Here is a 261516-nt window from a genome sequence, read left to right as displayed (position 1 = left end):
AAGAACAATTTAATTTATCTTCATACAATTGCACTGTAGTGTCCCAGTGCATGGAAATTAGGCTGTTCATGGATTTATTGATTTTAGGACTATCAGACAGCCTCTCCTTCCTTGCTGTTTTCCTGCTTGACTTGCCTTTCTTAAATGTTGAGGCCAAACTGTAGCAGTGCAAAGGAAGCAGAGCCAAGAGTTTACCTGTAGCTGAGGGCTTTGTTTCCTTTAATCTTGTGTTTGCCTCAGCCAAGCAGAATTAGTCATGGAAGGAGGGATGCACTGAAACTGAAGTTTACTTTCTTTACTTTCCATTTTCCCTTGCTACTTCCCAGTTTTGTGGCATGCCCCAGTGGTACACACAAATACAATTTCACCTCATCCTTCCATCACTGATCCATAACTTTAATTAAGAGCTGCCCAATTATAAACTTGCTCTGCCCACCTTGGTGCTGTTTCAGAGGTTATTCTAATTTTGTAGCTTCCTTTGCAAGAGCACAAAAACCCCCATGGAGCTGGAGGTAAATCAGTCCAACTTCAAGCATTAGAAAACCTTAACTGCCTGGGAATGTTTCATGTTAACTAGAAAACACGTTTTTAGTCTCTGTTCTCCCCTAATTTCTGGATAGTTCTGTGAATTATGTGTGCATTAACTTTTCCTGTGGAGGAAGTTGGGGGTTTACATTCTGAAGTGTTGATAAAGTGTGAAAGGTCTTTTTTATCTTGTTCCTGAAATTCCTGTCTGTGCTAGAACCCTTTAGAAGTTACTGTGCTTGTTCCATCAGTGACATCACTTATTATTGCATCACTTATCACTTATTTCTGCTCCTGGCACTAATTCCAAGGTGGAAGCAGCCCATGTGACTGTTTTGCATGGATCTTTGTGTTTATTTCCACAGGGTGAAGCTTCTGTTCTCCTCTTCAGTGGCTTTTGCCAAGTTTGAGTTGACTCTGGCTGTCTCTCATGATTACCCAGCTGCTGTGCCTCCCTTCAGGGTCCACACCCACATTGGGGATATCGGGTGAGCTGGCAGAGCTGTGACTCCATCCCAAAGCTGGATCCAGCTGGGATTGAGCCCTCAGGATCCTCTCCAACATGTGTGATAATTTTATCTTCCCCAGGGAGAAGGAAGTTGCTGCTGTTCTCTCCAGAGTTCCAGCTGGCCACCACTATCTGCAGAGAGCAGTCACCTCCATCCATCAGAATCTGCTCCAGGCTCCCAGATGATGTGCTGCAGCCACAGGCAGGACTGAAGCAGTCAGAATGGGTGCTCTGTGAGTTTGCTCTTATGAGAATTCCAGCTGTGTCTCCCTGGAATGGGAATGCTGACACCCACTCAGCTCTGGAATTCCTGCCTATTTGGTGTCCTTGTGGCTTAGACCAAGTAGAGCCCTTGGTGTAGGCCACAGGTTTTACAAGGGCAGGGGTGTCTAAAGAGGAGAAGAAGGAAATTCCTAGATCCCTGCTAAGTTCAAGGTGGTTTTTATCTTCTGCCAGTCACTGGTGGTCATTCCTGGCACAGACTGTCATGATTGGATAGCCATTCCAAGCATGGATATTCTTCTGCCATACTTCATTAATTTTGTCATTTACAGAGCACTTGGAAAAAGCAATGATGAGCATTCTCTAAATTATTACAACTGGAGTTTAATTCTGCTGTCATTATTCCACTACCACGTACAATTTCACAGATCCCACCACATCTGGTGTTTATCCATTGCCTGGCACCCCTCCCAGGCCAGACACTATCCCTGCATCTGATTAATTAACCAGTTAACCTGTAGCAATTCACCCCAGAAACCAAAGTCAGAAATATTTTTGGAATTAAGGCTAAAAATCCCTGTGCTTGCCCACAGACTTTGGGATGCAACAGCCTCAGAGCCATCACTGATTCCCTGGCAGAAGTCAGTTCTTTATTCGTTGCCTTAGTCCAGCACAATCTCTGGGTGCTGGGGCACTGTCCAGTTTGGAATGCCATGGAATTTTAGTGAGGAGACTGAACTCCTTAAACTTGGGAGTATCTGTGAGCTCTAGCTTGGTTTTGTGTATAATTTTGTGTATTATGTGGGTCTTGCTGTGGGAACTGATCTCACCCTGTGTTACTGAGCCCAAGCACCAGCCCTGGCTCAGCTCTCAGTTCTGCAGCTGCAAATCTTTGTACCCTGTAAAATATGTTGAATTTTAAAATGTTTTCCTGTATTTTAGTGTTTATATATTTTTTGTGTTTGTGTCTGTTTGAAAAGTGGAAGTTTAATAAAGATTGGATTTATCACTCTTCCTGTTTTAAATGGAGATGATGGGCTGCTCTATTTAAAATGGTGATTGAAAATTCAATACTAAATTAAATTCAAAATATTAAAATAATTACGTTAAATACTTGGGAAGGCTTTTCACAATATGATTTTTTTTTCCTTGCCTTTTCTAGTGCTACTTTTCTATGTCCTGGCTTTTCACAAGAATTTATTGTATTTTAATTAGGAAGATAGCACCCAAATCATTCTTAACTTAGGTACCATAGCTGGAATTTGGAATTTCCCCAGGCCATTCTCTGCATCAGGAACTAGCAGAGAGTGCTGTGGCAGTTCTCCAGGAGCATTATCCACCTCTTTTTTTTTTTAATATTTCTGGCTGGTTTTCTTTCCTTTCAGTGGATTTACACACTAAAGCATCAATAACTAAAGACTCAAGTGAGTTTTTGGTGGAGTTTATTATATTGCTCCAAATATTAAATCAAAGCAGCAGGTAAAGCCACACATTTGTAGTAAGGAAGGGAGCTTAGGCAGAAATTATTCCATTATCCAGCTTTAAAAAATCATGGAAAACTTCACTTCCATGTGCCAGGAATCAGTGTCTCCACTGTGCAAGGCCTCAGGCAATGGGATTCCATCAAAGTCAAGGGATGGAGCTTCCAGTGCGCAACTGCAACCTCTGCTCCAGATGTGTCTGCATCTCCAGCTGCTTGTTCTTGGCTTCTGAGGAATTGTCACTGCTCAGGAATTGCGTGGGCTGCTGGATTCATGGGGGCACGGGGTCGTGCTTCAAAAGGGAAAGGAAAAGAGAAAGTAAGAGAAAATAATGGCAAGGAGCGAGAAGCAAAAGGAAAAGGGGGGAAAGAGAAGAAAAAGCGGGGCAGGGGGGGAAGAGAAAAGGAAAGCGGGAAAAGAAGGGCAAAAAGAAAAGGGGGAAAGAGAGAAGGAAAAGAAAAAGGGTCAAAGGAAACAAAAGGGAAGACAATAAAGAGAGAGGAGGGAAAGGGGATTGGAAAGGAAGGGCGCGGTGCCCCGGGGCTGCTGCCCATGACCCCGGTGCCGATCCCGATCCCCGCCCGATCCCGGTTCCCGTTCCCGCGCTCCCCTTTAAGGAGCCGCCGGGGGCGGGGCGGCGCCTGCGCGGGGCGGTCACGTGAGGCGGCGGCGGGAGCGCCCGAACGGCCGGAGCGGGGCCGCGGTGAGGGACGGGAGCGGGAACAGGGACGGGAACGGGCACGGGGTGCGATGGGATGGGCTGAGCTGAGGCGGGCGGACAGGCTCAGGGCAGCCGGACCCCCGGCGCCTCTCGGGGCCCCCCCGGCGCTGCCCGGTGCGGGAGCCTGAGGGCGTTGGCGGCGGGGCTGGGCAGGCCGTCAGCTGTGGGCAGCCATGGGGGGCGGTAAACAAAGGGCTGGGGCTGAGCACGGTGAGGGGACACGGCCTGGGGAGTCCGGGCATCGCCGGCGGGCGGCACCTGGGAGGTGCTGCTGGCCGGGCCCCCGGTAAAGTTGGGATCGTGGAATGCCGGAATGGCCGTGAAGTTCCACCCCCTGCCATGGGCAGCGACACCTTCCGCTGTCCCAGCTTGCTCCAAGCCCCGTCCAGCCAGGCCTTGGTCACTTCCAGGAACAGCCACAGCTTTTCTGTGCCAAAGCCTCAGCACCCTCACAGGGAAGAATTTCTTCCCAGTTTTCAGTGTAAATTTCCCCTCTGTCAGTTTGAATCCATTCCCACTTGTCCTGTCATTATTATATTCAAACTGTGTGTTATATCCCAGGTGTGTGAATTCCCTTGTATCCTTCAGTTTCCCCTGACAGCTCCTGCCTGCCATCCTGCTCAGCAATCCCAGGCATGCTGCGGATCCTCTGCACGGCCTTCCAGCCCTTTCCAAGGTGTTTGTGGCAGCCCCGAGGGCAAGCTCTGGGGCACAGCCCAGCCCCAGCATCAGGGGCCAGTTCAGAGGGCTTTTCCAGCTTTAAGAACTCCATGATTCTGATTTATGTGACCACATAACTTCCTGCTGAAAGGGAGCACTGACAAGTCTGGTTCCTTCCAGGGGCTGTCCTGGTCCCTCGCTGCCATGGCCATGCAGATGCAGCTGGAGACCAGCGCAGACACCTCGGCAGAGGAGGAGAGCTTTGGGCCACAGCTCATATCCAGGTTGGAGGTAGGTGAGGAGTTACCTCTGGAGGAAGTTTTCCATAGATGCACTCACTGCTCTTTTTCCTAGAACAGAATCCTGTGATGGTTTGGGTTGGAAGGAACCTGAAAAGCTCATCCCATTCCATCCCCTGCCATGGGCAGGGACACCTTTCACTATCCCAGGCTGCTCCCAGCCCCATCCATCCTGTACTTGAGCATTTCCAGGCTCTCCACCAGGGCCTCATCACCTCACCAAGGAAGAATTCCTTACTAATACCCAACCTGAACCTTTTTCTTTAAAAGCAAGGTGAAACTGAAAACTTTGTTACTAAATTCTTACCTGTGTTCTGTTAAAAAAACCCAACCAAACAAAAAACTCAGAAATACCCAAAAATACCAACAGGTGTAATTTTTCCTCTCTCCCTCCCTCTCTCTCTCCAGCAATGTGGCATAAATGCCAATGATGTGAAGAAGCTGGAAGAAGCTGGATTTCACACAGTGGAGGCCGTGGCTTATGCTCCAAAGAAGGAGCTGCTGAACATTAAAGGCATCAGCGAAGCCAAAGCCGACAAAATCTTGGTAAGGATGCCCTGGAACCTTAACGCAAGATATTCCACAGGTTTATTTCTGCTGGCTGAAAGTGTTGTGGTGAATTTGGAAGGTGTCCAAAGGGCAGTAAGGGGTGATTAGAGGTGTGACATGACTTGTGATGGGAAAAAGCAAAACGCACCAGGATAGGACTGAACTGAACCAGGAGGGGGACGAGGGGAGGATATTTCCATAAAACACACAAAAGGGATGTTGGAGCTTTTCTTGGAGCAGAATTTCAGTTCTGTTCAGAGGTACCAACTAGTGCAAGGTTATGAAATGTGCATGGAATGATACAGGCACCTCTCCACAAGGCAGAAAATATTAATTACTAGGGGATTAACGAATGGCATTAACTCCTCTGGCACTGCTCAACTGGGTTTTCCCTCAGGCTGAGGCAGCCAAACTGGTTCCCATGGGCTTCACCACGGCCACAGAATTCCACCAGCGGCGCTCGGAGATCATCCAGATCACCACTGGCTCCAAAGAGCTGGATAAGCTGCTCCAAGGTCAGCATTTTATTGTTTCTCTTCCCTGCTTAACCTCACTTATTGGGATGGGGTTTTCCCATGAACCATGTAAGGCAAGTCCTGGTTGGATGAAAAACCTCTAGGATTGCTCCTGAATAATTGCTTTTGTTTTAGAAGCTGCAGAAATAGTTTTTAGTCATGATGCAAGATCCAGAGCTGTCCATTTTTGGATGTTTCTGGTTTATTTAAGTCCATGATGCGTTTAGGGAAAACAAAACCAGGCATCACCATCTCCCCATTCCTCTGGTAATCTGAAAATGAGAACAAGTAATTTCAGCTCTTCAGCATCTTCAAAAACACCCATGAACTTCTTAACCACAGCATGAACAAACCTCATGATGACAAGTAATTTTCCTTCTGAGCTTTGAAACTTTCAGCCAAATTCAGTGTTTAACTGAGTCTCTGTAAATGTAATATTTTATGTGTGAGATAGATCCATAGATAAATAGATGATACATGTGGCATGTGACCTTTTGATTTTTATTAATAATTATTATTGTTATTTCCCCTTCAGGAGGAATAGAAACAGGGTCCATAACAGAGTTATTCGGGGAGTTCCGTACTGGGAAGACGCAGCTGTGTCACACCCTGGCTGTCACCTGTCAGGTGGGAGGTTCACCTCATTACAATCCAATATTCAGACCCCACAGCCTTGGGATATTTGCTAATTTGGGCACTTCCTTTGACTTTCAAAGTGTTTATTGCTGTCTAGAGGTTTCTATTCCCTAAAATATTAGAGGCTTGGACTTAATTTGATCATTGAGTTGACTCCCTGAACTTCCCATCTCAGAGCTGAGCACCTGTCATCTTGTGTGGGGTCATGGAATGGTTTGGGTGGGAAGGGACCTTAAAGCCCATCCAGTTCCATGGGCAGGGACACCTTCCACTGTCCCAGCTTGCTCCAAGCCCCATCCAGCCTGGCCTTGGACACTTCCAGGGATCCAGGGGCAGCCACAGCTTCTCTGGGCAACCTGTGCCAGGGCCTGAGCACCCTCCCAGGGAAGAATTTCTTCCCAATATCTCATTGATCCCTGCCCTGTGTTAGTGGGAAGCCATTCCCCCTTGTGCTGGCACTCCAGGGTGACAGGGACTACAAAAGTAACGTGTCAGCAGCAACGGGGACCAGGGATCTTTCACTTTTCCCAGCTAAATGGGATTAACCACAATAACTTGGGATGTTATTTGTTGTATGAGCTCAGTGAGGGAATGTGGCAGTATCTGCTGTATTTATGGATGCTTTATTCCCTGTTCCTTCCTTTCCTTCTCCTTTAGCTGCCCATAGACCGCGGTGGCGGCGAGGGCAAGGCCATGTACATCGACACGGAGGGCACCTTCCGTCCAGAGCGGCTCCTGGCCGTGGCTGAAAGGTCAGTGCGTGCGAGACAGCAAGAGATGCACTCACAGCTCAGCTGGAAAATGTTTCCCACAGGTCCTGGAGGGTGATTTGGCAGGTGTTCCCTTTGGAAAGCTCTAGTGTTGCCATTCCTCTCCTTGCTGCTCTTTCCCCAGAGCTCTCATGTCATTGTCCCTCGGCATGAGGTGGTTTCCCTGTCTTTTGCTACTGGGAGGGACTGGGAGCTTCCCAAGCAGCTGGGGACAGGACTGGCTGGATCCTGTTTGCTCTTCCTGAAGGGAATTTGATCTAATCCTGCTGGCTTCTCCTGCAGCAAGGACTGCTCCCATGTTCCCTGTCACCAGGGAATATTTAGCAGCCAAACAAAGGAGAGGAAGTGAAATGATGTTTGCAGTAGGCACAGGTGTGTCTGTGCTGGCCATGTCCAGAGTGTCCTTGGAATCATTCAGGTTGGAGGAGCCCTGGGAGATCCCTGTGCACAACCATTCCCTGGTGCTTCTGAGGCCACCACATGTCCCCAAGTGCCACATCCACATGGCTTTGGATCCCTCCAGGAATGGAGCCTCCACTGCCACGGCTGGACAGCCTTTCCTCTGAGAGACTTCCCAATATCCAGCCTAAACCTCCCCTGGTATCACATGAAGCCATTTCTTCTTATCCATTTCAAATGGTTCCAATCATTCCATTCTCTTTTCATCACCACAGGTTGCATTTTTTCCATCTGCTTTTCTCTCTGCCAGGGATGTGAGTTTTTCTTCCAGTCTTTTGGCAAAGTTCCTGTCCAACTGCTATGGATGAAGTTGTCACTCAAGGTTCATCCCTTTATTTTCCCTGGTTTTGCAGGTATGGCCTGTCTGGCAGCGATGTCCTGGACAACGTGGCCTATGCTCGGGGCTTTAACACCGACCACCAGACCCAGCTGCTGTACCAGGCCTCGGCCATGATGGCTGAGTCACGGTAATTACACTGATTTCAGGGATTTTGCTCCCACATGGGATTAGCCTTTGACTCTCCAGGGAGCCAGCTCGCTCCATGGGCAGTCGGCTGTCAGCAGCACATCTTGCTGCTGGAATTCTGGGTGCCAGCAGCTGCCTCCAGCTGATGTGGCTGCACAAACACAGGGAATTCAGGGATCCTCAGTGCCAGCCTGAGGGAGCAAGATGGAAGCTCAGTTTAGAGCTGTGGTTAGAAACAGTGCTGATGATTTCCACGCTGCCGGGAGAGCTGTGCAGGCAGCTTGGCATTGGAAGCAGCACCCAGAGCCCTGCCTGCCCTTTGCAGGTACGCGCTGCTGATCGTGGACAGCGCCACGGCCCTGTACCGCACGGATTACTCGGGAAGGGGCGAGCTCTCCGCCAGGCAGATGCACCTGGCCAGGTTCCTGCGGATGCTGCTGCGCCTGGCCGACGAGGTGAGCGTCCCCTGGGCATCATGGCGTGGGCTGGTGCTGGCCAAACAAACACCGGGCACCCATGAGAGCTGCTCACTCACCCTCCTCTACAGCTGGACAGAGGAGAGGAAATGGAATGAAGGGTTTGTGAGTTAAGGTAAGGACTGGGAAAAAACACTCTTCAATTAGCAGCAAGGGAAAAACAGGCTCACCTTAGAGATTTGAAGTGACATCATTACTAACAAAATCAGAGTAGGGTAATGAGGAGTAAAATAAGCTCTTAAAAAAACAGCTTACCCCCACTTCTCCCTCCTTCCCAGCTTTACCTCCTATGCCAATGGCACAGTGAGATGGGACTGGGGGATTTGGTCAGTTCATCCACCCAAGGCTTCTCCCACTGCTGAGGGAGGAAAGGTCCCAAGGGCTTTGTCTCCACCTCTGCTCCCAATGGTTTGGAGAGGCTGGATCCCACAGTTATGGACACCAGGAGTGCCCCTGTGTCCTTTTCCCTGCTTTTCTGTTCTGATTGTGGGAAATAATTGGGTTTGGGTTGTTTCTCCTGCAGTTTGGCGTGGCCGTTGTCATCACGAACCAGGTGGTGGCACAGGTAGACGGAGCTGCCATGTTTGCTGCAGATCCCAAAAAGCCCATCGGAGGCAATATCATTGCTCATGCTTCCACCACCAGGTGAGACAAGAGATGGTCATATCCCACGAGCCTGGGCTGGGAATGTTTTTTGGGATTGGCCAAGTAGCTTTTACTTCTGGGGTTTCCAGTCTGTCCATGGCAGGCCCAGCCTGTGCTTCAGCTCAGCGCCACTCTGGGCCCTCAGTCCATGGGGAAATGAACGCCTCAGGCAGTTCCTACAGCTCTGTTTACTCCTTTCTGGATTAGTATGATTTTCTGGGAGTCCATCCTGACATGTTTCCTTCCCCCTCCTGTCAGGCTGTACCTGCGGAAAGGCCGAGGTGAGACCAGGATCTGCAAAATCTACGACTCTCCGTGTCTTCCCGAGGCCGAAGCCATGTTTGCTATCAATGCCGACGGAGTGGGAGATGCTAAGGACTGAAAACTCCTTTTCTTGCCCTGAATCCCAGGACTCTGTGTCTGTAAGAGGCTCCTTTCCAGGTGGCACCTTAGGGATACTTCCCAAGGCAGCGGGCAGAGGAAGCTGTGCCGTGTCAGCCTGGGAAGCGTCGGGACATGCCGAGCTCAGCCACGGCTGTTGGGAAGAGATTCCCTTGGCTGCAGGCACAGGGGAGGGCCATGAGCTTTCTCAGCAACATTCCCAGAGCACCATACCCTGCGTGTTTCCCTGGATCCCACCGTGGTGCAGCAGAATCTTGGTGGCCACAGTTGGGAACTCAGTGAATTGGAGCAAAGCTGAAGAGTTTGTCCACTAAGAGAAGCGGTGAATTATAAACCAACGCAGAGTGATATTCCACACCAGGGATTTGGGATTGGTGATGGTCCCAATCCATCATCTTTCTGTTCATTTTCTTTTGGATGCTGCAGCCTGCTGGGCTGGGGGAGCTGTTCCTTTGCATTTAATTTTCTGTATTCTGTAAATCCTCTGTGGAAATGTGCTTTTAATAAAAAGGCTCTTGATGATGTCCCAGGTTCCTGGGATTCACAGGTGTGTGTTCAGACCAAGGAATGTTCTGGCTGGCAGAAGCTGCACCAATCTCCCAGGAATCTCAGTCTGGGTTTGTCTTTGCTCCCAGTGCTCCTCAGTTTGGGGTGCAGTGCAGCCCTGCCCTGTGGATCTCGAGTTTTGGGGTTAAAAAGGTTCTTTCCTATTCTGCAGTTTTTCTCTAGAACTTGATTAAAAAGAATAATGTGATCTTGATGTGATCTTAATTGGTTCATTTGCATTGATTAATTAAAGCAGATCATTGAGAAGGGGCTTGAGCAGCCCTTGGTTGGAGCTGGCAGTCCTTTATTGTCTCTTCATTCTTTGAATTTATTTTAATTATTTCTTAAGCAATTACTGCAGTGAAGTTACACAGTGAGGAGAACAGCATTGCTGCCCGGCTGGATTGGGAAATCCAAGTGCAATTCCTTGGAGAGATTGAGGGGATGGGGAGCTGAGCCTCAGGCTGGGTTTTGGCAGCAGGAACTGGCTGAGGAGGGGGGAGATCCCCCAAAATTGGTTAAAGCCAAATCGGCTGGGTTTGAGTGCTCCCACCCCAAAAAAGGATCCTGGTTAAAGGGACTTGAGGAAGCACCGGGATGTGCTGGAGGGCTGTGCTGGGATCCCCAAATTCCAGCCAGGAACGCTGGGCACTGCCAGACCTTTGGGACACTGCCTGATCCAGAGACATTTCCCATTGTGCTCTCTCGTGCTCAGCACCCGGACCCGCTCGGCGGGACCCCCCATTGAGTGCAATGCACGGCCCGACACCGCCGGGGTTCCGGCTGTCCCTGCATCACACTGGGGGGCCCCAGGGGTGTGGGAGGGTTGGGGGGTGTGGGGGTGTTAGGCAGGGCCCCCCTCCTCCGGAGGGGGTCCCTGGGAGGGGGGCGGGGCCGAGGGGGCAATCTCCTCTCCAGGCCCCGCCCCCTCCCCGGGACCCCTCCTGCTGACCGGGGCCCGGGGGGAGGGAGGGGGACGGGTGGGAAGCCGAGGGGGTCACGTCACTCTGCAGCGTGAACACGCATAGAGATCACCGGACAGACAAACGGCCCCTCCCGTTCGGCCCCCCCCCCCTCCCTCCCGCCGGGCCCCTGTCTGGAGGAGGGGTCCCGGGGAAGGGGCGGGGCCTGGAGAGGAGATTGCCCCCTCGGCCCCGCCCCCCTCCCAGGGACCCCCTCCGGAGGAGGGGGCCCTACCCCCTCCCACCCGGGACCCCCTCCGGAGGAGGGGGCCCTGCCTAACACCCCCCCCACTCCCCAACATCCCCCGGGGCCCCCCAGTGTGCTGTAGGGACAGCCGGAACCCCGGCGCTGTCGGGCCGTGCATTGCACAGCAATGGGGGGGTCCCGCCGAGCGGGCCCGGCCCCGTGTGGGGGCTCCAGGGACAGCGGGGGCGCCGCTCCGGCCCTCTGGGCTTTATTGTGCGGCGCCCCGAGCCCCGCGGCTGCGGGGGAAAGAGGGAGAGGGGGACAGAGGGGGTAGTCGGGGTGGGTCAAGGATGGAGGGCAGGTGGGGGGCTCGGGGTGTGCAGGGGAGCAGGGAGGGGCGCAGGGGCAGTGGGGTGGCGGGGGCAGGACGGGCGGAGGATGGACGACCAGGATGGAGCACAGGTGGGGGGGATCAAGGTGAAGAAGGAAAACAGGGGGAGGTAGAGGAGGAGGATGGGTGAAGGAAGGAGAGGAAGGCCGAATTGGGGGGAAGGGAACGAGGATTTGGGGGCAGGTGGGAGCCGGGCTGGGGAGGGAAGGAAGCGCGGAGGAAGGAGGGGTAGGGCAGGGTTGGGGTGTGCAGGGGGATAGGAAGGGTGGGGGGGGCCGGCCCGGGAGGGAGCGGTTTGGGGGGGAGCGAGGGGAGGGCTAGGGGGGAGAGGGCGGGGGGGGTGGGGGGGGAGGGGAGGAAGGGAGGGAGAGAGGGGAGCTATTGAGAAAAAGAGGTAAAAAGAAGGGCAAAATAAAAGAAACAAACAGAAATTTATCGAGCTCGCGCGGACGCAACCTTCCCCTCCAACTGTTGAGGGGGCAAATGGCGCCCGGGGCGATTCCCGGGGTTTAAATCCTCTCGGCCCAGCCCCGCGCAGCCGCGCTGGGGCCCCGCGCACCTGAGCCGGCCCCGCCCCTCACACCTGAGCCGGCCCCGCCCCGCCCCGCCCGCGCCCGTAAATCCCGGCGGATCCGCGCCCGCTCCGCTTAGTGTGGTGGATGCTCATCCCGGGATGCGGCGGGGCCGGCGCTGGAGCGCTGTGCGGAGCCCCGGACCGGGGGCTGCTCCCGGTGCTGCGCGGGGCTCGAGGCGCTGAGGTGGGGCCGGGAACGGGACCCGGGCCTGGGGATTCGGCTTCGGGTCCTGCCGGTGTCTGCTGGGGGTCCTGGGCAGAGTGGGCTGCGGGTCCTGGAGCCGCAAGACCGGGGTGGGATTTGGGTAGGGATCGAGACAAGCATCGCCATGGGAAGCAGGAGCCGCTCCAGAATAGTCGCTGGGGCTGAGCCCACCAGCACTGCTGCTCTGGCTGCAGCCGGAGAGGGGCTGGAGCCCTGCCCGTGCTTCGAGCAGGTCCCGCTGCTGCCGTGGGGAGCCGGGGCTGTGCCAGTGCCGGGCCCTGCAGGAGAGCGGCGCATTCCCGGAGCAGGCGCTGGATCGCGGCTGGAATCGGGCGGGGCGCCGGGACTGCCCGAGCCGGCCCCGAGACCCCTCAGGCCCCGCCGCTCCCTCAGCGCCGCCGCCCCGCGGGGCGCCCCCTGGCGGGCCCGGAGCGGGGCTGCGAGCGCGGCGCCCCCTGGCGGGCCCGGCCCGGCCCCGCGGGGATGCGGAGCCCCCTCAGCCCCGGTACCCCCAAGGCCACCGTGCACAGAGCGGGACCCGGACCCCGTGCCCGCACCCCCGGGGCTCTCGCCCGCCGCGTCCCCGCGGAACGGGCGGGGCTGCATCGCCGCGGGCCGGAGGAGCCGCTCCGGGCCGGGCGCTGCCGCTCCTGCTCCGACTGTGCCGGGTGCGGGACGGGGCCCTGCCCGGGCTCGGTTCTGCTCGGGCCGCTCACCCGACACCTGCCAGGTGAGAGGTGATGCTCTCCCTCCTTTCCCCGCTTTCCCCATGGCTTGTACTCTCCAATGCAAAAACCTCTGTGTTTAAAGAGCCAGCGAGAACTGTTTATTCTTTATTTCTAGAGCACAGGATATTCTTAGAAAGAGCCCCGAGGATCCTCAAGTCAAACGATGGTGGGTGACTGGCCCATGTGGGCATTAAACTCGGAATCCTGGCCTTCCAAGCACCTGAGCCAATCTCAGGGTCACGAGAAAGGTCCTGCCTGGGATGGGAATGGCTGCTGCCAGCAAGGGAATTCCTGGGAAAATCAGCACCTGTTCTGCTAACGCTGCTTTGCACACCAGCCTCTGGAATGGCTCTAGGGTAGAACTGGCCGGCATCTGACACAACAGCACAAAACTCTTTCCATAATCCTGATTTTCTGTCTTTTCCAGCATTTCCCTGATGGCTGTAAAGGTGCTGATGCCGTGTCCCTTTCCAGGGAGAAACGAGCAAGGCCAGCCCTGAGGGCTCCCTTGGTCCCAGGCCGAAGCTCTCCTGCAGTGTCGGGGCTGGTCCCGCCTGCCGAGGGCGTTTCCTGCAGGTGAGCGCTCACAGCCCCAAATCACGGCGGGGCCGAGCCCGGCGCTGCTTCTCGGGCCCGGAGCTGCCCGGAGCCCTCGGGCACTCCTGCTCCCTGCCAGGAACGTCCCTCGGCGCTCCCTGCGTGTGTCCCGGCCGGCCGGGAACGCGGGGCGGGAGGAGGCCGAGCCCGGCAGGGAACCGGCCCCTCCTGCCCCCGGTGCGGGCAGGGCGGGAGCTGCGCCTCAGCGTCCTGCCCGTGCGGGCAGCGTGCCGGGCACACCCGGGGCGGGCACGGGATGCCCGGGCAGCGCTGGGATGGGCACAGACCAAGGGCTGCCCGCGGCTCCTGGGCCAGGGGCTGCTCTGAGCGGGCCCCGGAGCTGCTGCAGCCCGGACAGAGCCCCCTGACCCCCCAAAACCACCCCGGGGAACAGCTGCCATTGCCCGGGAGTGCTGCACGCTGGGTTTGCAGGGAGCTCAGACAGCAATTCCCGGTGCCACCTCCTGGAGCTCCCACACTGCCACCAGGGGTGTCCCAGCCACTCCAGTCCCTTCCCTTCCAGCCTGGGGACACCCTCCAGCAGCAGCCCTAAAGCCGAGGGAATTCCCCTCACAGAAATTCAGTCCCAAGCAAGGCCCTCGGAGGTGCCCTAAAACAAAAGGTTAGAGTTAGATGAAGTTTTGTTTGGATGAAGTTTGGAGTTTTTAGGGAGCCAGCTGAAACTGCAGAACTGCTGGGAAGCTTGCACAGGTGGGTCGCGCTGCAGGTGCCCTGAAGGCAGGGATGGGCATCCCTTTCCTCAGGGAAGAGAACTCCCAGAGGCCACTCCCGACCTCGGCTGCTGTAAAACATCAGCGGGAGCCGAGCCCAGGGGTGGAGCCCACGGAATTCCTGAGGGATGGGAACTCTGTCAATGCCCCCGGGAATATGGGTGGGGCTGAGGGATGAATAAATAGCAAAAGGTTATAAATAGCAAATGTTATGGAATATCAACCTGTCCTTGTCCTGATCCCACTGAGCTTCCTTGGAGCCTCTGCTGGCTCCTGGCACAGCTGGTGTTCAATAGGCAGCTCTGTGTGGGAATATCCATGCTGCATGAGGATATCCATGGATATCCAGGCTGCATGAGGCACCGGGAGGTTATTCCAGTAGGGAATTCAGGGCTATAACTATAATTCATCTAAACAGCAAAGCTGAACTCCAAATCTGGGTTTCCCTGCCAGCCAAAGCCCCTGGGCTGGGAAACTTCAGCAGCCAAACACATGGAATTCTCTAAATCCCAGCAACCAGCATTTTGTCCTCTACATATATTACCTATTTCTAAAATCAAAAACCACACAGGTTTTGTCTATCTCATCCACTAAATGCTCATTCTGTCCCCCACAAATTATATCAGATAATTCCTCAAAAATACTTCAATATTCTTCAGGTTATTTCAAGTTTTACCCCCAAGGTCTTCCCTGTATGTCTACTACTATTTATCTCATTTTTACCTCAAAATACTAATTCTACATCCTGTAAAAAATATCAAATTCTACACCCAAAATTTTCATTACCTCTCTACAAGTGATTACCTCAGTTTACCTCATGATCATTCTCTTCCCTGGGGAATAGTTCACATTCCCCCACAAATATTCCCTGTCCCCTTCTGATTTCCTCATTTTTACAAGAAAGCATTCTTTCTTTACTCTGGAGATTACCACAAGATTTACCCTAAAAATTTTACCTACCTGTCCACTCCCTATTACCTCATTTCCATCTCAATATTTTCATTCTTTACCCTACAGATGCTTTCAGTTTTCCCTCCCAGTAATTTCCTTACCTGTCCATAACTGGTTACCTCAGTTTACCCCATCAAGTGCATCCTCTCTGCTACAGACCACCTCAGATTTTACCCCTGAAATTTCCCCTACCTCTCCACCACTGAGTGAATACCTCATTTTTACCTCAGAATGCTCATTTTCTACCATGCCAAATCCCTCAAGTTTTACCCCCCAACTTTACCCACCTGTCCACAGCAATTTTACCTCAGGTTCTTCCTGCTCTTTCCAAAAGATAATCTCACATTTTACCCCCTCAATTTTCCCTGCCTGCCCAGTACTGATTACCTCCTTTTCACCTCAAAATATTTATTCTTTCACCCAAAGATTAGCTCACTTTTTATTACCAAAATGCCTATTTTGTCCCCTGTATACTAACAATGTTTTAAAACCAAAACCACACAAGTTATGTCTTTCTTATCCCCAAATTCTGTCCCCTGCACATCACATCAGTTTTCCTCAGAAACATTTCTTCTTATTAGCTCAGGGTTTGCCCCCCAAATTCTCCCAAGCTGGTCCCCTCCTGATCACTTCATTTCTCCCTCAAGATGTTCATTCCCTGCCATACAGATCTTCCCAAGTTTTACCCCCAAAATTTCCTTGCCTGCCCCCAGTGACTGCCTCAGTTTATGTCAGCGTTCACTCTCTTCCTTGAGATTACTCCAGTTTTACTTCCAAAATTTTCCTTACCTGTCCCCAATTTACTACCTCATTTTTACCTTAAAATATTTATTCTCAACCTTTAGATTATTTCATTATTCCTCTACCTGTCCACTACTGATTCCCTCATTTTCTCTTCACTATATTTTCTACCATGTGGCTTGTCTCATTATTTATCCCCTAATTCTCCATCTGTCTACTATTGATGATCTCACTTTTACCTCAAAATGTTCTTTCTCTGCCCTACAGATTATTTAATATTATTTTTGCCCCTCAAAATTTCCCTATCTGCCCACAACCGATTCCCTCACATTACCTCAGTATGTTCATGCTCTCCCCTAGAAATTATCTCAGATTTAGCCCCCAAATTGTCCCTACATGCTCAGTACTCATCACCTCATTCTTCCCTCAAAGTCTTCATTCTCTGCTCTTGAGATTTTGTCAAGTTTTGTCTCCAAAATTTTCCTTACTTAAAAATGACTACCTCATTTTTACTCCAATACATTCATTCTGTCCCCTACAGATTGCATTGAGTTTTACCCCAAAATTTTCCTTCCTGTACAATATTGATTAGCTCTTTTCTACTCCAAAAAGTTGCATTGTCCCCTAAACATCACCTCAGCTTTTCCCTCAGAAATGCCACCTTGCTCCCCTTGACATCCTCACATTTTCCTACACAAACAGTTCTTGTGTCCCCTCAACTGTCCCAGGTTTTCAGCTAAAAATGTCACCTCTGTCCCCTCTGAGTTACCCCAGGTTTTCCCTGTTAGGAGCTGCAAGGAATTCGGGCAGGGCAAAGGACAGCAGGGAATTCTGTAAATTCAAAGGCAGAGAGAGAAGATCTACCAGCAAAGGGGAAAGGTTTCAGAAAACATTTCTGCAATTACTAATTAATAATCATTTCCAATTCCCAGTGAGAAGAACATGAACTCACCACCATTAAGGCCTGGCAGTTCCCTGCAGTGAGAGCTCAGTGCACATCCACAGAGGCAATTCCAGCATCTGAAAGGAAGAAAAGAAGAAAAAGGTGATTTCTTCTCTTTCAAAGTTATTTCAAGTTCTCAGACCCAAACCAACCTTTGCCCTTGATTTGGGTGACTCCTGAGCAGTGGGCACAGGTCCTGTCACTCATGCTGATGGGAGTGATGCTTTCTGGGGAAATGAGCTGATTTCCAAAGTTCACTGCCTGCCCCTGCCTGCTCTGCACAGGAGAAAACCTCTTGCATGAAGGGATTTGGCTCCATCCGATCCCCTCTGCCCAGGCTGTTCCATGGGGATGTTGCCAGGCTGGGGCAGCACAGGCAGATGCAGCTCTCAGCTCTCCCTGCTCCAAACACAGCTCTGGGCTCTTTGCAAACTCCTCTGCTGTGAGGGTTTCTCCAGGAGAACTCAAGGAATGGCTCACAGCAGGTGCAGATGAAATTATCACCAGGGAAGGAAAGGATAAATATTCCTGTAAGAGCCTTTGGGACCTGCTGGGCTGAGCTGGGAAGGGGACATTCATTCCCTGCAGTGCCAGTGCACAACAACCTCCCACACAAAGCACAGACTGCCAGCTGGGGTCTGAAAGCACCACTTGCACAAACCTCACTGTTATTCTTCCTTTCAGGACTTTTCCAATCCAACCCTGAAGCTGAGAAGCCCAAAAGCTCTGGAGTCTGCTCTGGAACAAAAGGATCCTCCCAGGGCTGAGGCCCATTCCCAGCAAACCCTCCCAACAGGCCCAGAGGCGCCGCTGGAGCTCCTGCTGGGCTGGGAAGGGCTGCCAGGAGGACACAGCCCCAGGGGTGGCAGTGGCAGTGGCAGCAGCAAATGGCCACGCTGGGATGGCACAGCAGAGCCCAAGGCCAGCAATGGCCACGGCAGCTGCAGGGTTAATTCTGCTCCCTGCGCTGCCCCAGCCCGGCAGGAAATGCCCGGGGGGACAGAAACTCTCGGGGTGCACAAAGTGCAGCATCTGTGCCCCCGATCCTGCCTGAGCCCAGCGTGGGGGGCCAACCCCCCCAGGGCCAGCCCTGCCCTGCCCTGGCTCAGCCCCAGACACTGCCCCAGCTCCCGGCTGCTCCCGGGGCTGCCACCACTCCTGGCAAGGGGACAAAGGTGACAGAGCCCCTCTGGACAGGGCTCTCTCTGGGTCTCAGGCGTCGGGGACTGCAGGGACAGCCTGAAACCAGGGCAGATCCCTCTGAGTTTGTGACACTCTGGGGACAGCTGGGGACTCACCCCACACCACGGCAGGGCCAGGGACCCTCCAGTGCAGCTGGAGCCCGTTGGGTTTGGCTGCTCAAACTCCAAAGCTCTGGGCAAAGATGGGATGAATTAAGTGGCTTTTCCTGTCCTGAAAGAGAGGAGAAAATGGAAATTAGGTCCACTCTGGAAATCAAAGGCTCCTGGCTTTCCTAATTCTGTTCTGATTGCTCACTCCATAAAACATGAAAGGTGACACCAAATAAAAGTGCCCCTTGTCAACATTTTATTCCCTACTATTTTAATACATTAAAAAGATGACCATTTTAAATTATTGCATTCTTTACTTAATTTTAACAGAGCCATTTTAATTCCAGGTCGCACTTGTGAGTTCCTGAATCCTTTGCCATTGGACTTTGGACAAAGGAAGAGGAGGATCTGTTCCACACAGGTGTCATCCAGCAGGGAACAGCCCCTGTGCCAGCCCCAGCCTGGGCTGAGCACGCTGCCTCACTGCCCCATTCTGCATCCTGGCCCCACTCCAGTCTGAGTTTTCCCCCATTTTCCATGTCTAGAGACAGGAACTTGTCCTGCTCAGGGTGTAAGACCTTAAACTGCACATTGATCTGGGGGCTGTGACTGGGTTCCAGCAGGGAATTCATGGTTCTACAAATGAAAACTCTTCCAGGGAGCAGCACTGAAAATTTGGGAGCTGCTGCTTCACCACACGGTGTCAGCAACAGAGAGAAAACACAAGATGTGTATCCAAACACAGGGATAAAATGATTCCTCCTGCTTTCAGTGGGACCAGGGCTAATTCTGCCCTGGAGTGACAAAGAACTTCTCCCTCAGACCCCAGAGACCCCTCAAAAAGCCAAAGTGCAGCAGGGAAGGAAGGAAAGGCACCTCTGCCTCACCTGCTGGGAACAGCACAGGTCCTGCTGCTCCTGGGCACTGGGAACGTGTCTGGAGCCAGGAGCTCCTTCCCAGACTGGAGGGGCTTTCCTAAAGCAGCACCTCTGGGAAGCAAAGGGATGGAGTGGAAGTTTACAAAAACAGTAATAGTAGTAATAGTAACAACAGTAACAATTACATCAATAACATTAATAATAATAAGGAAGAGCAGCAATAATGCCAAGGGAGCAGGGAGGCTGCTGAGTGAGGCAGCATCTCCTGGGCTCTCTGAAGCACAGCTCCAGGTCTGGCATTCCAGGAGCAGTGCAAACTCCCACTGCCCAATCCCTGGATTTGCCTCCTGCCAGCACTGGGCACCTTGGCCATGTCTGGCTCAAGTGCTCCAGTGCTGCTGCCTGGAGGGATGGGGAAAATGGGCATTGAACCCCTTCCCACAGGGCTGGCTCTGAGCTCTGCCTGGGGAAAGCATTGGGCACCTCTGGCATTTCAATGAAATCAGTTTCCATCATTGTGAAGAGACCCTGAATAAACCCAGGGCGCAAAAATAAACCATTCTCCATAAGGACAGCCCCAGGGAATCCACAATCATTCCTATGCCTGCTCAAACAAACAGCAGCCAGTTTTTGGGGAGAGACTCCAGACTCTTGTCTCCCTCCCTGGCTGTAAAACACTTGCAGAGGCTCTGGAGTTCACACAAGCTTGTCAGGATCTGGATATTTCATTTCAATTCCATTCATATACTAAGGAATTAGAAGTGTCCTAAAGGCACATCCACTCACACTATAATTTTAAAGTCTCTACCACTGATGGCCTGGGATGTTCTTTTGTTAGGAACACCCCACCTCTACTTCTCTATGCATCTTCATTTGGGAGATGAAATAAATGTGGACAAAAGTTCAGAAGGCAGCTTCCAAGTCAAGTTCCCTGCTAGGAAATTACTCCAACTCTAGGAAGCTGCTGTAACACAGATCAGAGGAACACCTTGAAATGAAACGCACACCCCGCAGCAGGCAGAACAATCCCATTTCTGATTTTACCTGGTCTCCAGGTGCTCTGCCAGAGCTCCCACCAGCCATTTCCATCCCCAGACAATCCCGGACAGCACCACGGAAAGTACTGACAATGTCCATGAGGCCGAGTAATCAGACGCGTTCTCTGCTGCAGAATCGGAAAACAAGAGTTTAGATGCGCTTTGCGATGCTTTCCGAAACAAATTCGATCGCAGGAACCCCCCCCCCCGCTCTCCCAGACCCGGCCCGTTCCCCTTTTCCCCCCAGGCCGGGGACGGCGCCTGCAGTGCCGGGCGCTCCCACACGGCGGCAGCACTGAGGCACAGCCGGGAATGCCCCACACCCGGCACGGCAGGACTGCGCATGCGCAGTGCCGTGAGGCTCATTCCGCCCCGAGCCCCCTGGGTGCAGTACCGCGCTCCACCCGCAGAGGGCAGCACGAGCGCGCCGCCAGCCGCGCTGAGCCCCGGGCGGAGCCGCTGGAAAAGGGGAATTTTTGGGGCATTACAAGAGGGAAATACCGCACCAGGAGAGATCATCGGGAAATTGCAAGGCTTCCTCTTAGTGCTCCTCCAACCATTCGTGCATGGAAGTCCACGATTTTCCCAGTACCTGCTGGAAAAATGAAAATTTTCCTTGTTTTCTGAGCGTTCCCAGTTCAGGCTGAGCACTAGAGGAAAAAATACCTGCTCCCCATGTCCCAGGAACAGCTTGTCTAGGTGAAAGCACTAGGAATAAGAGCCGGGCTTTGTCTCACCTCACTGTGCTCTAGATGCGATTCTTCATTTAGAGATAAAAAGATAAATTCAGGCTCCGTCTTGCTGCTCACCAGGGAGAGATCAACAGCTCCTAAAATCCCACTCTGTGACAGATAGAATAAATACACATTGATTTTTCTCCTGGATAACATTAATCATGGCTTGACACGGTTACACCAGAGAGTAAACCGAGGGTAGGCACCGCAGGCTCCTGCCAAATGGATCCAAACCTGGAAATCATCATTATTGGATAAACCTTGGCTGAAGGGATGAGCCTCATCCCCAGAATCTGACATCCCATTTCACATGTCCCACAAGCCATGTGTCTGGTCTCCTGGTGCTGTAATGAGGATTTAGAGCTGCTTTTCATCACCCACGAGGAGATGCTGGAGGGAAGGGAGCACCGGGATGGTGCTGGAGCTGTCACAGATAATGAAAATCGAGCGGTTTGGGGGCTGAGTCCTCCCCAGGGGCAGCCTCCACCTACCTGGACCTGGAAATCTGCCCTGTCAGAAAACCTACTCCAATGGTTTGATTAATCCAAGTTCAGCCTCGCTTTTTCTTACTCAACGAACCTTTGCTTGGTGGAAGGATGGGAGACACAGAATGGAAATGAATTCAGTTAAAAAGCAGGATCACATTTCATCCCTGCTCAGAGGCTGGTGTGGAATATTCATCCCTGCCCTCCTGGGGTAAGCATCTCCATTGTGGCACCTGCTTTCCTACTCAAATTCCTTAAGATCCTTGTGCAGGGCAGCAGAGCACCTTCCAACAGGCTGTACTAGGAGTCACCAGGATCAGCCCGTCCAGCCTGGCCTTGGACACTGCCAGGGATCCAGGGACAGCCACAGCTCCTCTGTGTCACCACCCTCCCAGGGAAGGATTTCTTCCCTACGCCAAATACAAACATACCTGGAGGAAGATTTTGGCTCCTCTCTGCTCCCAGGCGCAGCTGGAGCAGGTTTTCATACGCTGTGACATCTCAGGTAGAATTAGATGGATCAACATGCTCAGGGTAGCCCAGAAGAGGATGTGCCATGTCCCAGTGAGACCCACACACGGTGACACAGAATCCTGGGATGGTTTGGGAATTGGTTACTCTGGAAGCAGCTCCTTGAGAGGAGACCTGTACTGATAAATAAATAAAGTTCATTCAGATTCAGAAATTTAAATGGAAACTTGAGGGTTGATCTCCTACTTCTATATACATATATAACATATTTGTAATTTTTATAGTACTTTATATATTAACAAACATGTTAAAATAATTTCAATATATTCATTTATTTTAATATATAAAGAAAATGTTTATATATAATTTCTTAATATATGTAAAGAATTTTTTCTTAGAAATACATAATTATATATCTACAAATTTATCTCTTGGAATATGTAACTGATCTGTAGGCATCACAGGGAATTAAAAAGAATTGATGTAGGAAATCAAGATTCAGGAGTTGGGAGACAGCCCAGGATTTGGAGAAGTGTTCCAACTGCAAACTGGGATAAAGAGAAAACCCTTCAGGAACTCTTCTGCTGCTGTAAATTATTTTTACACTCCTGGTGATGATTAGTCTGAATTTAAGCCCTTGAGGCTCAAATTGACTCTTCAGCCTGTGCCCGGAGCGTGCCTGCTCTGAATAAATCCTGCATTTCCCATGTGACTGTATCACCCTGCCACCCCTCACCACCAGGCAGCAAGTGGAGAAATCCATGCCATTTTTCCATAAAAAAATGTTTTAAATAGATCAGATGAGTCAAAGCCCCCAAACACATTGTTGTCTCCATCAGGGGAACCTGTGGTGACTCATTCAAAGCCCACAAAGAGAGAGGATGAGAATGAGATGGGCTGAGATGACTCAAGTCCTGAAACCTGGGAGCAGGAATAATCAGAAAACTGCAGCTGGGGTGGAAAGTCAGCCCTGCCTGGGTGGGAAGAGACACACTGGAGGGGAGATGGAGAGGGAGGTTTGGACAACAGCAGGTTTGGAGGCATTGAAGGAGCCGGGTGTGCCTGAATCCAGCACACAGAATTATGGAATCCTGGAATGGAATGGGTTGGAAGGATCCTAACGCTGATTTTGTTCCACCCCTGCCACGAGTAAGGGCACCTTCCACTATCCCAGGCTGCTCCAAGCCCTGTCCAAGCTGGCCTTGGACACCTGTGCCAGGGCCAGAGAACTGCGGATGCCCTGTCCCTGGAAGGGATGAGATTTTGCAGGAGGGAGGGAGATGTTCTTATTTAGAGACAAAAAAATACAATAGCAAATACAATAACACCATGTCTTAATTTTCCACGTTAATTAGTGTTGCATTAAATTGACAACGGACACCGCTGAAGTAATTTCCAATCAATTTGGGTCAATTAAAATGAGACCAGCATTCCTGATTGCAAGTTCATCGATGTGCAGCTTCAAGGGAAAGCCACCCCCCTCTTAATCCAATTTATGACCACTCCCATCCAGCAAAAAATTGCCCCAAACCCACTTAAGTCCCACCCTTTAGTTAATGGCAGCTTGAGTCAAGATATCACAGGTCCTGGAGCTGAAGTCCTCAAGCCCCATTGGTCTCGCCTGAACTCTTCCATCCTTTAACATGGCTGGAAGATTTTAACTTTCACACCTTCCCCACATGAGCAGCTGCCAGAGGGTCTCTGAAACACCTGAAAAGAGAATGAGCCTTCCCCAGAGGCCTTGGGATCCATGCTGGGGTTTTAGGGCTGGGATCCCCATGGCACACTGGAATGGATGCCCACAGGAGCGATGCTGCTCACGTGCACAGTGGTGTCAGCAGGAGTGAAGCAAAACCAAACTGGTTTGCTGGAGACTTGAGTTTGAAAGGTTTTTTAAATTCTTCTCTATTTCTACATGACCTTTTAGTTACATATAATTATATTTTTATAATATATCCTTTAATCATCATACATGGGACAGGAAAATACATTAAGTAATGGACATATTAAAGGAAATTATTGCTTTATCTTAGCAATTATAAATTTTCTTTCATACTACACATTCCCTAGAGCAAATGGAAACTGGAATTGTTTGGATTGGAAGGGACCTTAAAGATCATCCAGTTCCATCCCCTGCTATGGGCATGGACACATTTTACTAGACCAGGGTGCTCCAAGCTCTGGCCAAAGCAGCCTTGGACACTTCCAGGGTACAACTTTACTTTCTAAAATTCTCTTCCTCTTTTCTCAATCAGGGCTTTAAAAATTATAGAAAAAAAAAAAAAATAAATAAAGAGCCAACTGCTGCTCAAGAGTTGCCCACTCTTACCTAACAGATACACGTTTCTGGTTCAGAAATGAGCATTGTCACTTCCCGCCTTCTCACTTCCCTCTTGACCCCGCCGTGCCGGCTGCTCACCGCTCCCTGTGAAACAGGGCCAATTCCTCTTCTGCCCTCACTGCCCCCCAAGCAGCTTTCACTTCCCCATTCCAGCTGAGTCAGAGGCTCATTGCAGGGAGTCATCTGACTGTGTGCCAACGCTCCTCTCCTGCTCCATCCTGGTGGCCACCACAACCTCCACAGCTCTGTCCAGCCTGTCCTGCTGTCTGGGGCAGTTATTCACCCTGAGAAAGATTCACTGCTTACCTTTTTTGACATTTTTTCTGGCTCCGATTTGGGACCAAAAAAGTTCATTTTGAAAAGCCATTTTGTACCATGTGTTTCAACATGGGCTCAGGAGACCCACCTGCATCTTCACCGGCTGGAGAATCCTGGAATGGCTCGGATTGAAAAGGACCTTAAAGCTCATCCAGTTCCACCCAGGAGCTCCAGGAGCTGCGGATGAGCCCTGGCAGGTGTGATCCTGCCCAGGGCTGAGCCCCCTCCATCCTGCTGCCCGCTGTCAGCCCTGCCTCTCTCACACCTCCTCATCTGGCGCTCGATAGCGGCCCCGCAGCCAGGCCCGGCTGACAGCAGGAGATGGATGGGGCTGAGCCGGCCCCGCGGGGCACGGACATGTGTGGGGGATATGGGGGAACCTGGGGAGGTGGTGCCTCCACACTTCACATCAGTCCTGGCCCTGGTCCCAAATGCAGGAGCTGCCCTGGCTGCCCCCTTGGCTGCCCCACAGGGTCCCCTCTGTGTTATGATGTTCAAGTGCTGAACACAAGGCTGGACAGAAGGCTGAGCCCCACTTGAGGGAAAATGTCCAGCTCTGTGCAGAGCAGGGAGGGAGTTCAGGCCAGTGCTGCCGTCACTGGAACACCAACAGGTACAGAAAGCCATCAGCATCCCCACAAGGACATCCCCTGCTCCTCCAGACCCTCTCCCAGAGCCTCAGCACCCCTCATCCCTCTAGAACATGCTCCATGGTGTGCTATGAGACAGCATCCATGGCCCCAGTGCAGTTTGGAGGGGAGTAGGGGGGCTCTGGAGCAATTCCTCTGCTTTTCCGGCTGTCTGCCCCATCCCACTGTCTGTCACCTCCCACAAAGAGCCCTCAGCCCCGCGGCGCCTGCTGGTCCCCATCCATCTCCTGCTGTCACTGCAGTGAGGGGCACAGGGGTCCCAGCACCAGGGCAGAGACTGGACCCACCTTGGGGGGGGTTATGGGGAGGGGGAAGCTCGTTCCTCCCTCTGGGACTGCAGAGGCTCTGCTGGAGCAGTGGATCTTTGCCAATGCCTCAACACCTCACCGTGGTTTTCAATTTCAGGTGGTGACGGCCACGTACCGAGACGGGCTTTGCCTGGGGGAGCCCCCACCTCCCCCCGCTCAGATCTGTGATATGGAGGGACAAGAACACCCCAAGAAAGATGTCCCTGCCCAGCCTGGGGCATCCCAAGCCCTGTTTGGGGACTGGGGGTGCTCCCAGTGGTGCCACCGCTCACCTCCCGTCCATCATCACCATGTCAAGACGCGAAGGCAGGCTGGGCAAGGGGGCCGTGCTCCAGCCCCCAAGGACCACCTCGGCTCCAGCCCCCGCCTCTCCATCCCCGAGCTGGGGCATAAAACCCCCGGCAGGCTGCAGGGACACTGCAGAGCCGGCGCTGCGCTGGGAGGGGGCTTTGAAGGGTCCCACTGCCACCATGCCGGGGAACGGAGCCACGGACACTGCCTGCCCTGCCACCACACCCATGGCAGGTAAAACCCACCCACAACAACAGCCCCTGCACCCAGTGGGGGGGTCCCAAGGCGGTTTGGGGTGTGGGGGGACGGGGATAAAATCTCACTGTGGTAGGGGACAGGAGACCCTGATCCTGCCACCATCTCCATGGAGGGAGGGTGTGATGGGGTGGCCTTGCACGGGGTCTGCTCCCCCAGACCAACATCCTTTCAACCCTCTGCAGCGTTCCTGGGGGGCCCGGGTGAGGGGTCTCCATGCACCCCCGGCCTCGGGTGGGCTGGCGAGGGGCCGGGGGCTGGCGGCAAGAACCGGCACGTGTGCCACGCCGCGGCACGGCTTGAGATGGGCAGCCTCTGGGAGGAGTTCAACCGCCTGGGCACTGAGATGATCGTCACCAAGGCAGGCAGGTGGGAACCGGTGTGGCCTGGGGAGCTGCAAAGAGGTGTGGGGGCACCCCCTTCCCACCCCCTCCCTGTGCAGGAGGATGTTCCCAACCTTTCAGGTGAAGCTTTCGGGGCTGGATCCGTTGGCAGACTACGTCCTGCTCATGGATTTCATCCCGCTGGATGACAAGAGATACAGGTGGGGACAGGGCGGTGGGGGCAGGGGATGAGATCTGGGGGTGCTGAGCCCCTCCCTGCCCTGCAGATACGCCTTCCACAGCTCATCCTGGCTGGCGGCAGGCCGGGCCGAGCCAGCAGCTCCTGGCCGCGTCCACTTCCACCCCGACTCCCCCGCCAAGGGCGCCCAGTGGATGCGGCAGATCGTGTCCTTCGACAAGCTCAAGCTGACCAACAACCTCCTGGACGACAACGGCCACGTGAGGACCCTGCTGCAGGCTGGCTGGTGGGGACACACAATGCATCCCTGCTTGGGAGGCTCCAGCCACCTCCTCTTTCCCACCCCTAGATCATCCTCAACTCCATGCACCGCTACCAGCCCCGCTTCCACGTCGTCTTTGTGGACCCGCGGCGCGACAGCGAGCGCTTCGCCCACCAGAACTTCAAGTCCTTCAGCTTCCCAGAGACCCAGTTCATGGCAGTGACAGCCTACCAGAACCACCGGGTGAGCACCAGCCAGACGGAAACTGGGGCCCCTCCCAGGGATTCCCTGACCCCGCTCCCCTCCGCAGATCACCCAGCTGAAGATCGCCAGCAACCCCTTTGCCAAGGGGTTTCGGGACGGCGACCCCGAGCCATGGTAAGGCAGCCTGGACGTTGTCCCCCCACCACGGTGAGGATGTCACCTCCCTGAGCCCCCACCCCACGTCTCTTGCAGGTGTGGGGTGCCGGCAGGGTCCCTGCTGGGGGCAATGCCCCGCGCCCGGGCCACCCCGCTGCCCGAGAAGCAGGAGAAAGGTAGGGGGGCTGCAGGGGGGGCTGAGCCCCTGCTGCTGCCTCTCCCCCCTGCAGGGGCTCCACGCAGCCACGGGGCTCTGGCTGCTGCCCCCCAACCGCCAGCAGCACCCCCCAGTTTCCCCGAGCTCCCTGCCCCCACCTTCCAGCCCCTCACCTGCCCCCCTGGTGTCTGTGTGGGAGCCAAACCCCGCACCCTGCCCTACCCCCTGCCCGCCTTCCCCCAGCTCAGCACCTACGGCCCCACTGCAGCCCCCACCTTTGGCTACAGCCAGCAGTGACGGGGGCACCCCCAAGCACCCCCTGCACCTCCTACCCAAGCAATGGCAACGCAGAGCTGGGGGGAGGCACAGGGATGGCTTTATTCACCACCAAGGAGGCTCCAGGGGTCCAGTGGGGGGGAATTTAGGGCACAGCCGATGTTCCAAGCCCCTGGAATCCCCTTGGCACGGCTACTCCCAGGTGTCCGGGGCAAAGGCGAAGGGGCACAGCTTGTACCCGGCACCCACGTAGAATTTATTCTGGAACTCCACCCTGGCAAGAAGAGGAGGTTGAGGAGTGCTCTGGGGGGCCTGTCACGTCCCTCCAGACCCACCCAGGAACCCATCAGCTTAGGGGGCTCACCAGTGCAGGCGCAGGGCGTGGAGGAAGGCAGAGAGCCCCTCCATCACCAGCAGGATGGCCACGGTCAGCACGGCAAAGGCGGCGAAGACGGGCACCAGCACCACGCCGCCCACGTAGCTCAGCCCCACGAAGCCATTCCGCATCACCATGGTCCACAGGACCTCGGAGAGCTCTGGGAAAGGGAGGGACAAGAGCAGGAGGGGGGAGTGAGGGTCTGCCTGGCTCTGAGTGGGACAGGGGTACCAGGGGGACTCACGGGCGTGTGCCAGGCTGAGCGCCCAGAGCCGCAGGTAGGACGCGGTGTTGGAGACGCAGCCCAGGCAGTACTCGATGGTGTGGATAGCCTGATGCATGAAGATTTCAGCAAAGTCCACGTGCTGCAGGGAGGGAGGGGACATGGGACATCAGCTGGGACAATAGACACCCTCATCCCACCACCAAAGCCCGCCTGGATGCTCCTCACCTTGGCGTCAGGGCTGTGCCCTCCTCTTTCCACATCCTCTGTGATGGCATTGACAGAGTTCCCAGCCTCCTGCCCCTCCAGCAGCGGCTCCTGTTCCCCCGTGGCCAGCGGCTGCACCAGGACAGCACCCACAGTGAGACCTCCTTGTGACCCCCACGGAGCCCCCCACAGCTCCTGGCCTTACCGTCCTCGGGGCACCCTGCCGGCACCACTGGTACAGCGGCGTCCCCAGGAGCAGGACGGGCACCGACGCCAGCGCCAGCACCACCAGCACCATCTGCACTGGCACCTGGGGCACAAGGACAGCATTTTGGGGTCTACCCCCACTCCTGACTCCCACTCTCCCAGTCAGGGTAGGGAGTAGGTGTCTGCCAGGGCAGTGGGTGGTACCTGCCCCGGGTAGAGCGGGAGGTTCTCGGCATTGGAGGTGAAGAGGAACATGTCGATGAAGTGGATGAGGATGCTGGGGGCCACCATGGACTCAGCAGCACTGAACTTGATCCACTTGTAGAAGATGAGGAAGACCAGGTAGCCAAAAAGAGCCAGGAGGAAAATCATCTCTGGGAGGAACTCCAAGACCAGCCGGTGCCGCTGCTGGAAGTGCCTGGGTGGGAAGACATTGGCCGTGCTCAGCCTGTCCCTTCCCACCCACGCACATCCTTGGTACTCACTGAGGTGCAGGGGTACAGGACCCCAGCTGCCACCCCATCCCACCCAGGTGAGTCCAATCCCAGCCCCCTCAGCATGACCAGAGCCCGTGGGTGCAGCCCAGGGACTCACACGTGGTTGAAGACCCCCAGCACGACGCCGAAGCCCATGTGCACGATGCCCAGCACCACTGACATCTTCATCTTGAAGGAGTTGAGGAAGTTGAGGTGGTTGGCGGCCAAGCTCCAGATCTGGCACAAACAAGGTGGGTGAAACTCTGCACCCACAGAGGGTTCCACCTTGTTGTCATCCCCATGGGACACTCACTGGGTCGATCCCAAACGGATATGGCCCTTGGAAGACACCGGTGACATTGGGGTCCAGGGTGAGCGAGGGGTGGGTGGCGAGGTACGCAGCGCTGGGGGCAGAGAGAGGGGTGTCAGTGCCAGCAGGGAGAGGGGGACCCGGGCAGGGGGCACAGGGGTGGGACCCCACCTCCAGGAGGAGTGGTTGGCCATGGTGGCCACGCTCCAGGCAGAGGGGAAGATAGCAGTGGCTTTGCTGAAGCACTCGTTGTAGATGAACCCGGTGTAGATGGAGAAGGCACCCATGAGCAAGATGAGGTAGCGCCCCTCAAAGAACATCAGCCAGATCTAGGAGGGGGGGCAAACACAGCTCCCATGTCCCACACCACCTCCCCTGCCCCACACCACTCCCTTCCCACAGCACCACCCTGACCCATACCAACCCTGTTCCGAGCCACCAGCCCCATCCTGTATCATCCAGTCCCATCCCATATCCCCAACCATGTCCCACACCTCCAACCCCGCTCCACTCCCCCACGCCATCCCATGTCTGTAACTGCATGCCACCCCTCCCTGGTGCCCCCACCTCGTTGGTGCCCTGCCGCAGGCGGGGGCTGTCCTCGTACAGCACCATCCAGAGCGCAAAGAGGAACATGAGCAGCCCGTGCCCCACGTCCCCAAACATGATGGCGAAGATGAAGGGGAAGGTGATGATGGCGTAGGGTGCTGTGGGACACAGGGACTGTGTTACACGAGGCGTCCCCTCTCAGCCCTGGGCTCAGGGGGTGCCAGGGGGCCTTACCGGGGTTCACCTCCTGGTAACTGGCCACCCCGTAGGCGTCCACGATGCTCTGGAAGCCGGCGGTGAACTTGTTGGTGCGGATGAGGGTGGGGGGGCTCTCCGAGGTGGGGACGCGCTGCACGAAGCACTCCACGCTGGAGCCGCTCTGGTACTGCGGGAACAGCACCCAGAACCTGATCCTGGCACCCCTGGCACTCCCCTGCCCCGCATGTGGAGCCTGCCCCTAGCATCCAGCCCACAACACCCCCGTTCCTGGCACCAGCACCCAGAGCTTGGTCTTGGCACCCACCCCACAATCCCCCCCAGCCTGGCACATGCTCCATCATGATGAGGGGACACGGGGACACCAAGCAACCTCTGACATGAAGACATGGGGACAGGGGGACACCAAGCAACCTCTGGCATGAAGACATGGGGACACTGAGCAACCCCACAAAAAGGACATGGAGACACAGAACAAGCCCTGGCATGAGGACATGGGGACACCAACAAACCCCTGACATGAAAACGTGGGACACCAAGAAACCCAGGCACAAGGACATGGGAACACAGAGCAACCCCTGACACAACGACAACTGAGCAACCCCAGAACAAGCACATGGATAGACTGAACAATCCCTGGTGCAAGGACATGGAGACACAGAGCCACTCACAGATCCCTGGCGCAGGGCTTCCTGCACTTGGGTGAGGTCCCGCACAGGGCACCAGACCTCGGCGATGAGGCACTTCTTGGTGACATCGAAGCTGCACTGGTTGAGGACGAGGTAGATGGCCTTCATCTTCTGCACCTGCACGCGCCAAGTGGGCAGCACCTGCGCCACCTTGTCCAGCACCTCCGCCAGGTACTTCTCCGTCTCCTCCAGCGTCTGCGGGCACCTGTGTCAGGGATGGCAATCCAAGCGTGGCCCCCACATCCCCTCATGGCACCCAGCTCACCACACTGAGCTCCTGGATCTGCCCATGCAGCCTGGTAATGGCCTCCGTCCTGCTGGCCTCACTCTCCGGGTACGTATACACCTGGCAGTGGAAGCTGGGACAGAGGGACATTGCCGTGTCAGGGGTGTCAGGGCTGCCCAGCCCGGGCCCACAGCAGGGTCCAGAGTGGGTGTTACTAAATAAACCTCCCTGTGGAGGATACACGGCCACTCACCAGTCCGAGATCTTGCGGATCTTCTGCCCAATCTGCTCGCCCCAGTAGGAGATGAGGAAGATGACCCAGGTGATGCTCTCACCCTGGGGACAGCACAGTCCGTGTCACCCTGGTGTCCCAGCCACCACAGCCGTGCCAGCCCACCCCCGGGTGCTGCCTCACCGTGACCGGGTCCTCCATCGGCTCGGGCATCTCCACAAAGGAGGCCACCAGGTACCCGCGGCAGGCGCGCCACAGCAGCCGCTCGAAGGCCGTCACTCGCCACGGGTGGATGACGCCGGCCACGAAGCTGCAGAGACACAGCAGCAGTGCTGGGATAGGCAAACCGCCCCATGGCTGCACCGCTGCCCCAAAGGTCATCTCCAAGCCGTATGCCGCAGTTTCCCAGCTGCCCCACGGCCATACCACTGCCCCAGAGCCCCTCTCCACCCCCGCCCCACAGCGTTCCCCCTCTCACCTGATCTTGCGCTCGAGGTGCTGGTGCACGGAGGGGTCCAGGATGGGCTCACGCTCCGAGAGCGCCGGTGGCCGCGGCGGGGTGCCCAGGGGGGCCTGCGGCGATGCGGAGCAGAGGGATGAGCCCGGGGGAAACTGAGGCACAAGGCAGCACCCCCAGGCGGGCGGGGACCCCCGGACCCACCGGCTGGCTGGTGAAGCGCTGTCCCTCGCGCAGGACGTGCAGGCACTGCCGCAGGTCCCGCAGGCGGCCGCGCAGGGACGCGTGGTTCCGGCTGACCTCCCGCAGCTCCTGCGCCAGCTGCTCCGACTGCTCCTGCACCCGCAGCGCTTCCCGCGCCGCCGGCGCCCGCGGGCTCTCGGGACACGGCCCCGGCACCCGCCCCGCGGCGCGCAGCTCCTGCTGCAGGAAGGCTGGAGAACGGGGAGACACGGTCACACTGAGGGGCCGAGCCGGGCGGTCCCCTGAGAAGCCCCCCAAAGTCAGCCCGCGGCACTCACTGAAGGTTTTCTCCATCTCCTCGCAGCGCCGCACCTCGCCCACGAAGCGCCGCTGGAAGGGGCTCACTTTGGGGTTCAGCTGCGGGGGTACAGTCAAGGCATGGCCCCACACTGCATTGGGGGGTTCAGCACCCGGGGGAACAAGCAGCCCAGGCACCAAACACAGCCTGACCAACTTCCCTGTTCCCACGGCACCCTAGAACACGCACCCCAAACCAGAGCAGACCAAACCCCCTGACACAGAGCACCCCAAACCCAGAGCACCCAGGCCCACCCAGCCGAACCCCCTCACCTCAGACACCCCAAGAGGCCCCCAGCCCCTACTCACGTCTCTGAACTCCAGCAGCCCGCGCTCCCCCAGCTCGCTGATGCAGCTGTAGGCAGAAGCCGACTGCAGGAAGAGCTGGGCCAAGCAAACCTCCTCGCTGCGGAACAGGGACCCCATGGCACCCCCGAGACGCCCGGTCCGGCCCGGGCTGCGGAGGTGTCAGCGCACACACCTGGGGATGGGACAGAACGGAACAGGAGGGAACGGGGTGGGATGAGGATGGGACACTGAGAGCTTCCTCAGGCGTGAGGGCGGGAAAGGGGGACAAGAGGGCAGAGGTCGCCTCGCTGTCTCGGCGGCTGCGGAGACGGAACCGGGCTGCGACCGTGGGAAGCCGGCCCGCTCAGGCACACGCGGCTGTGGCCGGCACCCGGCTGGCAAAGTACTTTCGAAACCCCCCCTTCCCCTGCCCCATTCAGCTGCCTCTGAGTCAGGGCCGGCGCATTCCCCACCCCGGGACCGCCCCGGGCCGGACCCTCTTCGGAGCCACCCGGCCGTGCCCCCCCCGCGCCGGGCTCGGCCGGGATCCAGCACTTCCTCTTCCCCAGGAAGAGCCCGGCCCCGGGGAGGGACCGGCCGGCCCGGCCCCGCCGCCCCCCAGCAAACCCGTTCCCCGGGACACAGCGCACCGCGTGGGGAGCGGCCCCTCGGAGACAGGACCCCCGCAACAACCCCCGAGGAGGACGGAAATGGGAAACATTTCCCGGAGCCGGAAAACCGTCCGCGACAATCAGCAGGACCCCCGCACCGGTGTGAGACCGGACTGTCAGTGAGTAATTACTCCAAACAACCCCCATTTGTGCCGGAGCCGGGGTGCTTTGCTGGGGCCAGATTGGCATCCCTGGAGAGAAGAGGTTTGGGGTGCTACTGCCCAGTCTGCATAACACAAAGGGGGTGAACTATCACTGCCTGCATCCTGCAAGGCGCAATCGGCCTTCTCGTCACGCTCTGGCTCTCCCTTGCACAACTGGCTCAGTTCTAATGCTTCCCCTCCGGAGGAAGGAAGGCTGAACTGCGCCGCCGTGAGAGGCAGCTGAAAGGAGATCACTGAGCATCAAAGAGCCCCGAAGCGTTCCCAGACTCATTTCTGAGACCTTTCACCAGAGGACTGAAACCTGGGCATTCCCCCAGAGCCTGACTGCATTTTAACCCATCAGACTTTGTGTTTTGTGGGCTTCCTCCCCCACCGCTGACAGATCTAGACCATCACTTCGACCAAGGGACAACTATTGCAACAACCAAGTCACAAGATTTGTCAGGGGTGATTTGTTTTTTTTTCCCTTATCTTTCAGTTCTTTTTTCCTCTTTTCTCTTAAGACATTTCTTTAAAGTAACATTTTTTATGCTTTCATGTAGCTGTATTACTGTAGATAATAATGACCAAAACACCCACAAACCTGCTTTCCATTGCCACCTAAATAAACCCTACACATATATACTTATAAACACCAATCATTAAGAGTCCTTTCACCCTAATCTGCCCATGTTACTCTCACCTTCGAGGGACAAGTCCTAACAACTCGTAGCACTGGGATCTCCCTGCTGGGATCATCGGGACCCCCACACTGGTACCACTGTGGGACCACAGATTTGCCAGGCACCCCACGCTGGTACCCACACACCAGCATCACTGGGACACCCATCCAGTACCACCAGAGGCTCCCCCACTGGGGCCATCAGGACCCTCTACTGGGATTACCCAGATCACAGGCACTAATGGGACCCTCACACCAGTACCACTGTGAACCCCTCTTGCCAGGATCACCAGGCCATCCCACCCTGGCTGCCCTCAGAAGCTGGAAATGACCCTCCCAGATTCCTAAATCCCCCCAGCACTGTGCCTCCATCCTTACCTCCCCCCCTTCCACCTCCCACACCTTTCTCTGCAAACCACTCCCTACCCCAGCACTGGTGCCAGCACCCCCAGGACCCACATCCTCCTCCCCAAAACACAACCACACACCCAGGTGGGGTCCCCCCAGGGGTCAGGGGCTCTGCCCCCAGCACTGGAAAGGAAAAGACACAGAGTTATGGGAAGGGGCTGGCACCCACAGTGCCAGCAGAGGGGGAGAACCCCCAAACACTTTATTTGGGGGGCGGGTGGGGCCGTCACCGGTACAGGTAATCAGCCTGGATGTTGGCTGCAATCTCGGCCTCCCACTTGTCGCCGTTGTTGAGCAGCTTCTCCTTGTTGTAGAGCAGCTCCTCGTGCGTCTCCGTCGAGAACTCAAAGTTGGGGCCCTGCCGGGATGGGACAGGGTCACCCTTGGGGTCACTGTGGCAGGACAGGGGAGTCCCTGCAGTCCCTCCTGCAGGCGCCACTCACCTCCACGATGGCATCCACAGGACAGGCCTCCTGGCAGAACCCGCAGTAGATGCACTTGGTCATGTCGATGTCATAGCGCGTGGTGCGGCGGCTGCCGTCGGCGCGGGGCTCGGCCTCGATGGTGATGGCCTGGCATGGGGACACCATCACGGCCGGAGCCCCAGGTGAGGAGGATGAGGGGGAGGAGGGGGAGGAAGTCTCACCTGTGCCGGGCACACGGCCTCGCAGAGCTTGCAGGCGATGCAGCGCTCCTCCCCGGACGGGTACCGGCGCAGCGCGTGCTCCCCGCGGAACCGTGGGCTCAGCGGGCCCTTCTCAAACGGGTAATTGATGGTGGCCGGCTCACGGAAAAGGTAGCTCAGGGTCATGGCCAGGCCTGCGGGGGAGAAAGAGGGGTTATGGCATATTTGGGAGGGAGGGGTCACCCCACAAATGAGGAGAGTGAGCAGGGTCTCACCTCGGACGAGCTCAGTCCAGAGCAGGGTCTGGGCGGCGCGGTCGGTGATGGATCGCATGTCCATGGCCGGCTCCCGGATGTTGACGTACTCTGCGGGAAGAGGGGAGCTGTGCCCACCCTGCAGAGCCCTGGGGTGGGAGCTGGGCCCCCAGGGGGGTGGCATGGCTGTACTCACTGTAACAGTCCCTGGGGGTGCTGGTGCTGAGCGGGCGCAGGGAGCCCAGTGGGGCCAGGGGGCCTGGGGAGGGACAGGAGGGTCAGCAGGGCCACGATGGGGTTTGGGGGGTTCAGGAGGTTTGGGGATTCCTGGGTGACCTCACCTGCACGGGCAGCCTGGTACAGCAGTCGCAGCGCTGCCATGGCCGGTCCTGGGGGGCAGAGGGAACCTCAGCAAATACCAGTAAGGGACTGGGGCAGCCAGGGGCCCCCACTTCCCATCGGGGACACTGGCACCCTGATCCCCACTCCTCCACCCAAAGAGACTCAGACCCCCAGGCATTCCTGTCCCAACAGTCCACAAAGAACCCCCAGTGCTTTCCCCCAGGGATCTAAGCATCCCGTTTCCTCTTCCAACCTCTCTCAAGGCACCCAGGCATCCTATCCCTCCTTGCAGCCCCCTGTTAAGAGACCCGAGTGCATCCCCCAAGTATCCTGTCCACCCCCTATAAGGGACCCAGCTGTTCCCCCAAGGGACCCGCACCCCTCAGGGACACCCAGGTGTCCCCTCCCCATCCCACCGCTAAGGATCCAGGGGCCCTGATGTCCTGCCCCCTCCAAGGGACCCACGTGTCTCCCCATATCCGTCCCCACGGTCCTCCCCCCCGTCGCCCCGCACCCACCTGAGCCTCCCCCGCGGGACCGATCCTTCCTGTCACCCCCCAAGTCCCCGCTCAGCCTGTGTGTGTCCCTTCGGAGAGGATGGCGGCGGAGGGTAGCGCAGTGTCCGGGCCGCCCCCTCTGCCCCTGGTGGGATTTGGGTGCCCACCACACGCCACCGGGGGTGACCGCAGCCCCGGGCCGTCCCCGGTCCCCCCGGGCCGCCCCCCGGGCCCCCCTCGCACCTCACCTGCCCCAAGGGCCCTCCGCCGTCCTGACCCCTGCTCGCCCCGGCGGGCACTGCGCATGCGCGTACGGCGGCGCGTCGTGGGCGGGGCGAGGGACGGCGGACGCGCTTCTCATTGGTGGGAGTCACGCAAAGGGCGAGGGGGCGGGAAGAAAGAGGAAGAAGCGTCGCTGATTGGGCGGAGCGCGGCCGTGCTGCGCGGTGATTGGTGGGGCGGAAAGGGGAGGAAGCGCGTGTTTATGGCGGAGGCGCGCGGTTGCGGTGCCGGCGCGGAGGCTCCCGCTCCTCCAGGGCTTCCCGAGCCTCCGGCGCTCTCCGTCCCGTTTCTGGAGCAGCTCCGGCCACGGCTGCCGGACGGTCTCGAAGCGGGAGCAGCCCAGTGAATCCTTTGTACTTGGATTCACTACAAAGACCGGCTTTGCCTCTGACGGGCTCAGCGCTGGCCCCGACCCCTCAGGGCCGGCACAGGGATGCGGGCATCAGGGATGGTTCCCATTCCCTGTTAAACTGTCTTCGTCTCAGCTGCCTCGTCCCTTTCTCCCCATCTGTCCACCCGGCGAAATCCCCGTGGGATTCAGCCAGGACAGCCTAGCAGGAATGGGTATCCCTTTACCGGCACAAGCAGCCCCCCAAAATGGAGCAGCATGGAGTGAAGGAAACTGGGATCATGGGGCAGGATAAACGGGAACATGGGGCAAAGGAAACTTGGAATCGTGGAGCAGGAGAAACTGGGAACACAGGGCAAAGGACACTGATATCGTGGGGCAAAGGAGACTGGGATCATAGAGCAGGAGAAACCAGAATCGTCCCAGCTCAAGGATTTAGGATTAGGGAGTTGTTGTGGACCTTCTCAAGGCAGAGTGCACAATGAGGGGCACAGGAGACCCTTCTGCTCTCGTGGTACCAGTGGAAATAAAGCCCCAAACAGTCAGAAAAGAGGGATATGGGACTGGAATGGAGGGAGATGTGGGGGACAAGGGACTCTTGGGGTGAGCAGGGGTGCAGGGAAGTGAAAGGGAAGCACACAGGATGTTGAGAAACACCTTTCATTGCAGCTGAGCACCAGGACCAGCAGCAAGAGATGTCCTGAGTGGGATGTAGACACCATCAGAGCAGGGTGCAGTCACTCACACGTGCCGTCTTTAAAGCAGCCTGGATGATCCCGAATTTCCTCTGGCTGTAGGGGGGGTAGCGCGGGGCGTTGAGGGGCTCCTGGCCCATCCCGCGCTTCAGGCACCCACGGGCGTGGGAGAAGGTGTCAAAGCTGAACTTGCCGTGGTGCGTTCCCAGGCCGCTGTTCCCTGCAATACACAGCACAGCACCCCGGTGGGCAGCTGGATCTGGTCATCCTTTGGGTCAAAGAACCCAAAATTAGGCTCCCAGCTCTGTGAAAGCAGCACCACTCCTTCATCCAGCTGCTTTCCAAGCCATGGATGAGCTTCCCAGGAATGTGACCCAAAGAGGACCATGATCCAAAGTGCTCACCCAAGTGGATGTTTGGAGTGGGAAGATCAGGCTGGAAGGTGGAGAAATTCCCCAAAACTCTCTCCTCAGTGGATTTTACCATTTCAATTAAGATGTTTAGCAACTGGATGGGTGTCACCGATGAGGTGATGCTCCCACCAGATGAGCTTCCCTACCACAGGAATACCCTCCAAAAGTCATCCCATCCATGCTGGATCCAGCCCTGCTGCAAGGGGGCAAGACTGCAGGGGTGGAGAGGCACAATGACAGAGTTGCCTTTGGCAAGGTGGCACCAGGGATCAATGTCGGGAGGTGAAAGCTGGCTGGCCAGGAACAAGCACAGGAAAGCCAGGCAGGCTCGCAAAAAGTAACAAAATCCACACATGATTTAGTAACAGATGGGATAAAATGCCATGAGTCAGCCTGAGCCAGTCAGTCTTCCTGATAAAATGCTAATCATGGTTGGGGTGATGCCTTGGGTGCAGTTCCTCACACATCGGCAGCCCCAGGATAAAGGGAAGTCACTGATGCCTCCTGGCCAGCTGAGTGGGAAGAGAGGAAAAAAGGTGGAAAACAGGAGTGGAAAACAGGAGCTGGTAGAGGAGATCATCCCATAAAAAGCAAGTGTCTCCATCATGGAATCCCAGGATAGTTTGGGTTGGAAAGGGCCTTAAAGATTATTCAGTTCCACCCCCCTCCCATGGGCAGGAACACCTCCCACTAGACCAGGTTGCTTCAAGCTCTGATTCCCTGTGTGGTAATCCACATTTCCATGGATCCAGGGAGCACAGAGCTTGGGATGGGGAATATGGAGAGAAAGAACTTCAGGGTGCTCCATGGGTGTCCAGCAAAGCCCAAGAGCCCAAGATGAAGCAAAGGGCTTCTGGAGGAGAATTTCCCTATGGACTACTGAGCCCTCTGGAGCTGAGTGTTCCTCCTGAGACCCTTCCTGACCATGGGTGGGATCACACCTGGCTCCCAACGGCCAGGGTTGGGGATTTTGGACCTACCAATGCCTCCAAAGGGCAGTGAGGGCAGTGTCACATGCATCATAGTGTCATTGCCACAGAAGCCACCACTGCTTGTCTGCTCCAGGACCCGGTTCACCACCTGGGAGTGACATGAAAAACATGAGACATGGGTCTCCCACCCCATTCCACTAATTCCAAACACAATCCATACCCCCTGACTAGGGCTGTGTGCTGTAAGGGAAACACCTGGAGCACAAACATGGCTGGATACAGCTGCCAAGGAGCACAGGGCAGGTGTAGTCCTAGCTTGGATTTACCTTGTCATCCGAGGAGAAGGCATAGACAGCCAAGGGCCGCTCCCGGCTGTTGATGAAGTCAATGGCTTCATCCATGTTGGTGATGATGATGATGGGCAGGATGGGCCCAAAGATCTCCTCCTGCATGACAGGATCTGAGGGCTGCACGTCCACCAGCACGGTGGGAGCTGCGGAGAAGAAACCCGACAGCATCAGCCGGGCCCAGAGGTTGGAGATGGCACCTTGGTGATCCCCCAGGACACATCTCCTGTACCAAAAACCACCTGCCCAAGCACCCGGTTCCCCTCATAATCTTCTCCAAACCTGGAATGTGCTCCATGCAAGGATGCAGATGTGAGTGACCCCCAAGCCTCACCGATGTAGCGCTCGGCCTCGTCCGTCTGTCCCCCGATGGCCACGCGCCCGCTGCCCAGCAGCCTCTGCACCCGCTGGAACTGCTTGTCACTCACAATGCGGCCAAAATCCGGGGATTCCCGGGGGTTGGGGCCATAGAAATCAATGATGGCCTTTTGCAGGGCTGGGAGCAGCTTCTCCTGCATCTCCAAGGTGCAGAGCAGGTAGTCGGGCGCGATGCAGGTCTGCCCCGCGTTGAAGAAGCGGCCCCAGGCCACGCGCCGTGCCACGTTGGTCACGTCACAGGTGTCAGACACATAGCAGGGGTTCTTGCCCCCCAGCTCCAGTGTCACCGGTGTCAGGTGCTTGGCAGCGGCTGTCATCACAATCCGCCCCACCGGGGGGCTGCCTGCAGGCAGGGAAAACATGGATTGAGGTGGGAATCCCATCAGCCATCGTGCGGCTCTGGGATGTGGCACTGAGTCCCACCAGACCTCAGATACACATCCCAGATCCTCCAACCCAATCCCTGCCTTCTTCTCCAGGGATGTCTGGAGGGAACCCGTCTTTCTCCTCATACAAAATCCAGGAGGGCTCTGCTCTGTCCCATGGGACGTACCAGTGAAGAAGATGTAGTCAAACTTGTTCTCCAGCAGCCTGGTGGTCTCCTGCACACCACCAGTCACCACAGCAAAGCAGTCCTGCAAGGAAATGAGGAAGGCCCCCTCTTGTCACCATCTGTCCCCACCAGTAGCACTCTGGGAGGCTGGGACACTGGCTGGGCATGGAGGAAGGAAGTTGGGCAGTATATGAAACCAGAGCTGGTGTGTAAGGCCAGCTCAGAGCACAGCCCTGTGTGTGCAGGGGTGCCCCACCATGCCACAGGGATGGGGAGAGTGTCCCACCTTGTCCAGGTAGCTGGGCAGCGCTTCTGCCACAAGTGTTTCTGTCTTCTTGGACACCTCAGAGGGTTTGATGATGGCACAGTTCCCTGGGGAAGACAGATAGGATGTTGGAGCTGTGACATGGTGTCAGCCAGCCCCACTGTGGATGAAGTGCCCTCACCAGTGCTTGGCACTGCTGGGATCCTCCAGGCCAGGGGACTGAAGTTTGGGCTCACCAGCAGCGATGGCCCCGATGAGGGGCACCAGGAAGAGGTGGATGGGGTAGTTCCAGGGCGCTATGATGAGCACCACCCCGTAGGGGTCCTTGCGGATGAAGGCTGAGTCCAGCTGCACCGCCTGTGGGACACCCACCACATCAGGTCCCATCCTGCACCACCATCCCACCCAGCTCTGCCTCCCATCCTCTCTCTCCTCTTCCCTCTCACCAGAATCCTGTCCACCTTCTCGTCCTTCATCCAGCGGGACAGGTTGCTCAGGGTCTCATGGAGCTCGTTCTTGCACATGAGGATCTCAGATAATTCAGTTTCAAAGGGTGCCTGCAGACTCCAAGGATGCAACATGTGACCTTGGCATATCCTGCAGCTCTTATCCCAATGCTCCGTAGTGTTATGCCCAGGATTTGGGGACTGGAGCCCTCTACATCCCATGCTGGATTCAAATCCCTAAGGGCATTGAGCACCCCCTGTGTCTGCAACATGATGCTTTTAAGCACTGATTGCTTAAAAATAGGAAAAACTATGCAGATCCCATTCATCCAGACACCAGGAAGAATAGGGAGGGTGTCCAAAGGGACTAGGTTGGGAAAGAGAAGACAATGAGCCCTGTGTGGTATTAAGGCTCTGGCTGCAGAGCCAAGGGATCCAGGCTCAGAGAGTCACAGCCTGGATGAGCCCCGTGGGAGGAAAGGGGGGGTAACATCAGGTGGGAAGTTCGGGGCAGGGAGCAGGGACAGAAATCTGGGATTAATTTTCCCAGGGAAGAGGGAAACTGAGGCTGGTGGGTGTGGGAATGGTTATCCCTGTCAAGGTGCCCCCCACCACGCCCTCTGTCTGTGGCAGAGCAAGGATGGACTTTGGTGTATGGTGACATTGACATGCTTCATCTCAGCCTCCCAAATCCAGAGGCTGTGAGCCCGAGGCAGAGCTGGAGAACCCAATGAGGCCGTGGGAGCCCCTCAGCTCCTCTGGCCACCAAGTCCTCCTGCTCCTGTCCCCTTTCACCTTGCCCAAGTCAGAGGCAGTGGCATCCATGATCTGCTGCTTCTTGTCATCCAGGAAGCGTCCCAGAGCCTCCAGCTGGGCCACACGATATTCCATGGGCCGAGTCTTCCCAGAGAGCCAGGATGCCCGCAGGTGGCTCACCAGCCCTGCATAGGGGTTCCTGCTGTGGGGACAGGGGTGTTAGAGGGATGCCAGCCCCATCCCAGCTCCTCAGAGCATGCAGGTGCCACTCCAGGGAGAGGATGGAGCACCGGGACCCCTCCTGCCACCCGTCTGTCCCTCCACACTCTCACCTCAGGGCGTCACCATCCACACTCCCGTTCCCACCATCGCCCCCGGGGGCTCTCTTGGCCTCGCTCTCAGGAAGCTGCGGGAAAACAGTTCCAGTCTCCATGCTCCCACAGGTGCAGCGTGGGATGGTTGCACTGGGGTTAGCAACCACAACTTCCCTCTTCTCAGCTAACAGGGTGGCTGCCAGCTTCCTGTCCTGCCCTTTGGATGCCTGTCCCCTCCCCTTGGCTGCCTGCCCTGCCACACCTCCCTTCCAGCTATGATTGCTTGGGGCAGGGAACGCCCCCCAACCCTCCCAGCACCCCACAGACCAGAGGAGGGAGGCACAAAGAGAGGCTGGGAGAGAGTTTGATGCAAAGTCTTTACTACAGGCAGAGTTACACGGAGCAAAGAGCAACAGCGAGGAGGGATGGAGGTTCATTCCAAAGGAAAAGTCCGTGTGAGGGGAGATGGGACTGATGGGAGCACTTCTCCAGCAGAAAGAGAAGTTTGGACTAAGAAAAAGATTTTGGTCATTTCATCTGTGTCCTGGAAAATGGTTTGGAGCAGAGGCCACAAAGGGTGCAGGAGAGGATGTCCATCCTGGCTGTCTGACATGCTCCAGCGAGGCAAAGGACACAGTGAGGAAGGAAGTGGGGAGTGCGATGAAGAGGGAGAGTGGGACAGTTCCAATTCTTCCCGCTGACTCCGTGGCATCTCCAGAGCAGGGCATGGCAGCCTCAGAGCAGGGTGCAGGTGCCCCTGCGCTTCACCTCGAAGGTGGTCGTGAGGAGCCCCAACTTCTGCTGGGTGTAGGGTGGGTAGCGTGGGGTGTTGAGCGTCTCCAGCCCCATGTTCCGGTGCAGGCAGCCACGGTGGAGGGAGAAGGTGTCAAAGGTGAACTTCCCATGGTATTTGCCCAGGCCACTGTTCCCTGGAACACACAGGACAGGTCCATGCTCAGGATGGGACTGCTCCTGATGATGCCTTCTCCAAGCATCAAAATGAGGAAAAAAGACACCTGCAGGATTTTCTGAGCAGCAGACATGGTGGAGGAATTCCATTTTTCCAGTGCCTCCTCCAGGTATACGGATGCTCAGTCCAGCCACTCTTGCTGCAGCTCAGCAGTTTGGAGGCCCCAGCATCTCCTTTTTACCCACCTCCATTTATCTACACAAGCTTTGCTGGGTTCTGCAAGTCTTGATTTCACTCCATGATGCTCCACCGTATCTCCCCACGGCTGCAGCTGTTAGACCCTCTTCCCAGAACTCTAAAAGCCTGGAAGCCTGGAGCCACATTGGCAACACCAGTTCTCCCAGTTCCTGTGGCTGGTTTAACCAGAGGTTAAGTGACTTCTCATGGAAGCTTTGGTGCCATCTCACCCCAATGACTTCAGCCCCTTCACCTGCTCTAAAATGGCTTTACCTAATAATTGAAGGTGGTTGGTCTGAATCATTCCCAATTAAGATAAGTTACGGAATGAGAAGTACAAAAAATTGTTCCCTGAGCCACAGGCAGGTGAAGAATTAATTGTCTGGGTGTTTCATTATGTCTGACTCAGATCCCAGCCCCGACAGAGATGCTGAGCAAGGGCAGCACCAAATGAAGGGACTTATCCCAGAAATATTTTGGGAAGAGATCAAGTCATCCAGAAGTATTCTGGGAAACAACATTCCTGTATTCCTGTATCCCTGGACTGTGCTGCACCCACAGCCCGGGGCTAAGCAGCCTCACTTTTCACCTGACAAAGCAAAAATTGGTGCCTCTGCAGACCAAAAATTTCTTCTTCTCCAAGATCCTGTAAGAGGTTCTCCAGGTTTTCGTAAGCACTTTGTTCCTACTATTTTGTCCCAAAAGTTGGAATGGAGGTACAACCTGGCTCCTGAGGGACATTAAGGGATCCAGCCCAGAACCACACTGGCTGCAGGAAGAAACTCCCATTCCTCACCATGGCTCAGGCCACGGATCACACCTGGCTCCCAATGGCCAGGACATGTCCCAGTGGACACCTACCAACGCCTCCGAAGGGCAGCGAGGTCAGTGTCACATGCATCAGGGTGTCGTTGCCACAGAAGCCTCCGCTGGTCGTCCGCTCCAGGACCTGGTTCACAATCTGGGAGGGAGAAGAGAAGGTAGATGAGGGGCGTGCGCTTGGCAAATATTACCCACTTTACCCATCAGATGTTCCCAGAGTGTCGGGTCTCTAAAGACCCTTCAGAGCACGTCCTGGGGCTCGTGGAGGAGGTGCCTTACTTCCCTCCCCACTTTTTCTGCTCCACAGACACACCTTGCTGTCGCAGGAGAAGGCATAGACAGCCAATGGCCGTGGCCGTGCGTTGATGAAGTCAATGGCTTCATCCATGTTGGCGATGACGACGATGGGCAGGATGGGCCCAAAGACCTCCTCCTGCATGGCAGGGTCTGAGGGCAGCACATCTGCCAGCACCGTGGGAGCTGCAGAGAGGAAACCCGGACAGCATCAGCCAGGCACAGAGGTCGGAGATGAAACCTCCCCTCAGGACCCACTTTTAAGCACCCCTAAAACTCTTTTCCCTCTAGAGCCTCCCCTCTGTATGCAGACACCCTGAAAACCCCCAATGTGCTCACCAAGATGTGAGTGACCCCCAAGCCTCACCAATGTAGCGCTCGGCCTCGTCCATCTGTCCCCCGATGGCCACGCGCCCGCTGCACAGCAGCGCCCGCAGGCGCTGGAACTGCTTGTCACTCACAATGCGGCCAAAATCCGGGGATTCCCGGGGGTTGGGGCCAAAAAACTCGGTGATGGCCTCACGCAGGGCAGGCATGAGCTTCTCCTGCATCTCCAAGGTGCAGAGCAGGTAGTCGGGCGCGATGCAGGTCTGCCCCGCGTTGAAGAAGCGGCCCCAGGCCACGCGCCGCGCCACATTGGTCACGTCACAGGTGTCAGACACATAGCAGGGGTTCTTGCCCCCCAGCTCCAGTGTCACCGGTGTCAGGTGCTTGGCAGCGGCTGTCATCACAATCCGCCCCACCGGGGGGCTGCCTGCGGGCAGGGAAAACATGGATTGAGGTGGGAATCCCATCAGCCATCGTGCGGCTCTGGGATGTGGCACTGAGTCCCACCAGACCTCAGATACACATCCCAGATCCTCCAACCCAATCCCTGCCTTCTTCTCCAGGGATGTCTGGAGGGAACCCGTCTTTCTCCTCATACAAAATCCAGGCAGGGCTCTGCTCTGTCCCATGGGACGTACCAGTGAAGAAGATGTAGTCAAACTTGTTCTCCAGCAGCCTGGTGGTCTCTGGCACACCACCGGTCACCACAGCAAAGCAGTCCTGCAGGGAAACAGAAAACATCCCCTTGTGTCACCATGTGTCCCCACCAACAGCATCCCAGGAAGCTGGGACATTGGCTGAGGACGGAGGAAGGAGGTTCTGCACATAGATGATGTGTGGGGATGGTGTGTGTGAGGCAGGGTTGGGAACACCATGGTCTAGGAACAACAGACAAGGACAAGAAGGGCTTCTCACACTGTCCAGGTAACAGCTCAGCGTTTCAGCAACGAGTCTCTCTGTGTTCTTGGAGATCTCTGAGGGTTTGATGATGGCACAGTTCCCTGCAGGAAGATGAACAGGACATCAACACAGTGACATGGTGACCGCCACCCCTTCTGGGCATGAGACCCCTGGAGACACCCTGGCACTTCCAGGCCAGGGGACTGAAGTTTGGGCTCACCAGCAGCGATGGCCCCAATGAGGGGCACCAGGAAGAGGTGGATGGGGTAGTTCCAGGGCGCTATAATGAGCACCACCCCGTAGGGGTCCTTGCGGATGAAGGCTGAGTCCAGCTGCATCACCTTCGAGGAAGAACATGACCTCAGCACTGCCTTCCTCACCAGCAATCCTCTCCCCCACTTCCCTTTCCCCAGAGCTTCCTTCTTACCAGGTTCTTGTCCACGTGCTCATCCTTCATCCAGTTGCACAGGTTGTTGAGGGTGACATTGAGCTCATTCTTGCAGAGGAGGATCTCGCTGAAGAAAGCCTCAAAGGATGGCTGGGGACAGACATCATGGAAGTGCCACCACATCACTGACCCCATCATTGACCCTGTCACCCTAACACAGACCCCATTACCCCAACACCAATCCCATCACCCCAGGAGGCATCTCTCCCCTCTTCCAAACATGAACAGCAGGAGGATCTCTTCAGCAGAAGTTTCCATCACCTCCTGTAACTCCTAGGAAATATCAGTGACCCAGAAATTTTATGAAAATAGTTACTTGGCCAGAAGGAAAAAAAAACCCAAAATTTAAAATTTTCATGCTATTTGCTAAATTCCTGAGCTCAGCACTGTGAACTGGCAACAGAATCCTGAGCCAAAGCAATGTCACCAAAGCTCCTGAAGAGCTGGTCCTGGTGGAAGGCATCCTTCCCACTTGGATATTCAAGCAGGAAGCAAAGCCCTAACCTCCCTTCCACTGCCTGTGGACTAAAGCTGCACTTTTAGTCTTAAATTTAGTCAGTCTTAAGACCTTGACTAAAGGGAAGTAATAAAAACCACAGCTTAATTAAAGCCCTTGTGATGGAGAAGTGGGTCCTCTTGATAGTTGCGGAGCACAGATTGGGACCATATCATCCTTGCAGGAGAAGTGTGAAGACACCAGGGATAGCCCAGCAGGCTCAGTGGAACCCCTTCATGACCTGGGGAGCAGGGGGAGCAAAGCTCCTGTGCTGTGACATCATATTTTGGACTCCTCCAACCCAAAACCATCCCTGGATTGGAGTCTTCCTCCCATCTCCACGCCACTTTGGGGTTGGGAAGGCTGGTTGCTGATTCCCAGGATCTTCCACCACCAAGAGAACTTCAGGTCCCCAAAAGGCAGCTGCCAGGAGTTGCAAGAACCCTCTTGAAGGCGAGAGCACAGGAGGCACGTGAGGTAATGGAGTGAAGCAACGGGGCCATTCTCAACCCAGGATGATGATGGCATCACCAGGATAAGGAAGATGATGGTTCATTAGGAATTTTGATGGGATACAAAGGTTGTGAGATAGGACATTAAGTCTGAGGTCATCCCAGTGCCACCAATCATCAGCACCAGAGAGGAACTGGCACCACTGGAGGTGAGACACCACCTCAGCTACGTAAGAGCAGGTGAAGTGTCCATCTAGCTATGAGGGCTCGGCTGCATAACCAGCTCATTACTGGACAACCGGATCTAATTAGGAGTAATTAGGAAAGATGATGGACACACTCAGAGCACTGATGCCTATCAAGGCCTGGCTGAAGGAGAAGGCCTCGCCTCCAACAAACAAGGCAATTAGGAGCCTTGGGAGATGGCAGGACAGGGAAAGACATTGCTGAGGGCATGGACACTTCACTGATGCTGAACAAAGAGGTGAGGGTTATATAATGGAATCCTGGAATGGTTTGGGTTGGAAGGGACCTTGAAGCTCATCCAATTCTGCCCCATCATGGGCAGGGACACCTTCCACTAGCCCAGGTTGCTCCAAGCCCCATCCAACCTGGCCTTCAGCACTTCCAGAGATGATGAGCTGTGACCACTAGAATTATCCATAGTGTGGAGATCAGGAGGATCTCCAGGAGATCATCCAGGAGCTCCTGGCATGCCACAATACCCCGAGCTATATCCAGAGCCCTGCCCATGCCACCATGCCAGAGAAACCAGTCCCTTGGAGGCCCTGGCAGGAATGTGCAGTGCCAGCACATTGCACAATGCCAGTAATCCTGGGCGTGCCGGGTTGGCAAGGAGCACCCCAGGATGTCACCCTTGTGGAGGTCACGTGGACCCCCAGGATGCAGACCAGAGTGTGAAACGCCTCCACCTCAGACAGTCACCGAGAGGCCAACAGAGCCTTTGCCTGGTTTCAGAGCACCAGGGGTGGGATCAACAGCACAGTCCCTCCACTATCCCTGGATCTGCAGAGATCCAGCACTTAGAGATGCACCAGCCTGGGAGCACATCAAGGGGGAATCAGGACCCCAAGGAAGAGACACCCCTCTGCCCAGACCCTCACAAGGATACAACACCCAGACAAGGGAGCATGAAGGACTTGAAAGATGTGATGCCGGTAGCTCCCAATTCCCAGCCCCTCTTACCTTGCCCATATCCAATTCAGTGGCTTCCAGAATCTCCTGCTTCTTGTCATCCAGGAAGCGTCCCAGAGCCTCCAGCTGTGCCACACGATATTCCATGGGCCGAGTCTTCCCTGAGAGCCAGGATGCCCGCAGATGGCTCACCAGCCCTGCGTAGGGGTTCCCACTGTAGGGACGAGGGTGTTAGAGGGGACCCAGCTCCATTCTAACTCCTCAGAGCTTCATGTCATCCCAAATCCACGTTATCCCATTCCAGCAGCAAACTGGACCCCAGATTCCCTGGGAACAGCACAGGAGTCTGCACACACCGGTCTCCATTGCTGCTGGGAGCAGCCAACACAGCACCATTCCCTGCAGATCCTGTCTTCTCCCTTGGGCCATGCTGGGACATGGTGGCTCACAGACCTCAGACATTTCCCCCAGCACTAACCCGGGGTCCCCTTTGCCCTGGCACTGCCACAGCTTCCCCTGCCCACCTCCCTGTCTCCCTCCTGCCCCCAGCCCCTTGCTCTCACCATGGAGTGCTGCAGACCATTGGCATTGGCCCCTTCCCGATCCCGCTGCTTCCACTGCACCCAGCAGCTTTCCCAGGATCTTTGCCAGGATCACTGCCCGTGCTGCTGCACTTGCCATAGCCCAGGAGCTGCTGCTTGGGGGGCTCGAGGGGCTGCTGCATGCCAAGCTGTTGGAAGGAGCTGCCAGTCTCCATGGAGAGCGTGGTGGCCCTGGGGAGAGAGAGACACTGCGTGGGTTATGCCAGGATGGAAGTGCTGGAGATGCCGGCTCGATCCCAAGAGGAGTCACCCGCGGCACCTTTGAAGAGCGGCTTGGTGCTCGGGGCCGTCCTGGTTGTGGGGTGACTCAGCCCAGAGGAGCTGCCAGAGGCCGTAGGAGATGCCTGGGATTCCCGGGATAATCGCCATCCTCTGGACACTGACCTGCCCAGGCTGCCCTGCTGATTTAGGGTCACCCATGGGGACCTCAGGGACCAGACACCCCCAAACCTGGGGGGCAGAGCTGCAGCCCCCCATCTGTCACCCTCTCCCTCTCCATGCCCAGACACCCACCCTTCCTCGAGGGAACACCCCCTGTGCCCCACAGCCCCCACCAGCATGGGGGGTGTCAAAGGGGTGCCATGCAGGGAGTGCCAGCTTTGGGGACCCCGCAGTGCTTACCTGGGAGCTCGTGTGGAACCTGGAGGAGCGCGAGGCCAGGCAGGCACTGCTGAGGCTCGGGGTGGGGGTCCCTAAATGCTGTGGGGCTGGGCCCCATGGCCAGGGGCGGGAAGGACTGGGCCCCGCCTCCGTGGGGCTGGCAGTGGGGACAAGGTCTGGGATGGGATACCATGGAATGGGACCTCACCCTTGGGATGGTGGAACTCCCATGGCCACCTCACCACCACCATGAACCTTGACCCATTTGGACCCCACAGACATCCTTCATCCTGCTCCATGACCACCCTGATCCATGGGGGTCCCACAGACACCCCTCATCCTGCTCCATGACTACCCTGATCCATGGGGCTCCCACGGACACCCCTCATCCTGCTTCCCAAGGGTTCCATGATCAATAGACACCCACCATGCTGCTACCATGACTACCCTGACCCACAGGGACCCCACTAACACCCCTCATCCTGTTTCCCAAGGGTTCCATGACCAATAGACTCCACTCATCCTGCTCCCAGGAAGGGCCCTTTGCCCCAGCACCCCAGGGTGGCTCCCATTGCCTGAGGTGTGGGGGGCCCTCAGGATGGGTGTTGCCCCTGCCCCACTGCCATGACTCTTCTGGGGCTGTTCCATGTGAATCCCCCCTATCCTGCAGAAACCAGCACCCTCCCAGGAGTCCCATCCCAAGAATCCCCCGCTACCGGCTGGGCCAGATCCTGCCCCGAAGATGTCAGTCACCCCGTCCGCCCTGCCCAGCAGTGCCCTCGCCCTGCCCCGGGGCACCCCGCCGTGCCACGCACCCGGGCACCCTCCCAGCCCAGCTCTGGGGGTGACACCAGGATAGGCACGTGCCCTACACCCCCCGACTGGGGTGTCCCCCCGCCCAGGCACTCTGGCACATCCCCCGGAGCGGGAAGGGGAAGCGAAAGCAGCAGGGCACGGCACCCAGTGCCACGGGCACCCCGAGGAGGCAGCACCCACCCCGAGGCCCGGTGGGAGCGCTGGGGAGGCGGGGGGCTCACAGGGAGGCGGAGGGGGTTAGGGCTGGCGGGCTGTGCGATGGGGGAGCAGGGGGGGTGCGCGGGGGTCAGGGTGCTGTGCGGGTTGGGCGTGAGGAGCGCTGCAGAGGCCGGGGTGCTGAGAACGACCGCGGCGGGGGGGCACTGAGGAGGGCGGGCAGGGACCGGGGGGGTCCGGGAGCGGAGGGGAGGGTCCGGGAACGGCCCCTTTAACCACCTCCGTCTCGCCCGCGCGAACCGAAAGAGGAAGAAGCTCCCGCCCCGCCCCGAGAAGCTCCGGCACGGGCAAGCAGGGCTGGGGTCGGTGTGACGGGGCCGGGGGGCTGTGAGGAGGCTGGGGGTGCTGAGCACAGAGGTGCAGTTCTGGGCAGTGCAAAGCTGGGTAGGGGGCACGGGATTCAGGGGTGCAGGATCTGAAGGTGCAGGGGTGCAGAACACAGGGGTGCAACCATGAGTGCATGTTCTGTGGGTACAGAGCACAGACGTTCAGGGCTTGGGGATGCAATGTACATGGGTACACGGTGCTGGATGTAGGGGTGCAAGGGCTGGGGGTGCTGGGCATGAGGGTGCAGGGTCTGTGTGTGCAGGTCACAGAGATGCAAAACATATGGGTGCAAGACTTTGGGTGCCAACAGGGTCCCTTCCACCCTGATGCCATCCAGGGCTCTGCAGAAGCACTAATGGAGAAGGACATCAACGGCTGCCAGGATGGGGCGAAGACAGAGCCAAGCGCCAGGCTGGGCACCGAGGGGACAGAGACACAGGTGAGACCAGGGGAACACCCGTGGGGGGAAGCAGGTGTGTGGTGGCCATCCCCGAGTGGTGACAGCTGCCATCATCCACAGCTGGACGATTTTGTGGGTCCTCACCCTGACTACAATGAGGAGGAAGAAGAGCAGAAGTACTTTCGCCGCAAACGCCTCGGTGTCATCAAGAACGTGGTGGCTGCCAGCCTGGCTGGCACCCTCACTTACAGCGTCTACCTGGGTATGGGACCTCCCAGGGACCCCCAGAACAACTCGGGGTGTTCAGGGCATGGGGTGACCACCCGTGGACCCCCCCAGGTCTGCTGCAGATGCAGCTGATCCTTCACTATGACGAGACCTACCGGGAGGTGAAGTACAGCAATATCCGGTTGGAGGACATTGACCGCAAGGTGCTGATGGGCATCAATGTCACACCCGTGGCAGCACTGCTCTACACACCCATCCTCATCAGGTACGGCCCCACCACGCTCCCAGCCAGCATGGATCACTGGCAGGGAACCCACACTTCCTCTCCTTGCCCTGGCAGGTTCTTTGGCACCAAGTGGGCCATGTTCCTGGCAATTGGCATCTACGCCCTCTTCGTCTCCAGCAACTACTGGGAGCGCTACTACACGCTGGTGCCCTCTGCAGTGGCCATTGGCATGGTGATCGTGCCCCTCTGGGCCTCCATGGGCACCTACATCATGCGGTAGTACTGGGGGGCAGGGTGGGTGGGGCATGCATGGGGTGCTGGCTGATCCACTGCTCCATGCAGGATGGCCCAGAAGTACTACGAGTACATTAACTACAAGGAGGAGCAGGAGAAGGAGAAGCAGCGGGCACCACGGGACGCCTGCAATGCCTACATCATCATCTTCCAGACCATCTTTTACTCCTGCTTCCACGTGAGCCCCGGTGGGGTGGCTGGGATGGGTGGGGGACCACGCCAGCAGTACTGAGCGTGCACCCCTCTGCATCCTGTAGTTGAGCTTTGTCTGCGCTCAGATGCCCATGGTCTTCTTCCTCAACAACTACCTCTACCAACTCAACCACACGCTCTTTGCAGTGAGGCACTGCGGTGAGGCTGCGGGTGGGGCGCGGGGCGGCACCGGGAGCCCCCCGCTTGGAATTAACCACGGCCTGTGCCCCACTGGCAGGGACCCTGAGCCACGGCACGCTGCCTGGTTTCAACAAGACGGTGCTGCAGAGCCTTCCCCGCAGCGTCAACCTCATCATCGTGGAGAGCGCCTTGATGGCCGCCGCCTTCCTCGCCATGCTGGTGGTGAGCGCCGGGGCGGGAGGGGACAGGGATGGGCTGGATGATGGCAGGACCTCACCTGCTGGCACTCTGCAGGTGCTGGTGCTGTGCGGCGCGGCGTACCGGCCCATGGAGGAGATCGACATGCGCAGCATCGGCTGGGGCAACATCTTCCAGCTGCCCTTCAAGCACATGCGGGACTATCGCCTGCGGCACCTCTTCCCACTGTTCATCTACAGTGGCTTCGAGGTGCTCTTTGTCTGCACGGGATTTTCCCTGGTAGGATCTGTGACGGGGTGGGAGGTGATGGAGGGGGGAACAGGTGATGCTGAGCCCGTGCTCACTGCAGAACTACGGCGTGTGTGCCCTCGGGCTGGAGAGGCTGGCGTATCTTCTCATGGCCTACGGCTTCTCCGCCTCGGTGTGCTCCAGCCTGGCCCTGTGCATGCTGCGCCTGCGCCGGCACATCCCGCTCCTGGCTGGAGCCCTCATCCACGCTGTGCTCCTGGTGACGCTCTTCTGCTGGGCGCCGGAGCCCCGGTACCTGGCGCAGGCACCGCTGCTCTACAGCATTGCCGCGCTCTGGGGCACCGGCAGCGCCCTCAACAAGACCGGAATCAGCAGTGAGTAGTGGGAAGGTCCTAAAACAGCCTCTGTTGTCCCCAAAACGCCTTGGTGGTCCCCAAAATAGCCTCGGTTGTCCCAAGTTTTTCCATACATCTGCTCCTCATGTTCCCTGGCACTGCGAGTTTGTGGCCTCAGTCCTTGGATCCGCAGGACAGACTCACTGTGATTGTCCCCCACGCCAAGGGGACATGGCACAGGAAGGGGACACTGATTCCAGTCTCTGCCACAGTCCTCCTGGGGATGTTGTACAAGAAAAAGGAGCGCCAAGACTTCATCTTCACCATCTACCATTGGTGGCAGGCCCTGGCTATCTTCGCCGTCTACCTGTGGTCGGGGCTGCCCATGAAGGTAAGTCCCAGATATGCCCCAGCCCACTCGAGAGATTCCAGGCTTTTTGGGGACACACCCCCACGACAATCCCAAAACTCCGTGTGCCTCAGGCCAAGCTGTCCATCATGCTGCTGACGCTGGTGGTGGCGGTGGGAACATACCTGTGGATGGAACGGAAGGTGGCGTGGAACATGGAAGTGCGGCTGCCCCGCATCCCACGCCCACGCCACAAAACACGTGGATACCGCTACCTGGAGGACAACTCGGATGAGACTGGCTCTGACGGTGACGGGGACAAGGAGGATGATGACAGGCACCCAACTGAGGCCACCAGGGAGGACGAGCTGCCAAAAGAGGACGGGGAGCTGCTGGGATAGGGAGAGCCTGTCCTGGGCCTGCTCTTGGTACCTGAGGGGGTTCCACAGCTCCCCCCGGTGGGCCCAAAATTCTACAAACCCCCTCAGGTCAGGCTTGCAGCCCCCAAGCTAAGCCTAAAGCCCCCAGGCAGCCCAGATCCCCCCACATTGGCTGAAGGACCCCCACTGGCCCATGGATCCCCTAGGTCAGGTCCAGAACCTCCAGATTGATCTACAGCCCCCAGCTTGTGGTACAGACCCCAGACAGGCCCATAGCCCCCCAAATTATGATGTAGCTGCTCAGGTCAGACCTGCAGGCCCCGATGCCAGCCCCAGAGCCCCCACACACAAATCCACAGCCCCTCATACAAGGCTCACACCCCCCCAGGCAGATCCACAGCCCCCCAGATTTGGCCAAAGCCCTCCCCAGGTGAGGCCCACAGACCCCTGAGCAGATGCACATTCCCTCTAGCAAGGCTTGCAGCTCCCCACAATGTCCTGCAGACCCCAGCCCTCCCGTATTAACCTGTTAGCTTCCAGACCCCTCAGGGCTACCCTGGAGCCCCCAGGCAGATCGGCCCCTTCCCAGACTGGCCCATAGCCCTTCAGAGCAAACCCACACACGCCCCAGGCAGACCCTGCAGTCCCCCTAGGTTGTCCCGGAGCCCTTCTAGGTCAGCCTGCAGCCCCCCAGGCCGGCCCCGCAGCCTTCCCGACCTATCCCACCCCCATTTTCCTTCAATAAACCCCCTCCCTCCGTGCCCTTAGCCCTCACCTCCTCCATCCTCCGGCCGCGCACCCTTAGCGTCCCCTTCCCGAAGTAGAGACTACAGCTCCCGGCGTGCCCCGCGCTGCCCCGCGCGATGCAGGCCGGGAGTTGTAGTCCCCGCCACGTGGAAGACGCCTCCATCTCCCCACTCAAACCACAACTCCCGCAACCGTTCGCGTCGCCCGGCGCCATCATTGCCCCCCCCGACTTCCGCGCATGCGCGGTGCGGGCTGTTGTTGTGGCGGCGCGGCCCGGCCCGCGGCTTCACCCGGGCGGGAGCGATGAGCGACAACGATGACATCGAGGTGGAGAGCGACGTGAGTTGAGCTCCCAACCCCGGGACAATCCCTGGGATAACCCCCCGTGGCTCTTCGCTACCTCAGGAGCTCTGAGAATGTGGTAATGTTTGGTTTGTGTGTGTTCTTCCTTCATATGGCGGCGCCCCCCCCCACCATCTTCTTCCTCTTCCTCCTCGCCCGGGTCGGGGCTCCTCAGGAGGAGCAGCCGAGGTTTCAGTCCGCGGTAGGTCGCTGGGGGCCGCCCCGCGGCGCCCCCGGGATCGGGAGCACGTGGGCGGGGGTGTGAGGGGGGCGGGATTTGGGGAGGGGGTGACATGGAAGGGGACGGGGGGAACGGGGATCCTGCGGGAGAGGGGGGTGTTGGGCGTGTCCTGTGGGGATCGGGGTGTTGGGGGGACATCAGTGGGATTGGGGGTGCTGACGGGGGAACCAGTGGGGTTGGGGGTCTTTTTGAGGGGAACACACCTTTGGGGCTGGGGTCTTCTGGGGGGGCTGTGACATGGAGAGGGATCTGTGGGGATGGGGGTCTTGAGGGAGAAACCTGGGCTTGGGGGGAGTCCTGTGGGGATGGGATTCTTGGAATGGGGGGACACCAGTAGGGCTGGGGGGCTTTAGGGGAGGAGGGTTGGGCTTGGGGAGGTGACACCTCTGGGCTGGGTGGTCTTATTTGGGTTGGGGGCTATGACACAGAAGGGGATCTATGGAGTCATGTCTTTTGGGGGGGCAGCTGGGTTTGGGGGTGTCCTGTGGGGCTGGGGGTCCTATGGCGGGGGGGACACCAGTGAGGCTTGGGGTTATGTGGAAGAGGATCCGGGGCTCTTTAAGGGAGGGGGAGTGGGAGGTTTCGGGGGGAAAGTGGGGGTGTTGGGGGGCGTTTCGTGTGGGGCCGAGTCATTTGGGGGGTGGGGCTACGTTTGGGGGGCACAGGGGGAACAACACCAGGAGTGGGCAGAGGGCATGGGGGAGTTGTGCCTGGTTGGTTGGGGGGCAGGGGAGGAGGTGACCGTGTTCCAGGGGGAAAGTGCTGTACCCCCCGCCCCGGGGCCGGAGCTGCCCCGGCAGCAGGAAGCTGGGGAAACCGAAAGCACCGGGAGCCGCCTCCTTCCCACGCCCTCGCGGCCCAGCCGGAGGCGTCACAGCCACGGAGCCGCCCTGGAGGCTCAGCTGAGCTCCCGCAGCGATTCCCAGAGGGAATTTTGGGAGTGCAGGTGGTGGCCTCCTCCCGGTGCCACCCCTGTGCCCCCCATCCCAGGCCGACAAACGGGCTCATCACAACGCGCTGGAGCGCAAGCGCAGGGACCACATCAAGGACAGCTTCCACAGCCTGCGGGACTCCGTGCCCTCGCTCCAAGGAGAGAAGGTGAGTTTATGGAGTGTGCTGGGGGCACAGACAGCACCCACCTGTGGTCCAGGCTCCTCGATTTGGGACAATCCCCAGGCTCTCTTGTGCCACAGGAGTCCCCAGTGAGGGCCTGAGCCAGGGTGGGATGAGGCGGGTAAAATTCCAGTTTTCCCCCCTGGACTAGGTCTTTATCTTGCCTCTGGCTTTTCCCACTATTGCAACAGGCATCCCGGGCCCAAATCCTGGACAAAGCCACAGAGTACATCCAGTACATGCGCCGGAAAAACCACACACACCAGCAGGACATCGACGACCTCAAGCGGCAGAATGCGCTGCTGGAGCAGCAAGGTGGTAGCTGAGATCTGGCTGGAGATGGGCTCTGGCAGGGTCTGAGATCCAGGAGCTGGGGCCTGGCAGGCCTTGGGAGCCAGGAGAATTTGGGATCTAAGATCCAGTGGGAGCTGGGGTCTGGCAGGAGATATGATGCATCAGCATCCAGGATCTGGTGGAAGCTGAGATCCACTGGGAGTTGGGATCTGGTGGGAGCTGAGGTCTGGCAGGACCAGAGTTTGGTAGGTTCCAGAATTCAGTGGGAGCTGGGGTCTGGCAGGATCTGGGGTCCAGAAGAGTTTGGGATCCAGTGGGAGCTGGGGCCTGTCGGGAGCTGGGCTGCAGGCAGGGCCAGGCCCGGGGTGACACAGTGCCGTCCCTCACAGTGCGTGCGCTGGAGAAGGCCCGAGCCAGCGCCCAGCTCCAGGCCAGCTATCCCGCGGACAACAGCCTCTACACCAACCCCAAGGGCAGTGCCATCTCCGCCTTCGACGGTGGCTCCGACTCCAGCTCCGACTCGGAGCACGAGGAGCCACAGAACAGGAAGAAGCTGCGCATGGAGGCCAGTTAGGCCCCTCCGCCGCCCCCCGGCCCGCGGCAGGACTCGCTCCCTCCGCTCCTAGAAGCTCTTGGACTGCAGCTTCCCAGCCCTCCCCGGCCCCTTCCCTGCTCCCACCGCGCCGGCCCCGGGGGGAGCCGGCCAGGCCGAGCAGAAAGACTTGGGGGGGTCAGGGAGACTCCCCCGCCAACTCCCCTCCGCTAGCGACCCCCCTCCCCTTCCCTCCTGGTTTTATAGGAGCATTTCTATTTATACCCGGGGACCAGTGCAGTCCAGAACGGGGAGGAGCCAGGCAGCCCCCCCCAAAAAGGAGCAAGCACTGGGGGGGGGAATCTCCCTATTTATTTTCTCCATGTGCTACTCCACCTGCCCGAGTCGGCGGAGCACAGAGCCAGGCTTGGGGGCTCCTTCCCCACTCTCCTCCTCCTCCTTCCCTCCCTTGACCCTTCCCAACCTCCGTGGCATTTTCCAAACTCCAGTGGCCCGTCCCTGCCCCGTAGGTGCCCCTTTTCCCCCCATTTTGATGCCATTCCATGGATCTAAGGTATGTTGTACATACTGCCCAGAGTTGTCTTGCAAGTTAAGGCTTCCCTTTACTATAAGACTATAAATAATAAACAAAAAAAGCCAAAATTCCACTTATTTTATCCTCCCCCGTGGTTACCGTGTGTTCTTGGAATGGGGGAAGTTGGTGCCACCGGATCCAGACGTGGCATCATCTCCTGCCCCGCATCCCCGGGGCCACCAGCACACGGTGGGTGTGACTTCTGGTTTATTGATGCCAAAAAGCTCTGCCAGAGCCCGTGTCCCACCTGGGCTCTGGCCAGGATGGCAGCAGGACACCCGGCCTGGAGCAGGCTGGATTTTGGTATTGCTAGCACCCTGAGCACCGTGCTCTGCCTGGCCAGGCCGCTGTGGGGATGGGCTGGGCTGGGCTGTGCCGCTCGCTCCCGGGGCTCCGCACCCCGAGCCAGCAGCAGGACCCCCCTACTGGGCAGCGGGTGCTGGATCCAGGCTGGGCACAGGATACTGCAGGAAGTGCATCACCGCCCTCGCCACCTTCTCCGGGGCAATGTTGTAGACAGGGTGCGTGGCCTGCTGTGGGAGAGAGAGGGATGGAGGATGTTAATCACGGAGTCCTGGAATGGTTTGGGTGGGAAGGCACCTTAAGGATCATTTAGTCCAACCCACTGTGCACAGGGAATCTCTACCACCCCAGGTTGCTCCAAGCCTGGTTCAACCTGGCCTTGGACACTTACAGAAATGGGGCAGCCACAGCTTCTCTGGGCAGCCTGTGCCAAGGCCTCAGCACCCTCACAGGGAAGCATTTCCCATCTAAAATTCCCCTTTTCCAGTTTGGAGCCATTCCCCCTTGTCCTATCACTCCAAGCCCTTGTCCAAAGCCTGACTCCAGCTCCCTTACTCTTTAGCCCTTCAAGCATCTCTATGCTCTCCCTGAAGCCTCCTCTTCTCCAGGCTGAAGCCCAACTCTTCACTGCCATTGGATCTGCCTTTCTCAGTGCTGTGGAGCACTGGAAGCTCATCTCTGCCCTCCCCAGCAATGCCCAGCACTTACCAGGCAATTCTCAGGGATACCCAGGACCACCTCATTGTGGAGATCTCCACTTCCAAAGTGCTGTGCAATGGCCAACCCACTCAGGCAGTAGCACGTGTGGTAGAAATCCCGGGATCTGCATGCAAAGAGATGCTGGGATGCTGAGGGGGCATCTGGGCATCCCTGGTGCCAGGCAGCCCTGTGTTTCCCCCCACACTCACTTTCCTGGCTTATCCAGCAGCCCGCCAGCTGGGCACTGGCAGCACAGGAGAATGTATTCCTGCAGTGCCAGCTGGTCGAACATCCAGTGTGCCATGCTCAGCGCTGGATCGCCTGGAAGGGAAACCCAGAGGAGGAACACCACAGAAGGTGTCAAATCCCTCCAGATGCCGTTCTGGGGACAGAGGAAGCCTGTGGCAACTCACCCCTGGCATGGAGTGCCCGATGGAGCAGGGGCAGGAGCCCGGCTTGCCAAAAGGAGTAGCACCCATCCACCAGCTTGTTGCAGCGGCCCTGGAATCCGCCCTCAAAGCGCATCTGCCGCCCGGTCACCCAGTGCTGCGGGGCGATGGGAGCCAGCGTGGGACCAAAGCTCCCCAGTAGGATGAGAGCCCCAGTATCCCAAGAGGGGTCACTCACCAGCAGACTCCGGAGGTTCAGCAGATGTTCCTGCTTGAGGATGACCAGCGCAGCCACGCCACAGAAAGTGTAGCCGCCGTGCGCCTCCATGCCCGGCACGCCACCGATCCCACCCTCCCAGTTCTGGCACCTGTGGGAGCAGGGTCAGGGCGGCAGGGACACCAGAAATGTCATCTCCTGTCCCCACCTGTCCCCAGATCTCACCTGGCAATCCACTCGGCCGTCCCAGCAAAGAGTGCAGGTGTCAGGATGTTGGTCAGCGAGGCCACTGAGGCGGCGCAGTAGGCGCTCCTGCGGGAAAAGGGTGCCCAGAGATTCAGGAGATGGGTGCTTAGGGATGTGGCACTGGAACCCCAAAGTGGCACCAGCTCCCTAAAATTACACTGGCTCCCCAAAACAGCACAAAGTCCCTGATCCAGCACTGGCTCCCTGTGACAGCACCCTGCCATGGCAGTAGCTTGTGTCACTTGTCCCCTGCCACGGCACCAGCACCCCAAAATAGCACTGGCTCCCCAAAACTACACCTCCCCATGGCACTGGCTCCCCACCACTGTACCAGCTCCCCTGAACAGCACTGGTACTCCAGTGTGGCACCAGCCACTTCCCAAAACACCATCAGCTCCCCAAAACAAAACTGGGTCCACAAAACTGCACCCTGCCAGGGCACTGGCTCCTCAGAATGGCATTTGCTCCCCAAAAGTAGCACTGACTGCCCAAAACCGTACCCCAAATTAGCAGCGGCTCCCCACCATAGCACCAGCTCCCCAAAATCTTACTGTCTCCCAAACATCACCAGCTCCCAGCACTGAATCCCCAGAATGGCACCAGCTCCCCACCACAGCATCTGCTTCCAGCACTGGCTCCCCAAAATGCCCAGGCCCTCCCACAAAAACAGCCTCCCCATGCAGCCCTCACCCACCTGACATCCACCTCTCCACCCACATGCATGAGGAAGGAGCCATCCGGCTGCTTCAGCGAGTACAGGTATTCCAAGAGCTTCTTCCTGCAGGAGCCAGGGGCTGTGAGAGGGGGGACACGCAGCCCAGCTCCCACCCAGCTCCTCCCAGCCCCGGACCTGTCGATGACGCCGAAGGCCTCCTCGGTGCCGATGATGCAGAGCGCGTTGACGGCGGCATAGGTGGGGGCGAGGTGGGGGTGCTGGCCAGGACCCCCCCCAAATCCACCCTGGGGGCTCTGGCAGCGCCTCAGGAATTGACAGACACTGTGGGAAGGTGGGAAAGGGGCTCAGCGTCACCTGTGCGACCCCGCTGGGGCGATGCATCCCCTCCCGGCCTCGTGAATCCCCCCGAGGTCGAAGCCGGGGGTGTCACCCTCCCGTCTCCATCGTCACGAGGAAGCCGCCGGAAGAATGGGCGGCATTGACGGTGGCAGGGAGACAAAGCACTCCTTTGCTCTGGGGACAGCGGGAGGTGGCACCTCCGGAGTCACGCGGGTGGCCAGCAGCGACAGCGGCCACGGTGGTGTCCCCCCAGCTCTCCCCACTCACTCAGAGGCCACCGAATCGGGAATGGGCTCATCCAGCAGCTCCAGGCTGTGCAGGATCCAGTAGCAGAGCCAGGGGCGGCTGGCATCCAGACACTGCAGGGACAGAGGGGACAGTCAGAGAATGGCACCAGACACGGCAGGAGCAGGCAGGAATGAGGAGACAGCCAGTAGAGCCCCCAGAGCATCGCTGGGATAAGCATGGGCACACAGGGAATGCTGTGTCCACCCTGGGGCTGGCAAACCCCCAGCAACAAACAGCCCTGGTGGCAGCCCCAGGGTGAGGAGAGCACCCCAGGCAGTGGCTCCAGGTGGCACATCCGGCATTCCCGGTACCTCATAGGCTTCAGTGAGCTGCCGGAGACCTCTCTTCAGGTAATGGAAGTGCTTCTCCCGCTGCAGGACGTACCTGGAATACAGAGAGGACAGGATGAGCAGGCAGGGTGGCCTGAAAAAGCAGGGGGACAGCGGCACAAGGGGCAGAATCCTCCTGCAGCACCCACTGGGGTCAATGGGTCTTTTGGGATGGGAGTTATTTATGGTTATTGGGAGCTCTGATACTCACTGTGAGGAGTGATGGTTTGTCTTGTAGGCATCATAGACCTCCTGCACGATGTCCTCCACCTTGGACTTGTCAGGAAAAATGGGAATAAAGACTATGGTGAGCTCTGGGAAGAAGCTTTGCACATCCCAAAGATGATCCCCACTGAGCCCCACAACTCCTACCCTATCCCAGGGGTTTATCTGATTCACAGCCCCATCTCACCCAGTAAAACCAAAGTAGGAATTCCCAGGAGCTTTGTGCCCCAAATTATACCAGAATCCAGCACCATCCCATGCTGCTTTACAAATCCAGCTTGAGTTTGGCTCAGCACAAGACTGTCATAGAAAACACTCTCCTCCCGCGCACGCTGGGATAACTGGGGACTTGGACACTCTAAGCCACGGTAATCCTCAAGGAAATACCCCGGGATCAGCCGCAGGAGTGAGCAGGGGCCACACGGGGACCTGCATTCATGGCACTGCGTCCTGCCAGGGCACAATTGAGCAAGAAGAACTCCACGGATTGGGAAACCCGGAGTCACTTTTTACCCCGTCCCAGCACACAGGGGAGCTGCCAGGGGCTGGGTCAGGATAGAGGGACAAAGGGGAGAGCCTGGCTGTCCCAGAACTCCTCATCCTCCCCCAGCTGCTGCTGGGGAACATGTCCCGCGGAAGCTGCCGTGGCTGGCGGGTGGCAGCACCGCTGGGCCCCTCAAAACACTGCTCACTGCTGGGCTGTTGTCACAGGGGGCGTGGGGACAGTAGTGTCGTGGGGCTACTGGGATCGGGATCATTCAATCCCATGGCACCCCTGAGTCCCGTCCCAGAGCAGCCAAAAGCCCTGCTCCAGGGCAGCCCGGCACCCCAAACCCCATTCCATGGCACCCCAAAGCCCTGCCCCACGGCAGCAAGGCACCCTAAACCCCATTCCATGGCACCCCAAAGCCCAGCCCCAGCACAGCCCGGCACCCCAAACCCCATTCCATGGCACCCCAAAGCCCTGCCTCACGGCAGCCCGGCACCCCAAACCCCATTCCATGGCACCTCAAACCCCATTCCATGGCACCCCAAAGCCCTGCCCCACGGCAGCCCGGCACCCCAAACCCCATTCCATGGCACCCCAAAGCCCTGCCCCACGGCAGCCCGGCACCCTAACCCGACCTCCATGGCAGCCCAAAGCCCTGCCCCACCTGGCAGCCCACACCCCACGGCCCCGGCACCCCACGCCCCACAGCGCAGCCCCCCGGCACCTGCTCGGCGGAGGTGCAGGTCCGCAGCCCATCGTCCCGCAGCCGCCGCCGCCCGCCGGTGCCGGGGGCCGCTCCCGCCATGCTGCGGCCGCGGGGGCAGCGGGCGACGGCGGCCGGGAGGGGACGCGCGGCCGCGCTTCTGGCCACGCCCACCGCACACGGCCACGCCCTCTCCCCGTATGACCACGCCCCTTCTTTCTTGGGCACGCCCAGCCCTGGCGCGCGTGCGCAGAGGAGCCACTCCAGGGGCCGCTGCGTCATCGTGATGTGACGTCATTTATTGCATCATCATGGAACCCACGGGTTGGGTTGATAACAACCTTAAAACCCATCCAGGTCCACCCTGTACTGTGGACAGGGAGATCTTCCACTAGACCAGGTTGCTCCAAGCCTTGTCCAGCCTGGCCTTGGACACTTCCAGGGATTGGGCAGCCACAGCTTCTCTGGGAAATCCACTCCAGTGCCTCAGCACCCTCACTGTAGAGAGGGTGTAATATCCAATCTACACCTCCCATTTTCCACTTTGGAGACATTCCCCCTTGTCCTGTCATTGCATGGCCTCATCCCAAGTCCCTCTCCACCTCTCTTGGAGCCCCCGTAGGAACTGGAAGGGGCTCTAACTCTCGCTTGAGCCTTCTCTTCTCCATGCCAAGCAATCCCAGCTCTCCCAGCCTGTTCTTAGCCCTTGGAGGATTTCTGTGGCCTCCTCTGGACATGCTCCAGCAGCTCCCTGTCCTTCCCGTGACAAGGACCCCAGGGCCGGACACCGTGCTCCATGTCGGGTTTCACCTGAGCAGGACAGAGGAGGAAAATGCCCCCTCACCTGTTGCCCATGCTGCCAGTGACACAGCCCAGGACATGGGTGGCTTTCCAGGGCTGCCAGCACACCTTGTCAGGTCATATCCAGCCTCTCATCCCCCCAGATTCCTCTCATCTGGGCTGCTCTCCATCCCATCACCTGCATCCTGCATTTCTCTTGGGAATCGTCCTGACCCATGTGCCAACCCTGTCCTTGGCCTTGTTTACCCTCACAAGTTCCCACGGGAACCTTGTCCCTGGACAGGACAACCTGGACAACCCACCCTTGTCCAGGTCCTGCTGGGTGCCATCCCATCCTTCCTAAGTGTCAGCAGCTCCTCTGGTGCAGCTCTGCGTCACCGCAGTGTCCCCTGCTGCACCCCTTTGTCCCGTTCCCTGTCGAAGGAAGGGGACCAGGACACCAGTTGGTTCATCACAGGCCCTTCAGGTCCGGTCCAGTCCCGGTCCCTCAGGTCTTTCTGGTCCAGTTTATTGAAGAAAGTATCAAACACTTATACAGCAAATAATAAGCTTATGAATATTCTGTAAGCCAAGCAATCTATTGGTTAAACTATAGCATTAACTCATCCTCATTTCTTAGGGGTTACATCTCTCTTTTCTCATGTCTCTTTCACTGTTTGTTATTATACCACAGCTAGGCCCAAAGACACTGCTATCTGTGCAGGTGCAGGACTTGGAATTAGCCGCAGTTTTGTACTTTTCCATTTTCTAGCAGCTAAATTCCCAACAGTTCCCGATGCCCCCAGAGCAATCCCGGGTACATCCCCGCTGCTGCCCCTGCTACATCCCCCGTCCCCCACCTCCGGTTTTCCAGAGCATCCCCTACAAATCCTACGGTGCATTCCTGGCTCCAGAGCATCCCCTACAAATCCTACGGTGCATTCCTGGCTCCATCCCCCCGTTCTCCCCAGCTCTCCTCCCAGTCCATCCCCCGCGTCGCCGCCCAATTCCCCACAGCATCTCCCGGTGCATCCCCGGTGTTCCCTGCCCGCTCCCCGGTGCATCCCCGGTGTCGCCCCCCTCGTTTCCCCTCCCGGTGCCCCCTCCCGCCGCCGCCGCCGCCGCCCCCGCCCCGCCCCGCCCCGGTGCATCCCCCGGTGCCAGCCCGGCCCGGCGCGGCGGCGGCGCAGCTCGCGGCCCCGGAGCGGCCCCGGTGCGGCGGCGGCGGCGGCCCGGGCCCGCCATGGCCAAGCAGTACGACGTGCTGTTCCGGTTGCTGCTGCTCGGGGACTCGGGCGTGGGCAAGACCTGCCTGCTCTGCCGGTTCACCGACAACCAGTTCCACCCCGCCCACATCTCCACCATCGGTACCGGCACCGGCAGCGCACGGCGGCCGCGGCGGCGGGAGCGGGGAAACGGGGAACCGGGAGCATCGGGGAAGCGGGAGCAGTGGGGAGGCGCAGCACCGGGGAAACGGGAACATCGGGGAACCGGGCAACCGGGAAGACTGGGAGCCGCAGCACCGTGGAAACGGGAAGCCAGAGAACAGGGAGCACCGGGGAAACGGGGAGCCGCGGCACCGGGGAAACGTGAAACCGGGAGCATCAAGGAATCGGGAGCAATGGGGAGGCGCAGCACCGGGTAAACGGGAGCACTGGGAGCCGCGTTACCGGGGAAAAGGGAAACCGGGGAACTGGGGAGCCGTGGGGACCAGGAAACCGTGAGTACTGGGGAGCCGCAGCACCGGGGAAACGGGAAAATGGGCAACCGGGGAGCGGGAAAACCGTGGGAACTGGAGAACCGGGAGGCGCAGCAACCGAGAAACGGGAACCCAGGGAACAGGAAAACCGTGGGCATCGGGGAACCGGGACTGCCGAGGAACTGCCGGGAAACCACAGGCTCGAGGAAACGGGAAACCAGGGCACTAGGGAGTCTTGGGAACCGGGGCACCGGGGACTGGTGGGCATAGGAAAACCGGGGGCACGGGGAAAGGGTTAACCGTGGGCACTGGAGAGCTGCAACACTAGGAACATGGGGAGACAGGTAACCGGAGAGCGGGAAAACCAGGCACCGGGGAGAGGGAAAACTGTGGGCACCGGGGAACCGGGAGCATCGGGAGTCGCAGCACCGGGGAACCGGGAAGCAATGGGCATCAGGAAACAGTAAAACTGTGGGCATCCACAAGCCGGGGCCACCGGGAAGCTGCAGCATAGGGAAACTGGGAAACCGGGGGCTCTGGAGTGCCGCGGCTCCAGGGAACAGGGAGCATCAGGGAGCCAGGAAATCCTGGATTTGGGAGGACCGGGAGGACCAGGCACCTCTGGCACAGGGGAACTGGGAGCAGCATGCAGCCGGGAACTGAGAGCATTGGGCAGCCACAGCACCGAGAAGCCGTAGCACTGGGGAACTGGGAGAACTGGACCGCCACAGTGCCAGGGAACTGGGAGCACTGGGATCAGCACCGGGCACCGGGGCCTCCTGCAAGGCCAGGCACTGGGTGTGGGGACCAGCACCAGGCCACAGTGGGGCGTGGGGTGGGTCAGGAGGGGTGAGGGAACCACAGACCCCAGTGACAGCATCTCCTGGAAAGGGAAACACCAGGACACCACACCCCATTCCAATCCCAGGTGTCGACTTCAAGATGAAGACCATCGAGGTGGATGGGATCAAGGTGCGGATACAGATCTGGTGAGTGGCAGCACTGGATCCCGGGGGCAAGAGGGAAGAAATTTTGGGGGGTCTGAGTCCTGCTCCCCCCACCCAAGGTAAGGGCTGAGCCCTGCCAAACTCATGCCATGATGATGGCACTGACCCGCTGTCCCTGGGCAGGGACACAGCCGGCCAGGAGCGGTACCAGACCATCACCAAGCAGTACTACCGGCGGGCTCAGGTATGGGGGCTCCCTGTCCTGGTACACAGGAGAGGGGAAACTGAGGCACAGTTTTAGGGTGTCAACAGCTGCCCCCCACCCCCTGCAGGGCATTTTCTTGGTGTACGACATCAGCAGCGAGCGCTCCTACCAGCACATCGTGAAGTGGGCCAGCGATGTGGATGAGGTGGGGGTTCACGAGGGGAGGTCTGGGGGTTCCCCAGCCGTGTGTTGGGGGGTCCTTACACGGTTCCCCCACCCAGTATGCACCCGAGGGCGTCCAGAAAATCCTCATCGGGAACAAGGCGGACGAGGAGCACAAGAGGCAAGTGCCCAAAGAGCAAGGGTTGCAGGTGAGCGGGGGCTGCTGTGTGCCCCCCCCAGGGGGCAGGACCCCTCCTGCACCCCCAGCATGGCCAGCCTCTCCCTGAGCCCCTCCTGCACTCGGGACCCCAACAGCCCTCCTGCAGCCCTACCTCTGTCTGGGACCCCCAAGCCTCCCCAGTCCCTCCCAGCATGACCAGGGACCCCATCCTCTTGCAGTCTGTACCCAGGCAGCCCAAAACAGCTCCCCCAGTGTCTGGGAACCCTCTTCCCCTCCATCTCTGCAGTGCTTGTGCACCCCCAAGGCTCCCTAAGGCTCCCTCTTCCCCACCTGCAAAATGTTCAGAGACCCCTAAGCTCTCCCTGCACCTCCAGCACGGTCTCCTGTACCCCTGAAGCACACAGTGACCTCCTTGGTGTCCCCCTTGGGAACTCCTGACCCCCAAAGCACCCAGTGGGGAGCATGGCCAGACCCTCCAAAAGCCCCCCCTGCATTCCACATGGACCCAACAGCCTTCCTGCAGCCCTACCCATATCCAGAGACCCCCCCCCCCCCCGCCAAGCATCCCTACCTGTATCCAGTGACCCCTCATGCTCCTGCAGTTTGAACCCAAGGACCACTGACCTCTCCCTGCAGCTCCAGAGCATCCAGGAAACCCCCTTACTGCTCAGTGCTACCCCAGGGTGTCCAACAACCCCCAATTCCTCCCAGTATCCCTTCCAGAGACCTCTGAACCCCAAAGCATCCAGTACCCCTCCCAGGGCCCCCTGCGCCCACCACCCAACCCAGGTGTGCCCCTATGCCAGCCCCCCCAGAGCTCTCCTGTCTGTCCGTGCCCGGCTGTTCACATTCCAGAGAGGGGGGCAGGGGTATTGAATCCTCCCTCCTCCCAAATCATGCTACCCTCCCTCCCTGCCAAACCCCTGGTGCTGCAGCTGGCCAGAGAATACGGGATGGATTTCTACGAGACCAGTGCCTGCAGCAACCTCAACATCAAGGAGGTATGAGGGGACTGGGGGGTTCTGAGGGGGCTGGGGCTGGTCTGGGGGCCTGGAGAGGTCAGGGGATACTGGAGGGGTCCCCCAGGTTCACTCCACCCCTCTCCCACAGTCCTTCACACGGCTGACGGAGCTGGTGCTGCAGGCGCACCGCAAGGAGCTGGACGAGCTGCGGGGGCTGCCCCGCGCCCCCACCCTGGCCCAGCTGGAGGAGGATGAGCAGCAGCCCCTGGGGAGTGAGGACACCCCCAAAACCTGCTGGTGTTGAAGGCTGAGACCCCCCAACCCCTCCTCCCCAGGCTGTGTCAGGGGGCACGGTAGGGGCAGGATTGAGGCAGCCCCCACAGAGTGGGGAGTGACACGGGACACCCCCAGGGACAGGGAATGTGGCAAGGGGGCTCCCCATCCTGGCACCTGTGCCCTCCTCGGCTCACGGGTAGGGTGGGGGCTGTCCAGGCACTGTGTGCCCACCCTGTGCCACCCCGTGCCCGTGGGACCCCCGGTTTTACACAGTGGTTTGCAGAATAAAGGTGATGCTGGAGGGGTTGGTGGTCTGTGTGCTCCAGGGGGGCTGTGGGCATGAAGCCATGGCAGCAGGCACAGCCTGGGCATGGACACTCGAGCAGTGATCAATAATTGAGGGTGATCTGGGGCTGCCAGCATGGTGTCCCCTTTCCAGGCTGGGCACGGGGACATGGGGCATGATGCCCATGCCCACCACCATGGCCTGCCAGGCTACCAGCTCAGCCCCACCTGAGGGAACAGGGTGGGAAAACTTGGTGGCGGCACTGGGATGAGCCAGCAGCGGGATGGTGGTGGGCTGGGGTGGGTGGTTACTGGGATGATGGTGGGCACTAAGACAGTGGAACCTACTGGGATCTATGTGGACACCAGGATGCTGCCAGGCACTGGGATGGGCACCACAGGACAATGGTAGGCACCACAGGAGATAGGCCCAAGGGTGGAGTCGGTACTGGGACCAGTGGGCCCCAGGACCGGTGGGCACTGGGATGGGCAGCACAGGAGGCCCCATAGGTGATGCCATGGCAGCACCAGGCAAGGAGGAGTACTGGGACACTTGTCCCCTCCTCCTCCGCCCCACAGAGCCCCAGCTCCCAGATTCCTGTTATTCCCTGGCTCCCGTTATTCCCCAACTCTCACTGTCATTCCCAACCCTCGGGAACATGCCGTGCCAGGCTGGGAGCATCCCACATCCCGCAGGCAGCAGGATGAGCAGCCGCAGCGCGCCGTGCCATGAATTATTGAGGCAGGTAGAGCATCGCCTTGGCCCCGTGCCACCTTCCTCCTTCCACGGGTGGGACGGGCAGCTCAGGTTTCTCCTGAGCCGCGGCGGGGCCTGGAGACCTTTGGACCATGACGTGAGCACCGGGAAGCCCTTAAGAGGCGGCGCAGGGCACGGGGCACAAGCAGCCGCACGCCTGCAGCCATGACCGTCCCCATCGCCAAGTCCTTCTATGACCTGAGCGCCACCTCCTTGCAGGGGGAAAAAGTGGATTTTGGCGTTTTCCGGGGCCGCGTGGTCCTGATCGAGAACGTGGCTTCGCTCTGAGGCACCACGGTGCGGGATTACACCCAGCTCAACCAGCTCCAAGCCCGCTACCCCCGGCGGCTGGTCGTGCTGGGCTTCCCCTGTAACCAGTTTGGATACCAGGTAAGTCCTATGGGTCACGAGGCAGGGGGTGAGGAGCTGGGAAACACAGGGCTCTGGATTTCTCCTTCCCCGCCACAGGAAAACGGCACCAACGAGGAAATCCTCAACACCCTGAAGCACGTGCGGCCGGGGGGCGGCTTCGAGCCCAACTTCACCCTGTTCCAGAAGTGCCAGGTGAACGGGAGAGACACCCATCCCGTGTTCGCCTACCTCAAGGCTCACCTGCCCGCACCGGTCGACGAGCCTGCACACCTGATGGCCGAGCCCCGCTTTGTCGTCTGGAGCCCCGTGCACCGCTCCGATATCTCCTGGAATTTTGAGAAGTTCCTGGTGGGGCCTGAGGGGGAACCGTTCCGGCGCTACAGCCCCCGTATGCCCACGGCCCAACTGGAGCCCGACATCCAGCGTCTCCTCAAGCTGGCCAAGTAATCCTAGCTCCAGTGTGATCCTGGCTCTGGTGTGATCCTGGCTCCGGTGTCACCCCGGGGTGGCCCCAGCTCTCCGCAGAATGACAGCCCCCTCTGAAACCTCCACGGGGAGGGGGCTTGATGGGGGCAGAGGGTTGGAGCTGCCGGGGCGGCGTGGGCTGGTGGCAATAAATGAGCCGCAGGGAGTGTGCCTGGATCCACGTGGTTTTTGGGAGTGTAAATGGATCCGTGAGGTTTTTGGGAACATGTGGTTTTTAGGGGCTCTTGGTGGGAACAGGAAGGAGGACACAGCCCTGAAAGGCCAAATCCAGGAAATGGAGGCTCAGGGATAGGTGGGTGCCAGGGAGGCTGCACCCAGTTCCCCATGGGTGTTGCTGGGGCCGGGTGCCAAGAGGAACATTTCATCCACCCCAGGGCAGTGATTTCCCACACCCAGCTCCTTCCCGCCCGCAGGAATAGGGAATTCCCAGCAGGGCAGGGCCAGGTTCCAAACCCCAGGGCAGGGTGAAGTGACCCCACACCAACTCTGTGGGAAGGGAAAATTATCCAAGTCCTTTCTCTGCAGGGTTTACAAGAGCACTGGAGAGGGCTGGGAGGGGCCAAGGAAGAATTCCACAGGCTCCTGGGATGGAAAAAGTCTCTTGCATCAGCCCCCAGCACCCTTCACCAACTACAGGGGGTGAAGCCCACTCCCAAAATACTCCTGCCTGTGCCACCGAGCTGTCACACATCACATTTATTATCCCACATAGGAGGGTTCCTGAGGTGAGATGGGGTGGGAAACCCTTTGGATCCTGTTTTGGGGACCCCTTCATGTCTTCAGCACACAGGAGCTTGGACTGTGGCACTGCATCCCATCCTTGCAGTCAGGGTCAGAGCCAAAAGGCCCAGAAACATGGGAGCATCCGGTGTTGGGTGTTCGCTGCATCCAGGCTGGAAGTTTGGAGGGGCAAATCATGTCAGGGACTGTGTGGTCCCCATAAATACAGTGCCAGGGATCCAGGGATCTCCCAAAGCTCCGGGAAGCTCATCCTGGGATACACATGGGGATCAGAACAGCGGGGTCATCTGGCGAGGGTCATCAGGCAGGATGCTGATGGAATCCTCAGCACGGCCACAGAGCAGGCACAGCATGGTGTATTCCTGGGGGAACGAAAAGGAGGGGCTGGAAAAAGGGGGGCTGCCACAGCCCTGCTCCCCCACAGGGAAACTCGAGCCAGGTCTGGTACCCGATCCCCGATTGCAATCAGAGCCAGGGGATCTCGTTTCCAGCCCCACTGGCTCCCCTGAGCCCTTTTTTCCAGCCCTTTGCTGCATAGGAGATGTGCCAGGAATGAAGAATGGGGGTCACAGCCCCCTCCCATCACCCACATTCCCATGCCAGGTGAGCTGGGCTTCCTCCACAAGGCACAGACTAGTGCTGGGGGGTCTCCAGGTACCCCTGAACACAGGGATGGGGCTCTGAATCCTTCAAGGCTCTGTCCCAGGGAAGGTGGGAATCAGCCCGTGGAAGGGTGAGTCTGGAATTCCAGAGACAGAGTTGGGAAGGGTTTTTGGGGGACAAGAAACAAACCTGGTAGTCATCCACCACGCTGAAGGTGTACTCATGGCGTGCGATCAAGTGGTGGCAGTTCTTGCACAGGTCTGTGGGGCAGGGGACAGTGGGGTGAGAGGACATGGACACTGTCCCTGGGGAATCCCCCCACTCCCAATCTCTTGTGACAAGCCCCAATCCTCCATGCTTGCCCTCGTTCCCAGGGCACAGACGTCCCGTCCCAGTCCTTACAGCATCAAGCCCCCAAAATTCCCCCCACAGCAACTCACCCCCCATTAATGCCCATCAGCAGCTCCCTGATATTCCCTCTAAAACCTGAGACCTCCTCCCTGGGAATCCACCATTCCCACCCTCAGGGACCCCCCCCAAATATCGGGGCCCCAAATTTTCCCTATTAAACTAATCCTCCCTTAGGCCTCTCCCTCCTTTGACCTCTGAGCCCCCCACCCCATCACGCCCCAGCCCTCAAGAGCCTCCACGCCCCAGGAGTCCTTCCCAGCCCTCAAGATCCCCCAGAATCCAAATTCTGCCCCCAGGCCTCAACCTTCAAGGCCTCCACCTGTGCCTCCCAGCCTTCAAGACCCCCAGATCCCAAGGGTCCCCTCCAGCCCTCTCTAACCCTCAAGATCACCCAAACTCCAGACTCCAAAGCTGCCCCAGAGCCTTCAGCACCCCTCAAGACCTTCAAGACCCAAGGTCTCCCCCAATACTCTCAACACCCCCAGACCCCCGACCTCTCACAGCCCTCAAGACCCCCAACTTTCAGCGAACCCTAAGCCCCAGGAATGGCTCAGGGATCCCCCAAATATCGCCCTCAAGAGTCCCAAATCCCAAAGGTCCCCTCAGAGACCCCAAGCCTCCCTCAAGAACCCCAAAAGCTGCCCCACCCCCTCAAGGCCCCCCGGGCCCGCATCCCCCCCGGTGCCCCCCACCGCACGGTCATAGGTGACGATCTCCTCCCCGTCCTGCAGGCCCTCGGCCCGGTTGCTGACCAGCACGAAGTCCCGGCGGCCGCACTGCGCGCACCCCACGAAGTTCAGGAGGAAAGATCCGCCCTCCAGGCAGGTGGTGCCCTAGGGCGGGAGCACAGCCTAGGACCGGGACCAGGGCCGGGACCGGGACCAGGACTGGTACCGGAGCCGGTGTCGGTGCCGGTGCCCCCCTTACCCGCCCTCACCCGCTCGGGGTACTCGGTGCCCACACAGCCGCCGCACATCTCGCACCGCCCTCCCCTGCAAATGTCGCGAGACCTGCGCCGAGGGGCGGGGCTCAGCGACGGGGCCGAGGCCGAGGTGCTGGGTGTGGGCGTGGCCTGAAGCGCAGTGGGCGTGGTCTGGTGAAATGGGCGTGGTCTAAGGGGCCGTGGGGCTGCTTGGGGCAACCGGGAATAACTGGGGGGGTCGGGGCTGGGATAGTCGGGCACTCAGGGCTAGTGGGGGACACCTAGAGCTACCTGTGTGCACCCAAGGCTGGTGGGGGACACCTAGAGAGACCTGGGGAGCACCCGGGGCTAGCGAAGGGCACCTAGGGCTAGCTGGGTGCTGCCTGGGATTAGCTGGGAGCTATCCAGCGCGAGTGGGAGACCCCGGGAAGTACCTGGGGGGCATCCATGGCTAGTGAGAGACACTCAGGACTAGCTGGGGGACATTCAGGGCCAACTGTGGGGTGTTGGAAATTGGCTGGGGGCCACTCTGGATTAGTGGGAAACACCCAGGGCCAGGTGCTGGGTGCCTGTGACTAGCTGGGGGGCATCCGGGGATAGTGGGGGACACCCAGGGCTGATTGTAGGGCGGCTTGGGCTAGCTGGGGGTCATCCAGGGCTAGCTGGGCACTGCCTGCGTTAGATGGAGGGCACCACCGACTAGCTGGGGGACATCCAGGGCGGCTGGGGGCGACCCAGGACAAATTAGGGGGTGCCTGGGAGGAGCTGGAGGACACAGAGATCCAACTAGGGGGTGCCTGGGACGAGTTGGGGAACTCACAGGGCTGCTGGAGGACACCTAGGGCTAGCTGAGGGGTGCCTGGGACTAGCTGGGGGGCATCCAGGGCCAGCGGGGGACACGTGGGCTGGCCGCAGGGGATGGCCGGGGACCCCCGCCGCTGTCGGCGGGGCGCTGCGCCTCTCCGCAGCCCGCAGGTGCCGGTGCCGCCGGTGCTGCTGCCAGTGATGCTGCCGCTGCCGGTGCTGCCGCTACCGGTGCTGCCGGTGTCGGTGCTGCTGGTGCTGCTGCCGGTGCCGGTGGCGCTGGCGGCCGGGGGGCGCCGCTGTGCTGCATTGCGGGGCGGGCGGCCCGTCCCCGTCCCCGTCCCTGCGCCCATCCCCGTCCCCGCCCGCCCGGTCGGCTCGGCCCGGCCCTCCCGGGGGGAGCGGGGCTATCGGGGCCGGGCAGCGCCGCCGGCTCCGGGTAGGAATGTCCCTGCGCGCCCAGATAATGTTATTTATATCGCGGTGCAGGGCGGCTCCGCTCCCCCCGCCCCGCTCCCGCACCGGCCCCGCCGCTGCCGCCGCCGCTCGCCCGCCCGCCGCCCCGCGCAGGTGAGACCCCGCGGCACCGGGATGCGCCGCTCCGGGAAGCACGGGAGGGATCGGGGGACAGCGGGAGGCGCCGCTCCCCGGGGACACGCTGGGGGGGGGCACCGGCAGGCGCTGCCCGCCCCGGGGATACCGGGGGGGGGGGGTGCGGCACCGAACGCCGGGCGCGGAACGAACCGGGGGGGGACGATGGGCACGGAGGAAAGTTTGGTGGCGAGGGTGAAGAGCCCTCCGGGGAGCCTGAGCCCCCTTTTCGCCCGCGGCGGGGGGTCTGCTGTCATCCCGTGTCCCTCGGGGCTGCTCTCGGGAAGGACGGGGCGGGCGAGTGGCGGTGACTTTCTAGGGACACCCTGTGGACAGCCCGGGGACAGTGTGGGGACACCCTGGGGACACTTTTTCTGGGGTGCCAACCCCTGGAGGGCTCCCCACACTAGTCCTTGGTGCTCCCAGCACTGTTGGGACACGGTGGAAAAGCCGAGTCCTGAGGGTCTTGGTGGGACACATCACCCAACCTGCTTTGTCCCCCAGTTTTTAGCAACTGGGCTAACTGGAGGGTTACTGGGAAGGGTTTTTGGGGGGCCATGCCCTTGGTCCCCCTTGTCCTGTGCCAGGAGGATGCTCACGAGTGGGCATTGGGCTGGGGGAATTCTTAGCCTCACCCCAATGACCCAGGGGTCCCCCAGGCCTCATTTCCCACCTTTTCCCTTTATAAATCTCCAGGTCCCAAACCAGGGGATTGGGGTGCCCTGGAATACAGTGGCAAGCACAGGAGACCCAGAAAACCCTGCTGCGCGCCAGCATGGCCCCCCACGGGTTATTTGATAGCTGTCATGTGGTTTTGGGGCACTGTCTGGTGGTTTTGGGGTGCAGGGGGGGGCAGCTCCCAAGAAGGGAGCGGGACTCAGCTAGCGCCGTGCGCAGGGGAGGCCTATTTATAGCCAAAAATGTCTGTGGAGTGTCAGCACGTGTGCGTGTCACCGGCTTGGGTGACATGGGACAGTCCTGGCACGGCCGGCATGTGGCCCTGGGGAAGCCCAAATTCTGCTGGCGGGTGGGAGTGTGGCCGGGGAGCCCTGGCCGGGGCAGGGCAGCGCTGCCGGAGGAGCCGTGCCGTGCCTTTCCATGCCCGGGTGCCCCGTGCTGTGCCGCGCGGCCGTGCCGAGAGGGACCATCTGCTCCCGGGCCTGGCCCCGCGCCCGGCAGGCAGGGGGCTGCTGGGGGGCTGGGGGATGCCCCCCGGCTCCTGCCCCTTCCCAACCGGAGCAGGGCTGCTTGTGGACGTGGGGGAGATGCCAAATCCAAGTGTTTTGGTGGAGTGGAGCAATGGGGACACACCAGGCTCTGGGTGGCAGTGATGGGGCAAAAATTTGGGGTGTTTTGGGCTATTCTGATGAGTTTCTTCTGTGCACTGGAAATGGGCTTGCTGGCAGCATGCTGTGGCTGTGAGGGTTGAGCCAGGGAATGGGTTTGAGGGTGCCATAAGTGCCAGGTGCCAAACGCTGCCCCGGCCGCCCTTGGGGTGTGGGGGGACATTCCCTATGCCCGGCGGGGGGACCGTGGTGGTGGCACGATGCCAGCCCCTCACCGGGAAGTGCTGATTCACCGAGGCGAGCCGCTGGCCGGGGAAGGCGACGCTGCCCGGGCCACGGCCGCAGGATGCTGGCGGCGAGGCCGGCATGCTGGCATTCCCAGCTTTCCGCACGCTGAGCGGCAGGAATGACAATTCCCGGGTGGCGGGCGCTGGTGGCGGCGTGGCTGTGGCAGGGAGGGATGCTCGGAAGGCGCCGGTGTGGCGGAGGGAGATTTAAAGGGTGGGTGAGCGCCCGCGCTCAGAATGTTCCCATGGGCCTGATGTGGCTCCCTTCGGCGTCATCTCCTCCTCCTCCTCTTCCTCCTCCTCCTCCTCTTTCTCCTCCTTGGATGCTCGCAGCCATGGCCCCGCTGCCGTGTTGTCAGGGGCACCGTCAGAACTGGTCTCTCCTGCAGAGACCAGACACAACTTAGCACACCCAAACTGCTGGCAGTCCCTGAAGTTTTGGGGACAAAATCCCCAGATTTGTCCCCAAAATCCCAGAAGGCTTTCCTGCCAGGGTGAGCTGGGTGCTCTGGCAGAGGCACAGAGTCATGGCATGAGGGGCTGCCCTCCTGCCTGCTCTGGTACACATCTGCATGGCCCTGCACCCACGCGAGTGCCTGTCGTGTGTGTCCCATGCACACTCTGGTGTGTTCCTGCATGTCCTTGCTCTGGCATACAAATTCTGGCACATTTCTACTTGTCCTTGTTCACCTGTGCACGCTCTGGCATGTCCCTGTGTGTCCTTGCTCACAGGCACACTCTGTCACACTTCTGTATGCCCTCGTTCACATGTGGATGCTGTGACAAGTCCCTGCGTGTCCTGGCTCACAGGTACACACTCTGCCACCCTTCTCCGTGCCCTTCCTCGCACTTGCACACTCTGGTGTGCTCCCGAGTGTCCTTGCTGTGCTGCCCACACTCCTGCACGCTCCTCCATGTCCTTGCACGCTCCCGGTGCCTCCAGGTCCAAGCCAAGGCCCTGCCTGTGGTGCCCCGATTAGGGTGCAGAGTTGGGGCGTGGCACAGCCTGGGCCACCCCGATAACCCTGCCAGGGGGGACATGGGGGATGCCCGGGGCATCCGAGGGGGACCTGGGGGCCCATGGGTTGTCACAGCTCACGGGGACAGCAGGGATTTGGGGCACACAGGGTTCCCCCTGGCACCCACTACTGAGGGCTCTGGGCAGCTCTGGGTTGCAGGAGAGGTCCTGGACATGCTGCTGGCTGTAGGGAGCCCCAGCTCATCTCCTCGCACCCCTCAGGGGCCCCAGCAGCCACCGACAGCTGCTCAGAGGCATTTTTAGATACCAGCCATGTCCTATCTGTGTCTCAAATGTCCCCGGGGGTGGGTGCCCCCCCCTGCCGGCAGCTGTCACCCACTTTCTGCCACCAGTGCTGGTGAAGCCCCTGTGCGGTGCAGGGGTCGGGGTGGGAGTGAGCAGCAGCCCCTTCCCTGGGGGCATCCAAGGATTGGGGGGGACACCTCTGGGGACCTGGGCTGGGGTTTCAGCTGAGCAGAGGGACCTGGGTGGGGACTCAGCTCCGTAAATAGCCATTAGCAGAGCTCGGCAGGGCTCAGCACGGTGGTCCTGGAGAGGGCAGCTGCCAGGTGCCCCCCCAACACCTGGGTGGGGCGAGGCTAAATCCCTCTGAGCAGCTTATCCCGAGGCTCTGAGCCGCAAATCCCCACGTGCCGCAGGGCCAGTGAGCCACCGCGGCCACACTGATGCTCACGGTCCCACTGTCCCCAGGGGCCTCTCACCGGTAGCCGACGGCCACCGGGCCGGGGCACACTGGGACCATGACCTCGGCCAATGACTATGAGCAGCTGGAGCTGCAGCAGCAATACAGCCGCATCAACGTCCGCTGGGACGCGTCCGACGATGAGCTGGACAATGACAACAGCTCTGCGCGGCTCTTCGAGCGCTCCCGCATCAAAGCCCTGGCAGGTGGGTGGCAGGTCCCCTCGGTCCCACCTTGGTTGTCCCCACTGTCGGTGACCCCATGCCCGCTGTCCCTCCAGACGAGCGGGAGGCCGTGCAGAAGAAAACCTTCACCAAGTGGGTGAACTCGCACCTGGCTCGTGTCACCTGCCGCATCTCAGACCTCTACATGGACCTCCGGGACGGACGGGTGCTCATCAAGCTGCTGGAAGTGCTGTCAGGAGAGCTTCTGGTAGGAATCCCATCCAGCTGGAGACCCCGGGACCTGTGGCCTGCCATGGCATGCTACACCATTCCTCTTGGTGTTGGCCAAGGGTTGGGGTGGCAGCATGGGTGTTGGGGTGTGCCTGGGCAGGGCTTGGGGTGCCTGGTGTCGGAGGGAGCGTGCTGAGCACTGTCATGCCCCAGCCCAAGCCCACCAAGGGCCGGATGCGGATCCATTGCCTGGAGAATGTGGACAAGGCGCTGCAGTTCCTGAAGGAGCAGCGGGTGCACCTGGAGAACATGGGTTCCCACGATATCGTGGACGGCAACCACCGCCTTGTTCTTGGCCTCATCTGGACCATCATCCTCCGCTTCCAGGTGAGGACAGGTGGTTTGGGGCATCCCTCTGCTCCACACCTCATTCCCAGATGGGAGCCATCCTCCATGGAACTGCACTTCCAACCCCAGAATGTCCTTTGGCCCCCAGATCCAGGACATCATCGTGGAGACACAGGAGGGCCGGGAGACACGCTCTGCCAGGGATGCACTGCTGCTCTGGTGCCAGATGAAGACAGCAGGGTAGGTGGTGGGACCCTCACGTGACCGTGTCAGGGTCTATGAGTGTCCAGAGAGTGACAGTGACACCCTGTCCCCATCGCAGGTATCCCCATGTGAATGTCACCAACTTCACCTCGAGCTGGAAAGACGGGCTGGCCTTCAATGCCCTCATCCACAGGCACAGGTAGGTGGCACAACAGCAGGCACTGGGTGACAGTGGCACTGAGAGATGTCCCACAGGTGTGTCACCGCTGTCTCGTGCCCTCTGTCCCCAGGCCTGAGCTGGTTGACTTCCAAAACCTTACCAAATCCAATGCCCGGCACAACCTGGAGCATGCGTTCAGCGTGGCAGAGCGGCACCTGGGCATCACCCCTCTCCTTGACCCCGAAGGTGAGGCAATTGCTGCCAGTCCTCCTGCCTCAGTTTCTCCTGTGACATTCCAAGGCTCCAGAGCCTGGAGCACAGAGAGGTTCCCAATACATGGAAGGAGGGCCTGGGTGGGCACAGGAGGGACCTCATGAGGCTGTGGTGGGTTGAGGTTGGGTCAGGAGTGACATCTCTCACTCGCACCGGGCAGATGTGTTCACGGAGAACCCCGATGAGAAGTCCATCATCACCTATGTGGTGGCCTTCTACCACTACTTCTCCAAGATGAAGGTGCTGGAGGTGGAGGGACGGCGCCTGGGCAAGGTAGGGAATGGCATTGAAGTGGCCAGGGGTGTTCTCTTGGGGTGCCAGCCCCTCATGCTCACCCCTGGTCCCACCACAGGTCATCGAGCACGCCAAGGAGACGGAGCGGATGATCGAGGGCTATGGGGGGCTGGCGTCCGACCTGCTCACGTGGATTGAGCAGACCATCGCCTCCCTTAACAGCCGCAGCTTCGCCAACTCCCTGGCTGGGGTGCAGCACCAGCTGCAAGCCTTCAGCACCTACCGCACCGTGGAGAAGCCCCCCAAGTAAGAGCCCCCTGCTCCCCGTGCCCGCCCGGTGGTGTGGGGCACCCAGGGGTGCCCAACACTGAGCTCTCTCTTGGGCAGGTTTCAGGAGAAGGGCAACCTGGAGGTGCTGCTCTTCACCATCCAGTCGCGGATGAGGGCCAACAACCAGCGTGTCTACACCCCACATGAGGGGCGCCTGGTCTCTGACATCAACCGGGTACGGGCTTCGTCTGCTGTGGTAGCTGGGGCTGTCTCCTGGGGTCGAGTCAGGTCCATCTCCTGGGGGAAACTGAACTCCTCTCCTGGGGAGACTGGGTCCATCCCTGAGCAGTTCAGGTCCTTGGGCAGGCTGGGATGGGTCCCAGAGCAGGTTAAGTCCATCTCTTGAGGCAGTTCAGGTCCACACCAAGACATGCAGAATCCACACTGGGACAGGACTGATCCATCCCATGGCAGGCTGTGTTCCTCCACCTGGGGGTCATCAGCAGAACAAGACACAGGTGGGTGGGAGGATGTGGGATATGGAGGATGTGCCACCTGTCCAGTGCCGCCTTCCCCCAGGCCTGGGAGCAGCTGGAGAAAGCGGAGCATGAGCGGGAGCTGGCACTGCGCAACGAGCTGATCCGTCAGGAGAAGCTGGAGCAGCTGGCAAGGCGCTTTGACCGCAAAGCGGCCATGCGGGAGGCCTGGCTGAGCGAGAACCAGCGCCTGGTGGCCCAGGTGAGGAGGGGCACCACCCATCCCAGGGACCCTCTGCCCTGGGGAGCTCACCAGAGCCTCACCATGGGCTTTGTGCCGGGCAGGACAACTTTGGGCAGGACCTGGCGGCGGTGGAAGCGGCCAAGAAGAAGCATGAGGCCATTGAGACAGACACAGCTGCCTACAGGGAGAGGGTGCAAGCCATCGAGGCAGTGGCCAAGGAACTGGAGCTGGAGGGCTACCACGACATCCAGCGCATCAACGGGCGGAAGGACAATATCCTGCGGCTCTGGGAGCAGCTCCTGGAGCTGCTGGCTGCCCGGCGCCAGCGCCTGGAGATGAACCTCACCCTGCAGCACCTATTCCAGGAGATGCTCCATTGCATCGACTGGATGGATGAGGTCAAGGTAAGCTGTGGGCATTGAGTGTCACCATGGGTGAGGTGTCTTTGTCCCACCAGGTGTTGGTGGGAGCTCACCAGGGAGGGAGATGAGATGTCGGGGTGCTGGTGCTGAGTTTTGGGTGTCAGTGGGTAATAGCTGAGGGTCTCCTGCAGGTGAAACTGGCATCTCCTGAATCTGGGAAGCACCTTCTGGAAGCAGAGGAGCTGCTGCAGACCCACCGTCTGCTGGAGGCCGACATGGCTATACAGGCAGAGAAGACCCGGGCCATCAGCGCTGCCGCCCTCCGCTTTGCTGACGCTGAGGGTAGGTGTGCCAGGACACCCCTGCATCCCTGGCGTGGCCAAGGGAAAGCAGGGCACTGTCCTGACGAGCACTCACCCTGCTCCCTGCCCAGGCTATCGTCCCTGTGACCCCAAAGTCATCCGGGACCGCGTGAGCCACCTGGAGATGTGCCGGCGAGAGCTGCAGGTACTGGCGGCGCGGAGGAGAGCCTTGTTGGAGCAATCCCGTTCCCTCTGGACCTGCCTGTGGGAGCTAGACGAGGCAGAGAGCTGGATCAAGGAGCAGGAGCAGCTCTACTCCTCCCTGGACTTCGGGAAGGACCTGCCGGGCGTGCTGCTGCTCCAGCGCCGGCACGCTGCCTTCGAGGCCGAGCTGCGGAGCCGGGGCGGGCGGCTGGAGCAGACGCTGGCGGTGGCCGAGGGGCTGGCGGCCGCGGGCCGGGCGGCCGAGCAGCTGCGGGAGCGGGGGGCGGCCGTGCGGGCGCTGTGGGCGCAGCTGGAAGAGCTGGCAGCGTTCCGACGGCGCGGCCTGCGGGAGTCCGAGGGCTTCTTCCAGTTCCAGGCTGAAGTGGAGGAGTTGGCGGAGGGGCTGCAGGATGCCCGCCGGCGGGCGGCCGCCGAGGAGCTGGGCCAGGATGAATCCCGCACCCTCGTCCTGCTGCGGCAGCACCAGGAGCTGCTGGACGAGCTGGCGGCCGCCCGGGAGCAGCTGGACAGGCTGGCTCAGCAGGCCGAGGGCTTCCCGCCGGAGCTGCGCGCCGGCCCCGAGGCGCAGAGCCGGCTGGCGGCCCTGCGGGAGCTGCACGCCGAGGCGGCCGCGCTGGCCGAGCGCCGCGGCCGCCAGCTGCAGGATGCCCTGAACCTCTACACTGTTTTCGGGGAGAGCGACGCCTGCCATCTCTGGATGGGCTCCAAGGAGACCTGGCTGGCGGAGCTGGAGGTGCCGCAGGCGCTGGAGGACCTGGACGTGACGCAGCGCAGGTAGGAAGGAGCCCCCGCCGTGGCGGTGCCGCCGTGCCCTGTCCTGAGCTGCTGCTCGTTCTAAGCCTGCACGTTCCCACAGGCTGGACGGGCTGGAGCAAGACATGGCCACCGTGGCTTCCCAGATCGCCGCGGTCAACCAGGCCGCCGACGGGCTCCTGGCTAGCGGGCACCCCCGGAGCCCCCAGGTCCGGCAGTGCCGGGACCAGCTCAACGAGAGGTACGGTGCCGGTGGTGGCGGGGCAGGCGGGTGACACGGTGTCGGTGCATTCTCCGCTATCCCCCGCCTCTGTCCCGCAGGTGGGGCCGGTTCCGGGAGCTGGTGTCGGAGCGCCGGAGGGCGGTGGGCTCGGCGCTGCGCCTCCTCAACTACAACCTGGAGTCCGAGGAGACCCAGAAATGGCTGCGGAGCAAAGCCCGGGCGGTGGAGGCCACGGCCGAGCTGGGCCGTGACCTGGCCGGCGTCCTGGCCACCCAGCGCAAGCTCTACGGCATCGAGAGGGAGCTGGCGGTGGCCCAGGACCGCCTGGCCGCCCTGCGCTCCCAAGCCGAGCGCCTGGCCGAGGAGCGGCCCGAGGCGGCCACCGAGGTGGCCCAGAAGCTGGCCATGGCCACCTCGGCCTGGGACGAGCTGCAGACGGCCCTGGCAGAGCGCGCAGCGTCCCTGGGGGAAGCCGGGCAGCTCCGGAGTTTCCTGCAGGACCTGGATGACTTCCAGGCGTGGCTCTTCGGCGCTCAGAAAGCCGTGGCGGCCGTCGATGAGGTGCCGGCGTCGCTGGGGGAGGCAGAGGAGATGCTGCAGCGGCACGAAGCGGCCCGGCGCGATGCTGAGGAGCATGCGGGAGCCTTCGCCGCCTTGGTGGAGGCGGGGGAGCGGGTGCTGGGGGGACAGACGGACCCCGAATACGAGGGGCTGCGGCAGCGCCTGGGCGGCGTGAAGGACGGCTGGGCTGCCCTGGGCAAGATGGCAGAGGCTCGGAAGCGCTTCCTCACCCAGTGCCGCAACTTCCAGGAGTTCCTTCGCGACACCAAGCAGGCGGAGATCCTCCTCACCAAGCAGGTGGGTGCTCAAGCGATGTCCTTTGGGTCTCACAGGCATCCCAAAAACGGGTGATTATGCACTGATCCCTTGCTGTGCCCCTCAGGAGTATACGCTGTCCCACCTGGAGCTGCCCTCTACGCTGGAGGGCTCGGCTGCTGCCCTGCACCGCTTCCAGAACTTTCGTGCTGGTGTGGAGAGCAATGCCAAGAAGGTCCCAGAGGTGGTGGTTGGTGGCACCAAGCTGGTGGCTGAGGAGAACATCTTTGCTGAGAAGATCTCTGAGAAGTGCCGAACTCTCCAGGAGCGGTGAGTCTGGCACAGGGCTGGTGGATGGGTGGGCAGTGTGTGGGCAGTGGGGCTGATGCTGCACATCCGTGGTTCCCTGCTAGGCATGGAGCTGTCATGGACAAGGTGGAGGAGGCAGCAGGTTTGATGCAGGACAACCACGACCTACAGACCTTCCTGCAGAGCTGCCGTGAGGTAGGAATGCAGCATGGCTGGTGGCATCCCTGGGGGGTCCCCACTGGCTGAGCACTGACACCCTTCTCTTCAGTTTGATGCCTGGGTGGATGAGAAGATGCTGATGGCTCAGGATGTCTCCTATGGAGAAGCTCGTGGTCTCCACAGCAAGTGGCAGAAGCACCAGGCATTCATGGCTGAGCTGGCACCCAACCAGAGCTGGCTGGAGAAGATTGAGGCGGTGGGTGCCAGCACTGTGATCGGAGAGGGGGGATGGAGTTGGGGAAGAGTCTGGAGCATGAGGAATTGCTGAGGGAGCTGGGAGGCTTGGCCTGGAGAAAAGGAGGCTCAGGGGGGACCTTCTTGCTCTCTACAACTCCTTGATGGGATGGTGCAGCCAGTTGGGGGTTGGCCTCTTCTCCCAGGAAATAAGGGAAAGGATAAAAGGAAACAACCTCAAGTTGCACAGGGGAGATTTTGATTGGGTATCAGGAAAAATTTCTTCAGGGAAAGGGTTGTACAGCCCTGGCACATTCTGCCCATAGTGGTGGTAGAATCCCCATGCCTGGCGGGATTTAAAAGCTGTGTGGACAGGGCATCTGGGGACATGGGTTACTGGTGGCCTTGGCAGTTCTGGGGGAATGGTTGGACTTGTTGTGCTGAGAGGTTCCATGACTCTGGAATGCTCCCAGCCTGCTGCATGGGTGAGATATCCCCGTGCCGCAGTGACCACCCCTCTCTGCTGCTGCTGCAGGAGGGGACGGAGCTGGCCGGGCGCAAGCCGCAGTATGGCGCGACAGTGGCGCAGCGGCTGCAGGAGCTGCGGCGGCGCTGGGCCGAGCTGCGCGGCGCGGCCGAGGACAAGGGCCGGCAGCTGTTCGAGGCTGAGCGCGCGGCGCTGTACGCCCGGAGCTACGGGGAGCTGGAGAGCTGGCTGGGGCGGGCGCAGGAGGAGCTGCGCCATGCTGAGAAGGTCAAGGACCTCACCGCCACCAACCTGCTGCTGAAGAGGTTGACGGTGGGTACTGGCACCTCACAGGGTCCTTTGGGAAGGGGTGGGAGGTCCAAGGTGATGGAGTTTGTTCCCGAATGGGACTGGGGTTCTCCATCTTGGCTCAGATCCCTAACTCACATGGATTTGCCCCACCAGAGACTGGAAGAGCAAGTGAGAACATGGATGAAGGAGCTGGAGGAACTGGGGTGGCAGGGCACCCCTGCTACTGGGGATGTGCCAGATACCACAAGGCAGGAGCAGATGCTCCGGCAGCGAGTCCTTGAGCTGCTGGAGCCACTGGAGAGGAAGAGGAAGGAGTTGGAGACTGCCAAGGCCATGTACCAGCTGGGGAGGGATCTGGAGGATGAGACGGTGAGTGTCCTTGCTGTGGCAGGGGCTGGGGGGGCTGGGGGTACCCATGGGTGCGGCAGGGGGCTCAGTGGGTGCTCCTTCGCACAGCTGTGGGTGCAGGAGCGGCTCTCCCTGGCGAGATCAACGGATCACGGCACCGACCTCGCGAGCGTGCAGCGCCTGACCAAGAGGAATGAGGTGAGCTTGGGTACTGCAGCCACCATTCCGGGTGGTCCCTCGGGATCCATCCCATGGGTGACTCTCACTGTGATTCCCTCCTGCCGGCAGACTCTGCAGAAGGAGCTGGCGGGCCATGCCCCCCGCCTGGGCGAGGTGCTGAGCCGGGGAGAGGCAGCAGGGAGCGGCGAGGAGCCGGGCCCGGAGCTGGCGGCACAGGCGCAGGAGCTGCGGGCGCTGTGGGAGACACTGCAGGAGGAGGCGGCCGCCCGGCACCGGCGCCTGCGGGAGGCTGAAGAGGCCCAGCAGTACTACCTGGATGCTGACGAGGCCGAGGCCTGGGTCAGCGAGCAGGAACTCTTCATGGGACCCGAGGAGAAACCAAAGGTGAGGAGTGATTCCATGTGGTGCTCCATGTTTGAGGGTCTGTGGTGCACTGGGCCGTGCCTTACTGGGATATCCAGTGTTGACCCAGGCAGTGCCACATTGTTCTGCTGAGCATTGTCCGCATGTGACATGCTGTGGTGTGCCCTGCTCTTATGTGTCGTTCCCATGCCATCACACAGCATCTATCCCATTCCATGCCATGCCCCTCTGAGTTCACCATTGCTCCCTGTGGCACCAGACGGAGCCAGGACATTCCCGTAGGGCAGGCACTGAATCTAGACCCTAGTCCCTGTCCCCCAGCCATGCCAGGTGCTGATGGCACTGATGTTTTCCGTGCCATAGGATGAGGAGAACTGCTTGATGATGCTGAAGAGACATGTCCGGCAGCTGCGCTCCATCGAGGACTATGGACAAACCATCAAGGAGCTGGCGGGGAGGGCGCAGCAGCTGCTCTCTGCCGGCCACCCCGAGGGGTAGGTGCTACACCACGTGTCCCCTGTCCTTCGTGGCAACCCCGTGCCCTCAGCACTGTGTGGGTGGGGGCTTTAGCTGGAGCTCTGGCAGTGTCAGCTGCTCCAGTTGGGCAGGGAGGTGGTCGGAGAGGGATATAGGGAGCACAAAGTGGGTCCTTCACCCCCAACCCCCCCGGATGTCAACACGGGTGGGTCGGGGACATTTTTTCGAGGGTGAGAACTGGGTGTCTGTGTGCCGGGGCCGCGCAGGGAGCAGATCATCCGGCTGCAGGGCCAGGTGGACAAGCACTACGCGGGGCTGAAGGAGGCGGCCGAGGAGCGCCGCCGGCGCCTGGAGAACATGTCCAACCTCTTCCAGCTGAAGCGGGAGGTGGAAGAGCTGGAGCAGTGGATTGCTGAGCGCGATGTGGTTGCTTCCTCCCCGGAGATGGGGCAGGACTTGGACCATGTCATGGTGAGAATGATGCCGTGGATGTGGCAGTAAGTACTGGCAGGTGGCTTGAGGGGGGTGACTTGACTCTTCTCTTCCCTCCATGCAGCTCCTGCGAGAGAAGTTTCGTGAGTTCGCGCGGGAGACAGGGAGCGTGGGGCAGGAGCGCGTGGACCGGGTGAACCTGACCATTGAGGACCTCATTGATGCGGGGCACATCGAGGCAGCCACCATAGCTGAGTGGAAGGATGGGCTGAACGAGAGCTGGGCCGACCTTCTGGAGCTGATTGACACCCGCATGCAGCTCCTCGCCGCCTCCCATGACCTCCATAAATACTTCTACGACGGTGCTGAGCTGCTGTCCCTCATCGCCACCCGGCGCCAGGAACTGCCCCAGGATCTGGGCGAGGATGCTGGCACGGTGGAGGCTTTCCACCGCATGCACAACGCCTTTGAGAGAGACCTCCAGCTGCTGGAGGCACAGGTGAAGCTCCACCCTGGCGTGGATGCCAGCACTCAGCATTCTCTGTTGTCTGGTGGAAGGTGTCCCTATCCATAGCAGGAGGCTGGGCTCAATGGTCCTTGAGCTCCCTTCCAACCCAAGCCGTTCTGTGGTTCGTGCAGGTGCAGCAGTTTCGGGAGACAGCAGCGCGCCTGCAGACTGCCTATGCTGGGGAGAAGGCGGCTGGAATCCAGGAGAAGGAGCAGGAGGTGTCCCGAGCGCTGCAGGAGCTGCTGGAAGCATGCAGCGGGCGCCGGGCACGGCTGACGGACACGGCCGACAAACACCGCTTCTTCAGCATGGCACGGGATCTGCTCTCCTGGATGGAGAGCACTGTCCGGCAGATTGAGACACAGGAGAAACCCAGGTATGGATGGACCCCGCGGGCACCTGGGATGGGGCATGGAACCGATGGCACCACTGACCCTGGCACCTCTGTGTCCTCAGGGATGTCTCCTCGGTGGAGCTGCTGATGAAATACCACCAGGGAATTAAGGCAGAGGTGGATGCTCGAGGCAAGAACTTCACCGACTGCATCGAGCTGGGCAAGAAGCTGCTGCAGCGCAAGCACCAGGACTCTCCAGAGGTGAGGGGATCAGGGATTGGGAGTGGTGGGGATGATGCCATCTGGGCCACTCCCTAACAGCATCCCCTCACAGATCAAGGCGAAGCTGGTGGAGCTGGTGGACAAGAGGAAAGCCATGATGGAGACGTGGGAGCAGCGCTGGGAGCGGCTGCGGCTGCGTGAGTGCGCTGGGGGTGCCGGGGAGGAGTGTGGCAGTGCCGGGGGTGGCAGGGTCGGTGGTCCAGGGGCTGAGCGCTGCCCATCCCTCCCACAGTGCTGGAGGTGTGCCAGTTCTCCCGCGATGCCTCGGTGGCCGAGTCGTGGCTCATGGCTCAGGAGCCCTACCTGGCCAGCAGCGACTACGGGCAGACGGTGGATGCCGTGGAGAAGCTGCTGAAGCGACATGAGGCTTTTGAGAAGTCCTCCGCCACCTGGGAGGAGCGCATTGCTGCCCTCAGGAAGCTGACAACGGTGAGAAAGGCTCGGGATGAGGCCTCTGCCTGCCCTGCCACAGTCTCCCCCCCATCCCTTACACCTTCACTCCTTGCCTGGCAGCTGGAGCTCCTTGGCGGGCGGTCTCTGCGTGAGGGGCTGGTGCGGGACGGGACGACACGCTCCGAAGCTCCCGACTACTGCCTGGATCTGGATGGGGAGCTGGAGGCTGGGTAAGGAATGCCACCATCATTCCATGTGACCAGGGACACTGTTTCCACATCCCTCTTCTCAAACCATTAAGGATGTTTTGTAGCATTAAGGGCTTTTTAGCAATTTGCCTTTTCCAAGCAATAAATTGATGCTGATGAAGAGGAGAGATGAAGGTCAAGCCTGACAGAGCTTTGATCCCTTGAGGGGGACAGGGAGCAGCAGCCATCCCCATCCCTATGGGATCATGTCTAGGATGGGGATGCTGACCAGCTGTCTCCCTGTGCAGGTCAGAGGAGGAGGAAGAGGAGGAGAAGAAGGATGTGAGCACACAGGACACTTCCCTGCCCACTACAGATGGACCAGAGCCGGTCAGTTCTTGAGTTTAGCTTTTACCTTCCCCGACGACCAAAAAGGTGTCCCTGCATGCAAAACATTGTTCCTGCATGCAAAACGTTGTTCCTGCATGCAAAACATTGTCCCTGCATGCAAAATGTGTCCCTGCATGCAAAAAAGTGTCCCTGCATGTCCCACAGCTCCTAGCACCCCCTGTGACCATGACCTTACTGTGTTGACAGATCCCTGCATTCCCAACCCTCACCTTGTCCTTGCCTTGTGTTGAATAAATGTTGAATGACCCCAAAAAGGCTGGGTGGGCAGAGGGGTACTTCAGGTCCCCTTTGCCCCAAGGGAGTGACATTGGGAGTGGCACCCATGGTGTATGTGTGTGTCTGGGATCCATGCAGCAGCTAGAGTTGGAGTGTCTGCCCTGGGGCCACCGTGTCACCCCAAGGGACATCATTGCTGTATGGGACATCAGCGCCCTGTAGGACATCACTGGAACCATGCAGGACATCAGCACCCTGCAGGGAATTTTCACCCTGTGGGTCATTATCACCCTGTGGAGCATCATCACCTCAAGAGACACAGTCACTGTATGGAGCATTGTCACCCTGTGGGGCATCGTCACCCTGTGGGACGTTGTTGGGACGTTGTCATTCTACACGGCATCAGCACCCTGTGGGGCATCATTACACCCTGCAGCATTGTCACCCTGCGAGGCAGGCATCATCACCCACAGGGCATGGTCACCGTGTGCCGGCCCCTGTGGTCGCTGCCAGCTCTCTGCTCCTCCCACGTGCTCTGCCTGTGCAGGGACACCACGATGGCTCTCTGTGGCTCTGCCTGCTTGGGGACAGGAATCTCTCCTTCTGCCTCTTCTGCCTGCCTAGAGACATGGGCATCTCCTGGCTCCTCAGGGACCAGGTCACTCCCCGCTGCCCAGGGATAGGATCCTTGAGTGCCTACACGGGAACAAGTTCATTTGTGCCTGATCAGGGATGTGGGGATCTTCTGGCTGCTCAGGGAGAGTGTACCCCTCTGCCTGCTTGGGGACATAGCCATTTTCATCACCCTGGGGACAGTAGCCCTCTCTGCTTACTGCCAGCCTACTCAGGGACATGGGCATCCTCTTGCTCCTTGGGGACAGGAACCCTCTCTGCCTCTTCTGCCTTCTTGGGGACATGGGCATCTCCTGGCTCTTTGGGGCAAGATAATTTCTGCCAGCACAGGGACATGCACATCTTCTGGCTGCTCAGGAACAGGATCCTCTCTGCCTGCTTTGGGACATGGCCACTTTCAACTGCTTGGGGACAGGAGTGCTCTCTGCTTACTGCCAGCCTGCTCGGGAACATGGCCATCTTCTGGATCCCTGGGGACCAGATCACTCTCCCCTGTGGGGACAGGATTCTGGAGAACCTGCTTGGGAACAAGAACATTTCTGCTGGCTCAGGGAAATGGGCATCTCCTGGGGGACAGGGTCCTGCTCTGCATTCTGGGGGACATGGGAATCTTCTGGCTCCTTGGGGACAGGGTGGTCTTTGCCTGCTCAGGAACACAGACACTTTTCCCTGCCTGGGGACAGAAGCCCCCTCTACCTGGGACATCTCCTGCTGCCCCGGGAACAAGATCACATTCACCTGCTTGGGGGACAAGGACCCTGACTACACATCTGGGGACAAGATCACTGTCTGCCTGGGGACATGGGCATCTCCTGGCTCCTTGGAGACAGGGGGCCTGACCAAGCCCCTCCTGTGGCACCCAGCTGGATAGGCGTCCCCTTCGTCAGGCACCACTGATGCCTTGAGATGATGGCACTGATGCCACGGGCCCCAACCAGACTTCTCACTGTCCCCATGTGCCCTGGGCTAGCAACAACACTGAGGTGGCTCCCAGGACTGCTCATCTAGCTTGGTTCAACCTCATCACCCCAAATCTGAGGAGACACTGGCACCAAGACTGGGTGCTGCCAGGGCTGGCCCATGTCCCAGTCTCTCACTAGTGTCCTCCCAGTAGCCACCAGTTTTGTGTACTGGAGCTGGTGGCTTCACTGACACTGTGCTGAGGGTCCCAGCTGATTGCTGGAGTCTTCCCAGTACCCACCAGTTCCCACATACTGGAGCTGCTGGGGTCACTGGCACTGAGATCTGGGGGTCCTAGGGCTGAACCATGTCCTAGCTGCTCACTTGGGGTCCTCCCAGTAGCCACCAATTCCTGCACACTGGAGCTGGACATGTGGCCACACACACACACACATTGACATCACACTGAGTGCCAGGGCTGGATCATGTCCCAGATGCTCACTGGAGTCTTCCCAATAGCCATCAGTTCCCACACACTGCATCTGGTGGGGTCACTGGCACTGCACGGAGGGTCCCAGGGCTGGACTCACTGCAGGATCCCAGACACTCAGTGGGGGATCACATCTGGGAAGGGGATGCTGAGCCATCCTCCCAGCAGTCACCAGTTCTCACCTATCAGAACTGGTGGGGTCATTGGCATCCAGCCACTCACTGGGGCCCTCCCAGTAGACACCAGTTCCCACATTTCGGGGCTGGTGATGTCACTGGTACAGAGACCTGGGGGTGACCTACCCCCAGGCCACCAGACTGAGGTCTATAACCCACTGGTGACAGTAACCTGGGAGGGCACGACACCTTGCCGCGGGCCCATCAGTAGCAGTGGGTGGGTGACACTGCGGCGTAACCGTGCTGTTGCCTCGCAACAGCTGGCACCGAGGACAGGTGACGAGGAGCCGGTGTCACCGACCCCACGGGCACCGCGGGAGGAGCCGGAGGAGCCGGCCACGCTGCCCGCCCGTGTCAGCAGCGTCCAGCTGGAGGGCTACCTCGGCCGCAAGCACGACCTGGAGGCGGCCACCAAGCGCGCGTCCAACCGGTAGGCACGGCGGCGGCGGCAGCGAGCGCGGTGTCCCCGGCGGGGCAGTGTCCCCAGGGTGACACAGTGCTGGTGCAGGTCATGGAGCACGCGGTACTGCGTCCTGCGGGGCGGCCAGCTCGCCTTCTTCAAGGACGCCAAGAGCCGCGCGCTGGGGCTGCCGTGCCAGGGCGAGGAGCCCCTGGGGCTGTGGGACGCCCGCTGCGAGGTGCCCGCGGGCTACAAGAAGAAGAAACACGTTTTCAAACTCAGGTGAGGGTGCGGCGCCTTGCGGGGTGGCACAGAGGGCATGCATGGCACTGGTGTTTGTGCTCTGTCCCTAGGCTCAGCAATGGCAGCGAGTGGCTTTTCCATGGCAAAGATGAGGTGAGGGGTGGCCCGGGGGGACACAGGGTGGCTAGTGGAACCCAGGGGGCACGGGGTGGCTGGGGGATGTGGTGGTGGCCAGCAGTGCCCAAGGGGACATGGGTGGTCAGAGAGGCCCAGAGGGACACAGGGTGGCTGGTTGTTCCCAGGGGGACACCAGTGGTGCCCAGGAGTATATGGGGTGGCTGTATTTGTCATGGGGACATGGTGGTGGCCAGCAGTGACTGGGGTACACAGGGATGGCTGGCGGATGTAGTCAGCAGTGGCCAGCAATGCTCAGAGGGGCAGGCGATGGCCAGGGGTGCCATGAGGACACAGTGAGGGGCTGGCAGTGCCTGAGGGGACATGGGTGCCTGCAGAAGACTTGGAGCAACTGGCATCACCCGGGGGCCCTGGGTTTGGCTGGGACTCTGCTGGGGGGCCAGGGAAGCCCCCCTAACGCCCCCCGTGCCCACAGGAGGAGCTGCAGGCCTGGCTGCAGGGGCTGAGCGCGGCCATCACAGAGTGTCGGGGCAGCCGCGGGAAGGTGCAGAGCCTCCCCCTGCCCATACCCCCGGCCCCCCCTGAAGCCCCCCTGCCCCGCAAGGACAAGGAGAAACGCTTCAGCTTCTTCCCAAAAAAGAAATAACCCCCCTGGATGGCGGGGGGGGGGGGTGGGAAATGACACCCCACGTCACGCCAGCGGGGCCATGCGTGCGTAAGGAGACGCGTGTGCGGTGCCTGTACAGGCGCCACCCGATCCAGAGGGGCACGGGGGGGTCATGCGTGGGCAGGAGCCCCCCCACCCCCCCGCCACGAGCACACGTGTCTGTGTGCACAGTGTATATATATATATTTGTATTTATATATATACATACATTTACACGCTTCAGGCACACCCCTGTGTGGAAGCGGCCGCAGGCGCCCCCCAGGCGTGTGCCCCCCGTGCCCATACGTGTCCCTGCACGCACACGTCTGCACACGTGTGTCCCCGCATGCAGGTGCACCCCCGGCCCCCCTCCGCACGCACGGCACAGGTGTGCGCCCCACAGGTGTGCATGGACCCCCCCAGCACCCGCACGGGGGGCGCGTGGGTGCCCCCCAAAGCCATAACCCTTCCCACCGCAGCGCGTGGGTGCAGAGGGGGGACCCCCTGGCCCCCGCGGGCACCAACCAAAGAGCGTCAGCCCATGGGGGCCCCTCTCTGGCACCCCCCATCCCCTGCCCCCCCAGCCGGGGTGGGGGGACCTCCTGCACCCCACAGCTGGGCCGAGACACCCTGGGGAGGGGGTGGGAGACCACAGAGGAACTTTGGGTTCAGTTTGGGGTTTTTTTTCTAATAAAGATGTGAAAGCAAGTGGGGTGCAGTGCTGGGTGCCTGCAGAGCATGGGGAGGCCGCTGGTACTTGTAGTGGGAGGTTCTTGGGGTGCCCCAGGTCCTGTGGGCAGAGAGAACTGGGGGTATCCCTTGTCCAGGGCAGGCTGGGAGTCCCCAGGGTGCTCCTTCTGCCAGGTGGGTTTGGGGAGTCCATGGGGTGCCCCTTTTCCTGTGGGCTGGGGGGCCATGGGGTGCCCCCGCTCCTGAACAAGCTGGGGTCCATGGGGTGCTCCTTCTCCTGGGCAGACTCGAAGTTCCCAAAGGGTTCCTTTTTCCAAACAGCCTGGGGGGCCATGGGGTGCCCCTTCTTCCAGGTAAGTTGGAGGTCCATTTGGTGCCCCTTCTCCCAGGAAGGTTGAGGATGCATGGGGTGACCCTTCTTCCAACTAGAAGTGAGGTCCATGTGGTGCCCCTTCTCCCAGGAAGGTTGGGGGTCCATGGCGTGCTCCTTCCCTTGGAGTCCAGGGGACACCCGTTCTACCCGTTCCTGCCCCTAGCTGGCAGCGTCGAGGGTCTGAAACTTCTGCCGCAGGTCTCTGACGAGGCCGTGGCGCAGCGGCTCGGGGCTGCCGGGGGTCTCGGGGCAGCGCCGCCGGTACTCCTCGGATGCCTGGTAGGCTTTGCAGCGCTCCACCACCGCCTTCAGGCAGATCTTCTCCCGCGTGGTGGGCGAGCGGATCTGCACGTAGGCCGGGGGCTCCGGCAGCCGCTCCAGCACCAGCACCCGCTGCCCCGGGCCCAGAGGGGCTTCGGCAGCCACCCACAGCGCCCCGTCACTGCTGTACCGCGCTGGCGCCGGGCTCGGGGTGTTGGAGCCGCCGTTGGTCTCAGCGCTGCGGCTCCGGGCACTGCCCCGCTCCTTCCCGGCCGGGCGCCCACCGCGGCTGGGACCCTCGGGCGCCGAGCGGCTGCGGCTCACCAGCGGCGGCCGCGGGGCACCGAAACGGGCGCGGAGCTCCTGCACATCGGGCCAGGTGAAGGGTTCGGCACCCACGGGGCTTGAGGGGCTGCGGGGGCCACGTGGGGACGGGGACGCCACCAGCGCCTCATCCTGCGGCACAGCCAGCGAAGGGGTGCTGGGGGTGGGGTCCCCGTCCTCCTGCGGCGTCAGCGGGGGACGGCGGGGGCCGGCGCGGCGGCTCTTGATGCGGAGGCTGTACTGCCGCGCCAGCTGGTACACCTTGGTGCCCAGGTGAGGGGGTGTCAGCAGCAGCTGCGGGGGTGGCCCTGGGGGTGACACCGCGGTGCCCACATCATCCTCCTCCAGGATGAGCAGCGGCTCGGGGGGCTGTGCCCCATTCTCCTGGCACAGCTCTGGTGCCTCGGGCTGGGTGGGGGGCTCAGGGCTCTCGGGGGGCCGTGGGAGCCCATTGAGGCGGCACACGGAGCTCCGCACCAGCCCCTTGGGGATGAAGGAGAGGCTCTCGCGGCGGCGCACCCCGAAGCCGGCATCGCGGTGCTCGGCATGGCCGTAGTAGCTCTTGATCTTGTCGAGGAGCAGGCGGTCCCGGTTGGAGAGCAGCGATTCCCGGCGGGCTCTGATGAAGGGCTCGGGAGAGGGGATGGCACTGCGGGACTCCCCGGGCTCCGAGGATTCGAGCGGGGGGCCCCCATCCAGGCTGAGGGTGCTGCCACCATGGCTGGGGGTGCGTCCCAGGGTCCCCTCCAGCGCCAGGCTGCTCCTTCGGGACAAGCTGCTACCGCCGCCGAACCGCTCAGCGATGACGCTGGCCTGGTCCAGCACTGAGGGCGGCAGGATGCTGGCGTCTCCTTCCCCCTCCTCCTCTTCCTCCTCCTCGCTGCTCAACACCTGCAAATCCTCCGCAGCGTGCTCTGGTTCCCTGTCCCCGCTGGGCAGCGCCAGGGTCCCCACCAGGGACGGGGATTTGGGGACCTTGGGGTGCTCCCCAGCACTGCTGTTAGGGGTGTGGGTGCTGGGTCCCTGGGCACTCCCGGGTGGGGGCCGGGGGATCGCACTGACCTTCTCACAGCTCCCTGGCCCCCAGCTGCTCGGCCGCTTCGGTCCCTCCAGCACCCATGGGTGTTCCCCAGCCTGGGCAAGACAAATGTGGGGAGTCATGAGCTGGGAGGGCTCACCCAGCTGCTCTGAGCAGGTTAAATCCCAGCCAAGCCATGGGGCCCCGGGAGAGGGCACTGAGAGCAGCATGGGGTGTGCCCTGGACTGGAGTGGGATGTCCTGGTAGTGAGGCAGGGTACCCCAGGAGTGATGTGGGAGCGCCCCAGAAGCAATCTGGGGTGCTCTGCATGCCCTCCCTGGGGTTTGAAGGGCTGGTGTAGGTACCTGCTCCTTCTGGGGCTCCAACAGCAGATCCCTGGACCCTGGCAGCTCCTCCTGGCAGTCCTTGCCCAAAGGCTCCTCTTCCTCCTCCTCCTCTTCCTCTGCCACCATGCTCTCAACCGCTGCCCAGGCTCTGGGGTGCTGGTGTGGTTCCCCCATTTCCAGGAGCGCCCCATCACTGCCGGCGTTCTGTGTGGGGGTGAGCGCCAGGCTCAGCGCCCCGTGCCAGGGCTGGAGGGACTGGGCACCCCAACCCACCATACCTGGCCTTACCTTCAGCCCTGCCAGCCGGGATAGAGAAAAGCAGAGATTAGTGGAGGGAGCACCCAAAATTCCCCCCATGGCTCCCAACCACCCCTCTGCTCGCCACACCAGTGCCACAGTCGTGCCAGCTCACCTTGCTCGCCCGGGTGCCACAGGTTGTGCTTGGTGGGCTCTGGGGGGAGGGGAGATGACGGTGGCATCACCCCCCTGTCCCCCAACTCCTCAGCACCCCGAGCCCCCTGATCCCGTCCATTGTCCACACCCGACTGCCTGCGCCCCCCGTGTCCCTGCAGCCGCTCCAGCAGCGTCTCCGTGTGCCCCTGGTGCTGGAAGGGCTCTGTGGGAACAGGGATGGGGCACCATCAGCACCCAGTGCCACCCTCCCTACGGCCATTGGTGTCACCCAGCCACAGCTGGGCCCTGAAGGGGTGATGGAGGGAACACATGGGATAGGAGGGACACTGGTGACACGTGGCTCTCACCAGACTGCCGGCGTCCCTGGAGTGGCTCGGTGGCAGCGTCACCCAGGGGCTGGCAGGACCAGCTCTTCTTCAGGCGCTCAGGGCTGCAGCGGGGCAGGCGTGGGGGATCTGTGGGGACAGGGAGTCACACCAGGGAAAATGGGGGGTAGCAGTAGGGCAGAGAGGGAATGATAGGGCACTTGTGGCACTTACAGAACAGGTCCATCTCCAGGATGGCTTCCTTAGCCTGGGTGGAGGGAGGATGGAGAGAAATGGAGCAAAGGTGGGGTACAGCTGCCCCCCCTTGCTGTGCCAGGAGGTCCCTGGTGTCACTGAGGTGCCCACCCCACCAACCTCACCTTTTGGGGGATGGTGGCATGGTGGTTCTCCAGGATGAGCCGCTTGATGTGGTGAGTCCACATGCGCTTCTCCTCCACGCTCTTGGCCTGAGGGGCACAGGGAGGGTGGTGAGGTCAGGCAGGGGGTTCCTGGGTGTCCCAAGGGTGCCCCCACCCCATGCCTCCCTACCTGCAGGCTGTGCTGCTGCTTGCCGTGCTTGTAGTGTGCCAGGCTGAAGCACAGCGAGTCCCTGGTGCTCTCAATCAGCATCAGCGACGAGCACTGCCGGAAGAGGCATCAGCATCCCTGGAACTTCCCACACCAGCACCCACCGGGGTCCCTGGCACTCACTGGGCTCCCCTGTTCCCAGCATTCCTCAGTTCCCCCAACCCCAGCACCCACTGGGGCTCCTGACACCCACCCTGTCCCTCCATCCCGGGCATCCACAGGAGTCCCTGCCACCCAGTGGGCTCCCCCGCCCCATCACCCTCACAGTCTCCTGCCCTCATCCCGCACCGGGATGTGGCTCTTGTAGACATAGTGGTCCCCGCGGCGCTTGGTGATCAGCAGGGCCTTGTCGAAGAGGAAGAGGGCACGGTCGTGGCGCACCCGCTGTGTCCGAAATGTGCCCTCCAGCACCAGCTCCCCGTAGCTCGTCAGGTCTGGCCCCTTCCAGCCCAGGAGCAGCGACTGGATCTCCTGCACAGACACAGGGGCTTCAGCACCCCTGCCACAGTGCCCATCTCGTGTCACCTGGTGCCACCCCCCGCCCCTGTGGTGTCTCCCTGGCATCCCCCGGTGCCCACCTGCTGGCGGATGGCGTGCTCATGCTTGCGCTTCATATCATTGATGTACCAGGCCACGCAGGTCATGGTGTCAATGGCCTCCAGCACCAGCTCGTAGTCGTCCCCTGCCTTGTGCTCGAAGTGCCTGGCGATCTCCTGGGCACAGCACGTGGCATCAGGACATGGGAATGTGCCATGCCAGGTGCCTGGACTGCTCTAGGCACCCAAGCCGTGTCCCTGTGCCACCCCTGGTAGCCAGGACAGGCCAAATGCCCACAGCCCCTCCCTGTGTCCCCCCAGGCTGTGCCAGGTGCCCACACCGTGCCATGCTGGGTGCCAGGAGCTCACCTGGAGCAGCAGGTGGTACTTGAGGATCCTCTGGACAGGCTTAAGCAGGTAGGCCCCGAGGGGCAGCGCGTGGCGCAGCCGCTCCTGGCATTCCCGCAGGAACCGTGCCTGGACCTTGCTCCTCATGCACTCGGTCAGTGCCGCCACCGAGCTGCGGGCAGGGAGGGGGCTCAGATCCTTGCCCACCCTTGCCCACCCGTGTGCCCCCTGCCCACCTCCCTGCTCACCCAGCTGTGCCCCCAACCCACCTGGGGTAGTTGTTGCAGTACTGGGTGTAGATGGCAAATTCCTGACTCTGCAGGTAAGGGGAACGCAAGTGAGAGCCTGGTATGACCACGTGTCCCCCCTGGTGTCCCCACAAGGCTCCCTGTGCCCTTACCCGGGTGACGAAGCACACGGCCACAGCCACAGGGTCATTGGCACAGCTCTCCAGGTTTTGCAGGAGGGTGCTGGGGGGCACAGAGAGGACAGGGTGACCACAGCCCCCCGCACACCCGTGGGACAGGGTTACCCCTGTCACCTTCCAGTGGCACCTGCTCCCCCACCTGCTGAGCTCGTAGATGTCCTCGATGTTCCCGAAGAGAGCGCTGACCTGCTCCGGTCGCAGCACCGGCTCCTCCGCGTCGATGATCTTGCCCAGGTAACCCTGCCGGGCACCCACGGTGGCACCATTGCACCCCTAGACCCCACTCTGTGTCCAGGGGTGTGCTCCCGTGTGCCCCCTGGCACCCACCTCCACGATGCTGCGCAGGTCCCGGGCGTAGGTGCGCTCTGACTCCACGATCTCCTGCACCACACGGTCCAGGTAGCTGGGCTTGGCCCCAGGACTCCCGAAAGCTGCCAGGGGGTGCCCACCGCGGGCACCGGGCCACCCCCCCGGGGACGCGTTGTTGTTGGCATTATGGAGCCCCTCGGCCCACGGCTCGGTCCTGGTGCCGGGCGGATCCTCCATGGCACAGCCGGGCTCGGGGCTCAGGGCAGGGCGCTGCGGGCACGCGGGCACCGGCATCCCGGCATCCCCTGGCACCAGTGGGGCACAAGGCAGCACTGGGGGGAGAATGGTGGGTTAGGGGGTGCAGATTGCCCCCAAATATGGGTGATGTGTGGCACCAAAGGAGTTCACCCTGACAAAGAGTCCCGATGGCCAAACTCTCTATGCCAAGGGGTGCTGGCATCCCCCGACCCCAAAAATCCCTGGGTACAGAGTCTCTGCACAGCCCACCAGTGCTGAGATTTGGGAGTCCTGCCCCTTCCCATGCCAGACCCGGGGACCGCGCCGGGACCGGGTGCGACGAGCACCTCTGCCCCCACCCATCGGGGCCGTGCGTCACCGCCGCGCCCGCGGGACACCTTCCAGGTGAGCTCAGCGCCGGCTCGCCCTTCCGGACCACCGGTGCCACCGGGATCCTCCCGTACCGCCGAAACCGCTCAGTGCCATAAACACGGTTGGGACAGCCAGAAAACAGCGGCCAGTGGCAAAGCGTGTGGGAGTGTCGAGGACACTGAGCCCGGTCACCGCGGCGGGTGGCCCTGGGGACAGTGACCTTGAGCTGGGCCACGTGCCGCGCCGGCGGCGTGGCCGCCCGAGCCCCCCGGCACCCCCGGTGCCGGCACCGAACCGGTCAGGCCGGTTCCCGCCGCCGCTTCCCCACACCCACCGTGCCGCGTGGCCGCCATCCAGCCACCGCCCTCCCCGGGGCTTCCCCGAGCACGCCAGGAGCCCCCCAAAACGCCACCGCAGTGCCTCCCAAGTGGGGTTCGGGCCCATGTCCCCAGTGGTGCCACAGCCCGGAACCCCGGGTACTGGTACACCCAACCGTGCCATGGGGCACTTCCTGGGCACCCCGGACCTGGGTGATTGGGGGAGCAGCTCCCCCAGCCCCCAAATTCGTCACCCCTACAGGCTTGGGGCACCCTGTCCCAGGGTCACCTCGACCCCGGGGGGACACCCAGCAGGTGGCACCAGAGACAGTAGACCCCGAGCATCCCTCCGGGCAGCGTCCGACCCTTGTCCCACCCTGCCGGGGGGACAAAAAAAGACCCCCAGGTGGCACGGGGGGACCAGACGGGGTCTCCCCCACCTAACACCCGGGCGGGGATTTGTGGCTACCGCAGCTCGTCCCCGAAGGCCACCCCCGGCCATCCTAATCCGCTCACAACACCGTGATTAAGGCGCCGGCCTCACGTCACGGGGACCGCGGCCACTCTCCTGGGCCCTTCGGCCACCGTCAGCCCGCCCCGGTGAGCGGGGGGGTTGATCCTCTTACCCCCCCCCGTCCCCCCGGTGTCACCTCGGTGGGCACGCGGCCGCCCAGAGCCCTGCCGCTCCCGCCTGCCCCGGGGGGATTAGCTGTGACCTTCACGCCCCCGACCCTCCCCAACCCCGCCACAGAGGACGGGCGATGCCCCTGGAGTGCCGAACAGGGGGCTCTGGTGGGTCCCCAAAACTCCCCGGTGGGGGAAACTGAGGCAGGCGCCGCGTTTGTGGTGCCGGGCCGGCGGGAGGGAGGTGGGATTTTCTCCCCACCGTGGGATCGCCGGTCCCGTTGCACATTCCAGCGCGGGAGTTGGGGCGCGAGGCACAGCCCACGGCGTTTTCCCAGGATCCCGGCACAGCACGGCGGGCCGGGAGAGGGGCCGCGGCGCGCCAGCCCGCCGGAGCCATATAAGGGCAGGCGGTTCACCATTTCCAGGCATTTTCCAGAATCCCAGCGGCCTTGGGAGCGGGGAGGTCGCCGCCGGCTCCGGCGCAGCTGCCGCGGCCGTCGCTCCCGGCCCCGGCTGGCACCGCCGCTGCCCGGCGGGCACGGGCTGGGCGCCGGCGCTCCCGCCCGCGGGGACTCGGGGGGCTCGGCACCGCGGGGATCCCCGTGTCACGGCATTCCCGGGACGAGGCGGCACCGAGCCGCGGGGCTGACAAAGCCTCTTAGTGCCCGGCGCCCATGGCGTCGCGCCGCCTAATCCTGAAGGAGGGGCGCAGGACACCCCCACCTCCCACTGGGACCCCTGTCCAGGGTGACCCCACATGCCACCGCCTGTCCTGCACCCTCGGCTCGGTTTGAGGACATCCCCAATTTCTCTGGATGCCTGTCCCGGGGGTCTGCCAGCACCCCAAGGTCCTGCTGTTCCCTGCCCCTCGGGGACCCCAGTATCCCCAACTCCCCCTTAGTGGGGACCCCCAGCTCCTGCTTCACTCCGGGCATCCCTGGACTCACGAATCCTGCCTAACCAGGGCCCGTGGATCCTGCTCCACCGGGATGCAATGGCTCCTGCCCCACCAGGACCCACGGATCCTGCTCCACCGGGACCCACAGATCCTGCCGCGCGGGAATGCACGGGCTCCCGCCCCACCGGAACCCAGGAATCCCACTCCACTGGATGCGACTACTCCAATTCCACCGGGCCCCTCGGCTTCCTCTTCACCGGGATGCAACGGCTCCTGCAGCACCGGGACCCCCGGATCCTGCCCCACCGGGAGACTCCCGCGGCCGGGGACCCTCGGGACCGCCCCCTCCCGGCGGGGACCCCCGGCTCCCCTCCCGCTGACCCCACGGCCGTGCCCCGTTCCCGCCCGGACCGGACTCACCGCGCTCCGCTACCGCCGCCGCCCCGACCCGTCCCGTCCCGCCCCGTCCCGGCCGTGCCCGCAGGAAGCGGCGGGAGCGCCCCGGGGCGGGGACAGCGGCCGCCCCGCCCGGCCCCGGGAACGGGGACTCCCGGGAATGGGAGCGGGACAACACCGCACCGAGCCCGGGCGTGACCGCGGGGTCCGGTACTGTGCCGGTCCCGGTCCGGTCCAAGCATGGATCCGGTAGAGTCTTGGTACAGTCCTGACACGGTCCCGGCACAGTCCTGGTGTGGTCTAGATACCGTCCTGGTACAGGAGCCATCCGGAGATGGTTCAGGTACTGTCCCGGCACGGTCCCGGTACTGCTCCGGTACAGAACTAGGCGTGCTTCTGGCGTGGTCCCTGTACTGTCCCGGCACAGCCCCTAGGCGGTCCCGGGATGCTCCTGATTCTGTTTCGGGGTGCACCGAGCATGGCGGACGGGAGCCCACAGCCATCCCGTCGCTCGTGGGATCCCTTCCCAGGGGACACGGGTACCTGAAGGGGTCCCAGCCCCAGCCATGGTCACCTTCCATTCCTGCCCGAGGGGACATGGACAGGGACACATACGGGGACATAGACAGCCATTGCCGCCAGGCACGAGGTGGATGCAGGGCACCCCTCTGTGCCCAGGCGGGAGGGTGCCCCGGGTGAAGCCTGGTCCCAGTGCCCCTCCATCCCACCTCAGCCCCTTCCATGACTGATACACGGCCCTGGCACTGCTGTGACACTTGAGCCCCCAAATCCAACTGTGTGCCAAATCCAACTGGGCTCCAACCCCCCCAGTAAAGCTGGGGGCCAGCTGGAGTCCCCGGCCCCTCATGGCACCTGCCACCAGAATGGGCCCATTCTGCAGGCGGGCGCCTCGTGCGCCGGCCCTGGATCCGCTCAAAGGCCGGATTGTTCCAAGTGGAGCAGGAGCCTGCGCAGGCCCAGCGCTGGCACTGGCACTGTGTGGTGTTGTGGGGGGACTTGTGGCATCCGTGGATGGTGGGGTCACCACTGCCCGCACCAGTATGGGAACATGTGCTCTGCCAGTGCTGGGTCCGGTGTGCTGGACATGCCCGGGAAGGCGGCAGTGGCTGCTTCCCTGGGATGAGGCATGGCCACAGGTGCCTGTCAGAAGCTGCCGGGGCTGCTGAGGGCGCACACTCCCACTAAACCAGACCTCCTGTCCTGTTCCCCAGTGTCCTGCCCCAAATTTCATAGACCTTCCTCAAACCCCTTTCCCAAATCTCCTTTACCTTCTCCCCATATCCACTCTCCCTATGGCTTCTCCCTGTAGCCCCTCTCCACACCTTCTCCCCATAGTCCCCTTCCCACATCTCCATGCCCGATCCCTCTCCCCAGACCCTCTCCCCACCCTCCCGCCCCGAGCCCTCCCCTCTCCTCCCTTGTTCTCCCTCCTGCCCCCCGTCCTCCCGCCCGCCAGGGGGCGTCCTGTCCCCTCTTGCCCCCGTCCTCCCGCCCGCGGGGGGGCGCCCGCTCCCTCCCCTTCCCGCCGTGCCCCGCGCGGCCAAGGCGGGAACGCGGCGGCCCAAGATGGCGGCGGCTCTGGCGGCGCGGAGCTGCCTCGAGCTGAGCGCGGCCGGCCGGGCCCCGCCGCGATCCCCGCAGGAGCTGAGCTTCGTGCCCCCCGGCATCGCCCCGCTCCCCGCCGGCCGCTACAGCGACAGCGCCGGCGGCTTCTGCTACCAAGAGAGCGCGCAGCTCGGGGCCGCCACCAGGAATCGCTGGGTGCGATGGTGAGTGCACGCCCCCGTCCGCCTTGCCTCGCTTAGACTCTCCTCATCCACACCTCTCCCTTCTCATCCTTCTGACACCCTCCGCTCCCTCAGATCCTCCTCATCCTCATCTCTCCCCTCTCAGACCCTCCTCATGCTCAGCTCTGCCCGTCTGTTCCCGCAGGAGCACGTCGGGGGACACGGTGGAGCTGGTGGAGGAGTCCCTGGACGTGAACCTGCTGAACAACGCCGTGCGGCTGCGGATCCAGGGCTGCCCGTTCCTGCCGGGCGGGATCCACCTGTGCGAGGTGCAGAGTCACCTGGTGGTGCTGCTGCTCACGGCGCAGACCGTGCACCGCCTGCTGCTCCCGCACCCCGCCCGCCTCTACCGCAGCGTGAGTGCCGGGAATGCCGCACGGACCGGGGCAGGGGACCCTGTCAGCACAGGGAGGGCTTGGGAAGGGGTAGGCGACCCAAAATATAGCGTGAATAAGAAGAAAAGTGGAGATTTGGGGAATTTAGCTGTGTTTTGCTCAGGAGCTGGTTGGGTGTCCAGCCTGTGTCATGACACTGGAGTTGAGCTGCTGCTGGGATTGAGCCTCAGCTTTTCCAGAGCCCTTCCTGGTTGGATTGTCTTTTTTTTTCCTCAGCTGAAAAGGCTGCAGGCTGATTTTGTCTGGGTTGGAATCTGTATTTTACGTGGCAGATAGATCCTTGCCAGGGTTTATATCACATTTACCATCATTCCGTGGATGTGGATTGGAGCTGGATGGTATTTAAGGTCTCTTCTGACTGAAACCATTGCAGGATTCTGTGCTTCTTCCCATTTGCTCTGACTTTTCCTCTAGTGCCTGCTTTTTACCAAGATCCTCTCCTCTCTTGGAGAGCTTCTCTCTTGCTTTTAAAACTCTGGGGAGCTTTCCCAAGGGATGACCCTGTGCTGTGGCAGAGCTGCTCTTCCTGGGATGTGTCAGCAGCAGTTTTTCTCTGAGCTATGCCAGAGATTTTTTACTGGAAAAGTCAAGGAGACAGTTGCCATTCCATCGATGTCTGGTGTGTTTTTTTTTTTTTTTTCCCCCTGCGTGTTAGGTATGTGTGCTCAGGATTTGATGTTTTATGGAGTCCAGCACTGCCAAGGCCACCGATGTTCCCAGGCACCACATCCACACAGGATGGGAATTCCACCACTGGAGCCTGTTCCAGTGCCTGATAACCCTTTCCATGAAGGAATTGTCCCTGATACCCAACCTAAACCTCCTCTGGCACAACAGGCTGTTTTCTCCTGTTTCCCCACAGGAGCTGATAACAGAGAGCCAAGTGCAGTCCGTGTTTACAGATATCAGCAAGATCCACATCAGGGATCCCTCCAATTACTACGTGATTCCCAGCGTGCCAGGGCTGGCTCCCAACTCTGTGGCCTCTGCAGCCTGGCTCAGCAGTGAGGGGGAGGCTCTGTTTGCCCTTCCCTCTGCCTCAGGAGGGATCTTTGTCCTTAAGCTGCCTCCTCCTGATGCTCCTGGTAAGGATTGGGCACTACAACCCCTCTCCTGTCTTGGAGTTTCACTTTATCTTCATTTTTGATTTTCCTTTTGTTTTTGAAGGAAGTGTTTCTGTTGTGGAGTTGAAGCAGAGCTCGGTGGTACAGCGTTTCCTCACAGGCTGGATGCCAACTGCCATCAGGTGAGTGCCTGGGGATGGATAAACTGAGCTAATTTTGGCTTTTGGATCCCCTCACCTGGAATTTTTAGCTTGAGCCACACAGGCACCTATAAATACTCCACCCAACAAAGTTAAGGGGGTCACAAGAGCTATCAGAATACGGAAGTTGGGAGTGGAATGCTGGATTAGCAGGGTCCTGCTGTTCCATGTGTCTGTGAACATGTTCTCTAGTAATTGGCCTTCAAGGATTTGCCCAGGATGTGGCTCGCAGCCAGCATGGATTAGGGATTACTCTGCCCTGGTGCTGAGGAGCCAGGCGTGTTCCTGACGAGCAGAGGTTACGTGGGGATCACACGGATGCTCCGTGGTGGGTTGGGATCTTTAGGGTGGCTTTGGGAGCAGAGCTGAGTCCTAGATCCTTTTTCTTGGAAGTGGGGGTGAGTCCTTTGATGCCCTGAGTGACTTTGGCCATTGTGGGGGTGTTGCCCAGGGTCTGGCAGTATCCTTGCCAGGATCCTAGCGGGATCCATCCTTACAGATTGCTCTCCTCAGTTTGCTGCTTTTTATACTTTTTGGGCCTGAAGCTGCAATGGTGTCCTTGGTTCTTGGGTTAGAAAAGGATTGTGTTGTCTAACTAAACTGGGAAGAGAACTTGCTAACATTTCTTAAGTTCTATACTGATGCAGTATGGAACCTGGAAAACGTGAAAGCTAAAACTCAAGGCATCATTTGGGGCTGTCAGGATCCTTGCTCATGGCTTCTTGGGTCCTTGTCAGGGCTGGCAGGATCCATGCCAGGACTGCTTGGATCCTTTTTTCCCTCTGGATCCTTCACCTGTGTTTTGCAAGTACCAGACTGGGGATGGGGAAATGGGAATCTGCTTCAGTTCCACCAAAGCAAGTGAAAAACTTGGTGTCACTGGTGTGGTGGGATATCCTCTCCTCTGTGGATGCTGAAACATTCCCTTCTCCTGATCTCACCTAGTGGTTTATTTGGATTTAAGCACAATGGAAGAACCCCACTGCCTTGGATCTGTGCACCTGCCATGATTTTAGAATCATGACATCCTGGAACAGCTTGAGTTGAAAGGAGCCTTAAAGCTCATCCAGTCCCACCCTGGATGGGACACCTTCCACTAGACCAGTGTCCAGGCTGGGTTTGGATACTTGCAGGGATGGAGAATTTTCTTTGAAGGTGTTGATGTAACCTCTGGTTTTCCAGGGGCGATGGCGGCCCCTCGGATGTGCCCGTCAGCCTCTCGGTGCACTGCCTGGATCACGATGCCTTCCTCTTTGCCCTCTGCCAGGACCACAAGCTCCGCATGTGGTCCTACAAGGTGAGCAGAACCTGGGGTTGGGGGAGCAAAACGAAGCCCAGGGAATCACAGATGAGTGCTTGGCATGGATCTGTGTCCCTTTAAATTGTGGCTGTGGCTTCTGCACACTGGGATTTGGGACAGTATGTGAGAACAGTCGTGGTGTGTGTTTGTAGCATTGTCAGTGAAGTGAGGGGTTTCCTGCCCAGCCTCATTCCTGTAAGCATACAGTTTGTGGGAATTGGGAGTGGGGGCTGCAGCTGTGGAAAGCAGGTGAGCAGTGTTGAAGGTAATGAGGTGTTACTGACCAATCACCAAAGGGAACAGAGGGCTCACATGTGCAGTGCATCAGCAATAAGGGGTATGAAAGGTTGGGCTGAAGAACAAGATGAGCAGATGCTTGCAGCTTTTGGAGGTGAGATGATGTTGCTCTGTATGGGCAGACACCTGAAGCTCTCTGATGTGGTAGGGTGATACCCTGCATGGGTTTACACCTCCTGATACTGTGTGGTGATACTCTGTGTACAGTGGCCCTCTCAACTGCAGCCTGTGCTGTGGTTGAGACCTATGTTGTGACCTCTGGTGACCCTGATGTGACTCAGGATTGGGCTGTAGGGCAAGGTACAGCCTGAGACAGAGCCAGCCTGGTGGTGAGAGCAGCAGGAGAAGCTGCCTGGTCTGGACCAGACTGATTTTGACGCCTGGGGTGCAGTTGAGCTGCTGAGGACATAATGGGAAATAACTTACCAAGTGAAGAACAGAGTGTTTTATCTACATGGAAAGCTTTGTGGAAAATAGAAGGAGTTGAGAATACTGACTATGCCTTTTTTAGTCTTTTACGATGGGCAAAGTCATAAGATTTTAAGACTGATGCAAGTACTGCATTTAGTGTTTGGAAAGAAGTTAGGAAAAGACTGTGGGACCTGGACAGAGCTGCAAAGGACAAGCTGGGGGATGTGGCACACCTCCAGCTATTCACACTGCAGAGCTTCTTGTCTTCCCTTGCAAGAATATCAACACAGTGATACTGTGGAATACAAATGCCCACATTTCTACATGTTGAAAGGATCTCCCAACAATCACCTGTCTTAGTGGGCTGTGGACAAGCCCCCCAGTTTGCCTGGTGTCCTGTGCAGCATCAGAAGAAGATATGGGCAGTACAATATTGAGCTGAATTGGGTTGCATAAACCAAACTGTACTCCACATCAGGTGACTATACTGAATTTCTTTGTAAACCTGGATATTTGAAAGACCCAAGTATTCCTAACTACAGTGTATGGAGGGGATATTGGAATACCTGTGGTGCACAGTGGGAAGGAACTGCTCCCTGGATAGGAGCACTGTGGAAAAGAACAATACTGAGTTGCAGTCATCCAGCCAGTTGAGCCCCTCAGGGGATCCTGCTGTCTTTGAGTGCAAGCACTGGTACCAGCAGGTTTCCCAGAGGGAGAAATTCAGAGCACAGTGCCTGGATGGAGTGATTCCATATTCTCTGTGTCAATAATCATCCTTGTTTGGGTAAATGGAAATGGCATGAGGGAGCCCAGCTGTGGAAATGACAGAGCCCTCCACCAACCTGGTGACTTGAGCTCAACTTTTCCTGGTGTTTCACATTTTGTTGGGCTTTGTTTGCAGCTTAGGCAATGTTCTGTCTTGGAATTTGTTCTTGTTTTTATTACTGGATGGTTGTCTTTGCATATTATCCATGTTAGATCTAGTTTTGTAAATGTATTTACAAAGTAGGTTTTATGTAGACAAAGGGTTGTGCTCGCATTTTATCCATTCTACACTGATCTCACTGTTATTTTATTAACAATTGCAAAAGAATGATAACTTGGAATTATATAGCTGTATAATTATTGATATTGTTAAAGGTTGTATAGCTATTGGGAGAATTGTATAGCTGTTGATTTTGTTGATGTCCTGGTGTTTGGCCTTTGGCTTATTCTAATTGCTATTGATATTGTCAATATTCTATAAATGTGAGTATAAAGATTTTAATAATATGCAAGTTTAGAGAGTGAATCAGGGTCAGTACAGGGCTGCATTCTGGAGTTAGTGGAACCTACAAAACAGATACTTGTACCATGCTTACTATTTCTTCTGCAAGGGCCCTGTAGAGAAATAGTAGACATAGCATTTATTTAAAAGAAAAAAAAAAGGGAATTGTAGGCACACAGGTTGTGGGAATTGGGAGTGGGGCTGTGCCTGAGCCTCATCCCCAATGGGATACAGCTGTGAACAGGTGAGCAGTGTTGGAGGTGATGAGCCATGGAGTGCTGAGGGGTTACTGACCATTCACCAAGGGAACAGAGGGCTCACATGTGCAGTGCATCAGCAATAAGGGGTATGAAAGGTTAGGCTGAAGGACAAGATGAGCAGATGCTTGCAGCTTTTGGAGGTGAGATGATGTTGCTCTGTATGGGCAGACACCTCTGATGTGGTAAGGTGTTACTGTGTATGGGTTGGAGCCTTCTGGTATTGTATGGTGATACTCTGTGTACCATCATGCAATGTACGTGTGGCTGTCTCAACTGCAGGATGCACATTCCTGGGATACACATTCCTCCAGACCTACTGGAGCGTTTGGGAAGGCAGGCAGGAGTGCTTTGAAGCCCAAGGAGCCATCCCAAATGGATTTTCTCCTGCTTTCAGCAGTACAGCAGTAATGAAAGTGTCTTTGTCAATAGGAAGTTAATAAAAGCCTCTTGCTCCAGATATTGAGTGCCAGAGCTAATGGAGCAGCACGGTGCTTTCACGGCTCAGTGGCACTGGAATGTGCTCTGGGAGGGAGGGGAAGCTGTCTCCTGCATGCCTGGGCTCTGGCAGCCCATGGGATTGGTGGGCAGGGGCCCAGGTGAGCTGGGAGAAGCCAAGGAGTGGTTCAGGTAAGCGTACGGAGCCGTAATTCACATCTGTTGTGCAAAGTTCTGGGCAGATGTTTTCTGAAGGGGAAGGAGAGGAGCAGTTTCTCAATCCAGACTGTTTCCTAAGCTGCTTTCCTGCTGCTTTGGTTGTTTGCAGGATCAGATGTGCCTGATGGTGGCGGACCTGCTGGAGTTCATGCCGGTCAGCCGGGACCTGCGGCTGGCGGCCGGCACCGGGCACCGCCTGCGCCTGGCCTTCTCCCAGTCCCTGGGCCTCTACCTGGGAGTCTACATGCACGCTCCCAAGCGAGGGCAGGTATGGAGCCCTGGGATCTTTAGCCTCTTGGATGAGGAGTCATTCCCCTAGGGCTTGGGTTTGGAAGGCAAGAAAAGGGAAAAGTTTCACGTGTGGCCCTCTGGAGGGATCGGTGGTTTCTAAATAAACAACCCCCCCCAGCATTGGGGAATATGTGTGCCTGAGTTCTGGGAGTGGAATTCCCTGTGTGACTAAACTGATCCACGAGGGCTGGTTCACTTGTTTACCTCCTGCTCTGAAAGAGTGGATGTGCCGTGGGAAAAGGAAAGGTCCAACAGGAGCTAAAAGCATGGAAATGCTGGTGGTGTGTTTACACCAGGCTCCTGGGAGCATGTGGATGCTTCTGCAACTTGGGGAGAACTTTTTGTGGAGAAGGATAAATTTAGCAAGAGAGGAAGGACAGCACAAACCAGGCTCATCTGTTGGACAGCTTATCCCTTTCTCCAGGGAATTCCCACACAGAACAAGAGTGTGTAACATGAGTCCTGCTGTCCCACGAGTGCTCTGCTCTGGGAAGAACATGCAGAGCTGGGCCTGCAGCTGAGAAATTGGGGTTTTCCCACCTTAGTCCCCTTCTTTTCCCACATCTTGTGGTCACTGGTAGTGCTGGGTGTGGTGGTCTTACAGTTTTTCAAGTTTAGTGTTTGGAAAGACTTGGGAGTCCTTTGGGTCCAGGCAGGGATAAGTGTCCTTGGGGAGAAGGGTGAAGCCAGGATTTCTGTGCAGAGGGTCCAGTGGTGTGCTCAGCTCACCTCTCTTGTCCTCCAGGTTCTGTTACCCCTAGCACCAGGCAGTGAGATGGACTGGAATGGTGATGCTCCATGAGATGTGTTGGTTTAGTCCTTCAGGAAATGATTTATGAGGCGTTTTTGTAGTTTTGTGTCTTCCAGCTGGTGAGCACTGAGAGCAACCGCTACAGCCTTGACCACATCTCCTCCCTGTTCTCCTCACAGGTGAGAGCTGGGGCCTGGCCCCCAGGAGGAAGAGTCCTGGACTTTGGGATTTAAATCACAGAGTCACAGAATGGTTGGGTTGGAAGAAACCCCTTAAAGCTCCTCTTGTTGTTCCAATCTCCTGCTGTGGGCAGAGACATCTTCCACTAGACCAGGCTGCTCCAAGCCCTGTCCAACCTGGCCTTGGACACTTTTGAGGGATGGGGCAGCCACAGCTTCTCTGGGCAGCCTCAGCACTCTCACAGGGAGCAGTTGCTTCCAATATCCCATCTGAATCTCCTCTTTCTCAGTTTGGAGCCGTTTCCCCTTTTCCCTGTCACTCCAAGCCCTTGTTGAAATTCCCTATTCATCTTTCTTATAGGTTTCCTTCAGGTACTGGAGGGGGGCAGTTAGGTCACCCCAAAGCCCTCTCTTTTCCAGACTGAACAATTCCCAAAGCCTGTTAAATTCCACAGGGGAATGTTTTGCTGTTAAGTACCCACCTTTCTCTGTGTTCTAATTTGGGGATAAGAAAGGAAATTGGCTCTTTTCCTCTTTCCTAGGAGACTCTGGTTGACTTTGCCTTAACCTCGGCTGAGATCTGGGCACTGTGGCACAACGAGGAGAACCAAACTGTTGTGAAATACATCAACTTTGAGCAGTGAGTTTTGGGCATGGATCACTGGGATAACTGCAGAAAAACCCTGACAGAACTCCTCCACTCAGAGATTTATACTCAAGTTGGAACATGGAAAATGCAAAAATCCAGGCAGCAGGATTGCTGAAAGTGGAGTTTGAGCATGGCAGAGGGAGTGTTGTGCTTCCCCACAGCTCCTTCAAAAGAACCAGGTGGTCCCTTCCAGGAAAAAACATGTTCTGGGGAGATGGTGATAGGAAAGGATCATCCCTGAATATAAAGCTGAGAGGATGGCTTGGTGCAGAATCAGGGAGTTGAACAGTGGATGAAAAATGCTGTGAGTGTGCAAATTTTAGAAGAAGCTCCTAGTCAGTCTGGGAGTTGCCTGTGAGTTTATGGGATGGGGAGAATGTTGAATTAAATGAAGGATTCCAACCAAGTGTTCCATCAGTTTATGGCTAGGAATGCCACAGTTAACCTCTCTTGCCAAAATCTGTCCCTTGTCACTGCACAAACCTCCTTTTCCACACCCTCTGGGTGTGGAACCCAGAAAAACCAGAGGGTTGTTTTTGCTGATGAAAGCCACAGGTTTGGTTCAGGTGGATGCCAAGCTGATTCCAGGTTTGTTTCCTTGCAGGAATGTTGCAGGCCAGTGGAACCAGGTGTTTGTGCAGCCGCTCCCTGAGGAGGAGGTGACGGTCCGGCAGGATCAGGATCCCCGGGTGAGCCAAAAATAACAAGGCTACTCAGGAGAGAGAATGGGAATAAAAGTCAGGAGTGTGCAGGAAGCCATTTTTGATCCCAGGCTGGAGCAGGGTATGGACAGAAACACAGATCCAGGGGATGATGATGATAATGAGAGGAAAGACCAGAAACAGCAGCTTAAATGTTCTCCTCATCCTTGAGCTTCCTTAAGTGACGATCTTTTTGCAGGAAATCTACTTGGAATATCTCTTCATGCCGGGCCGGTTCACTAATGCAGCTATCCAGAAGGCTTTGCAGGTAAGTGAGAGGGAATTTGGGATGCTCTCTGTTCATCCTCCTGGCCCTTTAGATGTGAGGCAGCAAGATTCCTTGGAGCTCTTGCCAGGCCTGTTTTCATGGGGAGTCCCTGGAGTGAGTTGGTGGCTGCTGGGCTGCGGCTGCTGTGTGCCCACAGCTGGAGATGGAACCTGGAATCCAGATAATTGGTTTTTTCCCCCTCGGATAGCACAGCAAGTTGATGAGCTTGTTTTTCATTCCTGCTGATGTAGCCAGGAGAATGGGGACTCGGCGCCCTGTGGTGCTGTTTGTCAGGATGTGTCATGGAATTACTGAGGTCAGAAAAGCTCTCTGAGGTGGTGGAGTCTGACAGTTCCCTCCAGCACTGCCAAGGCCACCACTAACCCACCTCCCTAAATGCCACACCACACACATTTTAAATCTCTTGAGCTGTGGTGGTTGCACATTGCCACACATCCATGTATCCCAAATTTAGCATCCAGACCTTTTTTTTAACACTTCCATCCCACAAAGTGCTGGCTGATGCTCTTGTCCTGCTTTACCTCACTGAGTGCTGCTTAAACCTTTGTTGAGACTTTTATTTTGCCTTAAAACCCAAGTTTCTTGTGCTGCTTTGCAGATCTTTTCTCAAGGAACTGAGAGGCACATGGATCTAACGTGGGATGAGTTAAGGAAAGAGGTCACCTTAGCTGTGGAAAATGAGGTGAGATGGATTTTCCTTCCAGGATATTGTGTTGTACGTGGTGTCATGATATTTTAGGTGCCAGGTGACCCCACACCTCAGTTTATCCTTTTTTTCTCCAAAGAGAATGATGTAACTTTTTAAAAAAAAATACAAGTCTTCATCCTTCTTGCCTGGGGTTTCCTTTCCCTCTTGGGTTTTTGGAATCCTGGCTGTTCTGCCTCTGCTCCCTGTGTGCACTTTGGTCACCCATCCCATGGTGCCCAGACCACCCCTGCAGAGCAGTTGCACATCATTTTGGAAGAGAATCCAAAACAGAGCGATTATCTTCCAAATAACAATTATTAGGAGACCTGCCTGAGAGATCCCTATGTTCTTTTTGTGCTTCGATTCCCTTGTTTTATCCTGCTCTTATTTCACTTGGCTGTTCCTGATTCCCTTGTTTTGCCCCCACCAGTTCCAGGGCAGTGTGACAGAATACGAGTGCTCCCCAGAGGAGTTTTGGCAGCTGCAGGTGGAATTCTGGTCCAAGTTCTATGCCTGCTGCCTGCAGTACCAGGAAGCTCTTTCCAGGCCCCTGGCCTTGCACCTGAACCCCTATACCAGCATGGTGTGCCTGCTAAAGAAGGTGAGGCTGGGTGGGGGTGAGGTTCCCTGAACAAGTTTCTGCAGAGGATTTGGGAAACTCAAGGACTTTCTCCTCACCTTTCAGGGCTCCATGTCCTTCCTTGTGCCCTGCTCCTTGGTTGATCATCTGTATCTCCTCTCCAACGAGCACCTCCTGACTGAGGATGATGCTGCCATCTTTGAAGGTGAGAATACATGGAGTTTCTCCCCTCCTGTCAGAGATCTCCATAGAGATCCCTTGAAGAGCTTCTGATCCATAGCTGCATGAAAATAGTTTTATTTTGGCTTTGCAGGGGTAGTTCTTTTGTGAAATTTGCCATCATGCTCACACCAGCAATTAGAAAATAGTGTCAAGGCTGCCAGTAGAATCATGGAATTGTTTGGGTTGGGTGAAATTCTACCCTGTGAGGGTGGGGACACCCTGGCACAGGTGCCCAGAGAAGCTGTGGACACTCCTTGGGAGTGTCCAGTGCCAGGCTGGACAGGGTTTGGAGCAGTCTGGGATAGTGGAAGGTGTCCCTGCCCATGGCAGGGGGTGGGACTGGATGGGCTTTAAGGTCCATTGCAACCCAAACCGTTCCAGGATTTATGAAATGTTTTCACATCAGCTGTGGAAAGGGGCTGTGCTGTTCCTTGTGTCCAGGAAGTGAATGCCAGAGTATGGAAAACATGTCATTAATATTGTCACCACAGTGCCCTCTGTGCTTTGCTGGCCCTGGAATGCTGTTTCACTAAGAAAAAGGCAATGGAAAATGTTACCTAAGCTCCATTTTTATGCTTGAGTGATTTTTATATATTTTTATGAAGTGGGATCGTCATCTGTTTGGTTGAGCTTTTTGTGGAGCAGAGGGAAGGAAAGCTGGAGGCCTGAGCTGGATTGGGAGCCTCAGCAGGAGCCCCAGCAGTTCCTCCCCTGGCTGTGTTAAACAGTCACGGTCCCAAAAAATGGGATTTAATTTAAAATCTGACCCATAAAGGATTGCTGAGCTGAGCTGAGCCATTTTCTTCAGGATATATTTTTTTGTGCTGCTTATTTTCTTTCAACCTGTGGCTGGAAAAAATCCCTTAGAGGGAATTTAAGTATTTTATTGTTGCATCATTTTTTATTTTCTGAATAATAAAGCTCAAATCTTTCCCTTGTTGACTCGTGAGCTTTAATTCAGCCTCATTGTTATTGGGGAAGGTTTGGCACAGGGAACTGGGACCTGTCTGCTGTTACTGGTGATAGGAGCTGAACTAACTGGCTTTTGCATGGTCTTCCCACCTTCCCTTGGAAATCTCTTGGAAAATACACAGTTAGATTCTTTCATTGCAGATTTGGAGATGTCTCGTGATGTTGTCTGTCTTGTCCAGTGCCTTCGCCTGATCGGAGAATCAATTTCTATGGAAATGGCATTCATCATGGAAATGGCTTGCTCCCGCCTCCAGCCTCCAGAAAAGGCTGCAGAGCAGATCCTGGAGGACTTGATAGCTAATGACACGTAAGGAGATGGGTTTTCCAGAAGCTTCTCAGAGTGGCTGAGCTGGGATTGTCCAGAGCTGTCCCTGCCTGTCATCCAAGGGCGTTTGAGATGCGTGGGCTCCTTGCCCTGTGCTGCAGGAGACTTTTCCAGGGATAGGGACGACCGTGGTTTGGAGTTGTTGGCAGCGTCTTCCATCCACAGCCCTGAGAGCAGAGGAGGCACAAAATCCTGTTAGGTGTGAAAAGAAGTGCCTGGAGACAGAAGGGAGAGATCAGAGCCTTGGTCAAACCTTGTGGTCCTGTGTGGTTCCTGTGCTAACCCAAATTGTTTCCTTGTGGAATGCCAGCTATCTGGCTGTTATTTCCTGGTAGCCTGTGGGAGTGGAATAAATAGACTGGTCCCTGCAGGCGCTGTAATAAAACTCACAAGCTAGTCAAGGATTCCAGTCAGGAATGTCCAGGCTGATCAGATACTGATCCTCACTGGAAGGGAGTGTAAGGGAGCCCTCTTCAGTTGGAACCTCAGGTTGCTGTTCATGATGATGATGAGGATCTTTTTGATGTCGCAGGGAAAATGTGATGGAGGATATCCACAGCAAACTGCAGGAGATCAGGAACCCCATCCATGCCATTGGGTTGCTCATCCGAGAGATGGACTACGAGACTGACGCCGACATGGAAAGAGGTGAAAGCTCTTCAGCAGCTTCTGGGAAACGCTAGGAAGTGCCCTTATCCTGGGAATGGTTCCTGCCTGTGTGGCTCCTGCCTCACCTGGGTGCTTTTCCCCTCAGCTCCGCACCTGGCGCCGCGCATGAGCCTGTCCCAGCTGTTCGGCAGCAGCACCGCGGCGCACGTGGTGTGCGGGGGGGTGGCCAAGATCTGCTCCGTGCGCTTCCTCCTCTGCCGGGACCTGCTCATCCTCCAGCAGCTCCTGCTGCGCCTCGGAGATCCCGTGAGTACAGCTCCTGGCACCTGGGATCCCGTGGGCTTCTGCCGCTGGTGCAGGGCGGAGCTCTGTCTCATCCCACAGGGCTGTTGGAATAGCCCGAGGCTTGGGCAGGTCCTGCTCTCTCCTCCAGCTGCTTTTGTCTTCCTGAGCAAAGCAGCCTAATTCCCTTTATTCCTCTATGAACATCTAGGAAGCAGGAAGCCAAGCTGTATTTGTGGGAGGAGGGCATGGATTCCAGCCTCCTCCTGTGTGAATCAGCACACATGCAGCTCTTCCACCTCTGCCCTGTCCCTCTCCCAGCAGTGATGGCAGCTCTGTTCTCTAGCAGCACACTCCAAGGTTGCAGTTTCAGCCCTTTGGAAGCTGCTCCAGCCAGAGCAAACAGCCCCCACGATGGTAGCTGTGTTTGGAATGGTGGGATGGACTGGTCTGGGTCTGTCCCACCCGGCCTGAGGCCACGTGAGGCGAGGTGCTGCTGATTTGGATGGACTCAGCGATGTGGAACAAGTCCCCAGACAAGGACAGCCTTGTTTAAACCAATATTATTTGCTTAGAAATAGCCAGCAGTTTCCTGGTTGAAAATAAATCCCTTTTTCCTGGATAAGGTTATCCTGGTAGCATTTAAGGTGCATTGCAAGGTGCCCTCTGGAGCTGGGCTCTCCCAGACCATGAGGCATGTGACCTGCTGCTTTCCCACCTTGATGTACCTGTGTCCTTCAAAAGCTGGGATTGTTTCATCTCCTGTGACTCTTTGCTGGAGCTTATGGAGACCCTGAGGCGATCTCTGCGGCAAAGCCACGGTTTCAGTGTCAGGGACAGCAATCCTAGAATGCTTTGTGTTGGTTGGGACCTTAAAGACTGTTTAATTCCAAGCCCCTCACATGGGCAGGGCCATTTGCCACTAGGCCAGGTTTCCCCAAGAACCTTCCACTGTAGCTTTGAACACTTCCAGACGTGGGGCAAGAGTTCCTGCTGGTTCCCTGGGAGGGCTGAGTTCTGCCAGGCTGTTGAGCACCTTGCTGTTTGCAGAAGGGACAAGTTGGGCCTGCCACAAACCTCTCTGGTTCCGCTCTCTTGTCCTGCTGTTGGTCCAAGTGTGCCAAGCTCTGGGCTTTCCTTGCAGATGGTTTTGGGAGGGGGACAGCTCTTCCAGTCCCAGCAGGACTTGCTGCACCGCACCTCTCCCCTGCTGCTGTCCTACTTCCTGATCCGGTGGGCGAGCCAGTGCCTGGCCTCCGACGTCCCCGTGGACACGCTGTGAGTCTCTGCCTCACCTGCCTTTGGTCCTCCTTAATCTGCCTGAAATGCCCTTCCTGGTGTGGAAAGCAGGTGGTTCCTGTGGGAGTATCACTCCAGGAGCACTGGGGAGGGGTTTTTTTCCCTTCCATGTTCTGAGCTGACTCTGCCTTGTGCTAAATCTGCCCTGTGAGGCCTCGCTGTTCTGTGCTCCGTAGGAGTTGAACAATGAGCACAGTTAAAGCGGGAGGCGTTTTGTTGTCTCTTCACTGATGGCTCCTTTCTTCCCTAGGGAATCTAATCTGCAGCATCTCTCTGTGTTGGAGTTAGCAGACACCACTGCTCTGACACCACACAAACTGGGTAAGGTGTCCACGGATCATCAACTCTCCCTTTCAGTTATTTAAGCCTGACTCTGCCACCTAAGGGAAGTGCTTTATGCAGGGAGCTAATGGACTGTGTGGTTGAATGACCCTGATTTAAGTGGGGATGTTTGTCAGGCTGTCCACAAAAAAAAGCCAACAACAAAGCAGCAACAAAGGATCTTAGCACTGAACTCAGGTTTTACTCTCAGCCTGATAAGGATGGGAATGCCTCACTGAGCCAAAAATTTGTCATTCTAACCCTGCCAGCATCAGCCAAACTTACCCCTCGTGTACTTTACAGTGGCTGTGGTAGCTCAGACCAGGTCTGTCACAGAATCCTGGAATGGCTTGGATTGGAAGGACCAGTTAAAGCTCATCCAGTTCCACCCCCTGCCATGGCAGAGACACCTTCCACTAGCTGGAGTTGCTCAGAGCAACCTGTTCCATCCAACCTGTCCTGCTCTCCACCCTTTACCCTACAGCAACCAAGAGCAGCAGCTCAGGGAAGCATGAAAATGTACAAGTACTTGCTCAAAATGCATTTAAAAATATGAAAATACCTCCCCAAAACATTGCAGCTGATATTTGGTTCATATTTTTTAAGTTCTGCTGTAAAGATGTAACTTTTGGGTTAGCTTTTTATTGGGAGAACATAAGGCTGCTTAATTAGGGAAATGTGGGCCTTGAAGTGGTTCCAGAGGGAGGAGGTGAACAGGGATGGGAAGGAAACATGCAGGTAGGAGCCTGCTGTGACTAGTCAGCACTTGGAGGCTGAGATACTTCAGAGGGAGCTGGGGAAATCTGGGACAAACAGGCAGCAGTGCCACGTGGGAGCTGGGAAAGAGCTTTCTCCACTTTCTGACATTGGTGATCCTCAGAGCCTGAGCTCTCCCTGATGGAGAGTCTGGGTGCAGGAGGCAGCTGGAAATGTCAGGGGAGTTGAAAACATCCTTTGTGTGTGCTGGTGTCGTGGGTTATTTCTTGGCTGGCTCGTGAGGAAAGTCCTGTTTGGCCACTGTTCTTGGGGAAGAAATATGTGAAACCCAGGGAAGGAGGTGGCAGCTCAGGGAGAGGCGTTGGGAACAGTAAGTGAGGGGGGATTTTTGGGGTGCTGGAATGAGGAGGGAGGGAATGGAACAGCCAGCTCAGCACTCCCTCAGCCCTGTCATGCTGGAAAGCTGCAGCTGGGCTGGGAATAACAAGTGGAGAGGGAGCAGAGCCTTTTTTTGTGTGTTTTAATTGAGCTGTGGTTAATAAACACTGCAGGATGGGGCACTTTGATCTCCTGCTGCTCCCTCTGACTTAACCAGACAGCAGGAGAAATCCAAAACCAACAAGTTGGAGTGTGGAACGTGTTTTTGGTTTGCCCTGACTTAATCTGTGCTGCTTGGGCTGATGAGCACAGGACAGGATGGAAAACCTGGCATCTCTACTGCAGGCTCTCTACTCACTGTTCCTTTAATTTCTACTTTTAGTGTCTGGCCCTCAAACGATCGTGGAGCTCTTCTTTCAGGAAGTGGCCAGAAAACACATCATATCCAGACTCTTCTTGCAACCAAACACCTCTTTGGCTGAGACAAGTTTGAACTGGCCCCACCTTATCACTTCAATAGTGACTGATTTTCTGCCTCTCCTGTATCCTTGGCTGTGAATCCATTGCCACTGAGCCTCCTGCCATTCCAAAATCAGGTTTTGACCTCCAAATTTCCAAGACAAACCTCCTGAACGAGTGAAGTTGTTGGCATTAATGGGATTTGTGGGTATTTTAAGATTTCACAGATTTCATCCTGTTTAGATGCACGATAAAGGATTTGAGTTTTTGACTTTAAGCCCCTAAGCTCTCACTACTTGACTTGGTGGGATGCTGGGGGATTTGGAAGGGTAACAGGAGTTGGGGATTAGATGTACTGGTGATTTTGTTCTAATATGGATAAATCTTATTACAGAATAATGATTTGTATAAAGAGCAGCTTAATCTTCTCTCCTCTCCCCCCCACAAACGGAGCATGAGAGGCATGTTGGCTTCCAGACTGGATTGTCCTGTGTTCCTTAACCTCTGCTCAGATGGCCCAGCAATCCCAGCTTCCTCTTCCCAGAGTGCCTGATGGGGAGCTGTCAGTACACCCAGCTCCAGGTGAGTGCATCATGCCAGCTTCTCACAGGTGCTGGAAACCTCCCTGAAACATCATCCTTCCAAGTGCTGGAGCTCTGCTTTCCCCTAGTTATGAAACCCTGGAATGGTTTGGGTTGGGAGGGACTTCAGAGCTCATTCAGTTCCATCCCCTGCCATGGACAGGGATGCTGTCCACTGTCCCAGGTTGCTCCAAGTCCTGTCCAAACTGGCCTTGGATATTGCCAGGGATGGGGCAGCCACAGCTTTTCTGGGCAGCCTGTGCCAGGGTGTCCCCACTCTCACAGGGAAGAATTTCTTCCCAATATCCAGTGTAAATTTCCCCTGTTTTAGTTTAAAACCGCCACCCCTAATCTCTGAGCTGAGACAATGCCACAGAGTGTTTGATGGGGAGTGATTTAGGATTGTGGAATCCCAGAACAGTTTGGGTTGGAAAAGACCTTAAAGCTCATCTCATTCCACTCCCCTGCCATGGGGGAATCATCTTCTGCATTTTCTCTTTCATCTGTTTTCAAGAGCATCCAGATACTCAGGTTTATGCTATTCCCTTTCTGTGGAGGAGTTTATTCTCCCAGGGCTTGTTTGACCGCGTGACGCCGCGCTCCTGAAACATCTTTGCAGAGCCTGTTTAAATATCCCAGCAATCCTAGAGCTTGTTGGCAGCTGGTGTGCCCACAGCCTTTCCTGTACCACCTCTGCCTGGGATTGCCATGGGACCTGGCTTCAGAAGGATTTCTTCAGTCCAGAAAGGACTGATTTATTTCTTGAATGTCCTTATTAATAAAAAAACAGTGTTAGAAACACCTGTCATCATTCCATCCCTGGCTGCTCCTGGCATCCTAGTAGCAGGGACGGTGAACTCCTGATTTCCAGGGGTTTTAGACTGCTGTATTTCAGATCACTGTTCTTCCACCTTTCTCCCTGTGCTCTTGGAAGCTGGAGTTGCTTGTGCTCGAGTTCTGACCCGCACAGTTCCTTGTCTGCAGCTCCACGTGATGTGCAGCTTTATCCCAGTCTGGGCATTCCTGGAGGCAGCAGGCCAGGCAGGCTGTTAGTGACCTGTTTTTCAGCAGAACCTTTTATCCTCTCAGCCCCTCATACCTGGGGGCTGAATTGCTTCCTTTTGTGTTGCTGCTGAGAAGAATTGAGAGAAGAATTTCAATTCTTCAGAGCTTTTGAGCCAGGAAATGTCAAGATTGGAGCAGCATCATTCTCCCTCCTGGCATATGTGCAGGCTTTGAATCTCCTCGCATTTCTTTCGCCTCACTGGTGTCTCCTCCAGGCTTTTATCTTTGCAGAGCCTGGCTCCTCCTCCTCCCCACTGCCTTCTGTTCCTCTCCCTGATCCCAGTCGCTCACGGAAACTTGGATTAAGTGCCTTGACCCCAGGGAGATAACAACAGCTTTGCTGTGAGCATGGTGACCTGAACTGGGGGGGTACAGGAGGCTCCTTGCAAGGAGCAGACGGGCACAGGGGCAGTCTGGTGACAGAGCAGGGGGCTGGGACATGGGCCAAAGCTCTCTGTGTTGCTCATTGTGTGTGACAAGCTGGAGCAGGATTTATCCCTTGTAGCTGCTAATCCAGGGAGTGAATCTGTGCTCCGGATACGTCACCACATGGTTTTGAGAGGACTCATGGCCAGCAAAGGTGAGGCAAGAGGTGCTGGTGGTTTGTGCACCTGTAGAGGTGACTTGGCTTCCAAGTCCTGGTTTCTCTTCCCAATTCCTGCTGAGTCCCACGGCCCTGCTAACAGGACATGACTGCTCCTCCAAGGATGACGAGGATGCTGTGCTGGCACAGGCCCAGGCTGGGTCATTTCACTTTGTCTGTGCCCTCAGTGCCATCAGCACTCCCTCCCATATGCTGTAATCCATGTGCTTCCCTGGCTGCTGGCCCTCTCCTGCACAGGTATTCCCCTTCTAGCACCTGTCCTGCCCATTGTACTGCAGCCCTAGCTCTGTCCCTGCAACAGGATGTAGGAAGAATCCTGTCTGATTTTTGACTGTGTTGGGAGCTGTTTCTGAGGTGCTCCACACAGACACTGGAGCTGTTTAGAGCAGTTTTTTTCCCAGGAGCATGTGGGGGATATCTCCCCCTTACAGGGCTGGAGCAGCTCTGCTCTGGAGAGCTGGGAACATTCAGCCTGCAGAGGAGATCTCCTGGAAACCTCTTCCAGCGCCTAAAGGAGCTCCTAGAGAGCTGGATAGGGGCTTTGGAGAAGGACCTGGACTGACAGGACAGGGGAAATGGCTTCCTACTGAAAGAGAGCAGGGCTAGATGGGGGTACTGGAAAAAATTGTTCCTTGTAGGGAAGCTGAGGCCCTGGCACAGCCTGCCCAAAGAAGCTGTGGCTGCCTCATCCCTGGAAGAGTTCATGGCCAGACTGGACAATCAGCCTGGTCTAGTGGAAGGTGTCCCTGGCTTTCACAGGGATGTGGGTCTGGATGGGCTTAAGGGCTCCCTTCCAACCCAAATCATTCCAGGATTTCATGATCAGTGCGTCCAAGGGACTGTGGGGTTGGAAAGACTGGCTCTCGAGTTGGAGAACCGGGATTTGCCTGAACACAGTAGCTAAAGGAGCTGGTCCTGGCTGCCTGTGGATCACAAGTGAGTGCTGACCTGAATCCAAACTTCCATTCTTTCTCTCCTGTAGGAATACATCCGACTGCTGCAGCCCTGGTGCCACGTGAACATGGGCTCCTGCTGCTTCATGATGGGCAGGTGCTACCTGGTCATGGGGGAAGGACACAAGGTGAGGCCTTCCCTCATCTCCTTCCCAGGGTCTGAGACCTTTTCCCTTGGGAGGGGGAGGTGCACAGGAAGCAGCCTTCCCAAGCAATCCCATCCCCTTGGGAAGAGATGGAATTGGAGCGGCACGGTGTGATCTGCTCTTGGGAAGACCTCACAAGCTTGGGACAGGCAGTGTTGTCCCCTCACCTGAACAGCAGGTGGATCAGTCTCCTGAGGGGACAGCGAGCTGATTCCAGGTCTGCTTCCAGGCTTTGGATTGCTTCTGCCAAGCTGCCTCTGAGGTGGGAAGGGAGGAGTTCCTGGACAGGCTGATCCAGCCCGAGGAGGGCGAGGTGGTCTCCACGCCACGCCTGCAGTACTACAACAAGGTACAGTGCTGAGCAGCTGAACTGGCACCAAGTCCTCCCACACTGGAGAGGGAATTCCTGCTCCATCCCTGCCTTTGTGGGAAGTGACTTGAGCCTCAGAAAACTTAGCTTTTGGAATGTGAAATGTGTACTTTCTTTTCTTTGTTTGGGAGTAATGACAAGCTGAGTATGTGAAATTTAGGTACTTTCCACCTGTTGGTTATCCAGCAGAAAAAGGCAGGATGAGATCCAGCTGCTGGAAGCAGAAGCCAGGCATGTCCAGGCTCGATGTAAGATGCTGCCTGAGGCAAGGGTTACTAAGCTCTGAGGCAAATTAAAATGAATATGTTTAAATTGAGATAAGATCTATCTTCTGCATAATGCTGTGGTTCAGGCAGGCTGCAAGCCTGGAGCTGGGCTCTTGGTGAGGGATTCCCTGGATTTAGGATTCAGAAAACTAATCATTAATGCTTGAAATGCTTCAAAAATCCCCCGTATACAGAGGTGGATCCTCCAGAGAAGCTACAATCTGGTCCTGTTGTGCTGGGATTTCATCCAGATCCCTGCGGTTTACCCAAATATTCCCCTTTAAAGATATTTAAGGGATTAGACTTTAGGGGCAGGAACAGCTCCTAAAATACAAACAACAACAAACCCTCCTGCCTTCCAGGTCCTTCGCCTGTTGGAGATGCTGGGTTTGCCAGAGCTGGTCATCGAGCTGGCCACCCTGGCCATCATGGAATCAGCAGATGACTGGAGAAGCCAGGTACAGCCACTTCTTTCCCTGTTTCTTCAGGAACCTCTTCCACGGGAACTTCTTGCTGGGTTTATAACTGATTTGTGCTGTTTTCAGGCTACTTTGAGGACCTGCATCTTCAAACATCACTTGGATTTGGGGCACAACAGTGAAGCCTATGTAGCCTTAACACAAAACCCAGATCCAGGCAGGTAGGTGACAGGCTTATCTTTGTTGTGGAGGTCCATGGTCCCATTTTTCTATGAAACTGAAAGGAAAACAACACTTTAGGGAAGGGCATGACTGCTGTGTTAAGTTAATGTGAGAGGTGGCTTTAAAATATAGAATTCATTTTTGGATGTTCATCTGAAGGACACCTCGGATTGGCACCCTCTCAAAAGAGGAAAATGAGAGGAAGAAAAACAGGGAAGAGACTGAAGGATCATGTGTGTAGCACTGTATGTTTAAAAGCTGTAGGAGCCTAGTTGATTTTGCTTAAGAAAAAGATCTTGTGTTGAGATTTCAGTTTGGGAAGTGAACTGGCTAGGGAAAGCTTTATCCTAGCAGAGAAAAATATTGCAATAATGGGGAGAAATAGGAATGCTTTTTAACTATTTGAGGGAGGGAGACTGCCCTCCTGAGAGAGGCCTTTCCAGAAGATATCTGTTTCCAGTACAGGAGAAACTTGAAGGTTTAAGTTGGTTCTTAGCCAGGAAAAACCCTGCAGAGCTCATTTGGAAGGCAGGAGCTTGTCACAGAGTGGTTGTTTGTGGCTTAAATCCCGTGTTTGTTCCTGCTCCTGGGGTTATTCCTGCTCCTCCAAAGGGTTGTGCTTCCCTCTGCAGGCAGCTGGATTGCTTACGCCAGCTAGTGGTGGTTCTGTGCGAGCGATCCCAGCTCCAGGACCTGGTGGAATTTCCTTACGTGAACCTGCACAATGAGGTAATCCTGCTCTGGAATCACGGCTTGTGGGGGGCACACCCTCCCTTTAAAGGGTGTTATGGACCCACTGGAGCCTCTGTGTGCTGCAGGTCGTTGGGATCATCGAGTCCCACGCTCGGGCCGTGGATCTGATGACTCACAACTACTACGAGCTGCTCTACGCCTTCCACGTGTACCGGCACAACTACCGGAAAGGTAAAGCTTGGGATGCACCTGCACTGCCCACCTGCTGGGACACCCTTTCCCTGCCCTGCCAGCTGTGTGGCCTCTTTCTCCAGGCTGGTGGCTGATGGCTTTTCCCTGGTTTCAGCTGGAACGGTGATGTTTGAGTACGGCATGCGGCTGGGCAGGGAGGTGCGGACGCTGCGGGGGCTCCAGAAGCAGGGGAATTGTTTCCTGGCTGCCATCAACTGCCTGCGCCTGATCCGCCCGGAATACGCCTGGATAGTGCAGCCGGCCTCCGGGGCTGTGGTGAGAATGCTGAGCTTCCTGAAGAGGAGCTTCCAGAATCCTTTCTGATGGGAGCACAGACATTGGACTTCTTATCTGCTGCCTGTGACCAGCTGTCTTGCTCTGCTCATTGATCCCATCCATCACCCTTGTGCCATTCCCCCCTTTTTAGGGCAGGAGGAAGTGGGATAGCTTTTGGGAATGGGCTGGTGGATAGACATGGGAGTATATCACCTTGTGCTGAAGACAGAAAATGTTTTGGGGAGTGTGAACAGCTGGAATACCAGTCCAGAGGAGAGTTAGTGTTGTGTTTCAAATCCCAGGAGTTGTGTTTCAAATCCTAGTCAGGACTCAGGGAGGTGGTGGCTGCAGCCTGGTTACCTGATCCTGATGTTCCTGATAGCCTGGGATAAACTAACCTGAATTCCCAAGGGACTGCACAGCTTCCCTGGTCCAAATCAAGGCTTGAAATGGAGAGCTCTTGTTGGGATTTATTCTATCAGTGTTTTTTTATTTTTTTATTATTTATCCTTCAGAAAGCAGGTGGGTATAAATCCTCTTTCTGCTTTTTCCTGCAAGTACGAGCGCCCAGGAGCGTCCCCGAAGAGGAGCCATGATGGGGAGTGCGTGGCTGTTCCCAGTAAGTGCCCAGTCCTGGTCCTTCCCATGCCTTTGGAGTTTCCACAGCCTCTCTGCAGCTCCCATGGGAGCTGGGACATGGCTCAGGGCAGCTCCTGCCTCCACCACATCAATAACTTGTGGGATTTTAAGGTCATTAAATCTCCCAGTGTCTCCAACAACACACTGCCACCATTCCCTGAGAAATACAGCAATTTCCCCAAGGGAACAGCTATTCCCCAAGGAGCTCCTGTGCCTGCTCCTAACAGCTTGATGCCTTCACAGCACTTTTTTTTCAGTGGAAGTAACTTGTAATTTAAAACAAAACCAGCTTTTTGTGCCAATTTCTAGTTTTTCAAGGCTGTTTTTGCCTTTGGAAATCCTGATGGGAATAAGCTCTGCCTGTGTCTGCCACAGCCCAGGATGTGGGATCAGGTTATCCTCAGTGTTCCAGTAGGAAAATTTAAGGTCAGGTATTTTTAAACCTGCTTTTTCTAAAGAGGTTTTTTTTTCTTTTTTTTTTTTTTTTTGTGCCTGGCTGGCAAAGCAGCAGCTGTTCCCAAATATTATCTAACATCTGGAGGAGGAGGAGCAGGACAATGGTATCAAGGACAAGGACATCAGCACAGTCAAGGGAGTGGGGAAGAGTCAGCAAATCCTAATCATTCCTTTGGTGCTTTTTGGGGTACAAATCCTCTTAGGATGGCAGAGGGTTGTAGAGATGCTTTTACCAGGGCTCCAGGGAGACCTCAGAGCCTTTTCAGTGCCTAAAGGGGCTCCAAGGGAGCTGGAGAGGGGCTTTGGACAGGAGATGGAGCGCCAGGACAGGGGGGAATGGCTTCATACTCACAGAGGATGGGACTAAATGGAATGTTGGGAAGAAATTCTTCCCTGTGAGGGTGCTGAGGCTCCTGGGACAGATTGCTTAGAGAAGCTGTGTCTGCCCTATCCCTGGCAATGTCCAGGGCCAGGTTGGACAGGGCTTGAAGCAACCTGGTCTAGTGGAAGGTGCCCCTGCCCACAGAAGTGGGTGAGTTTTAAGGTCCCTTCCAGCTCAAACCATTTTTGTGATTCCATGACATTCTGCACAGTGCCTAGAGCCCTTTTTGGAGTACTGAGAGCCCGGTATCATCTGTTCCAGGCACTCGCCAGATCGAGATCCTGGAGCTGGAGGACTTGGAGAGGGAATGTCTGCTGGCACGGATCCGGCTCACCCTGGTGGAACACGACGTGTCAGCAGCAGCTGTGGCAGGTGAGGGGGCTTCAGCCACTCTGTCCTGTCCCAGAGGCAAGCCCACAAGCTGCCAGGGACCATCAAATTCTCATCCCTACCATGAAATCCAGCCACTGACTTCTGCAGGGGCTGAGATGCAGATCGGGAGAACCAATTTTAAGTTTTCCCTGCTTTTTTTTACCTTTTTTTTTTTGGCTTTTTCAAGCTCTGGTGGTCTGCAGTGGGGGTGGGATGAGCTTCTGAGTTGGGACAGAAAAGGCATTTTGGAAATAATGGAAGCAAAGAATTATTAAGGCTGGAAAAGACCTTCAAGATCATGAAATTCAACCTTTTTAAGTGATGAATAATTTTTTCTCCTGGACAATGCTGCTTCATGGAACAGCGTTAAAAAGTTGTGAAAGTTGTTCCTTTCTGGGAAGCAGGAAGGTGTAGCTCTCCCACCTGGAGTATTTTAGTATCTCTGGTACAAGTTACACAACATGTCCACATCTTTCCCCTCTAAATGTCAGGAGGAGGTGACTTCCCAGTGTGGGATTGCAGGGAAAGGATGGAACAGCTGCTTTGAGGGCAGAGTGGTGACGCAGGGAGCCGAGTGCCACATTTCTGTGCTGCCAGAATATGTATGCTTGGATGCAGGCCTGTGATGAGGCTGTCCTCTCCCTAACCTCAATGATCTTGGGGATCTTTTTCCAAGCTTAACAATTCAATGATTGTAAGCAGCAGCATTTCCCTGTCATGTATTGCTACCTGTGTCCCTCTCCAGCTGGTGCTCCATCAGGGACAGCTCTGTGGGTCACAGCTGCTCTGTCCAGTCCCTTCAGGGATAACTGCTGGGCTCATGGGATGCTCTGGAGGCCAGGAAAGCCTCCAGCTGTGGATTGAGGAGAACTGCTGCAGGGTGTTGGAGGCTGCTGGCACCCTGCTGCTGCATCTCTGAATGAGTAACACAGGGCAGGGCCCTGTGAGCACTGGGTGTTACTGGGGAGGCTTTACCTGCTCTTCCTCCCCTTCAGGCAACTCCACACCTGAGGAAACGGTGTCTCTGCTGGTGCGGGCTGGGCTCTTCGACTCAGCCATCACCCTGTGCCAGACCTTCAAGCTGCCCTTGACGCCCATCTTTGAGGGCCTGACCTTCAAGTACGTCCGTCTGGTGCCCTCCCACCTCAGGGGATGCAGGGCTGGAGGGATGCAGGGACTTGGGTGTGGAGCCTTACCCAAGAGCCTTCTTTCCCTGCCAGTCCAGCTGTGTTGTTTGTTGGGAATAGTCCTGTAAGGGACCTTGATGCTGGTGGGAAGGGGCTGGCTCTGGAGGGACCCACCTTCCCATGGCTTTTGGTCGTGCAGGTGCATCAAGCTCCAGCTGGGAGGGGAAGCAGAGCAGGCAAAGGCCTGGGACTGGCTGGCAGCCAACCAACTCTCAGCCCTGGTCACCACCAAGGAGTCCAGGTAGGTTTATCTCCGCAGTTCAGGAGGAGGAGGATCAGACAGGAGCTCTGCGCAGATCCAGAGGGTCTCAGGTCCTTAAAACCCCTAAGGCCTAAACTGTGGGCACAGGATGTGGGGAGAGCTGTGCTTCCACCCTGTCCCCGCATCACCTGGAGCACACCATGGCCTCGCAGACAGGGCAGGAGCTGCTGGCACGTGTTCCACTGGGAACTGTTTCCTTGCAGTGCCACAGACGAAGCCTGGAGGCTGCTGTCATCCTACTTGGAGCGTTACCCATCCCAGAACAGCCTGTACCATCGCTGCGTCATCAGCAAGCTCCTGGCACACGGGATACCTCTGCCCAACTGGCTCATTAACAGCTACAAGGTGAGAACAGCTGTCCCCAAAATCCCCAAAACTCCAGGTTTCCCAGAGCTGCCAGGTCACCCTCACTGCATTGCAGAGCACCTGCCAGGTGCTCTTTGCTTGGTACCAAGGCTCAGAGCTGTGGTGCTGTTTGTAGAGGTCCCAGGATGAGGGAAGAGACGAGAATGTTGGCTTTATGTTTCAGAAGATTTGATTTGTTATGATATATATTATATTAAAACTATACTAAAAGAATAGAAGAAAGGGTTTTATTAGAAGGCTAGCTAAGAATAGAAAAGGAATGATAACAAAGGCTTGTGACTGACTGAGACAGTTTGGACAGCTGGACTGTGATTGGCCGTTAATTAGAAACAACTAACCAATCACAGATGCACCTGTTGCATTCCACAGCAGCAGATAATAATTGTTTACATTTTGTTTCTGAGGTCTCTCAGCTTCTCAGGAGATAAAATCCTAAGGAAAGGATTTTTCATAAAACATGTCTGTGACACAGAGCAGGTTCTCTCAGTGTGGTCCCAGTCCTGGTCACATTCCCTGGCTGAGTTTCCCTCTTTCTGGCAGGAAGTGGATGCTGCTGAGCTGCTGCGCCTGTACCTGAACTACGATCTGCTGGAGGAGGCTGTGGATTTGGTCCTGGAGTACGTGGATGCTGTGCTGGGCAAAGGGCACCAGTACTTTGGGATCGAGGTGAGCTCACCCACCATTGGGGTGTGGTGGGATGTTCCCTGAGGACATGATGTGAGGGTTCCTGTCTGTTCCAGGTTCCTCTGTCCCCAGCATCCCCCACGATGTGGCTTCCCTACACTGCCATAGACCAGCTGCTGCAGGCGCTGCGGGAGAGCAGTGCCAGCGAGAACAGCGTCGTGGTGGGTACCGGCATGGGGAATGGCGTGGGAGCGAGCTGGGACAGGGTGGGATCCCTCGTGACTCCTGCCTCTCTCCCAGCTCTATGAGAAGCTGAACGATAAGATGGAGGACTACCAGCAGAAGGTCAGCGTGGCCACCATGGAGCGCCTGTACTGCCGGCCCTAGTCCAGGTGACATCGCCAAGAGTGTCACCGTCCTGCCCTGCAGTGCTGTGGTTTTACCTATTGGTTTTCCATAAGGATCCGGTTCAGGGAGGTGGAGTGCCGAAGGGCGTGTCCCCTCATTGTCTCTTTTGTGGGCAGTGGGTGGCAGCAGAGCTGGGGTGTGTGGCCATGACACCCCCTTGCTCTCTGCCTCCTCCAGACATGGAACTGTTGGGAATTTCTTTTATTTATTGGTATGTTTTTGCATCAACTTTAATAAAATGGAACTGTTATTTGAGGTGTGCATAAGGATGTGGTGGGAAAAGGCGGGGGGACTGGTGCTCCTCTCCTGGGATCATCCCCATACCGCCCTGATCCTGGGGCTGGGATATAGGGTAGGATGGAGCTATATCCCCAGTGGATATAGCTCGAGGGAGGTTCAAGGGAAGGGGGTATAGGGTAATAAAGGGCTGTAGCTCCCAGGAAGAACTGTGGGATAGCGTGGGCCCACAGCCCTGGCGGGGCAGGACGGGGATCTGGGATGGGGCTCTAGGATCAAGGGCCAGGACTCTGCTGTAGGGCAGGACGGAGCCGCGGGCCCGGATGGATCCATAACCCCTGGCTCGTCCCCATCCAGAGGGGGCGCGCGCCCGCAGTCCCGCGCCTGGGGGCGCGTCTCGCGTAGGCTCCGCCCTCTTTGGTGACGTCAGCATCCCGCCCCCTGCGCGCGGCGCGCGCGGCCCCAGCCCTGAGGCGCAGCCGCCGCCATGGGGAAGAAGGCGCGGGCCGCGCCCGGCCGCCGGCCCATCCTGCAGCTCTCCCCGCCCGCCCCGCGCCGCGACGAGGCCGCAGGACCCGCGGGAGAGGGGGGCGACTCGGGCTCCGAAGCGGGTAAGGAGAAGAAGGCGGGGGGAAGCGGGGGGCGCTTTGTTGGCGAGGTGCGGCCTAGTGCGGCCTAGCACGGCCTGGCGGGACCGGGTGGTCCCGATCTGCTCCTACCCCGCCATCCCCCCCAGCATGAGCCCCCCCCGTGTCTGACGCTTCTGCCCTGCAGATGAGCCCGAGACGGTGGCGGAGCCGCCCCGCAACCCGCCGAATCCGCCGCCTCCCGCTCCCGCCGCGGTCAAGGCCACAGGTAAGGGAGCGCTGTGTGATGAGACGCGGGATTACATCCCCCCTGAAAAACCAGGGGGAGAATTTCAGGATTTTGGGGTGCTTGCCGCCCCTGATGCACAACATTGATTAAAAAAAAATGTTGGCGTTGTGGTTTTAAATGGGACTTTTTGTCTTAATTTTGAGGGTGCTTGCTTCTCACATAAATTTTTTTTATGTTCAAACCATGATTTATTTAAAGTTTAAAATGTGGGGAGTTTAGTCCTAGAAGAGGTGTTTTGTCCTAAGTCTAGGCGTTTTTGATACTTGATGTGGGGGCTTGGGAGTCCTAAATGTAGGAGCTGGGTCCTTTGTGTGATTTTTTTTGTTGTTGTTTTTTGGTGGTATGTGTGGAGTTTTGGTCCTAAAAGTGCAGGGCTGTGAGGTTCCAAATAGTTTTTAGAGATGCTGAGTGTGGGTTTTCTGGTTCTAAGTGTGGTGGGTTTTATGCTAAATTTAGGGGTTTTTATGGGACTGTGTTTGTTTTCCTCTCCGTAACCCCGTATATTTAACACAGGGTAATTAACCACGTGTAACTATTATTTTTAATGGAAGGGAGCTAACCCTTTCCTGAATAATTCACTTTGGGGCTGGAGTTGTTTCCATGTTGGTTATTTTAGTCATGCTGTTATATCCCTAGAGACGACTGCTCATTCCTGAATGCATTTTATTATTGCTTCTTGTACTGATTCCCCCCAGGCTGTCCCTGGCACTTGTCCAGGGGCTGTTCCCACAGCGGCACCTGGAGCAGAGGTGGAGGGTGGGATCCAGTGCCCTGTGGCAGCAGGAGGGTTCCCCTGAGTGTCCCCTCTACCTTCTGCAGGAGGTTTGTGCCTGCTGGGTGCCTATGCTGACAGCGATGATGAGGAGGGTGAGACCCCGGAGAAGCCGGCCCGTTCCACGGATGCCAACGGCAGCAACTCTGCCGACATCGACAGCACCCTGGCGAACTTCCTGGCTGTGAGTGCCCCTCCAGCGGGGACACAGGGAGGGAGGGATGGCGGGAGGGCGGTGTCATAGTCCAAGGTATTGTCATCATCAGTCAGAGCTTTGATCTGGCTTGGGATTTGAAGCTCATGGCGGGATGCTGTTTTTACAGGAGATCGATGCCATCACAGCCCCAGCACAGCCTGCTGAGCCCACTGCTGCCTCCTCTTCCTCCTCCTCCTCCTCCGTGCTGCCCCCCATGCCTCCCCGCCCGGAGCCCAAGGAGTCGGGCTCAGGCCCCTCGTCGGGCACAGCCAACGGCACGGGCTCGGCTCCGGCCCCCGAGTGGCAGTACGACACCCAGTGCTCGCTGGCCGGAGGTGAGAGCCCTTCCTCTGTCCAGAGGGGTGCTGACAGACGGGTGTCACTGGGGAGAGGGGAGTGACAGGCTGTCCTTGTCCCCTGGCAGTGGGAGAGCTGGAGATGGGCGACTGGCAGGAAGTGTGGGATGAGAACACCGGCTGCTACTACTATTGGAACACCCAGAGCAACGAGGTGACCTGGGAGCTGCCGCAGTACTTGGCAACGCAGGTCCAGGGCCTGCAGCATTACCAGCACAGGTGGGTAAGACGTCCAAGATGTGTCCTTGTGGATGTTGTCGCAGTCCTGCCCTTCATTCCCTCATGTCTTCCTCAGCAGCACCGTGGCAGGCACCAATGGCAGCTTCATGGCAGCCACGGAGCCATTCCCTCAGGAGAAGGGGACCCCAGGCAGCGCTGGCCGTGGGACCAGCCTCAGCAAGCGGGAGGTGAAGAAGGTCTGTCCTGTGGGTTCTGGCTGCCATGGGGCTTTCAGGCACCTCCTTGGGTTTCCTTGGAAGCAGCTGGGATGCTCTGCTCCATCCACAGCCCTAGGAGGGGCCTGGCAGCCTGGGCTCTTTCCCAGGCAGCTGTCAGAAAGCTCACGTGTAGCTCATCCCACAGGAAGTGAATGAAGGAGTGCAGGCTCTCTCCAACAGTGAGGAAGAGAGGAAGGGAGTGGCTGCGGCCCTCCTGGCCCCACTCGTGCCCGACGTGGTGAAGGAGGAAGAGGAGCGCTGGAGGAGGAAAGTGATCTGCAAAGAGGAGGTTGAGCCACCTCTGGAAGAGGAGGCGAAAGTGGAAAAGGCACCAGCTGTCCCAGAAGAGCCAGAGCCCAGCAGGGACCCCCTGGAAGACACAGGGCAGGAGGATCTGTGCAGCGTGGTGCAGTCAGGGGAGAGTGCAGAGGAGGAGGAGGAACAGGACACACTAGAGCTGGAGATGGTGCTGGAGAGGAAAAAGGTAATGGGAGATGTTTGTCCTGGAAACAGGGCACACATGGCAGCCGTGGTGTTGCTGGGAATACAGCGGGGTGTCGTGTCCCGGCAGGCGGAGCTGCGTGCCCTGGAGGAGGGGGATGGCAGCGTCTCGGGCTCCAGCCCGCTCTCCGACGGGAGCCAGTCGGCCCCGCAGGACGCGTCCCGCAGGCTGGCCTCCAAGAGGGGCAAATGGAAACTGTTCGTGGGAGCCGCCAGCCCCGAGGCCGCCAGCCGAGGCCCCAGCAAAACGGGCCGGGAGAGCCCAGACGCAGGAGAGGCAGGTAATTGGAAAGGCTTCCTTTGGAGGCAGGAGCAGGGGGTCTCCATTCCCTGAAGACCCGCAGAGCAGTGCCAGGAAGGGCCGTGAGGTACGTGTGCCAGGTGGGAACAGGCTGAGGGTGGCTCTGTCGCAGCCCAGCCTCACTGGGATAAGCTGCTCCTCTGCCGCAGTCTCTCCTAATTACCCACATAAGGAGAAGAGTTCAGTATTCACTGGTTCTTGGGAGACAGGACACAGATAACAGCTGCCTCACGTCCCATTGTCTTCCTGTTCCTCCCAACATCACAAATCCAGCCTGTGGCACACTGGGTACTGTCACCCTCCACTTGTAAAGTTCAGTTTTTGAGCTGCCTGGTACTGAATTCCAGACAGCTGCAGTGTCCCTGGAGCCACTCCAGGGCCCCACACTCAGTGTGCAGGGAATGTAACTCCAGCCCGTGTGGCAAGGCAGCCCCTGTTTCTGTGGGGCTGGTTCAACTCAGGGTGTGTGTGTGGATATATCAGTCATACACAACTACCCCTCATGTTCCAGTTGGATCCCCCAGAGCTGTGCTTCCCAAAATGTACCAGCTATAGCATTTTAAGGACCACTCTGCGCCCAGCAGCTCTGGGACTCCTAGATTGTAGAATCATGGAGTCGTTCAAGTTGGAAATGCTCTCTGAGGTCATGGAGTCCAGCTGTTCCCCCAGCACTGTCAAGGCCACCACTAACCTATGTCCCCAAGTGCCACATCCGCATGGTTTTTTAATCCCTCCAGGGTTGGGGACTCTACCACATCCCTGGGCAGCCTGTGCAAGGGCTGGACAGCTCTTTCCACTCTGAAATTCCCCCCAATATCCTACTTTAATGTCCCTTGGCACAACTTAAGGCTGTTTCTTCTTGTCCTGTCTCTTGTTTGCTGGGAGCAGAATCTGACTGCACCCTTCTCTGGGCATTGTGGGGACCAAGAAGGTCCCCCTGAGTCTCCTTTTCTCTGGATGTGCCAGTCCCGTCCCAGCACAAGATTTGTGTGCCTGCAGCACAGAAAGCTTCATGAAACTGCTTTTTCAAGGAAAAACTGGTACAAAAGTGCCTACAGCAGGCTGTGTCCTGCTGGAGTGGGAGTTGGTGCCTGCCCCATCCCAGGGTTCTTGTGGCCCTGAGGCACCTCTGCTTCAGGCAGAGGCATGAGCTGGGTGACAGCTCTGGTATTAAGTCAGTGATGTCATTTTTGCATAGGAAAATGAATGGTTTTGCCAGAGGGCTTTGCAAATAACCCAGAAGCCAGCTCTTCCCAGCAGCTGGGAAGCTTAGCCTAGGGAACAACATGCTGTCACTCCAAAATAACCAGTTTAAGTTGAGCACCCTGCTGCCAGAGGGTGATTTAGGGAAGTGTCCTGCCTTCCAGCACCAGGACATGCTGGGAATTGGGGTTTCTCCCCAGAGGTCTGTGAGATGCTGTCACGAACTTCCTTCTTTGGATTTGATTGCTTTGGCAGTGAATTGGTAATCTGAAGGCAAAACCTTCTGGTATTGGCATCTTTTGGGGACCTCTTCAGTCTTTCATAATTAACTTATGTAATACCTAGTACCTGTTATTGACAGATTTTGGGAGTTTGTCTCTTCCTGCTTCCCTGATGCCTAATTTTCCAGGTCTTGCCTCATCGTTGCTTTGCACTATAGCTGCTCCAATGCTCCCTTTCCATGTTATCCTTCTGGAAGGATCCCCAACACCAAAACAGAGCAGTGACCATCCATCCTTTTAAATTTCAGGCTGGTGTCACTGGCTCTGGTGGGTCCTAGTTCTTTGCCCACTGTTGCCTTTGGTTCCAGGCACAGTGTCCAGCCAGCTGCTGGCACTGCCTGGGTACTGATGGGACAAGGACTGACTTGTCCTTCTTTCTCCTGCAGCCCCAAGCACAGAAGCAACTGATCTGAGCTCAGACAAAGAGGCAGAATCTGAGGAGCCCCAGGAAAAAGCCAAATCACAAGGGGCTCCAAAAATGGAAGAGGAGGAGCAGGATCTAAAGGTATGGAGAGGTAGAGGTGCATGTCCATGAGATGAGGGATGTGATGGGTGCTCCAGCTGCCAGCGGGAACAAGGGATGTGCTGGCTCCCCCAGCCACCTCCTCCCTGGGGACACTGGAGCTTTGGGCTCTGGATTTGGCCCCCTGAAGCTTTTAAAGCTCAGATCCCGGTGTGCCTGTGGGAACAGCTTGAGAAGGAAGGGCTCTGCAGGGCTGGGAGAATATCCTGTCTCCAGTAGGATTCAGCAGCAAAAACTTGGATAAAAGGAGGGTGTGGGGGGGCAAAGACTGAGCCCTGGGTTTTGTTGTGGCAGAGGACAACCAGTTTGATCTTGACTTTGTTTTCACCAATAACAATATTCCAGTCTCTGGCCCGGTCAGTCGTCCCGTTTCCAGGCTGAAGATTCCTCGTCCGTAATCTCTCCGTTTCTTGAGGCTGACGGTACCGCTCTGCCCTTCACCCGGCATTACTCTTAGATGCAAGCTGGGGAAGCCCTGGGGATTTCTGCAGCATCCTGCTGATAGCTCTTCTCTGAGCCTTGGTTTGCTCCTTTGGCTGCACTGGATCAGTTCCCTGATCCATAGCAGAGCTCCAGGCTCTAGGGCAGTATGACAGAGCAGTAGGGGAGATCTTTCCCGTTTGTCCTTTAGTCCCCATGTCACTTGTTACCCTGAGAGCTCCTGCAGCATAAAATTTGGCTCTGGAGTTATTCTGTGACGTTGGAAATGTTGTCACCTCCCTGTGGCAGATGGGGAATCGCCGGCTCATAGTGGAGCTCAGGTGGAACCTGCAGTGAGAGTTGCCTATCCCTGTCCTCATTTCCCACCACTTTAAATAATTTTTCTGGTGTGAAAAGGAGGTCCTTTTGTCCTTGTGAAAAATCTTGTATCTCCCCCATAAAACAACTCCTTAAAGGATTTTGAGATGTGACATTCCCAGACCAAAACTGAGCGTTCCTTAGTGCAGCATCCATTTGAGACCTGATTTTTAAATTTATTTATTTAAATAAAAAGAATAAAAGCACGTAGCAGGGCTGGACTTGCTGGTCCTCTCTTCAGTCCCCTCTGCAGTCCCCTCCTCCTTCTGGTCCCAGTGGGCACTGTGACAGACTGTGTGGTGCTTTTCCATGCAGGATTCCCTTAGAGCTGTTGGAGGAATGCCGGCTCCCTGGGTAACCAGTACCATTTGCTCATCGGGTTGGGATCTCTCTGGTTACAGGAGCTGCGCCGGGGCCACCGCTCCCAAGTCACCCTCTGCTCCGGGATGTTCCCTGGCTTCTCCAGAGACACACTAACATGGGGATTCATATGCCTGCCTTGGTCTTCTCTAGGGCTTGCTTGTCTGGCCCATCACCTCTGGAGACAGATGCTTCCTTGGTGGCTTTGGTGGACATTCCAAAGCCTCTTCGGAGGAGTGAAGTTAAAAAGAGATATTTTTAAAGCCTTCCTTAAAGCAGTGGTGATGCCACTTGCAGACATTTCTTGTTCTGGATTCCCTTCTGGCTTGTGGCTGCTTCCATGCAGTGCCTTCAGTCAGGAGGATGGAGTCAGGGATCCCCATGTCCCCAGATCGGAGGTTTCACTCCCATGGGATGCTGGGGTCGAGTAGCCGTGGTTGCCATGAGCTGACCTGAGTTTTGGTGTAGCTGCTGCCTCTGCTCTGGAGTAAATCCAGAGCTGTTGTCCCTTTCTGGTGCTTTCCTGCTAGTTTCTCTGGAAAGCAGTTATTTACAGAATCTGGAACGACATCCTGGCCCATTTATTTGGGAAACATTCTTAGATATCTGCTGTAGTGATGGTTCTGCTGTAACTCCCAAGTACCAGAGCTACCGGAGCCTGTGCTGTCCTTCTGCACAGAGTCAAGCACAGTCCATGGAGGAGCTGTCCCCCAGCCACCCACGCTGCCCTGTCCCTGGGGTGCAGGATGTAGCAGGACTACAGAGGGGGTGACAGACACACAGGGCCAGGGTGGCACGTCCCGGTCCCTCCAGGCTGAGGGGCTGTGGGTGGTCCCGAGCGGTGTTTCCCGAGAGCCGCGGGGCCGTAGCCGCCCGATGCTGCTCCCAGAGGACGGCTCTTGACTCTGCCCTTTTTCCTGGCAGTTTCAGATTGGAGAGCTGGCAAATACTCTGACTAGTAAATTGGAGTTCCTGGGCATCAACAGACAATCTATCTCCAACTTCCACATGTTGCTGTTGCAGACAGAGGTAACCGAGCCTTCGCCCCTCGCTCCGGCCTCGTGTTCCGGAGCGGATCGGATGCAATCCGCCGTCCGTCCGAGCGCCGGTGCTGCGTGAGCCTCGTGGCGCCCTCCCTTCCTCGGGGGGAGAGCGCGGCTTGGCGCGGAGGCGGGGTGTCCTCCTCCTGGCCCCCCGCGTCCCGTGCCGGAAGGGAGCCTCCCGATCCTCGAGTCCCGTCCCCCCCAGGGCCCCTGGCAGCCCACCTCACCGGCTTCCCCCGGTTCTTGCCCTCTAGACCCGCATTGCAGACTGGCGAGAAGGTGCTCTCAATGGAAACTACCTCAAACGCAAACTCCAAGACGCAGCCGAACAGCTTAAACAATACGAAATAAACGCCACCCCTAAAGGCTGGTCCTGCCACTGGGACAGGTACGCGCTCTCCTCCTTTCTCACCTTTCATCTCTGACATCTCAGACATGATTTGTGACCATCAACCACCCGACGACGCTGGCGCCGTCCCTCTGGCAGACTGAGAGCGGCTTCTGTTAGTGCTGGGCAGGCAGAGAAGCGTCCGGCACTCGCAGAGTTTGGGCCGGCCGCCAAACTGGAGGATCCAGACGGAATGCCCAGTGCTTTGCGACGGAGCCGATTCCTGACGGACAGAGCTGGTTGTGCCTCTCGCGAGTGTCCAGCGCTGTGGAGGGCGGGCCTGGGGGGTCGCGCATGCGAGAGCTCTGTGAACTTTGCAGGATCTCTGGATCAACTCTTCTGACCAACAGCTCTTCTAAAGGACAAACTTCAACTCACCGACGGAATGAAGAACAAGATTTCTGTCTCCTGCCAGCAGGTCAGACCCAAACATTTCTTTGTCTATTTGGCTTTCTTGATTAATTTTCCTTTGTTTGAAATCTTTGCTCTTTTGTTTTTCAGCTCCCAGATCCGCTCCCTCTCTCTAGCATTCACTGTGTGTTTGACACCAAGAGTATCATAAAAAACTCTGCGCACCATGGGGTAGGGGGGCAGCCGCTTCCCTCCACTGGGCTGTTCCCCTGTGCCTCTTCTCGGAGGGCGACTTTCAGCCAAGGCCGTGCTGAAAGTCCCAATGCTAGCGAGACGTTGCCAGCGTTCCAGCCCTCCTCTCCCTCGGAGCAGGGGGGCTCAGGGCGACGTTCCTGCAGCCAGCGATAGCAAATAGCTTTGAGCGAGTCGGCTCGGGCCTCTCCTGCCTCTGTCCTCAAAGTTGTTTGTTGTGTGTGGGAGAGCGGCAGCCCTGCTGCACGAGGGTCTCCCCTGCGAGAGCGCACTGCTGTCGTGGGCAGGCCCGCCTTGGAGTGTCGGGGGCGGAGAAGGGAAGCTGAAGCCTCCTTCTCTTTCTTGTGATCTAGGGAGCATAGACGCTATTTCTATGTTAACGAGCGCTCGGGAGAGTCGCAGTGGGAGTTCCCCGATGGGGAGGACGAAGAGGAGGGACAGCGAGGTGCCGCCGACAGGAAACCCGACAGTCCTCCAAAGCCACCTCCCAAAGACAAAGGAGAGCAGGCCGAGGGGCCCGCCGAGCGCCCCGCAGGTACGCCTCGCTGGCAGGGGGGTCCTGGCCCCAGAGCAGAGGGTGGGGGACAGGGCAGTCCACAGTGGTGGTGCCTCCAAGTGGGACCGTGGGCAAGAGCAGGTGGTACAGACTAGGCCATGCATTCAAGCCTGTGTCAATGTCTGTTCTTCAGGCTCCCTTTGTAAAGAATCCTTCTCAGGCCAAGTTCCTGCTACGTCTCTCATGCCGCTCACTCCATTTTGGACTCTGCTTCAGTCCTCTGTCCCAGTCCTCCAACCTCCCTTGCCTTTGGAAATGCCTCCGCCGCCTCCACCCCCCCCAGACTCGCCCCCGCCACCCCCACCGCCACCCCCACCGCCTGGAGAAGATGGGGAGATCCAGGAAGTGGAGATGGAAGATGAGGGGGGTGAGGAGCCACCTGCCCCAGGAACAGAGGAGGATGCTCCCCTGAAGCCCCTGGTGCGCCCTGCTGCCAGCAGCAGCCAGGTGAGCACTGGAGCCAGGGCTCCACTGATTCCAGAGTGTGAGACTCTGGGAAACGGGTGTGTAATGGTGCTCCTGGCTCAACACTCACCTTAGCACTCTCTTCCAGACCACCGCCGATCCGAGCCCAGCCCCACTGCTCTCGGCCAAGCCACAGAAGAGGAAAGCAGCGGAGATGAGCCCGGGGCTGATGCAGCGCACGGCCACCATTGGCAGCTGCCCTGTCATCTACAGCCAGCCCCTGATGGCCACGGGCAAGTACCAGCCATCAGCCGTGCCCCTGGCCTCCCTGAGGCCCCGCCAGCGCCTCCAGAGCGAGATCCAGGGACGGCCCAACCTCCGCATGGCTCCAGGCCCCGCTGGCCCTCAGCCCGCGGCGCTGGGGCTGCAGTCCAGCTACCTGGGTGTGACGGGACCTGCCGCTCCTTCCATGATGGGATACTCGGAGTGCGCCGTGCCCGTCAGCCCGGCCACCACGGGCAGCACGCAGCCGGTGCCAGCACGGGGAGCGCTGCCAGCCACGGGCTCTGCAGCTGAGCAGCCTCCGCCCCCGCCGCCCCCACAGACGCCCCCACCGCCCACCCCCAAGGCGCCGCCGCCTCCGGAGAAGGAGAAGCCGAAGAAGGGGCGCAAGGACAAGGTGGGCCAGACGGTCTCACACCGACACCGTTCCTTCCCTCCTCCCTTTCCAGCCACACTCACCACTGTCATTTTTGTGGCACAGGGCAAGAAGGGCAAGACGAAGATGCCGTCGCTGGTGAAGAAGTGGCAGAGTATCCAGCGGGAGCTGGATGAGGAGGAGAATTCCAGCTCCAGCGAGGAGGACCGGGAGACCACAGCCCAGCGGCGCATCGAGGAGTGGAAGCAGCAGCAGCTGATGAGGTACAGACCCTGGGGGCTGGCACCAGGACGTTTCCTGGTCCCTTGTAAAGGTGGGGGGATCCATGAGAGAGCCAGCTGGGTGCTGACATTCTGCTTTATCCCTGCAGTGGCATGGCCGAGAGGAATGCCAACTTCGAGGCACTGCCAGAGGACTGGCGGTCACGGCTGAAGCGGAGGAAAACAGCCTCAAGCACATGAGGCCGTGCCCACCTCTTGGGGTTTTTTTGTTTTGGTTTTTTTTTACAGATGTACAGTTCCTTTGACCATTGTCAATAAATTGTAGCAGTTTGGGAAGTGCCATCTCACTGATTCTGCTAAGGGCAGGTGCTAGATGGGGATGGGGAGCACAACAGACTCCTGTAATCCACAGTTACAGGTTGGGTGGGTGTGTGGGTTGTGGAGGCAGGAAGGCTCTGCAGAGGAGACTGGACAGGCTGGATTGAAGGGCTGAGGGTAAAGGCCAAGTGCCAGGTCCTACACTTGGGTCACACAAACCCTGTTGAGTGCTCCAGGCTGGAGGAAGAGAAGCTGGAAAGCCAGGAAGGGCCCTGGCTGTGCTGGTGAGAGCAGCTGAACAGGAACCCAGGTGGACAAAAGGCTGATGGCACCTGGGCTGTCCCAGTATCGGTGTGGCCAGAGGCCTGTCCTCTGTTCTGACAGTGCTGGGCCACCTCCAGCAGTGGAGGTGACGTCCACTCTACCTGGGGCTCTCGTGGCAAGAGGGGCTGTCCAAAGAAGGGAATGGAGCAGAGGAAGGGTCTGGAGCACCAGGAGGAGCTGGGGGGGCCTCAGCCTGGATTAAAGGAGGCCTGGGGGGGGGACCCTCTGGCTCTCCACAATTCCCTGACAGGAGGTTGCAGCCAGGGGCTGTGTCAGGGTCTGCTGCCAGGGAACAAGGGACAGGACAAGAGAAAGCAGCCTCAAGCTCTGCCAGGGGAAGTTGAGGTTGGACAAGAGGAAGAATTTCATCATAGAAAGTGGTGTCAGGCATGAGAAAGGGCTGCTCAGAAAAGTGGCAGGGTCCCCAGCCCTGGAGGAATGACCAGACATGGAATGACATGAACACCTCAGTGCTCTGGTCTGGATGATGAGGTGGAGATTGGTCACAGATTGGGCTCAATGCTCCTGGAGGTCTTTTCCATCTTTAATGACTCCCTGAAATCCCTCTGGCTCCTTTCCCAGCTCTGCTCCAGGATTGCCCCGTTCCTCCCTGTAGCTCAGCAACCGGGTGCCAGCCCAGCCCTGACGCTGCCTCTGCTGTTCCGGCTCTCCCGGGGCTCTCGCAGCCATGGAGCCCGCAGGGCGCTGCGCTGCCCAGGGCGGGGAGGGGGCTCCGGGGAGATTCAGGGGGGGACAGGTCCTGAAGCCCTATGACAGCTTCATCCGCACCCACCTGCGCTTCTATGGCTACTTCCGAGGTGAGCCCTGGCCGCTGCACCCCCCTGTCCCTGGGCCCTGTCCCCTCCTGCCCCCTGGCTGCAGCGCTGTTCTCCCCAAGATGAGAAGCTGGGCGGGGAAGAGACTGCCGTGTCCCCGGGGGAAGCCTCCGGGCAGCTTCCCAAGGCATCCAGCATGGGCAACACCGGCCCTGGCTGGCAGCGAGCTCCTGGGCACGAGCCAAACCGTGAGTGAGACCCCGCAGCCCCCCACAGCCCCTGAGCACAGCGTCCTCCCAGCACAGCGAGTGTGGGGGGAGGGACTCTCCCTGTCCCTGCCTTGGTTTTGGGGGATGCCCTACCCCAACCACACTGGAGACCCCCAGCCCTTCCTGGTGCTCTTGCAGCCCCCGGGATGGTGCAGAGGCCCCACCAGGGCAGACTGGCCCCCTTAAGGCAGCCCTGGAGGTCTCCAGGAGAACCACAGGCTCAGTTCTCCCTCCCTGCTCCCCGCTGGCCTGTGGAGTGTGAAGTCATCCCGGAGACGATTGAGCACATTGGTGAGGGGGTGCTCCAGCTCTCCCCTGCCTCACCCCTCACCTTTGTTGTGTGAATGGCATTTGTCTCTGTGTCCCCCCTCTCCCAGAGTGGGTTCCCCCCAAACCAGAGCCCTTATGCCCACCCATGGGCCCGGAGCAGGCCCTGTGCACCCTCGGTGAGGAGCAGGGCACTGTCGTCTACCACTCCAGCCCAGGTAAGGGAGCACAGGCAGCAGCCCTGCGTGCCTCCACTCTCCCCAGACCCCCACCACAGTGTCCCTGCTCCCCCCACAGCGCGCCAAGGCTCCTGCTTTACCCATGCTCGGGTTGGAGGAGCCCCAGGGCCACTCTCCTCGCCAGCAGCCCCCTTGGAGGGTCCTCAGGACGCCACGCTGCTCTTCGAGTCCCGCTTTGAGGGTGGGAACCTCCAGAAGGCCACCAAGGTGTAAGAGAGAGGCTGTGGGTCCATGGGGGCTCTCATGCCAGCCTGGATCCAGAGCACTGCCCTTCCCTCCACACAGGGGACCCTACGAGTACGTGCTGATGCTGCGGCCAGACCTGTACACGGCCAAACACACACAGTGGTTCTACTTCCGTGTCCAAAACACGCGGCAGGAGCCGCTCTACCGCTTCACCATCGCCAACATGGCCAAGCCCAAGAGCCTCTACGGCCAGGGCCTGCAGCCGCTGTTCTACTCACAGCAGGATGCCCAGAGCCGTGGCGTAGGCTGGCGCCGGGTCGGGACGGATGTCTGCTATTACCGTGGCAGTGCAGGGGAGCCACCACTGTTCCGGCTCAGCTGGACCGTGCGCTTCCCCCACGATGGTGACACCTGTTTCTTCGCCGCCGGCTACCCCTACACCTATTCGGATCTGGGGCGCTACCTGCGCGCGCTGGCGGCCGACCCGGCGCGCTCACAGTACTGCACGGTGCGGGCCCTGTGCCGCAGCCTGGCCGGCAACACCGTGCCCCTGCTGACCATCACCGGCCCGGGCGGCACGGCCGGCAAGCGCACGGTGGTGCTGAGTGCCCGTGTGCATCCTGGCGAGAGCAGCGGCTCCTGGGCCATGCGGGGATTCCTGGATTTCCTGCTGAGCCCCCACGAGGACGCGCAGCTCCTGCGCCGCCTCTTTGTCTTCAAAGCGGTGCCAATGCTCAACCCCGATGGGGTGGTGGTGGGCAACTCCCGCTGCTCCCTGGCGGGACGGGATCCCAACAGAGCCTATGGGAAGGCACTTCCCAGCTCCTTCCCTGCCGTGTGGCACCTGCAGGCCATGGTCCAAAGGTGAGGTGGGTGTGGGGAGCTGGTGGCACAGGGCCACTCCTGTGGCGGTGCTGGTGGCCATACCCTGATGTGTGCAGGGAGCTGATGGAGCGGGAGGTGGTGCTTTACTGCGACTTCCATGGACACAGCAGGAAGAACAACGTCTTCATGTACGGCTGCGATGGCGGCAGGGACAGCACCGGGACACGGCTGCGCCAGCGCGTGTTCCCCCTGATGCTGAGCAAAAATGCCCCCGACAAGGTGGGACACGGATGCCTCAGGGCCACCGTGTTGTGGAGGCAGTGGGAATGCAGCCTGTGTGCTGCTTCCCTAGCTGTCCCTGTGGGGCTGGGACCCCTCTGACCCTGGGGGCCTCCAGTTCTCCTTCTCCAGCTGCAAGTTCCAAGTGCAGAAGAGCAAAGAGGGGACAGGCCGGGTTTCCATGTGGCGCCTGGGTGTCTCCCACAGCTACACCCTGGAGGTGGCCTTCAGTGGCTCCACACTGGGTGAGGGGCTGCCACAGCCACGGGGACAGTGCCAGTGGGGTGGTCCTGGGCTGGGAAGCTGCCCTTGTTTCCTTTTCCCTGTCCCCTGCAGGCGGGAGGAGCTCCCACTTCAGCGTGGAGGACCTTGAGTCACTGGGCCGCCTCCTCTGTGACACCCTGCTCGACTTCTGCGACCCTGCACCTGCCAAGGTGGGCTTGGGCCTGGCCCAGGGTGTCCTGGTGCCATGGGACCATGGTGACACCATGACACTGGCACTGTCCTGCAGCTCCAGCAGTGCCTGGTGGAGGCAGATGCGCTGCTGCAGCGGAGGGTGGGTCGTGAGCCGGGCCCTGGAGGCAGCTGGAGTGATGTGTCCCCCTCAGAGCTTGAGTCCAGGTATGTCATCCCCTGTCACCTCATGTCACCCCGTGGTGCCACTGGGGGCTGCAGATGCTTCTTGCTCCCTGCAGCACCAGTGGCTCTGACAGCTCCGTGTCCAATGGGATCCCAGATGACTTCCACAGCCCCAGCCAACAGGTGAGTCTCCCCGTGCCACTGATTTTGAGGTGGCAGGGATGCAGAGCCAGGGTGGAACATGGTGACAGAGGGTGCAGATGTCCCAGTGGCACTTTACCACTGGCACAGATGGAGCCACGCAGGAAGAAGCAGCTGCAGAGACGGAGAGCAAGGAATGTCCTGCGCCGAACAAAGCGGAGCCACACCAGCATCCCAGTGAGTCTGGAGCCACCATAGGCCATCCAGGCCCCCAGGGGACAGTCCTGCAGGGACACTTGTCCCCAGTGCTGTCCCACCCTTCAAGTGGGTCTGACACCTCTCCTGTGCTCGCCAGGCTGGGACCCGCAGGCATCCAGTTCTTCCTGGTGTCCAGAGTGGAGGTGACAATGTGGGAGAGAAGCCCAGAGTCATCTCCAGTGTCACCTTTTCCAGCACAGCTGGAACAGGGAATGGCTCCCGTGCCATGGCAAGAGAGGTGCCTGGTGCTGACTCTGGAGTGGCCATTCCCAGGGCACCTGAAGCAGGGAAGGGCCACTGTGCCACCATGAGAAGGCATCAGCTGGACAGTGGCACAAGTGCTGTGACACACCGCAAGCCACCACTGAGCCCCTGCCACCATGCTACCACCAGTGACTCTTCCTGGGATCCAGCCATGGGAGGAATCTTAGAGCCATCCTGGCAGCGGGGCAGGCACAGGGACAGGGACAGGGCCCGTCCCCTCACTGTCCACGTGGTGGCCTCACGCTGCTGCGCCTGTGCTCGGCAGTAAAGGAGCTGCCACCTCCATGTCTGTGCCTGCTGCTGCCTGTTTTCATTTTGATGTATTGTCAGGAGTCCCCGTGTCCCCAAGCTCGGCCAGAGTCTTGCTGGCACCCAACGCCATGACACCACCATGATGTCAGCCTATGCCTGTGGTGCTACCTTGGGCCCTGCCACCAGCATGTCACCTCCATTGCTTGGTGTCACCTCAGCCCTGCCACCAGCATGTCACCTCCATTGCTTGGTGTCACCTCAGCCCTGCCACCATGGTATCACCTTGGGCTCTAGGGATGTGGTGGCTCTGCCACCCGGGTGACTCCTCAGCCCTATGACCCTGCTGTCCCCCCTGTCCCTACGGTGTCCCCGCAGGCCCCGTGGGTGCCCCAGGCCCGCAGGCCCCGTTGCCATGGCAACACCCCCACGGCGCCTCCGGCCGTTTCCATGGCAGCCGCTGCTCCCAGGGCGCCCCCCAGCGGCCGGAATCGCGTCACGGCGGCGCCGGAACTACCGGGAGGCGGAAGCGGAAGCGGCGGCAGCCGTGGCCGTGTCCTTCTGTGCCGTGACGCCGGGGCGGCACCATGGAGAACGCGGCTTCGCAGGTGCTGCTGGGCTCGGGGCTCACCGTGCTCTCGCAGCCGCTCATGTACGTGAAGGTGCTGGTGCAGGTAAGGGCGGGAACGGCGGGGTTGAGAGGGGGTACCGGGCCCGGTATCGGCCGCGCGGGGGATACAGCCTGCCCGTTCCCGCTGCAGGTGGGCTACGAGCCGTTGCCGCCCACCCTGGGGAGGAACATTTTCGGCCGCCAGGTGTATCAGCTTCCCGGCCTCTTCTCTTACGGTGAGTCCGCCTTGGTGGGGCCGCCCCGGCGCCGTCCCGGTGCCGCCGCGGGGTCCCCCCGGGGCTGACGGTCCCCGCTGTCCCCAGCCAAGCACATCATAAAGGTGGACGGGAGAGCAGGACTCTTTAAAGGCCTCACCCCCCGCCTCTGCTCCAGCGCCATCGGCACCGTGGTGCACAGCAAAGTGCTGCAGGTACCGGCACGGGCGGGGCGCTGCGGGAACCGGGGGTTCTGCCGCCGGGACGGGGGGACACCGGGGCCCCCTGGCTCCCCGCACGGTGCTGACCCTGCGCTGACCTTGCTCTTTGCTCCGCAGCGGTACCAGGAGGCCGAGAAGGCTGAGGTGGGTGCAGAGATGCTTCCCACAGGGAATGCATCCTTCCCTTCCCTTCCCTTCCCTTCCCTTCCCTTCCCTTCCCTTCCCTTCCCTTCCCTTCCCTTCCCTTCCCTTCCCTTCCCTTCCCTTCCCTTCCCTTCCCTTCCCTTCCCTTCCCTTCCCTTCCCTTCCCTCCTGTCTCCTCCTTTCTCCCTTTATTTCTCTGTTCTTCTAGTCTTCTCTTATCCTTTCTTTTCTTCTTTCCCTCATTGCTTTCTCCTTCTCTTTTCCTTTCCTTTCTCCTTTTCTCTGTCTCCTTCCCTCTTTCCTTCATTCTGCTCTTCTGTCCTTTTTCCCTGCTCCATGCTTTCCCTCTTTCTTTTCCCTTTGTTTCTCTCCGTTCTTTCCTCCTCCTCCCCTCTCTCTTCCCTCTCTCCCTCCTCCCCATGGCCCCCGGATTTGGGCAGCCCCAGCCCTGCATCCGGAGCTTCCACCCCACCCTGGGGCCAGCCTCCCCTCTCCAGGCAGCTGTTCCCCCCTGACTCCTGTTTCCCCCTCCAGCCTGGAGCCAGGAGGAAGGAGTCCTCGCTGGAGCAGGTGCTCAAGGAGGTGAGGAGCAGCAGCAGGAGGAGGGAGGCAGTGGGATGTCACATCCCTGTCCCCTCCTGCTGAGGCTCCCTTTGTTCCCAGACCTCCCAGGAGATGGTCGCCCGCTCTGCCGCCACCCTCATCACCCACCCCTTCCACGGTAGGTGTCCCCCCACCCCAGGGGCCGGGGGGAGCAGTGCCAGGAGCCTCCTGTCACCCCCGTGTCCCCCTGTGTCCCCGCAGTGATCACCCTGCGCTGCATGGTGCAGTTCATCGGCCGCGAGACCAAGTACAGGTACGGCCCGGGGGCTCTGGGCGCTCTGGGGGGCTGGGAGTCCTGGGATCCACCCCTGACCTTATCCCTCCTCTTCCTCCCTATCCCAGCGGGACACTAAGCGCCTTCGCCACAATCTACCGGGAAGAGGGAATCCTGGGATTCTTCGCGTGAGTGCTGGCAAGGCAGGGAGGGGCACGGCGGGGGTGGCAGCGGTGTGAAGGTCCCAAAGCCTCCCTGGGAGTACCTTGGATCCCTCCAGCAGCTCTGGATGGCTCACTAGAGCATCCCCGCTCCCAGGGATGGCCGTTCCCTCTCACCCTGCCCCACACTAGCTGTTCCCAGCTCTCCGCACAGTCGGATCCCAACCCTGGGCCGTCATTCCCCGTTTGTTCCCTTGCAGCGGCCTCATCCCGCGGCTCCTCGGGGACATCCTCTCCCTGTGGCTGTGCAACATGCTGGCCTACCTCATCAACACGTACGCGCTGGAGAACGGGGTAGGCTCTGCTCCGGCATCCCCAGTGCCCGGAGCTGGCGGGGGGCAGCTCCGGGGGTGTTCTGGGAGCCAGCACCCCGCTCTGGGGGGACTCAGGTGCTGTTGCTCCTCCTCAGGTCTCCGCCATGACTGAGATGAAGAGCTACTCCCAGGCAGTCACTGGGGTGAGTGCAGCCACGGGCAGGGAGCGGATCCTTTCCCTAGGGAGGGGTGTGTTCCTGGAATCCTGCAGCTGCCAGGGTGGGATCAGCCGGATCAGCCCACAGGCCAAGGGATGCTCCCTGGAAGACACGTGTGACCCTGTGGAGGTGGCAGGAGTGGGCTCCCCTCCCTGGAGTGAAACTCTGAGGGACATCTCCTGATGTGGAGGGAAGAGGGAGCATCCCACTGATCCCCATTTTTCCTGCAGTTCTTTGCCAGCATGCTGACCTACCCCTTCGTCCTGGTCTCCAACCTGATGGCTGTGAACAACTGCGGGTGAGTCCCTGACCCCACATCCCTCTGCCCCAGATCAGCTCCTGGAACAAATTCCCAGGTGGAAAGGTGCTTCCAGTGCTCCACAGGGTTGATTCCTCTGTGCTTAAAGTGGGAGAGGGTCGTTTTGGGGTTCAACCTGGTGTCGAGCTACAGGGGGATTGGGTCATTCACGGATGGGAATAATTCCCTGTGGGTCTTTCCTCCTTTCCCCAGGTTGGCCGGGGGTCTCCTTCCCTATGCACCCACCTACTCCTCCTGGCTGGATTGCTGGAGCCAGCTGCAGAGGGAGGTAAGTGCTGGAGCTGGGATGCTCCAGACACCAGGGACACGGAGAGGAGCCTCTCCATGGGGTTTGGAGAGGCCACCCTGGACCTTTTGTGGCCCCTCCATGGTCGTTTTCCCTTTCCAGGGCAACATGAGCCGAGGGAACAGCCTGTTCTTGCGCAAGGTTCCAGCAGGGAAGCGATATGTGTGGGAGGAGCAGAGGTTCCGCTGATTCCAGAGATGGGAGTGGGATTGTGGAGCCAATGGCAGGCTCTGGAAGCAAAGAATCATGGAGAGTGATGATTTCTATACAGTTTTTTAAAAATCATTTCCTGCTGAGAGCTGAAGATGCAGGTGTGAGAGTCTCTGTCCATGGTGGTTTCCTGGGAAGAAGGGCTGGCTGGTCACCAGCGTTCCGTGATTTATCCAGGAGCCTTTTCCCAACCTCAAACACCATTGAGGCTGTTTCCACAGCAGAAATTCCCTGACAAGCCCGGGCACCTGCTGACATGGAGGGCCAGTGGCACATGGGGGCTGTCAGCAGTAGGGGCTGTTGGATGCCTGGAAGGGGCTGTTGGATGTCTGGAAAGGGTTGTTGGATGCCTGGAGGGGGTTGTTGGATGCCTAGAAGGGGTTGTTGGACCCCTGGAAGGGTCCTTGCCAGGCCTGTGGGGGTCAGAGGTGAGCGTTACACGCTGGCCCAGAGGTTTGCACACCCAGGAGGGGGTGTGGGGCTGGGAGCTGGGGTCACACAGCTGGCAGGGGCTGTCACACACCAGCAAGAGGGACACACTCTGAGGGGGTCATTGCACACCTGGCAGGGACTGCTGCACCTGTGATGAGGGATATGGCATGGCTGGAGCAGGCCTTGCACAGCCGGCAGAGCCGGAAGGTTGTCACAAAGCTGGAGGGTAGGTGGCACACCTGGCGGGAGTTGTTGCACACCTGGTGGGGCTGGAGTAGGACTGGCACACCTGGCAGTGTGTTTCCCACCGCGAAGGTGGGACGTGGGTCACACACCTGGAGGTGGCTGTCGCACACACAGCCGAGGGGTCACACACCTGGGGGCAGCTGTCGCATACACAGCCAAAGGGCTGCACGCCTGGGAGCGGCTGGCAGGCGGTTTCGTACCCGGCCGGGGCCGTTCCGCGCCGGAGGAGGCTGTCGCACCCCGGGCAGGGCTGCCCCACGCTCGGCACGGCCGGGCCGCGGCGGGGCGGGCTCGGTGCGGGGGGCGGTGCCGGTCCCTCCCCGCGTCCCTCCTCCCTCGCCGCTCCTCCCGCCCCGTGCCGGCGCCATGGCGGGCCCGGGCGGTGCCGACGGTGCCGGGGACGCCGGGGATGTGCTGAGCGGCGTCAGCGAGCGGCGGTGCCGGGCGCGGCTGGCGGCGGGGGCCGCGGGGGGCGCAGCGGCGGCGGCCGCGGTGCTGGTGCCGCTGTGCTCGGTGCGCGGCCGCCCCGCGTTGCTCTTCACGCTCCGCTCCCGCCGCCTCGCCGGCCCCCACAGCGGCGACGTCAGGTACCGGCGGGGGGAGCGGGCACCGGGGCCGGGCCGGCCCTGACCCTAGCCCCCGATCCCTCCCGCAGCTTCCCCGGTGGGCGGCGGGACCCGGCGGACGGGGACGCGGTGGCCACGGCTCTGCGGGAGACGCGGGAGGAGCTGGGGGTGGCGGTGGCAGCCACCAGCGTCTGGGGACAGCTTCGGACGCTGCCCGATCGGGTACCGGGGATCGGCGGGGCTTGAAGGCGCGGGGACAAGGGCGGGCAGGGACACGGGATGGGTTCAAGGTGACGGGGAAGGCGGCAGCGTCACGGGTGACAGGGGTAAGGCAGCAGGGTCATGAGTGACGGGTTTGAGGTGACGGGGACAAAGGTTCTGGCGTGATGGCTTTGGGGTGACAAAAGGAACAAGATGTGACAGGAATAAGGTCACAGGGACACAGAGAAGGAAGGGGTTCAGTTGACAGAGATAAAGCAGTAGGGACACAGGGGACAAAGCAAGGGTTCTGGGTGACAGGGACAAGGCAAGGAGATGGGTGACAGGGTGCAGGTGACTGGGGTCCAGGGAGACAGGAGCACAGGTGAGGGGGGCTTGCAGGCAGCAGTGGATTGGAATGACAGGGAAAAGGCAGCAGGGTCATGGGTGACTGGGACAAAGCAACAGGGTCATGTGTGGCAGATTCAGGGGGACAGGGACACGGGTGACAGATGATGACGATTCTGGGTGACAGGGACAGGCCATCAGGGATACGGGTGACAAGAATTCTGGGGATTCAAGGTGATGGGACACAAGGCAGCGGCACTGGTGAGGGGGTGACACACAGGGTGGGTGCCTGCACTGGGTGCAGTGGGTCAAGGCACGGGCACTTCGGGGAGGGGGTGTCACCCTGTCCCTCGCTGACACACCTTCCAGCATGGAATGACCGTGGCGCCCGTCGTGGCCAACCTGGGGCCGCTGGAGGCCTTGACACTGAACCCCAACCCTGATGAGGTGAGTGGCTCCTCCCTAGGGCTGCTCCCCTTCCCGTGGCAGCCACTCCTGTCACTGTGGTCTGTGTGACAGGTGGAGGAGGTGTTCACCCTGCCCCTGGCTCACCTGCTCCGTGAGGAGAACCAGGGCTACACCCACTTCCGCACGGCCAGCGGCTACGGATACACCCTGCCCGTGTTCCTCAACGGCCCCCACAAGGTCTGGGGGCTCACGGCCATCATCACCGAGCTGACCCTGGAGCTGCTGCTGCCCGGCCGCTACCGCAGGAAGACCCACGTGCCCCCGCGGAAAGCCCCGGCCTGAGTGGGCAGGGGCGGCTGCAGGGCCCCTGTGCCTCGGTTCTCCACGTGCATAGGGAAACGGCTCTGAGCCCTGCAGGGATGTCGCACACTGTGATTCAGTAAAAGCCATGTTTGGAACTGCCCTGGGCTCCGAGTTGTGGACTGTGGCCAGGACAGCTGTCCCTTGGCACGGGCACAGGAGGAGGAGTCTTGGTGCCACCGTGGCAGGGACAGGGAGTGTGGGGTCCCCAAGGAGGAGACTGTGTTTGTTAGTACCCCACAGCCATTGCCTCTGCCCCACCCCTAGCCTCATGGAAATCCAGGATCTCCCCTCAGGCTCCATCTGCGTGACCCCATGATCCCTGGTGATCTCATGCTCCAGGGGCAGCAGGACCTTGAGGGCCTCTGTGCCGTCAGTCCCTTCCTACCATTTAATGTCCACAGCAGAGCCTGGGAGCACAGCAGCATTTATTGAGAAGCCTCTGAGTGCTGCCAGCACCCCAGAAACCCCTTCCAAGCAGGACCAGGGAGGCGTGGTGGTGGATCCTTACGCCGATGCCGCTCGGGCTTTGCCCTCGTTGTAGCGCCGCATCCTCTCTTCCAGCTCGGGGCGGAAGTGGCGGATGAGGCCCTGCATGGAGCGGGGCAGTGGTTAACGGGGTGGGGGAAGGCTGCCGGCCCCTCCAGCCCTCCGGGCCCCTCACCTGCACGGGCCAGGCTGCACCATCGCCCAGGGCGCAGATGGTGTGTCCCTCGATCTGCTTGCTGATCTCCCAGAGCGCATCAATCTCAGCAGCCTGCGCGTCGCCCCGCACAAACCGCGCCATCACCTTGTTCATCCAGTCCACACCTGCGGGAATTGGGATGGGGATGAGTCCCTGCAGTGCCCCACCCCACAGCCCCCCAGCCCCTCAGCCACGGCCCCCACTCACCTTCCCGGCACGGCGTGCACTGCCCACAGCTCTCATGCTTGTAGAACTCGATCAGCCGTGCGATGGCTTTGACGATGTCGGTCTGGGAAGAGAGGGAGGGTGAGGAAGGCAAGGGTCCCACCGTGGCTGGGGGAGCCGGGGGAGCCCACCCCTCACCGATTTATCCATGACGATGACGGCGGCTGTGCCCAGCCCGCTCTGTGCCTGCACCAGGGAGTCGAAGTCCATCAGCACGGTCTCACACACAGACTTGGGCAGCAGCGGCGTGGAGGAGCCGCCCGGGATGACGGCCAGCAGGTTGTCCCAGCCCCCGCGGACGCCTCCTGCAAAGAGGAGGGTCAGGACAGGCAGCTCCAGCCCCGCTGCGGCCCCGCTCAGAGCAGCGCTCACCAGCGTGTTTCTCGATGAGCTCCTTCAGCGGCACCGACATCTCCTCCTCCACCGTGCAGGGTGTGTTGACGTGCCCCGAGATGTTGAAGAGCTTGGTGCCGGAGTTCCGCTCCCGGCCAAAGCTGGCGAACCAGGCGCCGCCGCGCCGGCAGATGGTGGGGGCCACCGACACCGTCTCCACGTTGGCCACCGTGGTGGGGCAGCCGAACACACCTGGGGAAACATCAGGAAAAAATTCCTCCCTGTGAGGGTGGTGATGCCCTGGCACAAGTGGCCCAAGGATGCTGTGGCTGCCGCATCCCTGAAGTGTCCAAGGCCAAGTTCAACAGGGCTTGGAGCAACCTGGGATCGTGGTAAGTGGCCCATGGGAGTGGGGTGGAATGAGACAGCTCCCTTCCAACCCACACCATTCTATGGAACAGTGGGAGCTCTTAATGGACGTGGCGTTGGCTGTGGTGTTGTCCCTGCAGCAGGACGGTGTCCTGGGGACAGGTGTTTTGGGGTGGCAGCTGGGAACTGGGGACAGAGCCATGGTGCCGTACCCACGTCAGCGGGGAAGGGGGGCTTGAGGCGGGGCTTCCCCTGCTTGCCCTCGATGGATTCGATGAGCGCCGTCTCCTCCCCGCAGATGTAGGCGCCGGCACCGCGCACCACGAACACGTCAAAGGCGTATCCCGAGCCGCAGGCATCGCCGCCCAGCAGCCCGGCCTCGTAGGCCTCGCGGATGGCCACCTGCAGGGGGCAGGGGGTGAGGCCCGGAGTGCCCCGAGCCCCGCCGGGGCTGTGGGGTGGCTGTGGGGTGCTCTCCGCACCTGCAGGTTGGAGGCCTCGTTGTAGAACTCCCCGCGGATGTAGATGTAGGCGGCGCGGGCGCCCATGGCGCGCCCCGCCACCAGGCAGCCCTCCAGCAGTTTGTGCGGGTCGTGCCGCATGATCTCCCGGTCCTTGCAGGTGCCCGGCTCGCCCTCGTCCGCGTTCACCACCAGGTACTTGGGTCTGCAGGCAGCTCCGGTCAGGGGGGGCTCCCCACAGGCCAGGGCCGCGCTACCGGAGCTGTCCGGTCTCACCTCCCGTCCGAGGGCTTGTTCATGAAGCTCCACTTGAGCCCGGTGGGGAACCCGGCGCCGCCGCGGCCCCGCAGCCCCGAGGTCTTGATCTCGCCAAGGATCCAGTCCACGCCCTTGAGCAGGATCTCCTTCGTCTTGTACCAGTCCCCGCGGCGCAGCGCGCCTCGCAGCCTGCGGGCACCGGGCACGGTGACACCGGGACGGGGCACCGGGCACGCTGGCACCGGCACGGGGCGCCGGCGCTCCCCACGCTGCTCCCGCTACTCACCGCCAGTCGTGCCGCCCGTAGAGGTTGGTGAAGATCCGGTCCTCATCCCGCAGCGACCCGAACTGCGTCTTCTTGGGCGCCGTCTGCGGGGACACATGGATTCAGCCCCGGGAACACCGGGAGCGGTACCGCAGCGTCCCGGCGCTCCCGGCCCCGTCCCCGCTCACCGAGAAGGAGGCGGCGGGCAGGCGCCGCAGCGCCAGGAGCTGCCTGCCGGCCATGGCGGGGGACACCGCCACCGGGACCCGCCGCCGTCACCTTCAGCCGCCCCCCGGTGACGTCACGGGGAGCGACAGCGGCGCGGCAGTGACGTCACGAGAGAGGCCGGCCCAGGGTAGCTTGGGGGCGGGGCCGCGCGGAGGGGGCGGGGCCGGAGCGGGGGGCGCGGTCACAAGGCGGGCTCGCGGGGCCGAGGGGGCGTGGCCTGGCTGTTGGCGCGCCGGCACGTGCCCCGCGCCCGGCCCGGGTCGGGTTTCGGTGCTGAAACCGGAGCTCCCCGTCCGCCCCCCCCGGAGCCCCCCGGGCGCCCCTCTCCCCTCCCCCAGCGCCCCGGGGGGTCGCTGCCCTCCACCCGATATCCTGCGCTCCGCGGCGGGTCCCGGGGACGGCGGTGGCCTCGTCCCTGCGAGGGACGGGCGCAGGTCCGGGCGATCTGGTTTCCTCCTGCTCGGTCCCAGTAGTGGGGAGCAGGAGCAGGAGCGGGCGGGATGTTCTTCCTCTTCCGCGGCCCGCAGCGGCGCGGCACTGGCAGCCCCGCTCCCCCCGCCTGCCGGGGCACCCCCCGGCGCCACGGCCCCGGCCGGAGAGGGGCCCGCGGCTCCCGGCCGGCCCCTCGGCTCAGGGGTCCCGGCACCGCCGGCACTGCGGGCAGCCAGGGCAGATTAAGCCGTAGTGGTGCGTCCCCCGTGGAGCTTCAGCGGCCTGCCCAGGAGCCGGGGCCCCGGCCGTCCCCCGCTTTTGGGCAGGTAACTGGGGACGGGCCCGGGGCACGGTGGGTGCCGGGGATGCTGCGTGCCTTCGCAGGGAGGCTGCAGGACTGGGGAACAGCTGGGCGGCTGCCCACATCTGGAGCAGGGCGGCCGAGCGGGGAATAATCCGGAGGATTATGCACGCGGGCGCGGCACCCACCCCCCCGCGCCTGCCCTGCATATCCCCAGATATTCCATAAAAACCTCAAATCCCCGGTGGCAGCCCCGCGGTCTGCGCCAGCCGGCCCCCCCGGGGCCAGGCATGTCCTGCGGCGCGGGGGCAGCCCCCAGCCATGGGCAACTGCACCAAGACCCCTGAGCGGCGGCTCCCCAAGGCACGGCAGGGCTGCGGCACCCGCGGGGCAGCAGGAGGGGGAGGGGGGGGTCCCTGCTCGGCTCCCGCCTCGCCGCTGACGCCTGCTCCACCCGCAGGATGGGAAGCCGCGCTCGGGCGCTCCAGGCTCCGGCGCAGGGGACCCTGAGGACGTGCTGGACGCGGCGCAGACTCCCCCGATGCAGGGATACTCGGTGCTGCAGGGGCTGGTGGGGCCGGCCTGCATCTTCCTGCGGCAGAGCATCGCCATCACCCAACGGGTACGGCACCGTCCTTCCCCTCCCCGCGTGCTCCCGGGGGACGCAGGGCAGAATCCCTGTGGGATCCCCGGGAGCAGGACCCCTCCTTCGTCTCTTCCCCTTCTCTCTTCCCCAGGACCGGGAGCTGCGGCCCGAGGAGATTGAAGGTGAGCTGCTGGGGAGGGGGTCCCGCTCGGGCGGGTGGCGGTGCCGGTGGTGACGCTGTGGTGTCCCCAGAGCTGAAGCAGGCGTTCCGGGAGTTCGACAAGGACCACGACGGCTACATCAGCTACAAGGACCTGGGCGAGTGCATGCGGACCATGGGCTACATGCCCACGGAGATGGAGCTCATCGAGCTGTCCCAGCAGATCAGTACGTGGTGGGGCAGCGGGTGCCCGTCAGTCCCTGCCCCCTGCTCCCCTGACACCCCTCTCCTGCCGCAGCCGGGGGCAAGGTGGATTTTGATGATTTCGTGGAGCTGATGGGCCCCAAGATGCTGGCAGAGACGGCGGATATGATTGGGATCAAGGAGCTGCGTGACGCCTTCCGCGAGGTACGGGGGCAGTGGGGACAGACAGGTAGGCTGCCAGCGTGCCAGGGGTGGCCGGTGGCAACGGGACCTTGTCTGTAGTTTGACAGCAATGGGGACGGACAGATCAGCATGGCGGAGCTGCGGGAGGCCATGCGCAAGCTCCTGGGGCAGCAGCTCAACTATCGGGAGGTGGATGAGATCCTCAAGGACGTGGATCTCAATGGCGACGGCCTGGTGGACTTCGAAGGTAGGAGCAGGGAAGGGGCCAGGAGCGCTCCCAGGGACAGCTGGGATGTTCCAGGTGTGTTCCCTCTCCTCCCCCGGCAGAGTTTGTGCGGATGATGTCGCGCTGAGGGCGGCATGTGCCAACGCAGGACCCGAGCTCCCCGTGCCTTACAAAGACGAGGGGGCCACGGAGGGACCCCCAGCTCCAGGGGCTGGGGCAGTGCTGGCACAGCGGTGCCCGTGCCCGGGGTGAGGCCGGGCGCCAGGGCTGCTCCGATGCTGAGCTCTGACCGTGGCAGGAGGCACCGGGGCCGAATTCGGGACCCTTCTCTGCACAGGCTCTGCCGAGCTTCGACTACTCTTGCCCTCATCTCTGCTCTCTCCCTGCATCATCCCCCTTCCCACCTGGACCTCACCCTGCAAGTCCCACCATCGTGGTCCTCTCTCCTTCAGCTGTGCCCCATCCCTGCTGCTCATCCCTCCAGCCTCCATTACCACTCTGTGTGCTGCACTGAGCCCCTCAGGCTCCCCCACACCAGGTTTATTGCGGACTGCACAGCATAACCCACCCCTCACCACGGTTTGAGCTCAGACCCACCCCAGACCCGCCTAGGGTGAGGCATCCGCCCCCTTTTGGGGCTGGCACAGACCGTCATGGATGTTCTGGCAGCCCCCAGCACAGGGGAGACTCCCAGCAGCCCAGCCGGGAGACCCTCCAGGGGTGAAATTAAGCATTACTGGGTGGAAGGGCCTCAGCCAGCTGCAGGCAGGGCTGCTGTAGGTACCCTCCCTGCCCTGGCTGCAGTTTTGGGGCCAATTTTGCCCTTTTGAAATGATAAAACTCTCTGTACAGACTTTTGGCTTGTGTTTTTTGTTGTTTCCAAAGAGTTTATTCGTGGTTGTTCCATCCACTGGTATCCCCCAAAACCCTGGACTCCCACTGTGCCTCACGGGAGCCCCCCAGGGAGCCGGGACCGCGGGCACAGGGCTCCGGGGAATGCGCGGCCGGCGGGTGGGGCCGGTTCCCCAAAGTCCGGGCCGGTGTTCACCCCCGCGGAGAGAGTCGGGACGCCCTGATCGACGGCGGCTCGGGGCTGTGGGGTGACACGGGGGCTCTTGGCGGCGGGGGCAGCGCGGCAGTGCCGCTCCCGGTGCCCCCCCCGCGCCCCCGGGGCGGTGGCGCCCGTCGGTCACGTGACACCGAGAGAGGCCCCGCCAAGCGAGGGGGCGTGGCCCGCATAGCAGTCACGTGGTCAGATAGGCACCGAGGGGGCGGGGCCGACGCCGCGTGTCTCCACGGTGACCGGCCGGCCGGCGCGCGGCGGCGTGATGACGTCGCGCTCGTGACGCGCCTGCGTCATCACCGCGAGCGCCGGCGGCGGCGGAGGGGGGAGAGACCCGGGTCAGGCCGGGGCCGCGCAGCACTACCGGGAACCGGGGCCGCTGCGCTCCGCTCCGGTTCCCGGCTTCTCGCCGGGCCGAGCGGGGCCGAGCTGAGCTGAAGAGGGGCGGGCACCGGCGATACAACCGGCGGGGCGAGCGCGGGGGCCGCACGCCGACCCCCGCCGCGGGGCTCCAGGGATCCGGGAGCGGCGGGCGGCCGTCGGGGATGTCCTACAAGCCTATCGCTCCCGCCCCCGCTACCCCCGGAGCCGCCAGCGCCAGCCCCGCCCCGCCGGGGCCCGGGGCACCGTCCGCCGGTGAGAGAACGCCGCGGTAACCGCGGGGGACGAGGGGCACCGAGAGCGGAGGGGGACCGGAGGGATGGAGGGGGGTACCCCGGGAAGGGATGGTACCGGATCAGGGTGGTACCGAGGAAGAGGGAGTGCGGCCATGACCCTCAGTTTCTCGCAGCCACGAGTGTCCCGTCGCCCTCCGGTTCCGTCCCTGGCGCCGCCGCCCCTTTCCGGCCGCTCTTCAATGACTTCGGGCCGCCGTCCATGGGCTACGTGCAGGTGAGGCGCGGCGCCGGGGCCGCCGGGGCCGGGCGCGGCGGCGGGGGCGGCCCCCAACCCCTCCGTCCCTGCTTGTCCCCCTGTTCCCGCAGGCCATGAAGCCCCCCGGGGCGCAGGGCTCGCAGAGCACCTACACGGACCTGCTCTCGGTCATCGAGGAGATGGGGAAGGAGATCCGGCCCACCTACGCCGGCAGCAAGAGCGCCATGGAGCGGCTGAAGCGGGGTAGGGGCAGGGTGGGGAACCGGGCGCCCCCGAGGCTCCTTAGCCCCGCGGGGAGCCACTGAAGGGTGATACGAGGTGTCCCTGTGCTTCTCCCCGCAGGGATCATCCACGCCCGGGCGCTGGTCAGGGAGTGCCTGGCAGAGACAGAGCGAAACGCCCGCACGTAACGGCAGCTGCCACCCGGGAGCCCCCGGGACCTCCCGGTGGTGGCGGCGGGGGCGGGGGGGCCGCCGTGCTGCCCGAGCCCCCCCTCCCCGCGCTCTCCGCTCTTTATAAATGCGTGTTTTTATAAATAAAGGACAATGTTGGGACTTGGCCTCGGTGTGTCCCCGCGGGGGTGGGTCCCGATGGCGATGGTGGGACGCGGGGTAGAGGTGGGAGAGTCTGGGAGGGGTTTGGAGGCGCGCTGGGTGGGTGTCCCGGAGCTGAGAGTGCGGGAGTGATCGGACCACTCGTTGATCACTTAAAAGAGTGGCTTTTAAAATAAAACACCGGGTTTTTCCGGGGGCGGCGGTGCCGGTACACGCGGAGCGCCCGTGAGTGGCGCTCGCTGCCTTCCGCTCTCTGACGTCACGGCCCCCCCCCGTCACCTCCATACGTCACGGCTGTCGCCGTGGGAACGGGCTGTGATGTCACGATCCGAGGGGCCGGTGCGGAGCGGCGCAGGTTTGGTGGGGCCGGGGGGCGGCGGGGACCGGGCGGGCAGGCGGGGGGAGTGGAGGGGGCCGCGTTGCCATGGCAACGGAGCCGAGACCAGTGGGGCCGAGCCGGGCCGAACCCGGGGCCGAGAGGGGCCGAGCGGTACCGGACTGAGCCGAACGCGAGACTGAGCCGGGCCGAACCCGGGGCCGAGGGTGGCCGAGCGGTACCAGACTGAACCGAACCGGGAGCCGAGCGGTACCAGACTCCGCCGAACCCGGGGCCGGGGTTTTCCGAGCCGGGCCGAACCTGGGGCCGAGCGGTGCCGAGCGGTACCGAACTCAGCCGAGCGTGGTGCCGAGCCGGGTCGAACCCGGGACCGAGCGCAGCCGAGCGATACCGGACTGAACCGAACCCGGAGCCGAGCGATTACCGGACTCAGCCGAACCCGGGGACGGAGTGGCTCCGAGACGGGCCGAACCCGTATCGGGCTGAGCTGAGTGTGCCCCGAGCGGTTCTGGAGGGGTGCCGAACCGGCCCGAGCTGTCCCGGAGCCGGCCCGGTCCCGTGTAACGGAAACCCCCTCAGGAGCTGCCCCCGCTGTGCCCCGCCGCCGCCATGCTGATCAAGGAGTACCACATCCTGCTGCCCATGAGCCTGGAGGAGTACCAGGTGGCCCAGCTGTACATGATCCAGGTGGGAATGCGGGGCTGAGCGTGAGGGCTCGGGGGAGCTGCGGGGCTGAGCGGGGGTACCTGGGGATGCACGGTCTGGGGGGTGAGCCCGGGGGCTGCACGGGTGTGGGCTTGTGGGGCTGAGCCTGAGGGGTGTGGGGACCAAGCGCCGAGCCCGAGGGGGTGCACAGAGCTGTGGGGCTGGGCATGGGGAGCTGGAGGGGTGCAGGGATCTGGGCACTGTGACTGAGGGGTGCACAGAGCTGTGGGGCTGGGCGTGGGGAGCTGGAGGGTGCAGGGATCTGGGCACTGTGACTGAGGGGTGCACAGAGCTGTGGGGCTGGGCGTGGGGAGCTGGAGGGTGCAGAGATCTGGGCACTGTAACTGAGGGGGTGCAGGAGGCTGGGAGAGGCTGGAGAGTGTAGCCTGAGGGGTGTAGAGGGCTGTGGGGAGGCATGAGGGATGCTGAGGCTGAGCCTGAGGGTGCACAGGGGACTGTGAGGCTGAGCATGGGGTGCTGGAGGGTCTAAGGGGGCTGTGGGGCAAAGTGTGGGGAGCTGTAGGGCTGAGCATGGAGCCTGGTGGGGCACGGCAGGGGGCTGAGGCTGATCCCAAAGGATCACCCTTGCAGGTTGCAGGGGTTTCACTGAGGCTCCGGGGGGGTTTGGGACCAGCGAGCCAAGCAGGGGGTGCTGTGAGCAGGTGTGGGGCCGGTGGATGCCGGCACATGGGGCAGGAGTGTACACGGACCCTGGGCGCCCGTGGGGGTGGGGTCTCGGGGCTTGGAGGGGCCGCACCGAGCCATCGTCTCTGTGCAGAAAAAGAGCCGGGAGGAGTCGAGTGGCGAGGGCAGCGGCGTGGAGATCCTGGCCAACCGGCCCTACAGCGATGGCCCTGGGGGCAGCGGCCAGTACACCCACAAGATCTACCACGTGGGCTCCCACATCCCCAGCTGGTTCCGGGCTCTGCTCCCCAAAGCCGCGCTCCAGGTGGAGGAGGAGTCCTGGAATGCTTATCCCTACACTCGCACCAGGTGGGAGCAGGGAGGCGGCGGGGTGGGCTGCAGGACTGGCCGTGCCCCTGGGCTCAGTCCTGTGCCCCTCCAGGTACACGTGTCCCTTCGTGGAGAAGTTTTCCATTGAGATCGAGACATACTACCGCCCGGATGCGGGGCAGCAGACCAACATCTTCAACCTGAGCGCTGTGGAGAAGAGGCAGAGGATTTTGGGTGGGTATGGCTGGCTTGGGGAGCTGGGCAGGACTCTGTGGCTGCTGGGATTCCCACATAATGCTTTTGGGATGGGTGTGTGGTTGTGATGGGACCTTAGGGACTCAACTTCACTCTTCTTGGGGGTCCTCATGTTTTAGGGATGCTGGAAGGGAAGAGCTCCCTGGATCCTGAGCTCCCTGCCCCAGGTTCTCTGCTCCAAGCTCCTTGCCTGCTCCCTCTCAGCGCTGCTGAATTAAGTTCCACATTAAAGATATTTTCAGGGACAGTTTTGTCCTCTGCCTCTTCCCTTGCCTCTATTTCTGTTTGCAGCTTCTCCTTTCTAGTGCCAGCCTACTCCCCTCTCCTTCCGTGTCCCAGCCTTGTTCTGGCATGGATTTGCCTTCTCAGTCTCTCCTGGTGTACATGGGACCCCTGGGTCCTGTGGGGTGTTTTGGATCAGCTGGAGCAGGAGAGCTGGAAAAGCATGTCCCCATTTTCCTGCTCCCTGCCCTGCTTCCCCTCTCCCCAGGGCTTTGTTCCAGTTCACTGTCTGCCTCCTTTGTGCTGGGATGGTGGGCAGAACGGGGAGCTCGGGGTGGGATTCTTCCCTGTGCACAGAGTTCCCATTCCCAGTGGTGTTGGACATGGTCAGTTCAGGCGCCAGAGTGTGGAGTGTGACGTGCTGCCTCTTAAAATGGAGGCCCAAAATAGGCACTCGGAGGAAATGATTCATCTGACCTATTTCTCTCCCCGGCTCTTGCGGCACTGGGGATGTCCGGCCGGGATACCGATGGCTGCGACCTGGGGGCAGAAATTCTGCCCCTACTGCCCTCAGGAAGCCACCAGGGCCAAGCAGATGGCATCAGGACATGGCCCCGTGCCCACTGCCTGGTTTTCTACTCTCTGTGCCCGTCCAGTGGGCATTCCACAGGGCACTCAGCATCTCCAGTGGCTGCTGCCTTCCACAGGGAGGAGGGTTGAAGTGGGGCCAGCCCCAGTGTGGATCCCACTGGGATTTCTCTGCCCCGGTGTCTTGTAACACTGACAGATTTAAACCCCTCTCACATTTCAAAGGGCAATGGAAAAACATGGTCTGGGTGATCCGCAGGGATAACTGCTTCCTTGGCAGCTTTCTCCCAGTGGCAAAAGCAGAGGGAGTTGGATTGTGATGGGAATGACACTGCCAGGAGCTGCTTGGGGACAGCAGGTCCTATCCCAGCTCTTTGCTGCTGTTATCCAAGATGCTTGGCATCATGCTGTGCATTGCGTCATTTTTGTGGATTCAGGGCATCTCTATTTTTCTTTTCCCCCCCTTTTTTCAGTCCAAGCTGGAGGAAGAGAGGCTGACAGCACCTTAGGGACATCAAGGAGGGCAAATAAATGGGTTTGGCACATGCTAGAATTGGGGACAGGGCTGCAGGATGGTACTGGGAGCGAGTGGGGTGCCCTGGGATTCCCCAGACCATGACCTGGAGACAGGGCTGGAAAAGCCAAATTCTAGCAGATTTGGTGCTGGATTGAGCCCGAACAGCTGTTGGGTCGTGTTTTCCTGGGTGTCCTTCAGGAGCCTTTCTCTGGTCTTGGGAGGTCATCCTCATTTGGGGGGAGCTCGCCCTCATTTGGGAAAGGTCACATTTGTCTGGAGATGGGGCTCATTTTCCTTTCCACCCCCTCTGGCTCTCTGGAGGCTCCTGTGTCACATGGTGGTTTTGCTGTGCCCTGGTTTTGGGGGACCCTTGGGCTTTCTGGGGGGAAGCCAGGAACTATGCCAAGTTTTCCCCATGTGCTGTCCCTGTTGTCACCCCCCATGTCCCCCAGGGTGGCTGGGATCACTCTGCAGCTGCCAGATCTGCCAACTAATGCATGTATGTGTGTCAGCCCCGGCTCTCCCCAGCTCCCAGACCCTCCCTCCCTGTGCTGCTCCCTGGGGTGCCGGATTGGGATCCCACGTGGGGACAGAGATGTCTTTGGCTGCACCAAGGGTGTCAGTGATGTTCCAGACATGGGATTTTATAAGTTCTATTAGGAAATTCTTGCCTGTGAGAGTGGTGAGGCCCTGACACAGGGTGCCCAGAAAAACCGTGGGTGCTCCATCCCTGGAAGTGTCCAAGGCCAGGTTGGATGGGGCTTGCAGCAGCATGGGATAGTGGAAGGTGTCCCTGCCCATGGCAGGGGGTGGAATGAGATGATCCCTAAGGTCCCTTCCAACCAAAGCTATTCCAGGTTTCTATGATTCCAGAACTCCAAGATTTTAGAATTCTCAGACAGAGAGTGTTTGCTGCCAGCTGTGTTGGGTGCATGGCTCATGGGAATAATTTGACCTTAATTTTGTCCCTTTTTCCTTATTTTCTGACCTATGCCCCCTTGCCAAGCGCTGCGGGGTGACAAGCGCCGTTCCCCCCACAGACACCATCGACATTGTGCGTGATCCCATCTCCCCCGGGGAATACAAACCTGAGGAGGATCCCAAACTCTACCACTCATCCAAGACGGGCCGGGGGCCGCTGGGGGATGACTGGCTGGAGGCAGCAGCAGCCAGCGGGCCCCTCATGTGCGCCTACAAGCTCTGCAAGGTGGAGTTCCGATACTGGGGGATGCAGTCCAAGATCGAGCAGTTCATCCATGACGTGGGTGAGTTCGGACCCGGGGGTTGCTGGAGGGTTGTTTGGGCAGCCGTGGGATCACACTGGACTCTCCCCCCAGGCTTGAGGAAGGTGATGCTGCGCGCCCACCGCCAAGCCTGGTGCTGGCAGGACGAGTGGACGGACCTGACGATGGAGGACATCCGGCAGCTGGAGGAGGAGACAGCGCGCATGCTGGCGCAGAAGATGGCCAAGTGTGGCGAGGGCGAGGAGCCACCGGCGGCTGGGGTCAGCCCCGAGGGACAGCCGGAGCCAGATGGTCCTGGTGGTCAGGAGGAGGTTGAGCTGCAGGCAGGGACCGATACCCCCTCGGATGATACCTTTGCCAAGCAGTGGTCCACCTCCTCCCGGTCTTCCTACTCTTCCCAGCATGGAGGTGAGACCAGGTCCGGGGTGGTTTTGCCCTTTGCTGCAGTTCTCCATAGGAGATGTGTCAGGGGACTGTTTTGCCTGGCTTGGGTCTCCTGGGCTGGGGCTCTGGGTTTCCCAGGGATGGTCACAGATCTCCCAAGGAGGGATTCTGAGGGACACAGGGATGGCCCCAGATCTCCCTGGGCGTCTGGGTCCATGACCAAGGGGGAGCTGTGGGGCAGGAGAGGGGGTCTCTCTCACAGCAAGGGGCTGTGAGTGCTCACCCCCCATGGGTGGCAGGGGGCGTGTCTCCTCAGAGCCTGTCGGAGTGGCGGATGCAGAACATTGCCCGGGACTCAGAGAACAGCTCCGAAGAGGAATTTTTCGATGCCCACGGTACTGGCACCATGCTGGAACAGGCTGGGTGGGGGAAAGGGCATCTGAGGATGGGAATGCAGGCACAGGGGTGTCCCCCCGACCCACGCTTCCCTCCTGCCTCTGCAGAGGATCTGTCTGACAGCGACGAGGTCTTTGCCAAGGAGATGACCAAGTGGAGCTCCAATGACTTCTTGGACACGCTTGAGCGGCCAGCAGAGCTGGATGAGGCACTGGGTGAGCTCTGGGGGTGCTCTGGCCCCAAATCCTGGGGTGGATGTCCTGAGAGGGGCCTGATTCCCACCTGGAGACCCCAGCTGCCTCACCCAGGCCGTGTGCTTACAGGGGATGGAGCCAGCGCCACCAAGGGCGATGGTGAAGGATTGGGAACATCCAGCTTCCCTGAGGTGCGTGTCCCCTCCCTCGGGCCCTGCCCTCCTGCCGTGTCCCCCGACTTGACTGCTCTCCTTCCTGCAGGGAGGCACGGCAGAGAGCACGGAGCAGATGTGCCGGATCCACGCGCTCTTCCTCATCCTCCACAGTGGGAACATCCTGGATCAGGGAGCGGGCGAGCCGGGCTCCAAGCAGGCGGATGTGCAGACTCTGGCAGCCACCTTTGATGCTGTCACCCGCGTCCACTTTCCCGAGGCACTGGGACATGTGGCCCTGCGCCTGGTGCCCTGCCCGCCCATCTGTGCTGCAGCCTACGCCCTTGTCTCCAAGTATGGATTCCCACTGGGAAAGCAGGGGGCTGGGGAGCTGGTATCCTTGGAGAGGGGACTTCACTTCTGGTGGGACATTAAGGACTGGAGAGGCGGTGGGGGTTAGCTCCTGGTGCAGTGTCTTGGGCCAAGCCAGTGTTGTGTGATGAGATGGGATGGGAAACATATAATTCCTGGTGTGGTATTCCAGGACATGCAGGTGTTTTGGTGTGGGATGAGGACAGTGGGGCAGGATGGGATGGGATGGGATAGGATGGGGGATAACTCCTCATGAAGCTTCCTGGGTTGAGCAAGCATCGTGCAGAGAGATGGGGACATCAAGGCAGCATGAAATGGCATGGAATTGGATGGAATGGGGTAACTCTGGATACAGCATCCTGGATGAGCAAGTGTCTCGTGGTGGGAGGGAACAGGATGGGGATTACTCCTGGTATGGCATCCGGGATGAACAAGTACCATGCAGTGGGATGAGGACATCAGAACAGTCACATTCATCCCTCACTGTGTCCCCTCAGGCTCAGCCCTTACAGCCATGACAGGGACAGCCTGTCCAGCAGCCAGGACCACATCCCACTGGCAGCACTCCCACTGCTGGCCACCTCCTCAGGCACCTACCAGCAGGCCGTGGGCACCGTCATCACCCGTGCCAACCAGGCCTACACAGCCTTCCTGCACTCTGGAGAGGGCACTGGCTTCTGCGGCCAGGTGAGGTGGAATCTGGGGGGAAGCTTGGCTCTGGGGTCCAGCTGTAACCCTGCATGGAGGGTTTGGGGGTTTCACCCTCCTCATGGATCTGTGGTCTCTGCAGGTGGTGCTGCTGGGGGACTGTGTGGGCGGCATCCTGGGATTTGATGCCCTGTGCCAGAGCCGGGCGGGCTCGGGGGGCAGCCGGAGCAGCAGCCGCCGTGGCAGTCTGGTGAGTGCCTTGCATTCCAACACCCCCTGGGGAGGGTTTGTGGGTGCAATGGAGGCTACATGGGATCTGGGTGTTTGCTGCCTCTCCCTGCAGAGCACAGAGCCCATCTCCCCAGAGCAGTGTGGTGGCCCGGACCCGCTGGCTGATGGGACAGAGGGAGCGCCAGTATTGGGCCAGACCAGCCCTGAAGCCCCAGGGGCACAGAGGGACAGCCAGCAGCACAGCTCCACAAGCAGGTGAGCCCAAGGGCGATGGTTGGCTGGCTGTACTGTCCTTTATCGAAAGGGTGCAATTCCCATTTGCTCCAGGCTGGGAAGGAGCATTTCAAGGAGGCTACCTGCCCTGGGGGGATCTTACTGGAGCTCCTCTGGGATAACAGGGCCACACCAGCTGCAGCTTTGCCTTCAGGATGGTGGGAATCGATGTTGCCATCCCTCCCCATACCCACTGTCTCTGCTGTCCCAGCCTGCAGGCCAGCGAGGCCCCGCTGGAGGCAGAGGCACCCCGGAGCAGTGCCATGGCGCTGGATGGGGGAGAGGGTGCCAGCACCCGCCTCGAATTTAAGGTATCCGGCTTCTTCCTCTTCGGTTCCCCACTGGGGCTGGTGCTCGCGCTGCGCAAGACCGTCATGCCTGCTCTGGATGGTGAGCATCCCTGCCCGCTGTGGTGCCAACCCCTGACCCTCCCTGCAGGGCTCAAGTCCCTGAGTCACGCTCACCTGACAAGCCTGAGCTCCTCAGGACCAACCCAGAGAGCCTTGCTTGGGTTTGAGACCCTTGCATGCCCAGCCCTGGCTGTGTGGGTGTTGGTGGGTGGCTGAATGTTCCTGCTCTGTGCCAGCCTCAGCCTATCTCTGGTGCCCCAAATTTCCCTGTCCGGCCTTTCCTTTTGCTGTGTCCTGCTTTACCCCTCCTGGGTATTTTGCTTCTGGTGCCTCTGACCCTGCTCTGTGCTGCAGTGGCCCAGCTGCGTCCTGCCTGTGAGCAGATCTACAACCTCTTCCACGCTGCCGATCCCTGCGCCTCCCGCCTGGAGCCCCTCCTGGCCAAGGCCTTCCATGCTGTGCCCCCACTCAGCGTGCCCCGATACCAGAAGTACCCCCTGGGTGATGGCACCTCGTCCCTGTTGGGTGAGCAAGTTCCCACCAGGCTGGTGCCAGGCACCCTGGGGCCACGTCAGGGTACCCAGAGCACCCACATCCTGGCTGGGTGTGGGTAGGGGGATGTGCAAGCCCTTCCCACTGCTCTGGGGCTCTCCAGGAGGGCAGGAGGGGTGTTTTGGGGTGGTGGGTGTCCCCAGGGGCTCTGGGTGTGCTCACCCAGCTCTCTCTTCAGCGGAGGCCCTGCAGACACACTCTGCCCTGTTCCTGCCCAAAGTGGATGTGGCTGCTCCCCCTACCCCCACTGGCAGCTTTGGGGGCTTCTGGAAGGGCAATGAGGTGGCAGAGCCCCCCACTCCTGCCAGCACCAGCGAGGTTGTCAAGAGTAAGTGTCATCCCCACCCACCCCATCCCACGTGGGCACCTTAGGCTGCCCAACAAGGGATGAGGTCTGGAAAAGGCTTCATTCCAGCTCTCCCTGCAGTTCTGGAGCGCTGGTGGGGCCCGAAGCGCATTGACTACTCTCTGTACTGCCCCGACGCCCTAACTGCCTTCCCCACCATCACCCTGCCCCACCTCTTCCACGCCAGCTACTGGGAATCCTCCGACGTGGTGGCCTTCATCCTGCGCCAGGTACGGTGGGCCCAGTGGGGTGGGTGGCAGGCCGGGGCCGATGGAGGCTGAGCCAGTCCCGCGCTGCCGGCAGGTGATGGAGAAGGAGGGGCCACAGCCTGCGGAGAGTGAGGAGAGCTCCATCTACAGCCCCGCCATCCCGCGGGAGAAGTGGCAGCGCAAGCGCACCCAAGTGAAGATCCGGGTATGTGGCCAGCGGGAGGCCACCTGGGACATCCTGGGGTGTGTGGGTTCTGGAACAATCCCACAGCCCTGTGGTATCCCAGTGGCGCCTCAGGAGCTCCGCCAGGAGCTGCTGAACACCCCATGTGCCTGCAGAACGTGACGGCCAACCACCGTGCCTGCGATGTCATTGTGTGTGAGGGAAAAGCGCAGGTCCTCAGTGGGCGCTTCATGTATGGACCCCTGGACGTGGTGACACTGACTGGGGAGAAGGTATTGCTGGGCTCAGGGGCCACCAGGACCCCTCAAACAGGGTGGGATGTCCAGGACTGGGCATGGGGCTGGTGTCACCCACAGCAGGGGAAGGATATGGTTAACAGGACCCTGTGTAGGGTGGCGGGAGAAGGTTGTAAGGACTTGTGTGGGGATGCAGCAGGATGTGGGGGTCCAGCTTTTGCCCAGCCCATTTCCCTCTCTCAGGTGGACATCTACATCATGACACAGCCACTGTCAGGGAAGTGGCTGTACTATGGCACCGAGGTGACGAGTGGCAGCGGGCGCGTGACCTTCACCATCCCTCCAGACAAGGCTCTGGCCATTGGGATCTACCCTGTGCGCATGGTGGTCAGGTGAGGCGTTGCCTCAGTTTCTCCTGCAGCCCTTCTGGCAGAGCTACACCTGCTGCTCTGGCAGGAGAGCTGGTGCTGAGCCACCATCTCTGCCTTTGCAGAGGGGACCACAGCTATGCTGAGGCGTACCTGACCGTGGTGGCCCGTGGCACCGAGTCTGTTGTGTTCAGCATTGATGGCTCCTTCACTGCCAGCGTCTCCATCATGGGCAGTGACCCCAAAGTGCGGGCGGGGGCTGTGGACGTTGTAAGGTGGGTGCCCTTCAGTCAGGGAGTCAGTTTCCCCATCTTTCATGGTGTGACAACTCAGCTGCAGAGTGTCAGAGCAGGGACAAGGGGCAGGGTATTCCACCACTCCCTTACCTCCAGCACAACATCATCTCTGTGCTGGTGCCCTATTGTGGAAAATAATCCTGTCCAAGTTTGGATGTGGTCCCCAGAGCTCTGCTGGGCCTTCTCCTTGATAAAATCCCTGGGAGCAGGGAGGTTTTGGAGGCAGCACCCACACATGCTGTACTGGGAGATCCCAGCTCCCATAGCAGGACTGTCTCCACACAGGCTCCTGGCAGCCACCCATGTCCCCTCCTAGGCACTGGCAGGACTCGGGGTACATGATCATCTACGTGACGGGGCGCCCCGACATGCAGAAACACCGCGTGGTGGCCTGGCTCTCGCAGCACAACTTCCCCCACGGCGCCGTGTCCTTCTGCGACGGGCTCACCCACGACCCGCTGCGCCAGAAAGCCGCCTTCCTGCAGAGCCTGCGCACCGAGGTGGCCATGGCGGTGCTGCCGGGACACAGGGCTGGTGCTGGGGTGGTGGGGGCAGTGCTGCATCCTGGTGGGGATGCTGGGAACTGGACTGCATTGCCATGGCGGAGCTGGAAGCTTCTCGGGGCAGCTTCCAGCCATCCCTCTTAACATGAGGGTGTCCAAGCCCTTAGGGGTAGCTGTCCCTGTGGGAAGGGCTGTTCCTTGCCCTAATGCTCTTGTCCCTGGGCAGGCAGAGATCTCCATAGTCGCTGGCTACGGCTCCACCAAGGATGTTTCCGTCTACAGCTCACTGGGACTTGCGCCAGCACACATCTACATTGTGGGACGGGCCGTCAAGAAGTTCCACAACCAGTGCCAGGTACGGTGGTGGCAGGGCTGGGGACAGACTGGGGACATAGGGGATAATGGCTGACCCCACCAGCTGGCCCTGGCTACTGGCTCAGGCTGTCTGTGTGTCCTGCAGTTCCTGTCTGAGGGTTATGTTGCCCACCTGGCCCAGCTGGAAGCCGCAGCCCTGGCTCACTCCCCCAAGGGCCCCCCACGGCCTGTGCTGGGCAAAGGCACCTATGGCTGCCCGGCGCCTGTCGACTTCCTGCGGAAGCAGAGCCAGCTCCTGCGCTCCCGGGGCTCCAGCCAGGCAGAGCGGGATGGGGGGCCCCCCTCAGCACCCCCCGGCTTTTCCCGGACCAAGCCCCGCAGCATCAGCCTCAAGCTGGAGGGTGAGGAGTGAGGGTGGCACGGCCATGTCCCCCTTCTGCCACATCCCTGATTTTCCAGCAAGGAGCACCTGGGGCCAGAGCTGGTGCTGGGCCATGAGGCCATTGCAAGGAGATGAGGGTGCTGGGTCCCCTGAGACCAGGGGGTGCTGGGAGAAGGCTCAGAGCTCCCCAGAGGACCAGAGTGATCCCCTCAGGGCAGAGCCACCCTGGGTCCTCCCTGCTGCCCCCAGCCCCATCCCCTGTGGTCCTTTGGGGCCGTTGGGCAGTGCCCAGTGGGGTCTGCACCCCAGGGTCATTATCCCTGTGCAGAACTGGGGGCTGTGGCTGTGCCCCAGAGCGAGTGGCACCTCCCCACCTATTTATTTCCGTCCGGTGTCACAGCGCAGGGCTGGGTTGGGGTTCCAGAGTGGTTCCTCTGTTCCCCCCCTTTCGTTTTGGTGTTGAATAAAGAGATGTTATGACAAGGTGCCAGCACCCACGAGTGTGCTCTGTGCTTGTGGCTGCAGGGTTCCCATCCACTGGAAACGCCCTGGGGAGCCTCCAGGGACACCATGTCCCACAGGGAGATGGCTATGGGGCACAGCAGTTGGGTCACAAGCAATTTAGGGAAAAGAGCCTGGGGTGTGTGGGCTGTGCCGATGCTGATACCTTCCCCCTCTCCAACTTGGTTTCCCCTCATTCTACCTCTAGCAGCAAATTTTTGTAGTGACCAGGGGGTGTGACTGGTTTTACTTAAGTTTATCTTGGCATAGCATGATCAGATTTATAGAGATAGCAGGAACAAGCTGTTACTCTATATAAAATATTCCCGACACTGACATGACAAGAGGAGACACTGGGTTGGGATGATAGCAGCAGCCTGGATAAGTGACAATGGCGTGGCATGGAGAACAGGCATGAACGGGTTGGAGCTGGGGCTGAGGCTCAGTGCCGCCCTTCCATGGCCACCATAAAGTATAAAAACATCCAATAAGTGATAAAAGTTGGCAGGAAGCAGCAGGCTCTTGTCACCCACGTATCCCTGGCGTGACGATAAGCCCTGGCTGTGTCCCCAGGCTGTGGCGAGCTCCGGGGCCATTTCCACTGACTTCAAATAAGTAAAATCTGTATTAAACATTAATAAACATCCATGACCATTCCACATGTGGAATATCTAAAGAACCTGTCCCGAGAGCACTGGGCTCTCCCTTGCAGCCACGGACTCTACTGGGAGAAGATGCCCTTGAAGCGGATCTTGTCCTCGGCGTCCTTCTCCCGCAGCCGCGCTTCCAGGCTGCGCAGCTCCTTGGACACCACGGGGCGCAGCGAGGGGTCGAGCGCCAGGACTTTGGCGAAGTCAGCCTGAGCCTCAGCCACGTTCCACACGGCTGCGTGGGCCTTGCCCCGCTTGAAGTAGGCCTTGACATTGTCTGTGGGAAGAGAGCCGGAGTCAGCGGAGGGTTGGGGGTGTCCTGATGCCCTCCAGAGCCACCTGGGGTGGCTCGTGGCTCCTTACCCTCGTACTTGTTGAGGATGGAGGAGCAGTGGTCCAGCACCTCGTAGTACTCCTCACACTGCAGCTTGCACTGGCAATAGTTTAAGAGCAGGGGTGTGATCTTCTGGTCGAGCTCAATCCAGTCTGGAGAGCCTGGCTGCTCCTGTGGCAGATAGAGCAGAGAGAGTGAGGGGCAGCACTCGAGCCCTGCATTCTCAAGGATGCCTGTGTGTATCTGGGGAGACCCACCTTCATCTGCAGGTTCTTGAGACAGGCAATGGCATCGTAGTATTTAGCAGCTGCCTCAGACACCTTGCCCTGACGGTACAGCTCATTGCCTTCCTTGTGGATCTGGGGCACAGCCTGGAGCTTCTCCTCATCTGTCATGGCCCATGGGTCCTGCTGGTAGGAGCCGGGTGGCTCCACCTGCCAGCACCCCATCATGCAATCAGAGAACAGGATCATGGAATCATCCAGGTCGGAGAAGACCTCTAGAGTCCTCGAGTCCTGCACTGTCAGGGCCACTACTAAACCACATCCCACATGCCACATCTGTGTGTCTTCTGGACACTTTCACCCCGAGCTCCCCATGCCGGCACCTCACCTTCAGCACCTCGATGTCAAAGATGAGGGGCTGGGGGTTCTTCTGGAGCTCATCGAGGTCAGGGTACCCTAGGGAGTAGTGCTCGTGCATCTGGGCAATGCTGCAGCAGTGCCGCTGCCCCTCCAGCGGGTCCTTCCCTGCTGCGATGTTCCGCAGGCTCTTGGACACCAGTGGGTAAAGCACCACGTGCTGCGGGAGGGAAGGGAGCCGGAATTTGAGGAGGGCGGGAGGAAAGATGTAAGGATGCTCCAGCCTCGAACCGCGCGGCTGGAGCGCACCGGGGGCCCTGCCACCCGCGCCAGCCACACAAAGTCACCGCCCACTTCACAGGTCACCCCCTCGAGCCACAGACCACGCCCCCGGCAGGTCCCGGGCCCGCCCACCTTGGTGTCGCAGCGGAAGCGTGCGCGCTCGCCGGGCCGCATGGTTCGCAGCGCCGCTTCCCACACCGGCAGCTTGAACTTTTTCCCGGCGATGAGCTCCATGGGCTTCCCCCGCTCCCTGCTGTCGTCCACCGGCGTCTCCTCATCGCCGCACCGCAGCGTCCGGTAGTGGAAAGTGGCCTGAAGGACCAGGGGGAGCCCGCGGCGTCACCATGGCGACGCAGGGGGGGGGGCGGGGGGGGCGCGCATGCGCGCCTGCCCCGCCGCGTTCCGCTTCCCACATCCCCCACCCCGCCCGTCCCCCCGCAGACCTGACCTTGGTGCCGTCGCGGAAGTCTGGCAGCGGCCCGGTGCCCTCCCGCAGCACCTCCTTGTCCACGCCGTCCGCCCGCAGCTGCTCGACTTGCTGCGCCATCGCGCCCGCTCCGCCCGCGCCGCCAGCCCTGGCTCGGCCGCCTCCGCCGCCGCTCGGTTCTTTCCGGATCGTCGCGGCTGCGCGGGGCTCCCCCTGCCGGCCCGGGGGTGGTGCTGCGGGGCGGGGGCTCCGAGAATGGGGCGTGGTCACTGGATAGGGGGGCGTGTCCAGCAGGGGCAGCCGCGCTCCCGGTTCCCACGTCGTTCTGATTTCTCGTCTCCCCCCACCTTCCTGGGGTGTCATTCCAGGAGACGCGGGAGGCGTTCCGGAATGAAACCTCCTGTGGCACTTCGCCACCTACATGCAAAGGCCGCGGTGTAGAGTGGAAGGTTGATAATGTCGCGGGGACCCGCTGTGAGGGTTCCCGCCTGCCGCGGGGAGAGCGCAGCCGGATCGTCCCCTCCCGGCAGCCCCGGCTGGGTCTGCGTGCGGGCGGAAGGACAGGCAGCCGCAGCAGCGCCGTGCGAAACCCTAGGGGCGACACCTCAGGGCTAAACAGAGTTTAGGGCAGCTCACGAGATGTCCTGGGGTGACACGAGGACACTGGCAGGTGGCAGGTCCTCAGTCCCACAGAAAGGCTGGTGGTTCATGGCGGTTGTGAAAAATGCGTATTTTATGATTGGCTTTTCGCAAATATTAAAATGAATATTATGTGTTGTGTTACAAAGTAATGCTGTATTAATTCTCTTAAGTAGTGTGTTAAATATAGTTTTAGATTATAAAAATATTAAGATAGAAACTATGCTATATAGGATACTTTTTTTTGTGAATAAAGGACCTGCAGGAAGATGCAGTCACAGGACACCTAAATCTTTCAGAGAAAAAGAATTTATTGCCCTCTTATCAGAAGAAATTAACTTCTTCCCGCCTCGAAGACGCTGTTAGGATTCGGAGGAAGAAGCTGACAATGACCAGACAGAATCCTGTATTTGAATGGAATTTATGCATCATGTATGAAGTGTATGAATATGCAACAGGCTGTTGCTTTTAAGGGCTAATCCTCTGTTAACGGGTGTCCTTTCTCGGGCTTGTGCTGCCCAGTAAAAGGTACCCGGACGTCCGTAACTTTTGTCTCTATTGTTTCATATGGTCCTAATTCAAATTTTCCAAATTATTATTACTCTAATAGTATTACTATTTTTATAACCATTTAATTACTCTTAAACTTTTAAAAATTTAAAAACAAGAGATTGGCGTTTTTCACAGCAGTGACTACGCTGCTGCAGGAGTGACCCTGTAAGGGAGTACGCTGTTCTGCTGGCACTGTCACTGCTCAGCGCTGCTGGGGGTGGCTCAGACCCACTGCCACGCTCACACACAGCCGAGAACTCAAGAGAGCTCCTGCTCCCTCTCTTACACCCCTTGTTTTTCGGTGGTGCTTGATCCAAGATAACGCAGGTGGGTCCCCACAAAATCAAGTGGGTTCTGTGCCCCCCCGGAATGTGGCATCACCGCGGGGCAGAACTGGCGGCGGAGACGCGGCGCTGTCGGCGGCAGCGCAGGTGTCGGGAGGAGCGTGCGGTCGCTGGCGAGGCCGGGAGCCGCCGGGGGGTGACCGCCTCCTTCCTGCCCTGGGGCGAGGCGAGCGCGGGGCCGCAGCTGCGGCAGCAGCGCCATGTGGCAGCGCCGCCGCGAGGGACCGGGCAGCTGGCAGCCCCGCCGAGAGCCGGGGGCTGCTGCCACCCCCCCGGGGGCTCCGAGCAGCCGGGAGGGGAGCGCCCCGAGCGTGGGCCTTTGAGCTTTGCAGGTGCCTTGCCTAGAAGTGGCTCTGTGGATGCTGTCGGTAGGATGTGGGCTGGAGCCCATGCTCCCCATCAGGGGGGCTCTGGGCAGGCTGCAGCAGCAGCAGCAGCGTTGGAGCCCCGGGGGATGCGGGAGGGGCCCCGCAGGGCAGGTGCTGTGGGGGGGCTGTCTCCCCCCGAGGACATCCGGGTGGCAGCCCACTGTGGCGAGGTGTGTGACGGCAGAGGCGCAGGCGAGGCTCATATTTGGGCACGGAGCAGGTTATTGGAGGCCGCGGCCTCGCGGCCGGGAGATGGGGCGGCTGATAAAGGCTGCTGCCCCCGGTGCTGCTGCTGCAGCGTGCATTGGCTCGGGCGCTGGCAGAGGCGCCCTGGCTGCGCTGGCTGGGGCCGCTGGCCATGGGGCCGCTGCTGGCTCTGGGGCTGCTCGTGTGGGTGCGACTGTGCGGGGGTGAGTGTCGGGCGGGCGGCAGCGGGGCCCGCGGCGGCGGCGGGCCCGGCTCAGCAGCCTCCGTGCCGCAGGCTCCGGGGAGCTGCGTCTGGTGGGCGGCGGCGGGCGCTGTGCCGGGCGCGTGGAGGTGAAGCACGGCGGTGAGTGGGGCTCCGTGTGCGCCTTCGACTTCGACTGGGAGGCTCGCTGGGCCGTGGTGGTGTGCCGGCAGCTGGGCTGCGGCCGGGTGGCCAGGGCGTCCCTGCACGCCCCGTTCGGGCCGGGCAGCGGGCGGATCTGGCTGCAGCCCTTCTTCTGCAACGGCACCGAGGTTGAGCTGAAGAGCTGTTCGCACTTCGGATGGGGACGGCATTTCTGCGGCCACGAGTGGGATGTGGGGGTGACCTGCACAGGTGAGAGGACACGCTGGCCGTGCTGGCACAGCCGCCTTGTGCTGGGGCACCGCGGGCTGGTGTGAGCCGTGCCGGTGCCCCTGTGCAGATGCCGTGGAGCTGAGGCTGGCGGGCGGCGGCAGTCCCTGTGCCGGGAGGGTGGAGGTGAAGCTGCAGGGCCACTGGGGCACAGTGGGAGACGACAACTGGGACTTGGAGGACGCCGAGGTGGTTTGCCAGCAGCTGGGTTGTGGTTCGGCTTCTGGCGCCTTCTCTGCCCGGGACCGCTTTGGAGTAGGGGATGGGCTGGTCAGCCTGGCCCTGGTGGACTGCAGAGGGGACGAGGCCACGCTCTGGGACTGCGAGATCCGTGGCTGGGGACCCTATAACAGCAGCATCCATGGATTGGACACTGCCGTTGTCTGCCAAGGTAGGAGCTGGGCGTGGGGGCTTGAGGCTTTTCATGCACATCCCTTTGTCACTGGCCCTGCACTGCTCCCACAGGCTTTTCCCGGCTGGTTGGTGGCGATGGATCCTGTGCCGGGCGGCTGCAAGTGCGTCAGGGCCGTGCCTGGGTCGGTGTGTGTGAGGATCGTGTGGACATGAAGGTGGCCCAGGTGGTGTGCAGGGAGCTGGGCTGCGGTGAGGTGATCGCCATCGCCGGCAGTGGCCGTTTTGGGGCAGTGTCGGGATCACTCTGGGACGGGGGTTTCCAGTGCAAGGGCACCGAGCCCCGCCTCAGCGCCTGTGCCCGGCGTCCGGCCCAGAGCCAGAGCTGCAGCGGCCCTGGCAGCGTCATCTGCTCCTGTAAGTGGCGGGGACAGCGGGGGCAGTTGGGTTCCCGGCGCCACCAGTGCTCACAAGGCTGTTCCTGTGGCAGCCTACACGGGCTTCCGGCTGGGGAACGGCAGCTCGGGATGCTCCGGGCGCGTGGAGGTGGCAGCGAGGGGGACGTGGGGCTCCGTGTGCGCCAGCGAGTGGGACATGGCCGATGCGCACGTCCTGTGCCGCCACCTGGGCTGCGGCCGTGCCCTCAGCGTGCTGCCGGGAGGCTCCTTCGGCAGCGGGGAGGGGCCGCTGCGGCCGGACGCCTTCGGCTGCAGCGGGAGCGAGCGGCACCCGGGCCAGTGCCCCGTGGCCGTGCTGGGGAAGCCGCCCTGTGCCCCCGGGAACGCCGCCGCCGTCAACTGCTCAGGTGGGTACGGGTGCTCTGTGAGCAGCCTTAAGGCCTTTCGGGACCCTCCCAAAAGTGGAGATGGTTTGCGATGATGCACGCTTATGTTTTAATGAAGGGCTGAGTGCTGTCATTTTACAGGCGCTGTTGAGTCCCTGCGGCTGGTGAAGGGTGAGACCCGGTGCGAGGGCTTTCTGGAGTCGGAGACAAGCTCCGGGGCCTGGCGCCGTGTGCCAGGAGAGGTTTCGCTGCTACGGAATTTCAGCAATGTGTGTTGGAATCTGGGCTGTGGAGGACTGGAGAAAAGTCAGGGTGTCCCTGGGAAGTCCTTCCTACGGGATATCAACTTGGGAGAGAGAAAAATCTTGGAAAAAATGATCAAAGACATTGTGCAGATGACCACTGTTCTGTCTACTCGGACCATAAGTGAGGGTCATTTTTACAGTGATTACAGGGGCATGACCACTGCACCAGCTGACATCCCTCATGGGACCTACCTTGTCTGCTCAGGTGGGTGTCCTGAGAGGGCTGGCGGTGCCGGTGCCCCAAGCAGCCACCCCAGCCCACTCCTTTCGTGCCCACAGGCAGCCTGCAGGTGAGGCTGGTGGGGAGCTCAGGGCGCTGTGCCGGGCGTGTGGAGGTCTATTCCGGTGGCAGCTGGAGCTGGGTGTGCCAGGAAGGCTGGGAGCTGCAGGACGCGGCCATTGTGTGCCGGGAGCTGGGCTGTGGCACGGCGCTGCAGGCCCCGGGCTGGGCGCGCTTGGGTGCCGGCCCGGGGCCGCTGTGGCCGTACAGCCCCGACTGCTCCGGCTCCGAGGAGTCTCTGTGGGAGTGCGGGCGCACGGAACGGCGCGAGTGCGGGCGCGGCGGCGGGGCAGGGGCCGTGTGCTCAGGTCAGTGCGGGGCAGTCCCGGATCGGGGCCCGGCAGAGGCGCCGGGGGGTTCCTGGCCGTGCCGTGACCCCGCTGCCCCCCTTGCAGAGCAGCTCTCCGTGCGGCTGGCAGGGGGCCGTGGGCGCTGCCGGGGCTTCCTGGAGGTCTCCTACAACGGCACCTGGGGCCGCGTTTGCGCCAACGGCACCGGCGATGGCACCGCCGGCACCGTCTGCCGCCAGCTGGGCTGTGGACACCGGGGCTGGCTCAGAGCTGTCTCCGCCCAGGAGCCGAGCGAGGCCTGGCTGGCCTGGGTGGGCTGTGAGGACGGGGCCCGCTCGCTCTGGCAGTGCCCCTCGGCACCCTGGCACCTGCAGAGCTGTGGCACCGACGAGCACGCCTATGTGGAGTGTGAGGAGCACAGTGATGGCACCACTGAGGGACACACTACCCCATATCCGGAGGGTGCCACCAGCACAGGTAGCTCTGCCCGTGCCTGCATCCCCCAGAGCAGGCTGGCTGAACTCCCCCTGGCCTCACTGCCTGCCTGTGTCCCCACAGGTGTCCCCAGAAGGCGGCCCCGGGCAGTGGCCGTGGGGTCTGTGCCCGTGCCCACTGTGCTGTGCGTGGTGCTGGGGACGCTGCTGTGCCTGTCCCTGGGTGCCCTGGCCCTGCTGCTGTGCCGTGCCCGTGCCCGGCGCCAAGGTGGGTCCCGGTGGGTTGGGACAGATCCCGTTTGGGTGATCCAGGGACCCCAGCCCTGCAGAACAGGTCAGAACGGGGCCAGGGGTGATCCCGGTGCCCTCAGAGTGCCCAGGGCCCCAGGTAAGTGCTGCATCTCCTTGCAGACCCTGGCAGAGCTGCAGATGCCCTCTCCAACGCTGTCTACGAGGAGCTGGATTACAAAGCCATGCCCGAGTACCAGGAGGTGCCCACTCCCCCAGGTGGGTGCAGCCCTTGTGCCCCAGCTGTGCCTGCAGTGAAGGCTCTGCCTGAGAGCCCCAGGGCCGCTGTGGCTCCTGGTGGCCCAGCAGGGGCTCCTGGCCATGGGCTGTGGGTGTCCCTGGGTCCCAGAGCAGCCCCGCTGTGTGGTGTGAGGTTTGGTCACCATTGCTACCGCTTGAGGCCACCCCCAAGTCCCTGTTTATGCCCTGCAGGTTCCCTGTTGGAGGGATGGGTGAAGAAGCTGCCGTATGACACCGGGGACAGCGTGGAGGGGAGTGACAGCGAGGCAGCCCCAGGTAGGGCCACAGGGCAGGAGCCCAGCAGGGAGAGCTGGGGACAGGGACTCACCTGTGCTGGTGGGGACTGAGGGGACACTTCCCCCTCTTGTTAGTGTGCACTGAAACATCACCTGTCCCTGTGGGACTCAAGGGCCTCCAGCTCCTGCTAAAATGGAAAGGCTGGAGCGGGTGGCCCAGCCTGAGCCCTGCCAGGGCCGCTGGTCACTGCCATGGACCCCTGTGCTTTTCCCAGATCCCCCTGCCCGGCCCGAGCAAGGACCCCCGGATGGCTACGACGATGTCCTGGATGTGGCCCAGGAGCCCCCCGCTGCCAGCACTGGGGACATCTCCGAGGGAGTGGCACGGCAGAGGTGGATCTATGTGCTGCCCACAGGTGAGAGGGCTCCCAGCTGCCCTGTCCCATGTGCAGAGCCACTCCATGGTAGGCTTTGGCTGTGGGGGCGGGCAGGGCCCCAGCAGCAGATCCATGGCTGCTGTGGCCAGAGCCCAGGTGGGGTCTGTCAGGGGGACACGGAGCTGCCTGCCCCCTCAGGCACCTTTCTGTGCTGTCCCCAAGGTGGCATCTACTCCCCTCCAGGTCCCCCAGGAGCCACCAGGGAGCCCTCGGAACAGCCCCCTGGACACATGGACTATGATGATGTCGGCAGCAGCGCCCTGGGGACGTTGCCATGAACACGTCCTGGCCATGCCACAGCCCTGGGGACGCGTGTGTGGCAGTGTGGTGGGGCCCTGTCCCCAGGGAAGGCTGGCCCTGCCCACAGAGGTCAGCCCTCGCTGTCCAGCGCTGCAGGAAAAGAGCTCCTGTGCAGGGATTATCTTTGATTTCAGTGTGATTTTCCCTTTTTTCCTATTAAAACCCAAACTGGTCAGAGAGTCATTCCCAGACCAGGAACCTCATTTTGGCATGGGTACCTCTATAAAGGGTGTATCAACCATTCATTGGGGATTCAGGGTAGGAACGGGAACCACAGAGACATCCCTGGGAATGGTGGGCTGAGGGTGAATAGCCCAGGAGATTTGTGGGATTGCCGGGTCTTTATTTGTCACTGCCAAATGCATGCAACTGCTGGCACCAACAACGAGGACAAAAGGGAGGGGACAGGACCCAGATCCTGCCCCGCAGATGGAGCAGGATCTCCTCCCTCTGCCCCGAGGGTGGGGCACATTCAGCCCACTCTCAGCACAGAGAGCCGGGCCAGGAGTGGCTCTGGTTGTTGGAAGGATGTTCCTAAAGGATGGGAGGTCTCCTGAAGGAGGGCAGCGCCTTCCTGCCCCCCGGCAGCACCCCGCGGTGGCAGGGCAGCCGGGCCATGGCCCCGGCCTGGGGCACGTCGTGCTCCAGGAGGTTCCCGATGTTCAGGCCGGGCTGCAGGGCCCGGAGGGCGTCCAGTTCCTGCAGCAGGGCCTGGCTGAATCCGTCCGTGCTCAGCCTGGGCGTGGAGGAGGCAGGAGCAGAGGAGAAGTTGTTGGAGCTTGTGGGGAGGGAGGTGCTGCAGCGGCCGCGGTGCCGGTGCGGCCCTGCCTGTCCCGCGGCCTCCGCTGCCCGGCTCGGGCATGCCGGGCATGGAAGGGGCCGGGACAGGGCCCTGACTCACCCCAGGCTCCTCAGCGGGCAGGCGGGATGCCGGAGCTGCTGGCAGAGCTGCAGGACGCCCTGGGCTCGCAGCTCGATGTCGCTCAGGTCCAGGCAGCTGAGACGGGGCCCCTGCAGCAGCCGCGCAGCCAGGGCTGGGCAGGAGGTGCCCGCCAGCCGGCAGCTGCCCAGCCTGTGGGAGCGAGGGAAAGAGGGAAGGAGGGCTTTGGCCTCTGCTCGCTGAGCTGCTCCAGGTGGGAAGGGCGGAGCAGCGGCTGAGGTTCTCGTAGCAGCAGCAGCATCAGGGGCTGCTGAGGCGGCAATCCCGCAGCCCAATGAGAAGCGTCGGTAAGAGCCCTCAGAGTCTCCTCAGGGCCCCGAGATGTGTCCGTGCCCTCGGAGATCTCCTGTTCCGCTGTGGCCGGGCCAGCAGGCAGCCACCCACGCAGGCAGTGCCCTCCTGTGCGGGTGGCCCGGCCCAGCCGGCCCGGTGCGGGCTCCGTGCGGTGCGTGCGTGTGTGAGCGGAGCAGGCCCGGACAGGGCCCGGTGCCGCAGGGCCCGGCAGCGCGGGGGGACGGGGCAGGGCAGCTCCTGCCGCCGCCGCACTGCGAGGGACCGGGACGTGGTGCCGGGCAGCAATGGCTGCGCTGCCGGTGCGTGGGCAGCAGCTGCAGTTCCAGCGGCTCCGTTTGCTCTGCGCGGGAGCCCGGGACGAGACTGCGGGAGGTGCCGATCGTTCGCATAACAAAGGGCGGGGGAGAGCGAGATCCCGGCCAGGTGAGGGACACTGAGAGAGACAGCGGGAGAGAAGGATCGGGAGGAAGAGAGAGTTTAGAGTGGACTTTTTGCGCTTGGAATGTGAAAGGCTCAAAGCCCTCTTCCTTTGCCTGGGCCAATCCTGGCAGGCAGCAGCTGGGGCTGTTTCTGTGTTCCTGAGGCAGCGGCACTCGGATTTAGAGAGGGAGCCACCCGCGGATGTGCCATGGGAAAGCTGGAGTGGAACTGGTGAGGAAATGTGGGTTCTGAGTGTGTGGCCGTGGGTGTTTGGGGAACTTCTGGGGCCAGCGGGGATCAGTGGAGCCGCAGCTGTGAATGGGTGTCAGAGCCATCGGCGCAAGCGGATCGCTGCGTAGGGAATGCGCTGCCGGAGAGTCCTGTGAAGGGTGAGCCCGGGGCGTTTCCCGCCGTGCGCGGCTGGCGGGCTGCAGGGGCCCGGGGCGGCGGGGCCGGGGCGGCGGAGACGCGGCGCTGTCGGCGGCAGCGCAGGTGTCGGGAGGAGCGTGCGGTTGCTGGCGAGGCCGGGAGCCGCCGGGGGGTGACCGCCTCCTTCCTGCCCTGGGGCGAGGCGAGCGCGGGGCCGCAGCTGCGGCAGCAGCGCCATGTGGCAGCGCCGCCGCGAGGGACCGGGCAGCTGGCAGCCCCGCCGAGAGCCGGGGGCTGCTGCCACCCCCCCGGGGGCTCCGGGCAGCCGGGAGGGGAGCGCCCCGAGCGTGGGCCTTTGAGCTTTGCAGGTGCCTTGCCTAGAAGTGGTTCTGTGGATGCTGTCGGTAGGATGTGGGCTGGAGCCCGTGCTCCCCATCAGGGGGGCTCTGGGCAGGCTGCAGCAGCAGCAGCAGCGTTGGAGCCCCGGGGGATGCGGGAGGGGCCCCGCAGGGCAGGTGCTGTGGGGGGGCTGTCTCCCCCCGGGGACATCCGGGTGGCAGCCCACTGTGGCGAGGTGTGTGACGGCAGAGGCGCAGGCGAGGCTCATATTTGGGCACGGAGCAGGTTATTGGAGGCCGCGGCCTCGCGGCCGGGAGATGGGGCGGCTGATAAAGGCTGCTGCCCCCGGTGCTGCTGCTGCAGCGTGCATTGGCTCGGGCGCTGGCAGAGGTGCCCTGGCTGCGCTGGCTGGGGCCGCTGGCCATGGGGCCGCTGCTGGCTCTGGGGCTGCTCGTGTGCGTGCGGCTGTGCGGGGGTGAGTGTCGGGCGGGCGGCAGCGGGGCCCGCGGCGGCGGCGGGCCCGGCTCAGCAGCCTCCGTGCCGCAGGCTCCGGGGAGCTGCGTCTGGTGGGCGGCGGCGGGCGCTGTGCCGGGCGCGTGGAGGTGAAGCACGGCGGTGAGTGGGGCTCCGTGTGCGCCTTCGACTTCGACTGGGAGGCTCGCTGGGCCGTGGTGGTGTGCCGGCAGCTGGGCTGCGGCCGGGTGGCCAGGGCGTCCCTGCACGCCCCGTTCGGGCCAGGCAGCGGGCGGATCTGGCTGCAGCCCTTCTTCTGCCGTGGCACCGAGGATGCGCTGGAGCAGTGTCCTAACTTCGGATGGGGACGGCATTTCTGCGGCCACGAGTGGGATGTGGGGGTGACCTGCACAGGTGAGGGGACACGCTGGCCGTGCTGGCACAGCCGCCTTGTGCTGGGGCACCGCGGGCTGGTGTGAGCCGTGCCGGTGCCCCTGTGCAGATGCCGTGGAGCTGAGGCTGGCGGGCGGCGGCAGTCCCTGTGCCGGGAGGGTGGAGGTGAAGCTGCAGGGCCACTGGGGCACGGTGGGAGACGACAACTGGGACTTGGAGGACGCCGAGGTGGTTTGCCAGCAGCTGGGTTGTGGCTCGGCTTCTGCTGCCTACTACACCCACGAGCGCTTTGGCGTAGGGGACGGGCTGGTCAGCCTGGCCCTGGTGGACTGCAGAGGGGACGAGGCCACGCTCTGGGACTGCGAGATCCGTGGCTGGGGACCCTATAACAGCAGCATCCATGGATTGAATTCCGCCGTTGTCTGCCAAGGTAGGAGTTGGGCATGGGGGCTTGAGGCTGTTCATGCACATCCCTTTGTCACTGGCCCTGCACTGCTCCCACAGGCTTTTCCCGGCTGGTTGGTGGCGATGGAGCCTGTACCGGGTGGCTGGAGGTGCGTCAGGGCCGTGCCTGGGTCGGTGTGTGTGAGGATCGTGTGGACATGAAGGTGGCCCAGGTGGTGTGCAGGGAGCTGGGCTGCGGTGAGGTGATCGCCATCGCCGGCAGTGGCCGTTTTGGGGCAGTGTCGGGATCGCTCTGGGACGGGGGTTTCCAGTGCAAGGGCACCGAGCCCCGCCTCAGCGCCTGTGCCCGGCGTCCGGCCCAGAGCCAGAGCTGCAGCGGCCCTGGCAGCGTCATCTGCTCCTGTAAGTGGCGGGGACAGCGGGGGCAGTTGGGGTCCCGGCGCCACCAGTGCTCACAAGGATGTTCCTGTGGCAGCCTACACGGGCTTCCGGCTGGGGAACGGCAGCTCGGGATGCTCCGGGCGAGTGGAGGTGGCAGTGAGGGGGACGTGGGGCTCCGTGTGCGCCAGCGAGTGGGACCTGGCCGATGCACACGTCCTGTGCCGCTACCTGGGCTGCGGCCGCGCCCTCAGCGTGCTGCCGGGAGGCTCCTTCGGCAGCGGGGAGGGGCCGCTGCGGCCGGACGCCTTCGGCTGCAGCGGGAGCGAGCGGCACCCGGGCCAGTGCCCCGTGGCCGTGCTGGGGAAGCCGCCCTGTGCCCCCGGGAACGCCGCCGCCGTCAACTGCTCAGGTGGGTACGGGTGCTCTGTGAGCAGCCTTAAGGCCTTTCGGGACCCTGTTAAGAATTGTGAGCAGATATTTTGGACTGAAGTGGAGTGTGAGTCAGGTGCTACAGCCCCATGGCTCTGCTGTTGATTCTGCAGGTGTTGACTTCATCACGTCCCTGAGGCTGGTGGATGGTCAGAGCTTCTGTGATGGGCGGCTGGAGGAGAGCATAACCAGCCCAGCCTGGCGCCGTGTGCCTCTGGAGCAGTGGAAGTTATGGGATGTGTACATGGTGTGTGCAGTGCTGGGCTGTGGCCTTCCCAAGGACGTTTACACTGCCTTGGGTACGGCTCCTGTATTGAGCAGCAGCCGCAGCGAGGTGGACATCATTACTGAAGAGATGGACAGTATTTTGGGCATCGGCTCTGCACTGACCAGCAGCCCTGAGGAGATGGATAACCAGCTGGAGGAGATGGGTGATGTCTCAGGAATGGGTCCTGCAGCGAACAGCAGCCTTGAAGAGATAATTATTGTCTGCTCAGGTGGGTGTCCCGAAAGGGCTGGCGGTGCCGGTGCCCCAAGCAGCCACCCCAGCCCACTCCTTCCGTGCCCACAGGCAGCCTGCGGGTGAGGCTGGTGGGGAGCTCAGGGCGCTGTGCCGGGCGTGTGGAGGTCTATTCCGGTGGCAGCTGGAGCTGGGTGTGCCAGGAAGGCTGGGAGCTGCAGGACGCGGCCGTTGTGTGCCGGGAGCTGGGCTGTGGCACGGCGCTGCAGGCCCCGGGCTGGGCGCGCTTGGGTGCCGGCCCGGGGCCGCTGTGGCCGTACAGCCCCGACTGCTCCGGCTCCGAGGAGTCTCTGTGGGAGTGCGGGCGCACGGAACGGCGCGAGTGCGGGCGCGGCGGCGGGGCAGGGGCCGTGTGCTCAGGTCAGTGCGGGGCAGTCCCGGATCGGGGCCCGGCAGAGGCGCCGGGGGGTTCCTGGCCGTGCCGTGACCCCGCTGCCCCCCTTGCAGAGCAGCTCTCCGTGCGGCTGGCAGGGGGCCGTGGGCGCTGCCGGGGCTTCCTGGAGGTCTCCTACAACGGCACCTGGGGCCGCGTTTGCGCCAACGGCACCGGCGATGGCACCGCCGGCACCGTCTGCCGCCAGCTGGGCTGTGGACACCGGGGCTGGCTCAGAGCTGTCTCCGCCCAGGAGCCGAGCGAGGCCTGGCTGGCCTGGGTGGGCTGTGAGGACGGGGCCCGCTCGCTCTGGCAGTGCCCCTCGGCACCCTGGCACCTGCAGAGTTGTGGCACCGACGAGCACGCCTATGTGGAGTGTGAGGAGCACAGTGATGGCACCACTGAGGGACACACTACCCCATATCCGGAGGGTGCCACCAGCACAGGTAGCTCTGCCCGTGCCTGCATCCCCCAGAGCAGGCTGGCTGAACTCCCCCTGGCCTCACTGCCTGCCTGTGTCCCCACAGGTGTCCCCAGAAGGCGGCCCCGGGCAGTGACCGTGGGGTCTGTGCCCGTGCCCACTGTGCTGTGTGTGGTGCTGGGGACGCTGCTGTGCCTGTCCCTGGGTGCCCTGGCCCTGCTGCTGTGCCGTGCCCGTGCCCGGCGCCAAGGTGGGTCCCGGTGGGTGGGGACAGATCCCGTTTGTGGGATCCAAGGACCCCAGCCCTGCAGAACAGCTCAGAAGGGGGCCAGGGGTGATCCCGGTGCCCCCACAGTGCCCAGGGCCCCAGGTAAGTGCTGCATCTCCTTGCAGACCCTGGCAGAGCTGCAGATGCCATCTCCAACGCTGTCTACGAGGAGCTGGATTACAAAGCCATGCCCGAGTACCAGGAGGTGCCCACTCCCCCAGGTGGGTGCAGCCCTTGTGCCCCAGCTGTGCCCGCAGTGAAGGCTCTGCCTGAGAGCTCCAGGGCAGCTGTGGCTCCTGGTGGCCCCGCAGGGGCTCCTGGCCATGGGCTGTGGGTGTCCCTGGGTCCCAGAGTAGCCCCACTCTGCGGTGTGAGGTTCTGTCACTGGCGGTGCCGCTTGAGGCCACCCCCAAGTCCCTGTTTATGCCCTGCAGGTTCCCTGTTGGAGGGATGGGTGAAGAAGCTGCCGTATGACACCGGGGACAGCGTGGAGGGGAGTGACACTGAGGCAGCCCCAGGTATGGCCACAGGGCAGGAGCCCAGCAGGGAGAGCTGGGGACAGGGACACACCCACGCTGGGGAGGCCTGAGGGGACAAATCTCCTCTCTTACTAATATGCACTGAAACATCACCTGTCCCTGTGACACACAAGGGCCTCCAGCTCATTCCAAAATGGAAAAGCTGGAGGGGGTGGCCCAGCCTGAGCCCTGCCAGGGCCGCTGGTCACTGCCATGGACCCCTGTGCTTTTCCCAGATCCCCCTGCCCGGCCCGAGCAAGGACCCCCGGATGGCTACGACGATGTCCTGGATGTGGCCCAGGAGCCCCCCACTGCCAGCACTGGGGACATCTCCGAGGGAGTGGCACGGCAGAGGTGGATCTATGTGCTGCCCACAGGTGAGAGGGCTCCCAGCTGCCCTGTCCCATGTGCAGAGCCACTCCATGGCAGGCTTTGGCTGTGGGGGTGGGCAGGGCCCCAGCAGCAGATCCATGGCTGCTGTGGCCAGAGCCCAGGTGGGGTCTGTCAGGGGGACACGGAGCTGCCTGCCCCCTCAGGCACCTTTCTGTGCTGTCCCCAAGGTGGCATCTACTCCCCTCCAGGTCCCCCAGGAGCCACCAGGGAGCCCTCGGAACAGCCCCCTGGACACATGGACTATGATGATGTCGGCAGCAGCGCCCTGGGGACGTTGCCATGAACACGTCCTGGCCATGCCACAGCCCTGGGGACGCGTGTGTGGCAGTGTGGTGGGGCCCTGTCCCCAGGGAAGGCTGGCCCTGCCCACAGAGGTCAGCCCTCGCTGTCAAGCGCTGCAGGAAAAGAGCTCCTGTGCAGGGATTATCTTTGATTTCAGTGTGATTTTCCCTTTTTTCCTATTAAAACCCAAACTGGTCAGAGAGTCATTCCCAGACCAGGAACCTCATTTTGGCATGGGTACCTCTATAAAGGGTGTATCAACCATTCATTGGGGATTCAGGGTAGGAACGGGAACCACAGAGACATCCCTGGGAATGGTGGGCTGAGGATGAATAGCCCAGGAGATTTGTGGGATTGCCGGGTCTTTATTTGTCACTGCCAAATGCATGCAACTGCTGGCACCAACAACGAGGACAAAAGGGAGGGGACAGGACCCAGATCCTGCCCCGCAGATGCAGCAGGATCTCCTCCCTGTGCCCCGAGAGTGGGGCACATTCAGCCCACTCTCAGCACAGAGAGCCGGGCCAGGAGTGGCTCTGGTTGTTGGAAGGATGTTCCTAAAGGATGGGAGGTCTCCTGAAGGAGGGCAGCGCCTTCCTGCCCCCCGGCAGCACCCCGCGGTGGCAGGGCAGCCGGGCCATGGCCCCGGCCTGGGGCACGTCGTGCTCCAGGAGGTTCCCGATGTTCAGGCCGGGCTGCAGGGCCCGGAGGGCGTCCAGTTCCTGCAGCAGGGCCTGGCTGAATCCGTCCGTGCTCAGCCTGGGCGCGGAGGAGGCAGGAGCAGAGGAGAAGGTGTTGGAGCTTGTGGGGAGGGAGGTGCTGCAGCGGCCGCGGTGCCGGTGCGGCCCTGCCTGTCCCGCGGCCTCCGCTGCCCGGCTCGGGCATGCCGGGCATGGAAGGGGCCGGGACAGGGCCCTGACTCACCCCAGGCTCCTCAGCGGGCAGGCGGGATGCCGGAGCTGCTGGCAGAGCTGCAGGACGCCCTGGGCTCGCAGCTCGTTGTCGCTCAGGTCCAGGCAGCTGAGACGGGGCCCCTGCAGCAGCCGCGCAGCCAGGGACGGGCAGGAGGTGCCTGACAGCCGGCAGCTGCCCAGCCTGTGGGAGCGAGGGAAAGAGGGAAGGAGGGCTTTGGCCTCTGCTCGCTGAGCTGCTCCAGGTGGGAAGGAGAAAGCTCTGCATAAGAAGGAGGGAGCACTTGCCCATCCTGCAGGCACTTTACCGCAGTGTCTGTAGCGGGCAGGCACAGTGCTGGAGCCCCTCACACAGCAGCTCCACGCCGGCATCGCGCAGGCCCTCGCTGAAGGACAAATCCAGCTCCTCCAAGCAGGTGTTGGTGCCCAGCACAGCAGCGAGGTCCTCGCAGCTGGCACTGGTGATGCGGGAATACCGCAGCCTGATAGGAACCCCGGGAAATCCCTCAGAGCCTCCTGAGTGCTTTTACTGTTATCCCACCATGGTGGTGTTCCCCACCCTGGTGCCACAACCTTGGCGCTCCTTGGCCTGAAGTGTGGGACAGAGGCACCACGCCACCCCAGGGGGACCCTCTTTGGTGTTTCCGGAGCTCTCAGGTCTGAGAGTCCCGAGGGACTCTGGGGGTGCTCACCGCAGGATGCGCAGGCGGCAGCCCGGAGCCCGCAGCCCCTCACAGAGGAGGCGCACGCCGCTGTCACCCAGCGAGCTGTCAGCCAGCTCCAGCTGGGCCAGGCCCGGGTGCTCCGCCAGCAGCGCTGCCAGCTCCGCACAGCAGCTCTCGGACAGCCGGCACCACTGCAGCCTGCGGGAGAGAACAGGGGCTCAGCATATCTCACCTGTCCTGGCTGCTCAACTGCCCACCAAACCCTCAGGTAAAGAGGGCCTGGCCTCCCCCTGGCTCCCGGCCATTGTCCCCAGGGAGCAGCGGGCAGCACCAACCCACTCACCCCCTGCACTGTGGTTGGGGTGCCCCCACCCCCAGCCCGGATCCCAGCCCTGCTTTGGACTCCACGTGTGTCTCTCACCGGAGCACCTGCAGGGCACTGTCCCGGTGCCGAAGAGCGCGGCAGAGCAGGTGGATGGGGCAGGGCAGCTCCTCCCGCCGCCGCGCGACGAGGGCACCAGGATGTACTCCGGCTCCCGAGACTCCAGAGCTGCAGGGAAACAGAGCTGCAGTGGTGGCAGCTCGCGGTTCTGACACCAGCAGACAACCCCCCCACCCCGAGCAGAACCTCCGGCTCCTCCAGAGGGACCTTTGCGGCTTTGGAGGAGCAAAGGACCTCAAGCACTGCTGCTGGAGCCACCCGGAGATGTAAGGTGAGTCACAGGGCGCATTTAACATTCCAGCACAAGGGATCCCCTTTTCAAGGGAGAAGGGGGATGATGGGAACTTTGAGTGACAGCTGGCCACAGGTGGGCCTCGCCAGGTCGAGCCAAGAAGCTCCATCACTGTCAATCCCACAGTAGGCAGCGGACGGAGGAGCCCACGTGTTCCTTATTCTCCCCAAGAATAAGTAAATCATCTGCTGCAGAACCAAACACCCAGGGAAAGGCCAAACTGGTGTTCAGGAGGGAGGAGCTGAATCATCTTTTGGGACAGAGGAAGAGAAATCTTTGCAGTTTTGGGTCATTAAAGCAAGGAGGAACAGGACTTACCAAGGCACTGACACATCCAGCTCTGCCTCAGGATCTCGCCAGTGGAAGGAGCACCCTTGCAGGGTGACGGAGCCCAGCCCAGCCCAGTGCTGGATGCAGAAGGAAAGAGCCATCTGGTCATACAGGGTCAGCCTGGTGTCCTGCAAGTCCAGGTCAGTGAAATGACTCAATGCACTTTGTGCAAAGCTCTTCTCGTTCATCTCGAACAAGAAGTGGAAAGTATCCATCTCCGAAACCTTCAGTGCTTGGCCAGGGTGGGAGAGGCCTCTGTGCCTCCCCTGAAGCCACTCCAGCAGCTCTTCCCTGGCTCGTGGTGAAATTCTGCACCCAATGGTATTGTCCATGTACTCTATGGATTTCTGGCTGACCAGACCAAAGAGGAATCGCACTGTTACATTCAAATCCTTTCTGGACTTGTTGTAGCTTTCTAATAATTTATTTACGTTCTTCTCAAGCCTCCCCAGGCTGCTGATTGTTTCCCCATCATCCTCCAGAACGTAAAACATTGCTGCAAAAAACTCCTGGAGGTGCAGGTGGGTGAAAGCATAGACACTCTCATGGTCTTCTCCTTCCCCTGGGATTTTTTCATTGAGGAAGTAGGGGAGAAGACCTGGCAGGTCCAAGCCACAGTCCTTGATTTCCTTCTCCTCAAAGAGGACCTTGTGCTTCCAAATACCCTCGGCCGCCAAGGAGCAAAGCTGGAGTAGGAACTGCTGGAGGACCTGTGGGTTGTCCCTGTCCCTGTGCTTCAGTAACTGGGAGAGGTAGAACATCATCATCCCTGTGGTGGTTTTGGAGCATTCATGGAGGTTTTTCTTCCCACAAAGCTCTTGTTCAAGGATGGTGCAGATGGTCCAGCTCATGATAGGGATGACACACAAGCTATAGAGGATCTCGTTGCCTCTGACAAACCTGAAGGCCACATCTGCTTTGTTGGGGTTCTCAAAATACCTGTGGAAATACTCCTCCCTCCTGGCTGCTGAAAATCCCAGTATCTCCACATAATTCTCACCCTTCAGGCACTGCCTCAGGCTTCCAAGAGCTGTTGGCCTCATGGTGATGAGCAAAGAGGCTTTGGGGAGCAGAGTCTTCTTCAACAAGCTCATCAGGGTGAGCTCCAGCGGCTTCACCTCCCTGGGGTCAGAGCTCAGCTCAGCTTCAGGCTGAACCAAGGAGAACCCCAGGGCCTCGAAGCCATCAAAAATGAACAGGATCTTCTTCTGGTCATCCAGGATCTTCCCAGCTGGCACTTGCAGGCCAGGACAGCACCATGAAACCAGGTCTGCCATGCTGGCTTCCATGGGAAGGACGATGGCTTTGCAGTCAATGCAGAAGACAAAGTCAAACTGCGTGCAGAGTGCCCCTTCTCCCCACTCCACCATCACCTTCCTGACCATCGTTGTCTTCCCCATCCCTGGGGCCCCCACCAGCACCACGACCTCTGGGGTTTGCCCGTCTCCACTGGGTTCAAACAGCATGGTGGTGGTGGCGGCTGCTCCGCTGCTGGCGCTGGCACATCCCTGGCTGGCTCCCACAGCTCCATCCTTGGCTCCGTGCTTGCTCCCAGGCTCCCTGGTGATGGTCAGGGGGGTGAAGCGGCTCTGGAGGGACGGGCTCTCCCTGGGACAGGCGCCCAGCTCCCTCTCCTGGCGGGACTCCCAGACCATGTGCTCTCTGCTGTCCCACCTGTGCCCTGTGCCAAGAGGAGCAGGGTCAGTTCTCAGCCCAGAGAAATTTCTCACCAGCTCACCTGTGCCCCCGACACACCACCAGCTGCTTATTTCAATGCTCAGTGCTCTCCCAAGTCTGGCTGCAGCACTAAAGACACAATTTGTGAGGATCTGGTAGGTTGGCCATTCTCCTTCTGGGTCCTGATCCTGATCTATCCACCCTTGTTTTATCATCCTCATTCATCACCTGGGAGTAAAGGCAATTGCCTGGGGCTGCCCTGCATGCTTCAGGAGACAAAGGCTCCAGAGCACAGACCTCTGCAGAGATATCCTTAATCCCCATCCCAAGAGGAAAGAATCTGCCCAGCTGGCTGCTGGAAAGTGCTGAGAGCACTGGGTGAGCTTTAAGGTCACTTCCAACCCAAACCATTCCGTAATTTTAAACAATGCAGGAGGAATTGTTTATTTATTGAGGAATTACAAGCCCATGTAATTCACTGCAGGGGTGAGCTGCCTGGACAGAGCTGGGTGACCCTGTCCCCAGAAGCTTCAACAAGGAGTGCCCACGACTGAACTCAGAGCCCAGGCCCATGCCAGCTGGTGGGGAGGCTCCAGGTGAGGCTGCTCAGCATTCCAGGCTATAAATAGTATCCCAGGGGGAGCAGGGCTTGGATTTTCACTGCAGGGACTTCCTGCTGCCAGGGAAACCTACCTTGGGTGCTGCAGCAAGTCATTCCACAGTGAGAAATGTCCTTCATCCTGCTTTCCCAGGAGTTTGAGGTACGGACAAATGGTGCTGCCCCAACAGCCAGAGTTTGTTGCTGCGTGGCCTTTTCCCCCCTCTCCAGCTGTGGGACAGGTTGTAACTCGGGCTCTAGGAAAGGAGAGAGGCTCCTTTAGGATCTTTGGATGCTCAGGGATGAAAGGGGTGTGAGCCTGTGCTGTGACCTGCTCTCCTGGTTTGCCTGCTCCAGCTCATGTACAGGGCACCTGTGTCTGGATTAGGAGGGGGTAACCCACTCAATGATTTTATTTTCTGTGAGTGATGATTTTCTTTCCATGATGGGGAAAAAAAAAAGCTTCAGAATGACGTGTTTAGCAAAGCAGCCTGTGAGGGATACTGGGAAAGCGAGAAAGGATGTTTTAAGGCACACTGGGAGTTTAGGGACTCCTTATGGACTTCTTATTTCCCTGCTCAGAGCCAGACATTACACTGTCCCTCCTGCTTGCACGATGTCAAATAATTCTGGGGACAACTGCTTCTCTCCAAAGGAAATTATCTCAAGTGTGTCAGGGGACATTTAGATGGAATACTGGGGAAAATTCCTTCACTGAAAGGGTTGTCCATTCCTGGCACAGCTGCCCAGGGCAGTGGTGGAGTCCCCATCCCTGGAGGGATTTAAAAGCTGCGTGGATGTGGCACCTGGGGACAAGGGACAGTGATGTCTTGGGCAGTGCTGGGGAATGTTTGGTCCTGATGATAACCTCAGAGGGCTTGAACAATTCCACGATTCTATGTTCCTTCCCATGGATGCTGCTGCCACCAACATTCCCCTGTGGGTTTTGCAGGGAGAGCTCCCCAGGAGCCAGGGCTGTCCTTATCCCTGCTAACTCCTCCTGGGAGGTGCTGTGAGCAGAGGAGGAGGGGGCAAATCCAGCAGCACTGTTTCTAAAGGTTTCCCACTCCCTCTGACCTTGAAAAAGCCATTTTCACCTTGCTGTGTCTCAGCCAGGGCTGCCGCTTGCTGTGCCTGCGCTGCGTGAGGGGGGATGTGACTGCCACGGGGAGATGGGGGAAGTGCATTGTTTTAACAGCTTTTCCTTCACTTCCCTCTTTCCTACCTCAGTAAAAAAAAAAAAAAAAAAAGTTTACATCCAGAATTTAAATGTAACGTGAATTCTGGTCTGAGGCGTGTGAGAGCATCACGTGGGGCTGCTTATCTCCTAAGACACAGGCAGAGTGTGTGATCACAAGGAAACCGCTGCTGGAGCCCCTCATCCAGGCTCTGGGGACAAGACCCGGTGGTTCCCACTTGCAGGAGGCTCCCTCCCTCCTCCTGCCACCTTGAGGATATTCCTGCCTGATACAGAAGTAGCAAAGAGATTTTGCTAGGGAAGCAGTGGTTTGGGGGTGTCCCCTGCATTAAACTGTGGATTTCCACCAGCTTTGCAGGAATTCAGCCCCTCTGCAGCCCTCTCTGCTGTCTGTCAATCCAGCAGATTTGGGTGGTGTTAGGAAGGAGAAGCAGCTGTTTGGAGCCATGGAAAGGTCGTGGCTGTGCCTGGCACAAGTGTCTGGAAGAGCAGAGAGTGCTGGCACTGCTGGGTGCAGGACCAGACAGGGAACAGAGGGTACATCAGCACCAGCCACAGCTAATCCTGTCTGTGCCAGACTGTCTGAGCCCAGCTGGCTTCTGGAGCCAAGGACTACAGAAGGAATAACCTTGCTCATCCCTGCCCCGAGGGGGTGTGGGTAGCTGCATCCCAAGGCAGGCCCTGGAAGCACAGCCTGTCCTGGGAGATTTATGTTCTTGCATCCAGCCCCTCATTCTGCAGCTCTCTTCTAACACAGGCAGGATTTTTCTCTGCAGTGGGATTTAAGCAACCTGAGTATTTTTTAGACATGACATGCACCTGGCTGGGCACTGGTGGGTGGTTGGTGGGTCCCAAGCAGGGTGGAGGCAGATGGGCAAGAAGCACACAGCCCGATTTGCTCTGAAATAAGGGCTGAAAGAGCTCCAGAGAATCTCAGAACCTGCTGAGGTTTGGGATACAAGCAGGAAGTGACATAGGGATGGGAATTTGAGCCCTGTACCTGGTTGGAGGGGTGAGGCTGTAACAGAGAGGTCTCTTTGCTTTTAGCTGGTGAGGATGAGGAGGAGGTGGCTGTGTCTGACAGCGCCTGGCTGGCTGACAGCGCTCTGCAGTGGGACTGGGCTGTGTGCCCAGCTCTGGTCTGGGAAGGGGTGTCAAATCCCAGCCTGCTGGGACAAGGAGCAGTCTGGGGAGAAGGGAAGCAGAGCTGGCACAGAACTATCACAAGGTGCAGCATTTCGGTGTCTTCCCTCCACTGTGCAGAGCTTCTCCTTGGCAAGTCAGTTTTACATTCCTTAACTCGCTGCCTGGGATCATCTCAGTTGGAAATCCTGGTGGGGGGAGGCTCATACTCCTTTTGCCTGTGGTCTACACAGAGGCATCCCAATTTATCAGGCTGGCCTGCTCCTGGGTATTTTTCCCTGTGTGTCCTCCCCACTTCGTTGCTATGTTTCATGCAATTGCTGCAAATCCAGGCAGGATTTGGAGGAGAGTCAAACGGAGCAGGAGAGGGGTCAGTGCCGCAGGGACAGCCCTGAACTGCTGAGCCAGCTCAGCCTCAAATGACAGAGGATGTGGAGATGCAGCTGGGCTGCCTTCACCACCCTGCGGCCCCCCCTTGGCACCCGGCCCCTCCAGATCCCAGCCCTTCCCTCTGGATTGGAGCGCCCTCTCCCCCCTCCCTGCTCTCCATCTTCATGCAGTCTGCAGAGGTGCATTGTGGGAAACTCCCAAGTTTCCCCCCCACCCTCTGCCTGCCTCCCTCCCTCCTCTCTGCGCAAGAGCCAGCTCCCAAGGTGTGACTGCTCCGGCTGGAGGACAGAGGTAAGGGAGGGATACCGCTGGGACGGGGGGCGCGGGTGGAAGGTCCGGGGCTCCCAGCTCGGGGACGTGCGGATGTCCTGCGCAGGGTGACAGAGAGACACGGAGACGTGGAGCTACCTGCTCAAGGTGAGTGTGCAGCTCCCGCGGCCGCCCGGGATGGAGGCCGGGGCTGCCATGCCGCCTGCCTCTGGAGCCGGCACCCGCAGCTTTCCCCGTGCGAGGCAAAAAGCTCCTTTTTGACCCCACACAAGGAGCACGGTGAGGACGGCCGGCCCCGAGGGCTCCCCTCCCGCCCCAGCTCGCACGCTTCGCTCGCTGAAGGTCAGGCAGGCACAGGAGGGGCTCCTGCACACGCACGGCCGCCTCCCGGCCGCTTCCTGCCCGCAGCTTCCCGCACGTACCTGCAGCCTCCCCGCCGCCGCCGCGGGCTGTACCGCGCAGCCCCAGCGCAGCCCTCGCCGCTCCGAGCCGGGCCGGGCCAAGGACAGGCCCTGGATGCCGCAGAGCGCTCCGGAGGCAGGAGGGCGGCGGGCACGGGGAAGCGGAGCCGGCCATGTGCCGGAAACAGGGCTGCTGGGAGGGAGGAGGGGAAGCAGCATCCCGGGCTGAGCCCCTCCGGCCTTGGCAGAGAGCTGCCGCACCTCCCCGGAAGGGTTTGAGCGCTTCTCCAGCTGCTTTTCCCCTCCCATCTGCATGGACAGAGGGATTTGTTTGCCTTTTGCTCTGCCTGGATGGATTTAATGACTCTGTTTAATTCTGTCAGTTGTGAGGCAGGAGGGAAGCAGGAACAGACGGCAGCTTGGTTCAGCCTTCACCTTTTCCCAGGAAAGGGGGTTGTTTTGTAGGGCAGGGAGAATCTGATAGCAATTTGGGGGGTGTATCCTTTGATTTGACCCTGGGCTTGTGCTGGAGAGGAGCTCACAAAGGGAAATCTGCCCCCAAAAACCCGCAAAGGGAGGAAGATGTCAGAGGCAGCAGTGCATGTTAAAACAGGGAGAATATTGCACCGAAGGAATGGGAGAGGGGTGGGCGCCAGCCCAGGGCTCCTGAGTCACGGTGGGTGCTTCCAGGGAGGGAATGCTTCGGGAATGTCTCAGGCTCTTCAGTCTGATCTCCCTGCTCTCTGTGCATCCCTGTGCATCCCTGGGATGTGTGCTGGCAGGGACCTGTTGATTTGCTCCTGTTTACTTCTCTGTCCCTCTGGTGGCTTCTGGGGAGGTGCTAAGGGGGAAAGAAGAGGGTTTTTAAAATTGAATCGAGGTCAGGCCGGCAGAACTTGGGCATTGGGACAAGAGGAGGAAACCTCCCCGCCGCAGCCCCGTTTTCCTGGGTGGGGCTTGGGCAGGATGCCGTCAAGAGAGGGAGGATGGACTATGCCGGATTAAGCTCCCTGCTCCATCTCAGGACTGACCTCCAAAAGTCTGACCTTCACAGGTTTGACCTTCAGTGTTTTCCAGCTGTCCTTTCTCAGCCACGGTGCCCAACACCAACATCTAACCCTGTGATACTGTGCTAGGGTGGGGGAAGAAATCCCAATTCTCCCCTAAAAGTGCATTTTCATCCCGCTGCATCCATCCCCTCCCCTGGCAGGCTGCTGGCATGCGGGGCTGGAGAACACCCTGGCACATTGTTCCCATCCTGGATCAGGTGTTGGGGCTGGCAGACGGGGTGGAGGGAGGGATGGAGCTGCATGAACAGGGATTTCCATGCTGGAGGAGCTTTGGCCATCCTTCCCCAGATGCTCTCCAGCTTTCTGCTGGGAAAGAGAATGCCCTGGTGTTGCTGCACAAGGTAAGGGATGGGTTTTACCCCAGAGAGTGTGGGAGCCTCCCTGGAAGGTCACTGCCTCGTGTGGAATTGGCCCCTTGTCTGCCTGCAGTGGGTTCTTAGATTTCAGCTGCAGAGCAACAGTTTTCAGGCTGATGCCTGCAGATCCAGGGGCTGCCAGATTCCAGACCCAGCTCTGCATGAGAGGAATTGCTTCCAGAATCTTCCTGCTGGCCCCAGCAGAGCCACAAAGGGGGTGATGCCGCATCAGGCGGAAGGGATGGATTTAGGATGCCCATAAATTGGGGAGGGGTGTTGAATTTGCTGCTGCTTCCTGCAGTGGTTGGGGCTATTTCACTGTGTCACATATATCCCTCATCCTTTTTTGCTTGTGGATATTGAATTTGGGATGCAGGACTGGGGGGAAGATGCCTTAACAGCAAGATCTGTCAGAAAGGGAATCAGCCTCCTGAAGCTGGGGACTGGCTTGTGGCTGCTTGGGGAGCAGCACCCCAATTAGGAAGCATCTGCCTTCTTCCCAAAGGCTTTTCCCAAGTCCTGGCAGGCCTGGGGTAAGGAGCAGGGCTTTGTGGTGGGAAGGAATGAGTGTTCACCATTTTCCAAGGGGCAGGGAATGTTTGCTGGCCCTGTCACATTATCCCTGAGCTGGCACCGCAGGCCCAGAGCTGAGCAGGGAACCAAGAGAAGCCCCATGGCCCCAGCCAGGGTGTTGCTGGAAATGAATTTTTCACTCTGGGAGGGCTGGCAAAAGATTCTAAAGAAATGAACTGAGTGTGTTTGCAAAAGTTAAAACAGAAGGAGTTGCCCAAGGTAGGGTTCAGGATACAGCCAGATCCCTGTGCGGTGTCATGGGTTAAGGCTCCAGGATTCCTGTTGCTGTGGCGTCTCCCAAAGTGTTCCCAATTATTGCTCCAGTGTCCTGACAAGTAGCTGCCATGGGAAGAAAAAGTCATCCTGGCTGAGAAGCTTTTCCTTTGTGCCCTGAATTTCTGTTTGGGGTGAGGGGCGCCAAGCCCTGCCAGGGAGAGGCTCAAGATCTAACACCTTGTGGTTTTGAACGGTAAAAGCAACAGTTTTGCTCTGCTACAAAAAAAAAAAAAACCAAAACAAAACAAAAAAACGAAACTGTTGAGGGGAAAAGAGAATTTGATTTTGTGTCTGAGAGAAGTTCAAACTCAAGATTAAAGTGAGATTAGCACAGCAAATTGAGGTGCTCTGAACTCTGTTTTAGGGGCTTGGGGACTGTGTTGGGACCCTGAGGAGCCAGGCTTTGCAGCAGGGTATTTCCAACCCAGCCTCAGCGACGTATTTCTGGATTCTGTTGAATTCTAGAAATTATTTTGCTGTAAGGTGTGTCTGAGAGTGCAAGCTGTATGGGGGAGGCTGGTGGCACTTGAGGGGCCTTCCCAGGTGTGGCTTTTCCTGCTGACAGCAGGCCAGGGCCGTGCCAGCTGTGACTCAGTGCCCACCCCAGGGAGTCAGTCAGAGCACATGGCTGGAGACAAAATCTCCTCTCTCCCACGGCTGCTTGGCAGTGCCTGGTATTTGCTGTGCACGTGGCTGTGTACAAACATGTGTGGGTTACCAGGGTAGGCTGGAACTGTGTTTGGGGTTAAACCCCTCCAAAAGAACACAGGTTGAGCCCCTGGTAGGAGTGTGGTGTGCCTGCAATGCTGCCTCCATCTCTCAGAGAATAAAATGTCTGCCACATCCATCCCAGGAGCTCTTTGGGGACAGGATGTGTGTGGTTTGCAGGGGTGACGCTCAGCTCAGAGCTTGTCATCTGCAGAGGTTGTGGTGTAGAAAAAGACCATATATGTCCTGTTTCTGGGCTCCTTCTGGTGGGCAGACTGAAGTGCTCTGTCACCTGTGTGGGCAGCATGGCTGGGCAGCCTCCCAGGAGGACACTGGCAGTGGTGTCACACCTCTGAGCAGCTGGTGGCCCGGGGTCTGCATCCCAGAGCCCTTCCCTTTGGAAATGGAGGGCAAAGTTGCCCTTACTGGGCTACAGGAACCCATCCTGTTCCCTGACCTCACCTTGGTACCAGGTACAACCCAATCTCTGAGTGTGGATGCCTTGCCCAGCCTGGAGAGAGGGGACATGGCTTGGTGGCACTGGGAGCAAGAAGGGGGGTCCTGGCCATGCTCTGGGGGCTGTGGGGATGGTGGGTACAGATTGTTGGTCACTGCCAGCACCAGCTGGACCAGTGAGGAGCACGCTGGGGCTCCGAGCAGCTGCAGGAATTGCCGCAGCCACGGAGCAGAGGCTTGGCTGGCAGATCTCCCCCCGTGGCAGCGATTTGAAGCTGCTGCCACTGCTAAAATACTTCCAGCATCTGACACTCTCCATAACAAGATTCAAAGGGCTTGTTTGAGAGGGAAATGTTTAATCCAGGGATGGGGGGAGGGATGTGGGGAGTAACAAACAACAGATTGGGAAAAGGATTCATAAATATCTCATCAGAGTGAAGTGGGTCAGCAGTGTTTGCTGTGACTGGGTGCTGCTGTCTCTGAGGGTTGGATTTGGGAGGGCTGGGAAGCACAGCAGGCTCCTGTAGAGTCTGTCCCTGGCTTTGCAGCACTGAGGCCGTTCAGAAGCGTCTGTGACAAGTGACTCTGCTGGCGTGGGGTTTGCGTTGCGTTGTGTCACGTTTACCGTGCATTGCGTCAGGAGCCGGGGGCTGAAATAGCTGGAAGGGAGCTAAAAATCCTCCTTGGGGAGCTGCTCATGGCAGCTGAGAGAACACAAGCTCCTTATGTAAAGCTGCTTTAATATTTATGGTAATATCAGAGGCGGTGCATTACCTCATCCATCTTCGCTGCACTTCTTGGGCATGGGGAATGGCTTAGTCACTACTCTGCTGACCTTCTCCTGGGTGCTTGCTTGGCATCTCCCTGCCTTGAACACATTTGTTCCCCAGCAGCTCAGAAAAAGGGAGAAATGCTGGCTTTCCCCATTGGGAATGGGGAGTTGAAGCACCAGGAATGCTGCTCACTTGCAGGAGGGGACTGGAGATAAATCCTTCCAGCCCTGACAGATCACTCCAGGTGTGGCAGAGGGGACAGGCACAGACCCCTGAGGACACGTCCCAGAGGACAGGGCAGTCCTGGCTGCATTCCTTAAGGGTTAGATGAGAAGATGGAGGAGAGTGGGATGGTGAGAGTGCTGGGGAAGGAGCTCCCTCTGCTGCTCCAGAGCCACCTTTGGTGCCAGCTGCTGTTTCCTTAGGGACAGCAAGGGTCTGTCTGTCCCGTGCACTAGGGGATGAGTGCCTTTCTTCCAGACAGGCAGGAGTGACAAAAAAAGGAAGAGGAGATTAAGGGATGAGGGGGAGGATTTGAAGATTTTTCCTGCCATCTCTGGCTCTTCCTGCACAGCATTGCTCCAGGTCAGATGTGGTCAGTAGCTGTTTCCAAGATGGATGTTTCCAACTGGAGGACACCTGGAGTGTAGGGATGGACCTTTGTTGCAGGATAAATCCTGATACATAACCCCACTGTGCTGTTAAATCCTTCCTTGCTGCCAGTCTCAGTGTGGCAGTCAAGGACCTGATGGAAATGGGTTGCTTTTCATGACAGAGGGAAAAACCCTGGGGATGAGCTTCCCACTGCACCCCAGACCCACACCCTGGAGCAGCTCCTCGCTCTTGCAAAGTGACACTGACTTTTCCTTCCCCATGGAAGCAGCAGAGGAAGATGAGAGGATTTGGAGCTGGGATGGGTCCCTGCAGAGGGAAGGGGCCATGCTGGTGGAGCTGGGCTGTGGCTCAGCTCAGCAATGACTCATCTGCTGCGCTCGGTGCAGGATTGATGCAGCTTTCATCTGTGCACGCAGGAGACAGATGAATAGATGTGTTTGGTGATTTGCTGGGATTTGAGGCAGGAAAGTGCCCTTCAGGGAGCAAAGGGGAGCTGCTCCTCTGCTGGCCTGTTGCTCCAGTGGAGGGCAGCTTGTTGCTCTGGGTGAGTCTGACTGCACTGACCTTGAGAGCATCCCAGGGGAGCTGTGGTGTTTGTGTGCCAATCTTTGCAGCAGCAATTTGGAAAGCTTTCCTTTTCCTTTTTCTCCTTGATCATCCCTGATTTTATTACACCAACTCCTTCTTCCCAGCCTGGGAAAGAGCTGGTTAGCTCTGGCAATGAGAACCTTCCAGAAAGGGCACTGATTGTTAAACAGAAATAGCATGGAGCAGGGAATGAAGCCTGTCTCCCACAAAATCTTATTCCCAAGTGCTGCTGCCTGTGTAGGAGGCAGAGAGGGAGATGAAGGGAGAGGAATGGGTAGACAGGCAGAGACAGCAGCTGACAAGAGAAAAGGGAGGAATAAAAAGATGTGAGGAGCTATAAAGAAGAAAGGAAAGGTAGGAAAATGTGTCATTAGAGAAAAACTTGGTGTGATGGAATGAGGGAAGAGGAGGAGACAAAGGAATGGGGGAACCCTCACATGCAGGGTTAGTTTTTTGAAATTAGGAAATCACTTCTTTCTTCAGTCCGGGGGAGAGAGAGGTGCTTAAGGATGAGCCCATGGTCATGCCCTTGGAAGTACAGGATGGAGAGGAGAGATGATTCCCAAGGTAGGCGCTAAGAGCACCTAGAAGAGGGTTAAGTACTGGGATGGAAGAGGATGTGCTGCTAAGGGTACCCAGGAGCCAGAGAGGAGCCAGGCCAGAGGGTCTGGAGAGGTGCTGGGTGATCCTGTGGCTACTTGCAGTGATGGAAAACCACAGGCAAAAGCCCTTTATGCAGGCACTTAAGAACTGCCAATATTGATTTTTGGCTTAGTTTGGTTTCAGCATCTTTTAAAGCCTTTTCTAAGCTGTGTGATGGGTTTGTGTTGCTTTTAGTGGAAATGCACTTAGAATTAGGAAATTCTGTTTGTGGCAATGCAGGGCATGGCAGCAGGACAAAGCTCCTGACTCCATGGCTCCAAGCAAAACCAGCTTTTGTGCCCCCAGGAATCTGGAGCAGTGAGGGGTGTGGATAAACCTGGAGGTGCCTGGGCTGTGCAGGGTCCCCATTTCTCAGCAAGAAGGTGAGTTTGCCCTCCCTGATTTACCTCACAATCTCCATAGGCTGCACATGATTTTCCTAGGGAAAGAGCAGAAGTTTAATGCTTGGTCCATGTGCTGTAGCCACATGAATGTCAGAGTGTGTGAGTGGCCCAGTTAACTGATATCAAAGTGACAAAGAAGGTAAATGAATATTTATGCCATGGATTAATCTGACCCTCCCTGCTTTAACCTGTGAGCCTGCTTCAGTTGTGGGCTCCACTTACTATTTCTTTGTGTCTCATTGTACCAGATTTGAAAAAAAAAAAAGGATAAACTGGTCCCAAATCAAAGGAACAGAGTCCTGAGAGTGACTGTGTGCAGCCTCAGCTCTGGATTTATGTGGGATTTGTGCTGACAGAGCAGTATGGATGCTCTCTGGAAGCACAGGAAAAGGTGAGGCAGGTGATATCTACAGAAATATCACAGAATGAGCACTGAGAGGAAAATATTCTTGCACTTGGCCAGGCCCTTGTTTCCCTCCCATGCCCCAAGCCACAGCGAGGTCTGAAGCTGGGTGAGCATCTGGGGTGGTGTTTGTGTGGTACAGGATGCCCAAATGTCTGAGACACACTCAGCAAGCTGTGAGGGAGGCACAGTTTGGGCTTTCCAAAAGGGTTTAGTTTCCCAAACTAAATGCAAGCACTGTCCAGCTGCAGTCAATGAGAAATACGGGGTTTTATGGTCACCAAGCCTAGTGCAGCGTGAGGAGCTGGGCTGGAGGATCCTTGTGGGTCCCTTCCAACTTAGGATATTCTGTGAGAGCTGTGGGATTCCATGATTTTGGTGCTGCAGTTCCCTCAGTCTGCTCTAGTTGGCTGGCACTGGAGCAGCTGGTGGCCACCAAGCAATGGCTGGCAAGGGGGAGCAGGGGAGGGAGGTGTTTCCATCTTACACTTAGGAGCCATAAGGTGTTGCTCAGCTTTGCTCTAGTCCCAGACCTCTCATTTCTGTGAGATTTCCTCCATTTCTGCCTAAATGGAGATGAAGGCCCCATGTTTGTCAGCCTCTTTCCCAGAAGAGTCAGCAGCACAGATCATTGCAGCAGCCCTGGGACCTTGTGCCTGTCATTAGAGGAGTGATCTGCCCTCTGAGCCGCTGTGGAAGGAACCTTTGCTGGCTGAGGTTTGTGAGGAGCCTCTTCAGCTCTCGATGCAGACAATGAGCTCTGATTTCACTTAGCAGGCAGAAAGCTCCTGGCAGGTTCCTGGCAGCCCTGAAGGCCAGCAGGGAGGCAGCAGTGCCGGCGGCTCAGATCCTGGTTACTCTTTATTTCCCAAGCTTGGGGCTGATGTGGTGCTGAACTGCCAGAGCCTGCTGGCAAAGTGCCCAGTGCATTGTCCTCTCCTCCCATCACATGGATGTGCAGCCACAGGAGCTCCATCCTCAGCTCACCCTGCCCTGCCAGCTTTGTGGGGTGAGGTTTGTGGTAGTTTTTCATCCCCTCAAAGCCCACTTTGTCCCTGTGCTGAATTGCCATGGTGCAGCAGTGCTGTTCACTGCTTCCACCAGTTCCCTGGGGGAGATAGCCCCTGCTGATCACCAGCATCCTGTTTGGCTCCATGGGCAAGTCCAGCAAACCCTGAAAGGAGATGACAGGACTGAGATGTCTCTATCACCATGAGATCCAGCTCTGCAGTAAATCCATGCAGTTAATTCTCTGTTTTGCACCAGCTGAGGATCTGGCACTTTGTTTTGCTGTTGCTCTACCGAAATGCTGGTAGAAATAATCCTTTTATCTATGCTATCTGTGAGAACTGAGAAACTAATGCTGCATTTCCTGCAGTACCCATCTGGAGAGAAAATATCACATAAGATCACATTTTAACCACTTCCTGAATGGACCTTGGGATAGTGCTGCAAAAGGGAGGGTGGAGGGTGAGACAGGCAGGAAGGATCTATCCATCTGTTCTCCCATGGAACACAGTGTTCTTTCCTTACCCAGAAGGAATTGAAAGGGTGAGCAAAGGCAAAGTAAGGTTTATTTCGTTGGATGTGAGTTTGTCATCACTGACAAATGGCCTCACACACACAGCTGGGATGGACTTGGACTATGGATGCCCAGTATGGCAGCCATAGATGACAGTCAGTCCAACTTGTTTGATGTTCCTGTTCGATATTAGGAAAAAAATCCTTCCCTGGGAGGGTGCTGAGGCCCTGGCACACATTGACCAGAGAAGCTGTGGCTGTCCCATCCCTGGAAGTGTCCAAGGCCAGGCTGTGCAGGCTTGGGGCCCTCTGATCCAGTGGAAGGTGTCCCTGCTCGTGGCATGATCAAGGTGAGTTTTAAGGTCCCTTCCAACCCAAGCCATTCTCTACTTCTGTGATTACTACAGGCACAGAGCCTGTACTAAATGCTTTGAATGTAGTTCACAGTTCTGAAAGAAGGAGCCAACAGTTTTCCAGTCTTCCTTCCCGTCCTCCTACATCACCTCCAGGCAGAACAACACTGGCTTGCTCTGCCGTGTCACTCACCTCTCCTTGTTCTGCTTCCCGCTCCAGGTGCTGTACCATGTCCAGGTAGGACACTGCCAGCATAACAAGCATCCCAAGACAGCCTCTCCCAGGCCTTGAGCTCGGGTGGCTCCTCTGCTTCCTGCAGCAGCTGGGCGAGGGAGAAGAGCTGGAATAGCCCCACGTATCCAGCCGCTGCCCACAGCACCCCTAGGATGGATTCCAAAGGCAACGTGCGAAGCGGAAACAAACCCGACGCCAAGGCCGCCAGCTCCGGGAAGCCGGAAAAGCCCAACCCCGGGCCTGCCACGAATGCAGACAAGAAGGAGGCCCCCAAAGAGCAGCCTGCTCCTGCCACGGCCACCAAGAAGGCAGCAGCTGACGCCGCCATCGCCAACAACCACAGCAACCTGAAGCCCGGCCCCGCCGGCACGGAGCCGCAGGAGGCCAGCGGGCAGTCCCCTGACTCTGACCACAAGGGAAACAGCTCCGAGGAGTCCCCGGGCGGCTTCTTCGACAACATGAAGCCCTTGATCATCGTGGGAGGAGTGGCGGTGGCCGCGCTGGCTGTGATTGTGGGAGTGGCTTTCCTAGCCCGGAAAAAATGAAGACCGAGACGGGGTGGGGATGAGGAACCCAGCCCAGCTGTACAGCTCCTTTTGAGACAAATGCATGCAGAGAAATTCTATACATAGCTATATATATAGAGAGCGAGCTAGATAGGCCAACAACAAACACCAACTGCAACTCCAGGGTCTTGTTCAAGACGACTGTGCCAGTCTGACCCGCTGTGGGTAACTCCATGCACTCAGTGTGTTCTTTCATGTAATATATCTTGGCTTATACCGCTGTGTATAGATTACAGCTTCTCCTGATCGGTGTAAATGACGGTGTCCCCTCCCCTCCCCTGCTGTCCTCCCTGGGAGACACCTCCCTTCCCCTCCTTGCAGTCCCGTTTTCAAGTCCAAAGTGTTCTGCGTCCCATTCAGAGTCCCAATTTGTGTTTTGGTTTCTGTTTGTTTCTGTTTTAACTTGGGCTGTGGTAAAGAAGATGGAAGGGGAGTGCTAAGGCCCGGCTCTCCTGTCACACTGGGCTGGGGGTGTTTTTCCAGCCCCATCCCAGGACAAGGGAAGCGCAGGGGCAGTGGCAGGGAAGAGGCAGCTCCCTGACCCAGCAGCCACGGGCGATCCCTGATCGGTGTCTGTGCATCTGCCCCTCATCACCCCACCTTGGAACGCCCGTCTGGGAAGTGCTCCGGAGGAACCAGGGTGGCTGCGGCGTGGCAGAGCCCGGTGTGAGCCTGGGATGTCACATCAGGTCACTCCTCTGGCTGAGCTGCCAGTGGGACAGTGACCAGAGGGGCTGTGCTGTGGCCCAGAGAAGTCCCATTGCAGCCTTCAGGATCCCAGGGCTCGCCAGGGTCACGTGGGCAGCGTTTGGAATAGAGAGACTTTGTTTTGGATCTAGTATTTCCTAAAGTTAGGCTGGGCTTTGCAAGGTGCTGTGGGCTCAGTCCAAGCTCCCTCAAGGCTGGCTGGACTGTTTGTGTTCATTTTTTGGGGTTTTGGATAAGGCCTTTCAGTGGAATTTTTTTTTTTCCCCACTGAAGGCTGTGGCCTCTCAGCATATGGGAAGACAGGAAAATGGGGAGAAATGAGCTGGTGTTAGGGCAGAGAGGACCTGGGACCCCATGAGAGTTAACACTAACCTACCTGCTTTATACCAGGGAACCCCCTCCAAGGGCACTGGAGTCTGTCCTGGGTGGATTTCTTGCCTCCCTCTTGTGAGAGTAGTAGCAGGGATTTGTAACTCATCCACACTTTGGAAATGGAAACAAATTCCCAGCCCTCAGGAGCAGCCTAATTTCATGGGTGAGTACCTTGGCTCTAAAGCCAGACCTTGTGAGGGGGAGGAGAGCGGGTGTTTAGTGCTTTGGCCAGTGCTCAGCACTAAACAGCAAGGGGTGAGGAGCTCTGCCTCTGAAAGCTTCCATTAGGCTTCTGTTGGCTGCTGCCAGTGTTACAAAAACCTCTTACATTTTGGGTTGAAGTGGGGTCAGAGATGAGATGAGGTCCAGTGGGAGCTCGGCAGCAGCCACAGCCCATAGGCAGGGCAGGAGTGATGGTTAGAAAGGGGCTGTGACACAGTGGGGTGAGCTCTGTTACAGAGCCCATCGTGCACCTTTAACTGGGATGGATGGAGGGACGGATGGATGGATGGATGGATTCAGGGGCTGCAGAGGTAGAGTGAGGTGTGCATTCATTCCTCAGGTGCTGCCTATGCAGTGTCTGCCTCTGGCACAGTGCCTGGATGGGATGGTGTGGTGGTATAACCTGACCTGGCAATTCTGCTCTTGGCTCATGTCTGTCTTATTCACCTCCAAATCTGAATGCACATGGGCTTGGAATGCATGGCTACTCCTGTGGTAAGCTCAGAAAATATTCCCAAGAGTGTATGGCCTCTGGGAATATCAGGCACTGTGTCCTGGTGCAGATGGAAGTTGATGCCTCCATCTTTGACAGCACAGAGGCAGGAGCAGGTGTGTTGGGCACACAGGAGTTTTGGGAAGCAATGCTACAGCTCCAGGTGAGATCCTGGTAGCCTAAAACATTCTTGGCATGAGCTGTGGATGTGTTCCCAGCAGCAGTGTGTCACTTACAGCCTGGGGAAGGGTTAGAAGCAGGAGGGTCCTCCTCTCCCCTCAGAAGCACAACTTGGCAGGGAAATTTTCACAGGGAGTTTTGCTAACGTTGCTCAGAAGGAAATCACCCCCTCCTGCTCTGGTTCATGTTTTGCCGTCTAAGGTAGTGATTTTCAGACAGTGACTTCTGTTTTCAAGAGATGTTTCCACCTTTCCTGCCCCCTCTCTCCCTCTCAGCTCTGGCCTAGGATTGTTTTCAGCAGTGTGTGACATTAGGCACAGCATCTATCTGTTCTGCCCTGACCAGCATAGATAGATCAGGGAGGAAAGTGAAGCACCTGCTCCACTCGAGTCTCCAGTTTTCCTTTCTAAAATGTTTTTATTTCCTTGTCTTCACCTTTGGCAACAGAAGAGGGGAAAACCAGTTCTCAGCCAATGGCCTTAACCTTTTCTCCCTCTCCAAACCCTGCCTGCCCTTAGAGCACTCGGATGCAAGGCCAGTTTCATCCAGAAACGCCCCAGAGGTGGCGATGGGGCTGCAGCTCCGTCAGGCACGGCGCTCATTCAAGCCCTCCCTGCTTGGCCAGCCTGGTATGTTCTGTTTGTCAGGGGTTTCTGAATGAGGTCTGTCCTGTTCCCAAGGGATTTTCCACTTCCTGTGATCAGTCTGCTGTCAAGGTTCAGCACCTGGAACCCACCTCTTTGGCAGTGTGGTTTGGAAAACACCTCTGTGTCTCTGTGTGTGTGTGTGCCTTGAAGCACATCCTGCGTGTGTGTGTGTACAAGCCTTGAAGCACATCCTACGTGTGTGTGTGTACAAACCTTTGTGTTGCATTGCTGCAGTCTGGGAGGGGGAGAGAATCCAAGCTGGAGATGCCCCTTCCTTCGTTCCCTGCAGTTACACCAAGTGTCCATGATGTCTTTTCTGTGCCATTCCCACCACGCCATGCAGCTCCTGGATTCCTTTCCAGTCCTGGTTTCTCCTCAGTGCAAGGGATGTCTGGCTGGTGAAATGCTGAGTGTGTGGTGTGCTTGGAGCTCCGAGCCCCTGCTCCCTCCCTGGGCAGTCCTGTGGGCTCTTTGCTTTAAATTGAGGCACTTTTAGACCCTCCTGGACCGTGCTGTAGCGCATTTCCAAGCGTGGCTCCAGTGTTGAGCTGGGCAGATCCAGCGTAAATGCCACAGCACGCCGCAGCCCTGCCTTGCAAACAGCTCCTGTCCTGCCTTCCTGTGCCAGGCTGTGCAGTGCTTTTGTTCTGAGCCAAAAATGTCCAGCGAGCACCAGGGAGGGAGCACATGCCCCTCTCTCAGCCCCAAAGCTGTGGAAGCAGAAGGCTTTAATGACTGACCTCGCTGCTGTGCTAAATAAATAGTTGTCTTTTCTCTCGTACTGAGCACACGCCGTTATTTGCTTGATGTCCTTCTTTGTGTGGTTTTTGTGGTATGAAGTCCTTCCAGTGACATCTCCATGGGGAGAGTGAATTAACACTTAAAACTAATCAAGAGTCTGTGCTTGGGGTTTGAAGAGATCTAGATTGCTAGTTTACTCTTTTGATCAAGTCGATAAATTAAATATTGGCAAAACTGGTTTCAGACCTTTCAGCTTATCACCAAAACTCTCGATTGAATCACTGCACCCAATCTCAATCTCTTTTTAGGGAATCATAAATTTTAGTTGAATATAAAGATGTCATTTTGCTGTCTTGGACAACTCAGGAGAAGGTTTTTTGCTGCTTCTATTTTAAGAGAGATGAAATGGATTATGCTTCTGCTTCCTCTTCCTACTGATTTAATACCCTGTAGATAAGTCCTGTTATTCCTAACAGTGCTGCAGCAGGATGAAAACAAATCTGGCAGCCAGGGGATTGTGCAGCAGCATTTTGGGGAGGGTTAGAATGCATTCCTGTTTGCCTGGGGCTCCCTTAAAGCACTCAACAGTCACTTGCCCTGAAGCATTTCTTAGGGCGCTGGGTGATAAATGAAACATCCATTTCTGTCTCTGATGGACTAGAGTTTGAAGGTTGAGCCATAGAATACTGAAAACAAGGGGAATTTTTCCACTGGCTTCACCATGCTCTGGCCTTTGAGTTCTTGTTGGCACCAGGGATATGATCACAGGTCATCATAAAATCATCTCAATTGCACATTTACTTTTCAATTGACACAAATGTTCCTTAGAGTGAGCGTAAGGCAAGTCTCTTCTTCGAGGCAGCTCTGCTTATACTGGCATCAGGATTTGTGTATGAACAACAGCAGTGCAACCAAAAAGCCCGTGGAGCTGGTGAGAGATGATTTATGCCTTAAAATATTCCCTGCTTTTCCTGGAAACGCTACTGGGGTTTAGAATTCAGCGGCCTTCTAACTATTCTTAGAATTGGTTGAAAATAACAGTGCTGAAGATTGAAGAGGAAAATGATTCTTTGAGAAGTAAACCAAAAAAGGAAGGCAATGAAAAAATATATTTGAAAGGTGAAATTCTTGGAATTTCAATCAGCTCCATGGAAAGCTTCAAGTCGGTGAAGATTCTGAGAGGGTGCCAGGAACAGAACAGAGAAGTGGAGAGAAAAAGCACTGTTTAATTATCCTAATAGCTTTGGTAAGGACATGCTAACTTTTATATCCTCTTCTCCCTTTTTCTTTCCTCAGAAAAAGGCAAAAATGACGAGCTCTGGTGCCATGCAAATTAACCTCTGCTAATTGCCTTTCCCAGATGAATTCCTGCTGGCTCTGAGCAATGTTAAAGGGTTAGAAAAATACCTGAACTTTTCTATAACCAACTTTGCATGATTCAGGGGAATTGCCAGGACATCAGGAGGGGCTGTGTTCTCTTTTCACATTATGACAAGGACTGCAAATGCAAATGCTTGCACTTCCATCCTCCTGGTCCATCCTCCATGCTGGAGCAGGAATGATTCCCTGAGTCCCTTCCCAGGCCTTGCTGTGGTGTCATTCCCTTCACCAGGAGGCTGAGAGATGAAGCAGAATCACGTCATGTTCATGAGCTGGCTGCAGTTCTGCTGCACAGCCTGGGCACTTCCCACCACAAAGAGGAATTGGCTTTGATCTGGAGCATAGCAGTTCTGTATTCCAGTAAATTCTCCCTGCAAGACATTGGAATTGGGAATATTTCCTGCTATTTACACTGGAGGTATTTGGTCCTTTACTCTTTTGGGGAGAAATCTGCTGATGCTGAGGATTTGTTGGCACATTTTGGGTCTTAAGTGTGGCACTTGACTGACAGCACCAAAAAGCCTTGGATCCTGTGCCCCCATCCAGCAACCCTCAAAGGATGTTTAATCCACTGAATAAAGTGGGTTTATGATGACTTCCTCTTCTTTTTGAGACCATCAATAACCTGATTTCCTTTTAAATTCCCTAATTCCTGGGATATCTGTTGACACCAGATCTTCAGCTGCTACAAATTATGGGGTTCCATTGGTTTCTGATCTGATTCATGGCTTGTTCTTTCCTCCTTCTTTGGCCACTGCACTGTATTCACTTTTTTTTCCCTACTTTCTTCCTGAGCAGCTGTGCAGGTGTGGCCTCTCTGTAGCCCAAGGCTGGGGCAGATTTTGGGTTGTCTAAGGCAGGTTTTAGGTGCTCCCCCAAAAATATAGGCGGTGCTGGGCCCCCAGACTGTGTCACAGCAGGGAGTGTGTGAAGCTTTGATCTGCCCTCACCTTTGAGGGTGTAAGTCTGCCACAGGATTTGTGATGGATGACAAATCCCCAGGAATTCCTGTCCTTCCCTGCCAGGTGTGAGGTGTTCTGGCTGCTTGACAGGGGCTGGCATGGTGTGAGCACACACTGCCCTTGGCTGCAGCCAGAGCTCCCTCAGCCCTCTGGAGCACCAAAAACAGAGGGAAAAGAGAAGTTTTGAGGTTGAGGACATGTATTTCTACTGGCCTGGAAGGATCAGCTGTTGTGCCAGGGGTGAGGGTGCAGGAAGTGCAAGGATTGTCTCATCTCAGTGAGCTGATCAGGTGTCACTGGGTGATAGGGAGCTGTGGGACATCTGGGCCTCTAAAATTCACATTTCATTCAATTGGCCATAATAGGCCTCAAAGTCTCATGAGAGATCAAACCCTTTGGCTTTCCAAATTCATGAGTTTGGATCTACCTTGTGCTACAGCTCTGCTCCCTCCTCTGGACAGTGTGTGCTCGGATATGCAGCACTCTGCGACTTGTGCCCTCTGCTCTTTGATGCTCTTCAAACTAAATAGGTTTTTCTGCTGAAAAGCATAACTTGGGTTAAACAGGCTTTGGACTGGCTGTTCCCATTTTTCTTCTAGTTGTTCCCAGCTTGGAATTCTCAAACAGTTCCATCACTTTTCCGTTCCTCAGCCCCAGTGCAGCATCCCAAGCCTGAATGTATAGGTTCTTTCTGTCTGTGTGATGATGCTGCAGCACCAAAGCTCCCACTAGGACAAGAGGAATCTTCATTCACCTTTCCAACAGTCACATCCTGCATCATATCCCTGGTTCTGCCACGGCTGCTTCAAGCAGCCAAGCTTCTGGGGCAAGCTGATGAGAACAAGGGTGCCACACAATTTTGTTTGGTTAAAAACCAACCAACCAACCAACATGGGAATAATTTGGCTTTACTGAGTTTTGAGCAGCCCTTCATAACCCTGGTGCCTTTTCCCAGGACTGTTTCAACTGAAGCCTTTAAAAGTTGTAGTTTCACCTCCCCAGGAAACCAACTCTCTTCCAGTGCAGGTTGGCTACCAGTTTGTGGAGGAACTCAAATTTTAGGAAGGGAAATTGAAGGTCAGATTACAGGGGATTTTTGTTTTGGTTTTGGTTTGTTTGGATTCTGTTACTTCTCCAGGGACTGATCCAAAGCCCTCAGAAGTCAGACTGAAATGCCTGCTGTTCCTTTGGAAGCCTCAGGCACCTTTCCAATGGCCTTGGTGGGTTTTGAGTCAGCTCCTGAGTGTGTTTTCCAAACGATAGGAATTTTCCAAGTGACACCTTGATTTCTTCCCTGTACAACCAGACCTGCTTGTCACTTACACATCTTTACCTGTGTTCAACATACAGGTTTGGGGGTTTTTTTTGCTCTCAGAAACAATATGCTGCTAGACACATTTCCTGGAGGGAAATGGACACCTACCTACACACAAAGCTATCCAGCTAATTTATACCTTGTTGAATTTATAATCTTGTCTATGCTTCTATGGACACTTTGTATGGGCTGCAGCTCAAATCCTAAAATAGTCAAGAATTTTTTCCTTTCCCATATAGTATTCTATTTACTTTGACTTTGAAAACAAAAAAAGCGTATAAATGCAATAATGCAGGTAGACTAGAAATACTAGATTGAAAATTTAAAGTAGTTTAGCTTGTCCCATTGTGACTGACAGTGTTGTACGACACCCAACGCTGTACCCTGACATTTTCCAGGCTTTCTCCGTAGCTGAATCTAGTATTAGCTTTGGAAACCCATTGTGTGAGTGGTGGGTGGATGGGTCGGAATCGTGTGCTCTCTACACACTGTATGTTACTCACATCACAAGCTGTATGGCCACTCCATATGCTGTGAAACTGTAAATGATTCCCAAATACACCTGTAACTCTTACCAGGATTGTGAGAAATAAACTATATATAGATATATATACACACACATAGAGAGATTGTATAATTCCTCCCGTGAGCATCTTCGTGTACCTGGGGGTGTGAGTGGAGCCTGCTGTGCCCCCTCTGGAGGTTGTCTGGAGAAAGCTGTGGCTGCCCCATCCCTGGACATGTCCAAGGCCAGGGTTCACAGGGCTTGGAGCAACCTGGGATAGTGGAAAGTGTCCCTGCCCATGGGAGAGGTGGAACGAGGTGAGCTTTAAGTCCCCTTCCAACCCAAACCATTCCATGATTCCTGGATTCTATGTCTGTGTTTCCTGAAGGCCCAATGTTTTCTAGGTGATGCCACTGAGAACTGTGAGAAAAGGCAGTTCCTGCCCCAAATAAACTCCAGCCTGCCCAGGGAAAGCAGGATGATTATTGTTTTTCCCAGAAAGGAACTAAATTGAATTGTAGATTTACCCAAACATTTCCAATCCAAGAGATTCCCTATCCCATAGGCTGGTCTCCATCTTTCACCCCCAGTTCTTTGCTGTGACCTTTTTCCTGCCAAATTTCTCCTGTTGATTTTCTGGTTTTGTTTCTGAGATGGCCTGGGAACACCTCCCAGACAAAGCATCCCCTGAGCACTGGGTGATGTCTCTGGGGTCCCTGTGCACGGATTCCCTGCAGGCTCTTGAGGGGAAGAGGGTTTTGGCAGAACATGTCACTGCACAGGATTGGTGTTGTATTACACCAGCTCCAATCAGCGTCCCGATGGAACTCTGCAGGCTTCTGGAAATTAATTTCTTAAGAACTGGGCAGAAAAATCCTGTAAATTCCACAGGGTCAGGAAAAAGGGCATCCTTCAGCTGCAAAAGTGTAATCATCTGAGGATTTTGCTGCAGAAACACAGCTGGGGACTTGAGTTTTAGTTTGACAGGAGCAGGAGATCAAATAAATTCCTATTTTCTGAGTGGGAATGCTGGAGCTGATGAGAGGCTGGGATGGATGGGGGCCTGATCCTCCTATGGCCCCAGGCAGGGTGTGGGGAATTCCACGTACCTGGAGTAGTGAAGGGAGGATGGGAAGAGCTGATGGAGCAGGGGTTGGACAGCACTGTCCTTTGTTTGTTTAAAAAGCACTGGAGTCATGAGCAGAGAATAAGGACCATAAATGTGATGCTCTGTGATATAGAGGCTGTTGGAGTGGCACTAAATCCTGAAGTACTCCCCAGTGAAACTGAATAGTGAATGAGATATTTTTTTAAAAAGGAAAAAAAGTAATTTTCCGGTATCTAATCTGGAGCAGTGAGGAACATCCAGATTAACCAGCCTATGGATTGGGAACACAGCTCTGGAGAGAAAAGGAGAGAGAGATGATTGAAGAGACCAACAAGGTGGCACAAGCTACATTTCCTTTAGGAAACCAGGCTAGAAATTAAACCCTTTCCAATAAACAAATAAAGCCAATAGCAGGATTGCGCTGTCTTTATTTTACACCTTTCATTTTATGACTGCATTGTGTCTGCAATACGCCAGCAGTGAGCAAGGGCTAAATCTATTAAGTTCACACAGGGATGAGAGAGGCAAATGCAGAAACGGAACACTGAGGTTTACGGAGGTGGGGAAATAAGGAAACAGTGATAGTTGTCGGTGGGACGCGGCACTACGGGATTCTCGGGACACCCGCGCGCTTCCAAAGCTCCCGGCGACGGCAGCGCCCCCTCAGCGCTTCCCGCGCTTTTCCGTCTCCCTCGGGATTCCGCGCGCTTTCCCCGCCCCTCCGCGCGCCCCGCACCGCGCACGCGTGGCCGCACGAGGCTCCGCCGCTGCCCTCAGGCCCCGGCCCCGCCATGTCGGAGCGGCTGGCCAAGCCCTCCTGCCTCATCGTCGCCAGCGCCGCCACCGCGGGTGAGACGCTCTCGGGGGGGCCCCGCCGGTTCGCGGGGAGCCGCCGCTCCGGCCTCTGCAGGTGTCCCGCGCTCCCCGTCCCTTCCCAGCACTGCGGCGGGTGGGGCGGAGCGGGGCGGGGTTGGGCAGGGCTGGGCTGTCCCCGGTGCGGCTGTCGCGGCGTGTTCCGCGTGTGCCCGGCCCACGGCCCTCGGCGTATGGGTGACACTGCAGCCAGGCTCCCTTGCCCTGTGAGTGACACTGCAGCCGGGCTCCCTTGCCCTGTATGTCCCCCGTATGGGTGACATTGCAGCCGGGCTCCCTGTCCCGTGGGTGTCACCGCAGCCGGGCTGTGCAGTCGCACGTGTGCCCTCCCTGCCCAGCTGTGCCGCTTTTCCGTTCGCGCCCATGCCGCGCTGCAGGTGTGGCCGCCATGTGCAGCTGTGCTGCTCGGCTCCTCTGCGTGCGGCTTTAGTGGTTTTGAGGGGAAGGAGGCTCGGCTCAGATTGGGTGTTTGGGGAAAGAATCTTTTACCTGTGAGGGTGCTGAGGCCCTGGTGCGGATTGCCCAGGGAAGCTGTGGCTGCCCCATCGCTGGCCCTGTTCAAGACCAGTTTGGACAGGGCTTAGAACAACCTGGGACAGTGGGAGGTGTCCCTGGCCTTGGCAAGGGGTTGGTACGGGATGGGCTTTAGGGTCCCTCCCAACCCAAATCATTCCAAGATTCTGTTCCTCAGCTCACCTGTAATGAAGACTGTACATTTGCGATGTTTTAAAATCATTAAATCCTAACAAAATAATCATCTGAATTTATCTAGAGCTTTCAAGATGAGCAAACACCCAAGCTTCTGTACTTTGCTGGATGTGAAAAGTGCATATTATATGGCTCTATGCAGATATTTACTATATGTATTTTGTTGTATTGATTAGTAATGCTGTATTAACATTTTAATAGTATGATAAATGTAATCTTGTAGTTAAAAGGTAATTTTTGTGGTTAAAATAAGAACTATGTAAGTGGGATATTTTTTTTTAAGAAAGGAATGAGGCACTTGCACCAGATAGCAGCCACAGAACACCTAAATCTTTCAGAGAAAAGGAGTTTATTGTTCTCTTATCAGAACAAACTGAATTCTTCCTGCCTAGCTAAAGATCTAAGGTACCTTAGGATTAGGAGGAAGAAGTTGACGATTACCAGACAGAATCCTGTGTTTGAATGGAATTTATGCATCATGTGTGAAGTGTATGAGTATGCAACAGGCTATTGTTTTTAAGGGTTAATCCTCTGTTAACGTGTGTCCTTTTTTGGGCTTATACTGCCCAGAAAAAGGTACCTGGACGTCCATAGCTCTCTGTCTCTATTGTCTCATACTTGTCCTACTTCAAATTGCCCAAATTATTATTACTCTAATTGTATTACTATTTTTGTAGCCATTTTATTATAATTAAACTTTAAAAATTTTAAAAACAAGTGATTGGCGTTTTTCACCCTGGATAAAGTGTGGCCTGCATTAAACTGTCACTGTTGTTTCCCTGAGGTGTTGCAATCTGTTTTCCAGGTGTTTCAGCCCAGTCGTTCCTTCACTGCTTTACTCTGGCCAGCTCTGCCTTTAACCTGCAAGTGGCAACACCTGGGGTGAGTGAAAATGGACAAATGTTGGGATTTCAGCCTGAAGCCAATTGATATCTCAGTTGTCATGAAAAAAATAATATAATTGATATAATATAAATATATTGAGAAGTGTTTTATTGGCTGTAGATATTAAGGGACTTTGTATTAAGAAATCAGACCTAATTCTGTTTTTTTAATACCAAAGTGACTGCAGCCTTTCTGTAGTGTGGGTTTGCACTTCTCTATCCAGTATCTGTTCCCACAAAGAGTGGAGGGAAAACTATTAGCAGTAATCCAGTGGGGAAAATGGAAAGTTTCAAGTTTTTAAGAGCTGAAAGCATCTCAGAATCCCCCATGGCCATCCTTCAGAGGTGTCCTGGATGCCTGTGCAGTGATGCTGACCAGGGTGTCACCGTGTTGTCCCCAGGGGAAGCCCATTGACTTTGTGGATGTGAACGAGGCCAACACGCGCTGGATCCAGGACTTCCGCATGAAATCCTACGCCAGCCCCGCCAAGCTGGAGTCCATCGATGGTGAGGGTGTCACCACGGGCCTGGCTGGGGAACAGGGCCTGCTCAGGGCCAGGATTTTAGGGAAGAATGACACAGAAAGGGCAGGAAAGTTGTTTTTCAAGAGCTACAGTTGTTGGTTTACTTTTTATTTAAAAGGAAGTCCAAGCAACTGCTTTGCAATTTTCTTATTTATTTTGGAATGGTCATTCTCTTTTAATGTATATGTAATATATACAAATAATGTCTGTGTGTATGCAAGCACACAATACATTGTTACTTGTTAAAAATAAGTATTTTGCTGGAGTAGAAGCCAGCAGACAGAACAGTTGTAAGTTTTGCCTGGCTCATTAAAAATGTGCGTCCCTTGTCCTAAGAAGGACCTTTTTCTCTCTTCTGTGTAGCTTTATTAGTTTCTTTAGGTAGTTTTTAACTGATTTATGTGGGTTTGTCCTTTTTTTCAAAACATGCAGTGGATTTATAATCAGGCTTTTGGGGTTTTTTGCCCGCCCTACAATCAGTTCCTGCTTCCCTCCCATCCAGGGGCTCGGTACCACGCCCTGCTGATCCCAAACTGCCCCGGGGCTGTGACTGACCTGGCCAACAGCGGCTACCTGGCCAAGATCCTGCAGCACTTCAGCACTGAGAGCAGTAGGTGAACATCCTCGGGGGCTGGGTAGATGGAACAGGGCTCCTGTGCTGCCTCTGCAGGGTGGCTGCCTTCCAGAGACTCCAGAGTGTTTGCATGGCTGAAGAGCATTCCAAACTGGGAAGGAGAAAGGAGATGTCAAGGGGGAAAACAAATGGCTTAATGGGCCTTTAAAAAGGGAAAGGGAGACTTAAAGGAAAAAAAAAAGTGTCTTAACGTGTCTTAAATAAGAAAAAGGGAGCCTTGAAAAGGAAAAAGAGGTCTTAAAGTATCTTAAGGAGCAATGCCAGTAGCTTTTCAGAGCTTGTCTCAGAAGAAGGATTTGCTGCCTTACAGTGGTGCAGAAATGGCTCTGTCCAAATCAGCAGCATTGAAGGCTCAGAGCCAAGTGTGGAATGTCCCAGGATCATCATTAAGGCTGCACTTAATCAAGACTTGGGGTGTGCTCCACATTTGAGCATTTGTGGAGCTGTCTCTGGAGTTGGAGTTAAAAGCTGCAATTCTTGTTCTTCCTCTTACTGTAATAGTAATAAAATAATTGTAATACTGTAATAATTGTAGCAATTCTTATGATAGAATAATTGCTACTGCAGTGTGCAGGAAAGCCCCTACAGCCTAAAGGAGCATTATCAGTGCAGTGTAACTTCACTGCAGCAGGGCAGCATGAGGCTCAGCTGTGTTTTAAGTACTTGGAGATGCTCACAAATGTGCTTTCATTCTTTTCTAGAGCCTATCTGTGCTGTGGGACAGGGAGTGGCCGCTTTGTGTTGTGCCACCAATGAGGATAAATCCTGGGTTTTCCAGGGATACAGCCTGACAGGGGTATGCCAAGCTTTTACCTTGTTTCTGCTGTTTGGGGGCTTTTTTTGCTGTGTGATTTCTGGTGGTTTTGAACTTCCTGTAAATATAAATTATCAGTTTGGTGCCCTTGGCTTGTGCAAGATGTGCAGAGTTGTCGTTGACAAGGGGCCCAGCACTGGGTGCATGAAGGGTTTGTCCCACTTTTTAGTGGCATGTGGGGAATGCTTTCCCTCTGATTGTTCAGTAAACTTTAGACTGAAGCAAAGAAAAAGCTGGAAATTCCTGCTGCAGCTCTTTGCATTTGTTGTTGAGGACTTACAAAAAATTTTTGTTTGTTTAATGAATGCTGGGGAGAAGTTATATTTCTCAAAGTACTGTTTCTTTTTGAAAAGTAGAGGGAGTCTTAGGAAAAAAGTTAAAAGTTTTAGGAAAAAAAGGCTGTTTGTACAAACTGGCTTGCAATTAAAGCAGCCAGTTACAGATACTTTTATTTTGTGTGCTCTGACCTCACAGCCCATTTTATAGTGTCAGAGTGATGCAAATGGCCCTGGTACAACTTTCTGGTGTGGAAAATTTACATGGAAAGTTAAGAAATAAGGATTTTGTGACTCACAAAAGCTATTAGTGTTCTCATGCGCTTCTCTTTGAGTTAAGGATTGTTTATGACTCTCTGTGGATTGTTACAGTCATGATGAAATAATTTAAATCATGTTGTGGCCTAGCTATGGTTGCTGTGGAAACTATAAAATTAAGTTCCTTCCTTTTGTATGTTACAATTCTAAGTGCTCCTAAATTTTCTGTCTGTAAGCTGTTTCCCATTTTCATTCCAACATGGATTACTGGTTTTGGACTCTGCAGGTGGCACAGCATCTGTGTCCAAATATTTGTGTGCCATGGACAGACAGGTCTGTGCCTTCCTGAAGTTAATCACACCTGCAGGAATTGTTTGGTGCTGTTATTTCCTCTTCACTTAACTCACTTAAGAGTTTCCATTTTGCTCCTTGCACAAAATCCATCAAAGCTGATTGTGGTCATTTGGCTAGGTGAATAGTAGAGGGAGCAGAAATATAAATTTCAGGGAAGTATGTGCTGGTTTTGCTTGGCTTTTTCTGTAAAAAAGCGAGCCAAACTAATTTCCTTTTGATCTGTTTCAGCCCTCTGTATACGAGCTGGTGAGGCAGCCCAATTTTGCCAGTTTGTCCATTATTGTGGAGGACTTTGTGAAGGATTCTGGAGCTACATTCAGTGGTGGGTCTGGGATGGGCACTTTATGTCTCCCTTGGGAAATGAGTGGTTGTGTGCTGGTTGTGTCCAGCTGAGCAGGACTCTGGCAGGATCTCTCAGCTGGAATTCCCATTCCCTCATTTACCAATATATAACTGCTCATTTGCAAGGCCAGCTTGGACAGGGCTTGGAGCAACACTGGATACTGGGAGGTGTCCCTGCCTGTGGCAGTGGGATGGGACTGGATGAGCTTTAGGATCTCTTCCAGCCCAAACCAGTCTGGGAGTCTGTCTGGAATAAGGAAACTTAAAAATTCTATTTGGGGTGCAGAGCAGTTGCTGGTAGATCTGAGCACACTGGGGAGCTGTAATTGGCCAGAAAGTGAGTATTTAATTTTTGTAGCCTGGTGATCACAGCTCATGTCTGGCATAAGATGAGTTTGTGTTGTATTGTGAGTAATTGTGGTTTTCAAACACACACTTTGAGTTTTTCATTATCTCCTGATATGTGTACTTTACCCACCTGCTGTTAACTGAATCAAGGACCCAGTCCTGTCCTTTCAGAAAAGGATTTCCTAGGGAAAATTTTTCAGGATGAGGGGCTTGAGACTGCCCCTCTCTGCTGGGGTGATAGATCAGCAAATCTGTCTGGCCACAATAGTTATGTGTTGTGTTGGGCTTATCAGGGTGTGATCCTGGCACTGAGCAATCCCTGTGTTTTTCCTCCTGTGTTCAGCCAGCAGCCCAGATGCTGTCCATGTGGTGCTGGACAGGCACCTGGTGACAGGACAGAATGAGAATTCCACCCTTCCTGCTGTCCAGAACCTCCTGATTCTTTGCAATGTCAGGTGAGGCAAGATGGGGCTTAAAAACTGCGAACAGCCAGGGGTGAGCTTTTCTTTTTTGTTTCAGGAATATTGTCTCTCAGAAGGGGTTTTTCCCCCTGGTTTTCTGCTGAAGTGTGTGTCACTTCTGTTTGATCAAGCCAGCCAGGCAGTTGTGTCTTTTGGCAAAGAGCATTTGATTATTGAAAAGAAAAAGATGAAAATGTGTGGGGAAATGCACAGCTGTAGTGGAGCTGGCAAAGTAAAACGCTGAACAGGCTTCACTAAACATTTCTGTTCAGGGAAACAGCTCTTGTTTGCTGAGCTTTGGCAGGCTGGCTTTGAGTCAGCTCTGATTTAGGATTCTGGAAATGAATGTATTTAATTTCTTTGGAAATGGCTTGGCTTGTTTGAGTGTCATCTTGTCAGATAGAGGAGCCCATATGAGTAACCTCAAACCCCTTGTTTTGCTCAGGTGAGTGTGGGGTACCAGTCCTCTCCTGTGGGCACTAACAGGTCCTGTTGTGTCTGGGTCTGTTTCCTTCAGCAGGAAATGAAGGGGAAGGTCTGTTTGCAAAGAGGATGGATGAAGAGCCAGCAGGCTGAGGATTTCCATGGCTGTGACCTGGATGAAGACCCCTCTGAACCCCTGTCCTGGACTCTGAAGTGACTGTGGCAGTGCCAGGTTCTGTGTGGATGGAATGGATGGAGGTTGTCAGAAGCAGCTGGGACACTCCCTTATATTTTTGCTGCTCCATTTTTTCACTGCTTCTCTAGACCCTCAGTTTACAGATGTGGGGAGCCATCTCCTCAAAACCCCCCAGAAGTTGGTGCTGTGAATACAAATTGCTGAAGCTGTGCTGGTGCACAGCGTGCCCTTGTTTTTTCTTCCTGTTCACATGGCTGGAATTGTGTTCAGAAAGTTTGCTCAGCTTTTTTTTTAACGTGGTCCTACAATTGTTTATTTGTCCTCCTTTGTGCTGCTTATGTTGTGGGTTTTGTTCTCTTGGGAATGCTCCTCTCTGGGAGTACACTGCTGCTGTCTCTTGCTGGAATTTTGTGGACTAGGGCAATGAAAATGCAGGTGGTTAATGTGGGTCCCATGTGAGGACCCAGCTGTGGGGTGGAGTCTGGACTCCTCCTTCCTTCTGAGCTGCAGGTGTGGCTTGAAGCTGAGCATGGCAAGGAATAACCAGACTGAGATTTTTTTTTTTTTAATTGTTGCAGGCTCAAACATACAAAATTATTGGAAAGTAGATAAATTAACTTTTAGATAATTGATTTTCCTTCCCTCTTGGAATTGTGGGCAGCATTTTTTCTCCAGTGCTCTAAAGAAATTGGGTTATTTTCTTACAATATTACAATATTTTGGTTCTAACCAATCATCAAGTCAGGAAATTTTCTCTTTTCTGTGTAAAATCCTTTTTTTTTAGCCCTGTCTCAAGAATTCAGTGTGATTTGAAAAGACAGACTGCTGTGGGTTTTGCTGGGTCTTCTGCTGTTGCATTCTGGAGCCCAGCTTACAGAACTTTGGCATTGATGGAAATGAAAACCAGAATTTGAAATGAAAATTGTGCTTTGATAGATATTAAATAATCAATCAGCTTTGATAACTTAAATCTTCATTCCTGACAAGCCATCTTGGGGATTTGATGCTGACACCATCAGGAAATACTTTCAGTCTGGAAAGCCACATCTTGTTTGTGAGGTGGGAGACTGTATTTCCTTAGGGTCTTTGTTTCCATGGGATTTTGCCAAAATTGCTACATCTTTTCTTCGCTTACCTGTAAAAATAGAAATTGGTGTCTACTCTGTGTCCTGTTTTCATTCCTTAAATGAGGTTGTCCAGGCTCATTCATCTGCTGCTAGGTAGCAAACAGCATTCAGACCACTCCAGGCTTTGTTCAGTCCTCTTTTGTACAATTTTTCCTTATTTTGGGGCATCCAGGACCTGCAGGAATTGCTCTGCTTGTGCCTCTGTCAGGTGGTTGGACAAAGCACACTGCCTGGGGACTTGATGGTGATTTCTTTTTCCTCCCACTTGAGAGCAGAAAAAAGATGAGTTCCTGTGTGTATTTTCACTCTTTCCCATCACACCATGAAGTTGCTCTTGGGAAAATTGGGGGAGGAAGGTGTGGTCAGGCTGGAGAGGTGATGTGTGCAGGGCCAGCAGCTGTGTGGGGTGGCTCTGGGTGTGGTGGGCTGGATTGTGTCACCTCCCCAAGTCATGCTGACAAACTGGAAGCCACCTGAGCCACAGAATCATGGAATTTAGGTTGGAAAAGAGTTTTAAGATCAAGCCCAAGCACCAGTGCAGCACCACCACCATGTTCACCTCTCAACCTCAGGTATCACATCCTTGTGTTTTCTGGACCCTTCCAGGGATGGTGACTCCACCACTGCCCTGGGCAGCCTGTTCCAGGGCTTGATGTCCCTTTCCATGAAGAATTTTCCCTAATATCCAGCCTAAACTTCCCCTGGCACACCTTGAGGCCATTAGTGGTGATAGCTCTGAAGTTCTTGTACAGGATGACCAATTTTAGCCAGGGGTTGGAAAAAATTGTTCAAAAAAAATGGTGAGAAAAGAAGATCAAATGAATGTAGGAAGCACAAATTTGTTGAATGTCATCCAGGTATGTTCAGGAAAGTTTTATTTTGTTCATTTTCTGTGTTAATTTTGTACTACAAACGTAAAATTTGATAGTTTATTTGGTATTTTCTTTTACCTAAAAGGCATTTACATCAACTAAAATCATGAAGTGGCATTACACCAAGAGCAAGGATTTTTGGATAATTCTTGCATTTTAAACTTCCTGTGGGAATAATTTAGGTACCTCAGTTTGTATCTTTTGTACCTGGTCCAGCTGAGGAGCCCTGTGAACAATCCCATCCCAGGCATCCCAGCAGTGGGGTTTATACTGAGGGGTTTTTGTTTCTCTTCTTTGTTTCCCAAAGAATTGAAAACCTTCAGATTTGGGAGATTTTCATCCTACACAAACCTTTATTGTTTCAGCATTGTGCTGTACAGTGCTTGGTGCTTTGGTCCTAGGAATGTTTCCAGGCAGGCTTGTTTCCTTGGAAATCTGTTCCTGGTAACATCCAGCTGGTGGGTTTTACTGTTTTATTTATTTGGGTGGGGGTCTGGTTTTATTTTCTAGAGTTTTACTGGTTTATTTTTTTGGGACTCACGGTGTTACCTCTTTTCTGGGCTTAATAGCAGGGACCACATCCTCTGTTTTCCTGTGATGTTTTTACAGGCAGGCATCACCAGAGTGCCCCTGCAGCACGTGGAGCAGGATGAATCCAAAGGGATGAGGAGTTTTCTTGGAAGTTGGCTCACAGCTGTAAAGGAGCATTGCTGTCCTGCACCCCACAAAGAATTTCTTCACCCAAAAGAGGGCAGCCCACCATCCCTAAGGTCTGGGAGCCTTTCCTGGCAGGATTACACCTCAGCTGGGAAGAGGGGTGCTGGTGCAGCAGTGGGGAAACTGCTTAACTCTGGAGAACAGAGCCCCAGGACCTGCCTGTGGGTATCATCTCAGCTTTTGTGTTTTTGAGGAAGGCTTTGGCCCTATCTGCAGCTGGTGGTTGTTGGTCATGCCAGCATTCAATTTGTGTATTAACATATTTGATTAAGATTCTTTCCTCAGAGCTTCTACAGTGTAATCTTGTAAACAAAAATTAAAATGGAATCTGCTGCTTTGTTCATCTTGTGTGCATTCAAACAAGGGCCAGAAGAGATGGAAGTGCCTCTTTGGTCCTGATTTACTTGAAAATTTCAAATGGAACTGTCTGGGTTTGGTGCCATCCATCCTGGCCCGTGAGGGCTGTGTTGGATAGACATAACCAGTGACTCTCAGGACTAATTTTAAATTAAATTCCATGTTGGGAAGATGAATATAAATGGATGTACGTACTGTGTCTGTTCTTCCAACAGCTCTGCTTTGCTGTATCCCATGTCAAGAATGGAGGAGGTGCTGGGAGCAGCAGTGTGTCTCTCTTAGCACAGTCTGTGATGGGATGCAAGGCACAGCTGGAGGAGGAAGGAAAAGCTTTTCCAAGCTTTGTGTGTTTGCATAGAGCTGGATGTTGGGATCAGAGAGCAGCCACCAAAAGGAAAGGTTGGGAAAGCACTGTCATTTTAATATCAATGCTTTAAAGTTTATTTATTGACTCTTTAGGATTTCTCCAAACATAGTTGTTTTATCTGCCCCTAATTCCTGAGTCCTGTCCTTGTGACTGTGGGAGCCACAGACCTTCCTGGGACACAAGAGACATCTCCTGATTTCTTAATCTGAGGAAGTTTGGGAATCTGGCAAATCCCAGGAGTTTGTAAGCAGGGCACAGACAGGGCCCTGCATCTGCTGAAGAGAGGGGAGGCTGAGGAAGAGTTAAGGAGTGAACACACTTTGTGTGACTGACTAAATAAAGTGCTGTACAAGCTGAAGGTTTATGTGGTGCTTGGTTTTTTTTTCAGAAAGGATGTGGAGTTTGTGGCTTAGCCACGGATGTCAGGCCCCTCACAACATCCATCTGTGCTGCAGAGAAAGAACCCCAGGGCTGGGGAGTTCTGAAACACCAGCTGCCACCACAGGAAGGAAGGTATCCCGTGACTGACCCCGTGACCCCTCTTGCCTCCTCAGCTCTTGAGAGGCATCTGTTGGTGAGTGGAGAAAGGTTACTCAGACACCTTTTCCTACCTCTTTTTCTTTTCCCCCTTTCACTGTGCATTTCATTCTCTCTTGAGCACCTTCTGCAATGCTTCAGTTTCATTTGAGCTTCATTTCAGTGGTACTGACCCAGATGTGTCTTGGCTATGTGAGGGGACAGATTCCATGCATGTCAAGGTTCTTGCCTCACTCAGGGGGAAGAAGGGGCATTTATTTCAGAGGCTCCAAGCCCTGACCAGCCAGTTTGATAGCACCAAGTCCCCAAATCCTGTGTGCCCAAATCCCTGCCCTGCCCTGGCGGTGCAGTGTGTGGTGTTAGAGCACAGCAACCTGCTCAAGGCGGGGGGTGCAATGAGATGCTCTTCAAGGTCCCCTTCCAACCTAAACCATTCTAGGGATCTCTTGGAATTCTCAGTTTAGTAAGAGTGAAAAATGCAAAATAGGTTAAATTGAGAAGGGATATGCAGGATCAAGCTTTTAGTGCTGGCTTGACTTTGACAGGGGAAAAGGTCACCTCCCTTTGGGCAGCCTGGTCTGCTTCCCCCTCTGCACAGCTGTAGGACTGAGGGCCTGGATGAGTCCCCTGGGGATTTCACCTCCCTCTGGCAGCCTGGCACTGTTCCCAGGGCAGGCTGGGAGGCAGCACCAGCTGTCTGTGTGTGACTGTAGCTGCTGTCCCTTTGGCTGGAACAGCAGCTCCCAGCTTGTTCTGGATGTGCTGACAGCAGAGCTGCTGTGTCACACTGGGGGAGGATCGGTGCCTCCCTTGCTGTGGACAGAGCACGTGGCTGTCAGTGCTGCTGCCATTTCTCCCTTTCAGTTCAGGCAACTTTGTCAGGAAACAGCAGATTGCATCCAGGTATGAGCAGGGATCTCTGAGAACCATGGAATGAATCACTGAGGTTGGAAAGGACTGCTGAGACCATCAAGTCCAGCCATTCCCCAGCCCTGCCAAGGCCACCACTGTCACTGTCCCCAGGTGCCACATCCATGTGGCTTTAAATCTCTCCAGGGATGGGGACTCAGCCTGGGCAGCTGTGCCAGCTTGGACAGCTTTCAGTGAAGGACTTTTCCCTAATATCCAATCTAAACCTTCCCTGGCACAACTTGAGGCCATTTCCTTCCTGTCCTATCACTTGTTCTTGTCTCCTCTTCATAGAGCAGGATCTATATAAACAAATAAGATACACATAGATATTTTGACATACATATGTGTCTCACAGAAGTGTTGGTGGGTTTTGGACCAAGAGGGGCTTGTGAAATCTGTGTTTGCTCTGTAAAACAACCTGAAATTAAAAACTGTTTTCTTCAATGTGTTAGGACTGAAGACTTAATAAGGAATTTGAAGACTAAAATCCTATCAGGTGTCTCCTGCAGCAAGGAATCGACCACGTTACAAGGCAAGTCGGTTTTAATTTGCATGTATTGACAAAAGTGCCACAAAAATCTGAAATTCCATTTGTCCCTTTGCAAATTGATAAAAAAAAAGCATGATACAGAAATCTATCCATACACAGCATGATACTTGTACAGGTAAGACATTTGTACATCCACTGAACCTCAGGTGATCCGCCTCAGCTTGGAGAACTCAGGGAAATGCTGATTATTAATTTTTCTTTTCTTATTTTCCATTTTCAGTGCCAAACATTCGCTCCTAGAAAAACAATAAACAAAGCACAGCTGAGTAAGAGTTTGGGAATGCTGCAAGGAGCTGCCAGTCACCAAGTGCCTAGATCAGGTATACTGAGTGTTTCTTCCCCAAAAATCAGAGTTTGATGAATCCTATGTGAAAGCCTCTCCACAATGTGACATAAAACTTTGACAGCAGATCTGCACTTTCTTAGTGCCTGCTAGTACAAACATGATTTATTTCCAGCTCACTACCTGCAGATTATTTGTATCCTGTGCTGCTGCTGACAGCTCAGAATCAATCAGATTTAAGGCACTTCTCACTTTGACAGTTATCCTGATGAGCTGCCAGTCCTGTGGCTCAAGCTGCAGGCATAGCCCACACCTGGCACCAGTTCTTCCTTGCCGTGCAGTGAGGCTTACCAAGTTCACTGAATTTAGGTGGCCTGTCCTACATAACCTGTCCAAAGACCTGCCCAGACTTGTTTAATCCTCAGCCACACCAGGCTGGCTGCAGTACATGGGAGGAGCATGATCTCTACCTTTAACATCCTCTCCAGCTTAACTGCATCTGCAGCAAATCTCCTGATGCCATCAGAGAGCTTCTCCACGGCCATCTGGTCTTCGTTGTGGTGCCAGCGGAATGCCTTCTCGTCCAGGTGCATCTTCTCAAGATCACACGCCTGAGCTGTGCAGGAGAAGTAGAAAAGGAAACAGACCAGGTGATCAGATTCTTATCAAATTCAGACTTCCTAAAATTGTCTTGGGTTCTGATAATTTCTCTGTGTTGGAAAAATTTTAAATACGTTCAGTATGGCTTGCTGCAGGAGCATAGTCTGGGATGTGAGATTGAAAGTGCTCCTGATAATGGCTGGAGGAGAACAAAGAGGAAAAAGAGAAAGGTAGCCTAATAAATCAGTTTATCTTAAAACAGTGTTTGTGTTTGTCACTATCTTGTACCTGCTGCAGAATGGCACAGCAATTCCAGGCCTATTCTAAGGAATTGTGTAACCACCCCACAGCAGTGAGACGTTCTGAGCAAATATTCTGAACAATCAGGGCTTTGATTATTTGGCAAGAACTAACAAAAGCTCGCTTGATAGCAGGCTCCCAGGCCAGCAGCAGCCTGTGGGCAGCAGCCCATGGCTACAGCTGTGCCCAGAGCTGCTCTGAGATGTAAACCAGCATTTTAATGAGGCTGCAGAAAAGGGAGAGGATTAGAGAATCCTTGAATCATTTGGGTGGAAAGGAACCTTAAAGCCCATTCAGTTCCACTCCCTGGCCACAAGCAGGAACACCATCCACTATTCCAGATTGTTCCAAGCCCCATCCAACCTGGGCTTGAAGTAGTGTAATGGGAAAAAGGATTCCAAGCCATCATGGCAGTGTCACCAGATCAAATCACTCAGTCTTGTGTATGCTTAGTTTCTAATTTCTGGAGGGAAAACACCTCTTGGCCTGTCTAGAGATTAAGATGAAATCAAGTTTAGCATCTTTGCTACTGTTCAGTAAAATTTCATCCTGAGCATGTGCAGATTAACTTTCCTCCTCTCTGCCTGTCCCACGGGGAGAGGTGCAGAGTATGGAAGCTCACTCCAAACCCACTGTAGTCCAATTCCTGCTCAGTGTCAGCAGTTGTAGCAGTGATATTGAACTGAGGCTACAGTATTTCCTTCTGAGGCTACAATATTTCCTCTAGGAAATTAGATTTATCCCTAAAGCAGGATGGCACCGAGTACCACAGCACTGACCAGAACCCCAGACTCTCAACACTGCAGAAGAAAGGAAGTCAGAACAAGCCCCCAGGAGCACTCACCCTCTTTGACACTGAGTGTGGGAGTTAACTTGACGTGCTCTTTGCTGAGCTCTGCCAGGAGCTTGGGTGAGATGGTGAGATAGTCACAGCCCGTGAGCGCTTTGATCTGGCCCGTGTTGCGAAACGAGGCGCCCATCACGATGGTTTTGTAGCCAAACTTTTTGTAGTAGTTATAGATCTTGGTGACACTCTTCACTCCTGCAAGTAGAAACCAGCAACTTCATTGTAAGTGATTATTTAGAACATGCTCAAACCCAGCATTTGCCATGAGAGGAGTTTTATGAGTGAACTGTTTGAATGAGCAGCCGTTGTTTTCTCAGCAGTGTGTGCTCACCTGGATCCTCTGAAGGCTCGTAGGTTTTCTTGTCTCCATTTGCAACATACCAGTCCAGGATCCGTCCCACGAATGGGGAAATGAGAGTAACTCCAGCTTCAGCACAGGCAACAGCCTGAGCAAAGGAGAACAGCAAGGTCATGTTGCAGTGAATCCCATACTCGGCCTCCAGGACCCTGCAGACACAGGCTGGCTTAGAACAGCACTTTGCTCACCTACAGAATTCATATTCAGGAATGAGCTGCAAGTTCAAACTACTGAATTCCCTGAGTTAATTTAGGAATGGGGTGCACAAGTTGTCAGCTAACAGCAAATGTTTTGTGCTGCCAAACTCTGCTTTATTAATGCTGTTCCTCTAGCCAAATGGAGCCAGCTTAGCAGGGTATTTCAGGAAACTGTGGCCTGGCCCTTGTATGAAGAAACTTTGCCTATTTCAACAGCAGGCTGTGGCAGGGCACCTTCCGTGCTCATGACAGACTTCCTCATGGCACAGTGCTTTCAGCACTGCTGTTTATTCAAGGGCAGGATGCAATATCAGTGCCTGTGGACAGGCAGGAGCACGCCATGAATCAGCACAGCAGGCACACACAGCCTTACCTGCCAGCCTGGATTCCTTCCCAGGTTGAAGAGAGCTTGATGAGAATCCGATCTTTACCAACCCCTACTTCCTTGTAGAGGTCGATGAGGCGCCTCGCCCTTTGGATCATTCCTTCCTTATCAAAGGACAACCTTTAAGGCAAAGCAGCATTGTTTAAAAATGATTTATTATTTTTTTAAAATTCTCTGCCCCAAGGCCCCATGGGAAAACATTGTCCTGTTTTATCAGCATTTACATGCCAACAGCAGGTTTGTGTTCTCAGAGCCCTCCTGGACTGTCTGCCCTTCAAGAAGGAAATTTCTTATAACTAATTCAGAATCTGAGCATTAACAGAAATTGGCACTGAGCAAGTTAACAGCCAAGTCCTGTTCAAGTCTTGGAAAAAACTATTCAAACAAATCTCTTGCTAAATTGAGCAGCTGTTATCACATAGAAGAGAATTTGCAAAACTACAACTGGAAGTGTGAGGTTTCCTTTGCTTAAGCAGCAAGATGAAGATTATGAAAATCCAAGATCAGTGCTACTTGTTTTTGTTACAGAGTTCTAGTCAAACTAAGGGAAATCCACACTCATTATTATTAATAATGTAAGTCCCACTGGTCTTCTAGACAAAAAAATCTTTCTCCAACTCAGTTTACTTTTTTGTGTTTACAAATATCCAGGATAACCCAGAGGGAAAGGAGCCAACCTTGCATCTACTTCTGTGGACACACGACCAGGTATCCTCTTCAGGATTTCAGCTCCAAATAATACAAAAAGTTTGTCAGAAGCATTTTTGATCTGCTCCTCTTCTGACCTGAAAGCCACAAAGAGCAAAAGCATTAATGAGGGCTAAAAAAAAAGGTGAGTTTACACTTTGGTGTGGATTTGAAGATCAAATTTCACAGCCCATTTAACATTAAATTCCAGAGTTCAAGTGAGCCACTTCTTGCCTGCCAGCAGGATTAGCCTTTGGACACGTTCCTATAGTGCTGTTGCTTTCCTGAGCATGGAGGGCCAGGTGTGAGCTGGGAAATGAGGATACACATCTGGAATGGGCAAAAGGAATTTTTCTCCAAGTGTTGAGGCCTTTTGGGGCAGGAGATAAACCCACAAGTACACGAGGGGGAAACCCCAGTACATTGCTTGTAAATAAAGAAGGCATTTTAAATACAGGTCTGTTTTAAATACAGGAAATGAAACCCCTCTTTACTTACCCACCAAGCTTCTTCCCGTAGGCAACAGCATCATCCACGAGCTTCTGGTATGCCGGCATCTGAGCCGCAGCAAGGATCAGGGAGGGGTTTGTGGTGGCATCCAGGGGCTTGTACTCATCTATGGCTAAGGAAAGAAAACCAGCTTGTTTGAAACAGCCAGCCCGCCTCAGAAATCACAAGGGTTTTGCTCAACCCGGTGAGAATGTTAACCCTTGTTAATGACAGAGCACACCAGTGGTGTTTAAACACTGCCTGAAGGCTGCTTTGTGCCAGAGCACAGAACAACTGGGCTGCAGTCACAAGATACAGCAAACTTTAAAGTTTGTAAACTGCAGAAATTGCCAAAAAGTATAAACCTGTAGAAGTGATGGATGGAGAGAAGTAGTACTAATTTCCAGACTGCATCCCAACCAGCATAGCTGAGCGCCAGGAATCACAGAACTAGGGACCTTCCCTTCAAGCAGTCAGAAATCCAGGCTTTTGTTTTTGTCCAACTGATGGGGCCAGGACAGGTGAATTCACCTGTGAGGTTCCAGCACCTTTTCTTACTGCTTTTTAAACCTTTTCCACACAGCTGCAGTTTCTCAGTATCTGCTCTTCTCATTTCCTTGTCCTACCAGGAAGACACTTGACTCTTGGTCTTACCCTAAGCCCTGGACTATGCCTGTTCCAGGTGATGCCAGGTTTTGCTCCAGCAGGCTGTGGCACACATTGCTGGCTGTAATCACAAGCAAACAGGGCAAACAGGGCAGAGCCTCTGCAGGTCACTCAGCACTTTCAACAATACAATTAAAATGTCAAAAAAAACCCCAAAATCTGTATTACCAGCCCGTTCTCCTCGGCATTTCTGCACAGGAATGAAACCTCAAGTGAGAGAATGCAACTGTACTGAAAATAAGCCTTGTTTTTCCATAGGTCCCTCCCAGGAAATGATCAGGATCCTAGAGTGAGGTCCACTCTATGCAAACAGCTCCTTCAGAACTTCAGTTCACATGGGTACTGCTTAAAGCATCTGTACTGACACCTTCTACAAACACCACTGGAGCCAGCAGCAGCAGCAACCACCAGGGTTCAACCTGCCAGGAGTGAGCCAGGTAAGGCTCTTGCCTTGACAGGGCTCCAAGAATAACCCCCAGCTGGTAAGAGCAGCCCAGAGGACAACTGGGGGATGTCCTGAGCAGGGCCAGGAGCTGGACTCGATGACCCCAGTGGGATATTCTACAGTTCTTACTGTGCCTGCACACAAACACCCCTTGGCCACCCTGGGGGTTTGTTTATTTTCCTGTGTCTGAGCTGTTGCCACCCCTGTGCTCTCTCCACCTTAAGTTTTAGTACTCTTAAGACATTTGAGAGTGGCTGTTTAGGATTGTTTACTGTTACACCAACAGGATTAGGCAAGCGGTGGAGGGATTACTGCAGGCCCGGGTGAGGACAGGACAGGATTCAAGGGCTGCTCTCAGGGACGGAGCTCTTGGCTCTGATGGACCGAGCAGGCTCCGTGTCCGTGCCGGGCCAGGCAGTGACAGCCTGGGAACAAGTGGCTTTTTAATCGAAGGCCACCTCCCTTTCTCAGAAAGGAGTGTGCTGGCTCATTCTCAGCAGATAAGGGAAACAAAAGCACTGGCATTATTTTTACATAATCCTGTAATGACTGGGTTGCAAGCGACCTTAAAGATTGTCCCGTTCCACCCCCTGCCACGGGCAGCGACACCCTCCGCTGGACCGGGTTGCCCTGAGTTTGGAAAAACCCCAAACCCGTCCCAGATCTAGACAGGTCACTGGAAGAAAACCCGAATTCATTAGCGCAGCAGAGCCTGGCTTGAGTCTGACAGCACGCAGAGCTGAACGTGGTGGTCAGGGCACACCCGAGGGCAAACTGGGAGATCACGGGAGGCTCTGGAAAATGTCCCGCCTGGGCGGGATCTGCCCTGGGATGGGGACCAAGGCGCCGCCACCGAGCGCCTCCCGCCGCCCCCCTCCGGCCGCAGGGTGGTTCGCTCCCCCCAGTGCGCGCCCCTTCGGCCGGGCGCGCCCACTCTCCGTGCAGGGGGGCGGGAGAGGGGGCTAAGGAGAAGATGCGGTGACGGGATCCCCTCGCGCCGCCTCTCACCGTTGAAATCCCCGGTGTCGGCCACCACCGTGGTGTGGTGCTTGAGCTGGTCCAGCGCCGACTCCATCTTCTGCCGCTTCACGGGGGACACCGACATGTCCGCGGCTGTGGGGGCTCGCGTGCCTATAAGGGACAGTGCGTGCCCGGAGGGGACCGGCCTGCGCGCGCACCCGCGGCCCGCGCGCTCCCGCGCCAATCCCAGCCGGCTGGGCGGCGGCGGCCAATCAGGAGCGCGGACACGAGACGGACGCGGCCGGGAGGAGCCGGGGCGGGGCGGCGGGAGGGAGAACGATTCTGATTGGCTGGCCCGTGGGCCTGGGGCTCGGGGCGGGCGGTCTCCTGGGCGACCCTGACGCCGCCATTGTCCCCAGCAGAGCGCGTCCGGGGCTCTGCCGGCCCGGGACCTCCCGGCCCCGGCATCTCCGGTCTCCAGAACCACCCGGGGGACTTCCCCACTGCCCGAGCCGCCCCCAGGGCACCTGTCCCTCATGGCCGCGCGGGGCCCGGGCGCCGCCGCTGCCGCAAGATGGCGGCGGGCGGGCCCTGAAGGGAGGTGGCCGTGAGGGGAGGTGGCCGTGAGGGGAGGCTCGGAGCCGCGCCGGTGCTGCCTCGCTGCAGGAGCTCAGCGCGCTGTGCTCCCTCCCCTGCTGTCCTGGCAAGGTTTGAAATGGCTTGTCGGGCACAGCTCCAGCCGCCCAGGGAGCCCCCGAGCCAGCAGGGCAGGTGTTTGGGGCTCTTGGTCTGCCTAAACTCTATTTAGGCTGTAGAGGAGGTGATCTTGTTAGTGTGGTTGTTCACCTGAGGCAGAGGATGGCCGGCCCTTGGCTGGAAAGGTCGGAGAATCTGTCTCTTGGCTGTGTCATGGGGTTATGCTGTTCTCTCTTTCTGTATTGTTCCACTTGGGACAGCTGCCACAGAAGTTCCTGACAGGCAAAAATGTGCTTTTGTACAACCTTGTCATGCTTTGCCCAACCCAAGAAAGAATAATGCAAAGAAGCTTTAGGTTTAAGTGCTGTTTGAATTGAAACACGTTGGTACTGCCTCTGGTTTCTTTGCCATGGCATAGGAGAGCCTCCCTTGTGAGTCATGGAATCACAGATTCCCAGACTGGTTTGAGCTGGAAGGGACTTTAAAGACCATCCAGTTCCACCCCCTGCCGTGGAACGTCTTCCATTAGACCAGACAAGGAAAGGAGTTCAGCTTGCAGCTTTTCTGGTACTTAATTCTTATGATGTGTGAGATTTTCACCTCTGTATTTAAAACTCAGCTATCCAGGCCATAACACCCTTCCTATTGAATGTCAATCCCCAAACCCAAAAGGAAATGTGTGGTTTCAGAGCTTTTGCTGAGTTTCTCAGACTGTCAGTGACAAACCATTATGAGAACCCAGTGAAAGAGACAGACATGGATTTACAAAACCCAGTGAAAGAGACAGAGATGGATTTATAAGTATAACTTAACTATTTTAATAACTCTTGTACAGTGCATGGTTATATCATTGTCTCCTTCGCTCAGGTACATCAGTGTACAGTACTTTATAGCAGTGTCTGCAGGCAGTACAAACAGAAGAGATGCACAGCTCAGTCGCATGGAAATTTGTAAAAGTGACCTCTGCAGTGAGGCCTGCTGAGATGTTTGTTTTGGGAAGTGCTCCTGTGGCTCCCAGCTTTACAGAGCTGTCGTGTACATTCCTGTTAAAATGCCAGATAACTGCAATTCCCTGTGCTTTGCTTTCCTCTACACCCCAGGACTAGAAGGTGGGGTGTTTCCTAGCTCAACATTTGGTTTTATTTTCATTTTAGAAACTCTTTCGCCTCCTGTGCTTGCCATGTTGCTTCCCTTCACCCTCTTCCAGAGCCAGGGCTTCTCAGGAGGATTGTCCTCTCCATCCCTCCCTGACAAGGTGAGTGCCCTTCTCAGATCCCAGCAGAGCTGTGACCAAACCCAGGATCCCCCCCTGCCTGCACCCTGGTTCTGCTGCTGCCAGCAGTGTCCTCTTTCAGATGAAGAAAACATGGGAGACAGTCAGGAATAAAGCAAACCTGAGGTGCTCTGGTGCTCTCAGATTGAGACACGAGTTCCCCAAGGCTGTGTTAAAGCTTTTTCCATTAAATGTGCAAGGACAGACACAGATTTGGGCAAAGACTGAGCAGTGCTGAGAGAGAAAAGCCAACTGTCCCTGGGCTGTGGGCAGCTCTGGAGCTGTGTTTGCTTCACTGCTTTGCAATCAGCTTGGTCTGTCAGGTAAACAGAGACAGAAATGCAGTGTGCCAAACTTGCTGTGGACAGGAACTACGCTGCTTGCTTGAGTTTTGAAATTGTGAGTAAATTTTGGAAGCATAATCGCTAATTCTGCCTCCAGGGAGAGAGATTTTCCTCACCCCCTATTTACAGATTGTTACATAGAAATGCACATAACTTTATGAAGGAAAACAGGAAGTCAAGAGCAACACCCTGTGCTAAATTAGATTTTTTTTCCTTGTGCCCATGTATTTGGAGTTAAACCTGCCTTTCCCAGTGTGCTTTGGGGTTTCAGCTGTTTGGGAATAACTTCAGCTGACTTTCTGCAGTGAAAACGTGAAGGTGGGGACGAGTGACGAACACCCTGGGAAGGGCTGTGGGTGTGCCTGGGACGGGAGCAAATGGTCAGGGCTTATCTTCTCCTGGTCTGAGGCCGGGTCTGGCAGCCCCACAGCATTCCAGGGCAGGATCAGTGGCCCAGGGAAGCTGCACAGCTGCCCTGAGCCCGGGCCTGTGCATCAGCAGCAGTGGGCAGGGGGAGCTCACCCATGTCCACGTTCAGATCCCTTTGTTTGTCACTCCTGCTCCTTCCCAGGCACTGAGAGCTCATTTCAGCTGCTCAGAGGCAGCACCAACTGGTCTGTGGGTTTAGGGAAGCAGCCAGACTTTGGGAATGTGTGTTGCCATTCCAGCCTTGTCCAGTGAGGGGCACAGGGGACAGGAGGGGGACAGGGAGCTGTCACCGGGCTGTGCTCACGGGCTGCAGGGGATACCTGCACTGAGGAGGGAATGGAAGTGGGGCTGCCTTAGGCTGCCCATCCCTGGCAGTGTCCAAGGCCAGGCTGGACAGCATTTGAACAGCTTGGGCTTGGGAAAGGCGTCCCTGCCCCTGATGGGGGGGAACAGGATGAGCTCTGATGTCCTTTCCTTGAACCCACAGCAGTGCAGGGTTGTTCTGCAGCCTCACTGCCGGGTGCAGGCTCCAGGCCCTGAGCTGGCCCCTCCTGAGCTGTGTGCCAGCCCTGCTCTGCAGCCAGGGCTGGGAGCAGGGACAGCCCTTGGGAGAAGCTCTGGGCTCTCTGTTTGAATCCAGCCTTGTCGTCCATCCAGCCCCGCGGGAATCCTGCTCCGATCACATGCACGGAAAATCTCAGTATAAAATACATAGTTATAAAAAAAATACTTCATGCAAAATTAAAACACCTTTCCCAGTGGGATGTGGTCTTATTGCCAGCCCTTCCCCAGAGTGTTGGAGGAATTGTCACTCTGATGGCAGCTGGAGCCCAAGGGGAGCTCTGCTGCCTCCGGCCTGGGCCGGGAATCACTGCTTTCATTCCCTTTTTTCTGCACTACTGAGGGCTAAGAGCTGAAATAAAGCAGAGAGACTTTAATTAGCAGAATCAATCCTTTCCTGGCGGCGCTTCATGATCTCCTGGAGCTCTGTCTCCCCTCTGCTTTTCTGGAATGGAAACACAACAGCAAGTTTGGATTTGAACTTCAAGCTGTGGTTAAATTACAGTATTTAATAAATGCTGTGGGAGGAGAGCTAGTTTCAAAGGGATAGGTGATATCAGTAAAAAGCAGATTAATTAGTGGAAACAGGGAGATCTTATGGATTTGGGGCCTTCTAGCTTAAAAGACACTTCAGAATTTTTATGTGTGTTTTATTGCTTGTGTAGGTTTGGTTGCATTCTTTTTTTCCCCAATTGTGTTTCTTAAAATGTCTGTTTAATGAGCGATGTGCCACTGCTGGCACAGCCCCCCATTCCAGCAGGAATTACCCAGAGAACACTCACCTCCAGCTGGTTTTTCTCCACCGTGATCTTGCTGTACACTCTGTTCCCCTCATCACCACACACCTTCTTCAGCTCCTCTCTGTTGAGGGAGAAGAGCTGAGCTCCGGTGAGGATGCCCAGGTGTTCCACGGTCCTGGGGAGACACAAAGGGGGGGAGGATGGCTGAGCTGCAGTGCCTCGTGCCAGAGGTGAGCAGTGGGAGAGGGGAGCCTGGGAGCTGCACTGGGGTGGTGTCACAGCCCTGGGGCTGTGCCAGGCTGCCAGCTGTGATTCCAGTGGCATCTCAGGCCGTGGCTTTGGTTCGTGGATTGTTTTTCTCCAAGAAAAGGTATATAAGATAGAAAGGGAGTGAACTGGGGCTCTGAACATGCTGGTTATAGAGCCTGGGTTTAATAGGGCTGAAATCTAGTTTACAGCACAGGCTCTGGAGGTAAATCCCAGTGACCTGTCCCAGGTGAGATGGTGCCAGTGGCCTCCCCAGCTCCTTCTCCAGGGCAGGACGAGCGTTTCATGTGGCAACAGAGCAAATCTTACTCTTTGCTGAAGGACTTGGCCTCCAGCCAGGCTTTGACTTCTTCAGTGCTGGATTCAAAGGTGAGGGGCACAAAAACTTGCTGAGGCTTTTCCACCTTGAAATTCCTGTGGGGAGGCTGAATTTTATTGTTTGTGATCTTCTTTAGCAGCTCGTCGTTCAGCTCATCCATTTGGTGAATAAGTTCTGCAGAAACAGGTAGGGAATGAGATCAAATCTTCAGTCAAAAATCCCATTAAATGTGTTGGTGGGGAAATTGTAAGGAAAATGGGGGTGTGGCTCAGCATTTTTATTAAGTCTGTAAATACAGCCTAGGAAAGGGCTTACTTTTGTATTTTAGTCTGAAAAACAAGCTTAGGTGCTCTGTTGGAGCAATAGGGTGAGTGATGAGGTTTGGACCTTCAGAATACCATCAGGAACAAGTGTGTACAGGGAGATCTCTGTGGTTTTGGAGGCTGGAGGGCCCTAGAGGGGAGTGGGGGATCTCCCCTTTCCCCCCAAGTCAAGAGTCTCCCTTCAGCTTTTGAAACCTCACTTTCTCTTTGGGAGAAATTGTGATTTCTGCAGTTCTGCAGGATAAAGGAGAGGACAGATCACAGAATCCCAGCTGAGGGATCTAAAAAGCTGCTTTATGGTTTCTTTCAGTGTGACTGGGGAGAGAACTTCACTTTCACTTGTTTTGTGAACAAATTTACAGTGGGACCAGTTGTTTCTCACATTTCTAACTCATGCTGTTCCTCCTGCTCCATTCAAAGGACAGAAAACCCCTCAACACCCACCAGCTCCTGCTCCAGGTGTGCTCAGGGGTGTAAAGTGATCTGGCAGAGTCTTTGCTCCCAGTGCTGCTCTCAAGGGGTGACAAGGGACAGGGTCCCATTCCCTGAGGGCTGGGGTTGGGGTTCTGCTTCAGCTTGTCATCTTCCTGGGTTTGAGTTATTTAGTTCCCTTTGGGCTGGTGAAATAAGGGAACTGCCCTGCAAACTTCACAGCAAGAGGGGAAACTCCCAGCCCCCGTGAGGCAGCAGAGGCTGGGGGATGGACTCTGTGTTTCCCAGAACCGTGTTCCCCTTTTCCTGAGCCCCTGTGCTGCCATTTATTTCCCTCCCATCACCCCTGGGCTGTTGCCTGGTGTGGAAGGACAGATGTGTGAGGATCTACAATTGCAGAGTTGGGATTGAGACCTTTTCTCCTCTCTGCTACTTCTAGTCAGTGATTTGCTGATCCCAGAGCCCCAGGTTTTGCTCCACAGCGGAAAAGAAGCAGCAGGAAGCACAAACTGGGAGTGAGGAACACACTCATGATGGGATGAGCTTGAAGGTCCCTGTGACTCTGGGAAAACTCCAGTGACACTTCATCCAGTGTCACTTTCCCCATGAAACTCCTGAGGACTGCAGAGAATAACTGGGTGTTATGAACAGACTGGAGTCCAGCAGGGGATGAGCAGGGCAGGACAGGGAGCTGTTGTTGTCCTTCCCTCACCGTGGTTGGGATGGGACCGATGTGTCTGAGCTGAGGAGGGGACACAGCCCAGCACAGGCAGCCTGTGCCAGCTTGGGTTGGAGCACAGCTGTGTCACTGTCACACACCACCAGGGGAAATGGAATTGGTGCTGGCTGCCCTCCTGAGCTCTGTGTCACTGTCACACACCACCAGGGACAAGGAGTTGGCTGCCATGCTGAACTCTGTGCTGCCCCTGGAAGGGGAGGGGACACACCTTTTCCAGGAGTGCTCACGTACCTCCAGGATTTCATCCTTCAGCACCGACAGCTCGTTGACGTTTCGTGCAGTGAAATCGTAGCGGATTTTGGCAAATCTCCTGGGCACAGCCACTCCCTGGGCCTCAAAATTCGTGCAGGAGAGGAAAACTGGAGTTTTAGTGGAGGCCCACCTGATGATGGAACCAAATGTGAGTTCACTGGTGGAACAGGAGTGATGGTGGCTGGGAGTTTGCATTTGAAGGGGCAGAGTCCCTCTGCTCCTCTTTTGAGGAAGATTTTCAGCCCTTGTTTCAGTGGAATCCCTTGGGGCTGGGAACAAGCAAGCAAACCAACGCTGCTGGGGTTTGGTGTGGGGCCTTCCTGGGGGCTGTGAGGCAGCTCCTGGAAGGGTGGAAGGAATTGCTGCTTTAGGGCCGCAGGGGCTGACACAGCAGGACCCAAAGGCTCTGATTGCAGGTCCAGGGAAAGATGAGGTGTGAAACCCTCCCTGTCCTGCCCAGTGGAAACAGCAGGGAGCAGCTGGGGGAAGAGGAATTGAAAATCCAAGCGGCAGAACCCACTGGAAATCTGTGGGGTTTTTAATCAGGCTGAATTCTGCAAGTTCCCAGGAAAAGTGAGTTTGGATGTTTCTATGCTAAGATGTATTTGGGCACAGGGGAAGAGAAATGCATTTATGTGTTAGCTTGGGACACCAGAATATACGGTTTTCAAAGCTGAATTGGCTTTTTGTTTGAAGAGAGACAAAATGAATATGGTAGACCATTGAAAATGGTGAAAAAGTGGAATGAAAGGTTCTTTTTTACCCAAACTGAAAAGTTTTGCTTTGTTTTGTTTTGTTTTGTGTTGCCTGGCTTAGGGAATTTAGCAGATCTCATCTTTTTCTTCTCCAGCTGAGTGAAGTGCTATCTGTTTAATTAAAAATCCATTTGCTATATGGAAAAACAGTCTTGCCTTGTGAAAGGACAGGTAAGAATAATTTTAATGCACTTCCCAGGGATCTTTTTGCTTATGAAATGTAACCTGCACAGATACCTGATGCCATATTCACTGGGGCTCAGGGTCTCCTTCAGCTGTTGTAACTCAGGGCAATCAGTGCTTCCAGCACTGCCAGCAGCTCTGCTTTTCCCTTTCTGACCTACTGGCTTTGGCCAGTGGTTTGAAATCCATGTACTGGGGAAGCTCAGTTCTTTGTGCACTGTGAAACCTGGCAATGGAAATTGAGCCCATTGTGCTTAGTTTAAATTAATTTTCCTGCCCTCATGAGCCGTGTTAGGTGGTCAGAAGGAGGCTGTAACCACTAATTTAGTGCTGGATACCACAACAGTGGTTGCAGGGTTGTCTTTAGCTCACGTGCTTTGGGACAGCTCCTGGTCTGGTTATACCCCTGTGGAACATTTCAGTTGTAATTCCACAGTGGGGAGAGCTTGGAGGAGTCAAATGAATCCAGCAGGCCAGGGAGGGAGAGCTGCCTTTGCCCAGCAGTGCCCTGAGGGCCAGGAGGAGAAGGGAATCGCAGTTAGGTTGGAATTCCTTCTTCTGTGGCATTTCAGAAGGTAACTGAGTCAGGAGGGAGGAGTTTGGGGCTGGTGTGTGCTTTGTGTGCACCTGGGCTGTGCAAGGGGACCTGTGCTGAAGGTTGTGCTGCTGCTGGGGCTCCCAGGGCCCTTCTCTGCAGCCAGGAGCCGAGCTGTAAATAACTGCAGTACTGAGGGGCGGCTCTTTGTGCTCATCTGGGGTCTCCTGGCTGGAAATTTGGTCAGACTGCTCTGAAAAGAGCAAGAGCACAGCAGGAAAAATGTCTGTACCAGGGCTGTCATCCTGGCAGATTAACAATTCACTTGCAGTTTTGTTTTTTTTTCTGATGTGTTATCCATAAGGAAAAATTGCTGTTGAGGGTGTGAAAGGTCCTCTCCTCTCCCCTCCCCTCCCCTCCCACCTTGGTAGAAGGCACCTGATCATTTCTGTTCCCAGATTCCATCCTGCTGTTCATGGTTTGCCTGTGCTGAGACAGGTGGAAATGTTTCCCCACATGTGTTGTCTGTCAGTCGTTAAAAAGACTCCAATATTCTTGTGTAAACTAAATTCCTTATTTTTCCCAACCTCACCAAGAGATCTGGAATTGGAAAAGAGAAATGATCCTCATTCTTTCCCTGCTCCACACTGCACCTGGACCACTTGATGTTCCTACCAGGGCTTGGGGCAGCAGAATCTTGGTGGCCACAGTTGGGAACTCAGTGAATTGGAGCAAAGCTGAAGAGTTTGTCCACTAAGAGAAGCGGTGAATTATAAACCAACGCAGAGTGATATTCCACACCAGGGATTTGGGATTGGTGATGGTCCCAATCCATCATCTTTCTGTTCATTTTCTTTTGGATTCTGCAGCCTGCTGGGCTGGGGGAGCTGTTCCTTTGCATTTAATTTTCTGTATTCTGTAAATCCTCTGTGGAAATGTGCTTTTAATAAAAAGGCTCTTGATGATGTCCCAGGTTCCTGGGATTCACAGGTGTGTGTTCAGACCAAGGAATGTTCTGGCTGGCAGAAGCTGCACCAATCTCCCAGGAATCTCAGTCTGGGTTTGTCTTTGCTCCCAGTGCTCCTCAGTTTGGGGTGCAGTGCAGCCCTGCTCTGTGGATCTCCTAGAAGAGTTTTTTCCTATTCTGCAATGTTTCTCTAGAATTCAATAAAAAAGAATAAAACTGTATCAATGTGGTTTAAATTGGTTCATTTGCATTGATTAATTAAAGCAGATCATTGAGAAGGGGCTTGAGCAGCCCTTGGTTGGAGCTGGCAGTCCTTTATTGTCTCTTCATTCTTTGAATTTATTTTAATTATTTCTTAAGCAATTACTGCAGTGAAGATACACAGTGAGGAGAACAGCATTGCTGCCCAGCTGGATTGGGAAATCCAAGTGCAATTCCTTGGAGAGATTGAGGGGATGGGGAGCTGAGCCTCAGGCTGGGTTTTGGCAGCAGGAACTGGCTGAGGAGGGGGGAGATCCCCCAAAATTGGTTAAAGCCAAATCGGCTGGGTTTGGGTGCTCCCACCCCAAAAAAGGATCCTGGTTAAAGGGACTTGAGGAAGCATCGGGATGTGCTGGGGGGCTGTGCTGGGATCCCCAAATTCCAGCCAGGAACGCTGGGCAGTGCCAGGTTCACAGGGACACTGCTGTGCTGGGATCCCCAAATTCCAGCCAGGAATGCTGGGCGCTGCCTGGATCGCGGCTGGAATCGGGCGGGGCGCGGGGACCGCCCGAGCCAGCCCCGGGACCCCTCAGGCCCCGCCGCTCCCTCAGCGCCGCCGCCTCGCGGGGCGCCCCCTGGCGGGCCCGGAGCGGGGATGCGGAGCCCCCTCAGCCCCGGTACCCCCAAGGCCACCGTGCGCGGAGCGGGACCCGGACCCCGTGCCCGCACCCCCGGGGCTCTCGCCCGCCGCGTCCCCGCGGAACGGGCGGGGCTGCATCGCCGCGGGCCGGAGGAGCCACTCCGGGCCGGGCGCTGCCGCTCCTGCTCCGACTGTGCCGGGTGCGGGACGGGGCCCTGCCCGGGCTCGGTTCTGCTCGGGTCACTCACCCGACACCTGCCAGGTGACACCTGATGCTCTCCCTCCTTTCCCCGCTTTCCCTGTGGCTTCTGCTCTCCAATGCAAAAACCTCTGGGTTTAAAAAGCCAGTGAGAACTGTTTATTCTTTATTTCTAGAGCACAGGATATTATTAGAAAGAGCCCCGAGGATCGTCAAGTGAAACGATGGTAGGTGACTGGCCCATGTGGGCATTAAACTCGGAATCCTGGCCTTCCAAGCACCTGAGCCAATCTCAGGGTCACGAGAAAGGTCCTGCCTGGGATGGGAATGGCTGCTGCCAGCAAGGGAATTCCTGGGAAAATCAGCACCTGTTCTGCTAACGCTGCTTTGCACACCAGCCTCTGGAATGGCTCTAGGGTAGAACTGGCCGGCATCTGACACAACAGCACAAAACTCTTTCCATAATCCTGATTTCCTGCCCTTGCCAGCATTTCCCTGATGGCTGTAAAGGTGCTGATGCCGTGTCCCTTTCCAGGGAGAAACGAGCAAGGCCAGCCCTGAGGGCTCCCTTGGTCCCAGGCCGAAGCTCTCCTGCAGTGTCGGGGCTGGTCCCGCCTGCCGAGGGCGTTTCCTGCAGGTGAGCGCTCACAGCTCCAAATCACGGCGGGGCCGAGCCCGGCGCTGCTTCTCAGGCCCGGAGCTGCCCGGAGCCCTCGGGCACTCCTGCTCCCTGCCAGGAACGTCCCTCGGCGCTCCCTCCGTGTGTCCCGGCCGGCCGGGAACGCGGGGCGGGAGGAGGCCGAGCCCGGGAGGGAACCGGCCCCTCCTGCCCCCGGTGCGGGCAGGGCGGGAGCTGCGCCTCAGCGTCCTGCCCGTGCGGGCAGCGTGCCGGGCACACCCGGGGCGGGCACGGGATGCCCGGGCAGCGCTGGGATGGGCACGGACCAAGGGCTGCCCGCGGCTCCTGGGCCAGGGGCTGCTCTGAACGGGCCCCGGAGCTGCTGCAGCCCGGACAGAGCCCCCTGACCCCCCAAAACCACCCCGGGGAACAGCTGCCATTGCCCGGGAGTGCTGCACGCTGGGTTTGCAGGGAGCTCAGACAGCAATTCCCGGTGCCACCTCCTGGAGCTCCCACACTGCCACCAGGGGTGTCCCAGCCACTCCAGTCCCTTCCCTTCCAGCCTGGGGACACCCCCCAGCAGCAGCCCTAAAACCGAGGGAATTCCCCTCACAGAAATTCAGTCCCAAGCAAGGCCCTCGGAGGTGCCCTAAAACAAAAGGTTATAGTTAGATGAAGTTTTGTTTGGACGAAGTTTGGAGTTTTTAGGGAGCCAGCTGGAACTGCAGAACTGCTGGGAAGCTTGCACAGGTGGGTCACGCCGCAGGTGCCCTGAAGGCAGGGATGGGCATCCCTTTCCTCAGGGAAGAGAACTCCCAGAGGCCACTCCTGCCCTGGGCTGCTGTAAAACATCAGCGGGAGCCCGAGCCCAGGGGTGGAGCCCACGGAATTCCGGGGAACTCTCTCAATGCCCCCGGGAAAATGGATAAAATGATAATTTTGAGGTAAAAATGAGGCTATCAGTAGTAGAGAGGTGGAAAATTTTGTGGGGAAACATTTGGCTGGGTGATGAGGGTTATAAATAGCAAATGCTATGGAATATCAACCTGTCCTTGTCCTGATCCCACTGAGCTTCCTTGGAGCCTCTGCTGGTTCCTGGCACAGCTGGTGTTCAATAGGCAGCTCTGTGTGGGAATATCCATGCTGCATGAGGATATCCATGGATATCCATGCTGCATGAGGCACTGGGAGGTTATTCCAGTAGAAATTCAGCAGGGAATGGGGGGCTATAGGTATAATTCCTCTAAACTAGCAAAGCTGATACTGAACCCCAAATCTAGGCACCACACAGGGAACAATCTTTGTGCTGCTCTGTCATCCAAAGCTCCTGGGCTGGGAAATTTCAGCAGCCAAATGTATGGAATTCTCTAAATCCCAGTAGCCAGCATGCCCCAAAAGGACAATCCCGGGCCCAGGGTGAGAGTGCTCCTGTCCTGCTGCTGGTGGGACAAATTCCCGCACAGTTGGCGCCGGCTGGGCAGGAGAGGGGATCGGCTGCCCGGGAAGTGCTGGGAGATGAGGCTGCTGGAAACTCATCTGAATCAGCTGAAATCATTCTTGCCCTGGAAGAAGACAGGAGCCAAAGCAGATCCCTCATGGCCAGGCTGGTGGGCAGCAGCTGGATCCACTCTTCAGGAAACCACCCTGCCCCTGCCAGGAGCTCTGACTGTTTGTCCTACCAGCTCCTGAGCAGTGTCAGGGCCGCTGTGAGGGAATTCAAATCCAAACAAACCACAAAGCCCACAGAGTGAATAATCCCAACAGAGAAATACATTGTTGTCAAAAAAGCTTAAAGATCTGTTAAAGATGCTATGACAAGATTGTAATGGCATTTCCAGGAACCTTCCTAATGCTCTTGCTTTCATTCTTACAAATTTTTAGTCCCTCAATGGGCAACTTGTAGAGTTTATCCTGGGATTTAGAGGTTGAGCAGGGTTGGCTTTGGATTGACCTTCAGCTCTGGTCCCACTTGTGCAAACACAACTTGGGCCAAGGTGGGTGAACTCATTACCTCAGCTTTTCCTTCAGAAATATCCCCGATATATTTCCCTGTAGATGAACTCAGATTTTGTCCCAAACTGTCCACTCCTCACCTCCATTTGCCCTCAAAGTGTCCATTCTGTTCCCCACAGGTGCCCTGGTGATGCCAGGAAGGTCCCTTTGCCTACAATGCCTTTCTCCTGCCCCTCCCCAGCCTGAGGTTGCTCTTCTGCTCACACTCTCTGTCCTTGTCACACACAGTGGAGCACCAAAGGGAGAAGGTTTCAGAAAACTTTTCTGAAGCGTAAAAGGGTACTATGTGAGTAAAAGTATTACTACTAACTATTAAACTAAAATTACTAATTACTATTACTACAAACTATTACCATTAACTAAAAATAATTAATAATTATTTCCAATTCCCCAATGAGAAGAAAATGAACTCACAACCATTAAGGCCTGGCAGTTCCCTGCAGTGAGAGCTCAGTGCACATCCACAGAGGCAATTCCAGCATCTGAAAGGAAGAAAAGAAGAAAAAGGTGATTTCTTCTTTTTCAAAGTTATTTCAAGTTCTCAGACCCAAACCAACCTTTGCCCTTGATTTGGGTGACTCCTGAGCAGTGGGCACAGGTCCTGTCACTCATGCTGATGGGAGTGATGCTTTCTGGGGAAATGAGCTGATTTCCAAAGTTCACTGCCTGCCCATGCCTGCTCTGCACAGGAGAAAACCTCTTGCATGAAGGGATTTGGCTCCATCCGATCCCCTCTGCCCAGGCTGTTCCATGGGGATGTTGCCAGGCTGGGGCAGCACAGGCAGATGCAGCTCTCAGCTCTCCCTGCTCCAAACACAGCTCTGGGCTCTTTGCAAACTCCTCTGCTGTGAGGGTTTCTCCAGGAGAACTCAAGGAATGGCTCACAGCAGGTGCAGATTAAATTATCACCAGGGAAGGAAAGGATAAATATTCCTGTAAGAGCCTTTGGGATCTGCTGGGCTGAACTGGGAAGGGGACATTCATTCCCTGCAGTGCCAGTGCACAACAACCTCCCACACAAAGCACAGACTGCCAGGTGGGGTCTGAAAGCACCACTTGCACAAACCTCATTGTTATTCTTCCTTTCAGGACTTTTCCAATCCAACCCTGAAGCTGAGAAGCCCAAAAGCTCTGGAGTCTGCTCTGGAACAAAAGGATCCTCCCAGGGCTGAGGCCCATTCCCAGCAAACTCTCCCAACAGGCCCAGAGGCGCCGCTGGAGCTCCTGCTGGGCTGGGAAGGGCTGCCAGGAGGACACAGCCCCAGGGGTGGCAGTGGCAGTGGCAGCAGCAAATGGCCACGCTGGGATGGCACAGCAGAGCCCAAGGCCAGCAATGGCCACGGCAGCTGCAGGGTTAATTCTGCTCCCTGCGCTGCCCCAGCCCGGCAGGAAATGCCGGGGGGACAGAAACTCTCGGGGTGCACAAAGTGCAGCATCTGTGCCCCCGATCCTGCCTGAGCCCAGCGTGGGGGGCCAACCCCCCCAGGGCCAGCCCTGCCCTGCCCTGGCTCAGCCCCAGACACTGCCCCAGCTCCCGGCTGCTCCCGGGGCTGCCACCATTCCTGGCAAGGGGACAAAAGTGACAGAGCCCCTCTGGACAGGGCTCTCTCGGGGTCTCAGGCGTCGGGGACTGCAGGGACAGCCTGAAACCAGGGCAGATCCCTCTGGGTTTGTGACACTCTGGGGACAGCTGGGGACTCACCCCACACAGCAGGACCAGGGACCCTCCAGTGCAGCTGGAGCCCGTTGGGTTTGGCTGCTCAAACTCCAAAGCTCTGGGCAAAGATGGGATGAATTAAGTGGCTTTTCCTGTCCTGAAAGAGAGGAGAAAATGGAAATTAGGTCCACTCTGGAAGTCTAAGGCTCCTGGCTTTCCTACCTCTGTTCTGATTGCTCACTCCATAAAACATGAAAGGTGACACTGAATAAAAGTGCCCCTTGTCAACATTTTATTCCCTACTATTCTAATACACAAAAAGGATGCCCATTTTTTCTTATCACATTCTTTGCCTAATTTTAACAGAACGTTTTAATAATTCCAGGCCGCACTTGTGAGTTCCTGAATCCTTTGCCATTGGACTTTGGACAAAGGAAGAGGAGGATCTGTTCCACACAGGTGTCATCCAGCAGGGAACAGCCCCTGTGCCAGCCCCAGCCTGGGCTGAGCACGCTGCCTCACTGCCCCATTCTGCATCCTGGCCCCACTCCAGTCTGAGTTTTCCCCCATTTTCCATGTCTAGAGACAGGAACTTGTCCTGCTCAGGGTGTAAGACCTTAAACTGCACATTGATCTGGGAGCTGTGACTGGATTCCAGCAGGGAATTCATGGTTCTACAAATGAAAACTCTTCCAGGGAGCAGCACTGAAAACTGGGGAGCTGCTGCTTCACCACACGGTGTCAGCAACAGAGAGAAAACACAAGATGTGTATCCAAACACAGGGATAAAATAATTCCTCCTGCTTTTAGTGGGACCAGGGCTAATTCTGCCCTGGAGTGACAAAGAACTTCTCCCTCAGACCCCAGAGACCCCTCAAAAAGCCAAAGTGCAGCAGGGAAGGAAGGAAAGGCACCTCTGCCTCACCTGCTGGGAACAGCACAGGTCCTGCTGCTCCTGGGCACTGGGAACGTGTCTGGAGCCAGGAGCTCCTGCCCAGGCTGGAGGGGCTTTCCTAAAGCAGCACCTCTGGGAAGCAAAGGGCTGTGGAAGAGATGGAGTGGGAGTTTACAATAACAGTAATAGTGATAACAGTAACAATAGTAACAACAGTAACAACGACAACAATAAATAACAACAACAACAACAATAACAATAATAAGGAAGAGCAGCAAAGGGAGCAGCAATAATGCCAAGGGAGCAGGGAGGCTGCTGAGCTTTAAACAAGGTTTGAGTGAGGCAGCATCTCCTGGGCTCTCTGAAGCACAGCTCCAGGTCTGGCATTCCAGGAGCAGTGCAAACTCCCACTGCCCAATCCCTGGATTTGCCTCCTGCCAGCACTGGGCACCTTGGCCATGTCTGGCTCAAGTGCTCCAGTGCTGCTGCCTGGAGGGATGGGGAAAATGGGCATTGAACCCCTTCCCACAGGGCTGGCTCTGAGCTCTGCCTGGGGAAAGCATTGGGCACCTCTGGCATTTCAATGAAATCAGTTTCCATCATTGTGAAGAGACCCTGAATAAACCCAGGGCGCAAAAATAAACCATTCTCCATAAGGACAGCCCCAGGGAATCCACAATCATTCCTATGCCTGCTCAAACAAAAAGCAGCCAGTTTTTGGGGAGAGACTCCAGACTCTTGTCTCCCTCCCTGGCTGTAAAACACTTGCAGAGGCTCTGGAGTTCACACAAGCTTGTCAGGATCTGGATATTTCATTTCAATTCCATTCATATATTAAGGGCCTGGAGTGTCCTAAAGGCACCTCCACTCACACTTTAAGCTCTCTACCACAGATGAATTGGGATGTTCTTTTGTTAGGAACATCCCACCTTCCTTAGGCATCTCCATGTGGTAGATAAAATAAATGTGGACAATGTTTGGAATGCAGCTTCCAAGTCAAGCTCCCTGCTAGGAAATGACTCCAGCTCTCTGCTGCCTTGGGCTGTTTCAAGCACAGCCAGGCCCATGCAAGAAAATGGAATCAAATCTTTTGTTCCATTGGCCTCACACCCCAAATTCCAGTGGGACAGACAAGTCCCTCTCCTTGGAAGGCAGCATCTCCTACCTGGAGCTGGGCCTTCCCCAGCCTTTGGTGGCCGCTGTCTCCATCCTCCCACACCTCCTCATCCTCCTCCTCGCCAGGTTTGGCTTCCTCTCCCTGCGGAGCAAACGCAGGGACGGTCACCAGCCTGCTCAGCCCGGCCTGGGCAGCAGGGACGGGCTGGTGGCACCCTCTGGATGTCACCCTGTGCCCGGCACCGTCCCTGCTCCGTGCCCATCCCCGTTCCAGCCCCGGCAGCTCCTTGGAACGGGATGTGAAACCACAAATGTTTGCTCTGCTGGGCTGGCACAGCAAAGGAAACGCCTCAGTCCTGCTGGAAACTCCCTCCTGTGCCCATAAACCCAGAGGCTGTGCCTAAGGGAAAAAACTTATAAAAGTGAGATAATTTAAAGAAAACTCCTCTTGCTTCCTTTGAAGTTACTAAAAAGGCCATTATGTGAGTAAAAGTATTGCTACTAACTATTAAACTAAAATCATTAATTACTATTTATTAAACTATTACAATTAACTATTAACTAAAAGTATTAATATTAACTATTATTACTATCAATATTTACATAATAATTTTTGGTTTCTAAATATTAATGTGTCTTTATTCTATCCAGTTCATCTGATCAGTAATTTAACTGATCCTTCTCTTACCTACTATTCTGAAAGACCTCTTCTAATCCTTGTGGATACCAAGCAGAATCATTATGTTAGCCTGGGAAACCTATTGGTGCTACCTTGGAAAAAGAATCTCTGTAGAAATGACAGCACAACTTTTGAGACAGCAGGAAGGCCATGAGTCACAAAATATTTAAGCTTTTTCTGAAAATAACTAAACTGCAGTGATGAAGTATTGGAGTACCTTTCAGTTCAGTTTCAGTGCTCAGTGTCCTGCCATGGCAGTTTTATTTCACTTCTCTGGGTTGCTGGGCAAGGAAAAAGCCTTTTATAGACATTTTGAATGATCAAAAAACTGGCTCTTGCCCTGAGAAGCCCTTCCACCTGGGAAAAGGCATATCAGAAGGAGAGAGTTTGTCTTAAATACCTACTAGGGCTGCAGGGACATGGAAATCTGCTGAGCATGGCATGGAAAAATGCCACAGGTGAGAAGAGGCACAAATAGCAGAAATGAAAGAACAACTGGGCTTCACAGGTAGGAATGTGGAAATTACATGAAAAAGAGATTCATTCCACAGATAATTGAAGGAGAGTGCTGGGGATTTTCTGGAGAGTAGAGGCCAGCAGCATTTGTGTAACTGCACCAGTAGCAGCACAAAAGACTGGGATTATCTAGGTAGTGCATCAGAAATGCCAGATCTGGGTGTAGATGCAGCAAAACTGGGACCAAGATAAAAAGCAAGAGAAGGAAAAGACTGGATAGGAGACAGGGAAATATGCCAGCAGGGAAAAGGGGACAGGAAATGGGAAAGGGGATAATAAGGTATGAAAATCATGTTGCCTTGGAGTGCTTGCTGGGAAGCATTGTGTTCCAACAGCTCAGCCTAAATCAGGAGCATCAAACCAAAGCTGTTGTTCTGGCCATGCCACACAGCCCAAGCCAACTCCCATGGTTGGAGACACAGGAGGAAAGGAATTCCTTGCGTGGCAAGCAAGGGATCACCCCCAGACAGGACAAGCACCTGAACATTGTGACAGCAATGGTGCTACCCACTGCCTCAGAAGAGCCTGCTGAGTGCTTTGTGAGTCCTCACGCTCCCAGTGAGCTCAACACTACTGTGCCAATTGCTCCAATGCCACTGAATCCAACACAATACAGAAAGCAGCTCAAATATACTGCTGTTACCCAGTGCCCGAGTTACCAGATGAACAGAGGGATGCAATAACCAAAATGAAGCAAGAACAAAACCACTGGGTGCAGCAACATGCACTCATGCTACAGATTTAGCACTCAAAACACCCTTCAGAACAACAGATGTTGGGGTTTGGTGGTTTTGAACCAGTACATCTCAGCTTAGATTTGCAAGTATATAGCTATATTTTAAAAAAAACCCAAAACCACACAACCAAGTCTTTGTGCCTTGTAGTAAATATTTTATTATACATTTGATCTAGAGTTTGGAATTTCCTTACTGCTGGTAGAGGAGAGTTACACCATCACTGGCTGCCAAGAGCATACCATTTATAAATGACCTTGATAACAAACACAGTTGTAACCAGGATAAGGACTATTCCAGATCCTTACAGCATGATTTACAGAGCAGTCTAAAACTGCCTTTTAGATAATCCTTCATGTGGATTAGTTCCCAGTAACATTTTGCCTCAATGGACAAAGAACATGATTAATTCAGTAGGTTATCAGTAGGCTGTTCATCACAGCACTGAGTTTAACTACTGGCTCAATTTGGAGTTCCACCACCCACTTAAACCTGACATATATTTTCTGGCTGTATATAAATGCTAATTTTAGCCATTTCTGACTTAGATTTTAGTAAGAACATCATTTGCCTCTCACTCTCAGAAGCAGAAAACACTGCCAGTGGCTGGCTCTGCATATTCATAATTTATTCACATTTTCCTCTATATTTCTGAACATCCTGTTTTATGGAGCTTGTGCAAATACATGGGTGAGCATCTGCACCACAGGCTGGTGGAACTGTTAGTAACTAATAGGGGAAAACATCTTTCCATCAGAAAGATGCTGTTCCCACACTTTGCTCAGAAAGGATCACTTTCCATCACACAGATGTTTTTGGCCTAAAGCCTCTTTTCAAACCACATGCAATGCAGCAATACAGGCAATAGAGACACCTCATGACTCTCATTTGAGTTAATAAATAAATTGTGTTGAGTATATATAATAAATAAATTGAGTATATATACTGAGTATGTATAATAAATATAAATAAATTGATATAAATATAAATAAATAATAAATATAAATAAATTGAGTATATATAATAAATAAATATATATAATAAATAAAAGTTGAGCATATATAATAAATAAATTTGAGTTGAGTAAATAAAAAACTGAACCAGTCCAGTCATGGTTCACTTTCCTGTTTGCTGGACTGGATCTGCAGCTTAAGCACCACCACTGTTGCTTAATTAATAAAGTAGCAAGGAAAACACAAATACTGTTAAATCTTAACTAGAAAAATGAGCTTGTAATGCTATTGTCTGTAATGCAAACAAATAGGGTTCACTGAAGAAAAGGGGCCTTATTTTTTCTAACTAGAGGAGAATACAAACCACTGAGTATGCCCAGAGCTTGCTCATCCCACTATTTTAGGCTACCTAAGCAATGACATGCAAACAGAATCTGACATAGGAAATGTGAGAAAAACTGGAATAACATAGTTAAAACAAGCCCCTAAATTAATGGAGAAATCTAAAGAACAACTCATAAAAAGTGTTTATCTCTAAATCAATCTAAGAATCTATCTTCAGAGACTCTTCATTTTCCTTTATTCTTTAAATAAATCAATTTATAAAAACACTGATCAAATTAACAAAGGCAACATAATATTATTATTCCATGTTTGATGGGACAAGGCTGTTTTCTGACACTGCTTAGTTGAAGTGGAATGGTGCTTGGATTGCAAGTTTTCCAAAGAGCCTTTGCCATCAGCAAAGAAGGCAAGTTTGTCACGTGCCCTTTCACTGCACTTTTCCAAGCCAAAGAAAAACCACACAAACAGTCTAAAGAGACACCCTGCATGCTGTCCTTTCAGACACTGCAGAATCAGCTACATCTACTTAAATGCAGCTTTGGAAACAGCACTGAGCTACAAAGGCTACAAAGGGTACACCATCCTCAGTGTGCTTGAGGAGCAGGAGTCCTTCTGAACACAACCAGACATTTGTGAGCCAGCACCAGGGACTGGAAACAATATTCTAACATAGCAAGAAACCATCAGGATTTCTCCCAGTGTGAACTGCAGGGGTTTGAAACATCAACCTGGAAACTCTGCATACAGAAATCTTGACTTAAGTTTGTGCTGCAGCCCCACTCAGCTGTTCTGGAAAGGCTTTGTGCAACAACTACTACTGAAAAAACCCAACCAAACAACCAAAAACCAAAGACAGAACTATTTTCCCCAAGCCCGCAGACATTTTTCTTAGGTCCGGGAAATGCAAACAAACCCAGAGATTTTGAGATCTCTTCTGCATGCTAGAAACATTGCAGGTATTTGATAATTCTCAGTTTAGTCATCAAGAAGAACCCTTAGGCAAACTTCACAGAGCTTCAGTACTATTTTTAAAAAGCAGAGTACTCCTGGAACAGGACACTGCTCTGTACCAGTTGCCAAGAGTGTTATTAAGGAATAAAGGAGTTAAGTCCTAGAAATGTAATGAGAAGGATTATTGCAACGTGAGCCACCCTCATGAAACAGATTATATCTGGAAAAGAATTCAAGTCCCATTAGAAACCAATGGAAACAAGTTTCAAAGTGATGGCAAAGTAATTTTCTTTCAAATTACTTAGCTAATTTAAATGTATTATACCATTAAATTAACAAAACACATTTTTAAGTTACAGTGATTTCTTTAAAGAAACTTTTAAATCTCACTGGATTCAAATGTGGTCTAAAGATTAATTAGTTTTAGTTGTCACATTAAAAAACAAACCTTTATCATAAGGGTTTTTTTAATATATTAGGCCCCATCATCCCATTCCATTTCCTTCATTAACACACCAATACCACATGATTGAATGAAAAATGAGTAACTGCACACTGACAATTAAGTCCTCAATGTCCTGTAAAACCAGCATGGAGAACACAAGACTGAGAACAACTCTGGTAGCAGAACAAGAAGAGACAATTAAATTCACATGTATAAAAGTATCAGAATATATAAAAATTTGGAGTTTATTCTGTCAAATATAATTAGCATATTACCAAAATTTTAATAAAGTATGTCAGGTGACACTATGTGAAAACTGATCATTTGAAGATTTATGCTCACATGCACAACCATCAAAGCAGCATAAGGACCACCCATGGAAATTCAGATAAAAATAAGAGTTTAGCAAAACCTTTTTTTCTACTTATGCACACTGTAAACCAGTAGGAGACAGAGAACTTTCAATAACTCTTTACAATTGCTCAGTACAAGGTCTCCTATAAAGGTAAATTAAGTGATCCCAGCAGTGTCATTCCTGTCAGTGGCACCATAAATCACAGCACCAAAGTTAATGAATCTCACCAGTTCAAGGAAGGTTCCACACTCACCTGACTGTGCCCACACTCTTTCAGTCTGATTAAACTCCACTGACATGGGAGCTAATCAGCTCCATGCAGAGTTCTGCTTGTACCTGTGGCCCCTTCTGAGGTTATTTGGAACAAAGGAGGTTGTTCTTGTCACAAGGAGTTTCTTGGCTGCCTGCAGTTTCCAAGTCACTCTGCAGTTTCTAACTACAGCTTTTCTATCCACACCTTTGGCAACATCTGAAAATGTAGGAATATGATCTAGCTGTTCTGTCTACCTGTAATAGCATTAATTGATTTAGGAATTTCTATACAGCAATCAAAATTACCTGAATCAGGCCGTAATTTACAGTTCAACCTTGCTCTGATTCAACATGAGTTTCAAAGCCCAAAACTCCAATAGAAAATAGGCTTAGAACACCTCATGACTCTCATTTGAGTTAATAGTCCAGTCATGATTCACTTTCTTTCCTGTTTGCTGGACTTGATCTGCAGCCTGAGCACCATCACAGTTGCTTAATTAATTAAGCAGCACAGAAAACACAAATACTGTTAAATCTTAACTAGAAAAATGACCTTGTAATGCTATTGTCAGAAGGCAAGCTTGCCTTATGTCCCTTGCTTCAGTGAACTAGGAAACCTTAGGCTGACTCAGTTGTACTTCTCACAGCATTAGCAATAATCCAGCCAGCATCACTCTGCACAAGAACACCCACAAAGCCTTCCTGGCAGTGAGTTTCTCTTGGAGCTCATTGCAAACCTGTTGGGGTATTTAACATTCCTGTTCCTGCAATACCCAGTGCACTTCAACAAATTCAAGGTCCAACTTTTTAAAGAGTTTGATTATTGTTGTTCTCAATTCCGGTTTTCCAGGTTCCTTGGTCAAGTGTGAACAGAGGCTGTTACACCAGAGGGAGGCTGGTGCACATCCTCCTCCCCTTATGTGGGAGCTCTTACAAATGCTATTATGTCCATTTCACAAATATCCTGATGCAGCAAGCCAGGTTGATAATCCCGATAAAATGATCATTGGAGAAAAAGTCCCCACTAAACCCAGTAAAATAATCCATGCAATGACACTGGATTTACCCCTCAGCATGACAAATGTTCCTCTCTGTACCCTGATTTACAGATTAGCACCACAAAAACTTCCAAGTGTTCCTGCTGCCCATCAGTACATAATACATCCAGTATTACATCACTCACAATCAGTTTGGTTCATGTGAAAAGGTCTGCTACAACATCTCATTGATAAACATCATGCACTACACAGATTTTCTTTTGGAAAGCTGGTATTAAAAATGCTTGCAAAACTTTCAGCAAGAAAAAAATTCAGCAGAAAATATTTTGGGGGCTAGGGGTGAAACACAGGGAAAACCCAGAGGATTTTTTCATACTTTTAATGCAGCTACTGTCAAAAAAGGCCTTCCTTGTGTATGAGGAGAAATTCTGTTCCTGTGTACATGTGAGAGTATGGACTGTGGCTTCTTCTCTGTTTAAAAATGTCTCCCAACCCTCTGCATCAAGCTTTGACCCATGCTCACTCCTGCCTCCACTGTGTTGATGTAATTGTGTGGGAGTCACTTTACAAAGCAGACAACTGAAATACTTGAGTTAAAGGTATGAAAAGAACAGCTCAGTGTACAAAAGAGGAGCTCAGTGAATAAATCATCTTCTCAAAATGTAAGAGAAATGCCAAACAGGATTTACATCCAAGCATTTACTTCCATTGTGCATCATATATCAAGCAGTGATTGATTTTTTTTTCCACCAGGAAATTTTCAGTTTTATAGTTTTTTGCTAAAGACTGGAGATAAACTCAGCAAAGGATTAGGGGAGATGGTGCCCATGGGAAAATTGCTGTCTGAGAAACAATAAAACAATAGGGAAATAAATATTTTTCTAAAAGGTTCACAAGATAGGAATGTTAATTTTCACCTGTGCCTAACTAGCAAAAAAACCCCAACCAACCAACCAATTAAAAAACCCCCAAAACCTCCAACCCAAACAAACAAAAAACCCCAAACAAAACCAAAACCCACCAAAAATAGGTAATATCTAAGTTGTTTTGATAACTTGTTTAGATCCTTCTGCCATGAAGACAGGGTGGATGATGTAGACTTTTGCCTCATTTGCCTAGGAACAGTGGCCATTTCTTTTTATGTACTGAGTCATCTAGAGTAAAATAGAGCCACACAAATCAAGACTATCATTCCCTGGAATTCTTTGAGAATAATGTTGTAAGAACATCAACAAGAGATTGGCAAAAAGAAAGGATCCATCTCCTTTTGAGCTGGGGGAAGAAAAGTGACTAGAAATATCAAAAGTTGACAGCTTTGCCAAAAGGGAATTTAAATCTTCTAAACTGATGTCAGTTGGTATTTTTGCATTTCTAAAAGAGCAAACACTAAAACCTCTGAAGTTACATCCTAATTCCACAACACTGCTTTGATGATCAGTGTTTAAATGTCAAAAGCTACAGAGAAAAGCTGAGAAACTTCCTGCAGAACATATGATGCAAAGCAACAACATAAATAACACATTACAGCAAAAAACAAAAGTGTTTACTTTTCCTAATGAAGAAAACAATGGAAGCACAACATGGACAGAAACTGAGCAAACTGATTTTACAGTGTTTGATTCAGTAGCAATGCTTCATCCTTTTCTTATTAATTCCACACTCACTGGAGACCTAAGGAAGAAAAAATTCCCTATCTTCAGAAAGAAAATAATGTTGGTAGAGTAGGGTCATTTTTTGGTCTTTCATCCATTTCAAACCAGAGAAACTGTTTCCTCCTACCTTCTTTCCACTGTCAGCTTCCCCACAGCAGGAAATGATTTGTAGCTTGCCAATTATTTTCCTGATGACAACTTAAGAAAATCTTCAGGACTCCCAATAAGACACTGAATGTACCTTAAGAGGTGAAATAAAGAAGTAAAAATAAGTCAGTTCTATATTTAGGGCATTTCTGAGACAGAAATCATAACCCTGAATTGTAGCAAACAAGTGTTGAATAAAAAGAGTGGGACAAAAATCCCCAAAACCTTGCTCCCATTGAATCATGAAATAAAACAGATTGGTTCTAAATGTATGCATGCAAAGGCAATAAATGGAATAAAAATGCAAACTTTAAATACAAGAACAAATAAAAGATGGCATCTCTGATCAATAACAGTCCCTAAATGCCAAGACAGCCTCAGGGAGTCAAGGTAAGTTGGGACAGGCTGGTTGTAAACTCCTTAACATGGAACAGACTCCAACCAGTGTATCTCATACACTAAAACAATGGATGAAAACCCATAATTGTGCTGTAGATACCATTTTTAAAGCAAAATGTCCTATCCTTCCATCTCTTCAGGGACCTACAAGCAGAACTAGGAGTCTGATTAATTAGCTTTTCTTTATTTTTGCTACTTTGCCCTCCTTTAAGTGTCTACAGGCTTATGTTGTTTAGCAGTAACATATTCCTGGGTTCTTACTTGTATTTGATATCATAAGTAGTTCCAATAAAACAGAAATATATTGATTTGTATTGCTATATTTCCTGTTTCAGTTCAAAAAAATACAAGATTCATTCCTGTGAATTGGACTAGATTTGCCAAGCATGGAGAGGGAATTTCTCCAGTTCTTCACACAACCATCACCTGCTAGATTGCAGTGATTTCATTTAATCCATGTATCTTAATCCTGGCCCAGGGAGAGGATTCCTAAGTTGACACCTATACCCAGTTTAATTTTAATAGTTTAACCTGTGAAGTCATTAAAAATGCCAGTCAAGGTAGTGCTAGTCAGAACAGGATTACATGTGCCATAAATAAATTCAGTGTCTGCATTCCCTCACTGAGGTGTCAAACACACCCACTCCTTGTGTCTTGCTGTTCCACACTTCCTAGAGCTTCCATGATCATCTGTCCCCACCCAGAGTTCAGGAAATTACCTGATGCTTCAGGTACCACTGCAGCTGCCTCTTTTCTCTGCCTGGTGTAAAGAGCACAGGGGTGGGGAGCAACACTCAGCTGCTTTTCCTCACAGGAATATTTTCTTCTGAACTCAACTAAACCATTTCCCTTAGACTGGTCTCACTCTTAAAATCATTCCCACCACGAATTTGGACACTATTTGGGATCAATATTTTCCAGTCTGACTCTTAGCAACAAACTCCTGTACTAGCAGAAATTCATGGTGCTCCTGATCCATGTTTGGATCCCCACATGTGGGAATTCACAGGCTGCCTAAAACATGCACACATCCAAAATGTCACTTCTTATGAATTTCCTTATGAATTGTTGCATGATTCAAGGATAGGATTGGGGAAAATATAGTTTCCATTCCTGCTCAGGGAGATTCTCACCATTAATTTTCAGGATAGGAGATAAGACATAGTCCTTACATATGTTATTTATCTTCCTTGAAGTATGTATTTTGTGAACCTTTTTAAGCCTATATTTAAGCCCCCTTTCTCTTCCAGGCCTTTATCTGGTTAGTTTAGATGAAGCAGCTGCTCTTCAGAAACTGTCAAATAAATGCTAATTTTTTTCAATATATAGAAATCACTTATTTCATTGCTACTATTACATCTGAATTTACAATCAAAACTACTGCAAGATATATTCCCAAATGTAAGAAAACAGGGTGCAGCTTTTTCCAGTTTAAAACAACAACAAATCAGTTCGCATCTAAAGAAAATGCTAAACGCCCTGTTCCTGAAGCATAACCAAACTTACAAACTGGTAGTATTCAATGGAACAGCTGATCTACATGATCACACTGGAAAACATCTCTGTATCTCCAGCTGAGCTCCAAGCCTGCATGACTCTGTCAGGTCCTCAGGCTTCCCTCAGGCAAGGTTCAGACAATATTCACACACTAAGGGATGCTGTTCCAGCATGGAAACAAATACCAATCTGTGGGATCATGCTCAAATCACACCATTTTTCCTTGTCAGAAGTTGCACATAATTTTGCCTTCAGTACAATATATGTAAAGAAATAATTTTTTCAAAAGTCTTAATGTGCACATAAATGAACATAACAAGTATTGTGAATACAAGAGAAATAGACCCTTGAGAGCTCTTCTTTAAAAAACTGGTACCAGAACTGTTCTGAACAGCTGTAATGGTCTGTTCAGTTCATGTCCCTCCCTTTTGCCAGAGGGAAGGTGAGAAAAGCAGGGGAGATCACGTTTACCAAGTTCTGCCCTTCAACAGGAAAATCATGCTGACTGATATTATGACCTAAGCACACAACTGAACCAATTAATTCACATTTCAGTGCCTAACACAAACATATTCAGGATAAGATTGAATACCCATGGTTTTAAAAATTACTCAATTATTTATAGACACAGAGAAAAGAGGGTTAGGCCTACTATTACATTTATTAAATATCTGATGAAAGAAACCTGAGGAGGTATTTTTTCCACTTGTACATAAAAGCCTAAATACTCAAAGTGTCTGTTCTCACCTGTAAATGCCTGTTTGACCAGACTGTGTCAGCTTCTCATTTGTAGTCAATGACCCAAATGCATGGCCTAAGTATAACTCTGAAGGCTTAAACTGTGCAGAACAGAATTATTTCAAGACAAAAATTTTATTTTGTACTTAAAAATTTAGCAGAACTTGGAGAGTTAAATGAATGTAAATGCTCTGCTTTTTACAATGTAACTTTCATTGAAAATGAATACATACAAGAAAGGAAATTAAGATTTTTTTTAAAGTATCTTATACTTTTACCTCTAAACTGGAAGACTCCTTTTAGTAGAAGGCCAGGCTTGAAAACACTACTGCAACAATTACCTATAGTCTCCCAAAAATGAATCAGACTGTAGGGTATGAGGTGTAATTTTGTTTCCTAAATACTCAGATAATACCATCAAATACATTAATGATAATTATTGCTAATATTTTCAATGGAAATATCAAAGACAACTGAATATATATATTAAAAGTACATTTTTTCTAACAGGAACAAAGTCTGTATAGGAGTAACACAAAACCAAAGAGGCTGTATGTAGTGGCCCTGCATGAGCAGTCATCTCTCATTTAGCAGACACTGAAAAGAAATCAGCCTTGTCAGAGCCTAAAAGACCAAGGAAGGGCTGCCAAGGGTTCTGTGCAAGCTGCAATAATTTAGGCCTGCTTTTGTGTGTTCAGTAACTCGCAGATGAGGCTGGAATACAAACACCCTGATTTGGCATTTTGGGACATACACAGAGGAAATGTCACTGACAAATGAAAAGCTAAGTTAAAGCAGTTTGGGACACTTAACCTTTCTTTAGGCTTGCATCAGCTGCTTGCACCAGCTCTGTGGGAGCAAAAGCCAGCAGGGAACAGAACTCCAAATTCATCCATGGGGCTTTCCTTCCAGCCCACATAAGGGTTTCCTGTGATATGGATACAGGGAGGAGAGGGAGGCTCCTACATCCATATAAATGTTACTCCCTCTGCTCTGACTTTGAATCAAAGTCAGGTGACATTTAAGTACCAAAGGCATGAACTTCACAACTCACCTTAGAATGTTAATTTCCAAGCTTGTTTGTGACCAATATATTCTGACATTGTGGCTGTCAAAATAAAGGGCCAAATTTCTGAGCTGTGTCATTGAAATGTAATTACAGAGGGGCAGTTTTGTGCTGTTCTGTGCAACCCTGAAGAGAAGGGCAAAATAAAACAACCCAGAACCAGGAGCATCCTGTGACAACCTAATGAAACAAAGGCAGCCAAAAGCTATGTGTGATGTATTTTAGATTGCTGCTTCTAGTAGAGCATTGCAGAACATCAATTAATAAGCAGTTTAGCTCATTGGCATGACTCAAAATGACTTTTGAGAGTGTATTCGCTAGGGTCAAGTCTCTCTTGTATACTGAATTTACATAAACAAGTGGTGGAAAGGAATGCAATGTTGTCCATTCCATGCCAGCCACTTCTGTATTCAGCCATAGAAAAGCTACAATTGCAAACAAAAAACCCCAAAGCCATAAGCTACAATTGCAAAAAAAAAAAAAAAAACCCCACCAAACAAACCAAAAAACAACCCCCCCCAAAAAAAACCCAAAAAAACAACCCACAAAAAATCCCACAACCCAACCAACCAAAACAAGCAAACAAACAAAAAAACCCCTCAACAAAACAACACAAAAAACCCTTCACAAAAAACCCCAAAAAATAGAAACAAAAAATATTTTAAAGCCCCAAAAATCACAAACCCTCCCCCTACAAAAAAACATAGTTGTAAGCAAAGAAACTAAATAAGGAAAAGCTAGGTATCAAATACAAAAAAAAAAAAAAAAGTAAATTTATTGCAGAATAGTATCAGGTCTCCCAAGCACAGGGGAATTGTTTGAAATAGACTCATGAATACTTTCTCTTAATACCTGAGAATTTTATCCAAGTGCATCTCTACACTGTGAAGTTTCACAAATTCATTACCCCTTCAGAAATATGCTAGAATCACACAAGTAAAAACTAGCTCAACATATCATCATTGCCATCTTTAGCACTTTTTCACCTTAAAAAAAATACACTAAAAACTGTGAGATTAAATAAACATCATTTAAAAAACCAAACAAACCACCAGGTATCAGGTTGATGCAGACAACCTCTTAGTGTTAAGCTCCCACAGACCTAAGCTAAGAGTGACATCCAGTGGAAATAGAGTTTATATCCTCTTGATGTAGCTCAAATTAAACCATATCACATCTGTACTAGGAATATTCAGAAAGATCTGTCTTGTATTATACACGTCACTGAGAAGGCAAAGGTGTGCAAGAATGAAAAGTAGTATTGGATTTCCACAGAGATGACAATTGTGCCACATCTTGATTCATTTGACCGAAGAGACAAAATTCTTAATCAATGGTTCACCAAAACAATTATCTGCCTCAGAGTTCACTGTTAAACCAGGGAGACTTTGTGAAAAAAAAAAATTAAAAATAAGAATAACAACATGCTTTTGATGCTACATTTGCACCGGGATTTATTGTCATTGATAATGAAGCTATCTTGGGTAATACTGTATCCAATTCCCTAATGGCAATAAATATTATGAGGTAAGAGAGATAATGATAGAAGCTGCTGTATTTTGATCAAATGGAGCTGAACTGGGAACAAGCTGAGTAAAGGCTGACAAACTGATTATTTTTTTTTTTTTAAACAAGATGGAAAAAAAATCCCTTGTATGTGAACAAGCCTGTTCCTCTAGTTCATCTCTTTGGATACACACCCTTCTGGATGGCAGGAAAAAACCCAAGGAGTCACATTTCTTCAGTCACAGAAATTTTCCTCTGTGGGAGATAGGAGTATTTAAGCAAAGGGGGATGTGTTCCATGTCACCAGCAGCCTTTTCCCCACTTTCTCTCACCCACAGGAAGGGAGATCAGCCACCCATGATGCTGTTCTCCCTTCTCAGGTGCCCCCAGCAGTTCCAACACGCTGGTGCTCACTCATTATTCCCTGAGCAGACTGGGGGGAAAGCTTCCCTGTGCTCTGGCTCCATTTGCACTGCTTCCCTCACTGCTTCATGTTAGATTCGACACATCTTGAGAGAAAGGATTGGGTAAAACAGGGCTTTTGCTTCCCATCACATGCCTGCAGCTAATGGCTCTTACCATACCAGGTCTCACCTCTGCAAACTCACTGAAACCAAAGTCTCACAGAAATCTGGTTGGTGCTGGAGAGTCTCCCTGGCCCTGTCAATAAAGGACTCAGTTGATAACAGGCGCTGAGAGAAGAAAAATAGGCAAATCACCACATGGTGATTTTATGAATTTCTGTGCTCCTGAAAGAATGTTCACTTCTGATCCCAGTTGCAAAGTAAATCCATACTAACTATAACTACACAGGGTTCTGTACCTAGGCAACTTGAAATCCATGATCAGGAGCTTTTATTCAGCTGCTCACTGCCTCTGAACTGCATAAAATATTGTCTCTACAAGAAAAAATGGTGGTATTCTACTCCAAGGTTTCATAATGACCACTTGCAGGGTATGGCAGCAATATTCTTCCATTGGGGTATTCATCTTTACATTAATCCAAAGCACATCTTCAAGTACTTTCCCCAATATATTCCCAGGTTTCCAAATCAAATAAGCATTAATAAAGAAAAGATAACATTCATATCTTTAGCATTCTGCAGTAGATTGAATATAAAAAAAGATACTGAAGTAATTAGTGTTGAGTATTTTTCTAAATTCTTAGACAATTAAAGCAAGAACACCTTAGTTTAAGGAAGGCACCTTTCCAGTGCTTAGCTTTCTGTTCACAGAGTTTAGTTAGGGCTTAGTGTACTGGCAATCTCTTTATTCAATAAATTATTTTTATAACAGTAAATTCTCTTTTTATAAAAGAGAATATATATAATTATAAAATATATACAGAATATATATAGAACATATTTTTATAAAAACCACAATATAAATATGTTATAAATTATCTATATATTTACTGTATAAAATTATGTATGTTTTTATAACAATAACTATGTATAGTACCAGGTACTGTAGCATAAGCGTGTGTGTGAGTGATGTTCATTATTCAGAGTAAATCACCCTACACAATACTCTTTCCTTCAGTAAATAGTAAAATTATTTTCATTCAAAGTGTCCTTAAGAGTTGTAGGAATAAAGTAAGCCTAACCAGATGATCATTGGCACTATCCAAGAGCATAATTTCTCTCCATAAAATTAGGTTTTAAAGCCAAAAAGAACCAGCTTCTCAAAGACACAGCAGATGAGGTGCTCATCTGCAGACATAGAATCTCTTGTCTAATCAGGATGTGTCCTTTGTGTAATATTAGGAATTACTAAATGGGCAACCAGCTGTGGGAGTACATGTCATAACCAAGCCGTACTGCAAAACACAGGAAAGAGAGTAAAAACAGAGCTCTGAAATTTTTATTTGCCTATAACAAATAGAAAGCATGTAGATCTTCTAATTAATGCATTGTAGATGGAGCTGGTTAAACAACAAATATGATTGAAAG

At 56.4% G+C, this 261516-nt stretch overlaps 31 protein-coding genes and 5 long non-coding RNA genes across 55 annotated transcripts in view; 23 read left to right on the top strand and 13 right to left on the bottom strand.

Moving 5' to 3' along the window:
- The window catches only part of KNL1 (kinetochore scaffold 1), a 22830-nt gene extending 20550 nt beyond the window's left edge, over nucleotides 1-2280 (top strand). The window contains 2 exon segments of the mRNA XM_064715242.1: nucleotides 891-1013; nucleotides 1114-2280. Coding sequence (XP_064571312.1) covers nucleotides 891-1013; nucleotides 1114-1219 — 229 coding nt within the window. The 3' untranslated portion in view covers nucleotides 1220-2280.
- Nucleotides 2281-3389: 1109 nt separating this feature from the next.
- Nucleotides 3390-10179, top strand: RAD51 (RAD51 recombinase). The gene is made up of 10 exons (XM_064713976.1): nucleotides 3390-3439; nucleotides 4298-4408; nucleotides 4825-4962; nucleotides 5363-5480; nucleotides 6016-6107; nucleotides 6774-6868; nucleotides 7699-7812; nucleotides 8137-8266; nucleotides 8811-8932; nucleotides 9191-10179. The coding sequence occupies exons 2-10, from the start codon at nucleotides 4322-4324 to the stop codon at nucleotides 9312-9314; spliced, it is 1020 nt and encodes a 339-aa protein (XP_064570046.1). The 5' UTR covers nucleotides 3390-3439; nucleotides 4298-4321; the 3' UTR covers nucleotides 9315-10179.
- A 3205-nt stretch (nucleotides 10180-13384) lies between these two features.
- LOC135448871 (uncharacterized) lies at nucleotides 13385-18499 on the top strand. The gene is made up of 3 exons (XR_010440597.1): nucleotides 13385-13503; nucleotides 16880-16992; nucleotides 17575-18499. It is a non-coding gene; the product is annotated as an uncharacterized LOC135448871 (long non-coding RNA).
- A 7375-nt stretch (nucleotides 18500-25874) lies between these two features.
- Nucleotides 25875-27548, top strand: TBX10 (T-box transcription factor 10). The gene is made up of 8 exons (XM_064714916.1): nucleotides 25875-25929; nucleotides 26136-26319; nucleotides 26393-26494; nucleotides 26561-26732; nucleotides 26822-26977; nucleotides 27045-27112; nucleotides 27191-27270; nucleotides 27325-27548. The coding sequence occupies exons 1-8, from the start codon at nucleotides 25875-25877 to the stop codon at nucleotides 27546-27548; spliced, it is 1041 nt and encodes a 346-aa protein (XP_064570986.1).
- A 57-nt stretch (nucleotides 27549-27605) lies between these two features.
- On the bottom strand, nucleotides 27606-33079 carry TCIRG1 (T cell immune regulator 1, ATPase H+ transporting V0 subunit a3). The gene is made up of 19 exons (XM_064715181.1): nucleotides 32545-33079; nucleotides 32217-32295; nucleotides 31900-32129; nucleotides 31717-31811; nucleotides 31422-31548; nucleotides 31260-31342; nucleotides 31046-31139; nucleotides 30763-30975; nucleotides 30110-30260; nucleotides 29894-30033; nucleotides 29498-29655; nucleotides 29330-29420; nucleotides 29135-29253; nucleotides 28745-28958; nucleotides 28539-28643; nucleotides 28355-28465; nucleotides 28148-28268; nucleotides 27892-28063; nucleotides 27606-27801 (listed from the first exon to the last, which is right to left on the bottom strand). Exons 1-19 carry the CDS (start codon nucleotides 32659-32661, stop codon nucleotides 27720-27722), a joined length of 2502 nt encoding a protein of 833 aa, XP_064571251.1. The 5' UTR covers nucleotides 32662-33079; the 3' UTR covers nucleotides 27606-27719.
- Nucleotides 33080-34572: 1493 nt separating this feature from the next.
- On the bottom strand, nucleotides 34573-36518 carry NDUFS8 (NADH:ubiquinone oxidoreductase core subunit S8). 3 transcript variants are annotated; one of them, XM_064715184.1, is made up of 7 exons: nucleotides 36394-36518; nucleotides 35648-35695; nucleotides 35503-35565; nucleotides 35328-35417; nucleotides 35074-35246; nucleotides 34871-34999; nucleotides 34573-34785 (listed from the first exon to the last, which is right to left on the bottom strand). In XM_064715184.1, the coding sequence occupies exons 1-7, from the start codon at nucleotides 36449-36451 to the stop codon at nucleotides 34654-34656; spliced, it is 693 nt and encodes a 230-aa protein (XP_064571254.1). In that variant the 5' UTR covers nucleotides 36452-36518; the 3' UTR covers nucleotides 34573-34653. The 3 variants fall into 3 exon arrangements, with proteins under 3 accessions (XP_064571254.1, XP_064571256.1, XP_064571257.1); XM_064715186.1 differs by having other exon boundaries at nucleotides 36389-36411; XM_064715187.1 differs by lacking the exon at nucleotides 36394-36518 and adding an exon at nucleotides 36167-36258.
- An 855-nt stretch (nucleotides 36519-37373) lies between these two features.
- On the bottom strand, nucleotides 37374-42075 carry LOC135448868 (aldehyde dehydrogenase family 3 member B1-like). Of its 2 annotated transcripts, none has more exons than XM_064715182.1 (10): nucleotides 41894-42075; nucleotides 41601-41763; nucleotides 40806-40916; nucleotides 40596-40716; nucleotides 40381-40466; nucleotides 40095-40176; nucleotides 39498-39884; nucleotides 39143-39309; nucleotides 38865-38964; nucleotides 37374-37691 (listed from the first exon to the last, which is right to left on the bottom strand). In XM_064715182.1, exons 1-10 carry the CDS (start codon nucleotides 41992-41994, stop codon nucleotides 37498-37500), a joined length of 1512 nt encoding a protein of 503 aa, XP_064571252.1. In that variant the 5' UTR covers nucleotides 41995-42075; the 3' UTR covers nucleotides 37374-37497. The 2 variants fall into 2 exon arrangements, with proteins under 2 accessions (XP_064571252.1, XP_064571253.1); XM_064715183.1 differs by having other exon boundaries at nucleotides 41601-41760; nucleotides 41894-42039.
- A 158-nt stretch (nucleotides 42076-42233) lies between these two features.
- Nucleotides 42234-52338, bottom strand: LOC135448859 (aldehyde dehydrogenase family 3 member B1-like). Of its 3 annotated transcripts, none has more exons than XM_064715168.1 (11): nucleotides 52236-52338; nucleotides 48480-48689; nucleotides 47968-48130; nucleotides 45793-45903; nucleotides 45586-45706; nucleotides 45381-45466; nucleotides 45104-45185; nucleotides 44506-44892; nucleotides 44158-44324; nucleotides 43884-43983; nucleotides 42234-42804 (listed from the first exon to the last, which is right to left on the bottom strand). In XM_064715168.1, the coding sequence occupies exons 2-11, from the start codon at nucleotides 48671-48673 to the stop codon at nucleotides 42611-42613; spliced, it is 1605 nt and encodes a 534-aa protein (XP_064571238.1). In that variant the 5' UTR covers nucleotides 48674-48689; nucleotides 52236-52338; the 3' UTR covers nucleotides 42234-42610. The 3 variants fall into 3 exon arrangements, with proteins under 3 accessions (XP_064571238.1, XP_064571237.1, XP_064571239.1); XM_064715167.1 differs by lacking the exon at nucleotides 52236-52338 and adding an exon at nucleotides 49140-50643; XM_064715169.1 differs by lacking the exon at nucleotides 52236-52338 and adding an exon at nucleotides 48778-49129.
- Nucleotides 50823-53811, top strand: UNC93B1 (unc-93 homolog B1, TLR signaling regulator). Its single transcript, XM_064715166.1, has 11 exons — nucleotides 50823-50916; nucleotides 50998-51139; nucleotides 51217-51370; nucleotides 51446-51607; nucleotides 51674-51803; nucleotides 51883-51976; nucleotides 52056-52180; nucleotides 52253-52435; nucleotides 52506-52779; nucleotides 53013-53131; nucleotides 53224-53811. The coding sequence occupies exons 1-11, from the start codon at nucleotides 50833-50835 to the stop codon at nucleotides 53488-53490; spliced, it is 1734 nt and encodes a 577-aa protein (XP_064571236.1). The 5' UTR covers nucleotides 50823-50832; the 3' UTR covers nucleotides 53491-53811.
- Nucleotides 53812-54447: 636 nt separating this feature from the next.
- Nucleotides 54448-57420, top strand: MAX (MYC associated factor X). Of its 2 annotated transcripts, none has more exons than XM_064715178.1 (5): nucleotides 54448-54555; nucleotides 54734-54760; nucleotides 55790-55897; nucleotides 56104-56227; nucleotides 56596-57420. In XM_064715178.1, exons 1-5 carry the CDS (start codon nucleotides 54520-54522, stop codon nucleotides 56778-56780), a joined length of 480 nt encoding a protein of 159 aa, XP_064571248.1. In that variant the 5' UTR covers nucleotides 54448-54519; the 3' UTR covers nucleotides 56781-57420. The 2 variants fall into 2 exon arrangements, with proteins under 2 accessions (XP_064571248.1, XP_064571247.1); XM_064715177.1 differs by having other exon boundaries at nucleotides 56098-56227.
- Nucleotides 57397-62550, bottom strand: FNTB (farnesyltransferase, CAAX box, subunit beta). The gene is given in 14 exon segments (XM_064715170.1): nucleotides 57397-57866; nucleotides 58345-58459; nucleotides 58545-58656; nucleotides 58749-58881; nucleotides 58963-59092; nucleotides 59167-59253; nucleotides 59882-59965; nucleotides 60038-60184; nucleotides 60470-60561; nucleotides 60802-60874; nucleotides 61031-61095; nucleotides 62259-62411; nucleotides 62414-62499; nucleotides 62502-62550. Coding segments are annotated over 14 exon segments (1437 nt in total). The 3' UTR covers nucleotides 57397-57755.
- A 1617-nt stretch (nucleotides 62551-64167) lies between these two features.
- Nucleotides 64168-68822, top strand: RAB15 (RAB15, member RAS oncogene family). Of its 3 annotated transcripts, XM_064715174.1 has the most exons (8): nucleotides 64168-64384; nucleotides 65645-65705; nucleotides 65847-65907; nucleotides 65996-66073; nucleotides 66150-66239; nucleotides 67147-67212; nucleotides 67322-67526; nucleotides 68711-68822. In XM_064715174.1, exons 1-7 carry the CDS (start codon nucleotides 64261-64263, stop codon nucleotides 67475-67477), a joined length of 636 nt encoding a protein of 211 aa, XP_064571244.1. In that variant the 5' UTR covers nucleotides 64168-64260; the 3' UTR covers nucleotides 67478-67526; nucleotides 68711-68822. The 3 variants fall into 3 exon arrangements, with proteins under 3 accessions (XP_064571244.1, XP_064571243.1, XP_064571245.1); XM_064715173.1 differs by lacking the exon at nucleotides 68711-68822 and having other exon boundaries at nucleotides 64170-64384; nucleotides 67322-68620; XM_064715175.1 differs by lacking the exons at nucleotides 64168-64384; nucleotides 68711-68822 and adding an exon at nucleotides 64432-64658 and having other exon boundaries at nucleotides 67322-68620.
- On the top strand, nucleotides 68220-69505 carry GPX2 (glutathione peroxidase 2). Of its 2 annotated transcripts, XM_064715171.1 has the most exons (3): nucleotides 68220-68480; nucleotides 68711-68881; nucleotides 68960-69505. In XM_064715171.1, exons 1-3 carry the CDS (start codon nucleotides 68220-68222, stop codon nucleotides 69308-69310), a joined length of 783 nt encoding a protein of 260 aa, XP_064571241.1. In that variant the 3' UTR covers nucleotides 69311-69505. The 2 variants fall into 2 exon arrangements, with proteins under 2 accessions (XP_064571241.1, XP_064571242.1); XM_064715172.1 differs by lacking the exon at nucleotides 68220-68480 and having other exon boundaries at nucleotides 68650-68881.
- A 525-nt stretch (nucleotides 69506-70030) lies between these two features.
- On the bottom strand, nucleotides 70031-72187 carry CHURC1 (churchill domain containing 1). The gene is made up of 4 exons (XM_064715179.1): nucleotides 72042-72187; nucleotides 71802-71937; nucleotides 70883-70953; nucleotides 70031-70452 (listed from the first exon to the last, which is right to left on the bottom strand). The coding sequence occupies exons 1-4, from the start codon at nucleotides 72078-72080 to the stop codon at nucleotides 70360-70362; spliced, it is 339 nt and encodes a 112-aa protein (XP_064571249.1). The 5' UTR covers nucleotides 72081-72187; the 3' UTR covers nucleotides 70031-70359.
- Nucleotides 72188-73159: 972 nt separating this feature from the next.
- Nucleotides 73160-91819, top strand: SPTB (spectrin beta, erythrocytic). Of its 2 annotated transcripts, XM_064715165.1 has the most exons (37): nucleotides 73160-73400; nucleotides 75727-75804; nucleotides 76724-76921; nucleotides 76996-77147; nucleotides 77324-77497; nucleotides 77607-77698; nucleotides 77781-77861; nucleotides 77953-78068; nucleotides 78256-78368; nucleotides 78448-78635; nucleotides 78717-78834; nucleotides 79179-79337; nucleotides 79421-79723; nucleotides 79873-80023; nucleotides 80115-80982; nucleotides 81065-81202; nucleotides 81283-82042; nucleotides 82128-82330; nucleotides 82414-82504; nucleotides 82578-82724; nucleotides 83238-83501; nucleotides 83634-83849; nucleotides 83937-84026; nucleotides 84117-84392; nucleotides 84735-84865; nucleotides 85115-85319; nucleotides 85405-85779; nucleotides 85920-86164; nucleotides 86245-86383; nucleotides 86457-86541; nucleotides 86637-86833; nucleotides 86918-87027; nucleotides 87294-87375; nucleotides 90072-90241; nucleotides 90320-90493; nucleotides 90565-90607; nucleotides 91065-91819. In XM_064715165.1, exons 3-37 carry the CDS (start codon nucleotides 76774-76776, stop codon nucleotides 91233-91235), a joined length of 6975 nt encoding a protein of 2324 aa, XP_064571235.1. In that variant the 5' UTR covers nucleotides 73160-73400; nucleotides 75727-75804; nucleotides 76724-76773; the 3' UTR covers nucleotides 91236-91819. The 2 variants fall into 2 exon arrangements, with proteins under 2 accessions (XP_064571235.1, XP_064571234.1); XM_064715164.1 differs by lacking the exon at nucleotides 75727-75804.
- An 83-nt stretch (nucleotides 91820-91902) lies between these two features.
- Nucleotides 91903-100112, bottom strand: PLEKHG3 (pleckstrin homology and RhoGEF domain containing G3). Its single transcript, XM_064715180.1, has 16 exons — nucleotides 100047-100112; nucleotides 97194-97507; nucleotides 97006-97106; nucleotides 96840-96909; nucleotides 96709-96755; nucleotides 96461-96611; nucleotides 96134-96268; nucleotides 95844-96026; nucleotides 95517-95609; nucleotides 95348-95434; nucleotides 95202-95235; nucleotides 95010-95117; nucleotides 94661-94864; nucleotides 94537-94544; nucleotides 94267-94452; nucleotides 91903-94017 (listed from the first exon to the last, which is right to left on the bottom strand). Exons 2-16 carry the CDS (start codon nucleotides 97467-97469, stop codon nucleotides 92458-92460), a joined length of 3243 nt encoding a protein of 1080 aa, XP_064571250.1. The 5' UTR covers nucleotides 97470-97507; nucleotides 100047-100112; the 3' UTR covers nucleotides 91903-92457.
- Nucleotides 100113-101579: 1467 nt separating this feature from the next.
- On the top strand, nucleotides 101580-128170 carry NUP160 (nucleoporin 160). Its single transcript, XM_064715162.1, has 35 exons — nucleotides 101580-101812; nucleotides 101976-102186; nucleotides 103088-103310; nucleotides 103393-103471; nucleotides 104672-104786; nucleotides 107791-107949; nucleotides 108825-108902; nucleotides 109445-109542; nucleotides 110156-110240; nucleotides 110452-110520; nucleotides 111140-111223; nucleotides 111660-111830; nucleotides 111915-112014; nucleotides 113145-113310; nucleotides 113861-113976; nucleotides 114083-114243; nucleotides 115364-115497; nucleotides 115769-115839; nucleotides 117317-117476; nucleotides 117906-117975; nucleotides 120626-120724; nucleotides 120972-121091; nucleotides 121741-121836; nucleotides 121924-122018; nucleotides 122652-122748; nucleotides 122838-122943; nucleotides 123059-123219; nucleotides 123778-123838; nucleotides 124958-125068; nucleotides 126064-126187; nucleotides 126395-126496; nucleotides 126721-126862; nucleotides 127424-127549; nucleotides 127624-127728; nucleotides 127808-128170. Exons 1-35 carry the CDS (start codon nucleotides 101610-101612, stop codon nucleotides 127892-127894), a joined length of 4185 nt encoding a protein of 1394 aa, XP_064571232.1. The 5' UTR covers nucleotides 101580-101609; the 3' UTR covers nucleotides 127895-128170.
- Nucleotides 128171-128597: 427 nt separating this feature from the next.
- Nucleotides 128598-138960, top strand: FNBP4 (formin binding protein 4). 2 transcript variants are annotated; one of them, XM_064715156.1, is made up of 16 exons: nucleotides 128598-128763; nucleotides 128927-129007; nucleotides 129848-129984; nucleotides 130124-130331; nucleotides 130421-130571; nucleotides 130651-130768; nucleotides 130935-131273; nucleotides 131361-131571; nucleotides 133462-133580; nucleotides 135681-135785; nucleotides 136054-136187; nucleotides 137144-137325; nucleotides 137480-137793; nucleotides 137900-138430; nucleotides 138515-138672; nucleotides 138780-138960. In XM_064715156.1, exons 1-16 carry the CDS (start codon nucleotides 128640-128642, stop codon nucleotides 138868-138870), a joined length of 3003 nt encoding a protein of 1000 aa, XP_064571226.1. In that variant the 5' UTR covers nucleotides 128598-128639; the 3' UTR covers nucleotides 138871-138960. The 2 variants fall into 2 exon arrangements, with proteins under 2 accessions (XP_064571226.1, XP_064571224.1); XM_064715154.1 differs by having other exon boundaries at nucleotides 130648-130768.
- A 1000-nt stretch (nucleotides 138961-139960) lies between these two features.
- AGBL2 (AGBL carboxypeptidase 2) lies at nucleotides 139961-144071 on the top strand. Its single transcript, XM_064714915.1, has 14 exons — nucleotides 139961-140090; nucleotides 140171-140296; nucleotides 140456-140608; nucleotides 140695-140802; nucleotides 140882-141032; nucleotides 141109-141873; nucleotides 141951-142113; nucleotides 142232-142358; nucleotides 142450-142547; nucleotides 142625-142734; nucleotides 142809-142875; nucleotides 142984-143070; nucleotides 143189-143882; nucleotides 143983-144071. The coding sequence occupies exons 1-13, from the start codon at nucleotides 139961-139963 to the stop codon at nucleotides 143621-143623; spliced, it is 2520 nt and encodes an 839-aa protein (XP_064570985.1). The 3' UTR covers nucleotides 143624-143882; nucleotides 143983-144071.
- A 49-nt stretch (nucleotides 144072-144120) lies between these two features.
- On the top strand, nucleotides 144121-147213 carry MTCH2 (mitochondrial carrier 2). The gene is made up of 13 exons (XM_064715158.1): nucleotides 144121-144278; nucleotides 144366-144450; nucleotides 144538-144644; nucleotides 144768-144794; nucleotides 145329-145376; nucleotides 145458-145515; nucleotides 145599-145650; nucleotides 145740-145799; nucleotides 146033-146126; nucleotides 146242-146289; nucleotides 146535-146602; nucleotides 146816-146891; nucleotides 147012-147213. Exons 1-13 carry the CDS (start codon nucleotides 144192-144194, stop codon nucleotides 147096-147098), a joined length of 897 nt encoding a protein of 298 aa, XP_064571228.1. The 5' UTR covers nucleotides 144121-144191; the 3' UTR covers nucleotides 147099-147213.
- An 873-nt stretch (nucleotides 147214-148086) lies between these two features.
- NUDT8 (nudix hydrolase 8) lies at nucleotides 148087-149779 on the top strand. Its single transcript, XM_064715161.1, has 4 exons — nucleotides 148087-148384; nucleotides 148453-148585; nucleotides 149279-149356; nucleotides 149429-149779. Exons 1-4 carry the CDS (start codon nucleotides 148164-148166, stop codon nucleotides 149657-149659), a joined length of 663 nt encoding a protein of 220 aa, XP_064571231.1. The 5' UTR covers nucleotides 148087-148163; the 3' UTR covers nucleotides 149660-149779.
- A 306-nt stretch (nucleotides 149780-150085) lies between these two features.
- On the bottom strand, nucleotides 150086-152594 carry NDUFV1 (NADH:ubiquinone oxidoreductase core subunit V1). The gene is made up of 10 exons (XM_064715157.1): nucleotides 152462-152594; nucleotides 152295-152377; nucleotides 152027-152197; nucleotides 151772-151955; nucleotides 151502-151691; nucleotides 150960-151172; nucleotides 150726-150892; nucleotides 150570-150651; nucleotides 150342-150487; nucleotides 150086-150268 (listed from the first exon to the last, which is right to left on the bottom strand). The coding sequence occupies exons 1-10, from the start codon at nucleotides 152513-152515 to the stop codon at nucleotides 150185-150187; spliced, it is 1374 nt and encodes a 457-aa protein (XP_064571227.1). The 5' UTR covers nucleotides 152516-152594; the 3' UTR covers nucleotides 150086-150184.
- CABP2 (calcium binding protein 2) lies at nucleotides 152577-155430 on the top strand. Of its 2 annotated transcripts, XM_064715159.1 has the most exons (7): nucleotides 152720-153259; nucleotides 153695-153856; nucleotides 153972-154002; nucleotides 154073-154207; nucleotides 154279-154388; nucleotides 154467-154614; nucleotides 154695-155430. In XM_064715159.1, the coding sequence occupies exons 1-7, from the start codon at nucleotides 153002-153004 to the stop codon at nucleotides 154718-154720; spliced, it is 870 nt and encodes a 289-aa protein (XP_064571229.1). In that variant the 5' UTR covers nucleotides 152720-153001; the 3' UTR covers nucleotides 154721-155430. The 2 variants fall into 2 exon arrangements, with proteins under 2 accessions (XP_064571230.1, XP_064571229.1); XM_064715160.1 differs by lacking the exon at nucleotides 152720-153259 and adding an exon at nucleotides 152577-152628 and having other exon boundaries at nucleotides 153695-154002.
- Nucleotides 155431-155912: 482 nt separating this feature from the next.
- On the top strand, nucleotides 155913-157083 carry CDK2AP2 (cyclin dependent kinase 2 associated protein 2). Its single transcript, XM_064714381.1, has 4 exons — nucleotides 155913-156292; nucleotides 156447-156547; nucleotides 156640-156772; nucleotides 156872-157083. The coding sequence occupies exons 1-4, from the start codon at nucleotides 156202-156204 to the stop codon at nucleotides 156937-156939; spliced, it is 393 nt and encodes a 130-aa protein (XP_064570451.1). The 5' UTR covers nucleotides 155913-156201; the 3' UTR covers nucleotides 156940-157083.
- A 302-nt stretch (nucleotides 157084-157385) lies between these two features.
- PITPNM1 (phosphatidylinositol transfer protein membrane associated 1) lies at nucleotides 157386-168789 on the top strand. Of its 2 annotated transcripts, XM_064715152.1 has the most exons (24): nucleotides 157386-157438; nucleotides 158000-158107; nucleotides 158904-159118; nucleotides 159192-159313; nucleotides 161702-161926; nucleotides 161999-162313; nucleotides 162589-162684; nucleotides 162793-162900; nucleotides 163009-163070; nucleotides 163141-163385; nucleotides 163901-164090; nucleotides 164194-164301; nucleotides 164395-164537; nucleotides 164767-164945; nucleotides 165260-165430; nucleotides 165636-165785; nucleotides 165885-166033; nucleotides 166107-166217; nucleotides 166352-166468; nucleotides 166676-166824; nucleotides 166926-167075; nucleotides 167413-167596; nucleotides 167826-167954; nucleotides 168060-168789. In XM_064715152.1, the coding sequence occupies exons 2-24, from the start codon at nucleotides 158030-158032 to the stop codon at nucleotides 168324-168326; spliced, it is 3663 nt and encodes a 1220-aa protein (XP_064571222.1). In that variant the 5' UTR covers nucleotides 157386-157438; nucleotides 158000-158029; the 3' UTR covers nucleotides 168327-168789. The 2 variants fall into 2 exon arrangements, with proteins under 2 accessions (XP_064571222.1, XP_064571221.1); XM_064715151.1 differs by lacking the exon at nucleotides 157386-157438 and having other exon boundaries at nucleotides 157470-158107.
- A 236-nt stretch (nucleotides 168790-169025) lies between these two features.
- AIP (aryl hydrocarbon receptor interacting protein) lies at nucleotides 169026-171272 on the bottom strand. The gene is made up of 6 exons (XM_064715153.1): nucleotides 171093-171272; nucleotides 170777-170956; nucleotides 170394-170582; nucleotides 170039-170215; nucleotides 169811-169952; nucleotides 169026-169724 (listed from the first exon to the last, which is right to left on the bottom strand). Exons 1-6 carry the CDS (start codon nucleotides 171189-171191, stop codon nucleotides 169519-169521), a joined length of 993 nt encoding a protein of 330 aa, XP_064571223.1. The 5' UTR covers nucleotides 171192-171272; the 3' UTR covers nucleotides 169026-169518.
- Nucleotides 171273-172631: 1359 nt separating this feature from the next.
- Nucleotides 172632-185163, top strand: LOC135448698 (uncharacterized). Its single transcript, XM_064714914.1, has 27 exons — nucleotides 172632-172938; nucleotides 173456-173776; nucleotides 173865-174185; nucleotides 174260-174562; nucleotides 174636-174950; nucleotides 175071-175439; nucleotides 175514-175822; nucleotides 175910-176281; nucleotides 176363-176506; nucleotides 176650-176745; nucleotides 176959-177042; nucleotides 177278-177418; nucleotides 177602-177684; nucleotides 178328-178872; nucleotides 179685-180130; nucleotides 180648-180968; nucleotides 181057-181377; nucleotides 181452-181754; nucleotides 181828-182142; nucleotides 182276-182659; nucleotides 182734-183042; nucleotides 183130-183501; nucleotides 183583-183726; nucleotides 183870-183965; nucleotides 184179-184262; nucleotides 184499-184639; nucleotides 184844-185163. Exons 1-27 carry the CDS (start codon nucleotides 172632-172634, stop codon nucleotides 184936-184938), a joined length of 7041 nt encoding a protein of 2346 aa, XP_064570984.1. The 3' UTR covers nucleotides 184939-185163.
- A 128-nt stretch (nucleotides 185164-185291) lies between these two features.
- LOC135448841 (NACHT, LRR and PYD domains-containing protein 12-like) lies at nucleotides 185292-193739 on the bottom strand. The gene is made up of 8 exons (XM_064715141.1): nucleotides 193276-193739; nucleotides 189948-190109; nucleotides 187566-189258; nucleotides 186935-187063; nucleotides 186541-186711; nucleotides 186157-186330; nucleotides 185862-186032; nucleotides 185292-185696 (listed from the first exon to the last, which is right to left on the bottom strand). Exons 1-8 carry the CDS (start codon nucleotides 193427-193429, stop codon nucleotides 185495-185497), a joined length of 2856 nt encoding a protein of 951 aa, XP_064571211.1. The 5' UTR covers nucleotides 193430-193739; the 3' UTR covers nucleotides 185292-185494.
- Nucleotides 192756-206200, top strand: CEND1 (cell cycle exit and neuronal differentiation 1). 3 transcript variants are annotated; one of them, XM_064715146.1, is made up of 2 exons: nucleotides 192756-192874; nucleotides 202213-206200. In XM_064715146.1, the coding sequence occupies exon 2, from the start codon at nucleotides 202380-202382 to the stop codon at nucleotides 202770-202772; it is 393 nt and encodes a 130-aa protein (XP_064571216.1). In that variant the 5' UTR covers nucleotides 192756-192874; nucleotides 202213-202379; the 3' UTR covers nucleotides 202773-206200. The 3 variants fall into 3 exon arrangements, with proteins under 3 accessions (XP_064571216.1, XP_064571218.1, XP_064571217.1); XM_064715148.1 differs by lacking the exon at nucleotides 192756-192874 and adding an exon at nucleotides 192895-193000; XM_064715147.1 differs by lacking the exon at nucleotides 192756-192874 and adding an exon at nucleotides 201834-201989.
- A 4365-nt stretch (nucleotides 206201-210565) lies between these two features.
- Nucleotides 210566-219680, top strand: GATD1 (glutamine amidotransferase class 1 domain containing 1). Of its 2 annotated transcripts, none has more exons than XM_064715145.1 (8): nucleotides 210566-212275; nucleotides 213813-213889; nucleotides 214293-214398; nucleotides 214918-215025; nucleotides 215751-215845; nucleotides 216979-217072; nucleotides 217784-217895; nucleotides 218422-219680. In XM_064715145.1, the coding sequence occupies exons 1-8, from the start codon at nucleotides 212218-212220 to the stop codon at nucleotides 218426-218428; spliced, it is 657 nt and encodes a 218-aa protein (XP_064571215.1). In that variant the 5' UTR covers nucleotides 210566-212217; the 3' UTR covers nucleotides 218429-219680. The 2 variants fall into 2 exon arrangements, with proteins under 2 accessions (XP_064571215.1, XP_064571213.1); XM_064715143.1 differs by having other exon boundaries at nucleotides 218419-219680.
- A 1746-nt stretch (nucleotides 219681-221426) lies between these two features.
- Nucleotides 221427-227621, top strand: LOC135448847 (uncharacterized). Its single transcript, XR_010440596.1, has 4 exons — nucleotides 221427-221992; nucleotides 222349-222534; nucleotides 223862-224892; nucleotides 227581-227621. It is a non-coding gene; the product is annotated as an uncharacterized LOC135448847 (long non-coding RNA).
- TALDO1 (transaldolase 1) lies at nucleotides 223947-230437 on the bottom strand. The gene is made up of 8 exons (XM_064715142.1): nucleotides 230225-230437; nucleotides 228115-228238; nucleotides 227607-227714; nucleotides 226918-227049; nucleotides 226321-226496; nucleotides 225987-226184; nucleotides 224713-224858; nucleotides 223947-224195 (listed from the first exon to the last, which is right to left on the bottom strand). The coding sequence occupies exons 1-8, from the start codon at nucleotides 230319-230321 to the stop codon at nucleotides 224163-224165; spliced, it is 1014 nt and encodes a 337-aa protein (XP_064571212.1). The 5' UTR covers nucleotides 230322-230437; the 3' UTR covers nucleotides 223947-224162.
- Nucleotides 230438-230621: 184 nt separating this feature from the next.
- On the top strand, nucleotides 230622-239212 carry LOC135448846 (uncharacterized). Of its 2 annotated transcripts, none has more exons than XR_010440595.1 (4): nucleotides 230622-230884; nucleotides 232027-232127; nucleotides 234678-234855; nucleotides 234942-239212. It is a non-coding gene; the product is annotated as an uncharacterized LOC135448846 (long non-coding RNA). The 2 variants fall into 2 exon arrangements; XR_010440594.1 differs by lacking the exon at nucleotides 230622-230884 and adding an exon at nucleotides 230891-231439.
- LOC135448845 (epidermal growth factor receptor kinase substrate 8-like protein 2) lies at nucleotides 231704-236642 on the bottom strand. Of its 2 annotated transcripts, XM_064715150.1 has the most exons (4): nucleotides 236531-236642; nucleotides 234796-234979; nucleotides 234262-234394; nucleotides 231704-233924 (listed from the first exon to the last, which is right to left on the bottom strand). In XM_064715150.1, exons 2-4 carry the CDS (start codon nucleotides 234963-234965, stop codon nucleotides 233853-233855), a joined length of 375 nt encoding a protein of 124 aa, XP_064571220.1. In that variant the 5' UTR covers nucleotides 234966-234979; nucleotides 236531-236642; the 3' UTR covers nucleotides 231704-233852. The 2 variants fall into 2 exon arrangements, with proteins under 2 accessions (XP_064571220.1, XP_064571219.1); XM_064715149.1 differs by lacking the exon at nucleotides 231704-233924 and having other exon boundaries at nucleotides 234073-234394.
- Nucleotides 239213-240127: 915 nt separating the features above from the next.
- LOC135449058 (uncharacterized) lies at nucleotides 240128-251797 on the bottom strand. 2 transcript variants are annotated; one of them, XR_010440633.1, is made up of 6 exons: nucleotides 251563-251797; nucleotides 246381-246473; nucleotides 245246-245362; nucleotides 244366-244477; nucleotides 243078-243145; nucleotides 240128-242212 (listed from the first exon to the last, which is right to left on the bottom strand). It is a non-coding gene; the product is annotated as an uncharacterized LOC135449058 (long non-coding RNA). The 2 variants fall into 2 exon arrangements; XR_010440632.1 differs by lacking the exon at nucleotides 240128-242212 and having other exon boundaries at nucleotides 243050-243145.
- Nucleotides 242815-244288, top strand: LOC135449059 (uncharacterized). Its single transcript, XR_010440634.1, has 3 exons — nucleotides 242815-242949; nucleotides 243065-243170; nucleotides 243753-244288. It is a non-coding gene; the product is annotated as an uncharacterized LOC135449059 (long non-coding RNA).
- Nucleotides 251798-261516: the final 9719 nt, after the last annotated feature.

Source organism: Zonotrichia leucophrys, chromosome 5, assembly GCF_028769735.1.
Source record: "Zonotrichia leucophrys gambelii isolate GWCS_2022_RI chromosome 5, RI_Zleu_2.0, whole genome shotgun sequence".
NCBI lineage: Eukaryota > Metazoa > Chordata > Aves > Passeriformes > Passerellidae > Zonotrichia > Zonotrichia leucophrys.
Note: the sequence above shows the minus strand (reverse complement) of the source record. Positions and strands in the feature narration are given on the sequence as shown.

Coding starts and splice junctions, on each gene's coding strand:
- MAX (XM_064715177.1), top strand. CDS start 54,520: ATGAGCGACAACGATGACATCGAGGTGGAGAGCGAC. Junction 54,761..55,789: donor AGCCGAGGTTTCAGTCCGCG/GTAGGTCGCTGG, acceptor CCCCCATCCCAG/GCCGACAAACGGGCTCATCA. Junction 55,898..56,097: donor CCTCGCTCCAAGGAGAGAAG/GTGAGTTTATGG, acceptor TTCCCACTATTG/CAACAGGCATCCCGGGCCCA.
- NUDT8 (XM_064715161.1), top strand. CDS start 148,164: ATGGCGGGCCCGGGCGGTGCCGACGGTGCCGGGGACGCCGGGGATGTG. Junction 148,586..149,278: donor TTCGGACGCTGCCCGATCGG/GTACCGGGGATC, acceptor CACACCTTCCAG/CATGGAATGACCGTGGCGCC. Junction 149,357..149,428: donor TGAACCCCAACCCTGATGAG/GTGAGTGGCTCC, acceptor TCTGTGTGACAG/GTGGAGGAGGTGTTCACCCT.
- NDUFS8 (XM_064715184.1), bottom strand. CDS start 36,451: ATGCGCAGTGCCCGCCGGGGCGAGCAGGGGTCAGGACGGCGGAGGGCC. Junction 35,418..35,502: donor CACCCCCAGGGACTGTTACA/GTGAGTACAGCC, acceptor CTCTTCCCGCAG/AGTACGTCAACATCCGGGAG. Junction 34,786..34,870: donor CTGTGGATGCCATCGTGGAG/GTGAGTGGCGCC, acceptor CCATCCCGGCAG/GGCCCCAACTTTGAGTTCTC.
- LOC135448868 (XM_064715182.1), bottom strand. CDS start 41,994: ATGGAGACTGGAACTGTTTTCCCGCAGCTTCCTGAGAGCGAGGCCAAG. Junction 41,764..41,893: donor GTGGATGGTGACGCCCTGAG/GTGAGAGTGTGG, acceptor CTGTCCCCACAG/CAGGAACCCCTATGCAGGGC. Junction 39,885..40,094: donor TGACTACATCTTCTTCACTG/GTACGTCCCATG, acceptor CCCTGCCTGCAG/GCAGCCCCCCGGTGGGGCGG.
- FNBP4 (XM_064715154.1), top strand. CDS start 128,640: ATGGGGAAGAAGGCGCGGGCCGCGCCCGGCCGCCGGCCCATCCTGCAG. Junction 129,985..130,123: donor CCCTGGCGAACTTCCTGGCT/GTGAGTGCCCCT, acceptor CTGTTTTTACAG/GAGATCGATGCCATCACAGC. Junction 130,332..130,420: donor CCAGTGCTCGCTGGCCGGAG/GTGAGAGCCCTT, acceptor GTCCCCTGGCAG/TGGGAGAGCTGGAGATGGGC.
- TCIRG1 (XM_064715181.1), bottom strand. CDS start 32,661: ATGGGGTCCCTGTTCCGCAGCGAGGAGGTTTGCTTGGCCCAGCTCTTC. Junction 31,549..31,716: donor CACCTCGAGCGCAAGATCAG/GTGAGAGGGGGA, acceptor GTGTCTCTGCAG/CTTCGTGGCCGGCGTCATCC. Junction 28,959..29,134: donor CTGGGGGTCTTCAACCACGT/GTGAGTCCCTGG, acceptor CTTCCCACCCAG/GCACTTCCAGCAGCGGCACC.
- AGBL2 (XM_064714915.1), top strand. CDS start 139,961: ATGGAGCCCGCAGGGCGCTGCGCTGCCCAGGGCGGGGAGGGGGCTCCG. Junction 140,297..140,455: donor TCCTGGGCACGAGCCAAACC/GTGAGTGAGACC, acceptor GTGCTCTTGCAG/CCCCCGGGATGGTGCAGAGG. Junction 143,071..143,188: donor GGAGCCACACCAGCATCCCA/GTGAGTCTGGAG, acceptor TGTGCTCGCCAG/GCTGGGACCCGCAGGCATCC.
- NUP160 (XM_064715162.1), top strand. CDS start 101,610: ATGGCGGCGGCTCTGGCGGCGCGGAGCTGCCTCGAGCTGAGCGCGGCC. Junction 102,187..103,087: donor CCGCCCGCCTCTACCGCAGC/GTGAGTGCCGGG, acceptor GTTTCCCCACAG/GAGCTGATAACAGAGAGCCA. Junction 121,092..121,740: donor GCCTGCAGTACTACAACAAG/GTACAGTGCTGA, acceptor CCTGCCTTCCAG/GTCCTTCGCCTGTTGGAGAT.
- UNC93B1 (XM_064715166.1), top strand. CDS start 50,833: ATGGAGAAGGACATCAACGGCTGCCAGGATGGGGCGAAGACAGAGCCA. Junction 51,804..51,882: donor TCTTTTACTCCTGCTTCCAC/GTGAGCCCCGGT, acceptor TGCATCCTGTAG/TTGAGCTTTGTCTGCGCTCA. Junction 52,181..52,252: donor CCTTCCTCGCCATGCTGGTG/GTGAGCGCCGGG, acceptor GGCACTCTGCAG/GTGCTGGTGCTGTGCGGCGC.
- TALDO1 (XM_064715142.1), bottom strand. CDS start 230,321: ATGTCGGTGTCCCCCGTGAAGCGGCAGAAGATGGAGTCGGCGCTGGAC. Junction 224,859..225,986: donor CACACTCAGTGTCAAAGAGG/GTGAGTGCTCCT, acceptor TCTCCTGCACAG/CTCAGGCGTGTGATCTTGAG. Junction 224,196..224,712: donor AGCTGGAGAGGATGTTAAAG/GTAGAGATCATG, acceptor TTGTTTTTCTAG/GAGCGAATGTTTGGCACTGA.
- AIP (XM_064715153.1), bottom strand. CDS start 171,191: ATGGCGCAGCAAGTCGAGCAGCTGCGGGCGGACGGCGTGGACAAGGAG. Junction 170,957..171,092: donor ACTTCCGCGACGGCACCAAG/GTCAGGTCTGCG, acceptor CTGGTCCTTCAG/GCCACTTTCCACTACCGGAC. Junction 169,725..169,810: donor CATCCTCAACAAGTACGAGG/GTAAGGAGCCAC, acceptor CTCTTCCCACAG/ACAATGTCAAGGCCTACTTC.
- SPTB (XM_064715164.1), top strand. CDS start 76,774: ATGACCTCGGCCAATGACTATGAGCAGCTGGAGCTGCAGCAGCAATAC. Junction 78,636..78,716: donor ACCGTGGAGAAGCCCCCCAA/GTAAGAGCCCCC, acceptor TCTCTTGGGCAG/GTTTCAGGAGAAGGGCAACC. Junction 82,331..82,413: donor TGCCGAACTCTCCAGGAGCG/GTGAGTCTGGCA, acceptor GTTCCCTGCTAG/GCATGGAGCTGTCATGGACA.
- CEND1 (XM_064715146.1), top strand. CDS start 202,380: ATGGATTCCAAAGGCAACGTGCGAAGCGGAAACAAACCCGACGCCAAG.
- PLEKHG3 (XM_064715180.1), bottom strand. CDS start 97,469: ATGCCGGTGCCCGCGTGCCCGCAGCGCCCTGCCCTGAGCCCCGAGCCC. Junction 95,610..95,843: donor TCTACAAGAGCCACATCCCG/GTGCGGGATGAG, acceptor CTCTTCCGGCAG/TGCTCGTCGCTGATGCTGAT. Junction 94,018..94,266: donor TGGAGCCCCAGAAGGAGCAG/GTACCTACACCA, acceptor TGTCTTGCCCAG/GCTGGGGAACACCCATGGGT.
- LOC135448859 (XM_064715169.1), bottom strand. CDS start 48,995: ATGGGGGGCTGCAGCTCTGCCCCCCAGGTTTGGGGGTGTCTGGTCCCT. Junction 45,186..45,380: donor TGAGCTGTTACCTGGACAGT/GTGAGAAGCCCT, acceptor GTTTCCCTGCAG/GACTGCTTTGCTGTGGTGAC. Junction 44,325..44,505: donor CGAGGCCGAGCGCTACATTG/GTGAGGCTTGGG, acceptor TCCTCTCTGCAG/CTCCCACGGTGCTGGCAGAT.
- TBX10 (XM_064714916.1), top strand. CDS start 25,875: ATGCCGGGGAACGGAGCCACGGACACTGCCTGCCCTGCCACCACACCC. Junction 26,495..26,560: donor CTGGATGACAAGAGATACAG/GTGGGGACAGGG, acceptor CCTGCCCTGCAG/ATACGCCTTCCACAGCTCAT. Junction 27,113..27,190: donor GACGGCGACCCCGAGCCATG/GTAAGGCAGCCT, acceptor CGTCTCTTGCAG/GTGTGGGGTGCCGGCAGGGT.
- CABP2 (XM_064715159.1), top strand. CDS start 153,002: ATGTTCTTCCTCTTCCGCGGCCCGCAGCGGCGCGGCACTGGCAGCCCC. Junction 153,260..153,694: donor CGTCCCCCGCTTTTGGGCAG/GTAACTGGGGAC, acceptor CTCCACCCGCAG/GATGGGAAGCCGCGCTCGGG. Junction 154,208..154,278: donor CGAGCTGTCCCAGCAGATCA/GTACGTGGTGGG, acceptor CTCCTGCCGCAG/CCGGGGGCAAGGTGGATTTT.
- LOC135448841 (XM_064715141.1), bottom strand. CDS start 193,429: ATGGCCGGCTCCGCTTCCCCGTGCCCGCCGCCCTCCTGCCTCCGGAGC. Junction 186,712..186,934: donor AGTGCCCTGCAGGTGCTCCG/GTGAGAGACACA, acceptor TCTCTCCCGCAG/GCTGCAGTGGTGCCGGCTGT. Junction 185,697..185,861: donor TGCCCGCTGAGGAGCCTGGG/GTGAGTCAGGGC, acceptor CTCCGCGCCCAG/GCTGAGCACGGACGGATTCA.
- RAB15 (XM_064715174.1), top strand. CDS start 64,261: ATGGCCAAGCAGTACGACGTGCTGTTCCGGTTGCTGCTGCTCGGGGAC. Junction 65,706..65,846: donor AAGGTGCGGATACAGATCTG/GTGAGTGGCAGC, acceptor GTCCCTGGGCAG/GGACACAGCCGGCCAGGAGC. Junction 65,908..65,995: donor AGTACTACCGGCGGGCTCAG/GTATGGGGGCTC, acceptor CACCCCCTGCAG/GGCATTTTCTTGGTGTACGA.
- LOC135448698 (XM_064714914.1), top strand. CDS start 172,632: ATGTGGCATCACCGCGGGGCAGAACTGGCGGCGGAGACGCGGCGCTGT. Junction 172,939..173,455: donor TGGGCCTTTGAGCTTTGCAG/GTGCCTTGCCTA, acceptor TCCGTGCCGCAG/GCTCCGGGGAGCTGCGTCTG. Junction 183,502..183,582: donor GGAGGGTGCCACCAGCACAG/GTAGCTCTGCCC, acceptor GTGTCCCCACAG/GTGTCCCCAGAAGGCGGCCC.
- LOC135448845 (XM_064715149.1), bottom strand. CDS start 234,965: ATGGATGAGCTGAACGACGAGCTGCTAAAGAAGATCACAAACAATAAA. Junction 234,395..234,795: donor GCCAAGTCCTTCAGCAAAGA/GTAAGATTTGCT, acceptor GTGTCTCCCCAG/GACCGTGGAACACCTGGGCA.
- NDUFV1 (XM_064715157.1), bottom strand. CDS start 152,515: ATGGCCGGCAGGCAGCTCCTGGCGCTGCGGCGCCTGCCCGCCGCCTCC. Junction 151,173..151,501: donor CCCCTTCCCCGCTGACGTGG/GTACGGCACCAT, acceptor ATGTTTCCCCAG/GTGTGTTCGGCTGCCCCACC. Junction 150,893..150,959: donor GCTCATCGAGAAACACGCTG/GTGAGCGCTGCT, acceptor TCCTCTTTGCAG/GAGGCGTCCGCGGGGGCTGG.
- RAD51 (XM_064713976.1), top strand. CDS start 4,322: ATGGCCATGCAGATGCAGCTGGAGACCAGCGCAGACACCTCGGCAGAG. Junction 7,813..8,136: donor GCCATGATGGCTGAGTCACG/GTAATTACACTG, acceptor TGCCCTTTGCAG/GTACGCGCTGCTGATCGTGG. Junction 8,267..8,810: donor TGCTGCGCCTGGCCGACGAG/GTGAGCGTCCCC, acceptor TTTCTCCTGCAG/TTTGGCGTGGCCGTTGTCAT.
- GATD1 (XM_064715143.1), top strand. CDS start 212,218: ATGTCGGAGCGGCTGGCCAAGCCCTCCTGCCTCATCGTCGCCAGCGCC. Junction 212,276..213,812: donor CGCCAGCGCCGCCACCGCGG/GTGAGACGCTCT, acceptor TCTGTTTTCCAG/GTGTTTCAGCCCAGTCGTTC. Junction 215,026..215,750: donor GCACTTCAGCACTGAGAGCA/GTAGGTGAACAT, acceptor ATTCTTTTCTAG/AGCCTATCTGTGCTGTGGGA.
- PITPNM1 (XM_064715152.1), top strand. CDS start 158,030: ATGCTGATCAAGGAGTACCACATCCTGCTGCCCATGAGCCTGGAGGAG. Junction 162,901..163,008: donor AGAGCTGGATGAGGCACTGG/GTGAGCTCTGGG, acceptor GTGTGCTTACAG/GGGATGGAGCCAGCGCCACC. Junction 166,469..166,675: donor TGACACTGACTGGGGAGAAG/GTATTGCTGGGC, acceptor TCCCTCTCTCAG/GTGGACATCTACATCATGAC.
- MTCH2 (XM_064715158.1), top strand. CDS start 144,192: ATGGAGAACGCGGCTTCGCAGGTGCTGCTGGGCTCGGGGCTCACCGTG. Junction 144,451..144,537: donor TCCCGGCCTCTTCTCTTACG/GTGAGTCCGCCT, acceptor CGCTGTCCCCAG/CCAAGCACATCATAAAGGTG. Junction 146,127..146,241: donor CGTACGCGCTGGAGAACGGG/GTAGGCTCTGCT, acceptor GCTCCTCCTCAG/GTCTCCGCCATGACTGAGAT.
- CHURC1 (XM_064715179.1), bottom strand. CDS start 72,080: ATGTGCGGCGGCTGTGTGGGCACCGAGTACCCCGAGCGG. Junction 71,938..72,041: donor GCACCGAGTACCCCGAGCGG/GTGAGGGCGGGT, acceptor CTCCCGCCCTAG/GGCACCACCTGCCTGGAGGG. Junction 70,453..70,882: donor GCGTGGTGGATGACTACCAG/GTTTGTTTCTTG, acceptor TCGTTCCCCCAG/GAATACACCATGCTGTGCCT.
- CDK2AP2 (XM_064714381.1), top strand. CDS start 156,202: ATGTCCTACAAGCCTATCGCTCCCGCCCCCGCTACCCCCGGAGCCGCC. Junction 156,293..156,446: donor GCCCGGGGCACCGTCCGCCG/GTGAGAGAACGC, acceptor AGTTTCTCGCAG/CCACGAGTGTCCCGTCGCCC. Junction 156,548..156,639: donor CGTCCATGGGCTACGTGCAG/GTGAGGCGCGGC, acceptor CTGTTCCCGCAG/GCCATGAAGCCCCCCGGGGC.